Source organism: Molothrus ater, chromosome 8, assembly GCF_012460135.2.
Source record: "Molothrus ater isolate BHLD 08-10-18 breed brown headed cowbird chromosome 8, BPBGC_Mater_1.1, whole genome shotgun sequence".
NCBI lineage: Eukaryota > Metazoa > Chordata > Aves > Passeriformes > Icteridae > Molothrus > Molothrus ater.
The window spans coordinates 8,011,340-8,261,097 of NC_050485.2; the positions used below are offsets into that span (position 1 = coordinate 8,011,340).

The 249,758-nt window shown below is 47.5% G+C and overlaps 9 protein-coding genes across 15 annotated transcripts; 3 read left to right on the top strand and 6 right to left on the bottom strand.

The window, feature by feature from the left end:
• Positions 1–5,745: 5,745 nt before the first annotated feature.
• CUEDC2 (CUE domain containing 2) lies at positions 5,746–16,772 on the top strand. 2 transcript variants are annotated; one of them, XM_054515671.1, is made up of 10 exons: positions 5,746–5,854; positions 6,656–6,785; positions 9,784–9,875; positions 10,666–10,809; positions 11,133–11,194; positions 12,627–12,760; positions 13,598–13,768; positions 14,100–14,161; positions 15,820–15,880; positions 16,253–16,772. In XM_054515671.1, exons 3-10 carry the CDS (start codon positions 9,802–9,804, stop codon positions 16,397–16,399), a joined length of 855 nt encoding a protein of 284 aa, XP_054371646.1. In that variant the 5' UTR covers positions 5,746–5,854; positions 6,656–6,785; positions 9,784–9,801; the 3' UTR covers positions 16,400–16,772. The 2 variants fall into 2 exon arrangements, with proteins under 2 accessions (XP_054371646.1, XP_036241905.1); XM_036386012.2 differs by lacking the exon at positions 5,746–5,854 and adding an exon at positions 6,169–6,474.
• Positions 15,094–20,840, bottom strand: FBXL15 (F-box and leucine rich repeat protein 15). Its single transcript, XM_036386009.2, has 4 exons — positions 20,697–20,840; positions 19,612–19,862; positions 18,384–18,886; positions 15,094–18,009 (listed from the first exon to the last, which is right to left on the bottom strand). Exons 2-4 carry the CDS (start codon positions 19,792–19,794, stop codon positions 17,820–17,822), a joined length of 876 nt encoding a protein of 291 aa, XP_036241902.1. The 5' UTR covers positions 19,795–19,862; positions 20,697–20,840; the 3' UTR covers positions 15,094–17,819.
• A 2,192-nt stretch (positions 20,841–23,032) lies between these two features.
• Positions 23,033–65,334, top strand: PSD (pleckstrin and Sec7 domain containing). 2 transcript variants are annotated; one of them, XM_036385998.1, is made up of 17 exons: positions 23,033–23,052; positions 32,206–33,097; positions 33,177–33,279; positions 33,907–34,375; positions 39,040–39,483; positions 46,020–46,214; positions 46,728–46,808; positions 47,900–48,012; positions 48,827–48,885; positions 49,435–49,524; positions 58,990–59,033; positions 60,241–60,419; positions 61,176–61,246; positions 61,803–61,960; positions 62,284–62,428; positions 63,043–63,186; positions 63,441–65,334. In XM_036385998.1, the coding sequence occupies exons 2-17, from the start codon at positions 32,330–32,332 to the stop codon at positions 63,678–63,680; spliced, it is 3,303 nt and encodes a 1,100-aa protein (XP_036241891.1). In that variant the 5' UTR covers positions 23,033–23,052; positions 32,206–32,329; the 3' UTR covers positions 63,681–65,334. The 2 variants fall into 2 exon arrangements, with proteins under 2 accessions (XP_036241891.1, XP_036241890.1); XM_036385997.2 differs by lacking the exon at positions 23,033–23,052 and adding an exon at positions 29,057–29,266.
• A 172-nt stretch (positions 65,335–65,506) lies between these two features.
• On the bottom strand, positions 65,507–73,449 carry NFKB2 (nuclear factor kappa B subunit 2). Its single transcript, XM_036385999.2, has 23 exons — positions 73,218–73,449; positions 72,165–72,209; positions 71,751–71,829; positions 71,238–71,278; positions 71,040–71,138; positions 70,644–70,795; positions 69,937–70,043; positions 69,632–69,790; positions 69,440–69,544; positions 69,211–69,296; positions 68,947–69,085; positions 68,749–68,868; positions 68,468–68,653; positions 68,174–68,315; positions 67,922–68,036; positions 67,513–67,720; positions 67,254–67,423; positions 66,997–67,099; positions 66,654–66,883; positions 66,391–66,460; positions 66,102–66,274; positions 65,909–66,020; positions 65,507–65,812 (listed from the first exon to the last, which is right to left on the bottom strand). Exons 1-23 carry the CDS (start codon positions 73,260–73,262, stop codon positions 65,697–65,699), a joined length of 2,802 nt encoding a protein of 933 aa, XP_036241892.1. The 5' UTR covers positions 73,263–73,449; the 3' UTR covers positions 65,507–65,696.
• A 3,031-nt stretch (positions 73,450–76,480) lies between these two features.
• Positions 76,481–85,443, bottom strand: TMEM150A (transmembrane protein 150A). Its single transcript, XM_036386013.2, has 7 exons — positions 85,279–85,443; positions 83,476–83,523; positions 81,292–81,363; positions 81,099–81,166; positions 80,851–80,978; positions 79,812–79,989; positions 76,481–78,053 (listed from the first exon to the last, which is right to left on the bottom strand). Exons 1-7 carry the CDS (start codon positions 85,356–85,358, stop codon positions 77,809–77,811), a joined length of 819 nt encoding a protein of 272 aa, XP_036241906.1. The 5' UTR covers positions 85,359–85,443; the 3' UTR covers positions 76,481–77,808.
• A 3,515-nt stretch (positions 85,444–88,958) lies between these two features.
• GBF1 (golgi brefeldin A resistant guanine nucleotide exchange factor 1) lies at positions 88,959–187,427 on the bottom strand. Of its 5 annotated transcripts, none has more exons than XM_054515670.1 (42): positions 187,226–187,427; positions 181,695–181,800; positions 180,339–180,405; positions 131,827–131,958; positions 126,671–126,789; positions 125,943–126,051; positions 125,521–125,581; positions 123,721–123,775; positions 122,213–122,287; positions 120,828–120,863; positions 116,975–117,110; positions 115,491–115,720; positions 114,811–114,979; positions 114,423–114,634; positions 113,689–113,787; positions 113,100–113,294; positions 112,595–112,781; positions 111,971–112,111; positions 111,343–111,431; positions 108,211–108,413; positions 107,674–107,797; positions 107,252–107,377; positions 106,578–106,660; positions 104,101–104,337; positions 103,095–103,188; positions 100,340–100,516; positions 99,804–99,868; positions 99,579–99,702; positions 98,929–99,000; positions 97,983–98,077; positions 97,385–97,538; positions 96,942–97,164; positions 95,522–95,685; positions 94,963–95,209; positions 94,392–94,579; positions 93,300–93,450; positions 92,821–92,951; positions 92,369–92,470; positions 91,672–91,785; positions 91,259–91,436; positions 90,920–91,057; positions 88,959–90,602 (listed from the first exon to the last, which is right to left on the bottom strand). In XM_054515670.1, the coding sequence occupies exons 1-42, from the start codon at positions 187,231–187,233 to the stop codon at positions 90,316–90,318; spliced, it is 5,703 nt and encodes a 1,900-aa protein (XP_054371645.1). In that variant the 5' UTR covers positions 187,234–187,427; the 3' UTR covers positions 88,959–90,315. The 5 variants fall into 5 exon arrangements, with proteins under 5 accessions (XP_054371645.1, XP_054371644.1, XP_036241886.1 ...); XM_054515669.1 differs by having other exon boundaries at positions 94,380–94,579; XM_036385993.2 differs by lacking the exon at positions 122,213–122,287 and having other exon boundaries at positions 94,380–94,579.
• Positions 187,428–193,722: 6,295 nt separating this feature from the next.
• Positions 193,723–215,311, top strand: PITX3 (paired like homeodomain 3). The gene is made up of 4 exons (XM_036386007.2): positions 193,723–193,772; positions 208,131–208,271; positions 212,869–213,074; positions 214,090–215,311. Exons 2-4 carry the CDS (start codon positions 208,163–208,165, stop codon positions 214,651–214,653), a joined length of 879 nt encoding a protein of 292 aa, XP_036241900.1. The 5' UTR covers positions 193,723–193,772; positions 208,131–208,162; the 3' UTR covers positions 214,654–215,311.
• A 5,379-nt stretch (positions 215,312–220,690) lies between these two features.
• On the bottom strand, positions 220,691–224,047 carry ELOVL3 (ELOVL fatty acid elongase 3). The gene is made up of 4 exons (XM_036386125.1): positions 223,935–224,047; positions 223,075–223,206; positions 221,712–221,863; positions 220,691–221,112 (listed from the first exon to the last, which is right to left on the bottom strand). The coding sequence occupies exons 1-4, from the start codon at positions 224,045–224,047 to the stop codon at positions 220,691–220,693; spliced, it is 819 nt and encodes a 272-aa protein (XP_036242018.1).
• A 12,705-nt stretch (positions 224,048–236,752) lies between these two features.
• Positions 236,753–242,776, bottom strand: LOC118688350 (2-hydroxyacylsphingosine 1-beta-galactosyltransferase-like). The gene is made up of 5 exons (XM_036385857.1): positions 241,931–242,776; positions 239,026–239,165; positions 238,779–238,855; positions 238,169–238,388; positions 236,753–237,246 (listed from the first exon to the last, which is right to left on the bottom strand). The coding sequence occupies exons 1-5, from the start codon at positions 242,774–242,776 to the stop codon at positions 236,931–236,933; spliced, it is 1,599 nt and encodes a 532-aa protein (XP_036241750.1). The 3' UTR covers positions 236,753–236,930.
• Positions 242,777–249,758: the final 6,982 nt, after the last annotated feature.

Below are 249,758 nucleotides of genomic sequence, written 5' to 3' on the forward strand. Positions count from 1 at the left end.
TCTGCAGGCAGGTACATTATCCCAGCTGAATATGTTTCCTATTTTCAGTTTGCCTGAGATGAAGTAGCTGGATATGTTAAAGAAAAGCTACATAACTGTATAAGAAGTGTGTAGCCTTTTCATATGTTTCTCAGTAGCAGATCTCCAAGTGCTTTAAGAAAAAAAGTCACATGTTGCTTGCCTTACTCTGTCCATCTGTGAAGTGAGGATAATACCTAAAGACAGCGGAAGGTGGGGATCAAAGACCGTGTCCTGAGCTTTTTCCAGCACTGAAATAGTTAGATTTTTTCCCATTACATCTGAACAAAAGAAACACATCAGAATAAAAGAAATTAGAGATAGCAGTAAGACAGAGTGCTTAAATAGTTTTCTGATCCTCTCCGTATTTTAGTTCTGCTAACTGCAAAAGTCAGGCATTTATTATGTAAATTCAGAGACATGTTCAAATATAGCTAGTTACGTAGCATAATTTTCCAGTTCTTACAATTCCTCTAAATTAGGAAAAGCTTTCACACTTGAATTCTGGCTGAATTAGCTGCTACAAAAAATAGAAGACAAAAATTACTTTCACATATGAATGCAACAGAAGAACAGACCCTGTCAATACTTTTGTCGATAATATGCATGACAAAATAACAAGCCTCCAATAAATTAAATTTCAAACAGTTTGGCCTTAACCTGTTAAACTGTCCAATATCTACTTTGGCAGATGGCTGAGAAGTATTATGGGTGAGAAAGTTCTTCTTGGCAGCAGGGCCTGCATTCACTGGCAAAGTGCAAGAAATCACAGCAGTATTGATGCTGTAAATGTCAGTTTCTTCAGAATGACACAACATCCTTTGGTAGCAGACTGTTGATCAAGGCTAGAGATAAATACTGAGAAAGCCCTTTATCACACTTGCCAAGAAAAGAAGTGAGCATTGTGAGGGCTGTACACGATGACTAAGGCCCAGCCTACTATGGAGCCCTAACTGGCAGCACCTACAAGAAGCTGGGAAGAGCTGCCCATCATAGAGCACATGGTGTTCACGAGATCTGCACAGCACAGCATCTCCAAATACTTGGTGGCCTAAAAGCCCCTCCCAGCCGTGAGACCATCTGACTCTGTCAGCTGGAAAGTTATTTGCTGTAATACCACCCACCTTAGAGTTACATCACCATCCTATAAAAGAGCACCAATAGCCTTTTGCAGATGAAAAGCCTCTTCAGTGCTCCTCAGTATCATCTTCTTACTGCTCCTTTAGAGTTGACCAAACTGGAGCAGCTCCAGACACCCCAGCCTGTTACAGACTACCTTTGCTCAGTGTATTATAATCTGAGACTGAAAAAAACCCTTTGTTCACAGATTATTTTATTATTTCACATCCTAAAAAATGCCCCTAAGTAACACACTTTCAACTGGGTAGTCAGTGAACTCAAATTCCTGGTTCCGTTTTCTGGTTCTCATAAAAGACTCATACTGAGACTTTTGGAAATACATTTCATCGCTCTGTGCTCCAGCCTACTGTATATAAAACTGTGCAAAGCGCAATGAGTTCCGTGACAGAAAGATGACAAATTATTCATTTACTTATTATTCACTTACTTCACTGTTTATTTTTAGGCAAATTGCTCATTTCACTGTCACAAAAAAATATTCTTCATACCTGCAAGCTAACTAAGTCACAATACAGGAATTAAACAGATTCATTTGTCATACACAACCACAGAATTGTCTCTTATTTGACTACAAGACCTTTGTAACTATGACAAGATGTACACGAGAGGAGGCAAAGAGTGACAAAAAAACCAAGGAAATATTCACGTAGAACTCCATGTTACCAAGAAAGTGTAAAGACTAATAGGCTCTAATAAACCCAACTGTGACCTAGAGATGCCGATTACTCTACCTGTCAGACTCTGAAATGGCAACATGGGTTTTCCCAGGATCAACCGAAGGAAACAGCTCCTGGAGTGCCAAAGTAAGAGCATGGACCGAAGGAGCAGCGCGCTCGGGAGCGCGGAAGCAGCGCTCGGGAGGAACGCCTGGCGTTCCGCGGCGCGGCCGGCAGAGGGCGCCAGGCCCCCTGCCCCGGAGAGCCGCGCTGCCCGCGCTCCGGGACACCGCGGCTGGAAAACCGGGACATCCCGCGGCTGGAAAACCGGGACATCCCGCGGCTGGAAAACCGGGACATCCCGCGGCTGGAAAACCGGGACATCCCGCGGCTGGAAAACCGGGACATCCCGCGGCTGCAGCGGGAAATGCGGGAGCCGCGGGCGCCTTCAAAAGGGTGCTCGCAAGTTGTTTAAAGTTTTGTAGAGCTCTGAGTTTGAATACTCATTGCTACTTAAAAAAAAAAAAAAGGGACTACTCAAAATACCCTTTCTCTAAATTGCAAAAATGGATGTCTGTAGAGGACTGAAGATAAACCACAATTAAAATGCAGTTTGGGATAGTATAAATAAAAGCACTGGACAAAACTTAAAGCTGTGTACTGATATTCTAGGCTTAGCAGCAGGAAAGGATTTTAAGCAGTCTGAAGGACACATGAATGTATGACAAGATTAACTGAAAGCAAAGGGAAATAAAGCCTAAATATCAGGAAACACATCCCAGTAAAGCGTGCCTTGCTTCAGATTAAGCCCATCACCAGAGCCTTTCAAAGCTAGAGTATACAAAAACAGCATAATACCCATTGTAGGGAACCCTGTCTGCACTAAGCAGGGGGCAAAACCAGGTGGAAGGGGTACTGTTTTTTTCTCTAATTTCAAGTCAAATATAAAGAGAAGCACATGTAAAAGTAAAAGTTCTCACATACAAGAATCATTCACCCACACATTATAATGTTACAGAACAAACACATTTTGGGTGGTATCCCCGACCATAGTGGGGAGCTGATCTTTAAGGTCCCTTCTAACCCAAACTATTCTATGATTTCAAGTACATTATACCACAAGGAGTTAATAAAAGGCTGGGGAAGGAGCAATTTTCCTCTGGCTTGATTCAACACACTCGGATTATTCATCACATTTGTGAAGGAATATGAATCCTATCAAATAATTAGATGGCGTGTTAACCTTTCTGGTTTGCAACAGCCTGTGACTGACAAGTAGAAGGGTTCTCCAAGAACAATTTCCTCTGCTGTTGTTTCTTTCTGCCTGGACTCTCAATGAAGGGTGTATTTTGTGTACTTGTGTAGGGAATCCCTGTGGAGGTTTTGTTGAGCTTTAGGTCAAACCTCTGGGAATTTAACTTAAAATTGGGGAGCTATTAAATGCCATATTTTTTCTGGTATCTATTACCAGTACTAGAAGACCAGTCCTCTTCCATTACTGTAATTTAAACAATCCCACTCTCTTACATCAGTTTGGTTTAGAATGAGGTGGGAAGGTGAAATATCAAATTGCAAAAAAGTACACTAAAAGAAGCCACTACCTCCTAGTACTCAATGTACACAACTAAGAAGTTTAAATAGTTATAGGAGAATCTCAGTGGTATTGTAACTTAGATTTTCTAAGACCTCTGCTTTAAAGTCCAGTGGGGTTTTCTCCTCCCATCATAGTCCCAGCTGATGGTCACCTTCAAAGCCTTGGTTGTAGAAAAAAAACAACAAACAGCGGTCTAGTCTGTTGGTGTTCTGAAATCTGTGATACGAAAATCATAGGATTTGTAAAATTTTTTAATTGTCCGAACTGACAATATCTGAGAACTCTCAAAATTTCTTGTGAGCCTCAAGGTTTCCAAGCAAGCCAAGGAAACTACAAAGCAGACTGAGGCTAAACAAATCTAACACAAATCCTTATATTCTGCTGATGAAAAGGATGCCATGAACTACCTGGAAAACACTGGTAGAACCTCTTAACATAACATAGGTTAGGAAGGTCTGTTCTAATTCAATTAAGAGTTGGTGAGGGAAGTTAGATCAAACAGGGTAACTGCAATTGTTTGTCATAGCTTTAAAAATTGTTCATTTCTAAGGGCTTCTCCTGGTTTAGGGTGAATTTGGGAGGAAACTTTTGAATGGGATCCCTCTAGAAAACAGATTCAAGCAGCCCCTCTTGGTCACCAGTACAGGAAAGATTTCCTTGGAGAAAAGTGGAACTGTTTATTTAACAAGCCAAGTACTTACAAACATTAAAAAATAATAATATTAAACAATGGAATTTCTCCTTGTTCTGAAGAGAGGCAAATTCAGAGTTCTTTTTGTGGGGTGTAGCTCAGCTCGCTCAGTCTCTTATCGGTCCCTCCTGCGTTGGAAAAGGCAGTCCTGGGCCCTGGTGGGCCACAGTCTGAGCTCCTGGTGCTTTTCTGGGTTTTCAGTCCAAGCAAGGCTGATCAGTTCCAAGAAAAAGAAAAGCCACTGTCCAGGGAGCTTCTCTGCCTCAGCTAGCTTAAAAAAATTTAACTAGAAGCAAAGGAGAGCTCTCTCCTGCTGTCTGTGCGGCAGACAACACAGTCCATGAGAAAGAATGCAGGGGAGAAAGTGCAGTTTCTGCAAACAAACTGCACGCTTCTTCTCCTCCCCTTCACTTTCAGAACCAGTTTTAAAGGCACAAAACTTATTTCTGGGCTAAACAGACAAATGGGGATAAAATTCAGCATCATAAAGTCACCCCAGGACTGGACTTTACATATGCTACTTCATTTTCTTCAAAAATTCTCCTTCCACTTCACTGATGAAGCCTGTTCCAGAAGCAGCTTCACTCTCAGCATGTTCTTCACACAACGGGGTCACACAATTTGAAACCTAGAAATAGTAGGCTTGGTAGAAGATTTCAAACTGTTCACCAAACTAAGGCAAAAACACAGATGGAAGGAAAGATAATAGAGCGTAGTTGATTACTTCTGGTTAAAGTGTGGATAAATGCAGCTAAAAACAGTCAAAAGCAGAAGAAATTAAAAGCAGTGGATACTTTTACAATGAGGTATATTCATACAGTGTCAGTGGATGAATGTACGTACATTTCAAGAGAAATAAACAATGGAAACAGACTTTGCTCTTAGTAACACTGGAGTGAGTGAGATGTTCCCTACCCAGATGGCATTACTCTGGATTTTTTTTTTTTCTTAATAATTGCCAAAGGCAGAAACAGGCTCATTCGCTGGGTATTTAGAAACACATGACTGAGGAGCATGAGTCGGACAACAACTATGCCTTGCTGCTTTAGGGTTTTTCTGAAGAAGCACCTGGCATAACAGAGCTATTTCTCCAAAGGTGCTCCAGGGAGCACTGCCTTGTCAGACCAGGCAGAGCAGCGAGCAGCTCACCTGACTGGAGCAGGACGGGGACAGGAGCTGAGCGGGATGGGACAGGAGCGCGGCTCTTTCCCTGCTCGCTGGCTGCACTCGCCCGTCCCCCCATCCCGCTCTGCCCTAGGCACACAGCAATCCTGCAGACTGGCAGAATGGATGATTATTCAGCAGCTCGTCGAGCCTGGGTGTGCTGCGTGAGTCTTTAGCCAGGAGACTGCACGGGGCGGCAGCTTGGGAAGCATCCCGCGACAGAGCTCTGGCTGACCGAATGGCTGGGCAGCCTGGCCCAGACACCCGAAAGCGTGTTACTCTCAGCAGGAAACGCGTTTCTGGCACTTGGCAGCGAGGAGAGCTCCGGGGACCCTTTCCCGGGGTGGCTCCGCCAAGCGCCCCCATCCCTCCCGCCGCGCCGCGCCTGCCCGGGCCGCTGCCCACAGCAAAGATGGCGGCGCGGGGAGCGGCAGCGCGCAGCCGCCCTGCCCGGCCCGGCCCCGCCCCGCCCTGCCGGGCCGCGCGCGCCTCAGCGGCTGGCGGCTGGCGTGGCCACGTGACGCGTTCAAGCGCGCCGCGCGGGCCCCGCGCGCAGGGAGGACGGCGCGGCGGGGGCGCGCGGGCGATCAGGTGACCGCTAACCCCCGGCGGCGGCGGCGCGCGCCCGTTACCGCCCCGCCCGCGGGGACACGGGATGTGGGACACGGGATATGGGATAGGGGACGCGGGATACGGGACTGGGGACCCGGGACACAGCGCCGGGGAGCCCGGGAGTGGGGCTCTCCGGGGTCCGCAGCACGGGGGGCGGGAGACGGGCCAGGGGGCCGGGCAGGGTAAGGCGCAGCCTCCGGGGTGCGGGGACCGACGCACGGTGCGGGCGGCGCGGCGGGGGGACCCGGCCCGTGCCCCGCGTGTTCTGGACACTCTGCGGCCTCGCTGTCAGCCCCCGGCAGGGAGTGTGGCCCGCCGGTGGCGGGGAGCAGCCCGAGCGCGCTGAAAGCCGCCCGGCCCGTGTCGCCGCTGCCGCCTGGGGCTCCGGCCGGGGCCACCTGCACAGCAGAACACCGGTGCTCGCTCTCCGGTGTGTCTCCTCGAAGCCTCGAGAGACAACTCCTGCTCGGCCGTGGCGATGAGGCCAGCAGTGCCTTTGCAGTATGTTGGTGATGTGCAGGGACCACTGCTGGCCTTGCTGCATGAACCGTGGATGTTGGAAAACATTGCAGCGTCGCAGTGAATTTGAAGGGTGACAGGTATACCGTTCTCACAGCCACGTTATCCTTTCACAAAGTACATTTTATGCCAAAGAATAAAGCTGCACCCTCTGCGTTAGGGGAAATGATCACAAGTGATATAAAGCATAAAGACACCAGTATACAGAATGATTCTCTTGTGCTCCTGCTTCAGCTAATTCAGCTTTCCTTTCCCATAAAGGGGTTCCCTCATTCATGGCTTGAGCCTGGCAGTCATAGGATGGACTGTCAACTCCTCTGCAGGCACTGAAGTGACTTCACAAACAGTGGCCGTGAGCCGAAGACCTCGCACAGGTGACACGTCTGTTCCGGTAAGGGCCCTGTCTCAACAGAATATCCAAGTGCAGCTTTCCAGTGTAGATCTAGAGGGGAGGGCAGAGCCTGGCCACTGGCATTATTATCTTCTATCACTGTAGTTTACTGGGACTAAGCTATGAACAAAAGTCTTATGTTAATTTTAGAGCATTAAGCAGTTAATTGTGTTAACACTCACAGTGACTTCAGTCTGCTTTCCCATAGCAGCTACACTGTGAAAGCACTTTCAGGGACTTCTTTAGCAAGAAAAACAAAAAATAGAAGCACTGAAATTGTTTGTAAACTGTCATTTAGCCTGCTTTCTTTTAAGCCAGCAAAGTTTGAGTTAAATAGTTCAGTGGAGTATAGCCACAGCTCATTTTCTGTCCTGCACGTGTGTTTTGAGAAGTTCGCTCTGGGCCTGTATGTCACAAGCTGCACTGAGGGGGCCTTATATCCCAGAGCAATGCACTTCCCCAAGCACAGACACACCAAGCAGCATAAGACATGCTCTGTGCTTTTTCAGAAAAAAAATTCAGAGCTCAGTGAACCATCCCTGTCCCATTATTCACTCACTGACACTTGAGCTAAATGAACCTTCTCAGATCAGATTTACATAAACTTGCTCTAACCTGTTCTGAGAAACATCCAAGGATACAACACCCACCTCCTTCCACTTGAAGATACCTCTAGTCATCGGTAGGCAAATTTATGATCCCATAAAAGTTGATATACAGTTCCTTAGTTCAGAAACATTCTGCTAAATTGCTTGAGTCTGTCTTGTTAGTAAAAAGTCTAAGGCTCTCAGTCATTCCCATTCCATCACATTGACCATTTGAGAATGATTACTGAAGTTGGAGTTGAAAGAGCCTTCCAAAACAATCTAGCTGTATGCAAACAGTTCAGATTCTTGCCTTTTTTTTTTTTGAGGAAGACAGATTCATACCAACTTTTCTTCAATATACCATAAGTACCTATTTCATACACCACAAGAGCAATGGTACTTTTAGAGGGATATTATTTCTACATTTGTTTTACAAAAAGCCCCACCAAGCCACCAAAATAAATTTGACGTTAACATGTTGGGAAGGAGAATACAAGGGGATGGAGATTGTTGAGATTGCTAGGTTCTCAGGACTGAAATAGGGTAGGAAACTGGCCAAAGCATCTAATACAGAAAATGAATAATTTTCACATTCACCATTTGAGAACTGATTCCACTTTTCTCTGCCTGAGGTTATGTGATTCAAATAAGCACTGCTGGCATTTCAAACTAAGCCTGACTTAATGAGATGACATACAGTGCTCCACTGCTCACTCCTTGATAAAAAAACCCAGTGTTTAAAGACTGGGGTTTGTCAGAAAATGACAGGAATTTCCAGGAGCTGAAGCTCTCATGTTCTGACAGGGCAAAACTGTAAGGCTGTGAGCAGAGCAATAGGAGTATCATTTCATCATATGCTTTTAAAAATAGATTCTGTGCAACATGTTACACAGAACCCATATTGCAACAAGAAATGCAGAAGGAGTTTCACAAATTTATTTGAATCAGTGAGAACTAGTGAAGTGATCTTAAAACCCACATTGCAATTATGACTGGAAGTTTAGAAGTATGGTAACATCTTTTCAGGAAACCTGAGCTCTCAGGAGAGTGATTTCTCTTGCCTTTGGGTTGTAGATAATTTTGTGCATTGTAAATCACACACAAAACTGAGCACATAGGATAAGCTCTCCTAGTGAATCTCCCCCTTAACTATTGCAGGTCATCACTAGAAGAAGTGTAGCATTTGAAAGTTTAATGCAGAAGGAGTTTTGATGTCCCGAGTTAGGTAATTCTAAATTTGGCTGAGTGTCACGGGGTGGTTTTGTTTATATGCTGCTAACTCTGGAAGACTCCTCTAGTTTGGAAATGCCAAACCTTTCTGATTCCCATGGACACCAGAATTGTCTGTTTAGTAAGCTATATGACTGTCTATGAGTTCTGTGTCAAACAGGCCTGGCCAGGTCCTAGTGTAGTTGAAATGAGAGAGCTGCACTGATGGGAGCATGATGACCCTTGGAACTTCTCTGGCCAATGACCACATCAGTTTCTCTAAATGCAAGGCTGGTTTCCTTCCTGGGAAGAACTTGGTGCTTATACCAAGAATCTGTCCACCCAGCAGCTCTGTAGACCCCAAGGGGAAGGAATGGTTAAGAAACAGCTTTTTTCCACCCTGTTCAGTCCAGGCTCAGTACTGATAGCCAAAGCAGGGCTGTGGGCAGCCCCCTTCTGCCACTGCTTCTGCAGGAGCTCTGTGATTCTTAGAACTCCCCTGAGTTTTGGGTTATCAAGTGCCCCTTGTTGCAGCTGCATCAGCTCTAGAATGGCTCATTTACTGAGCACAACAACGGGCTCCTGTTTGGGCAGGATTCCATTGGCAGTCCATGCCTGACCTGGAGACCTTTGATATTTTGGCTGGCAGACTACTTGTCTGTGCCCTGCTTGGTATTTCCCTGTAAAATATACTCTAGGATGTCCTTTCTTTAGGAGACATTACCCTTCCTCCCACTCATTCCTGAGTCAAGTCCAAGCATCACTGCCTATGCTCTTGGCTGGAAGGTCCACCCCTTTCTGCAGGGAGTGTACAAGCCTACTCCCTGTTTCTTCCTCACTGGACAGCACAGTCTTCCAGCTCAGAAGGAGTCCCTGGTTCCTGCAGCTGGACACATCTGCATTTCCAGCTTTGCTTCCCAGAGGGGACTTGTTAAATGTACGGTACAGCTGCATACTGACAGCATCAAGACAGTCAGGAGAGGCCTAAGATATTGGGCTCCTTTTTCCAGTGGATCCTCATACTGCAGTTTTTTATGGCTATCTTTGCCTGCTGTTACCCAGAGAAGATAAGACATTGGAGAAGTTTGTGAATTGTTCTCATGGGAAGAGCACAGTTGCCTATACCATACCTGCATTTTGATCTTGATATTTTTATTTTATTAAAATTACACAGAGTTTTTCCTTCTTTTTTTTTTTTAAAGGAAAAGGCTTAGAGAGATATGGAGATTGAAAGAATCATTCAAGACACACTGACACGCTTCATCCAGTCCCACATCCCTGGAGCAGATCTCAGGTATGTTGAGATAGGCAGTTCCAGTATCGTTGCTCCTGCATTGTCACTCTGTGCATTATACTGAATTCTGTAGTTTTCCTGTATTTTGTGTTGCTCCCTCTTAAGCCAGATCCAGGATGTAGGTAATTTGCATAGGCTCTGATGGGAATGCTGGAATAACTATAGTTTAGCATTGCAATCTAGCAATGGCATTTCTTTGATGAGCAAGATGATTAATTTCCTGTCCAGTAATACCCATTAGGATATGGGATTTCCTTCATTCCACAGCACTCCTAAATGGCTTTCTGAGCAGGATCATCTCTGTCAGGCCTCTCCCTGTTTTGAGCTCTGCCTGCATGCTGAGATACAGCCACCTTGAGGCTGGAACACAGCAGCAAGCGTGTTCCTGACACCAGCGTGGACAGCAGCAAGCAGAGAACACTGTATCCCACAGAAAGTGTAACTCACCTGAAATACCAGTCAATAGAGAACAGCCAAGGTCTTGAACACCTGGAATATGTTGGTTAGCTCAGCTGAAGCAACCACAGGAGCACAGCCTCTGGAACACACTGGGACTTTCATTCAGTGCTGCCCAGGCAGTAGGAACACATGTACTATTTATCTGTTAATGCTTCCCTCTCAACCGCTGACCACCTGCTACTTGGCCTTAGGGGTGGTATCTCCTCATAACATACAGTCACATAGGTCCTGCTGCTCTATTAGAAAGACACAAGGTTAGGCAGAATGGGGATGGAGAGAAAGGAAAAAATGGGCCTGCTGACCTTGCTGTCTGTGTTCTCTTTGTCTCCAGTGGGATGGATGATGTTTTCTTCTCTTACATCACGGGTGTCCTGGAAGAGCTGGGCTCACCAGAATCCCCTGAAGAGACTTTTGACATGGACACCTTTGTGGAAATGATGGAGGCATATATCCCTGGTTTTGCAGAAATCCACAGGTATGTGATTGTTACTGGTTTGTATGTGTATGCCATGCATCAAGGGCCTAGCCCCAAGACCCCCAGTACTACAAATTCTTTTGTTATATCCAGTTGAAAATGTATTAGTACTAAACCTGAGCCATCATGATAAGTCACTCTTTGCCTGAATACACAGATGCTAATCCTAGTATAGTTTGCAAGTAGGTCCTTGGTAATCTGAAATACCAGTTGATTTTACTGGGCTTCCCATCAAGCTTTGTCTTTCTATAAAATGGTAGCCAAGTAGGAGAGGCTAGTGCTTTTATTCTTCATGCTTATTATACAGCTTCTGTCTCTTGCAGTGGGGATGTTTGTGAAATGATGTTCTCCCTCTCAGAAAGGCTTTGTGAAGCTCGCAACAAAGGTGAGTTACACAAACAATGTCAGCACAAGATCTGTATATGTTTTTAGCCTTAATATTTGGAGTTGAACAATGTCACAGAAAAAGTACAAACTTGTTTGCCACAGTTAGGAACTTATAAGGTGGCCCAAATTGATTGACAGGTTTGGGGTTTTTTTTTCCAACAGTCAGGTTTTTCACATCAACAAATGGGAGATGGGAGGTTGGAGTCATATGGAATACTGTCCAAGACATACTGAAGTGAAAAACACTTGATCAATTCTCCAAATACCTCTATTGAGATCAAAGCCAGAGTAATAAGAAAGAACTAACTAATTCAGGGCTGCTTGTTGAAATTCTGCTGTAAGTTAATTCTGAAAGAGGATTTCTGCCTGCCTCTGATAGCCATCTGCCTAAGTGGCACTACCACTGGGCAGCCTTTATCAGGTACATCATCAAATAGGGTATCCAGCTGAGTGCATGGATACAACATCTAACTTTGAGCATCCTCAAAGCTCACTTCCTGTTCATCCATGAACCCTGGCACAGATGCAAAATCAGTGATGTGCTCTGACCTGCACTCTGCAGGACTGCAGAAGACTACGCTGTGACAATGGCCCTTTCTAACCTCAGCATTCACAGGCCAGCTGGATTGCTGTATCAATTAACTCCATGGGTACTTTCCACTAAGGAACAGACAGGTTGCAGTGCCTGGATATCAAATCTTTCAGGACATAACCAGTCTGAGTTTTGCTGGTCTAGCAACATCACTGCTGCCTTGCCAGTAGGCTACACAATGTAGAATAGACAGTCCTGTCTTTTATCTTTCTTACTGCTTTCTTGAACTTGACAAAATCTTCTGCTCTGCTCCCCTGCATCCTACCCTTTGAGGATTCTGATGTAGCCAGAGTGTGGAAGGAAAGCACCATTCCAGTCTTAGGACAGAACAAAAGTGAAATGGTTCTTCCTACAGTGGGAAAAAGAGCCTGTAAAAAAAGATATCCATCAGAGTAACCTGATCACAGGATGTGCTGGCTTGCATGCAGCCTGAGGACTACCACAGTGTATTCCCAAGTTTAAAATCAAAACTACACCTTAGTTCAAAGAGCAAATACCAGGGAATTCTTAGAAATAGAAGTATCCACAACCGAAGCACTAGTGGACTGAGAATTGAAAAGTATAATTGAATTTGCAAGCAGCCCGTGCCCTTTACAGCCTGGAAATGCAGAACTCAGGCACTCCAGCATGTGCTAGAACTGGCTTCCTGCAGATCAGTGGGAGCAGAGCTGCAGCTATCCCTGCTAAGGGCAGGAGAAACAGTAGTGCTTCCAAGTATTGTCACTTAAGAAGAGATTTGCTTTGGCACACAATGCACTAGCAATCTAATGCCAACAGAAAGCACAGAGCTCTAGCCTTAGTGGGACTGTTCCTCAGGAGATATCACTGTGTCTTTAAGAAAAACTTGGCCAAAAGGCTGTGGAAAGCAGGAGTGAAGCGTCCTCTGAAGATCTCACCAAGGGCCAGGAGGCTGGAGCTGGAGCCTGCAACGGGGAAAGACTGTGCACTGTAACAGACGGAGCCGGGGCCCAGGTAGGAGTACCCCGCAGAGGAGCAGGAACACTGGGACAGGCACACAGCACTAGGCTACCAGCACCACCTGAGGGCATTTTCCAGCTCTGGACAGCATAGGCTGTGACACAGCATCACTTCTGTCCATGATCTTCTCCATTGTATGGCCTGAGCAAGACTGTCAGAAAATTATGTGCTGACAGACTGTGAGCCAATGCTCTGGCTCATCCTTTTCAGTGGCTGGAAAGCGTAAGCAAGAGCAATGGCTGAGAGAGCCTGTCCCAGTGCCTTCAGAAATCCCACAGCAGCTACAGGTACTGCAGTACCTTCTACATCAACCCCAGCTTCCTCCCCCACACCCTGCTTGCTGTTTCTCCAGTACTGATCTATTCCTGCTCTGCAGTACAAGCATTCTGTGTCCACAGCGTTCTAGAAAATGCTGCTATGGTGATGCCTTCTGATGTAGCATCAGGTCAGTGTTTAGCAGGCCCTTTCCTTTCTAATCAAAGTACATATAACTTCACAAGGTGGGCAGGAGTCAGGCATTCGCACCACAGGGTCCAGGAAGCTCACTCACTCTTAAGCATGGCCACACAGATGAGTCAGGTTACAGGAGCCGTGCTTTAAAGCAAGGTGAAATACAGAGGGAGGAGATCAAAGGAGAGAGAGAGGAGTTGGTCTTTCCAAAGATACAGTCCCCTGTTAGCTTCAGGAATCAGATTTAGTAATGGTGGTAAGGAGAGAGAGCTTTCAGCAAAAGGCAAGCTGAATTTCCTGACTATGAAAAAACAGAGGCCCTTTTCAGTAGCCCTCTCCTCACTGCATCCCCAACTTACCACTGTCTCTTTCTCCAACTAGGAAGGTGCTGACTTGAAGGATGGGGTGGAGCTGCTCCTGGAGATGTTCCCAGCCTGTACTGTGAACCAGGCAGAGAAGGCTCTCGCCATGACCTTGGGGAACTTGGAAGAGGCAGTGCAGTTAATTGTGGAGGAGAAGGTGGAAATAGGCCCAGCAGGTGCGAGTGTGAAGGTACTGTACTCTGACCAGGGTGGCAGTGGGCCAAGGAGCAGGGCAGAACTCAGGGACATACAGGTGCCACAGCTGTCTGCTACAAGCAGAAATTCTGACTGCAGAAACTTTATGCACAATAAGCCAGGAGGATCATGCAGAGCGACAGCTCCTTTCCCTCCCCTGGCTCTCCTAGTATAGGCTGTGCCCACCAAGGCAGGACCCCAGTGGAGCTGTGGCTGGCACCCCTTTCCCCCTGGAGTGCTCCACCAGCAGCTGGTTTCACTGAGCTAGCAGGTAAGCTGTATGCCCTGTTGTTGTGCTATTCACACACCAACTTGTCTCCTCCCAGGAACTGGCACGGCCTCGCAGAGCACCCAACCACGAGGAGCTAAAACAGGTCATCCTACAGAAGTAAGTACCCAGCAGCAAAGAACCCCTTGTTTTGCTCCAAATCAATGAAGAGGTAGCAGTTTGGGGAACAGTGTGGTCTATAAAGAACTAGGGGTGGGTATTGGCTGAACACATCTAAGCACAAATACAATCATCAGCTGGGAAGAAGGAAAAAAAAATGAAAAAACCAACTAACCAAACACATACACACAAAAAACCCAAAAACCCAAACAAACAACCCACAAAACCTAAACAACAGAACAGGTTTGGTTTCTTTTAGAGCTCTGGCACAGAAACACATGACCTGTACCAGCTGGGTCACAGCACTGGCTGCGTGCAAGGTTTCAGCCTCCTATAGATGCAGTGTAAGTCACAGTGCTGTTAGCTGAGGTCCTGGTTAAAGGTTCAAGGCACAAACATCATGCTGCAGCTCAGGTAACAAACACATGGTGACCTGTAGAACTACAGTAACTCATTCATACCTCCATTCTTGGAGACAGTCCAAACAAGGTTAAAGATACCTTCAAGAGACTGCCTATACAACAGCACTGGGAAGATTGAATCTCAACTGCTGAAGGTGTGAATTCAATGCATTTAAAGAAACCTCTCTGAAGTCCTATGGACTTCTTGGGAATGAAAGTTTACCTATATTCATTTCTAAAAGCATTCAAACAGAATTCTCAATGGGAGAACCCACACTGTGGTTTCATCTCTCTGCTTTAAGATCACATCTTTCATGAGTATCCTCATGCAGGCATAGAGCTTCCACACGTCTATCCAGCCACATCTTTTCCACTTTACATTCTCCCCAGGGACAAAATAAACAGTCGATAGGCTAGGAAAGATAAAGCAAGGCAGAACAGCATCCAGGCAGAAGTAGTAATCCTTGTCCTTGCCCATCTCCTGTGCAGGCTCAATTCAGAGGGACAGGCAAGGGAAAAAAAACCACCAGCTTCTTGTTATGTTTCTGAGAACTTCACTTTAATGACATTTTGGCAACATCCTGTACTTTAAACATCACTCAAGCACAGGTACAGAAAGCAGATGGCCATAGCTGAAGATACACAAGAGTAACTATACTAACTACTGAGGGAGAAGTCATGGTCACCTGTGCTAACCAGCACCAAAATCTCAGAGTAGCAACTCAGCAGTACAGCAAGCAAATGCTTGGACCCTGATGTTTCAATTACATAGGAAATGAGGTGATGCTTTTATCAAGTTGCTTCCAGCACAGACCTGTTTCACAGTCAAGTAGTAGGAGGAGTGTGAAAGGAACACCATCATTCAGGGCAAAAGCAGACAGATTGGTCCTGTAATCTCACCTATGTCTCATTTGGCTGCCATCACTAGCACTGAGAAGGAACAAAGCTGCCCTGATGGCAGAACACAGCAGACCTCAGTACCTCTCTCAGTTCTGCAGTGGCTGTCAGCATTCTCAACCACCTGAGTTTTCAATACCCTTCACATACAGCTAAGGATGCCACTCCAGGAGAATCCCGCTAGATTCTCACCAGAAGGGTGACATACTTCCTGCCCATTTCACCCAGAGGGGAACACGTTTTCCTAGCTGCAGTCTAGGCAAGTAGGACACAAACCAGCCAGGGGAGAAGGGACATAGGCTGTGAGTAGCCCCCAGTAATGTATGTTAGAGTGTTCACTGAATGCTTCTTGTGTTTCAGATACATGATGGTGGATAGTGCAGACGATCAGAAAACACATCGGCCAGCTCCACCCAAAGAGGTAAGCAGGCCCAGCTCACCAGCAGTTTAAATGTCCCAAAGGTTAAAATAAAACCAGGCTGCAAGTCCAAAAAAACAACAGGGCAGGCCAAAGGCAGGTCTGTTCATAGAACCTGTCAGTCAAAGAGGGAAGATTAGCTCAGCTAAGGTGCTGCAGGAAATGCCAGTTCTTACCTTTTCTGACTACCATGGCTCTTGCTCCCTCCCATCAGATAGCACCCTTCCCAGTTTTGGCCAAGATTCCCAACACAGACAATGGTAAAGCAGCCCACCCAGTCACCTCCCATAGTGCAGCTCTGCTTTTGCTTGCCCCCTCCATTTCTCTAGCAGTGTGGCTGTCCATCCACTTGGTGTTGATATCTTTCCTCTCCAGGCTCCCAAGAAGTTGATCCGCTATATTGATAACCAGGTGGTGAGCACAAAAGGAGAGAGGTACAAAGACATCAAGAAGCCTGAGAGTGAGGAGATGAAGAGAACCTACATCAGCCTAAAACCAGCCAGGAAGTATAAATTCCACTGACAGCCAGGTCCTCCTGCTCTTCAACCTTCCACCTCACTGCCAGGCATGGCAGGATGGATGTGTGGTGCTAGGAATGAGGTCGACTTCACCTGCTACTAACTTGAACTAACCTGGAAGCCAGGACACTGCTTTCAGTTTCCTCAACTAACCTGGCTGAGCAGACTTCTCTCCTTGTGTAGCTATCCCTCTGCCCCCCCGGGCACACTGCAGTGGCTCTCCAGGACCTGGGCATTCTCTGCTATTCCTTGCATGGGACATTTTTAGATCTGAGATGTGGCATGTGCTTTTGCAGCAACCTTTTTAACAAGTCTTTGTGCACTGTTGCTTTGAGTGCCAGTATTAATAAAGATGATGTGAGTTGGTGTGTAGTTCAGCCAGAGCGTGCACATGCTTTAAAACACTGCCTCCAAAGACAGGAGCAGGGTCATCCTCTCTTCCTCTAATTACTCTCTTCATCACGTTCTCAAGATGCAGCTGCTGTTTGATTAATTGCCTAGCGGATTAAAGGGCTTAGGCTCAACTCCAGCACTAGGCTCCCCCTGCCAACACAATCTGCAGCTCTCTCCATAAACTCCAGCTGATAGCAGAGTCAGTGCTCCTGCCATTTCTCACCACTGTTGAGAGCCAAAGCTCCAGCCACACAACTGGGAGCAAAATACAGTAGCAGGCCTGAGCACTACTAAAATATTAAGTCAGATGCTGGAAGAAACAAATGGCAATGACCAACTGCTTTCAGTGACAGCACAGCTAGGTTTGGCATTTTTCTGTCAATCAAACTGCCATTTGGAGCACAATTTCCACCTTGTTCCAGCCTAAACCAGCCACACTAGACCTGGGCAGACACACTGCCTGTACTGGGGCCATGCTAGTCCTTTGGTGCCAGGCTAGCCAGTGGCTGTGGGCTGGAGCTTAGGCTCACTGCCCTCCTCCCAGAGCCCAGAGGGGCCTGCCCTCTCCCAAGAGGAGGGTTGGTAGCTATTCTTTCTGCTCCAGCTGGTCTGCTTTGTTCCACAGCTCTGCTGGCATGCCCTGCACACCTACCCCAGGGGACAATCCCCCATCAAATACTCCCCTGCTTTCTGACAGCTGCTGCTTAAAGATTTAAAATACAACAAATAATAAGTCCTATCTATCAGTTGGCCTGACCAAGCACCTGTTCAGCACCATGGTGTTCCTGCAAATCACTCGCTCTTTCCACGCCACTGCAGAGGGAGTTACTTTCTCCAGAGGCACCAATGAAGTCCACTTATGAGCACTCAGTGGCTCCTACACAGCCCCAGAGGAAAGAGTGAGCTCCACTTAGGCCAGCCTCACCAATGGGACTGACCTCTCCCTCTGCATGTCCCTACAGCAGCCAGTTCCGGCATCCTTCTGGGATCCCAGCATTGTGTCAGTCCCCCCCTCCCCAGCAGCAGCAGTTCTAGATCTGAAGGTTGATGAAAGGGGCGAAGCCAACCACATCCTGCAGCAGAACGAGAGCCCTCTGCAGTGGAGGCTCCACATCCAGCTCCACCCCACGGCTCCGGAGGATGCTCAAGCTGGACTCAGCCACGTTGTGGCAATGCTTGACCTTCAGCGAGCGCAACTTGGGACAGTACTCAGCCAGGACCCTGCCAAGAAAGACAACATAGGCAAGTTGCAAGTCAGGACTCCTAAGTGCACCACTCACACTCCTCTTTACTCCCAGCAGCCTAGCGCTCATGACTGTGCCACACATGCACCATACTTTGGGGACAGCACCATGGTGGTATGAGATAAAGTCAAGGGACATCCGGATCCCAGACCTATCCTCCATGATATGCTGGGAAATTTGCTGTCAATAGCACACAGTGCTTCCCCTGAAGGGCCTGCTAGTGGCTTCTCTCCCAGACTAAGCTCTCACTGCTTTCAGCATGAAGAAACATGACTTTACTCTCTGGTTCTCTCCCTCTCCCCATCCCAGACACCTGCCATCCCCACTCTGGCCCCCCATGTTGCATAGTACCTGATGGAGTCATTCTTGACTCGTAGACACCCCGTGAGGTCCAAGTGCTCCAGCTCTGGGCAGCACTTGGCAGTCTCCTCAACTGCCACGTCGCCCACATTGGCATTGACAGCCAGTGACAGAGACTTGAGCCTGCCACACTTCTGCACCAGGTAGCAGATGGCCTCGTCCTTCAGCTGGCGACAGGCCGTCAGGTCCACAGCCTCCAGGGCCTTGCAGTGGTCAGCCAAGCTGCGCAGAGACAGGCTGTCCACCCACTCACAGTGAGCCAGGGAGAGCTGGCGCAGCTGGGGGCAGCTCAGCGAGATGGCCACCAGCGCATGGCGGCTGAGCTGGGCGCAGCCCTTCAGCTGGATCCGGTGCAGGTGGTGGTTCTGCCCAATGACTGGGAGCAGCTCCCGGTCCGTCAGCCACTCGGAGCAGTTCTGGAGTGCCAGCTGCTGCAGAACTTCATTGTCCTTCAACAGGTTAACAAAAGCGGCCCGAGGGATGGCAGGTCCGATCTGCGTGGGGAACCCAGGAAGAATGAGGCATCCCCCCAGGGTTTCAGATAAGCCTGGTCCCCACCAAATACTCTCTCCCCTCCTCTCTTCTTCTGTGACAATAGTGACCAAAGCCATCCCCTGTCCTCATCCCAAGGCAAATTCTACCATCAGACTGCTCACTTCATGCCAATGCTACTGCCACAAGCTAGACGATACCCTGGTTTCTCCATCCCACATTATCACTCCTGCATTTATATCCTCATGATGAGCTCCACACCTCCGCTTTCCAAATATCCCTTTGCTAGACCACTCTGTGTCCTCACAGAATAGCAGCTACTCCAGTCTGTCCCAGGCAGTGGCTCCCAGGAGTAGCACCAACTTTCCCTAAAGACCAAGCAGAGTTATCTCCCATCAGACCCAACCTACTGCACAACTTTCGTGAGGACATGCCACTCCAAAACTCCAAACTGCCAGCCAGTGCCCCATAATGGCCTGGGTGGAGTTTCCAAGCTTACTCCTCCCAGGGCCTCTTACTCAAGACACTGGCATTGCTGGGCCCTGAATCACTGCCTCTCCTTCCTAAGCCCATCTGTCCAGTCTGACACCTGAACTATTAACCCAAGCTTCTGAGCAGAAACTACCCTCCTTGCCTACCCTTTCTTTTCCCCACATAGATGCTCCCCTGTTAGTTCCAGAGCAGTAGGACATCTGTGTCCTCCCCCAGCCTCAGAGCCATCCAATACCTGGCTTGAGTCAAAGCAGCGCATGTTGGCCAGGTACAGCTGGATGAGAGACTGGAATGACTTGCTGACCCTCTGCAAGCTCAGGAGTTGCTGCAGTGGCAGATGACAGAGGATATGTGGAACCAAGATGTCTTCCCAGGGCAGGTCCAGGAGGCATCCCCTGGTCGGGGTCACGCTCATCATCAGACACCAGAGAGCCAGGCTACCGCAGGAGCCAGGCAAGATCAGCTCACACCTACTGCCGGGTGCCTCTAGAACAGCCAAAAAGAAAGACTCAGAATCGGCGACGATTCCCTCAATCAGCCCACAGGGAACAGCCCCTTGGCAAGCAACCAGCAGGGCACGTGCCTGCTGCCTGCATCACCACCTCCCCAGCCTGGGACGTTCACTGCTCAGGCATCCGAGTCTACCTGCCCATAGTGCCCTCCAGGAGAGCTTGGGTGGGGCTTTCCACCAGCTGCTGAAGGAGGCCCCGTCCCTCAGCGAAGCAGCAAGAAGCTGCTGCAGCGTTACCGCAGCAGTCGCACAGTAGCTGTGCCCAGCATTCGTGTCCGAACATCGCTCTACCTGTCAGCCAGTCCCCGCATCCAGTGCCGGGCCACTCGGGCACCCTGCCAGGGGGAGAGACCGCTTGCTCCTTCCCGCGGGAGAAACAAGGCTCCGGGCTCTCCGCAGGGAGCCTCCCTCCGAGGAGCGGACGTTCACCGTCGCCGCGAAGATGAGGCCTCGGGCCGCGAAGGGAAGGAGCAGAGGGGTCCCGGCAGCCCAAAGCCCACCGAGCTGCGGCTGGAGGCCGCGGTTACACTCGGCCCCAGCACAGTCCGTACTTGGGGGGGTCCTCACCCGAGGCCATTCCCGTCCCGCCGTCCCAAGGGGCCTCGCTCGGCCGCAGCCGCCCCCGGGCAGCCCCGCCACCGCAGCGGGGCGGCCGCCGGGACCAGGAGACCGTCCCGCTGCCCGCCGCCGCAGCGCCCAGCCCAGCCCAGCCCAGCCTTGCTTTGCTTTGCCTTGCTTTGCCTTGCTTTGCCTTGCTTTGCCTTGCCTTGTAATGCCTTGTAATGCCCTGCCCTGCCTTTCCCCGGTACCTGCGGCCCCGGCGGGGCTCTCCCGGCCGCTCCATCCGGCGCCGCACCCGCCCTGGACACCGGCGGCCGCCCGTGACGTCACGGCGGCGGGCGGAAGTGCGCGCGCCCCGCCACCCCACCTTCGGCCCCGCCCCTGGCCGCGCCCCGGCGGCGGAGCGCGCTACCGGGAGCGGAGTGAGGCAGCGGACCGCGGCGGGGAGTGCCGGGCGGTACAGTGGGCCACGGTAGCCACAGGTCCCACTGGTGTCGCAGCGACTCCCGCAGGCTGCTCCCAGCGGCGCGGCGCGCACACCGGCTCTGGTGGCCCAGCTCACGGGGCGCAGCCGCTCCCCCGCGCACAGCGCCTGTCCCAGTTCCTCAGTTATCCCAGATCGCTAGGCACACCAGATCCCCATGGACCCCGTTCCCCGGCGCACTCCGGTGGCTGCAGCCCCGCAGCTACCCCGGCTCCCCAGAGCACACCGCCTGTCCCAGTTCCTCGATTATCCCGTTTCCCCAGCACACGCGAGATCCCAGCGCACACCAGCCGCTTCAGTTCCCCACGGCCTCAATTCCCCGGCGCACACCGGTTGCTCAGCCCCGCAGCTGCCCAGGTTCCCGGGCGCACACCGGCTGCCGCCGTTCCCCACGGCCCCGGTTCCCCGGCGCACACCGGCTGCCCCCATTCCCCACGGCTCCGGTTCCCCGGCGCACACCGGCTGCCCCCATTCCCCACGGCTCCGGTTCCCGGCGCACACCGGCTGCCCCCATTCCCCACGGCTCCGGTTCCCGGCGCACACCGGCTGCCCCCATTCCCCACGGCTCCGGTTCCCGGCGCACACCGGCTGCCCCCATTCCCCACGGCTCCGGTTCCCGGCGCACACCGGCTGCCCCCATCCCCGCTCCCAGCGCACGCCCCAGCCCCGGCGAGCGGCCGCGCATGCGCAGCGCGGCGCCGCTGTCCGTTCAGCACTACGCGGAGCCGGGACCCGCTGCTGCCGGTGAGCGACGGCCCCGCCAGATCCCCCGGCCACCGGCCCGGCTCCGCGGGTCTTCCAGCGGGCTGTGCCGCCCTTTCCCGCCCGCAGCAGCGGACGGATCCCCGGGAAAGGCTAATCCCAGGAGCTCGCAGTTCTCATAACACTCCCGACCGGCAGCCACTGGGCCCCGCTCCTCCGCCGGTACCGGGCTGTCCCCGCCCCGGGGCTGCCCGCGGCCCGCCGCTCCCAGCCCGCATCCTCGCACACTGCCAACCGGCTCCTCGCGCTCCGGACCCTGCCGGTGCCCCACCTGCCTCCGCAGCCCCGGGCACAGGGTGGGGTCCCCCCCTTTGCCCGCAGCCCCCGCGGAGAAGCGGCCCGGGCTCCTGCCCGCGCAGTTGCCATAACGACCCCGTAGGAACGGACGCAGCTCCTTCCTCCCCGCTGTCGGTTTGGAGCGGGCACCGGCGGGCACCCGGTCTGCGTTGGTGCGGCACTCGCACACCACATCTCCGTTATCCCAGATAACACCTCCGAGCCGGCACAGATCCTTGGACTCCATCTCTGTCTCGGGACTGAGACCTGCTGACTTGTGCAGCATCGAGCTGCTGATTACTGCGGGCATAGAAACTATAAATAAATCCACCTGGCAAAAGAGTAGGGTCCACAGACAGTAAACAAATCCCAAATCCCTGGTCCCAAGTTTCCTGGAAAGCAATGATCTGTCTGTGCACCCTGCTCTGCTCATTTCCTCGAAACATAGAAGCTGGTTTGTGGAAAGGTCTTCTTTCCTCTGGGGGAAACTACCCACCCTGTCTGCCCCAGGACACATAGCACCTGCTCCTCGAGGATTCCAGTGGCTCTGTGAGTTAGCACAGTGCCACATTTCTCATTTAAAGGACAAATTATGCAGAGTTTTAAATTTTCTGTTGTAGTTAAGAATGCCCTTGGCCATGTCCTGGGACAGCTCTTTCTTTCCCTGTGGTGATAGCACTCTGTTCTTGGCTTCCCGCTGTGAAATGGAAAAGTGCCACCTGGCAGAGTCCAATGTATGGAATCACTGGGGTAGGGCAGGAGTGGTAGAAGTTGGACATGAGGCTGGTTAGGGCCACTAAGGTTTATAAGTTCCCCAAGGGCCTGAGAGCTCTTGGCCTGTGAGGGGTTTGGCTGGTTTGTCGGCTACAGCTATTGAGATGTATATGTGAGGTACTAGGAATTATGGATACTTTCCAGCTGTGAAATGTTCATATTGGTCTGGGTTTTTTTTGTCCACAGGCTGTTTGCAGATGCAGAAAGAGCATCAGAGACTGTTAGTGTATCGTAGAGGTGTGTGCTGAGACACAGCTTTACACCATCAGGATGTTCAGTGAACTCAGCAACCCAGGTCTACACCAATGGTAAGGATCCCAAACCAGTACTGGTTTTGTGCTCATGTCTATCGAGTTTTCCTGCATGCAGAACAGTGATGAAATGGCTGTACAGCACTGCAGTACAGGGCTTGGGGGGTGTTATCCACTGTAGCTGTGCAGGGAAGGGACAGCTCTAAGCAGACAAGCTTGAAGAACCAGAGATTTGCTCTGTTCTGCTCAATCAAGATTTGCAGCAAGCTTCTGGCTTTCTGTTGGAATATATTCTGCCAAAGTTGGGTCTGCATTTCTCTTGAGAGGCGTCTGTAAGTCTCCTTTTTAAGCTTCAGTTGGATACCCATTTTTAGTTGATTCGTAATACCTCAAACAGGTCTGCCAGAATAGCTTTCTGAGTTGGACCTGGTGAATGTTGGGCTATGACACCTGCAGTTCTTGCAGGACAGCTGGAGGAGTGTATTGCACAGGTACCTTCAGCACGCAGGGGACGCTGTTCAGCCTTCTGGCATTCCTGTTATCCCAGTGGCCACCGATGTCCTGTGGGGGAAAGCAGGGCTACTGTGTCAGGCCACGAGCTGATCCATAGTAATGAACGACCAAGCTGAGCACCAGGGGGAGGAAGCAGATTAGCTCACAACAACTGCTGCTGCTACAGCTTTCGGGTATATTGCATGGAAACATACGGTGCTGACAGCTTGCAGAGCCAGGGCATGGTATCTTTAACCTCATGAACATCCCCTGAAGTGAACAGAGACTTCAGCCAGCTCGACTGCTTCAAGGTGGTGCTGATGCACAGCTATACTTCTGAAGAGTCTTGAGAAGCAGTTTGGTCATCACTTCACCCTTTAGGAAGTGGAGATGAGATTTAGGAAATTGGGCCCTGAAGGAGGTGAAGTTTTGTGGTTAGAAGAGCTAGCCTCAAGCCAGGAACACAAGGGATTTTTTCCCAGAGATGCTCCTGATTTTTTAGCTGTAAGGGGCAAGTCTCCTCCACTTATGCCTTTTGGCTTTTTGCTTGTATTGAAAATTCAGCTATTTCCATGTCAGATGTGTATTCAGATATTGGCTGGGTTTCTGTAAGCCTGCTGGGGTTTCCAGAAGCTAGTGCTGTCCAAGGGTACAACTTATTTTTAGGAGATCAATATGATGCCAAGCCAACATTATCCCAATGTTCTAGGATCTGTCACCCCGTGTGATGGCTTGGCACCTTGCTGGCTAAACATCTTTAGCCTTGCAAAGACTTTGGGGCCATTTTCTTTACAGTTTTCTACTAGTCTTAAGTGGGAGAAGAAACTTGTCAAGATCTTGTCAAGGACACCAGTAACTCTGCAGTATTCACTCCTCTTAGATGTGAGAGCTAGGTGAATGCAGTACCACAAAAATTCAGTAAAGCCCCTCAACACGGTTTGTTTTTTTGGACTCTCACCAGGTTCTTTCAAAGGATCTGGCTCCATCTTTTCTCTGGCTGCAGGATAAGTCTGACAGCCCCCATCACTCTCAGGGTTGGAGTGGACCACAGCTGGACTTCTTGGTTACATGGGAGAAGGTATTGAGCTCATAGGGTTAGCTCTGCTGTCAGTCAGTGCTGAGATTGCACAGTGTAACCAGACGCCATTTCTAAGTTGGTAAAACAAGAACACATGGTGACTTCTGTTCAACTCTTCCCTGTACATGCCACCTTCCTACTTCTTATTCAGAAAATAATTTGACTATACAGTCAGGACTAAAAAAAAAAAAAATAAAAATAAGTAAGGCAAGACCAAGTTCTGCAAGTCAAGGTTGAAAGAGGATTATGCATAGGAAGCTCCCAGCTAAACAGAAATACAAGACTGTTTTGCAGCATCCCACTCATGAATCCCCTGCATTCAATTGCTCAGTGTGTCCTTTGAATTTGCCTCCACACATTTTCATGACAGCCATTTTGCTCAGTTTTCTGGCTATATTTGTAATTACTCCTCTATAGCTGACCTTCAAGGCCTTTTACACAATCCTGGATGTGACTGTGTTCTTCCTGTTCTGGGTCAGACTGTGTGCCTTGGGCTTACTGTCTCTTGTCTGCATAAAATACTCTGTATTCATTGCTCTCATTTCCCTTTACACCCTTCCACCTTTCCCCATGTGAATCTTGAGTCTGAAGGTATGGGGAAGGGATCACATCTCATTGCTGCATACATTAGCTGGAGAACAGTCTGAAGATCGGTGCTGCAGCACAAGCCTGTCCTGGGAGGCTACACCGGAGTTCGGGTGATTTGGGCTGTTTCAGACTAAATTTGTCTCTTTGGTGCAGTGACTCACCATGGTGAGGCAGGTCTGGTGAATGACCTGCTGGCACCCAGGAAGCTCTGTCTTCACTGGAGAGCTCACCCTGCCACTCAGAAATCCCTTGCTTTCCTTCAAGACCATCTTTGCCTGAGCATCTTTTTACCAAGAGATACTCCCACACAATTGTTCCCCTAACTGCTGTGTAGGGAGATTATTTATGGCTCAAGCTGTGCTGAGGCCCCACCTCCCACGTCCCAGGACAGGTTTTATCATGCTGTCATTTCTGCCTTCATCTTGACAGAGCAATGCTGGTGCAGGAGGAAGCCTGCTCCCTGTGCGGGTGCTGCCTGGGGCTGGGACGGAGTCTGAGACGATTTTTGTAACAGCAGGTGTGCCTGGGGCATTACAGAAATATGTCGTTACAGCTCATTCTGAGGCCCAGCATACAGTGTTTGCTACAGCCTCTCTACAACTCCACTCTTCCAAGCCCCTGTTCCTCCTGCAAGAGGGAGAAGCACAAGACAGGGAGCTGGGACACTGGGTAGGGCACTGGCAGATGGGCAGGCAGCAGCCATCCCTCATGTAGAGTCTGCATGGGCTCTTCTCTCTGGTAAGACATTTTGCAGTCTGTATCCTCTTCTAGAATGTCTTTTGTCCTGAAAAATCCCACCACGGTCCCACATGAGTGTCCCATGCAGGGGAGCTGCCAAGAGGCACAGGACAGTACAGGTTTGTTCTCCCCTGTTCCAGGTCTGGGTGGGAGGGGCTTCAGGAAGGATCTCCAGCACTGTCTTTTTGCCCTGACAAAGCCACAGAACAGCATTTGTACAGGACTATCCAAGGGAGGGTGTTTTCACCATTTATCTTTAACCACAAGTCTAGTGCAATACAGATAAGTGCATCAACCCATTAAAGACTTGGCTTGTGCTGCAATGGCTTTTGTAATATATGACTAGGATGTGGTTGGGTGTTGGCACTGGAGGTAGAAGGCATTAATTAGAGGCATGTAGTTATGGCTAGGCCCTGAGGGAACACATGCAACTTAATTGGTTGCCCTGGAGCCCTCAAAGCGGAGGGGAGTTCAGCTTCCCTTGCTTTCACTGGGACTCATCACCTGTGTGGCTGGAGCTGCTATTTCCACAATGCTTCCAGTCAGTTGGGTTGAGAAGAGCCCATGTGCTGATGGAGTGACTGTCTCCCTTTGCAGGCCTACTCTGTGCCCTGAGGCTACAGTACAGCCCCAGTGATTTTGACAGCTATGAGGCAGAATATGCCCTTACACCCTTTGCAATGCCTTTAGCTCAAAGCACACCAGAGAGGAAATGGCTCTGACAGCTGCCCTAGGCTCAGAGAAGCAGCCCTGGGGTGCAGTGCAGCACCTTTCTAGAGACTGATCCAGGTGCCTTAGGGCAAGCTGAGCATGAGCATCTCCTGGAGCCAGCTGCGGGAAAGGGCTCCTGTCTAACCCCTCTTCACCCAAATTTCATCCAGATCTGTACAGTTGTTTGGACATTATGACATGTCAGGTTGATCTCTTCCAAGGTGGGAGTTCATCGTTGTGCTGCCCTGATGATATCCAGACCTTTCTGCCTTTGGGAGGGAAAACTCTATTGCAGACTTATGAAGATGACGAAGGACAGTGCTGGCAATATTTAGAAAACCCCTGGAAGCTCCCTTTTGCAGGACCTGGGAGCTGAAAGGGATGACATGGAGTTGAGTGGACTCTAATACAGGAAGGACATGGTACCTGCAGGCAAGGACTGGAGGTTCTGAAGTACCCAAGTGATAGTAAAGAGGGTTCCCAGTGCACTGCACTCCTAGCTCTCTAGCTAAGCCCACTGGATTGGAGCTGGGAGTGTGGGGAACATCTTGTCCCCTTCTGTCATCTGCCAGAGGGGTTTTCTGCTCCTCCTGTCCTGCATCAGCTGGGGAGGGATTCACAGCAGGAGGGATCAGGAGAGCCAGGGCTAAATCCTGAAAAATCCTGATCCAGGTGAGGCTTATGTCAGTGCTGGCCAGACCCATGTATGTGGACACATCTTTCATGAGTTTTAGGGCTGTGGGAAGGTGAGTGGGATATGGAGCAGGACACTGCAGGGAGAGCAAGAGCTACAGCATCGGCAGGGAAAACACATCCTCTGGCCAGAAATGTGTTTTCTGTGAATGATCTGGATCTCCAGTCAGGGTGTCAGGAAAAGACCTCTCTTCTGCAGCTCTCAGCAGGGCTGTCTGCAGGTGCTGGGAAGGCACAGACATGCTTTGTCCTGGTATGGACACACTGGGGAATCTCTGAGCTCTTCCACTTGGTTAAATTTGTCACTCTGGCTGTGGCTTAGAGAAAAGCCTTCCCCCTCCCTGCCCTTCTGCCATCAAGAAGCTGCTGAAGGAATCAGGTCGTTGATCCATCAGCAGTGAGGCCCCTAATTAGCCCAGCTTCTTGGAGTCTGCCAGAAAAGCTGGCTGTGTCTAAGGCAGCTGAGTCCCACAGTCCTCAGTGGGGGCGAGAGGCCCCTCACAGGCAGGAGCCTGGAGAGGGAAGGAGAAAATGGCAGCACTTTGATGCATTAAATATGAGGAAAGCCTACCCTGCCTGATGCTTTTTCTCCATGCCTGGGAGGGCAGAAGGAGACACACTTTCTGGGTGGCTGTGGGGGCAGGTGAGCTTGGAATTGGACTTGCTGCCAGCCTGGAAAGCAGCAAGGAGAGGCAGCTCTTCCCAAATTGTCTTGTAGATACGATGCACACATGAAGCCCCAGCTCCCCTGGGCTTCTTGTCTCACACACATTTAATAATGATTGCTGGGCTGGGTAATAAAGTGCTGTTTAATAGCAAATCGATCTGGCAACCTCTGAGGGCACAAAGTGCTGGCTGCCAGTCCAAGTGGCTGCCACAAGCAGACCCAGTGCACTGGCAGCATAGGGTCCTGAAAGCCCTGCCACAGCCCCCCTCACCTTGGTACCCAGCTGTGCCATATGACCTCTGCTCACACATGCCACTGGTGCCAGTGGAGTCCCTGTGCCAAGGCAGGAGACAAAGGATAGGTGATTTTCGCCCCTTGTATCTAGAAGTGGTTTCCTGAGATTCGTGCTGCATTTACCATCCCTGGGGTGCCTAGTGACACTGTGATATCAAGTTTCTGGTGGCCTGAGACACCTTGGCACCCCTGGCTGTAGTGTGCTTCAGGTGATGACCTTTGGTGACATAAGTCCCTGCCACAGAACCTGTGCTCTGGGGCAAGGACTCGCTGATGTTGGTTGGTCGTCTGGACCATATAGCAGCTTTTGTCTTCTCATCCTTGTGGTTCTTAAGCCATGGTGGGGCACGGGGGAGCCTGTACCCTTTGGCATAGGGCACAAGGCACAGGCCGTGAATGCTCACGCATGCCACGTGCCAGTGGCAGGCTGTTCATATTGATGTGCACGCTGCTGAACGGAGAAATGGGCACCAGGACACGGGGACGTGAGTGGCGTGGCGTTGGAACAGGCACACCGGCATCCGGGGTCGCGCTGCCCGTGCATGAGACCCGGTTGGCACTGGCACGGGGGGTGTGCACACCGGAACCTGAGCGTGTGGAGGATGCTACACGGGTGGGGGACCCGCCGGCCTGCCCCCACACGGGGACAGGCACCCCGGTGTGAATCCGGCCGCTCCTCGTGTGCGGTGCCACCGAGTGGGGCGGGGCCTGGCGCCCGGGGGGGGTTTCCCATTGGCTGCCGTGGCTGTCAGCGGGGCGGAGTGACAGCCCCGGGCCGGGATTAGCGCGGCAGGGAGCGGCGGGTTGCGGCCGGTGGCACCGTGCGGCACCGTATCGTACCGAACTGCACTGTACTGTCTCGTACTGTACCGCGGCGCGCCCGACGGGCCGGGCCGAGCCGAGCCGAGCCGAGCCGAGCCGAGCCGCGCCGAGCCGTGCCGAGCCGAGCCGTGCCGGCAGCAGCGCGGAGGAGCGGCGCGGAGGATGCGGTGGCGGCGGCGGCACTGCCGGTGAGACGTGGGGAGCGGGGCGGGGCGCGGCGGGGACCGGAGGCCGAAACGGGGCGTCTGGGGAGCGGGGAAAGTTGCAGCAGTTGTTGCAGAGACCGGGGCGTCTCTGCGCCCTCCCGGCGGCGGTGACCGGCGGGCGGCGGCGCGAGGCTGCGGTGGCACCCGGGGGGGCCGAGACCCGCTCCGGCCCCCGTGTGCCGGTGCGGCGGGAAGGGCGCCAGGCCGATGCCCAGGCACGGGGAGATCGCGGCGGGCAGCTCCGCCAGCCCCCCTGGCCGGGGGTGCTCCCTCTTCATCCGGATGGATGTCACATCCACTCAGGGCTGATCCCGCCAAACGGGAGGTGCCGGGCGAGGGAAGCTGGGCAGGGGGGCCGGGGAGTGAAGAGCATGTTCAGCCTCAGCTCCAAGGTGGGGACACGTCTCCTGCCTGGACAACACAGCTGAAAGAGGTCACCTGTTTGCACCACAGCCTCAGGGCCTCCCGACATCCTGCTTCGGTCACCAGTTCATCCCCTCAAACTGCTCTGTGTCCCTCCGGAGGGCAGACTCATCTCCCAGGGGCCCCAGCCCCCTCAGGTAGCCCGGCAGCCACAGCCTGGTTTCCCCCATCCCCTGCCATGGGTTCCATGTCCAGCAGACAAATACGGCCCATCGTGTGAATTTAACCCCCAGCCCTAAGGCACCTCTTGCCTCTCTCCCATCGCTGTGCCGTTCTTCACCCAATCTCTTCTCATCCTCCCCCAGTTCCTACGCCTTGTCCCCGCACACCCGCGGCGTGGGTGTGTGCTTCCCCCGCAGTGTAAGCAGTGCCTGCTGTCTGCTGCCTTCGCTCCGCATCGCCCCATTCCGCCAGGCAAGCGCTTGCATGGGGAGCAGCCGGCCCCTGTTGCACTGGGTACGGCTCAAAACAATGGCCAGGAAGCATCCCTGGACATTCCTTTGGCCCTTAAGAAGGGACAGCCAGGAGGAATAGGTTTCTTGTGAGATGTTTTCTTGAACCAATTTAATCCCCCAATGATGTGCAGCCCCTGGCTATCACACTGCAGCTCCGGAGTTTTTCTCTTTGAATGTGTGCCCAGGGTTGCCCAGGCAGACACCCTGTGAGATTTTCTTTGCAGAACTTCTCCTGCCTTTAGGCAGCAGGACCAGCAACGCTTTCTCCAGCCCACCAGTGCTTTACAGCTCAACCCATTCATCACAGTGATTTAAGGAGCATCCTTTTGATTCACAATTGAAATCAGCAACCAGGAAGCTGTAGCTCATTCATTCTATCATTGGTTTTTCATCTCAGTTGCATTTGTGCTTTTTACCTTTCATTATTAAAGAAAAGCTCACTTCACTGCAGGGTGTAGCCATCCAGCTTTGGTGGGTCAAAGGCAGGCATGGCCTTTACTCTAAATTTGATAATTCTGTTTTGATAACCAGGAGGACATTCTGCTTATCCCTTTTATCCTAGAAATAACTCACATGTTTTGAGATAGGTTGGGTTTTGTAGATTTGTTATGTTACAGAGAAAACAAACTATTCCTAGAGATAAGATTTTTCCTTGGCATATGTCTTAGTCTGCATTGAGATAAAAAGTAGCATTTCATTTGCAATATATAAACCCCACATCTTTATTATTTAGCAGTTAACTTCAGCAACCTTGAATGTGAACAACAACCATAACAACAACAACCATAACATGAGAAAAATATTGTAAAAATAGTACACAATAAATTAATCAGGAGAATAAAATTTTCAGTGAGTGAATTAGAGATTGCTGTTGCTCAGCAGGACAGATTGTTTCATCAGTGTGATAGTGCAGATAAATGGGTGCCTACCCCACAGGTGTGGTTTGGGTTATTTCATTAATAGTTTTGTCTGTGCATCTCTGGAGCCTAAACACTTGAAAATTCAGCCCTACATTCTTTAGGAATTTAATCCTGTCTGGTTTGATCTCAGAAACAGGGAGAAGAAAATCATGCTTTCCTGTTTGCAGCTGGCATATGGTTTCTCACTTTCAAATGATGAAAGTGAGGGACTCAGTATCTTGGCATCTGTCAGAAGGCACAAGCAGCCAAGGCAGAATCTTCTCTGCACATTAGGAATTCGAAGAAACTCAGGGAAGAATAAGTACAAGTTTTATCTCCACTGGGAGAAAAAAAAAATGTCAGCAGTCCTGCCAGTGGGGTTGATGGGGGCTCTGGGTCCCGCCTTTCCCTGCAGCCACCCCCCTGCTGCTGTGGGGTGGCTGGTCTCATGTCTGGGTGTACGGTCTCTGGGCAGAGACAGGCAGGTGAGTGAGCTGTGTGCAGGGCAGGCTTGCTGTGTTCCCCCAGGCTGGGATTGTTTGTTACCACTGCTTTTTAAATTTACTGGTGTTGGCAGCTCTGTCTGCGCCATCAGTTGTGGCTGTGACATGTGTTAGTGTGACACAGTTTAAACCCAGGCTGACCTCCAAAGACAGAGGCTCCTTGCCCTTGCTGCTCATATTAAACTCCTTGAGCAAGTATAAATGGAGGATGTCTCAGCGATGCAGTAGATACTTTTTCCCCCCTTACTTTAGTAGGCTGTAGGCTGTGAGTAGTAAATATATTCAGCCTAAAGCAGAATGAATGAAATCCATTTTATAGTGCATTCTGTCACAGTGCCTGGGGTACGGGACTGTGGGGAAAGTGCCTGAGCATCCTGGCACCCTGGGGAGAATGCAAACACTCTGGGTGCCCAGCGACAAAGCAAAGGGCTGCCAGCATCCCTGCAGTGGTACTGGTGTGATACCCAGTGATGAACCTTGCCTGCTTCTTGCAGCAGGAAGGGATTTACTGGGGGCTGTCTCACCTGGTGCATATCTTTCTTCTGCCATGAGGACAGGGCACCTTTGGCCTGTCCTCCCCATGGCCCCAGACTCTTTTCTGTTCTTTCCCTTCCCTAACCAGCCCCTTGCCCTTGTTTCAGAGCTGCCTGACGATGCATCGCCTCTTGTCTCAGACATCTCAGGGGTGCTGGGAACCTGCCTTGCTGTGCCTGTGCCACCCTGCTGGGCTCCGGACTTGACACCTCTGTGCCCTCTTCTGGCAGGATGGCCCAAGCAGGGGCACCTGTCCGCTTCCACCCCGAGGACAGCTGCACTGCCTCCCCCCCGCCCTTTGCCCACAGGGTGAACCGTAGGCCCTGGCTGGCGGGGGGAAGCCCCGAGGCTGGGCGGTGCAGCCCCCCGCCCTGCCTCAGCCCCAGCCTCAATGCCGGCCGCCTCCACCTGCTGCGCAAGGGCCTGGCGCCCGATGCCCGCCGCTGCCCGCTCGGCCTCTACAACAGCACCGGCTCCTTGGCCCGCAGGCCGGCTGAGGCGGCGCCCTTTGGCAGCGGGAGCTGCCCGGGCACGGGCCGACTGACTGCCCCCTGCACCCCACGGTGGGGCCGGCCCAGCCCGGCTGCCACCCCTCTGGGCAGCCGCAGTCCGCCAGCCCCAGAGGGACACAGCTCCGTGGTCACTTTCCGCTTCATTGAGAAGGCCAGTGTGCGGACACTGGGCTGCCCGACAACCCCCCATCTCCGCTGGGAGAATGGCCCCTACAGCCTCAGCCGCAGCCTGGAGCTCGGTGGGGACGTGGGATCCCTCCAGCCCCAGCCCCTGCCTCAGGAGCGGCTCCTGCAGACGCTGAAGCTGGAGGCCTCTGCGTCTGACCCGCTTCTGGCCGGGGGCAGGACTCCAGGGGGGCCACGTCCCTGTGGGAAGGAGTTCTGTGCCCTTGACACCAGCTGCCTCTGCCGATCCCTGACCAATGGGCTGCCAGAGGAGTTCCCCACCTTCGCCAGGAGTCCCCTGAAGCCAGAGCCCCGACATCAGGTAGGTACTGGGGTCTCCCACACTGGGCATGGCTCTGCCCTAGGGATGCATTGTCCACTCATTGCTCTCCTCTCTGCAGGGCAGCGCCGGACTGTATCCCCGGCAGAGCTCTGCCCATGCCCAGCGCATTGCCAAGGCCAAGTGGGAATTCTTCTATGGCTCCTCAGATACCCCAAAGACAGGTAAGAAGTTGCAGGTGAATGCCATTGGGTGGGCTCACCTCTCCTTTTAAGTCTGTATTGTTGGCAGGACAGTGCCCAACAAAGAGCTGAGATTTCCCCCAAGATTGGCCAGCTATGTCCTCCTGGGGTCAGATGATGTGTGTACCAACCTCCTTGCAAAGTCCTCTGTGGCCATGCAAAAGAGGTGCCAAAGAGCCCCTGGCTCTGGCTGCCTCTGCAGAAGAGCTTTTGGGTTTAGATGGGGTCTCAGCGCTGGCTGGAGATGCACTAGCACTGACAGCCTGTCTCTGCCTCTCACACTCTTTCTCCTTCTGCCACCTCTTCACTGTTTCCCTGCGTCCCTCACCAATCTAGAGTCACTATTCCTGGAGGTGTTCAAGAAACAACTGGAATGGCACTTAGTGCTATGGTTTTGTTGACATGGTAGTGTTTGGTCAAAGGTTGGATTTGATGATCTTGGAGGTCTTTTCCAAGCTTAATAATTCCACGACATGTGACCACACTCTCCGTGGGGTGTATGTGTGTGTGTGTGTGTGTGTGTGTGTGTGTGTGATGCTGCAGGAGCAGCTCCTCAGAGCTCCCCATTGCAGCTCCCCACAGCTCTGAATGCTTGGGCCTTCCTTGCAGGCTCCTCTGCCCCTGACTCCGCACCCCTGGCTGAGCTCCCCCAGAAGTCTGTCTCCCCACTGCCAGCCAAGCCACCAGAGCTGGTACCTGAGCACAGCCTGAGCCATGTGGAGGTGGAGATAGAAGTGTCTCCTTTGAGCAGCCAGAAGCCTGGCTCCTGTGAAACTGGGATTATAAGGAGGACAGTGAAGTACTCTGAAACAGACCTGGACACTGTGCCACTGAGGTGCTATCGTGAAACCAACATCGATGATATCCTGGCTGAGAAGGAGGAGGTGGATTCAGCAATTGAGAGCCAGAAGGACAGTGAGAGCAACCCAAGTTTTGTGGGCACGCCAGGCAGGAGGAACAGCACACCGGAGGAGCCACCTGCTCCAGGTACCGGCTGCTCCAAGGACGGGCTGCAAGACAGGGACGTGGATGAGGACGATGAGGTCTTTGAGGTGATGAGGAAGGAAAACAGGGAAAGGTGAGGCTCTGTGTGCAAAGGCAAAAAGCTCCTGTCACCCTCTTTATTGTACCCTGCATGGCAAAACAAGCTCTGCTGAAGTGTCTGTGCCAAAATCCCAGTAGCAACATGCCGGCTGTGTGTGAGGGTGGGATGGGGTCCTGGATCACACCCCAGGGTGCTGCCCTCACTGCCCTGTGGAAGAGTAAGCCAGCACAGGGGATCCAGCTCTGGGTGCTGTGCCACGGGCCTCACTCACCCGGGATGAGCCCTGCAGCTCAGGTTGCTCACCTGAGCCAAGGCTTCCTAGCGTGAGTCCTGCCAGGTCAGTTACATCCTGCCATGGTGCTGCCAGGTGTTGGGTGACAGTGTCAGGACACCAGATGACAGGTCATGTCCTAGAACTACTCTGGGCTGCCAGGTGCTGCTGGGCTGTCCTTCTCCCCACAGATGTGCTTCAGTAGCGGGAGTAGTTCCATTTGCTCAGCCTCATTAAGTGTTTGCCATTTTCAGAAAAGTGCAGGGGATATGTTTGGATCAAAAAAGCATTTTGTTGCCTTCTGTGTCATTTTTTACATGTGTGGCAAAACACCCTGTGCTGGGAGGCTGATGGAGTGGGTGGCATGAAGATTATCATTCAGCTGCCTATCCATGGACAACAAGTGTGCTCCCAGCTGCTGTCTGCACCATGCCAGACATTGGCAATGAGCACATATGGGAGATGGCATTCTTTGACCACGAGAAGTGATGGGCATCATCGGGTCCAGAGCACTGTGTGACAGCCACCTGAAGGGGAAAGGCCCTGTGCAGGAATGTTCTGACATGTGCATTGTCAAATGAGTCAATTGAGTGAGGTGAGGAGGTTCAGCATCATCAGCAAATGCTCCATAGGAGTAGGGACAGGTCTCATCTGGGAAGCAGAAAACTAGCGTGATGCCTAGAATGCCACGTGGCAGCATGAGCTCACCTAGCTGTGCAGAAGGTAGGTGGGGAGCATTTAGGTGGAAGTAAAGGAAAAGGGAGGTTTTGATGTCAGCAGAAGTTAAAAATAATTAAATATATACATTAATAATACATTAATACAGAAATGCCCCTGCACTGGGAAGGAAAAGAATGAAAGTGCTGAGCTAACAAGGAGGGAAGGTGTGTATCTCAAGGGGAGCTGAACTCCTGTGAGTTTGTCCAGCCCTTGCATCTCTATTGGAGGGGACAAATACATGCCAGCGACTCTGTCCTCAAAAATTTGGGTTCTAGAGAAGAGCTGAAAATAAGCCATTTGTAATGTGGGTTTTTTTTTTCCAAATGGATGTTTGAGTGAGGTGTAAAGTTATTGCAAGTTCTTCAGTTTGCTGTAACAGTTTTTTTGCAGTGTTATTTTGTTTCCAAATATCTTTGAGGCCACTGTGAGTTTTATGAGCTGTAAGCCTAGATCAGTTTTTTTGTCCTCTGAGACACCCTACTGTAGCTCCCCAGCCAGTGCTGAAAGCTTGGATGTGTCCTTAAACAACCACTGTTTCTCCTAAAAGATTGTGCTGCCAGTATAGTTACCAATGTGTGTATGGGAGTGTCATGTTCATTTGGCACAGCTTCTTTGTAGACCAATTGTTTTTTCCCCTACAGTCCCCTGAATGTTCCTCTGCTAAGTGCAGACCCTGTAGACAGTGTCTTGAAAATCACAAGGCTCAAACTGGAAGCTTGTTCAGTCCCTGCAACACAGCCCTGGGTTTTTGCTTACACACTGTTTTGAGCTCTGCAGCTGCAGTCCTTATCCCTGTTTACCAGTCACCAGTATTGATGTTTTCTTCTTCAAGCTTTCTGCTTTGCCTGCTCACAGGAGGGGTGAAGTTGGGGGGATGAAGAAGCCACCCTGGCTTCCTGGACCTGGCACAATTCTGCTGCTGCAGGAGCTGCTGAACCCCACGCCTGTCCTGGTTGCTGGGAAGGACCAGCCTTACAAAACCACTGAAGTGCTTTTTGATGCTGATTTTCAGCTTTTAGACATGTACATCCCTTTGAAAATCTAGCTTGGTACTACCCTTTGTCTTGGTACTACCCTTTGTCTTGGTACTACTTTGTTGTGCTTCATGTTCTGGCCAAAGTTCAGAATCTTCTTTTGTGATTTAACCTCTCAAAGTAAGAGAGCATGCTAACAGCAAAAAAAAAAAAAAAAAAAAAAAAAAAAAAAAAAAATCTACTCCAAACAAGATATGAAAAGTGAAAAGTGATAGAAGAAATGTTGTCTTCTTCCAGCAAATCTGCTTCCTGAATATATTCAGAGTTATGTCTACTGACTCTAATGACTAGCCTAAGCCTTTACTGTCTTTGTTCCTATTAGTCCAAGAGAGCTGAGACCTGTCAGTGAGAGCAGGCTCAATTCCCTTCCTCCCTGAGCATCAGCAGACATGCTGGCTAAGCTATAGGAAGAGCCTGCTTTGGCCCTCAGCATGGGTGCCTTGGGCTGATAAGAGAGAAGAGGCTTTGCTAGGGAATGCTCTCCTCCTCTGAGGGCTGATGGGAGGCAGTGATGCCTTTTCTCCCTGCAAGCCTTGCCTAGAAAAGCCCTTAGATATGCTGCTTGGGAAGCCTTTCCAGAGCCTCTGTGCTTGCTGCTTGTTGGCAAGAAAATAGCCACAGGGCAAGCCTTGTTGGGGATTAGAAAAATGGTTATGGTCTCAATTTCATCAAATGCTTAAGCATGTGCTTAACCTGCATCAAGCCTCTGATGTGTTGTCTGAGAGCCCAGAGTGGTCACAGAGGCACAGCTCGGGGTGATGCTCCTGGATGGAGGACCAGGCTCAGGCTGCAGAGGGGATGCTGAGGGTGATGCTCCTGGATGGAGCACCAGGCTCAGGCTGCAGAGGGGATGCTCAGGGTGATGCTGGCAGGGCCTGTCAATGAGCAGGGGAGGTGCCTGCAGCTCTTGTGGGTGGGCAGGGGACAGCATGATGGCGTGAGGTGGCAGGGGAATGTGGACAGTCAGGGGAGACTGCAGTGCCTGTGGTCAGTGCCTGTGCCTAAGCATGGGACAGAGCAAGGACACTGAGCCCTAAGAGCAGGCTGCTGCCATGCTGGAGGAGTAGTGCAAAGGAGCCTGGGGGGACTGCAAGGAGCTGCTGTGGCTTGGTGGCAATATGCTTGATCACAAAAGTCAGCCCACCTACCTCTCCTGGAAACAAGATACTTTCCAATCTGCTGGTATTGTCCTCCCTGGCACAGTTTTCACCCTGCTCATGCTGTTTAACAGCATTAGCTTGGTTTAGTCGCATGGGGCTGGGCAGGAAGGATGGAGAATGCACATTTGCATCTGTAAAGCACATCTGCAGATATTAAAGAGGTCTCTTCTGCCTTGTCCTCACCAAAAACCACTTCAGAAGTGGCTGCTCCTGGGGCTCCTACAGGAATTATAAGTGTCACATGGTGCTGCACAGCCAGGGAAACACTGGTGGATGGGTAAGATCAGGCTGCACCCTGCCTTTCTTACCTGAGTCTGGCTTCACTGCACTCCCCTTGAAGCCAGCTGGCACTCTGGGGGAGTCAAGCTGCCAGCTCTTGGTCTACTGAAGTAATTGGGCTGAGATTTTTGAGTGGCATGTGAAGGCTAATGAATGGAAATAATTTGGTGTGTGTGTTACAGCAACGCATCTTCTGATCCCTCTGTAGGAAGCTGTTTTTTCATAACAAATGTTATGACAGGCTGGAGCAGTTCCTCTCCTTTAATCAGAGGAGAGAGTGGCATAAGAAGTGCTTTTCTGCTGCTTTAATAAAATGATAGCAGCTTATGAGTAAAGTAGGCTTTTAGGGCTGTGTTTGTGCCTGTACTGCTGAAGCACTAATGTTCCCTGGGTTGGAAACATCCATGTTGTCACGGGCTTAGGCAGGTGGGCAGGCTGTACTTCACCTCATTTACAGGGCAAAACACTCAGGGCTCCAGGGTTTAGAAACTTCTGTGTTAGGCTGGACCTAGATCAGCACTGGAGACAGGCTGGACCTTTCTGTGGGGCTGATCCCTGACAAGATGATGAGCTAGGACCAATCATGGCCTCCAGGGCATGGGTGAGCTCAGATCCCCAAGCCCAGAGATGGGTGTGAGGCTCCCTGTGTGCTGCTGGGGAAACCTGGAGCTCACTGGGACTCAACATCACCTTGTGGAAGCAGCCAGCAGACCTTGCAGGTGAGTGTTGGTCATGCTCTGAGCACAGTACTCGGTAACCACAGTGCAGTGTTCATGGAGGAAGGTGTCATGCTGTCCTGAGCAGCTTCAGGAGGAGCCTTCTTGGTAATAAAAGGTTCATGAAAGCTCATGAAAAATTCAGCCACTTCCAGATTTGGTTGGAAATGGAGCTGAACCACATCCTGCTTCTAGTACTTGAGCCCTTTATTGGATCTTAGCTCAAGTCAAGTGATTGGGAGCAGTAGCCATCTCATAAGCTTCTTATGAGGATGAGCCATGAAAGGAACAAAAGTCTGTGGTGCATTAAAGGAGAAGCATATGTCTGGAGGGAGGCCAGCCCAGTCCTGCTTCCCATGGTGTCTTGGGCAGGCAAGGAATTTGCTTGGTGGTCTACAGATGTCCAGAAGAGATTTCTACCCTTCTCAGTTTCCTTCTGAAGCAGTGTGTGGGCTTTTGTTTTGGGGTTTTGATCCCTTGCTCTTCAATGATCAGTTCTCACTTTCTTTCCCTCTAGGATCATGGACCGAGACACACAGGGTATGCTCAAGTCTCCGGTACCCTTCCTTCTAGGGCACAGCCTCTCCAAGGATGGCATGGACTCTTTCAGCAAACATTTTGAGACCATCATGGAGTCCCATCGAGCCAAGGGCACATCTTACACCAGCCTGGACTCCATTGACATCCTTTCTTCCCCAGCCCGTACCCATGGGACCTTTTTCACTTTTGACCTCCCAACCCTCACCCCAGAAATACAGGGAAAAATCCGAGACAGCGCCAAGGTGATCGAGGAGAGCTTTGCTCCTCTGGCTCACTTAGAGCCAGACTCTGGGACCAGTTCAGCCACAGATGCCCCCTGGACAGAGAGGGAGGAGGAACAGGGGAGACGAAGGAAGGGCACTCGGCACAGCCCTTGCCACTCAGAAGACAGCTTTGGCACTCCCTTGGCCTCCAACACGAGGTGAGTGACCAAAGTTGCTTGCTGTCCAGCTGGGCCATTAAGGCTTGATGTGGAATCTGATGCTGTGAGGTCTGGTTTGCAGCCAGAGCCTAACTCATGTTGCTGGGGAAGGGTCAGGACTGCATGTGCTAGAGTTTCTAGGCAGTGGCTGATCAGGCCAGTGATCACCATGGTATTGTAGTAGGTGTGTTGATGGGAGCACAACTCCTTTTTTCATCTTTACCATCTTTGTAGGTACTGGAGGACTGTGAGATTTTCTTCAGCCAATCAAGCAGGGAATGCCAGAACTTCAGTCCTGTGGGTTTAGGCCTGCATGTGCTGCTCTGTGGCTGTCCTCCTTGTGGCCCCACAAGCTTTGCTGCTAACTGTTGCAATAGTTGGGATTGGGATCTGGGTTGGAGAGAGCCTGTGATTGGGATCCTTGCAGCCTGTGACTTCCCACCTCCCTCAGTGGCAGGAATGGCCAATCAGTGATGCCCTGCATTGCTGGGGAGATGTGGTGTCCCCCACAGCCAGTGGCCTTGGGTCATACAGCCTTGTTGCTTATGCCAAGGCTCTGGTGTACCTCAGCACATAATAGTTGAGACCATGCTTTTATCTTGACCTTGTATGTGGGAAGTATGTCTAAGTGCAGACCTACAAAGGCCTCCCCTGGGATGCCTGCACCTACTCCAGAAGGCTTAGTTGAAAGGGATGGAGCAGAGACTGAACCCCCTCCCTGCCCTGCCCACAGTGGGACACCCAACAGTGACATCTCCAGCACAGGTTCTGTGAGTAGTTTATCACCTGATTTGGGCAGGAGGTGAAAGTGTGCAGGTCCCTTGCTCTCACCGGGCAGAGGTGCAGTTAAAGCAGGTTGTCCCTGTGGCTATGACAGATCTCTGCAGAGCATGTGTGGAGGCAGAGCTCCCCAGGGCTAGGGAGACCTTCGGACCCAGGGAAGCCAGCCAGGGATGGATGCAGTGCTGGCAGGATGGTGGGGCAGAAGCTTGGGCAGCCTGGGAGATTACAGGGACATTACTTCAGTAGCAACAGTCAGAGTTCTGCAGCTGCAGGTCCAAATTGCAGGACTTGGCCATCTGCTGGTGCAAGCAGGTGTCCAGAGGGTCACTTGGCTTGCCCAGTCCTGTACAGGTAGGCACTGTGGGCTGTGGGGCGTCAGCCCCGGCGGAATGTAAATGGGCAACCTGCATCTCTCCGGGGTTGCAAGACCCCTGAAATCCAGCTGCCCAGCTTCCCTGCAATCCCACTCTTCTGGAGCCAGCCTTGGCCTCGAGCACAGTCGTGCCAGTCCCTGAGGTTTGTCCGCGGAGGGAAGAGACGTGACTCACCCCCCGAGCGAGGCAGGCTCTGCTGGGAGCTCATCGGGGCTTGCCTGCGGTGGGACAGAGAAGGGTAGGCGGGCGAGGCAACATCAAAGGTGAGGCTGCAAACCGAGGTGAAAATGGCCAGACAGCGGGGCGAGGGCAGCACGCCGGGAGCCTCGCTAGAGGGAGAGCTCAGCCCTGGAGCCGCGGCGGTGTGGGAGGAGCGGGGAGCCCGCGGCGCTGGCAGCCGCCCCGGGCGGAGGATGCGCCGGGAGTCAGAGCCGCGTCCCTGCCGGAGCGCGGCTGCTGGCGTGTGCTGGAGCACGGGGCCCGCCGGCCAGCTCCGCTGCCTCTCTTTATAAGGCTCCTTTTGTTACTGCAGCGGTCGGGGAGCCGCTGCCCCTCCCGTCCCGGGGCCAGCGCAGGTCTCTCGGCTGACCTGAGCTCCAAGGTAGCACTGGGCAAACTGGTGAGGATCCCGTGAACGGCTGTGCCCAGTGGGGTGGATTCAGGGTGTGATGCAGGAGATTGAGGCTGCGAGCTGAGCAGAGCAAGGTGGACCTTGAGGAAAGGATGAAGATAGGGTAAGGGAGGTATGAGATGATAGCACAGTAGGGAAACAAGGCTGGAGTGCAGGATGAAGAGGTCTCCCCACAGGCATGGGCACAACAAGAAATAAAGGACAAGCCTGGGGGGAATTTTCCCCTATGCAAGCTATGTTAAGCCATGAAGAGCAGCAGAAGCCAGGACACAGAACAAATCAGCCCACCACGGCATAAAAGACAGTGGATCTCAGGGATGGCAGGTCTGCCTGCAGAGGCATGAGCAGCAGCACATACCTGTGGGATGCAGCCCTGTGTGTCAGGTATTAATTCCAGCTCTCAGATTTGACTCAGAGCCGCTAGGCTGGTCTTGGCCTGAGGGTCCAAGGCACCCAGGTTCTCCTGTGCTGACTCTATGGCATCTGTGTCTTTGAAGGAGAAGACCACCCTTCCTCCAGCAGGTGAGTAACTGGACATTTAAGGCTCTTGGCTCACACCAGAAATTGTTTGGTGGGATTTTAGTGTCAGTCCCTGTCCTCTACAGGAGCAGTTGTGTCCCTCACAAGAAGAGCTGGTGGGATGGGGTGATGGAAGACAAATAGACATCTCCAGAGAATGCTGGTGCTGCAGGGGAGGTTCTGGAAGTCTGCAAAGAAACAAGACTGAGGAGGGGCACAGCTGCCCAAAGTTCAGTCCTATCTGGTTCTGTCAGCAGTAACACTGGTGAATGCTGCTGTGGCTGGGTGATTGTTGGACTCCAGAGCTGCCAGAAAGCACAACCAGCCGTGCCTGTGGTTGGAGGCTGGTCTAGCTGACCTTCAAGTGTCCTCCCAGCCCTAACTTCAATTCTGTGAGGAATGAACTGGCCCAGATTTTTGCTGTCATAAATCAAAGTCGTTCCACTGAGACCGATGGAGGGAGCTGCATTTATTTAGCTCAGCCAAAGATCCGGTCTGGTACATTCTTAGCAGCAACATTAGGCAGGCTTGGTTTGCTTGGCAGAGGCAATCTAGCTATGCACATGGCTTCCCCTTCCAGAACTGAGGGGAGTGCTGCTTTGCCCCATGCACCTGTCCCTTGTGGATCTGCACCAGGCTCCTTACCATGGTTTATGATGAAACCAGCCTCATGTGGGGAGCAAGAGGTACTTGAATTGTGTTTAAAGGTCTGGAGTTTCCTGCAGCAGGTGTCTTGCCTGGAACTGTGTCAGGACAGTCCTGGACAGCCCAGGACCTCAGCTGAGCACGCCCCAGCTCCTGGGGAACAGGTTGTTGCTGTAGGAAGGGTCCCACCATGCAGACGTGTCTCTGCTGGCATCTGGGAGGTGGAGGTCAGCCCCTTGGGCCTTCTTGCAGCTCCACATCCTGGAGAGAAGATTTGCTCCTGGTTGCTGGAAAACCAAGTGAATATGGTGCCAAGTAAGCTTGGTGGATGGTGACAAGGTGGAGAGCATGTCAGGACTCCTGCAGTGACACACTGCATTGCAGCCAGGGAAAGTGCTGTGGTCTCTGCTTCTGGGCTCCAGGCAGCCAGCTAGAGGAGGAATATTGGGGTGACATGATGATCCAGCTACAGAAAATGAGTGTTTGGCCCTGAGAAGGAACATTTGGGCCCTGGAAAACCATCTGACCTGGGAGAAGCAATGTGCTTGGTATGGTGGCCCTGAGCAGGACCATGATTCTGCAGCAGCTTTCCAGGGCAGGGAGCACAAGTCCTTCTGCTGAGTTGGGGTGGGAAGTGGTCAGTGAAGAGCCTCTGTGTCAGGGTGAGCCCTGAGCCCTGTGCTGGATGACATGTATTCCTTGCAGAGACCCCCAGATGTGCCTCACTGCAGCACTCTGGGCTCTAGGAAATGCCTCTGACAGGGGGACCTGTGCTCCCAATGACATGAGTGGTGCAGCAGGGAGAGGGATGAGCTAGCACTGTGTCTGCACAGGAGTGACTTATTTCATGTACACCAAGGATACTTGCACAGTATCAAGTTTGATCTTTATTCCTTAAGTGTGTATTTAATGTAAAAAATATTATCTCAGTGTTTCTTCAAGCCAAACTAAAATGTCACTTTACTAAACATACCAAAAAACCCTTACCCTGAGACCTGCAATTAGCTCATTGGTGAGAAAATTAGCATAACCTCAATTATCTCAGACATGGACACATCTCTTGCTCTGCTCTCCATTTGCTTGAGAATTGGGCTCTTGTTTTTCTGTCTTTAAGCTGCATGTTCTCCAAGCCAGTTGTGGCTTTGAGTGGTGGCAGACAGGTACCACAAAGGGGGCATACTGAGCCTACAGAGGCTGACTGTCCATATTTAGCTGCATGAGAGTGGCTTGAGTGCTAGAATAAAACCCATTTCACCGCATGGTTGAATAGAGCCTCATCCTGAGAGCAAGGTTATGCTTTGCTGTAAAACCAAATCAGTGCTGGAACTTGGTGAGGGAGGGAGCAGCAAATTTCACTGGTAGAGCTACTTTGAGACTCAAGGTTTGAGATCCCTGCATGCCCATTGCAAGAAGCAAGGCAGGAATTGTAGTCACAGGTTGGGACCCTGCAGGGATATACAGGTATTGAAGGACAAGAGAAGTTTTATAAGTGGCCCCACATCTGGATGCTCAGCACTAGGTAGGAAAGCTAAGGACAATAGAGTAGGAAGAGAGGTCATGGGGGGAGATTTGGAGCTCTAGGTTTTTCCCTGGATGCTCCAGGAACTGGCCATGTGAGGGAGGGCAACCTCTCATCTATCCTAGGCAGGATAGATGAGACCCAGAAGGATATCAGGAGTGTTAGGGATGGTGCAAAGATTTAAAGTATTTTGAGAGGGTGACTGAGCAGCAACTTGCTCTGGAGATGCAGCTGGACCACGGAGAGTGTTAGAGGGTCGCTTTGCATTTTGTAGCTTTGCATTTTGTACCTGGAAGAGCACCCTTGGAACTTCTGGGCAGCAAAGGGGACAGTGCCTGTGCCCTTGTGATAACAGATAAAGATTTTAGCAAAAAAATGCACCCACCATGGCTGGTAGGTGCCAGCTGCTGGGATGGACTAATGTCCTCTGCCTCTGGGAATCAAAGAGCATGTGACCTCTGTCCTTGGTTGAGGCCACAGTGACTGCTGCCACACAAGGATCTGAAATGGGGCCCAGGTATGTGCCCAGCAGCACCCAGCCTGTTCTGCTGTCAGGCACCCCTCAGAGCAGCTTTGACCATGCCAAACAGTGAGAGCACAGTCAGGCACCAGGGCCCATGCCAGCAGCACCTTTGGATGCGGCTGTTTTGGGATGAGAAGGGCTTTTAGGCAGGTAGGAGATTTGCCCACAGGATGGGGTGTACTCATAATGCAGACAGGGATGCTGGAAGCTGCCTGCCCAGCTACCCAGAGCTGGTGGATTCAGACCTGGTGAGCTCAGGGTGATCTTGTGACCACTCTTGTGGCTGCTTCCACCAGGGTGCACTGGAGTGATGGATAGTCTCCCTGGGGAGGACTGGAGCCAAGTGGGCACAAATCTGCCTTGACCACCCATCCAGGTCTTACCACAGTCACCCCCTGGCACCACTGAGTTCAGCAGTGGTACGAGCAAAGCACATCTCTCCAAGGACTTGCACCAGGGAAGTGTCTGACCCACAGGTTTGAGTGCAGAGCAGCTTCTCCTGCTGCATGCTGGCTGGGGGTGGCAGGAAGGTGGAGAGGATGGCCCCTGAGAGCCCCCCGAGGCATGAGGCAGCCTGCCAGTGTTGTGCAGGGCTCCCCTGGGACAGGCAGTGCTGAGCAGGAGGAGGCTGGTCCTTCTTGAAAAAAGCAGAGCCTCAAGGAGATTGGCCTGGGTAATAGGCTCAGGAGAGCAGGCCTCTTAAAACGCAATTAGAGACTTTTAAAAATAAATCAGACTGGAACATTGTAAGGGCTGCCAGAAAATTTGGGCGAGGTCAGAGTTGCTTAACATTTGTTGTTGATTAGATTCAACCAGCTTTTGGTCGGGATAACTTCTGCGCAGCTGAGTCAGATTGCTTTGGGGGCCAAGCCAAGAGTGTCTCCTAACATGGCCATTTAAGGCGTGGTGGGCTGAGAGCTGATGGGCAGCCTGGGGAAGACTGCACTTCACTGTGAGCTGGGAGGCCAGGGGGGTTTTCTTTTGTTCTGTGCCTCATCTCTGACATCTGTGTAATGCTTTGAAATCAGTGGGTGGGCAAAGGTGAATGAAGGAATTGGAGTTGTCTTGTCTTGGATAGAAACTGCACTTGAGAGCAGCACGAGGAGTTTGTCCAGATTAAAAAATGAGTACAGAGCTGTAGGACAGCATGTGGTGTTGCGCATGTTTCTGCTCCAAGTCTCTGCTACAGCTGAGCTTGGCAGAGCCTAAGCCCACACATACAGTTTCACAAGTTCAAAGTGGGGGACTTTGGAGTAGTGTCCTTTCCTTCCACATTTAGTATGAATGTTGGTTTGAGTGCCTTGGTCCAGTTAGTCACTGGTGCTGTCCCATCACTCCCCCCCTCCTCCCAAACCTGCATTCCTACACCTTCCCTATCTCCCTTAGCTGACCTCAGAGTGTCTCTGACCAGTGCAGTCATCCTGGCTCTCAGCAGTGAGTAGCTAGTCCCCAAAGCAGGGTGAGGAGTATGCATTTCCTGAGAAGCTGAACAAGGGGGGGATCTGTAGGCAGGCTGACGTGGAGTGTCCCTTCCCATTGCAGCGAGCGCCCCCAGAGCCAGCTGGTTTCAGACTCGGAGTCAGAGATGGACAGCGTGGAGCAGCTGGCCCTGGGCAGCACAGACACCCTTTCCAATGGACACAAGGCTGACCTGGAGGCTGCCAAACGCCTGGCCAAGAGGCTCTACAACTTGGATGGCTTTAAAAAAGCAGATGTGGCTCGCCACCTGGGGAAGAAGTACGTGTGGGTATTTGGAAGGAATGTTCCATTGTGCAAGGAGCTCACTTGCACCCACAGTGCACCTGCAGCTGCTGGCCTTGTGGGGCACCAGGCTGGCAAGGAACTGCTGGCAGGACCACAAAACCCACTCCTCATGACTGGTACATTTGCACCAGGTGTTCCCTCTAAAGGTCTTAAAACCTAGGAGACATCCAGATTTTCGTGCCTTCCTACCATGACTGCATCTTGGATGCTTCAGTAAGGTGTTGGGGCATGGGGATGGCTAGCTGACCTCTCAGGGCCCTTCCCTCTGCAGCTTCTCCATTTTCTCTTACATGCCCAGTATTCCCAGAGAATTTGTGGGTGACTTCTCTGAGTTCCATGGGAGCATGGGGTGTCTCTGTCCCTAGCACACTTCTTGCAACCCTGGGGAGCTCCCAGCCTCCTGGAACCCACCCAACCCCTGTGTGCCTTTGGCAGTCCCCACAGCTTGGTCAATTCCATTCTCACCCTCCCCCTTTTCTATTTCAGCAACGAGTTCAGCAGGATGGTGGCGGGGGAATATCTGAAGTTCTTCGTGTTCACAGGGATGAGTCTGGATCAGGCTCTCAGGTCAGAGCTGAGTGTGTGTGTGTATATGTGTGCGTGTGGTGGCCACCAGAGTGGGGTGCCAAAAGACTGTGCCCTCTGCAGCTCTGCAAACACACAGAGATCTGCACAGGAGCAAGCAGACCCCTTGACTGCCACCTGGAGATCCTCTTACCTCTTAAATAGGAGAGGTTGATTTCCAAAATGGTCTCTCCGCCATGCAACCAAGAAAAAACTCCTGGTCTTAACTCAATGGTCAGTGCAGTTAAATGACAGTTCAGTTCACCTAGAATTGACTTTCCAGGTCTTGAACTCAAATCCTTCTGTTGTTACACCTACCTCTAATAAAGCCTCTGATTGGCCTTATCATAAAGCAGAGCAGTAGGGCTCAGGAGCTCAGTCCCTGAGGAGGGACCGGGTGCCCGAAGCTTGCTCGCTCATGCCAACGCCGCGGGGCTGCCATCTAGCAAGCATGGTGATTATCAGCTCTATGGTGATTGCAAGCTCTCAGGATTTCAGCTCTGCTTGCTAGGTAGTGGTGCCCCGGGCTTGAGGCTGCAGCAGACGGAGAGAGAGGAGAAGGAGAAGGCGCAGGCTGTTCCACGGAGATGGCTTTATTTGGGGAGGTCCGTGAAGGGTCTCTGCTCTTCTTCTTCCCCACTAATGGGGTACAGTATGCTTCTTTTATAGGGTTGGAAAGGATCCAAGCTTGACCAATGGTAAGGGGTTAACATGACATTGCCTTATAGGGTTACAGAGATAGGTTAAGGGTGGAGGACATGGAAACAGGAATTTTCTTTTGCTGTTTCAGCATTCCTATTGTTCATATTCTCCATGGTGCTTTTCCCAAACTTATGGGGTTAACTACATACCTCCTTTCCCAGTGTAGCTCCTGGTTGTAGGTCTCTGTGATGTGCCAGCAGGATATGGTGCTGTGGACTTGCAGGAGAGTCCCACAGTGGGTTTGGAGGGAGGGAAGGTTGTACAAAACAGGGCTTCATCCAGCATACGGGAAGGTCTCAAAACCAGAAAGCACAGCTCCATTCCTGCACAGGGTGAGTTGAAGAAACTGCAATGGGCTTCATGTGTGACCAACCCTGCTCCTGCTTTTTCAGGTCCTTTCTGAAAGAGCTTGCCTTGATGGGAGAGACACAAGAGCGAGAGCGAGTGCTGGCTCATTTTTCCCAGCGCTACTACGAGTGTAATCCCAATGCCATCTCTTCAGAAGGTAAGAAACTGCATGTCTGTGGGGAGTGTGTGTCTGTGTGTGCATGTGTGTGAGTTTCAGAGGAGCTTATGTGTTTGTCAGCTCAGTGAATGTGCTCAAACTGAAACTAGAGAGCAGAGAACCTATACTGATGCCTTAGAAGACAGTCCCAGTATGTCATCTCCCTCAAATGACAGATGCTTCAGATTTTTTTTTTTTAAGCCTGGTCTGGTTGGATGATGCATAATTAGGGCTCAACCCATTCTTAATTTTGACCTTGAGAGAATTAGCACAAGAGACACACTTAGCACACTCCTCACCAAATAGACCCCAGCTCTCAGACCCTCAGCTCAGGGAATATCTAAGTGAGGAACCTAGCCTAGCATTTCAGGAGCACAGACACCTGCTTTGTACTATTTCATGTCTTTGCACCGCTTCTGTGTGGGTTCACACAGAATGGGCCTGCTCTGGGCTGGCTCTGGCACTGGTGAGGTTTGGGCTGCCTGGCTGGCAGAGGCTGTGTGAGTCCTACCTTGCCATGCTAGGAGCTATGCAGGATTAGCTACAGCATCACGGCCTGGCTATAGGCGCAGCAGGCTTGGAAGGGAATTTGTATGCTCAGGTTTGGAACCAGCAGCCTCTTACCTATTTACCTGCAGGCTGTCAGCTCTGCAGTGACTGCTGTGTCCCCTTGTGTCCAGGGTGGGAGGAGGGGGCTCAGCACTGTCTTGGAGGCTCAGAGACCCCATAGCTTTCCTAAGATGCTGAGGCACTGGAGCACCAGCTGCAGGGCTGGGCTCGGGGCTCTAATTTCTGTCCTGTGCTTGTGCTGCAGACGGAGCCCACACCCTCACGTGTGCCCTGATGCTGCTAAACACAGATCTGCATGGACACGTAAGTCACCACGGCCACTGTTCCAGTCTGTCCCCTGTCTGTCCTCACCACCCTGAAACTGTAGGTGCTCAGGGAAGGGTGAGAACAGTGCCACACGAGCAGGAGGCATGGCACCTGGGCCCATAAGAGCTTGTCACCCCTAATGTGTTTGGTGAGGAGAGGTGAGAAAGGCTAAATTAGAGGAGGGGCTAATGAAGGTGAGAGCGGGGCTTTGAAAGGGACTGGCTGTGCTGAAAGATGTAGTGGTGGAACAAGGACAGAAAAGAAAACTGAACAGGAAAAGAAGGTGGGAACAAGACTCCAAAATCAGCTGCCTTTGGGAGCAGGGAGCACACAATTTTGAAAGAGGAGGCTATTTAAAACTCCTGGAGTCTCTGCAAAGCCAGCAGCTTTCCTGTACCTGGAAGCAGCCTTGCAGAGACTGGGCTGGTCCCTCACCCCTCTGCAGAGATTGGTGTGTTTGTTCCGGGGCTGTGGGACCTGCTTCAGCCAGCAGTGACCTCTGTCCCAAAGGAAATCCTGATGTTTCTCTCCCCCTGACTCCCCCAGAACATTGGGAAGAGAATGTCCTGCTCCGACTTCATTGGCAACTTGGAGGGACTCAATGGAGGCACTGATTTCCCCAAGGAGCTGCTCAAGGTAAATTTGGTTGTTCTCCATGGCTGGCCAAGCAACAGGAGCAGAAGTGAGAGCTTTGGGCTGGATCACATGGAGGGCTACCTGAGATGCTATGAATGCAAGATGCATTTACATGCAAGAACAGTGATGATCCCTGAGTCTGCAGTTGTGCTTCTGCCTTGCTGAGGGGAACATGGGCTGCTCCATTCCCCCAGCAGCACACTGGAGCTTTGCCTGGGGTTCTGATTCCCTCATTGCTCTTGCTGTGCCTGTTTGCAGTCAAGGGAGCACACATGGGGAAGCTTACTAGGGCTGGTTTGCCCAGCTGCAGCCAGAGGCTTCCTGCCATCAGTCCTGTGGTACGCAGCCCTTTCTGACTCCCTGAAACACTGGAGCCCAAAACTTTGGCCAGGCCCTGGGACTGGAGCCACCTCTGGGGCAGAGGTGACACGGGCAAGGCATCGCAATGGGGAGAGTGGGCTGGAGGTTAAAAGCTCGGAGCTGGGAACTCACCACACTGGTGGGACTGGGGGACTCCTGCCTTCTCCCTGCCTGACCCAGTTCCTAGAGGGTGGGTTAGGGAGAGCAGCGTTCAGCAAGCACCTCTGGCCTTGCACTGCTGCGCTTCTGTGGCATTGCCTGCACGCAGGAGGATTTTCTGAGCTGCTGTCTCCCTGTCTCAGACCCTGGGAATAGGCTTAGCTCCCATGGGATCTGCCGGGCAGAAACTGCCGCTGTTGGTGAAGCGCTGCAGTTGGCAAATACTCATGATGTGGAAGATGGGTTCCCACAGGGTGCTGGAGCCACAACGGGGGGGAGGTGGTTGATGAAAAAAGGCAACAGAGGATGAAAAGCTGAGCTCCCTTTTCAGCCTTTGTGGGTCTATTCCTGGTTGTGTCGCTCACCCCATCATTAAGGGGTTACCAGCAGTTCTCAATAGGGCTGTCCTCCCTCTCAACCCACACTTCGCCAGTAAAAGGAGTTACTCAGGAAAAATTCTCCTCTAATTTTAAACCCAGCTCCAGAAAAGGCTTTAAGCACACAAAATGGATGGAAACCTATGAAATGTGAACCCTGGCCCTTCAGTGCTGCTACACCTTGGAGTATCTAAGCTCCACAGACTTCTTGGTGTGCCCCCTTTGCATCCCTCACTGCCCCATGGTTGGGTGCCCACACTTGAGGCATTGCCCTATTAAACTCAGCCCCTCAGAACACCAGCAGTTCAAACACATGAGATGAAGTTACCACATCAGCTCCCAGACAGAGGGAGATAGGCCAGCGAGGTAGTGCCATGAAGCTACAGGCTTTCCCTCACAGGCAGGGGCCAAGACCTTGGCTAGGTGTAAGGAGGTGGAGGAAGGCTGCAGCGCTGCAGCACAGCCCTGCACAGCTCAGCCCAGCAGCTGGGAGGCTGCTCTGCTAAAAATGGCCTGTTCCCTCTGCAGCTGCGGTGCTTCCCACCGCCGCGTTCCAGCCGCCTCTGTACAGGAGCCATGCTGGGGAGGGGGAGTGGAAGACACTGTGAGGAACTCAGGCAGGGCAGGCTGCAGCTCTTCTGAAGCACCTGAAGCGCCGCTCCACTTTGGAAACCCCCTGCCCATGCAAGGGGGAATAGGTTTCTGGGGCAGGTGAGATGGAGAAAGTGGCTTGAGCTGGGAGAAGAACTGGCAAGGGGATCTTGGGCAGCCTCAGCCAGCTCATCCAGAGAAGACACTCTTTCCCTTCTGCCCACTGCTTTTGGCTGCTTGATGCTTTGTGGTCCCTGCACAGGGAAACAAATGGGGAAAGGCTCTCCTGCTGCTGTGTCAGCCTGCATTGGCCCTGTTACCCCGAGCAGGATGCTTCCTCCTTGGCAGACCTGGCGGGCTGTGCCTGGGGACTGAGGCTCCTGTGCAAGCGTGCTGCACAGCTGGCTGGCTAATTTTAGCATTCCAGGAGCACATGCGTTTCCTAAGGGTAAGGGGAGGGGAAGGCAGGCTTCACAGGAGCTTCCCAAAGCTGTAGGGCAGGTCTTGGGCAGCTCCAGCACCACAGAAGAAAGGTCCTGGGGCTCTTCTGAGCCTGCCTGGGTAGATTGCACAGGCTGCTACCCCATGGACTTCAGAGCTGGAGGGCTGGAGGTGGCTCTCACCCAAAGCACTCACTACCAGGGAACTGGGGCAGCAGGGCAGGACCTAGGTGCCTGCAGGGGCACAAGGCCACCATCCCCTGTGCCTCTGAGGACAGCATCAGGAATAGACCCACAGGGAGCCAGAGCACTCCCCTCATCTCTGGCTGCAGGGAGTCCCAAGATAAACGCAGCATGATGCCTGAGAGCATGTGGCAGCTTGAGTCAGACAAGAACTTTATCTGCTACTAGATAATACGTGTAAACAGTCCCATTTTTATGCAGAAGCAATGAAAACACTTGAAGAGCTTTCATAGCTGAGCATCACATCCCCCTCACTGCCAGTGCCTCACTATGCCCTGCACAGCACTGCTGCTGGAACTAAGGCAGTGCTGCCTTACCAGCAGTGCTGCTGGAAACCCTTTGTCTCTGAAAGCTCCCCTGGAGAACTATAGTCTGCAGGCAGGGCTGCCCAGCTCTCCAGCTGAGATGTCCCCCTGATCAGGCATGGAGCCATGCCAGGTATAAGAACCCCTGTAATGCTGTGCCCAAAGATGCCCACACCTGCAGGCTTGGGCCTGAACTCCTGTGGCCATATGACAGCAGCTGCCCATACAACAAGGAAGGAGGTGGAAGCAGGACATCCTGGAGCTGGTGATATTTTGTTTAGCTCTTGAGATGTTGCTTTTCTCTTGACGGTGCGATTCCAGCCCAGGCCCCCTGGGATTTCACTCACCATTGCTGATTGTCGTTACATTTCAGATGTGGATTTGACCTTTATGTGATTGATCACTTTGTGAAGCCTTAGCTCGCCCCCATCATCTTTACTCTTTTAGCTTAATCTTGTTCTACACTGGCTGGCAGAAACAACAGTAGGGCCAAATTGGGCCCCATTTTTCACCAGCACTGCTTAGCAATTGCAGAAGTGAGCCAAATCTGTGCTGCCTGCCAGCCTAGGAGCCCAGAGCACGTCACAGATGTTAATGAATTAAGCCTGACAATGCAGTCGGGTCCTCGGGGGAGGAAGGTAGGATGGGCCCCCACCTTCCAGCTTGGAGGCACAACAGCAGGGCTCAGACGCTCAGAGTGCTGGGTAAGTGATTAGCAATGTGGGAAGAAAGCCCTAGCTCCCACCTCTCAGCTATAATCACAGGAACGCTTGCTCAGTCTAATCCCCTGGGCTATTTTTTTTTTTTTTTTGCCTGTTTCCCTTGGGAACAATGGGCTGCCCTGCCTCTGTCTCCCATGGCTCCCCCGGGCTTCAGGGGCAGCCCAGTACATCTAATGTGCCAGACATACATGCCCCTTCCCTCACAAGTTGTGTCAAATGATCACTATGCCAAACAGTTAGGACAGAGCGGAAAATTTCCCCTCTCCACTGGCTGCATCTCCTGCTCAGTCAAGCCTTACTAAATTACGTATCGATCCTTGTGCTTTCTGCAAGGATGGCCAGCTCTCTGCTTCTTCACAGGAGCAACTGCCTGAAGCATCTTTGTCCTGCCCATAACCAGCTGGGTGACTGTAGATACTGCTGTTTCCTGCCGACCTGGGAGGGACAGGCAAGAGGCTTAAGTGTGGGGTGGGCACTGTAGATGGAAAGTCTGAGCACATCTCCACCGGGCCCATCTCCTAAAGGTTTTGTAGGTCCCTGGTGTGGGCTGAGCTGCAGCAGCAGCTCTGAAGCCTGCCCAGCCGGAACCGAGTGGAGGTGCCACCTGGCCCCTGGAACCCCGGAGTTACCACCGCGGTCCCACCAGGAAGGCACAGCCACCTGCTCCCGCTCTCCGCGGAAAGGAGGCAGGGACGGCGAGGCGGTGCACCGGCGGCAGCTCGGGCAACTCGTGCGGCATCACCATTAGGGATACAGTCCCCCGGGCGGGATGCCCACCGCCGGGCCGCCATTGGCTGCGGCGGGCGGGGCGGGGCGGCCCCGCCTCTGCCGGGAGCCGCCGCCGAGCCCGGCCCGGCCCGGCCCGGCCCCGCTTCAACAGGCGGCGGCGGCGGCGGCAGAGCGGCCGCGGCAGGCAGGGCAGGGCACGGCAGGGCAGGGCAGGGCCGCCGGGCTCCGCGCCGGGCACCCCGCCGCCCCCCCGCCGCCGCCGGCAGGATGATCGGCGTCAACAGCATCAACAGCAGCGCGGGGCGCATGCGGTCCCGCTCCATGTGCTCGGTGCGCTACGGGCGCAACTACCGCGGCGTGGAGACCTTCTGCTACGGCTGGCCCCAGCGCTCCCGCACCCTCAAGCCGGTGCTCTACACCGACCTGGTGGTCAGCCGCATCCAGAGCCGCCGTAAGAAGAAGCCGGTAAGCGGCGGGTCGGGGGAGCGGGAAGCGCCGCGGGGGGATGCTCAGCGCCCGGCGCCCCGGCGGCGATATGGGCGGGTGAACATGCCCGGACAGTCGCCGTCCCGCCCGCTGCAAGAGCCTCAGCCCTGGTACGGATGTAGCGAACAGCAGCCCCATCTCCGTCTCCTGCCTGCTTTCTGCGGAGCCGGGTCTCCACCATGCCCCCTCTGCCCGAGGGTCCCCGTCCCCAAGCCTGGATTTCTCCCCCCTGCCATCCCACCCCGATCACGGGAGTGGCGGGAGCGCGGCAAGACCTGGGTGACATTGCGCCGCTTACAGTGGTCTGGCAGCAGTGCCTGCTCGAAAACATCGCTGCGAGAGGAATCCAGGACAGAGCGGTACCGCTGGGACCTGCCCTACGGCTTAGCATAAGTGACAGGCTCTGCGGGCTCTCTGCCAAGGGCTGCTCTGCGCCGTGCCCTGGCCAGCCCAGCCAGGGCAGACTGGCACCCACCTGAGCGTCAGGGAGAGCCGCAAGGCAAGGCGGAGGGGTAACGCCGCAGCCCCGGCTCCCAGCCGAGCAGAGTTTGAGAGGAAGGAGTGGCTGGACAAAAAAGGGCTTTTTACTGCCAGGAGCTTGCTCGCTGGGAGCCGTCATCCGTTTGGAGGTGTTAGGCTGGTGCGCATCGGTCCTCGGTGGGAAGAAGCGAACAGGCTGTTTCTGGGCGGGTCGTGCCTCGGTCGGGTGCCTGCCTCGGGTGTAGTAGCGGGAGAAGAACGTTCACCAGCCCCCTCCTCGCAGGCAGGCTGGGGCAGAGCAGTCAGAGTTACCCCAGAGCTACTCGGGCTGCCCCGGTGGCCAAAAGCAGCCCGGCGGGGCCATCGGGGCCGTGCCAAGCCGCGGTGCTGTCATAGCGCAGTACGGTCTGGGGGCAGCATTAAGTTGTGACGCACTCGGATGGAAACATGCAGTTGGGAGACGCTCGGTCGCTGCTTCCCGCGCTGTGGGGCTGCTCTGGGAAGGAAGGGTCTGCTGTCCTGAGGGTGATAGTTGCCTGGGCAAGGAGTGGCTTAAATATTTTGAAAGAGGCTGATGCAGCTTACAATGTTACTGAGTCAAAAGTGTGGGGCCGGGATGGGTAGCTGTCATCTGCTGCCACCCATGACTGCAGCAGGGTGGAAGGTGATGCACAGGACATTTGTCCCCGTGACAGCCCCTTCTACGGGAAAAAAAGTCTGTCCCCAAGTCAGTCTGCTCTGTGTGCACACAGGAACCCCTCTGCAGCAGAGAGGGGGCAGGGAGGAACGTGATGGTGTATGCAGTAGGGCTGGTATGTGCCAGGTGATGAGTTGTTCTTGAGCATGGGTTGTGCATGCTGTGGAGGGGTGGGGTGGGGTGGGGGGGACCTGTCAAGATGAATTAGAGACCCAGCATAGGTACAGTTCTGTCGGACATACAGCTCTGATCTGACCCTACTGTTTGGATCAGTGCAGCTGGGACATCTGCATGCCTGGGGGACCTCACAGAGCTTTGTGGCTGGGTGTAGCAAAGATATTTTGCTAAGATAAAGTTGGAGACAGCCAGCAATTGAGCTTTCATATTTAAATGCTCTCAGTCAGAGAGAGAGGTAGAATGGCTGCAGGAAGGGTGCTTGGTGGCTGTGAAGTCTGTCTTGAATGTCGTGAACCCCTGGCTGGTCACAGGGCTGACAAAGAGGAAGGGGAGTCTTGATACACACCTTGCTGCATGAAGAGCTGAGCACTGTGTTTAGCAGAGGAACTAGCAGACTGGAAAGGGGATGTATCCATAAGAGTTATGATGCAAAAAGAAGCACCCCAGAAAGGGTTAAAACCCTCATCTGGATGCTGAAATTCCTGCCTCAACCTTCATTTGTTACTTGAGTGCTGGGCTAAGCCCTCAGTGCAGCCCCATGCCAAAGTTGTGTTCAGGCCAGCTTGTTGCTCAGCTCCACAGACCATTGCTGGATCTTGCCTCTGATCTGGTCTGATCTGAGCTGAGGAGCTGAAGGTGGGTGTCTTCTCCCTACCCTGCTTACATAGGCTGTCCCCAGCATGGCTGGGCTAGAACATCAGAGCCACCTGCCTCTTGCCAGTGCAGCCCCTCAACTGTCCTTGAGACATTCGGTAGAGCAGGACACACAGACAGCCTCTCAGCCTGCTTTTGGGAGGGAAAGCACCAAAGAAAGATGTTGATTCAGTTAGAAATCCCACTGGGACAGTACATTCCTGGTCTAGGGCAGAGCTGGCTGATTGGCCTGGCATGCTGCAACAGTGAGCTCATAACCCAGCGATGGCAAAAAACCCCAAACCATGCTTGGGGTCATCATCTAAAGTGGCATGTGGCCAGTGCCCAGCTTTCTCTTGGGAGTACTTGCAAGCTCAGAGATGCCAAAGAGTTGCTGTACTTTCAGCCCAAGGGAAATAAACCCATGGAGCAAAGAGAGTCTGGAGAGAGGGACCTGCTGAGTGATGAATCTGTGGTCTCTGCTGACGTGGTTGTGAGTTGGGCTTCAGGAACCTGTGTCACCTACACTTCCCCAGCAGAAACAATCTATGCACCAGAGTTTTGTGGGCTGATGGGCAGTGGCTCTGCTGCAGGACCAGAGCAGCAGGGTGGGCTTTGTGGCTGGAATGCATCTCCTCAGCTAGGACTTGGGCTGAGTCCACCAGCTTTGTACCTGAGATTGGTTTTGGTTGGGGCTGGTGTTTAGCCAAGCAAAATTTTGGCAGGTTTTAAGTGTAGATGTAAAGCTTCATGATGTCTTCTCAATTGCACAGTTTTCCTGTTTGCCTCTCACTGTCCCCTTGCACGGGAGTGTTGAGCAGCCCCTGCTTCCCATCTCTGAGGTGGTACTTGGCAGCTCCTGCTGGTAATGGGCTTGGGGGGATGCTCTCGGGGCTTGTAGCAGGGCAGCTGGAGCCTTTTGAAGCCATAAGGCAGTTCAGCCTTTGAAGTGTTCAGCCAGAGTCCCAGGGCCCAGGTTTTTGTAACACAGTATTCTGCCAGGCTGTTATCCAGCACTGTGCCATCCCAAATTACTCCTCGAGCATCTTCTATTGGCTCATTCATTCATCAGCAGCAATCCCTCTGCAAGCCCTGCACGGGGCTGAGGTCTTCTCCAGCCCTCCAAAATCCCTGCTCAGCTGGCTCATATCTCCCTTCCTTGGGGCAGGGAGCTGACACTTCTATGTATCACTAATGAGCCAGATGGAAGCCAAGCCACGTGTGCCATTCTGCCCCCTCTTTCTGAGGTGCTTTTCTGCTGTTTCCAGTGCCCACTACTCTGTGCCATTTTTTTTAATCTCCTTTTCGTGCCTGTTGGTTCTCAGTATTTTTCAGCTGCATCCCTGGCAGTAAGATCCCTTCTGTTTCCCATAGTGACTCCTTATTATCTACGTTGCTCTGAGATCCTGCTTATCCCCTTGCTCTGCTCCCAGATTATGTTCTGCAGGGCTTTGGATTGCTTTTTTCCTCACAGATTCTTCTCTGAGTCTCTTTGCTCCACTGGCTGCCTTGCTGCCAGCCCACTGGTTGGTACCTCCTGCTCACAAGTTAGCATCCTGCCCCTCTGGCACTGGGACTGCATGAATGGGTCTGGGATCAAATCTTCTCTCAGGCTCTGGGGCCATTACCTCTTTATGAGTCTCCTGTCTTCCCAGGAGAGAACTGAACCCTACTTTCTGCCTGCTAGATTGAGACGATGCTTTCCTCCTCTGAGAAACAAGCTGGTGCTATGCCAGCATTTCCCAACGGGAAAGTGTGTAAGGAGCTGGGTTCCTGCTCCATCCTGGCTGCTGCGCCTCCTGGGAGTGATGGATGTCCCTACCCCAGACACCACTGGGGCCTGTCTGTTGGCCAGCATTCCCGGGCCCCTGCATGCCTCCAGCTGCACTTTCTCAGCCACCAGCAAGATTTCTCAGCAGCAGTCTCCGGCCCAGTGATGGATGTTGACAGCTGCATGAACAGCCTGTGCGAAACTCGATTATTTTCCTTCAAGGATGATGCCTTCCAGCTTTTGCTTTGAAGGCCTCTGTGAGCTCTGTATTGAAACCCTCTCTGGAGCCTCCCTGACTGCAGAGCTGTGCTGAGCACTGCTGGCTTGCACCCAGCCCAAACTGGACAAACACTTGGGAGTGGGGCCCTGGAGTATCCTGCTGCAGGCAGGCTTAGCTTGTTCCTGTGCAGCAATACAGACAGCTGACCCTGCCTTGCTCAGATGGGTGTTGTTTGGGTCTCCGAAGAGGGAGAAGCGTTTGGAAGTGCTGGGGAGGGAGTAGAGGCAGGCCACAGCCACTCCAAGCTCCTGCCTTGACCAGCCAAGAGGACAAGGTCCTCTGAGGGCCTTGTGAAGGACAGCATGCTAAGGTCTCTGCCAGTGCAGGGCCAGCAGTGCTGAAGTCTCTCACAAAGTGTGTTCCTGTAGCAGCAGTGCATTGCCAGGGAGTGCTGGGTGCTTCCATGAGCTGGTCTCTGCCAGCCCAGGGTGGGTGGCTGACTGCAGTGTAGTTGTTGGCTGTGGTCTCTTGTGGCATGCAGCTTCTGGAGGCCCTGGAGCTTCTGGAGGCCCTGGAGCAGGCTGAGGTTCCACTGAGCGGGGTAAAGGCATGCACTAATGAAGTCTGTCCCAAAAGCTTGGCTCTACTTGGACTCAGGCCTCCTAAAGGATGTCATTTTTACCAGGCTGGAACACCTTGGAATAAATAGGAAGAAACAGCTCTCCCAAGCACTTGGGAATGTTAGGTATGTCTCACTATTATGCTGCTAACACTGTGGCACTGTCACGGGCAGGTAGAGACAAAGGGTAGGAGAGGCCAAAATGCCAGGGTTTTCCCCAGCATTTCTTTGGGGTGGGGGGGTTTGCAGATCCTGTGGTGCCCAGGATGAGGTGTCTTAATGTAACCTTAAATGAAGGTCAACTAGCCGGGACAGATCTGCACTGGAACAAACTGACATGGGGTTACCTTAACCTCCAGAAGTCCCTGAGCCAGTCTGGCGTGCCTCCTCTGTTCCCTGGAGCAGACCCCCAGCCTGGCACCCCTGTCCTGCTGACCCCCACTCTTCTCTCTGCAGGCGCTCTACGGCTCCATCAAGAATGAGAAGCTGCAGTGGGCCATGTAAGTACCTCTGCAGGGGATGCTGCTGCGTGGCACTGGGTGGGCAGGGAATCCACCTAACCCCAGAGACTGCACACACCATGATGCTGCAAGGCAGCTGCCCCTGTGAGGATGAGGGAAGGAGAGGGAGCTTAGGATGGGCTGGGGTGCAGCCAAGGTACCCCTGGCTGCCCTCAGCACTGCCATGGGGCCCCTTCTCCAGCATGCTGGGAGAAAGCCACCTGAGGTTGGCTTCTTGCAGCTTTGGCCTGGGTTTGTGCCTTGGTGCCAGAGTGGGAACAGACAGGCTCTGGAGGTGCTGTGGCTGTGCCGGGGCCCCACAGGGTGCCTGCACCCTCGCCCACAGCTGCCATCTCCAGCAGCAGGAGCGGCAGCGCCTGCGCTGCAGGGATTAATCAGCCCGGTGCTACCCATCGCTGAGCGATGCACTCGACCGCTGCCATGGCGACGCCGGCAGATGCTGAGGGGTTTAATTAGCAGCGAGCGGCTGAGGGAGTGGGGAGGCAGCAGCTCTGGGCTCCCACATCTTCCTGCGGACGGGGGAGTGGCACCGGTGCAGCCATAGTGAGGGCCTGTGACCCGGGGGAGCGGGCTGCCTACACCCTGCCCACACCTGATCCTGCCCTTGGATGGCACTGCCCAAGGCCTTCCTGCCGGTCTCCCTGCACCCCTTTGCCTCTGGCTCTGGGCTCTCTAGTCTGGCTGCCACCCTTAAAACGTGGGGAACAGAGCCTGGGTCTCTCCTTGCGGGGGCAATCCATTCTATACCCTCCTTCCTACCAGCTGGACACCTGTGAGCCTGTATGCCATGGGCTGGGGTGCTGTGGTAGTGCCAAGCCTTGGGGTATTGCTCCTGCATCACTCCTGGCTCATCAGCCTGGCTGGCCTCTGTTGCACTCTTGCCCAAAAAAAGGCTTCTCACTCGCTGGGGCAGGCAGGGGTCCCACCCTGAATCAGCAGCAAAAACCCAATGCCTTGTCTTTCAAGGGACCAGGCAGCACCTCAGCTATCTAGAGAGACAGGGGCACACGGGCATGGCTAGGTTTGGGATGCTCACCAGTGCTGATGGAAGACTGCTCATCCTGGCCTGCTGCTGCTGGCTTCCCTTTCAGAAGCCAGGCCTAAAAGTGGCACTGACCAGGGGGAACTTGGTATTTGTTGTCCCCAGAAAGGTAACAAACTTTCCCCACCCAAATCTGATTGGCAGAGATGAAGAGGAGCTGAGAAAGTCCCTCTCAGAGCTGGCAGATCCCAACCCAAAGTCCATCAAGCGCATCAGCAGCTGCAGTAACCCCTTTCTGGACTTTTCCCAGGACGCCAGCATTGCCACTTACAAGCACGGGCTGTTAGTCCGCAAGATCCACGCTGATCCTGACTGCAAGAAAAGTAGGTGCCTGGAGAGCCCATGGGGGCCCTTGGGGCAAGAGGGTACCAGTGAACTCCAGAACTGAATGGAAGCAGGGTGGGAGTCACTATGTCATGTCCATGTGTAGCTTTATGCCAGCCTCCAGCATCAGTGCCCTGTCTGTCTGGCTGTGCCAGGCATAATTCAGCCCTCAGGATGGGGAGCTGGAAAGCCTCTCCCTGCTCACAGCACAGGGAAAGGGGCAGGCAGGGTGGGGGGGTGGGGTCTCTGGGGGTTGCAACCCTGCCACAGGATTGTGTGGATGAAGGGAAGTGTCCTGTGGTGTGATAGACAAGGCACACAGCAGGCTGCAGCTGGTTGGGCATTGCCAGGCATGTTCACTGTATTCCCCATAAAATCCCTCCTAAGCCCTGGCCATCTAATGCTGCCTAGAAGTGATTAGATGCAGCTGCCCTTCAAAGCCAGCATTACCTGGCAGGCAGCACTGCCTTGTCCCCTTGCCCGAGCACGGAGGCAGTGGTGGAGCTGAGCGCAAGCAGCGAGACGGGAGCACAGCGCTGGCCCCGGGAGGCAGCGGGGCCCCCCTGCCAGCAGCACCATCTGCCAGCCACGTGCTGCACGGGCTCAGGTGCGCAGGGACAGCCCTGGCGTGCTGCCCGTCCCGGGGGTGGGTGACGTGCGTCGTGGCAGGGCTGGCTGGAGGAGGGTGGGGGGTGGCTTTTCCCCCCTGCTCAATTCTGACACTGATGTCTGAGCTGCTCTCTCCTCCCTGGCAGCACCCCGAGGGAAGCGCGGCTGGAAGCCCTTCCACGCCATCCTGAAGGGAATGATTCTCTACCTGCAGAAGGTAGGCAGCATGCCACCCACACCAGGGACAGGGATTGTCCCCCGTCCAGAGAGACAGCAGTGAGAGAGGACCTGCAGCACACAGCATTGCAAAGCCTTGCCTAAGCAGACTCGGCACCCTCTATGCCTGAGCTGTTGCTTGGGGACCTGGTGGCACCCCCGTTTCCAGGGTGCTTGGGTACAGCTTGGGCAGTGAAAGGTGCTGCTAACTGAGAGCGCTGCATGCAGGGGGCTTGGCTGGGAGGAGAAGGGCACCAGGGTCTTTCCCCTGAGTGGAGGGTTGGGCTGCACATCCAGTTCCCTGCAAGCACACACGTGGGGAACAGGGGGCAGTGGGGAACAGCTCCCCGTGCTGTTGCCAAGCCAATGTGCCTGGGTTTTGTAGCTTCTCTCCAGGGGTGTAGCATGAGCTGGAAACAGAATCTGCAGCTGCCTGGTGAAGGGTGATCTCCAAGCCCTGCCACAGCCAGAACTAGTCTGCAGTTCCTGAAACCTCAGAGCTGACTCATGGTGGGGCGCATCCCTGAGCTGGCTCTGAAACACCCCATGATTTGCAGGAGGAGTATAAGCCAGGGAAGGCACTGGCAGAAGAGGAACTGAAGAATGCTATTAGCATCCACCATTCGCTTGCCACACGGGCATCTGACTACAGCAAGCGACCCAATGTCTTCTACCTCAGGACAGCTGACTGGAGGGTCTTCCTTTTCCAAGCACAGTGAGTCCTTCAGGATCCCTGGCTGGGCCCCACGCTGGGGCACAGGAGCTCCCTTGACTTGAGTTTAGGGTGGGATAGGGCTTAGGGCCACCTTGTTCTCTCCTGTCCTGGCCCTTTCTGGAAGGAGAGGGACCTGGTGTCAGTGCTGAGCTTTGCCCAGCTCCTCTTTTTCCTACGCTGCTGAGCTCAGGTTGGCTGTGGGTAGAGTCCCAGGTGCCATGGCTGACCAGGGCCAGGCCTGGGGGACTCAGACCTTGTCTGTGGAGCAGATCCCTCTGTCTTTGACGGAGATAGCCCATGTATATTTTGGCCTTTTTTCTCAGGAACCCCGAACAGATGCACTCTTGGATCACGCGCATCAATGTGGTGGCAGCCATGTTCTCTGCTCCCCCCTTCCCTGCAGCCATTGGCTCCCAGAAGAAGTTCAGCCGCCCGCTGCTTCCCAGCTCCTGCACCAGGCTGTCTCAGGTGGGCCACAGTCTGTCTGTCTCTGGGGGCAGTGTTGAGCCTGGGACAGAGCCCCGGATCTGCCAGTGGCACATTCCCCTGTGGGGGGATCTGTGTGGCGCCGTGCACCCAGCTGCCTCCCCAGTGAGGTGAAGGGCCAAGGGGGAGACAGAGAAGAGGGGTACCGAGACTGGGGGCAGACAGTGAGGTCTTGTTCCTTGCAGTGGGGCTGGAGTCAGGTGATGGCCAGACCATGGAGGAGAAAGTGGTCCCACATCACAGCTTGCAAGGTCCTGCCAGGGACCTTGAAAGGCAACTGACTGGGGGGATTAGCTGGCACTCGTTCATACCAGGGCAGTTATTCATAGAGCAGAAAGGATTTAAAAAAAACACCAGCCTAGTTTCAGAGGGATTAAATTCTGCTTTAAGACTGCAGTCAGCCCCCCTATGAGGTGAGAGCAGATTGCCCCTAAGAGCCTGTGATTTTGCCTGTCATTAAAAAAAAAAATCCAGCCCAGCAGCAGCAGCTGAGATCCTGGCTGCTTCTAGAAGGGGAAAAGCCTGTTCTGTCCCTGGCCATCTCACACTACCAGGGTGACAGAGCAGGGCACTGACATGGTGCCACCCTTCCCCAGGAGGAGCAGGTGAAGAACCATGAGACCAAGTTCAAGACAATGTCAGCAGAGCTGCTGGAGCATCGTTCCTCACTGCCTGAGAAGAAGGTGAAAGGCAAGGAATATGAGGAGCTAAAGCAGAAGGAAGAGTACCTGGAATTTGAGGTAAGCTGGAAGATGTCCCTCTCTGCCCTCAGGCCCTCTGCCCCTACCTGTTTGGCCATCCTCAGTGATGGGACCAACCCATCCCATCAGCTGAATTACACTGCCATTGCCATGGTCTAGGACCATGAGTATTCCTCTGCCCTGGGATGCTGGCTGGGTTGGAGGGACCATGAGCATCCCTCCCTGCAGGGATGCTGGCCATAGGACAGTACCCAGCTTGCCAACCTCTGTCTCTGCTGCACTGTGCTCCTCAGAAATCCCGCTATGGCACCTATGCCATGCTGCTGCGGGCCAAGCTGAAGGCTGGCTCCGAGGACCTGGCAGCATTTGAGTCCACCCTCTTTGACACAGTGGGTGGGGAGGACGATGGCCTGAAAAAGTCCCGCTCCAGCCCCTCACTCAACGCAGAGCCCTCCAGCACGACCACCAAGGTGAAGCGCAACGTCTCAGAGCGCAGTGGCCGCCAGCCCCCTGGCCACCCCCACAAGTCCTAAGTGTGGGGTGTCAGCTGCCTGCACTGCAGCTCTGTTCCTGTTCCCCCGGCATGGGGGTGGAGGCCGTGTGCCTGCCGAGACCCTGCATGTGTCCGTCTGTCCGCTGCACGAGCTGGAGGGGGCGACAGCCCTTCTGCAGCCGCCAGCACCAGCCATGCAGGGCCATGGCCCCTCCACCGGAGACAGTGGCAGAGCAGGATGGTCCCCAGTCCTTGCCTGCAGGAGCTGCCTGGCCCCTTCAGACTTGTTCCTGCCCCTCCTTGTCCTGCACTTGGCTGCAGGACCTACTCTTGCTGCCCTGGGGAGAGGGAGCAACTGAAACCTACCCGCTGGGCTCAATTCTTCAATGGCTTAAAAAAAAAAAAGACAAACGCAGCAAAACAAAGCCAGCGGCTGCTTCTCCAGCTCCATTGTGCCATGGGGGTAGATGGGAGGGGGCAAGCCCTAGATTGTCCCCTCTCCTATGGCTGGTGGCCAGGGAAGCCAGGGCAACAGTACCTGGTCACCTGGTCACCTCAGTCACCTCTGCACCCTCCCCGCTTTCTTACAACTTTTGAACAGTTTTTGTGATACAGTTTTGCACTTTTTAGTACCAGATCAAGCTGACCACAAGGAAGGTTTTTTTTGGGGGGGCTACTTTTGATGCTTTTTGGGAACTGTTTAAAAAAAATAAAACCACAAACCCAGCCATATCTTGTAGGCAGCGCACTCTGAGGGAAAGAGGTTTTTAAAAGGACTCAGGGGGCGATCCAGCTCCCCACGCCCTCGCCCTACAGCAAGCTGAGCGTGGGCTACTGTGTGTACTGCTGCTGCCTGCTCCCCAGCTCCACTTCAGCACCAGCAACCCTTTGGGGAGACAGCCCTGTGGCTGCCAGTTCCAAGGAGGCAGCCTTGAGATGGCAGCACCCATTGTTGCATGTGTGGCTGCATGGGAGGCTGATGCACCGGTGCTTCATGACCCCCATTTTCCACCACCCACTGCTGGCAGCTTGGACCGGCCCTGTTTGCAGAGGCTGGGTGTGAGCATCGTACCCAGGGCACAGTGGGCAGCAGTGTTTAGGTACTTGCTGTGGAGTGGTGACCCCTGGAGCCAGGGTTGATATGGGGGGTACACCTGCCCTATGGGTCCAGTACAGGCTGGAGCCAGCTTCTCTTCCCATCTCTTTTCCAATGCATGACTGGGGCCTCAGAGGCTACCAGCAAAGCCTGGTCTGTAGTGCTGCAGTTCTCATGCTGCAGCAGCACTGGTGCAGCCCTGTCCTCAGCAACAGGCCCCTTCCTTGCCAAGGTGAGGGGCAGGCTGGGGCAGCCCTCACCACTCCAGAGTGGGATGAAGGATGCTTGTCTAGAGCAAGGTGCAAGTGATGGAGCACAGCTGCAGGATTGTCCAAAAAGGGGTCCAGGCACACTGAAGGGCTGTGACCAGGGGCTGGCACACACGCAGTTCTCAGCCACCTGGGACCTGGCTGGTTTCAGCACTGACTTTGCGAATGTGTCAAAACTTTTTATTCTGCTCTTTTGAGTCTATTGCAAAAAAAAAAAAAAATTAAAAAAAAAAATCCACCCTTGCCCCAGGTGGCTTGGGGGGTGGTGGGGAAAAAAAACCTTTGTACAGCTTCTTCTCTCAGTTACTGAAGTAAAACTCGCTCTTCAATTCTTGGTTGCGCTGTTTTTCTTCCCCATGGCTGGGGACAGCCCCAGCACCAAGGGATGCTGAGGAGGGGCTGGCAGCTGTCTCCTCACTGCCAGACTTCAGACCCAGGTAGGGTTCAGGGGGGTTAGCACCCAGCTCACTGCTGGGGCTGGAGAGAGGGAGGGCAAAGAACTCCAATGGAACTTGTGTCCTTTTATTGAGAAGAAAAAAACATTAAATAAGAGCAGAGAGGGGCAGGAGCCAGCTGCATCCCATCCCCCTGAGTCCAGGCAGCCGGACCCCTAGTCGAGAAGGCATTTGTGTGGGTAAGGCAGAGGGCAGTGCAGCTCCCTGTGTGGTCATAGGGGCTACTGGATGGTTCCTCAGTGCACCTGTGGCTGCTGGCTGGGGGGCAGCTCACCCCCCGGCTTCAGGGCTAGTGTGGGCGCCTGCTCCTCCTCCACCGACTCACTGCCGTAGGCACTGTCTTCCTTCAGCTCTGCAAAGCAATCCCCAGGTGCTCTTAGTGATGGGGCAACAGGAGGGGCAGCAGAGACTTCCCCTGTCCACCAGCCCCACCCCTCACTCTCTGTACCTGTGCTTTGCAGCTTCTCCAGTGCCTCGGTTTTGTGGAGCATCCTCACAGCATTGTGGAGCCCCATGGAGTCCAGGGCCTCCAGCAGTCCCCCCAGGCTGCCACCTGCCAGCTGCAGAGCAGAGAGAGAGCACTGAGTAGGGCTGATGGCCAGACAGGCAGGGGGACAGAGGCACCCCACCCAGGCACTGACCTCGTAGCTGCGCAGGAGGCTGGCACTGGGCGAGGGTGTGTCCTTGTAGGTCTCCACGAGGCTGCACAGCCCCAGGCGCTTGGCCAGCTCAATCCAGTCTGACCCACTGCAGTCCCGGTTCAGCAGCTGCTCCAGCCCCTGCAGTGCCTCACTGTCCAGTGACAGGACCTTCCCTGTGTGAAAGAGGTGCCCCCATTACAGGCTGCCCATCCTTGCTGCTGGGAGGGTGTTACCTTGCCTAGGTGTGGTGCTTCTGAGTCAGGGGGTGGGGCACAGAGGGGCTGCTCACCTGGCTGGGGGGCAGTGGGCAGTTCTGCCTTGGGCCCCGGCTGGGAGGCCTGCAGCAGGATCTCCCGCACCTGCAGACAGACATGGATGTCAGTCTTCCAAAGCACTGCCCAGATCCCCCATTGCCCCCTCACACCTTGGATCTCTGCAGGACATGGAGGAGTACAGGCATCCTCACAGGAGCATCTCCTGGAACTCTGCTCCATCCATGCCGTGGCCTGCACAGAAACTTTCCCAGAGAGTTTGTCCCGCTGTGCCACACACCTTCTGGCTCCGAGTCAGGTCCAGGGATGTGTGGCAGCGGCGCTGCCTGTGCCCTGCCTGCCAGTGCCCCTGTGTGGAGAGCTTGGAGCTGGTGCTGTGCTCTGAAGCCAGGGCTGGCTCCCCCAGATCCATGGCCAGCTCCTGCTCCTCAGGGTCAGTGTCTGCGTCGCTACTGGCCTCTGACGAGGATAGGCTCATGGGCTCATCATTCTCACACAGAACATCTGCCCCTGTCGGGAAAGGTTGGCATGAGCCAGGCCCACAGGTCTGACCTTGTGCCTGGCACCACCCAGTACAGGCAGCCAGAGCTATGGAGAGGGAAAGAGGAAGGGCAGTGCCTTACCAGCTTTAAGGAGCAGTTTGGTGAGGGTGGGAGAGCCCAGGCCAGCAGCCAAGTGCAGGGGGGTGTTCCCGGCAAAATCCCGGCTGTTGATGTCTGCTCCCAGCTAAGAAAGGTGTGAGACCATGAGGATGGGCTGCCTGGGCACTGCTCCTCCTACACCCCAAGGCCACAGGGGAGCCCCCACTTCTGCCAGGAGCCTGTAGGAGGCTGCACCCCAACCCTGTCCCACAGCCACCACTACACCAGCCACTCCATACCTTCTTCACCAGGTGGGTGGCCATGTTCAGGTTCTCCATCTCCACAGCCAGGTGCAGTGGGGTCCTCCCACTTTGCCTCTCCACTGCATTCACATCTGCTCCTGTCCTGACCAGCAGGTCCAGGCAAGCCAAACTCTTTTCCTTCACAGCCAAATGCACAGGCAGGAGGCCTGCAAGATGGGGATAGGCTCAGCAGCCTTCTGGCCAAGCCCATGATGGCACACCGGGGTTCTGCCCATCACCCCTGAGCCACACTCACCACGGAAACTGGGCAGGTGGAGCAGATAAGGGGTAGCTGAGCCCACGTGAGCCAGCAGTGTCCTCAGCACCTCTTCATTGCCAGTCTGGAGAGCCAGGTGCAGCAGGGAATTGCCATAGCGGTCCAGCAAGGTTGGGTCGGCGCGGGCTTGCAGCAGGAGCTGGACCACTTGGGGCTGCTTGGTGATGACTGCCAGATGCAGTGGCGTCTGCAGGACAGCAGCACATCCTCAGCAGCGCTCACAAGAGGAGCCAAGTCCTGCACCACCATTCTCTCCAGTAGCTGCAACTTGTTCAGATCTGCAGCCTCCCCTTAGCAGGAGCAGCTACAGGAGCCCCCAGGGTTGGAAAATAGGAGTGAGGAACTACTCCCAGGTAGAGGAGAACTGGCTGCTTTGAAAAACATGTACCTGTTGCAGGTTATTGGAGATGTTGATGATCTGCTGGCTGGGGATGCTAACAATGATGTCGATCAGCTGCTTGATCACAGATGTCTGTTCATGGATGATAGCGAGGTGCAAGGGCCTGTAGAGAGAGTGGGATGGCCCCTAGCTCAGCTCCATGCTTCTCCAGGTACTCCCTGCTGCCCTCAGAGCCCCCATAACAGCTCTGACAGACAACAAGACCACCATGCTCTCCCTTCAAACCCCTTGTGTGCTCACGTGTCTCCGTTCTCATCCTGTGACGCGGCCAGGTGCCTCTGGACTGCCAGCAGCATGCGGGGGTCGGCGGTGACCGAGTAGTCGAGCAGGGCATGGGCATTGCGACGGGCTAATGCCAGCATCCACAGCTGGCACAGCTGGGCTGGGGGGCAAAGCAGGATGTCACTCACCTCCAGGGCAGCAGCCCCATCCACCTGGTATGGAGAGCAGTAAACAACCCCAAAAGGTCCCCCATCCATGCCTCCCCTCCTGTGCAATGTGCCCCAGCCCTCCCTCAAGCTCAGCTCCTCCTACCGTGCTTCTGCAGCTCCTTGCAGTACGTGCTCTCTTCTGCAGGTGCCTGCCTGTCACTGTCAGGCCCCTCTGCCTCAGGGCCCTTCATCTGCACACCCCCCTGGTAGCTCCCCACTGAGTGGGTGCCGGGCGAGTAGATGCTGTTGTAGGTCAGCCCAGAGGAGTATGGGAAGCTGAGGTTCCCACCTGTGGGGCAAGGCAGAGGATGGGTGAGCAGAAGGGGCCCCCAGGCCAGACCTCAGCCATCTGAGAGAGGAGGAGGAAGAGGCATTGCCACTCACCTCCTCCAGAGCCAAAGCCCCCGGCCCCCCCACCGGCCCCCCCCATGTGCGAGCCACCGCCAAAGTGCTGAGGAAACTGAGGCAGGACTTTCTTGCGCTTCCTCTCCACTTCTTCCTTATCTGTGGGGAGAGAGGGGCAGTAGGGTGAGAGGCAGCCCCAGCAGCAGGGGACATGCAGCCTGCCTGGGTGGTGCTCACCTTCCACCACTGGGTAGTAGGTGAACTGCTTGGAGTCACTCACGTCGCCTCCCCGCTTCCGCTTCAGCTGCAGGAAGACGGTGACAGGACGGTCGATCTTGGGCTTGTGGTAGGGGGGTGTGCGGAAGACGATGGCATACTGTGGGCAGGACATGATGGACATGAGGTTCTGCTCATCCCTGAAACTGGGGACAGGGCTGCCTCACCCCACAAGGCAGTCATCTGCCTTGAAGCAGAGCAGGACACTCCCCACCTCCCCTGTACCTGCTTGTGCACATCTGTAGGAGAAAAGTCCCCGAAGGCCTGCCAGCCGTTCTCATCATCCTCGTAGAAACGCACCTCAATGTCATCTGGGGAGAGAAGTGGCACTGGCACCACCTGTCTCCTTGCCCCAAACAGGCTCCAAGGACAAAGACTCCTGACCACCCAGGAGCCCCGGATCTCTCCTGCTACAGCCCCTCCAGGTGGTTTCAAATTAAGAGAATGGCCTTACCTTTCTGAACTTTATCACACAGCAAGTAGACTTCGTCTCCTCCCCGCACGGAGCCTGCTGTCTTATCCATCCGTGAGATCTTCAGGTTGGAAGCTCCGGGGGACTCTGCACATCAAGAGGCATTGGGAGTCTTGTGCAGAAGTCCTTACCCCCTCCTGCCCCATCCCCTTCCTGGACTGGCCCCACACTCACTGCTGTCATGGATGGGATCTGAGATGACAGGCTGGAGAGCCAACGTGAAGTTGCCACTGCTGTCACGGAGGTAGGCGGTGAAGCGCAACCGCACAATGCTCAGGTCCATCACCTTCTTCAGCTCCTTGGCCTCCAGCTCGATCTCACGCAGCTCCACTTCTGCCAGGGCAGGGGGACAAACTGTCAGGCTATATGGGGGGACAGTGCTCCAGGTCCCCTTCCTACCCCCCAAGCCCCACGCTAAGCCCAGCCCCAGTTGTCAGCCCATGGTGCCAAGGCCCACTGAGTCCCCAGGCTGCCCTCACCTGTCAGCAGACGGCTCCTGTTACGCATCTTCTGCTGCTTCAGCTTTTCCTTCATGATCTCCATCATATTCTTCTTGGTGACATGGAGCACACCCAGGTTGCTGAACCTGGAGAAGAGGGAACCTGCTGGGATCTGGGAGCATCAGGAGCAGCAAGCCCAAAGGGGCACATACTCCTGCAGCTGGGAAGGTCCTGAGCACAGAGCGGTGCCACTCAGACAGCAGGGAATCAGCATGTGTACAGCCAAAGAGGAGCAACTGCAGAGGAGAGAAAAGGAGTCCCAGAGAGTCTGGGCTCCCACAGGTGACAAGTCCAGAGGGCTGTCAAAGACAAGGACCAGGAGGACTGACGGCCAGAGGGATGCAAATGGTATGAGCTGAGCCAGAGATGGATATGTAAGAGCAACTGCAGCAGTGGCAGAATAACCCTGTGACTCAGGCTGACTTCAAAAGTCATCTGCAAAGCTGGGGAGCTGCAACCTCAAGGACAGAAGCTCAAAATAAGCAGCATATGTCAAAACCGAGAGACAGGCAAAATGCTCAGGGGACAGAGTTGTAACAATGAACTACACATTGCCTGACCTCATCCAGCAAACCCAGCTCCAGAGTGCACTAACCCCTGTCTTCTCCCCATCTCAAAAGCTGCAGGCAGCACCCACAGCCACCTCACATAGCCAAGAGGCCGCCTTGGCTCCTCCTTGCACATACTGAGCAGTCATGTCCTTGGGTCCCACGATCGTGACACAGTTGCCGGCCTCGTTGCACTGCTTGCCCACCAGACTGTGGGCATGTACACGGGGAGGGTCACTGTGCGTCACCAGGTCTACCTCGATCCGGGCCATCCCTGTGTAGTTACAGATCTGCAGGGAAGAAGGAGATGGGGGTCAGGTACAATAAGCCAGGAGCCTGAAGGATTCTCTACAAATCCCTGTTATCCCTCCCCATGGCCACAGCCCTTCCTCTGTAGCTCTCCCATCTCTCCAGCACCAGGACACACACAAGAGCTTATTATAAATTTCCTGTCCTCCCTTCAAGACTCCCTCGTGATGCTCAAGCACTACTGGCTGAGGACACTGCTCCGTCCCCTCCCATGGCAGCGCTCACCTTGACAGTGGGATAGGTCTTGCGCCCCTTCTCGCTGGATGCTCCCGGCAGCCCCCCATGGGAAGGGCCCTCGCAGCCGTACCGAAATCGGAAACCCCGCTGTGGAGGCAGAGAGTGGGTTAGCCAAGGGTGGCCAAAGCCTGATGCCATGAGAGCATGAGACAGTTACACCTGTCTTTAGCTGGGTGACATCCTTACCTGCTTTGGCTGCTCAATAATGACAAGGTAGGGACCTTCCACTGGAGGAGAGAAAGGAAAGGTACCAATGAGAAATAAGGGATAGCCAAAGTGCATGTTCTCACTAAGGATGCTGGAGATACAGGGACAGCACTGAAGGTGATGTGACCCCTGTCTGTCCCATGGGGGTCCTCAGAGCCCCCAAACCCTGTGCTGTCAGAGCCCAGCTGAGAACAGCAGTCAGAGTAGCAGGAAGAGGAGGGAAGGGCCAGAGGATGCTCTGCCACTTGGGAAACAGAGACCCCCAGGAGGTCACAGCCCAACCTGGCAGTCCCTGGTAGACTGAGCAGTAGGGACAGATGGAAGAAGCCCCATCCTGGTGTCACGAGTCAGGGATTTCCAGCCAGCCCACAGTGGGGCCAGTAAGGACAAAGCCTGTGGTGCTTCTGGCAACTTAAAGGTGTGAGTCAACCTGCTGGGAAACTCCACTGCAGCTGGGGACCCCTGGAAGGGTGCAACCAGAGGGGCCCTTACCTGTCTCCATCAGCGGCTCCTTCTGCTCCATCATGTGGGAGCCAAAACTGAAGTCATCATAGTCAATCCCATCCAGGCACTAGGTGACGGGAGGGAAGGGGAGTGTGATGAGTGTGTTGGGCTGGAATCCCCCAGCTACCCTGGGCGGGAGATGGCAGTTTGGGACGGCACCCCGTTCGGGCAGGCACAGATACCTGTCCCTCCCCGGGAAGAGCGGAGGGCAGGTGCAGACCCCTCAGTGCCCACCCCTGGAGGCTGACACAGACCCTCCCGCCTCCCACCCCGGAAGCAGGCACGGACCCCCACCTCCCACCCCACCCGTGGGGTCGGGCACTGCCCCGTGCCCAGCTCCGGGGCCGGGACCAGGCAGGACACCCGCCCGGACCGCTCCGATCCGATCCGTGCCGCACTCACGGGCTGGAACTGCTCGTCCATGTCGGCGCGGGGCCGGCCGCCGGCCTGCGGGGAGAGGGGGGGTTTGAGCGGGGAGCGGGGCTGCAGGAAGGCACCGCCGCTCCGGAAAGTCCCTAGAAACCCCGCCGAGCCGGGAAATGACGGGACCGCGCGTCACCGCCCCGCCCCGCCCGCCGCGGCCGGGACACGGCCCGGGCCGGCCCGGGGCACGGCGCGGGGGCCGCGGGACGCGAGGGTCGGCCGCCACGGCCCGGAGCGCGGCTCTGCTCGGCCCGGCCGCTCCTGCGCCCGCCGGCGACCGCTCGGGGCAGCAGGACGGGCTGTCCCCTCCTCGCCTGGGAATTTCGGACTCGGAGCCCCGGGCGGGCTGGAAATCCCGGAGCACTCCCGCCCGCCTCCCCCGGGCGTTCTCGCTCGGGCGCTGCCTGGCAGCTCCGGGGCGCCAGATGTGCCGTGTTTTCCCCTCGGGACTACGGAGGGATTTGCCCCACGCCGTCCCCGGCCGCCTGTCCCGCTACGGGTGCCAGTCCCGCCGCGCTGCCATGAGCCCTTCCCCAGCCAGACCTGCAGTGCAGCATGGCCGCGGAAACCCCTGGGTTCCCCAAGATCCCCACCCCACGTCATCCATCCTGCACAGGGATGTGTCTCCCACACCAGGATGTCGTCTCCAAGCCCCTATGGACTCAAACAGGAATCGCCCCGAAGTGCTGTCCCCGAGCCCACTGGCTCCCCCCTGGACAAGGGAGTCTCTCCAGTACTCTGCAGAGTCAGCAGCCCCTTGCCAGGCACCCAAAGCGGTGCTTTCCCTCTCCCCCGTTTCAACTTACACAGCAGCCCCTGCATCCTTACCCCGGAGGTGGCCAGAGAGAGGCATTCGCTATCCGTGTTCCCATTGCCTCCTTCCCACTGGCTTCAGAGTGGAAGGGGCAGCCCCAGAGCTCCCTGTGGGAGCATCTCCTACCACCCCAGCGCGCGGCACTGGATGCTTCCCACCGACCCCAGCAAGGCACTGCCAGCAGCAGAGGCCCACAACGCACACACCCTCCTACTCACCGAGGAGGAAGAGGTTGGTCTCAGCAACCCGTTCAGCCCCAGCATGGCCACAGGGACTGCCAGTACCACACACAGGAGTTCCGCTGGGGCCAAGGTCTGCCTGACCACACAAAACCACCGGCGACTTCTAGCAAAGGGGCAGGATCAGGGGAGAGCCTACGGGCACGCTCCGCATTTCTTCTCACTAACCAATGAAAAGAAAAAAAAAATCCCATATCTGACTCCACAATACCCTCATACTATGAATTTCTGAATCAGTCGTTGCTGCAGGTCTCACTCAGGGGATTTTGAGTGTGTGGGAGAAGAGGGGAAGGAAGGGGACTGTTCAATCCGTGCGTGACTCATATTCTTCAGAAGCTGAACAGAGCCTTTTCAAGGAGATTTTTCAGCCACTCAAGTCTTCCAAAGGGACTGTCCTGTGACCTCAAGCCTGAGGTTTTTCCCGGTTGGCCTGCCACCTAAGCACAGAGATGCATCCCAGGCAACTGTGCAGCCTGAGACGTGGGGTCTGTGGGACCTGCAAGTGCAAGGGAGGGTGCAAGGAGAAGGTAGAGATCCAGTACTGAAAAATGAGGTGGGGACCTTCCTCCTGTCATTCTGCAGGGGCTTCTAAAGGCCTAGGAACATGGACACAACCCCCTGGTGGTCTGTGGGAAGCAGCACAGACTGCCTGCTGTTCGGATCCCATTGATCACCCCACCTGGACAGCTTCAGCCTGCCACCACCAGTCACCCACCCCATCTGCTGGGCACCGATCTTCCAGAGAGGTGAACAAAGAGACAAACAATCTTCCTCAGTGGGCTGGGAACAGCCACCTACCCTACCCACTGAGCCTGGTGGGAGAGCCCAGGCCTGAAGCTGCTGGATAAGAGCAGACTGTGCCCTGGAATAGCACAACTCCCCTTCTCCAGTGGCATCAGCTCCATCTCCTCTTGAGGGGTTTTCACAGCTCACTCACTGCTGCCCAGGACACTTCCACTTGTTGCAGCAAACAGCATGACTAAAGAACATCACGAACTTCTACCTGTGTCTCCCCATCCCACACAGCTCTGGCTCTCTCTGGAGGTTGCCAGCCATATCCCTGCATCCTTGTGCAGTGTTTGCTGGAGGAAGCCCACCTTGCTTGCTGAGCAGAGATGGTGTCACCCCCTGCTTCCTTGTTCCTGGAAAAGCAACCTCAGGCAACCTCAGAGCTGCTCTCCAGGTGAAGTCCTGCCTCCTGTGCCAAGCAGCATGCCTTCCTGGCCTCCAGGACTGGGGTTTCCCCTAGGAGTGTAGCATACGCAGCTTTTATCCCCCACACATGCCAGAAAGGAATGCATCTCTCCTTTCTCCATCAGTAGCATTCCCTGCTCTGTCTTCCCAACACATCTGCCCCTGGATCATGGGCTTGAACTGCAGACCCCATTTACTTGGCTAATTCCTCCCCATCTTCACACACTCCTAGGGTTCAGGCAGGATTCTCTGGGCATTGCTGGGAATGGGGGAAAAGAGCAGCAATCCAGCTGCAAGGCACTGCCCAGAGCAGCATCAGCTCCCTGCCCTGGAGTGCAGCACTGCCACAGCACCCTTGCCAGATGGCACAGCCTCCCTGTGCCAGCCAGAGTGCTTCAATTAAGGGCTAGCCTTTGGCAAACAGTGCGAGTTAAAGCCAATCTTCCATGCCTGCAGCTCCTTGAACATGACCTAGTAATGCAGGTGCTATTTTCTTTCATCCCATGACAGTCGGCTGACTTGCAGAGCTGATGCCCTGCAGGCAGGAGGGAAACACACGTCAGCCTATCTGAGGCAGGAGTGTTTAGTAGCCATGGGAAAGGGTGCTCCAGAAATGCAGGAGGCAGCGCAAGCACAGCCCTGCTCTGAACTGTGCTGGTGTACAGCTGACATGTTCCAGCCACTCAGCTGACTGCTCCCCTAACATACTCTTCCCTTTGCATTTTGATTTTCCTTGGGTCTGCTAACACCTGCAAACAACAGCCCTAAATACTTGGCCTTGCTTTCTGCAGAAATCCTGTGCTCTTCTCCATCCCTGGAGTCCCAGCAGCTACTGGCAAGAGGCTGCTGAGTGTCTCTCATATTGCATTCACAGTGACTTTGCTCTGAGACCCTTCCTGGAAACCAAGTCCTTGACCAGCAAGCATGGCAAAGAGAAATCCCCTCTTCCTGAAAGCTTTCTAAGCCTTCTTCTCCTGACAGCCTGCCTCTGACCACTGAAGCCATTTGTGTATCTCTTCATAAAATGCCTTTACTCCCATTGTGGCTATCAAGTTGGTTTTGGCAAACCCCAGCTACCCACTGATCTTCTGGTTTTCTCCTCTGAGGGCCTGTAAATCAGCTCCTCTGCTGCTATGAACGATTAACCCAGCTGTATGCCCTTAGAGAAGCCCTGCCCGTGTCAGCCCGGCGTTCGCTGTCTGTCACTCTCTCCAGTTTCCACTCTGCCCACAGTTTCACCACCGTGTTGGTGCTCACAGCTCCATTGGGGCTATGGCTTGCCGAGCCTGCGGGCACGAACCTGATTCCCCTCGGAGCGGGCAGCAGGCCAGCCCTGCTCCAGCGCAGGAGGGCTCAGGACATAAGAGGGAGAGCTGCAGGATGGGGAAGAACCCAATGGCAACATAGAAAATAGGGAACTTCCCACCGGCAGGGAAAAGGGTGTAACCGCCAGCGCCGGGACTGGCTGTCTCCTCTCCCCTCCAAGAGAACAAATGTCTCTCCAACCTGGATCTTCCCAACACCCCCACCCCAGCTGGCCGCATGGCCGGCCAGAGGCAACCCGGGACCGGCTGGAGCGAGAGAGAGCCCAGGACCCTTCCGCTGGGACGGGCAGCCCAAGCACAGGAATGTTAAGCCTCGGGACCGCTCAGTTCCCTTTCCCTGGGAGCCGTTCTCCCGCTGGCGCGGGTAGCCCTGCCCGCCGCAGCCCCAGGACCCGCACCCGCTTACCTTCATCCCCGCCGCAGGCCGGCCGCCGCGCCCCGGCCGCGGTACCGGGAAAGTCCCGACCCGGCTCCGCCTCCCGGGGCTTCCCGGACCCGGCTCCGCCCGGCGGAGACAGCGGGAGGGCGGGCCCGGGGACCCCCGAAGGGACGGGCAACTCCAGGCTGCTGCATCCCGGCGACATCGCCTATCCGTGGCACTCGGGTCAGGGAACCGAGCCCCGGGCTCTTGGCTGTCCCCCGAGGGGAGGGACAGGACCCTTCACCCCATTCCCAAGGCCAGCTTGCTACTTCAGCGGGGAAGGACCGTCTGCCTCACCCATGGATGATTTTCACTTTTATTATTGTAAATTCACTGTTGTCTTTATATATACTTTTTAAAAAATATATTAGATACAAAAGTCAGAAAGGCTCCTCTTTGAACTACATATACTGGTGGATTTACAGGCCGGTTTGGAAAAAGTGGGCAAATAGGAAAGCCCAACTTGATCAATGCGCGCAGCAGCAGCAGTAAATGCCCCTCTCCAGGGATAAGGGGACTATATATATATATATGTATGTATGTGTATATATATATATATTTGTAGATCTATGCATACACACACATGCACGCACACACAGCACTCACACCCCTCGACACCTCAGCCCCCTGCCCAGGACATGCCAAGGAAGCTGCGGCTGAGCGGGATGAGCTCCCGCCAGGCAGGCATTTGGGAGTCCCAGAAGAATGGGGCACACACTTCCTCTGGTCCTACAGAAGTGCTTCACCTTTACATGGCTGCACTCCCTGGGACAGCTTGGGCTGGCAGCAGCACAGAGCAGAAGTCCCCTGGCCAGCAGGCACAGTGCCTGCAGGACATCCCCTGTATGATGGTAAATTTGAAGACTCATTTCCCAAACTAGCTGGAAGCAGGGAAATGCTGTGACCAGGGAGGTGAAACCTGCCTCAGCAATTCTCAAAGCTGAAAAAATGCAGGAAAAGCCATTGACTGATGGCATAGAAGGCCCTGAGCAGTGAGAGCCCTGGCACGGGGCAGGGGGGTCAGCACAGTCCAGCTGGGGCTGCTGGTGCCATCCTGCAACAGAGTGAGACACCACCCCCACCTGGGAAGGCAGGAGGGAGAGACCCCCTGCTGCCATCCTCACTGGGGTTGCAAACAGACTGGCAGTGCAGTCACTTCCCAAGGGAAAAGGCACTCTGTGGTTTTGGCTCCTCTGACAGTCACAGTAGCCAGATGGAAGGCTTGCTTACCCCTATGGAGGTGGGAAGAACACAGATCTCGTCCCCTTCCAGCTCACCACGTCCCTTACAGGAGGAAGCTTCAGTATGATTGCCTTCAGCAGCCTGACTCAGACCAGGCTACCCCAGAGGCTCAGGGGCAGATTCTGGCTCTGCTGATACCAGGATGGCATCCCCACATCCCAGCAGTGACCCCAAACCCTGTGGGCAGGGAGGGGACAGCAGCTGCCAGAGGAGCACTGGACACAGCTCCTGCTGTGAGGGTGGAGGCCCACACGCACACACACACAAAAACACATAAACACACACACACACAAACACACAGCAGCGGGGTTTTCAGAAATATTCAAGGTGGGGAGTCACTGGCAGAGCCCAATTTGGGGTCTCCACTCTGGGCTGCCTCCTGTGGGGGTCAGGCCATAGCCAGGCCCTCCACGTGGCTGTGGATGTGGGCCGTACTGGACAGGCTGCTCTCGCCTTTGTAACTTTTGGGGGCCCGGCTGGCTTTCAGCAGGACCAGGAAGGTGTCTGTGGAGATGGCCCCAAACTCAAAGGTGAATGTGCCATAGAAAACCAGGACATCAATGATGAATATCCACTCACACAAGGCAGCCACGTGCTGTAGCACAAAGCTCTCCTGGATGAAGAACACGCCACCTGAGGGTATCCCAGTCAAGGATAGTACAGTGAACCCCATCTACCCCATGGAGAGCCATGTCCCACTGTTACTGCATACTGGGGTGGACGTGAGTACCCATCCTCTGCAGGATGGCTACACCACCACCACTCCTAACACTGAGAAACCCCCATATGCTTCTCCCAGCACCAGAAGGGCCCTGGCACAGGTGAAGCGGTGGCACACATGCCCAAACCAGCCTTGATAAATCACTGATGCCAGGCTGGGATTATCTGAAGAGGCCAGGGCAGGATGAGCTCAGGCTACAGGTCTCAGTGCAAGCCAGGTGCCCAGATGCTCAACTTCCCCACACTCCTTGTCTCTTCCTCAAGCCAGGCTGGTGTTCTCCATCCTCTCATAGGATGCAGTCAAAGATGATTAAAACTCAACCTTTGAAACATGGTTTGGACTGTTGCATCCCAGTCCTGCAGCACCTCCTGTCCTTCTGTGCTGCAGGCTGGCCCACCCCAGAGACGGGGCCTGCTCCCACTCCTCTAGATCCTACCACCACCAGAATTTTCTTATCCTTCTCTCGTCCCCACCAAAAATCTCCAGGGAAACCTACTGCAAGAGCTACTGCGGGTGAGGGGAGGAGGTACATTTCCCAGCCCTCAAGGCAAAGCCTCCAGCAGTACCATCTCTTCTGCAAGTGAGACCAAGATCTGGGAGAGCTGCAGAAGCAGGGACCTGACCTGTACAGTGCAGAGCCCTCTGCTCACTCCTCCCATCCCAGAAAAGATCCTAGCCCTCTCCCCACACTGTCCACACCACAGCTCACTGCTTGCCCACTGCCAGTCCCAGAGCTTAGAGAGCAGAATGGCCACAGCAGATGGGCCCCACTCCTGTCTTCCTTGTCCTTACATGCCCTTCCTGTCCCTCCCAGCTGGCATGGCCCTGCAGCAGTCCTGCCTCTCCCAGCTCCCAGCCTGCCTGCCTGCTGTGATGATAGAGCAGGACCCTCTGATATGTGACAGGCTCCTCTTGTGCGGCTCATCTCAGCCAGACCCCAGCCAGCTTCTTTGGGATCCATAGACACTGCATGCTTTTTCCCCTTCCTGCCCAATAACCACTACCTTGTTTCCCAATTTATCCCCAACCTCAGTCCCAAATAAGCTCCTCACTCCCCAGCCATACACTTGGGACCATTCTTTGAGCTCCAGCCCACCTGATGCCATGACCTCCCTCCCTGGTAAAGTGTTTGCAGACCCCTGTTACTTGCTCACCAAACCCTTCCTTGTCCCACGGGCAGGTTGGCTGGCAAGTGCCCAGAAGTTCTGGCTGGCAGAGGTGCTGCCATGCGCCCACCTGGCACCTTCACACAGTGCTTTTGTACTCAGCTTTGGTCAGAGAGGTAACCCAGATGGACTTTGCATTGCCAAGGGCTCAAAATACCTTTGTCCCATTAAAAAAGCCCAACAATTAACCGGACCTGAGTGGTGTGTGACTGGAGCCTGCAGCGGTGGCTGGGCTGCAGCAGCCAGGGCACGGCTGGTTTGGGGCATGCCAGCACCTCAAGAGACAACCACCAGCATCCCTTCCCCCCCTCAGCCCTGGTACTGCTGCTCCTCTAGCCTGCACCTGCAGGGAGCTGCACACCCTCAGTGCCCTGCCCAGCTCCTCTCCTGGCACTGTGCCTCATTGCCAGACCAAAGGATAGAGAATTTGGGGCATATACCCCACTGTGAGGACCACCTTTCACCAGCCAATTCCCAATGTTCTTCCCACACCTTTCAGGATACTGAAGACGAGGGTGAAGAAGGCCACGGTGGTGAGGATGCTACGCAAGTGGCCGGTCCAGTACTGCCCTCGGGTTTTAGCCATGCGGTAGGTGAGGATGGACTGCAGGAGCAGGAACAGCATGCTGGTGGGAAAGGCCACCCCCGCCCCAATGTAGTGTAGCACCTTGGCGTGATCCACCTGTGGGGAAGAAAACTCAGTGCCAACTCCCTGGGACACTGCCTATCACAGCATGACTCTGCTCCAGGAGTTGTATTCCTGCCCAGGAAGGGGTGCAGACAGTGCTGGGAGCAGGTCCAGGCAGCTCACCCTGTGCCTGACTCCTGGCTGAAGAGCAGACTTGGATCCACCATCTACTGCTGGGATCTCAAAGAGCTCTGTTTCTTTTATCTATGGGCCAGCAGCCCTGCTGTGCCCAGGGGCAGGGGCTGCCCCCTGCCCTGAGCAACATCAGGGACTGCCTGCACCCCTCCCGAGGGTCACAGCCCAGCGCCGCTCACCACGGCTGGGCCACAAGGGGGATCGGGGCCTGCAGAGCTCCTCCCGGGGCTGGTGTGGGCAGCAGCCTCCTGCCAAGGGGAGGGACTGGCTGCCGGGAGGCCGGGGCCTGGCAGAGCAGGCAGGGGCTGAGCACCGCCGTGCGCTGCCAAGCTGGGCCCGCTCCGCTCCCCGTGAGCACAGGCTCTGCTCCGACAGCTTCCTGGCATCACCCCCTGGGCAGGATCAGGAGCAGCCTGAACAGCATGTCCCTGCCCCTACACACATCCATGGAGAGGACAGACAGTGCAGAAGGGGCTCAGGTAAGGGTTTAATGAAACCCAGCAGCTTAATCTGCACTTGAACTATGAATACACAAAGAGGACACCCAGTACCCTGGGAAGCATGGCACTGACTCAGGGGAAGGGAAGGATTGCATGCATGGGATGCTGAAGCAAACCAACGACCCCAGACCCTACCCTGCTGAGCACAGCCATTGCCCCGCCCCAGCCAAGGCCCTCTCCTGCCCTGCTAGCCCAGGGGCTCCGAGAGGAGATTCCTTACCTGAAAGTTGCCCACCATGGTGAGGCCAGCAGCGCAGACCCAGCCAGTGGCCAGCCCCAGGGTGTTGAGGAGGGACGGCCCCAGGCGCTCCAGGAGGTGGGCATAGCGCAGCAGGCCCACCAGGATGACTGCAGGAGGAAAGCCCTGTCACACACCACTGTCTGCAGCCCCCTCATCTACTGCTGCCCCATGCCGGGGGGTGCAGGGCAGCCTCTCCGAGCCCTGCTTCCCCAGCAGCAGGCACTTACCCATGAAGGAGCCCAGGCTGCAGATGAGGCTGAAGAAGCAGCTCTCGGGAGGCAGGGTGCCACACTTGCTGTGGGGATAAACAAGACCCACAGAGCACTCAGACAGGGGGCACTGGGGTGTGTGCTTGGCTCACTTCTGCGTTGCCCTGGAGGGGTCTCAGAGCAGCTCTGCCCCCACGCTGAGGCTGCTCACCTGACGAGGGGGATGTGATCCAGCGTGCAGCAGGAGCTAGGGCCGTCCATGTCACAGGACTGGTTGTAACTCCTGCCAGCAGCAAAGGAACAGGGTTAGGAGAGCCCAGACGCTGCCCAGGATGCTCCTGTCTCCTGCCCTGCAAGGGCAGCCGAGTTGCTCCGCAGTGAGTTCAGCCTAAACCCAGGGATGTGCCAACAACCTCCAGGGAGTGACCCACTGCCCAACAGGCAGAATCGTGCCTGTGTTTCCACAGCCTGTTCCCTACCTGCTGGCTCTGCTGCTCACCCAGAGCCGCCTTCTGTGAGGGAGAGGCCGTGGCAGGGCAGAGGCTGTGCGGGCCAGGGGTGTGGGCTCAGGGGGTTCTGGCAGCCCCACACCCAGACAGGAGCAGGAGCACCCACCTGCCAGACCCCACATATTCCCAGCATGGAAGCACCAGTGAAGCCGGGCACGCAGCCATTGACAGCTCCAGGTTTGCGGGGGATGGGTTGGAATGCTGAGCTGTGTGGGGAATGGCCTCCACAGCCACAGGCACCCCCGGGGCAGTGCCACCGCACCTGGGAGGGTGGCAGGGAGGGAGCTGGGAGGCACTGCCTGAGGGACAGCATGACCAGAGCCAGCCCCAGGCTGCCCTGAAGCCAGGCACACCACAGTGCGCTGGGAGCACCTCCTGCACCTACAGAGCCCATGAGTCCAGCACCCCGAGCTCTTATCAGCCCTTCGTGTACCACAGCTGCTGCCTGCAACCCTAACCAAATTCCCACCATGGGGTTCATGTGCCCTCAGCCTCACAGCTCTCCCAGGAGCTGGCACACACTGGAGTGGGGTTTTGTGTGTCTCTTTGCTGCAGCATCACCCAGGCATTGAGCACCTCCACCTGGCATGGCCTAGTGGAACCCTGCTCACACCACAGGCAGTGAGTGCAAAGTTCTCGGCCCCAAAGGGCCTCTTCAGGCACCCCGAGTCCCACGTGGCAGGGGGACTGAGGGGGGACAGCACTGTGGGGGGAGCTGTGGGGGGACAGTGCTGCCCTGTCCCTCACCCACGCTGCCATCTACCACCTCCAGCAATGCAGCAAGCACATGGTTAAAAAAGCCTTTTTGGAAAGGGCTGGGCTGAGCTCTGATGTTTTTTCAGTCTCCTCAGTTTACTGGTGGCTTTGTTTTCCAACCACTAAACCCAGGCGAGGCGTGGAGCCCCACGGCCTCCTCAAAGGCTGCTCTTGGGGCTGTGTTTGGTTTGGGAGGTTTTTTTTATTATTATTTTGTTTAAAGCAAGCAGCCCCAGGCCGGGAAGCATTATTCGTCATTAAGGGCTGGCTGTGCTGCAGAGACAACCCGACACACACATTCTTCCCAGGGCAGAATCAGCCATCAGGCAGGAAATGGCAGCAGGTTTTTTTTTTCACTTCTTCAAACACTCCAGCAACAATTAAACTAACATGGATCTTTCTGGGCAGATTTTTAAGGTGACGCTACAAGCCAAAAACCCTGCAGAAGGAGTTGCCAAGAGACCAAACAGTGTTTCTTTTCCCAGCCCTTGTCTCTTCCACGCCTCATCCCCCATCTGGGGGTGTTGCAGGCAGTTCTGTCCATGGGGTGTCTGGGTGCTGCAGGACCATCCCATCCCCCTGGCACTGCCAGATTTAGCCTCAAGCAAGCAAGTCACAACCTTTTCCATGGAGACACACAGCCCTCTGTAATTCCCTGACCACTTATTTTCATACTTTCTCCATGCTGTGTTTTTTGAAAGGCCTCCTTCTCCCCTGCCTGGTTTGCAGTGAGGCTGGACTGTTCAGCAGAGTAGCTGTTACCACACGAGCCTGAGCAGGGGAGGGAGGGCAGCCCAGCCCTGACTGCAGCTCTACCCCAAGCTGTTCTGCTCCCAAAAGCCACTGGGCTGGGCAGGAGGTATGTGCCCTGTGGCATTTGCACCCCATCACCACCATGTCTGCTGGGGAAGAAGGCAGCTCTGTGCCCCTTTAATGCTCCCACCATCCCCAACCCCCCTTCAGCACAGTCATGGTGCAGGGAGTGCCTGGTGCATGGTGCCTCAGATACCCAGTGGTCTAGCACAGCTTGGCATACTTTAAGTGGGACAGGTATGGAGGGACTTGGTATTATGAGGTCTTTAATCAAGCCAGGATGTGCCAAAAAGCCCCTGCTTCCCTGCAGGCCTTACCAGTTGTGGACAGGGCAGATGTGGTTGTTGGACAGTGCCATGGCATATCTGGAGGAGAGACAACAACAGGGTTACCACAGCCACCCGCCTCCCTGCACCCCCTTTCCCTGCCAGCACCCAGAGCAGCCCCAGGGACAAGCTGCCAGAGCAGAGGACACAGGCCCTCAGTGCCTGCCAGGGCCAGCACTCATCCTGCGGCACCTCCCAGCTTTACAAAGCAAGAAAAAGAAAAACAAGTGCATAAGCACATGCTCCACAGAACTCCCACTGCTGGGACCAGGTTCCCCTGCCTTGTACCCGCAATCCCTGCTGAGAGCCACCTCCTGCTCCAGTTCAGTGCAGCTGCTTCTGTGGGGCCTCTTCTCCATTGTTCTGCTGTGCTCCACGGGCTCTGGGGGACTGCTCTGTCACACAGCCTCCCTGGCATGCCCCTGCCATCAGGACTCTTCACCGGCCTACAGCTGTGCCAGGTGATACCCAATGGTGCTGGCTCTGCCGTGCTTCCCCCAGCCCCTGGCTGGCAGCAATGAGCTAAAGGAAGTCTGGAAAAGTAGCCAGTGCACTGGGAGAGCATCGTGGGGAGAGCAGCTCCATCAAGCATGTCACTGTGAAGTCACCCTTGTGCCTTAGTCAGTGTAACAGGGGGTTCATGACATGCATCCTGCTCCACTCCAAGGGCTCTCAGCCCCATGGCCCCCACCCCAGCCATCCAGGAGTCCTCCTGCCCAGCAACCACAGCAGCGGGCAGCACCCTGTTGTTCAAATCACTGGCGGTTGTGAACAGCTCAGGTTAAAAATAGGACCCAACACCAGTATGAAAACTCCTCTCCTGCCCGAGCTGGCCGTGTAACAGCTGGGCTGCAAAAGGATGACCCCAGAACAGAGGCAAAGAGCAGGACACGTGGGGGAAACCAAGGAACAGCATTCCCAGCCACCAAGGAGCAGACCCCTCACCGAGCCATCTCCCAGCACAGGTCTCCAAAAGAGCCACTCCCAGGGTAGCTCAGGCTGTGAGGATCATGAGCAGCAACTCCCACCTGTGCTGCTTTGGTCTGGAGGGCCATCTGCCCCCCAGGGTCACTCACGGGAGACAGCCCATGCTTTGCAAGGTGTCCGAGGGAAAAACTTGCAGCATAAGTTCCTAGCACCAGGAACAATCGGCTTTGTTGTGAAGACCTGCATGCATGTGGGGTGCATTTGCTCCATCCCATACCCCAGGAAGTCCCACTACCTGTATTGAATCTCTTGATGCCTTTGAGAAAAGTCCTTCATCCACTGCTTACCTGTGTTAAGGCCTGAGAAATGGACTGCTGGAGTGGACTAGTACTGTTCACCCAAGTGACGCAGCCTCTACTCCTAGCACAAGGCCCGTCCATCCGTCCGTCCGTCCATCCATCCATCCATCCATCCATCCATCACATGGGATGGGTGCCCACACACGGACCGCAGCCCTGGCGCTGCAGTACCTGGGCTGGTGGCGTGGCTCCCAATGCCGTCCCCGGGCCACTTGAGCGCTCAGGCCGGGACGGGGGCGCGCGATTCCGCAGGGCGTCAGGGATTTAAGGATGGGGAGGCACATGCCAGCGCTGCTGCAGGGACGCGGGGACCACGCAGGGCGGCTGTGGGAGCCCTTGAGTGTCCAGAAGTCTCCCCGCAATCTCCAGCCCGCTGCATCCCACCTCGCAGCATCCCACCCTAAAGCATCCTCCAGCCCCCGGCCCTCAGTCATCCCGCAGCATCCGGCCCGGGCCCCGGCCCCAACGCCCGTGTGTGGGGGGCTGGCGGCGACCCCGCGGCACTCACACGATCCACATGCCGGTGATGGTGAAGGCAGGCAGCGTGACGGGCAGGATCCCCCAGGCCGGCATCCTGGGGCCTGGCATGCCCCGCCGGGCTATGGGCGAGCGGGGCCGCCGGGCCGCCGCCGGGCCGCGCTCCCCATGGGTGACGGGGCCGGGGCCGGGGCCGGGCTGGCGGGCGGAGCGGGTCCGGCCGTGCGGAGCGGCGCCGGGACAGCCCAGGCCGGCCCCGCCCCGGGGCAGCGCGGGTCCCGCTCGGCGGCAGGGCCGAGCCCGCCCCGTCCGGCGGCAGCGGGGAGCGGGACGGGCCGGCGCGGCCCCGGCGCCACGTGGCGCCCGCGCTGCCGGCCCGGGGAGCAGGTCGGTGCTGGGGAGGGCAGCCGGGAGCAGCACGGCACGGAGCCGGGCTCCGCGGGGCGGGCGGCCCCACAGCGCGCTCGGCTGAGCCGCAGCAAGGGACAGGCTCCCCTAGAGAGCAGGGGAGGGCAGGCACAGCTCAGCGGCGAACGCTCCTCCCGGGAGCTGGGGACCCGAACAGCTTTGGCCAAGGCTGACTCGGGCATCGACAGCCGGCTGCAGGGCTGGGGGCCTCACCCCCTCAGCTCCAGGTGATGCTGTCCCTCCCCGAACGCTTTAGTTCACTCTTCTTCCATAGGGCTCAGCATTCCGTCCTGAGGACAAGGCTCTGTTTGTATGCCAGGAGTGACTGTCCTTGTGCCCTCACTAAATGGCTGCAGCCGCACTGCCAGCCAGTGCCTGCACACACTCCCGACCCGGTTACCCTGACCTCTCCAGACACTTTCTACAACTAGGGATTAAGTTTAGCAGCCAACCCTGCTGCCCGGAGAAATTTCCATTTTTCTCACACAGAAAACGTGAGGAAAGGAAGCACAACTTCCCCTGGCAGAGGAGCAGGGCTGTGGTAAGGCCACGGGCGTTCCATTTCCCTACTGGGAACTCAGCAAGAACTTGCCCTCTTGGCCCCTGGCTGCTTGTGGGGATGTGCTTTCAAGTCCCAACACATCCTCCATCGCCAAGCGGTGTGCACACCCCTTGAGAACGGAGCATTTGGTGCTCATACTTCTGCAGCGAGGAGCTGACCGAGGACAGCTCTGACCCTGGCCGGTGTGGGAGAGGAGCGCTGGCTGCCCACCACCTCTCCCGGGCCAGGGTGCTGGTTACACAACCGCGGGAGCAGTACTGCACACTGGGACTTGTAGTCTTGGGGGATCTCATCGTCCCCTGCATTGACTCGTGCCCCAAGCAGCTTCCTCACGGGCCCAGGGTCTCTCCTCGCTGTTCAGCCCATCAGTTCGGGATAAGAGCTGCACTCCAGAGCTTTGCTCCCGAGCCGGCTGTGTTCCCAAAGCTGCCCCGTGCATTCCTGTCCGCCCGCCGGGAGCAGGCCTGGCCCTCCCTCTCCCGGCAGCCTCCACACCTCACGGACAGTGGGAACCGTGCCCGCTGTGCGGGGCTGCCGCCTCCGGCAGCCTTGGCAGCGCTCGGATCGCTCCGGGGCCACAGGCGAGAAGTACAAGCCCCGCCGGGCTGCCTTCTGCACAGCTGGGCCGAAAATGCCAGGCACAGTGGCTTCAGAACACATCACCCTCTGTAACAGGCATAAATTTTTCCAGAAGAGTTCAACAGCTGGCATTTATAGGGCTGAGAGTAACTTCTAAAAAAGCCAGTTCACAGTTGATATGTCCTGGAAATCTTTCTTACAGACCTTTTGAGTATGCTCAGACCCAGTTTTTAAATTGAAATTAAAAGCAGCAGTGCTTCTGTTTCACAAGTTTCAGTGCCAAATGTATGTTTTATAGTCAGGGCTTATCATTCCATAGGACTTCTCACACAAGTAAACTTCATACCAATGAGGAAAACACCAGCTCCACAGTAAAGTGTTCTACAGACACATGCTAAATCCCAGTACATATTTCTATTCTGTTTTAGCAGTAGAAGTCATTGATGCAAATGGGAACAGAAGAGGCAGGTAAAACCAACACACAGTGATGTCTGTTCAGCCTCCTCTGGAAAATACTTAGTCAGACCCTGAGTAAAAATGAGAAAGAAGTCAAAGACTAGAAAAAAGTATATGCTAGGACAAATCCAAAGGGTACTGTTGTAAACACCACTCCTCACCAGCAGCCATTAGTAGTATGACTGACTTTTATGCAATTTAACTTACAAATAGAGTTCAAGAGATGTACTGATTAACATATCAGGCAGCACATGCTCCCTGACAGTTGATTCTGATTTCCTTTCACTTCAGTACTTTCCCTGATTTTTTTTTTCTCTGTAACATTAAACTTCACTCTTGCAAAATCCAAACAACATCCAAAAAGTTCTTTTTCTGGTTTTCCAGTCCATTCTTATTTACAGCCTAGTGAAAACTGTTTAAAGTGCAATTCTGTCTTTCCAGTCCACATTCCTTCCATTCTAGTCCCACTTCCTGCAGTTCTCTCAGGTGGCATTTGCTTTGCACCATAATTGTCTGAGTTGAGACGTAATGCTCTCAGTAGAAGCTGGGTTTGCAAACTCAGCATGTGGTAAAACACAGCATGTGCCCAAAACAACTATCGGAAGGCAACTGGCAAAATGGAGCTTTGCTATCAGCTGACACCACCCCAAAAAGTCAGAGGACCACCTGGGCCTGGGGATCAAAAGCGGCAGTCCTGACATCAAGGCACTTGACAAAGAGTTAATAATCTAAAGCTTTCAACAAGCAGAAAAACAGAGCTGCAAATAGAAGTGAAGGCTCAGAAAGACACGGCAGAGATACAGAAGCACTCCATGAGCAGCACAAGGACTCAAATGCATTAATGAAAACATCTGAGGGCTGGAAAGACATAATCTAGAGGCAGTGGAGGGTGAGGAAGAGAGCTGCAGCAGCAAAAATATTCCAGGAATGGTACAAATGGGGTTAGGGAACCAGGATTTATTACCAGGACTTTTCTAGTATGCACATTACTCTTCCATTATGCAATATTCAGACCTTTTTTCATGCAATTTAAACAAACTCCTAAGTTTTTACCCACTTACCAAGTCTGTAAGAGTCTCTTGGAATAGAGAAGGCACTGGTGCTTCACACAGCTCTGAGGACACTGTGGCACTGCGTGGATCTTGCCATGAAACAAAGTAGAAAATACCAGGAAGGAAGTGTAGTTGTTCAAATCCATGGCAAGCACTAGCCCTGGAAGAGGCCAGCATCTCTCAAACCCTCTCCAACTATGAGTCTTGTCCATGGAAACAAGGATTTCTTCTTCATCAGAGAATCACCAGTGTCAGCTGAGCTGTCACCAAGGTCTATGTTCTGGCACCATGACCAGATGAGTAGAGCACCTGCTCTTCAGTCCTCATCTCTGCTCCCAGTCCTGGTGGTACATGAGCATACACCAATGTAATACCAGAAATGTTACAGCCCATGTGAAACTATTGCCACCTGAAAGAGCCAATCTCACTATTACAGCTCTGCTTTGTCCATGATGGGAACCATTCCTGATTAGACCCTTGATGGCTAACCTCCATTGCAGCCCCCCACCCCAAGCTGACAAGTCCCCCTGTGCTCCCTGCAGACAGAGCACTGGTGTATGAAGCCAGGGCCCAACACCTTCACAAGCAAACTCCCCTTTTCCCAAGGCTCCGAGCCAAAGTTGGATGACAGAAAAGGAGTGCAACACCAGAACAGTCATTTACAGGATGTATTTATTACACTGTAAAAAGTCCATTGGATTTTAGCCATTTACTCGGTATGTACACTGGTTGTATTCCCACACCAACTGCAGGTTCCTCTCCTTACAGGATACACTGAGTTGGAGTCCCATCCATGCCCCTCCCAGTCACCAGGGGAATTTCCAAGATTGAAATTACTGAGAATTTAGCCAACTAGTTGAGGGAGGAGGAGGAGGATGAGCAATGCAGCACTTGCCAGGCAGCCAGCTCTGCTCTGGACATGAGCGGGGAAAGAGCGGGATATGTCCTTGCGGCAAGATGGAAGCACAAGAATCACTGCCAGGGCCTCAGCTGCAGGGGCCTTCTGGGGGTAGAAGGACATGGGATCCCAACAAGAAGATGCAGAAGGATGCGTTCTCTTCAGAGCTTTCAAGAGAAACCACTGCAGACCTGCTGAGCATCTGTCAGCAGGTGCCACAGATCTCCACATCTGTAGGTGAAGGGGATGTTCTTCTTTCTCCTAAGGAAGGGGCTGGTCACCCAGAGACCAATGTGCAGCGAGTGGCACAAAACACATGATTGCCCCACAAGTGCTGTGTGAGACACAGCCATTGTGCTCTGCTCTCAGCATTTCCTTCTCATCTACACAGCTAGGCAGAGCCTTCTGGATTTGTCTTCAACCAGAAAGCCTGATTACATTTACAGGAGCAGGGATGAAAGCCCCTATCAGACTCGCCTGCTACTTAATCTCTATTTGGCTTGGGGATTGCTGTCATCCGTGTTGCAGGAAGGAAAGCATGTACCAGCAGGCAAGAAGTCCTACGCAGCAATCTGAGAGCTGCACTGTAAGCAATCCACATTTCTAATAAAATACTCTACCTGCTGAACCCAGGCGTGCTTAGATCCCAAACAAAGCAGTACAACCAGAAGAGTCAGCAGGAAAGCTAGGGAATGGCTGGGGAATTGCCCAGGGACTGGACTGAATAATCTTGAGAGGCAGTCCTGTACTGCAGCCCCTCTCTGGTGTGACATCAACAAGTTTTCCCTCTTTACCAAATGAACTGGTGGCAGCTTGGTCTCCCAGGCTGCTGGGCACAGGCATTGCCTGGCCCCTGAGATTGCACAGGCAGGAAGGAGACTGGTCAGTGGAATTGGGCACTTCTCCATGGAGACAGGGATTTTTGGGCAGATTTTTAGGTGATGCCACAAGAAGGGAGCAGGATGGGACATGCTCCAGAGGACTGTGGAAACAGCCCTTCTGCTCAGGTTAGCATCATCTTTTAAAACAGACATGCCCACTACCAGACAACATTTGGCCAGCATCCTCCACCCACAGAGCCTCCTCAGCAGACAGTTCTCCAACATCCTCCAACTAATTGACTTCAGAGCTTGTCATAGGGTCAGTGGGCCGTGGAGTAGCTAAGAGGGGAACAGGAGAGGTGGCTTCAATTAGGGCTGGGTTGAGAATGATTGGAAGAGTCATAGGTGGCACCCCAACCTGCAGAGGAGAGGCAAGAGGCTGCAGGATGAGCGGTGGCTGTGCTGTCGTAGGAGGTATGTCTGTAACGGGGCTTGACTTCGTTGAAGCTGATGCTGGGAAGGAAGGAGAGGCAGAGGTGCTGATGGTGGGTGAGGCAGGTGCAGTGGCTCTCTCAGACTCTGGAAGAAGGAACAGACAAAATAGATCCTTACACAGCTCCTGACAAAGCCACCTATTAGCTCAAAACTAAGCAGGGCTAAAAATCAACTCAGGGGCCTTTTCAGACTTGCCCCTTCATAAAAGGCCCTGAAGAGCAGGGGTCAGTCATAGGCATTCTGCCCACCCCAACAGCCTCAGCAACAACTTATCCAGACAGAAGGACAACATGTCACAACACTATAGGCCTGGTCACCAGACATCATGCTAAAGCAAGGAAAAGCAGATCTATGTCACCATGCTGGGAAAGTTATTCCAGAAAAAAGAAAACAGGACTCACCACTGACACCCAGTTCACATGGCTTCTCCAAAGGAGCCACATGGGTGGATGGTCTCACATCCCCTACAGGAGAAGGGGGCACTGCAGACACTATTGTTTTCTGATGCTGCTGCTCCACTGGTATGTTGGGGACAGGGTCTAGGAAGACAAAACATGCAGTGAGACCACACACCAGTTTACTCACTCCTTTTTCACCATCCCTCAATTTGCCCTTGTGCCAAGTTCCCACAGCCTCCTACAACTCATTTCATCAGCATCCAGGCACTCTGGCAGCTGGGTACTGGACAAGGTGCAAGTAGTGCTCCAAAACCTGTGTTAAGGTTTCCCAGCCTCTGGTACCTTGGATGACTGTCTGTTTGAAGAGCTCATCCCGCAGCCGAGGTAAGAAACAGTCAATGCGCTCCCAGGTGATCTCCCAGAGATCTGAGTATCCTGTCCGTGAGTCGGCACTGTGGAATATTCCAGCCGTATCCATTACGAGCAGCATATTCTTCAGAGACTCTGGAATGGCCTCCAGCTATAATCAGAGACAGGACAAAGAATGGACAGGTAGCAATGAACCAAAGCTCAAAACAGCCAATGGGCTGCCTTGGAAACTGTGGCCAGGGCAAGAAACCATGGAACAAAATGGTTTGGAAAGGAATAAAAAGTTTAAAAAACCCCAAAACCCACACCAAATTGAAACACTTTCCAAGTTTAGAAGGTTAAAATGTGATAAATGGTTGTCCAAAGGACTGCATCCAGAACCTTACCAGTAAGTCACTGGAGCCAGCATGCATGTATTTGTCCATAAAATCCAGGATTGTGAGCCACAGGGCAGCAAAGGTGGTCAGTGAGAGCAGTGGGGAGAGATGCTGTAGGAATACCTGGGAAAAAACACAACTACTGTCAACAAGCAGTATAGGGGCTGCCGCTCACTGACAAGCCAGTCTCACAAATCTGGATTCCCCCTCCTCGTGGCAGGCTGGGAACATGCACAGGACTGCCCTGAGGATGCCATAGGCCTCCACTCTTCTGAGCTGTGTATGTGAAGGAGTGGATCTTGTCTCCTTTGTGGAAGGCCACTGCAGTCTGCATCACCCTGTCTTCTAGCCCTTCCAGACCTCTGCCTCAGGTCACAACTATGATGCATAGTTGTGATGTGCATCATTTCACCTCAAGAACAGACTGTCTTCAACTAATGTTGAGTGAAATCCTTCTCTCTATCATAAAGTCACAAACCTCTTCCTGACAACTTTTCCAAGGACTAGAATCATGGAGACAGTTCTGGAAAGAAGGCATGTCCCAGCAGCTGAAGCTGGTGGAGAAGCCCAGCACTGAATAGTAAAACTAGCAACCCTGACAGCTGACTGGATCAGAGATGCTGAGAAGTGAACACAGCAAACAGTTTTGTTTTCTTGAGGAACACGGTTTCCCCTAAGCTTCCCGAGGCAGCAGAGGTGTGCTCACCTTAGAGAGTAGTGTTGAGGCTCTCATCCTAGTTTCTTCCATCCCACCAACATCAGCTGGGCTGATGTTCTCAAGTAGCTTGGTTAGCAGAGGAAACAGCACCTGTTGGATCCAACACATGTATATTTCAGAGCTGAAAAATGACCGATGAAATTTTAACAGACAGCTTTACAGAAAGGCACTGGCTCTAGACTGGTGGCTTCTAGGCAGAGGACATGACGGTGGCAATGAGATGTGTGTGAACGGATTCACTTCAATACTCCAAAAGGCCCTGTCAGAAGCCTAAGCAGAGAGGAACTTTTCACAGGACCAGAACAGGAAACATCTTGTCTGTTGCAGTGAACAAGCTTCTCAAGAAGACAGTGCTGAAGTAGGACAATTCTCCTGCACAGAGCTTTACTCCTCATGACAACGCTGCCCTGCTCACATGCCCATGCCAGGCAGGTGGTTACCTTGTTGAAGCAGGACTCCCATTCCAGAGCATCCAGGGCCTGCAGGTCATGTACCAGGAGGGCCCGCTGCAAGTAAGTGAGTGCTTGCATTCGGATCTGGCGTCGGGCATCACAGCACAGCCAGGCAATACCTGCAAGAGAGGGATTCAGGGCAAAGCCCACAGGGAGAGTGTCACATCCCTACTTCCTCAGTCTAGAGTAAAACGTCTAGTGAAGATCAAAAACTCTCTGTGGAATAAAAAGGATCATACTTGTTCCAGGCCACAGACTGACAATCTACTACCAGATGCAGAAACATGCTGGCAGCTAAATCATCCTAAAGATGTTTCTCCAAATCTGATCCAAGTTCTTTTTCAATTAAAACAGACCCTAAAAACAACCTATGCCTGCTTTCTGCAGTTAGTTCTTGGCTCCTCAACTTTCCTGCCATTACTTTGGAAGAGTGTCTGCTCACTCTCATCACCAGGGGATGGCTTTACCCTGTAGCAAAGGACACCAGCAGTTGGACCACAGTGTTCGGGAATCCGCTGTGATTTTCCTGGCTGCTGTCTCCAGGTGTCGCTGCTCCTCTGCCCAGGAGCTATAGATGCCAGCAGCTCGTGTGTGCAACGTGTGCATGAGGTCCAGGAGCTGCAAGTACACAGCACAGTAAGAAACACACAGGACTTTAAATTTTGAAGCAACTCTGATCTCTGCTGTTCTCCAAACAAGGCTAAAAGGCTCAAGCTACTAGAGCATGCTTTATGTATATACACAACCACACACAGTTATAGAGATGGTGTCAGGCCCTGCTGTCTGTGTCCTCTCTACATGGTCAAGTGCCAGGTATCTTCAACAAGATTTATGTCAGTTCAGCAGCCACATCAATCCCATCTTTGAGGAACACCATTCAGTCCTGTCTAAAGGAAGAATGGGCTCTTTCCTGGCACAGAGCATTGACTTTCCCAGGCAGAGGGATAAACCCATTGATTCACCTGTGCAGTCTACAAGAACTCTGCAACTTTTTTCCTTAAAAAAAGGTATGTGAAGCACATGCAAAGTTCCCTTGCCTGTATGGGCATATGACAGCACTTTAGTCAGTTTACTACTGAACTGAGACCCAACATCTGGCAGTCAGCAGGCCTATGCCTTCACACCTTTGAAGTACCAGCTGGGGAGAAATGACTCCCTTAGCCCAGTCCTCTGTGCTTGAAATTCCAGAGCCTCAGCCCCTTTCCTCAAGCTCAGATGCCCTGTCAGACTCCTTGCTAATCCTACAGGAACCTCATGTCTCCAAATGACCTTAATCCATCTTACCTACTACAGTGACTCACAGCTTCAGACCTCCTCCTTGCTTTTCAGAGGACCTCTCTCTCCACTGCTAGTCTGCTTTTGCCAGTACAAATTGCAGCCTTCCTCTTTCACTGAAGAACCACATATTGCCCCCATAGACACTCTCTGCCATCCAGTGCCCAGTTATCCAGGATGCAGCCTTCCCTTTCCCCACAAAGAATTCCAGTGATTACCTAGCCAGGCCCTAAGAATGGGAAAGGAGAGGAGGAAATCCTTGCTATACTTACGTCCTGACTAACCTGTAAAGACACAGTGTGGTAGCTGGCAGGGATGCTCTCGTCCTCGTCCTCATCACTGTGTGTGTGCGCCTGGTGCTGGCTCAAGACCCGGGATCGCCGTGTGGAGCTGTCTTTGGGCTTTTTTTTTAACCGACTGGATTTACTGTCATACCTGTGGCTCTTCCCCCTCTTTTCCTGGGACTTGTAGCCTAGAGCATAAAAGGCAACGACATTCCGTATACAACAGTCCACTACAAAATGTTCTGCTTTTCAACACACAGGGCAGCCACCTTTTGATATCCCCAGCAAAGGGTCCTGTCCTCTGAGATGACCACTACCTGCTTGAAGTGCCCCATAGGAACAACTTCCTGCAAGAGCTGATACTGCTGTCTCCACATCAACTCCAGACCTCCCCTCCATCCCAGGGAGGGGGATAAGAATAAGGTCCCTGCTGCTAGGAGACAGCACACTTTTCTCCTGGTAGACCATTTTCTTTGGGTTGGGGACGCATTTCATGACAGTATACTTCACACTGCTTGCCAACTGGCCACCCCAAGCTGAATCCTGGTTGACAAGTGAAGGGCCATCTTACCCCCATTCAGGCTGGCCTCCACGAAGATACGTATTGTTTTGACACAGAGTTCAAAGTTCTCAGGTGTAACATGGGCAGCATCTCGCACGATGAAGGACAGGGACTCCACACATTTCATGAGAGACTTTGTGTCATGTGGGCCCAAATCCAGCCCCACCGTCAAGCTGTACTGGTTGACGAGAGGTGATGGACCCAGCCTGCTGAGCCCAGCAGTGGATCTGGAGTTGTCGATGTCATCTTTCCCCACCTACAGGTCACAGCAAGCAGGTAAGCAGGAGAGGGTAGCATAACGAGAAGCATCTCATGCTCACACTGAAAGGGCCTTTCTTCAGAAAGGCCCCCAGGTAATGTTTCTGTATGGTCCATTCCCCTTTCTTCCTCATTTGCCTCAAAGCTTTCTCTTTTCCATCTGTGTCTCTCCCTATCCTGCCTTTACATTATAAGCTCATCTTAACTCTCTTTTCTACAGTCTTATTCTTTCTCTCACTACCACACCCTCTGCTCACAACCACGGTAGAAGTAGTCCTCTTTGGTCACCAGAAGCCCACTGGCTACTCACCACTAGCCAGCCACTGTTCATGACGTCCACATCCGTGACCGAGCGATGCATCTTGCCTGGCTTCCCGTGGTCTGTGTACACCTCGGAGTCAGAGGTGTAGCCACGGTCCAGGCTCGTGTCACTTGGGTGATAGGAGGAGGACACCTCGCTGTCTGATTGAGCACCTTTAAGACAAAAGACATGGGGTTTAGATCAAAGCCAAATCAAGAACTTGCAAGAGTAGGTGTGGATAAGGGAGTAGCAATCCAGATCAGCATCGACCAGGAACCACAAGTGGTTATTAGTATGTTCTACACCCGTCTGATCTACCTGCCCTGACATTTAGGATAACCTTAAATTTCACACGTCTCAAGAGAGAAGTCCTTGCAAGGGACAAATTTAAGTTACTGATATGTTATTTAGAAGTAAAAACTTGTTCTCTCCATTGCTCAACACCATCTAGAAACTCATCAGCAGATAGACAGACTTTCTGTGAACAGAGGGCACCAAACATTTTCAGGAGGTAGAGAACTAATGTTTTGACTTGTGTCAAGTCAAGCAGTTTGCTCTATCAAAGACAGAAGCGGTAAAAAAAAGAAAAAAAAAAGGAAAAAATAAAGGAGAGAGAAGAGGAGACAGCTCTGCATTAATCCAGGGAGCAAAGTCCATAAGTATTTTTAAAAATCATACTTCTCCCATCTGTCTAGCACAAAGCATCAGGACCTATTAAAGAAGTTCTAGAAAAGCAAAGAGAAAAAAAAAAAAATAAAAAAAACTTCTAGAAAATTCCTTTATTGCTCTTTGCTTTAGAAGTCTGAAGACATCACCTTCAAATATCCTGACAGCTGGCTAAAGCAAAACAGAACAATTTGCTGAAAAGACCTCCTTTCTAACACAGTCAAGAGAACTGAGAAATACTGCATTGGTCTTGTGGGAATGGTTCTGGCGACTATTAATGCAAATGGATCTGGAAATACAATTTTAAAGAGCAACTCGTTTTATGAGAACCTTAAAAAATGGACAGAAAAGAGTCGGTCCCACAAAAGAAGCAAATATGACAGGAACAGCAGCTGGGTTTACATTACATGCCCAGATAAGAGATTACGGTACCCAAGGCACCAAACCACAACCAGCAGAAAATGCTCCTTAGGTAGAGCAAAGACCTCCTACAGCTGCCAGAACTGATATCAGTTTTCCTCCCACCACCCCCCAGGGACTAGCACCTGGATTGCTGCTCACTGAGTAGGAGGAGATGGCAGAATAGGGACAGGAACAGACCATGAGGAGTGAACAGCAGGTGCTGGTCTTTAATCTTGCTAATGTAGTTTAATATCAGCTTTGTTTTCTTGCAGTCCCCTTTGCTAATTGAAAAGCTTGAGGAAGCAGCTGCTTATCTGGCAGGCAGGCATCAGATTTCCTAGCAAAAGCTGGCCTGTCTTACCTGTGTCATTATCTGCCCTTGCTGTAACCTGCAGGGCTGCAGGTGGCTTCACCCCCGACCCGATGCACTCCAGGAGGGTGAAGAGCGTGTACCAGTCATCCCCAGAGTGAATGTTGGCAGCATTGGTCTTCAGGAGTTCATGGAGGCCATAGGCAACCTCATGGCTAACTCTGGACAGCACATTTGGCTTCATCATTAGTAAGATACGTAATGAGAGGAGAACCTGGCCACAGAAGGAGACAAGAATAACAGACCCTATTACTTACACTCCATTCTCTAACAATGTACTCCTTCATCTATTAGAGCTAGTTACAATTGCTGTTTGTTGTTACCTGCACCACGAACAGGTTAAATATGGGTCCATCCAACAGCAACTGGTTTCCTGTGTCACAGGGTACAAAACCCCACAAAACCCCAGTAACTGCCTTTCAAAAATCCCTTACCTGTGCACTGATCTCATCTCGACGGAGCAGTCGAATGGCCAGCCTCAGCAGCCCCACCACTGCCCTCTCCACCAAGAAGCAGAACTCCATTGCATGGATACAGAGGTGATAAAGGTGGTCTCGGACAGTTTGCCAGACACAGGTCACACGGTCCCTAGCCACAACAAGGAGGAGGGAAAGGGTAGAATGAAAGGACATGAGACAAGCAGGATCCAGCAACCCCTCCCACAACTCCAGACAATCCACCATTTCTTAACTTCAACAAAAATTCCAGGTGAGAGGTACAAGAACAGACACATTGAAACAACAAAATGATCAAACTTCTTACTCATTACTTGCAAAGCAATCAGGTGGGAGAATTCTCCCTCTGGAGTTTAGTTTATATTCTCCAAATTTCAGGATATCAAGCACTAATTCATGAGCTAATAGCCTTTCTATTTGCACATGCTACAGTGGAATTGTTAAGCCCTGAAATTACAGCCACATGCTGCTTCAGCTGGTGAATCACATACATAAGGAATTCATTCCCTGGACCCAGGCAGCAGCTGCAGTAAAGCAGGGACATTACAGTGAATGTGCATTTATTTCAAGGTCATACCTATTCTCTAGAACAATCCGCAGAAGCATCTCCAAGCAGAAGGCTGCATCTTCTTCATCATATGTCTCCTCATCAGGAGTCACAGAGATTAGAGCCTGGAATAGCCATGGTATTTTTATGAATCACAAGCTCCCAAAAATGGGGAACCAAGAGAATGCTTTGAGTCTGGCCAAAACTGTACTCCACTGCCTAGTGAGGTCACGCATAGTCAAAGGCAATGGATAAAGGTCAAGTTATTTTTTTTCTGATGCAAAATGCAATATGAACTTAAAAGATGTTAAACTCTGACAAAGTGTCTCAGATGAAGAGGAACTGATATCCAGCAGTTTCTTGCTAATAAATATGTGAAGTACAGAAAAAGCAGTACCTGAGAATGACTACAAATACTGGAGTTATGTTCTCAAGCCATCGGCTTGTATATGAAGGGAGAATTCCTGACAATCAGAGTAGGAGCACAGTGTTCCCCCAGAACTGAGATGACACTCCCCCAGGGAGACTGAGCTTCTCTAGCCCAAAGGCTAATGTGCCCAGCCTTATTATATCTCCCACAGCAGGCAGGTACCATACTACTTAGGGACACACTGTCAAATATTTCTGTAGAGCTCTTGCCTCTAGAGTGGCCTTTTCGAATTCTCTCATTAGGTACACAGCACATTTGAAAATCTTTAAGCTTTGGCACAGAACTACAAATACTTGCCAAGAGTTCTCAAGGCTCTTAGAATGCATTCCACAATTTAATGTTTTCTTCTACTGCCAGAGCAATTTGTGTCTGCCAGGACAGAAGCAACTTTTAACAGGTGAACTAAAAGCTAGGTTCACATCCCAAATAGTTCCAAGACCTCCTCTGAGGACAGAGGAGTTAAGTGAGTACACAGCACATATCCACTATTATGCATAGCACATTTGTTCCACTGCCACCCAGTCCCTTGCCCAATATCTCTCTCACCTTCATGAGCTCCTGGAGGGATTCAAGTTGGAGAAATTTGCTTTCTGTGATCAACTTCTCAGGATCACATTGCTGCAAAATACAGAAAAGACAACTGTGCATCTGGGGGTTGTGGAAGGCATACAAACAGATCTTCCAGAAACACATCATGTTCACAGGAAAGACACAGATTGTTGTTATTATCTGGAGGAAAACTCCTTCCAACTAGTTTGCTCTTTAACATCAGTTACTTTTAACAGACCTCATCTGTGCTAGACAGATTTTATCAGATGACTCCTCTGGCCACACAGTGGTCAAACCCCAGGTTCAGATTTTGTCGGCACCATATACCTTTACACTGTCTTGGAAAAGATTAGTTGTTTGAGAATTCATTAACTTCTCTTTAAATATAGGACTGTGATGCCCAGGGTTAGATCCCAGCCTGAGGAATCATTCCTGTTTTGATGTGTTAGTACCTTTGTGCACAGCAGCACAAAAGACCATTTAGCTGTCAATCCAGATATGCTCTTTTGTAGATTCTTTCAGTTTTTAAGTCTCCTGTTACCTGCAATACTGCCAAGCAGCATGCATATTTATACTTCTGTTGCCTGTTACCCACATAGTACTGTCACCAAGAAAAAACCCAGATTCTTCTACAGCCTATAGGTTACCTTTATGCATTCCAAAGCTGCTCGCTTTGCCTCCTGTGTTTCCGTAGATGGCCCTCTCATACCAGATTGCTCTGTCCCACTGAGGGTGAGCCAGCTAACAAAACTCAGTACTGTTGATTCACCACTGCAATTCAGAAGACACCAGCATCAGTAAGTAAACAAGAAATCATATTATTTTCCAACCTTGGTACAAAAAAGACTGCCTGGGACATCTATGCCACTCACCGGTTGGATGGTGTCTCCTCACGCTGAAGATAGATTTTGCCATTAGGATCCACAAAGTCTTCAACCTGGAACATAGACCAGGACATGCATATGACCTCCCCAACCCCATTATATTTCTCTTAGTGATGAAACACAATATCAAACAGCCCATACAAGTGCAGTCAAACCCAGCTCTTCACCACACTATCCTGTCAGTAAAGTGCCACTCGCATCTGGTAACACCAATGCAGGGCTCTAGCACTTCATGCCTATATGCATGTCCCTCTTCTGCACAACATTCAAAATCTGTTCAAGTAAAATAAATGCTGGCATTCCTCAAATCTAACAAGAAATAAAATGAGAAAAAAAGAAACAAGCTACAAAAGAAGCTGCACACAACTTGAACACTAAACCCTTCACAGGCTTCCAAGTTCTGTACATTACCAAAAGCTAGGCCTTTGCAAGAGAGCTCTCTTACTTTTGGAACTGGCTCTATGAAAAGCCAGCTTCCCACTCTCCTAGCTCTTCAGTTATGCAGCCAGCCAGCTAATTATTACCTCCACCATGGCCTTGGGCAGCAGCTCTGCTCGGAAAAGCTGTAGCATGGCCTCCATGATGTTCTTCCAGCCCTCTCGCAGAATGTCACCATGGCGATGGGCCAAGTGAAACACTGTCTTTGCTGCAATATGGGCCTTGGGATTACTTCCAAAAACAGTGGGCAGGTTCTCAATAGACTGCAGGAAAGAAGAGGCGGTGGCAATCAGTCAGAAAGAGATGTTTTCTTTTCAACAGAAATTAGGGCAGATGCTTCAGAACTGGTTATGGGAAAGATAACAATTCTCTGTATGATGCTTGGATAACTCCTCAGCTCACATTCGCTTTGCACATAAACAAGGACAAGGTAGCTTACCAGATACAATATAAATCACCGAACAACCTAGTTATAAACTCCCCAAGAATGACAACTCAGAACATTTTGAAAGTGCTTGCTGAAAACCCACTAATTCATCCTGCTACAGGAACTCAGCTCGAGATCAAAGTCTTCTACAAAAAGTACCACATCTCCTCTGGAAGCAGCAATTACTCTGCTGTGCTGTTAGAGAAGAAAACTGTGGCCAAAACCATTACTGACTTGCAAAATTACTCCTACCACTACCTAACAGCAAGATTCAAAGTAATTCAATCCTAACGGGGAGTCTCTGCCAATGATTGCTGTATCTCAAATCCCCATAACTTGTTCAATGCACACACAGCTTTTCAAAATACAGAAAGCCTGCTAAGTCATTGAAACCAACCATACACTGCCAGAGCAAAGAATAAACCAGCTACCATGTCAGCTAATACCAAACAGTGTAACATGCTCCATGATTCTGCAGTTACTTAAAATCATTGCAATCTTCCTTTTGAGAAAAGATGGGCTTTACCATTCTCTTGTTTACGTGGACAAAATCCATACTTATCTCCTCACCAAGAATGGAAGAGAAGACAAGGGACTGAAGGAGTCAGTGTATCCTATCTCAGATTTGAAGTTCAGAAAAACTCTCTTGCTTCAGCCAAACTGATGGAAAAACTGGTATCAAAATGTGTCTTTGATTTAGAAGCAAACTCCATTAGATGTGCCAATCTGAAATCTGGCAGAAATGTAACAACCAATTTGGGTTTTTCCCATCGTTGCTATGGGGAAACTACATGAATACATGTATCTCTGCGGTGTCAGGGTGCAAACAGCAATATGCCTGATTTTGCTCTCTGACAAGAAACCACATCACTGAAAACCACACACACAGGTTTTGCTACTATTTACATACTGAGTCAGTATGAGTCTTAATTATGGATCAGGAAGTGGGGCACTCATTCTTCCTAATCACTTAAAGACCTTCCATGTTCCTTTCCATTTCCTTTCTTTCAATCAAAGTGGCCATGCATAGCAACCGCAGTGCATGGAGAGGATGCCTGCTTTGACTCTTCAGTCCTCTGAAGATGGCTCTTCCTTCTCTCCTTCCTCCAGACTCTTAAATATTTGTTCAGTTATCCTACTGTCTCCAAGCCTTACAGGAATTTAGGACAGCAGAAAGTAGTCTATGTAATTAGAATCTGGCCAAAGATAAGAACTCAGCCTTCTTCAAATCCAGAAGTTCCTGATTCTATGTCATCATCAAAAGACATGCTTACTTGATTAACTCAGACCTCAGACTGCTCAAGATTCCAGTCTCTCAACTAGATGGGATACAGCTGGCAATAGCTGGTGCATCTGAGGGCTTGGCCTAGTCTAGTTGCTTCTGCTGTGTAAATCTGTATCAAACTGTTTCATGGCAGACATTCTTCTGCTTGGGTTACCTATTGGTAGTCTCAAGGTCTGGTGTGCCTGAGGATGATCAAATACTGCATCTTTACTATTGTGAGCTGTGCAGGAAGAGGGAATCTAAAGCAAACCCTCTGCTTGGGATTTCTTTGTCTTTTAAAAAATTCACCTGTCTTGGCCTTTTTACTCCAATGTTTTCAGTCTTGAATTATCTCGTTTCCTTTTCCTATATGTGTGGCAATTCTGTTCTGCTCACTGTGGGTCTTGCACTGATTCTTGAGAGCAATACTGTGAGATCCTTTGGGAGTTCTGACCCTTTACAGGAATTGCTGTCAACTACTCCTTAGCAGACAGCATGGTCTGCCCCACACTGTCTATTAAACACTGGGGAAAAACAGGTGGATATTGTAACACACAAATAAATGAGAGCAATAAAGCTTACACTAACCACAGCACCTTGAATTTATTCTCATGGTACACCCCAAAGGAAGAGTCTTCAGGGCTTGCCAAATGTGGGGTTAACAGCTGATCTGATTACCACAGTCCACACCCCAACTAACAATTCAAAGCATTTGTTTTCTAACCCCTTTATGCTTATGCTGTGCATCTACATAGCTCCTACACTTTGGAAGTACATCTCACAAAACAGTCCCCCCCGGCACTGCATAAACCCTGTCATTGAAAAGTCAATATCTGACATGTATGAACTTGCTTGGGATCACAGGTAGACCTAAGTCTCTTCAGGTCAAATAGGTGAATAAAACATCAAGGCATTCTGCTCTGCACAAACTGATACTTGTGAGTAAAAGAAAATTTGCATATTTGAACCTGGCCTATGGAAGTCCCACTTCACTACACATTTCCCATTACTTCCTCCAGAAAACTCTGGGCAGGGGCTGATAGATACCTACAGATACAATAACTAAAATAAGCAAATATTGCTGCTTAACAGAGGAAGAGAGCTCCAGTGCAGTAGTAGTCATGCTTTTTTCTCCTCTTTGCCAACTTACCTCACTGCTGAGAGCTGTAAACTTGCAGAGAGAAATTATGAGATTGTCAAACACATCACTAAGGCCATAATGAGCAGAAATCATTGCACATTTCCTGGGGAAAAAAGAAAACAGAAAATAATGTACTAAGTCAGCACAGACAAGTCTGTCTACAGGACAGCAAATCTGAGACCCTCTCTGTTGACATTTTAGACCTTCCTCTCCACCCATTCATAATGAATGCTTATGTATAGAAGTCCACTATTATTGCTTAAATAAGCTCAATCCTTATCCATAGATACTGATACTTGTCTATGCTGATGCAAGAATCAATTTAAAGTGAGTCTAAACAGACAGCCCACTTGCACCTGAGCATTATATCCAACCTCCTGTCCTAACATAAGAGAGTTGCTGAGATTGGTGGTAGTGTTGAAGTCCAGTTTCCAAGATATCATGGCTACAGCAGTGTATTGACAAAGCATTACAACTATGCTTAAAGCATCCTTTGGTCTGATCTAAGCATGACCAACGATCATTCCAATATAGTTGCTCACAGATCACAAGTTTTTGAGTACTGGTCATCTTGGAAGGAAAAAAGAATTCCCACATCCCATTCAGCCACAGCTATGGGATCATACAGTAGAAAGGTTTTGTTCCTACATGGAGATTTTGTCAGCATCACTGTGCCAGTTGAGTGACTTCTCCCCCTCACTTCTAAACAGCCTAGCTGTGTCAGTAGGTCCTTTAAATGTAACCAGGTTGGAGTTTAAAAAGATGTACCCCTGGGCACTTTAATTTATTATAACACAGCAGTCAAGCTAAACAGTGACTGGCAAGCCAGAGAGGCCAAAATGTGATGAACTGACACAAATGACAGAACACTAGACGATCACAGGTCATAAAAAAGTGCTTTTCAATTGCTAGGAAAAGCAACATTTGATTTTCACTGTGATGTCTCTCCAGCAGATAAACAGGAGCCAATGGTCCCACTTTTACTCTTTTGGGTCTTTATGAAGGTAAGAGTCACCTGAAACCAGAGATAGCCTTCTGGATTATTGTTTCCTCTAAGCTCTTGTCAAAAACATAAGAAAGTGCTGCAATGGTGGGGCCCCATGTCATGGTGAACAGGTCATGGTCATAGCTTCCAGGAGGCACGTGGAGAAATATTCCCTCGTCAGTGGCACCACGATGCAGCAGGACATTCCAGATATAGTTTTCCTTCACCAGACCCGTTTGCTCTTCTGGCATCACTATCTCATCATTCCTACAAGGGAGGAAAGCAGAAAGATTGAATTTTTCATTCTGAGCCAAACCTAACATTTACACAGTGTCTTTCATTACGTAGTCCCAGGGCTAAGCAATACCTATTCTGGAATGATTTTGCCAGCTCCTGAAATACTCTGTTTTCCTAGGCCTCCCTGCTTTGCCTGCCCTTCCTAGATAGCCTGAATATAAAGTCTAGTGGTTCTCAGAATCACACAGCAGCAACTGTGCAAGGTCAGTATTGAAGAAGCAGGTACCTACTGCTACAAGTGCAAAACACACCACATACTGCCATTAAATGATGGGAAATTCTGGACAGCACAGTGGCAAAGCTTCAACCTCCATCCAACTCTCACTCTGTTAGAGTGCTCTCTTTGTATCATTATTCCCAGTTAAAATGAAATAGTTACATTGCTGCAGTCACCAGTAGGCAAGAGTATCTTTGCATAAGAATAATGGAAATATTCATATTTTGCCAAAATAAAATATTAGAAAGGAAAGTAGTATAAAATTAAAGATTAAACAAGAAACCAAAAGTAAGATGGGGGATTTATAACCAGGATACCACAGCTCCTTACTCTAACTAGGATGAAGCTATACAGTAATAAAACAAATATGATTAATGCCAAATACTGCTTGCAATCCTAGACTAAAAAACCTAAAGCAGAAATACATATTCTCTAGACTTGGTTATCAATGCACAAGAGAAAATCCACTGCAAATGACCAACTAAGTGAACAAGAGTCTCAAAGCCACTAAGAATAGCAGATTACAGCCAATCTGAAGAGTTCTTTCTGCAACAACCAAAAAATAACATACTTCAATTGCCAAAGAGGCAATTTTCATGTGCTAACAACAACTATAAAACTGCTCCTGATTTATGCATGAGAAATAAGCTCTTCTCAGCTTCAGGTGCTGGCATATTTTGACAAGAGCTGTTATTACTGAGGTAATATAGGGAAGTAAGTTTGCAGTAAACAGTGCATTATTTCTAAAATTTCATATATGATTGAAATTACCAGAAACAAGTGAATGAGTTTACTTGGAAAGTTTCAGGAAATGAAAATGTGGTCAAAAGTGAAATGGTAAGACCCTAAAGAGATCGCACACTACTTCATACAGATGGCAGTGTTATTTTTTTCCCCTAATAATACAAATAAATATTCCTCAGTCTCAACTATGACACTGAGGCCATCTGAGATGGAGCAATACTAAAATGATACATCAATTATTCCAATCATAGAACATACTGGAAAAGCTGAAATATATGGTGAAGGGGGTATAAAGGGAAACAGACTGGGATAGAGGCACTGGGTAACAAACGTGTATATGCTCAGTGTACTATTCAAAACATTAAGAACATCCTCAGGAGAGAGAGGCCAATCAAAATTAGAGCTCTGTTTGAAAGGTAGAGCTATGTCTTGAAGAATTTCCAGATATTCAGTAGAGGCATCACCCCACCTTCCTGGAGAAGGCTCAAAAGGGAGGGTCAGCCCAGGCACACTGCCCTGCTTCCAGCACCAGCTACTGCCTGCTCCTGCAGATGGAAATCAGCTGAGACTCAATCACATCCTGTCTCCTCAAAGATGTAATCCTCTCAGCTTCAAATTAGCTGGGCCTGGATTTATCAGTTTACTGATTTTTGAGCTATTATTAAAGCTTCCCAGCCAAAGCCAGCTTGTGTACTAAAGGGCCTCAGCCACCAGGAACTCTCTTCAAATACTGCTCTGTGTGCCAAGAGCTTCAGGGGTAGCAGAAGAGGCTGGTGCAGAGAGCAGCCTCATATGAAGACCTCAAAAGCAGAATATGTTAAACAGAGACATGGACACATTGTGTCAGGGCACAAGTGCTGCCCTGGGGATGGGATTATCTCTTGAACTGCATAAAAAAGTTCTAAAAACCTCTAAAGGTCTGATCTAGAGAACAGAGCTTTCTTATATAAAGCATTTCACATGTGCTGGTCTTGCTCAGCCATTATTTCCCATATTCATAGAAGTAACATATTTTTAAATTTATTTTAAGATCTGGATTAAACTACCATGGCAAAAATCCAAGATACAAATCCATGTGTAATTGCTGTGACAAGCTTGTTTACCACAACCCCACAAAGAGCTGGAATTTGGTCTGAGCCAAACAGGCACATGACTGGTGAGTCTCTCTCCATACTCTCCAGGTATCTCACTGCCCCAACAACTCTGCTTTGCTCTCTGAATACATGGAGATGGGCAGGTTGAGTCTTACTTGATGGCATGATACATGTCTTCCAGGATGTCCTGTTCAAAGTCTTTGCCTCCATTCACACCTTTCAGGTTCTTCCGAAACTCCTGAAAAAAGTTACACCAGTATTAATTCCTGGTATCTTCAACTTTAACTGTTTGGCTAGGATCAGTACTCCACTTGTTTTTCACTGGGCCAGGAGATTTTCCTGCATTCTTCAACATGCAGACTCAAAATTCAAAGGTCAATTGCTATTCTTAGTGGGAGTAGTGTGCAGCATCTCCTGTCTATGCTCACAAGGAAAGAGCAGAGACACAACACGTGCTTAGCTGAGGCTGGGCATCAGAATGGCAGGCCTGTACCACTGCACTGGCGCTCACATGACTTGAGCTCCGTAGAAGCCCACAGCAGTAGAACAATATTCTCTATGTTGCTATGTCTGAGGATACAGATTGCTCACAGAAACACAAGCCTCTTGAAGAATTTGCTAAGTTTTCTGGGAAGCTCCTATTTCTTCAGGCTCTCTCTTGCCTACAGCTGCTCTCTTATATTTTACTCAGCTGTAGCGCTGCACTCCAGCTTACTGTGTACATGAGTGAAGGAGGCCAAAGAAAAGAGACAATGCCACTGAGATAAAAAGAGGTACTACACTGTTTTCAAAACCAGAGAAGACAGATGCCTGCACTGGCAACACCCACCTCCAGAGTCATTGGGACATTCTGCTTGCGGACATTGTGGTTGTGCTGATCAGTGTTCAGCATAATAACTGCATAGGCCAGGGCAAAGCAGGCATCACTGTTAGCAAACGGAGACCCGTTTGATTTCTGAAAGGTAAATATATGCACAAATGAATCCTACAGGAACAGTGATAGCAGTGACTAAAACAGCCATTTTCCTAACCACAGTACTGAATCATCTCTGGGACAAACAAAAATCCCAGGTTCTGGCTCCAGCTTCTAAAAAGCAGCCCAGGAATCTATTTGCCCCTGCCAGCTCCTATGAAACAACAGCTGCTGCTTGCAGAGCAGTTATATAGGCCATTTGATCTGACATGTCCACCATGGCAAGCAGATGGACAAGAAAGCTCAAAACTGTGTTCCTTCTGCCACCAAGTACACACCCTCCAATGTTCTGTGAAGGCTTCTAACAGTCTCTGAATTACAGGTGCCTCTCCTGGTAATCTAAAGGCCTCTAGATAAAGTCGTAAAGCTTCATCCAGCCTTAAACCTTGGAAGCTGAAAGTCCTGCAAAAACAATGAAATGCAATGAGAAGCTGAAAAAGGATAGGAAAGGTAAGATAAACTTAATAACTACAATCTTGTTTGCTTAGACAGTAGAGAGGAGGGTGAGGAGAGAAGAAAAGAAATATACCATGAACAGCCAAAAACAATAAAGGAGAGTCAACAATCTTACAAGTGATTATGCAATTGTCTCTCCAGTCTTCACAGAAACTGGCCCAGCTGAAAGGCACTTGAATATCATACATATTTAAGGTGTTAACATATGCAAGAGACACACAGAATTAAGGGATGGCAGTACAGAGAGAAGCAAGTGATAGAAGTCCAATGCCTCCAGGAACTACTATTCTACTGCTTTTTTTATTATTAAACTGTTAACTTTCACTTTCCTGACTGAAGAGATTCAGAAGCACACTCACCCCACAAAGCTTTCCAGCAAGTCTATGTTCTTACGGTCACTCACAAATTCCCCAATCATCTTCTTGTCCAGGCGAGGATTTTCCCGTAACCACCTGGCCACTTCATTGTTGTCAATGGGGGTGGCAAGAAGGTTTTTCTCCTGCAGAAACTGTATCCCTTTCTTTGGTTTTTGGTTAAACTGCTCTGTGCCGGTTATCAGGAGCTGCAGGAGACATTCTGATAATTACAGCTTGAAGTGCATTTCTTATTTTAGATCGTTCTTGGCATTTGAACCAAAAACAAAACAGAAGAAAAATCAGCCTTAGCATGATCAAGTTTACTGTACTGTGTAATCCAGGAAAAAGGCTAATGAAGGACAGAAAACCTGCATTCATCACAAGGTTTTACCATCAAATAGTACTGGACAGAGTAAGCATGAGCTGCCATCTCCGAAAAGCTTTAACGTCTAACCAAGCAATAAGCTCTGCTGCTTCAAATGCCTCACCTGCTCTCATTTGTAAACACAGCAGATAAACCCCAGACACGTGGCAAGATCAGCCCTACCCAGTTACAACAGCAGCACTGCTCTATTGTCCTCTCCTGTCCCTTTGGCTCCAGGTTCTCATAACTACCTCACCACTAGGAGTCAGGGCAGCAAGAACCCTCAGCACTTATTCAACATGTGGCAGAGATGGTCCCAGGAACATCTGGTATTCCAACCTGACAAGGTTATTTGTGGATGGGAAGAGCAGATACATATTTGGTTCTGAGAGGAAGTCACCTAATCTGCCCTCCTAGGAAACTAGACTGTACCATAGTCACAATGTAATAAAACAACTAAGAAAGGGTTAACTGAATGTTCTTGGTGCTGTTCAGAAAAACCAAAAGCACAAACAATGGTATGAACTTTACTAAGGAACCAGAATAAATGTCAGTTCCCTGTTAGCTCCTATCATGATCAGACTGCTAGCAATGACCTAGTGAACTAAATTCGTGACCATCATGATTACTACCTCCCCTGGGTTTCTCAGTACCTCAGAAGCCACCAACCCTCTGGTCTCTGCTTCCCCTGCCTGTGTGAGCATCCTCAAAAATGCAATGAAAGACAGACTCTGAAATAGCATGGAATGCACAAAGACCCAGTGAGGCCATAATGAAAGAATAACCATGCACTGCCCTGGTCTAACAGGCCTGAAGGGACTGTATAACACTGGCAGCATTTCTATTCAGCTGTAAATCCTGAAACCCAAGACCAGGGTTATTCTATGGACTGGTTGAGTCCAGAGACTTCTTAAAACCACTTGAAAGGAGAACGGACTGCTGGCAATTTGCAGTGCATTTACAATCATGTCACTCTTGTGCTTCTGAGCTTCTGGTCATCACCTTTGGAAACATCAAAGAAAGCTTTCTGTTTATGCACAATTTAATTTCTGCTTTTATTTAGCTTTTTTCTTCCAACTGTGGTAATGTTTAGTACTTCAGAGGTTAAAGGAGGTAGAACATGCTGGTGCAAGGTCAGCATCAATATAACTAAAGCTGAGTGTTTGGTGTGCCCTGTGTATGTGCTTAGGATGAAACCACTAGGAGATTTACAGTCAGAGAACAATTTTCCCTAGGCAAACTTGGAGATTTATGAACATCTTCCTGCCCCCTACTCTTGATTTCTTCTAAACTTGTTTTCCAGCAGAGCAAAGCCAGAGTATTACCAAAGGTTTTCAGTTAGAACAGAGGAAGCACTATGCAAGCTCCCTTCTCAACAATGGACTTTCACAGAGTCCATCAAGCAAAGTTGCTATGAAGCAAGATTTAAGGCAAAATTCAGTGCTTCCTTTGAATACTGTGCTGATAATCACTTCCCTCCACTGTCCCTGTGGCTGGGGAAACCAGTTACCATTACCCCACTGCAGCATTGTGCTGCAAGTAAAGAAAAATATTTCCAAGTACTGCAGTAAACTTGCTAGAGAGAAACCAATGCTTTAAATTACACTCAGATCCAGATACTGCCAGAGTGGATCACAAAGCACAGATTAGTATGACAGCAGAAGAAAGGGATGTATTGTATTTTCTTCTATTTCTGATTAAGTTAAACAAATATGACCACCGATCCTTATAAAAATCTAAAATAAAACCACCTATGCTGGAGAGAGAAGCCAGAAGCCTTTTAGTCAGATACAAATAAAAAAACCTCTCTCTTTTACCACCAGGGAATACTTCAAAGACATTAATTTCTTTTCTACTATATCATCTCCTTACCCACAACTAGTATGGCCACTCAGGTTTCATCCAGAACATGCATTATTTTCATACTGAAATTTAGTAAACTCTCACACCTGAAATGAACCTACTTCATGCATATGTTGTGCAAGAGAACAAAATATTCAAGAACATATATGAATGAAAAAAAAACCTCAAGAAATGCACCACAAAAAAACCTGAACAGTCCCATGTAACCCCTGGGGACTTAAGATATATTCATCCAGTGTCTCTGGAGGTGAAAGAGCAGGCCAGTATCAGGTATTTGACACAGGACAGCAGATAAATACAAAGCCATTAGCATGGAGTACCTTTATCAACACTAGGCCTAGACTGGACCCACTAAGGGAATGGAAAAGTTGTATAAAGTTTAGACTATAACTTGGATTAATGAGTTTCAAGGAAACAGACTATGAAAACAAAGAATGGCTTTACCACAATCAAAACAATCTTTTTGGTCATCCTTCTGACAAAGCAAACATAGGAATTACCAAATCAGAACAGCAGACCAGTTAATTTTTACTACAGGCCTCTTGGCACGCTCCCAATTTACATCTTTGATAAGAGTAGTGAAGCTGCCCTTTTTGATCAAAGTACCTGATTATCTCCATATAATAAAAGCTATATCCAGAGGCTTTCCCACCCAGAAATCAGACGGACCTAGCTTACAAACTGTGCCACAAAATTTCCCAACAACTCCTGCAACCTTCAGCACAACTAAACCAGAACAGGTAATAATCATTGCTGTCTCTACAGTGTGCTGGATTTTCAGTGGCTGACTCTTTAATTCTGATCAGCAGAACTCAACATTTCTGAGGTATGACCAGTCATGCAAAGTTCACATGGGATGGGAAATCAGAACACTCAAAGATCCACCTGTAGTCTGTTTCAAACCATACCTTCTTTTTGTTCTTAATCTGCATAAGTTCCTGAGGACTTGGAAGGATACAAGAAAATCGAGTAGGTTTCCTGGGGATACTCTTCTCAGCTAGAATGACAAAGCATCAATACAGTCAAATCTATCCCCAGAGTAGCACCCAGGCATGAGAGTGTCCCATAATAACTTTCAGTCAGGGAGCCTTTGCTGCAATATGCTGTCCTGCAAATGGCAGTCACACTTCAATTTAATTACTACATTCTTCCCACCCACATTTTCTTCAGCATAATTGCATAGTAGCTTCTTGCCCCAGACAATTTCACACAGCCACGAGATTTAATTTTCTAGCTATTTTGGCTAACTACATTCCTGAATCCCTGGAGAGCCCCTATCTTCCTTCAAAACTCTGAGCACTGCTATGAATTCACACCCTTTTGACCCAAAGTGACCCATCAGGTCTAACGCCTCCCAGAAGACATGCAACACCTAGCTGGCATAAACAGCACACATATAGTAAACATACATTCACCATATACCTCCTTCCAAGTCTGAGCACAATAGCTACAATGGTCCACACTAGAGCAGGACCTGTCAGCAAATGTCAGGACCATTCTAGGATACAGACCCCCAGGGTACTACCAAGGCTTTACCTGCTTCACTTCCTCCTTCCAGCTCCATGCAGCTCTCCTTCATCTGGTCAGCCATAAGGCACCCACTGGTGGGAGGACATGCCCCAGCTGCCTCTGAGACTGCACTGGAAGATTTTCCCTCACTGAATACCCTCTCAATATCTGTAGAAGTTAAAACAAACAAATAAGCAAGCAAACAAACAAAACCCACAAATAAATCCCGAACCAAACATCCACACAGAAACAAACCCATAAGCCAAGGAAAAAAGCTATCAACAGAGAAATAATGAGCTGATCACTCTGAATTGAACATGTGCTTATTCAAAGGAAGGAACCTTCTAGTAACCATGACTTTGCAGTATCCTCAGTATTTTGTGTACATGAATTCCAATCCATGCCCTCATTCTGGTGTGATTGCCAGTCTTGACATGGCCTTTATATAAAGTTTTGTGAAAGACAAATTTTAATATCTGCAAATTTTACAAATAGCAAGGTTATTAACATCGGTGTGTAGTTATAAAATGTGTGACAGGAAGACTGAAAACATGCATTTAAGGAGTTTACTATGTCAGCAACCAAAATGAGATCTCCAAGTTTAGCACAAGACTAAGCTTAATATTAAAATATCAAAGAAAGGGTTCTTACTGTTACTTGTTTCTTTGGTGCTGTTGACGGTTTCTGGGCTGGGTTTGACAACTTCCTTCTCTTGTTGATGTATGTTACTCAGCACTTTGGCCTGGCAATGTGCCTCAGTGCTATCTATCACTGTCAGCAATGCTTCCAGAGACAGCAGATGGACAGTATACAGCTGTCCAGAAACTGGAAAGGCATTCTGGGAAATAACATGTAAGTATTAGTCAACTTTCACGTCTCTCTCACCATAACAGGGCAAGTAAGTTTTCCCCCACAACTTGGGGAAGGTAAAAAACTAGAACAGAACACTCTAAGCTGTCTAGCTTGTATTTAATAGCTTATTTGCTCCGATATTATTAAAGCATCATGACTACTCTTTTTCTCTTTTGATCCCCAATGTTCAGTGCCCTTCCTCATCTCTCCAGCGCACTCCCCCTGGACCCTTTGAGCGCTCCCACTGTTCAGTTGTGCCCTGAGTCACCGGCTGCCCCTCCCTGCCCCTGCCCGGGTTCAGCACCTTGGAGAGCAGCTTGGTGAGCTCCTCGAACAGGTTGGCACAGTAGTAGTCGCAGTCATAGTTAATGTACAGCTCAGTCACAAAGCTGGGAATCCTCCAGAGCTGAACGATGGCGTCCAAAGCCATCTCCTTCATTTCATAGGGCATCTTTGGGTTTTCCACAGCGATTATTTCCATCAGCTTCTTGATATACATCTGGCAGAAACACAGGGCAGCTCAGTTTAAGGAAAGAAAAAAAAGCAGGACAGTGAATAGCTTTGAGGACTGCAGAGGGAGATTTAAGCTTCACCTTCCCCCATAACATTCCATCTTTAATGATGGCTCATTCTGAAGGAGGCTGTAAAAAGGTTTCAAGTTCTACTGGATCTACAGTTCTAAAAAACCAGTCTGAAGGCAGGCAGCACAGTACACCAGTCTCCAAGAGATTTGATTTTCCAACAGAAAAAGGCCTACACAACCTACCCATAACACTGAGTCATTTATATAAACATAATTTGACACTTAGACTCTATTTTACTGTTCAGATGTATGCATTTAACTGAAGGCCAGCAAACTATTATGAGGCACCCAGTGATATCAAAAAACTCACCTCCAGCTGGAATTTCAGATGCTCTCTCATGCTCTCAAAGAGAAGAAAGCACACCCTGAGGGAGGCTGCATACAGATTGAGCCGTTCAACACTCAGTAGCTGAACAAGAATTACAAAGGCAAGTCATTATGTGCTATAGGTAGCAGTACTAGGGCAGTGCAGGCATCACTTTCAACCAGCAAAGCTTCACACATTGCCCCCATATCTATGACATTTTAAAAAACAATCCCTTGTTCAACCTCCTGGTCCCCCTTTTTCTAGTGAGGATGAATATACTTAATTCTCATCTGTGTGTGGTAACATTTTACCTACTACAACTTGGCTCTTTTGTCAAGTCCAGAGACTCTTAGTGGTGAAGGAACTTGGGAGAAGACCTGCCTCTGAGATTAATAGCTTGGTATCCCCCAAAAGTTCTGCCTACTACTAAGCTGATAACTTGCATCCATAATTACCACAAAACTAGTTATGTCAAAACACAGTGTTATCCCACAGTAACAGTTCATTCAAATCACACTCATCCTTCTTGGCCCTGGTCTGCAGAAAAAGAAATAGCACGACAACCTCTCTGGCTTTGCAACCATTTGGTGCAATTCAGAACTCTCATTGCAGTGCAGGAGAGAGCTTGTTTGCAGACCTGCCAAAGCTCATCACACTAAATTTCAATACACTCTCTGATGGACATTCCTATCTGATTCCCCAGTGCCATGTTCCATGCGAGCACAAGCCAGACTCACTTGAAACAGGTGCCGGCACAGCTCCTCCTTCACAAGCCCCAGCAGGGACTGGCAGTTTGCGATGGGTGCAGACTCCAGGGCCACGGTCAGCAGCTGCAGCCCCATGTGGATCATCACCTCGGAGTTGTGGCGGTCATGGGGGTTGGTGAGTGAGATGAGGAAGCGGAACAGTTCTCTGATACATGGCAACCCATATGGGACTAGAGCTGCTCCTGAAGAAAAAGGAGAGATTAGCAATCTAAATTTGCTTTTTGCGGTGCCTAGCAAGTGTTAAAAATTTAATTGTTACAGACCCACTAAGGAACAGGAGCTTATCAGCCTCTTAGCAGGAAGTGAAATAGAACAGTGGAAATGAAGCAGGGCTTCAGCAGCATTGCCCGCCTCTCACCTTCTTTTTGGGAAGACTGAGTAAAACGCACTCCCCGGGGATTTACATAGTCCATGTCGTGAACTGAGGCAGAGTCAGAATGTTCTGCTACAGATGTGCACTCCTCTAGGACCTCAGGGATAGACTCGACAGAAGCTGACTGGACCTTCTCCTCCCTCAGACTTTCGTTCTTCATTGAAATGTCATTTGAGAATGAAAGAAGCAAAAGAAGAGTTAAGCACTAGACAAGTGAAAAAAAGGTCTCATTTATTTGCAGGTAATCTGTAACTATTAAAACAACACAGGCCACTAATGGAAGAGTTCCATAAAAACAAAATTTAAGAGAAAAGAGAGCCTCTACCTAAGCTGCAATCCTCTTTATCCTTCCACTTACATCAAGTTCTTATCTGCTTTATATAACTCTGGGTTGTGAGACTAAGGACTTTACCTCAAAAATACTCCCATAACCTATCAGTTCTTACTCCCTCTGAGGTAAAAAATTTTGCTCATTTTTTTAAAATGCTACACAACTTCAGCACACTACTTTTGTTTAAGCCTTCCTAGCATTTTTACCATTCAAAATCTCTGCAGCTCTGAAAGGTCCTCTGTGGCTCTATGATCCTTTCAATAGCATTACTGTTGTGGGGAGAAGTGATCATGCTGATAGTTGGAACTTTTCTTTGCAAATTATATTCATGTACCTGGAGTTCAGGCTGATTTTGATTTTCAGTGACTTTGGCCTCATTTGAAGGTGTTCCCGCATTAAGTCCCAAAGAAGCAACTTGGTCCAAATCTGTCAGGTCTTCCTTGGATGTTGTCTGTGAGGACAACTCTAATCCACTGTCTGTAACAGGGCTGACCGCTGATGAAACGTTTTCTGAGCTCCCAGAAGAACTGGGAGAAGGCCCATCTATGAAAGCAACTCCGCTTGCTGATGAGAAACAGAAGCAAAATGATTCGTATTGCTCTGTCCCTCAACACAAATTCATACATTAAACATAGCAACAACAAATTCTCTCATTGCTACTTCATAAATTCAACAAATACAATACTACAAATAATCTCAGCAGCACACTAATGTGAGAACATAGATAAACTAAGACATCTCTTGCTAGGTATTAATGAATTAGATAGATGAACATTGGAGATACTAGCAGTTCTCCAAATTTAACACAATAGTTCGGGTCTAACTGACTCAGCAAATTAGCTAACATATACTTAGATAAAGGGTGCAGAGCATTTACATAAGAAGGAATCTGAAAAGTCTAAAAGGTATACTTTACTCTTTAATACAATGATGCAACCACTTTAAATACTTGCATCAAGAATCAATCATTCCTTCAGAGCAAGAATTTTGACTTGATTCTAAAGCAGGACCGATATCTTTAATTCTTTCTAAACAAATGAAGTTGCATTACAATTCAAATGGATCTGAAATACGAGCAGTGAAGAATTTCTACCAAATTCTGTCTCTAAATATGAGACAGTGCTCCAAGAATCTAAGTATTCCTTATGGAATCACAGAATCAATTAGGTTAGAAAAGACCTCTGAGATCATCGAGTCCAACCTATGACCCACCACCACCACCATGTCAGCTAAACCATGGCACATGTTTAGTGCCACATCCAGTCTTTCCAAAAACTCCTCAAGGTGACTGCATCACCTCCCTGGGCAATCCATTTCAATGTTTAATCACCCCTTCTATGAAGAAATTCTTCCTTATGTCCAAGCTAAGCCTCCCCTGGAGCAGCTTAGGACGATGCCCCCTTGTGCTGTCACTAGTTGCCCTTGGCTCTCCTCTTGTCAGTGTTCCTGTTCTCAGTCTCTTCTATCTGCTGCATCCTTCAACTCCTCTGCACCACATGGCTGTCCTTAATCTCAGCCACTTCTCCAGGTGTCCATTTTGTTTTGTCCAAACTACCCCTATGAGGCATGCTGAAGGCACAGAAATGCTGTTAAACTACATGCAGGGCCATGCCTTTCTCATCAATATGCATTCCATTTCCTGAAAACTCTTTCTCCTGGACCTGAAAAGCTATGATATGTTTTATTGCTACAGTAACTGAGAACTATTATGAAAAGAATTAATGCAAAATAATATATTAGGAGAAATTAAATAAAGATAGATTCAAAAAAGCTCTAGCATGGATGCTGTCTGGTCTCTTGAAAAAGATTTCAACTTACCTGTAGTATTAGTAGCATTGCCTGCTGATGGCTCTGTCCCAGGAGAGACCTTAGTTACGTGTCGAGGAGGTCTAGGTGATCTCTTCTGCTTTTTCCATTTTGATGATTCACTCATTCCTCCAGCTCTCATTTTCAACTGAAAACCAATAATCATTAATATCAGTGCCGCAAAACCACATAGCATAATGGATTACACAAGCCAACTCACAAAGGCTACCTCAAAAACTTCAAAGTCTGGCAGTAGCACTTAAATATATCACACAAATTAATCAGCCCCTCAAAATCATGCAAACTACCCCTTGACTCCCCACACATTAGCCAACACTCCACACCTAAATCAAGGGACAATTAACTCAGTGACTCTGCTATAATATATACTTAACAGTTCAATTATCACAACACCCCCTATTCCCTATCAATACCTCCCAACTTTAAATTAGGAAAAAGAATTCTCTTAGACCTACACATTTCACGCATCTCTGCTTTTACCAAAGCTCCTAGACTTCCAAAGGGTATCAATTAAAGTATCTAAGTAAGCATTAGTCAAGTTTGACATGAAGCTAAAATGTCACCATCTATATATCAAGCTGGAAATGCAGCATAAGCATGCTGCAGCTCTGTCACTGACCTCTTGCCTCAATTCACTTTTCATCTTCGTAGCAATGCCATGCTCACATTCCTCTGTGCTCACTATTAACAAGTATTTCTAACACTTCACTTGCTACTGGTGCATGTTACACTGCAAATACTACCTTAGCAATTTAGAAAAAAACCTTTCTCCTTTCATCTGCCTTCTGTCATTACTTCTCTTCTAAACCGAACCTTAACTCTTGATATCTTTGTTGACCAAGATTCTTCTTCTAGTTTGTACACAGAACTTTGATTGGGAAAAGAAGAACAAAACCAGGAGCAGGGCAGACTGTGCAGCACTTGCTGCACAGCACTGCTATTTCAGGCATGCAGAAATGCTCTAGAACTCCAGAAAAACAGTATGATATTTACTCACATGGCAAATGGCCCTGGCCAGCATGAAAACCAGTTCCTTATGACATAAGTTTCCTCCAAGTGCAGGATTGCATGTACTCTTGCATTTAGTAGCTGCAGGCAGCTTTTCTGATGCTGCCACCTCCTCAGTCTGAGTGCAAATTAAGCACTGAACAGGTATCTTGCATGTTGTGGAAACCATTCAGCAAGTTTCAGTACCAGGCCCTATTCAGTATTCCTCTTTGTAAATTTATGACAGTTATTTTATTCTGGGCTAAAATATTCCTTTTTTCTTATATCTCTAGCATCAGATTTAGCTTATGTAGAAGACAGCTATATTCTTTAGTCTCTTCCTTTTTCTGCAACTTAACTCCGTCCAGCTACTACTACTCTTAAGAGCCAATAGATCTTGTAGGTTCCACTACTGTTCTTCCTTCTCTTTCCATTTTCCAGGTAGAATTCTAACTTCCTGTATATGGCCTCAGCCTGTATTTCTTCCCATTTAAACAAAGCTTGTCAAAATGTTATATCCCACTGCAGTAAACCATTTGTGTAACTTTTCTTCACCCCACAAGTTTTATTTGTTTGATGACTAATCCCTAGGTTTTAGCTATGTTACAGTTTCCTTGAGTGTGCTGATTAATAGGTTCAGAATTACTTTGCTCTTTGTTATTTCTTTCAAAGATTGCAGCAAGAATCTTCTAAATCACAGCTTCTGGCAAATACTTATATGACAAGCACACAGCTAAAACTAAATTTTGCAGATGTCAAAATGTTTTACAATGCTTATGGATCACAAACCTTTCATATCAAAATTATCAGCTTTCTCACCTTTCCTATTTATTCCTGCTTCATAGGGCTATATAAAATATGTCTTATTTTTTATTCTTGCCAATTTCTAAAATCTGAGCCTTAAATACCACCAAGCTGCAATTATTAAAGGCTTAAGCTACAAATTAGACCATATAGTTTTATCTACCAGCTATTATAGAAACAGCTGTATTTTTTTTCTCATTTTTCAGTAACTTATACAGTAACATCTGAAGACTAGTGGTTCATTGTACCAAACTACTTTCATTAGGAAGGAAATCTGGAAGCATTATGTGTTAAACCAAAAAAAGTCTGTTTCACACAATTTCAAAACAGACATTGCTTCTAGCTACTAAAGCCAGTTATCATTATTTGCCAGGTTAAAAGTTACTTGCAGCAGGATGCAAAATTGAATCAGCAAAACGGAGCTGAGATTACTGATACAGGCTAAGCATGTGCCACTCCTGAGAAACACCTAACATTTGAAACATTCTATCAGACAATGCAACTTCACAACTTAATTACTGTTTCTAATCTCCCCTTTCATAAAACACCAAATACCACCTCAATTCAACACTAGCCCTTTCAAAAAGCATTTTTCCTCAGACACAAAATCTACCCTCTGTGATTGTCCTGTGTTCCGTTTTAACTTCCAAGGTTGCATCTCGAGGGCCGTAAGATACAGGCCCATCTGTAATCATTCAATGAACCTGTGCCATCTTTTAGAGACTGAGTCACAACAGCTTCACATGGATGGGAAACAGTGTAGTCAGGCAAGCAAGAAGACTTACTTATCGTTAAAGATTCCAAAACATTTAATCAGACTATAAATCATTTAGACCAGAAGCTAAGTTTATTTGACCTTTTTAGGTGGTTTTTTTTGTTATGGTGTTTTTTGGTATTTTGGTTGGTGTGGTTTTTTGTGGGTTTCATTTTTTGTGGTTTTTGTTTTTTGGGTGGTTTTTTTTGGTTTTTTTTTTTTGTTTGTTTGTTTGTTTTTTTTTTTTTTGCAGGGAATAGAGGGATGGGTGGAGTGAGATGAGATTACCCAGCAGATCTTTTTCATCTCATACCATCCAATCTTCACATTCTACAAAAACAGGCATCCTTTTATTAGAATTACCTAGAAGGACTACATAGGACTATTTCCAATATAATTTTGCCCTCCCTCCTTTATATTTTGCTATCTCCTTTTCCTTCAATGCAGAAAATTATTGCACAGCTTTAAAAATTTGCAGAAGCGAACAGAAAAGCTTAATAAAAACATTTCACCAGTGTCAGGAGGCTAAATGCTGTTTTAACAAACAAACACTGACTTTGGGAATTCTAAAACAATACATGTATCAAAGGACAGCAAAGTAACATCATTCCTTCTGGATTTTCTTTGAATTAAAAGGTAACAATCTCACATCTCTTTGCTTTTAATGTTAAATGTAAAAACACTTGCACAGTTTGCCTTTAACTAAAGGAACTATTTCTAAATTTTGTTTTTACCTTCAATTCCAAGACATTTCCCAGTTTCTCTAGAAAGCTTCATGGTATGTTAACACACTGATATTTTAAACCTAACATTGCCTTTGATTAAATGCAGCAGTTGAATCGCATTTAATAGACCATCAACATATCCTGAATTTTACAAATTATCTAAAAACTCTCATTCCCTCTTCCATGCTCAGTGATATTAGAGTAACATTAGTTTTCTAATTATCAACATCCTTGAGACTACATTAAGCTTGTTTTTTTTTTGACAGTAAAAACCATTTGGTGTTGGTATTTAAAAAATATTCTTTAGAAATGAGAGAGGGAGCTCAGAGGTACTGTTTGTTCATCTTGGAATTCTGTACAGATTCAATTACATTTTTCTGTGTTACCTTTGAATAAAGAAATGTCCTTAAAATTACAGAAGAAAAAAAATACAAGACTCCAAATGGTTCCTTTGATAGATGAGGTTTTAGAAATAAAACCCTAGCTAAGTTTTAGGAAGGTGAAGAAAAATGTAAGACTACAAGATTCTTTTTAAAGGGTCCATGAGATCTCATTTTTCTACAAGCCACCTTACCTGTACTCGTTTGTTTTTCCATAAGATACTGTAAGCCTCAAGAGAAAAGGGCAGGGGCCAATGATTAGTAATTAAAGTGATTACACTAAAACATGAGCTCATTCTAATGCAGCATGGAACTGGTCAGCACACCAAGTAGCGTTCAAGACACAGAAGCATGCAGAGAGAACGCAGTCCACGGTCCGAGTCCTGGAGACACCAAGGCAATCCAGTCATCTCATTTTCGTACCTGCCTGTACTGCAACAACTAATGAAGGTTATTTGGTGAATGCATTTATGCATCTTAGGCAACTATGAACAAAAGCCACCCCAAAAATCTGTGAAGATTGAGATTTATGTTCCTCCTCACTCCCACAGCAGAACCCAATGTTTAGCTAGAATGCTTTCTACTGCAAAGGGAAACATTTCTTAGTCTTTTTTTTTCTGTGTAACTCTGCATAAATCTGCAAGTCTTGAGCCTTTCAAACTATCCCGTTCATATAACTATTTTTGTCTTAGACACAGGACAAGACTGGCATTTCTAAATGTTCTGTTCAGCTCTGTCTGGACTAAGTAACATTAATAGAAGACAAAAATTAAAGCTACATTAAGTTTATGAACCAACATGGAAAACTGAGAACTGTTCTAAGTTAGTTTTTCAGGACTACTATGCTTGATCCAAACCAAATCATCTGCATGCCTACAGTATTTCTTAGAAGTATTTTCTAGGGGAATTAGCAGGGACTAACACATTTTGTAAATCAGTTTGGCCCCACTGATCCCCCATTAGCATATACTGTGCTAGGACACATATTTTCAGTAGAAACATGAACAAAAGATGTTGAAAATACACAGCAATCTCCTTCAAAAAAACTTCAGAAAGCATTGAACTCTGTGGCCCTGTACCAAGTAACAAAGCTCAGAGATTCACCTGGACTAAAAAAATGTTAAGGCATGCTGGGTCAAAAGACTCCTCAGGTATATGGAGGAGCTATGTCTATAATTAAGATCAACAGGCAAGACACACAACACTTCAGAGACAAATCTACACTTTTTAAGTTTCCTTTTTTCAAGTTTTCACAGTGAAGTCTTACCCAGGCCCTCCCACTCCCTTCCTCCAGAGGATGCTGTGATGGTGTCTGAGGTGGCACTCACCAAGACAGTGAATGCTGCAGTAAAACAAGGGTCTCTGCCTCCCAAGCCTGCCCCATCTGCAGCCACAACACTGCAAAGCAACCACGGCATGCACTGTCTCCAAAAGCCATGCTGTGTCAAATGAGTGGAGGGAGATTTGCTGCACACAACATAACTATTCTCTGGGGTGGTGTTTACAAGAGAAGGAAGAGGGGAGTAATGTAAGAGGAGAGAAGGGAGAGAGCAACCTTCAGGTTCTTAAAGATCAATACCCTCTCTAACTGGTTCAGGGCTTTGGGCTGTTCCCCACTACTTAGCTCCAGTTTGTTGAGGAGACCTGAAGAAATCTGTGAAAGATAGGCAAATGCATGGTTTAAACAAAGCAAAATAAACCCAAAGAGAAGAATAACCTGGCAGAGAGCAAGGCTGCAGGGCACACTCCTGGCATGCACAGCAAAGAGACAGTACAGGGTAACTGCACAGAGCAGACACAAGACAGAGCATCTCTTAACCGAGATGAGAGCAGCCATCACTTGGGAAGGGCAGCCTTCCTCAATTCAGTCACCCTCCCTTCACACCTGTACACAGACCAACAAAGCCTGGCTCCTGCAGGACATGAGCTTGATCTCTTTTAGCTTTCTGTGCACCAGCCTACCATCATCACAAACCCTGTGACTTCTCCACAGCAAGGGAAACAAGCACTCATTGGTTTACCATACAAGAAGTAAAGCCCTAAGCCTTATTAGGTTTCAGACTCCTACAACCAAGCATTCAGTCTCTCAAAACAGTTCTATAATGGCTCTGAAATGTATGCTTACCCTATGCTGTCCCTTTTCTCAACCTACCAAAATAACAGAGTGGAAGCTATAAACTGTATATTCAGTGTTAAGTTGAAAGGTGGTTATTTCTTCTCTAGCACTTTTGCCAATCCTGTGGCTCTCAACAGCAGAATCAGACAAACTTTATTGACATTCTTCATATGGAATATAAAGAATATAGAAGTATATATGGGGTTCTTCAATAGGCCCTCTCCTCAATAAGAAATTACTACATTAATAATCATATAAGGTCACATAATGTTTTTTGAAATACAGATTCCAGCTACTAAAAACCTCACTGTATTTATCAAGATGGTAGTGTTAAACAAATCCAGAACTTCTACCCTCAGAAAACTGTACATTTAGGAAAAGGGAGATAAAGAAAAATCTACTTTGATTTAGCTGCTAATAGAGATGGCACTGATCATGTGAACTAAGGTGCTCACCACAGAATGCTGTCCCTTCTATAAGTCACCAAAGTTTTTTCTACAAAAGCCAATTTCATGCTTTCATGCTGTTTCACCAGCCTCAAAAAGTTTCCCTCCCATACAGGAGGAACTGGACAAAAATACATCCCAAGAGCTCAGTATTGGACCTGTAGTGAATGAAGAATGATTAAAAGAAGCTGGAGAGAGAGCAGAAGACAGCAGATAACCAGACAATGACACCATCAGGTCCCAGAACTTGCTGGGGTTTTCTAGCCCACAGCATTGATGGCCTGTTCCCAGAATCCAGACTGTCTCACTTAGGCAGCAGTATCATTAAAAAGACTTGTCACTGGACTATCTGGACTTAATCCCATAGAATTAATGAACCTATGTCCATTTATGCAGTTAAACATGCTCTTTCAGTGAACTGGGACTTGTGGAAACGAAGAAATACAAGTGTGAAAGCAAGCAAAATAGAAATGAGCGCAAGCCAAAGACAGGAGCAGAACAGTCAACACAGGTGCTGGGTCTTACCTTCTTCATGTTCGTTCCCATGTAGCTTTTAGGCTCTTCTTTAAACTGAGGCAACCTGAAATACAAAGAGCAAGCCAAAATACATAAGCTTATATGGATTAACAAGAAGGGGAAAGAAACAGGCTGGTCTTTCCAGTTATGCTGCAGATACTAACTCCCACAGGTTTACCACAGGTATACGAGCCTCTTTGTGAAGAAACCCATATTAGGTTTTCTTCACAAAGAGAGAGACTCTACTAATTTCTTTTCCTGCCAAAATCTGCCAAGGGAAAGAACTCACACAAGTATAGATGTGAGAGGTGCTTTGCACACTATTACTGCTAATGGCTGTTTTTCTATATTGATTTTCCTGCCATGTAAAGACCATTTATTTTCCTTCAGTGTATGTTTTCAGCAGTGGACTATTTACATTTGTTCAAAACAGGTTTCTGTGATGCTGCTAGAAACCGCTGCTGAATCAGTGTCATCCACACCAGGACTCTTGCAGTGTACATGTTATTTATTACTAGTCATGGCAATTCTTCTCTTTGAATTTGTAGAAACCCCAGCAGTTATCCTCTGTTCAGCATCATATAAACACAACTGTGGAGGGCAGCAGATGTACATTAAGCTGAATCTTTGGAGATAAGCAGTTCTCATCTCAGAATGAGGTAGGCTGCTCTCACCTGTGCTACCAAACGACAGCACGTACAGCTCTACAATTCCACACACCCTGCTCTCTCTTCTTTACTGTTTCTTTACTACAGTTCTGTCTTTACTTGATGAGGATGTAAAAGTCTTAAGAGCACAGCTTTGGCTGTTTCACTTTTCGGGAAAGCAAGATGGCCAAATCACCCTTGCAGTTGCTGCCTCTGCTTTGCAACTCTATCCCAATGTCCACAGGCACAGATGGTGATGGTGTCTCTGAGCCTTATCAAGAAGGACAGAGGAGACGATTACAGAGTAAGTAATGAAAAAGCACCGAGTAAAATTCACATATGCATTTGGAGAAAAAGTAATGTGGTTTCTGCTCTTTGAAGAGACTGATTCTGCCTTTGCAGAACATTCAACATTCAACATTCATCTAGTGCACGATGCAGGACCCACAGAGGAGAAGAAAACTGAGATCTCATTGGAACTGTGTGACAATGGGAAAAAAAATATGATGCAACTGTGTTTCATAAGCTGTCAGTTTCACCAAAATATTTTTCTACTAAAAGTATATATGTACCTGTAAAAATTTCCTTTTTACAATACCCAGAGAAAGTCTACGATTACTTCACTATTTGGAGAAACAGTTTTGAAGTTAATTAACTTACTTGAGTTTTAAAGAAGTCATCTTAATTACCTGAAGGGTGCTGAAAAGGGAAGAACATTTGTCCAAGACACGTGATTTCAAGTGTTTTAAATGTTCTTTGATGTGTGAGGTCAAAGCTCTCAGCTAAAAATCAGTGTGTGAGTATTCAACACCATTTTTGTTCTCTCTGCTAAAGAGAGCTATATTTTTTTAGAGCACCTTTTTTCCAGTGAAGTTTGCATTCTCTGTCCTGAAACTGGTTCTCTATCCTAAAGCTCTTCATTACTTGGCTGTCCATCTCTCCTCAAAGGACACCTTAAACCAGGCAACCATCCCTACCTCTGTCTCCCTGCAGTCTGACAGGGTCGGCCCTAGAGAAAAGTGCCAAATCCTTCATCCCCTTCCACCTCTAAATAATGACCATTTTGGATGATTTTTCTGAGGGCCCTTAAGTGGAAGTGTGGAATCTTTCTGTCCTTAGAGGGCCATCTCGGCAATGCTGAGGCAAACACAAGCAGGTTTACCTTGTGAAGAGCAGCTGCACCATGTCGACCAGAGTGTGCTCTGCAGATTTTCTCAATAACTCTGCGAAGACAAAAACAAATAACACAGGTGTCATTACTCAGTGTGATATTATCAAGAGGCTTCTTCAAGCAGACTCCCCTCCGAGTCTTGTTTACAGAGATTACGGCAAATTTATTAAAACCAGCTCCAACCCGGCGTTACTGCAAACGGTCGCGGCATCACACGGTGGCGCTACACAGCTGGGGAACACAGCAGCCCAAACTCGTACAGCGAACACCCAACAAATCTTCCATGAAGTTGTAGAAAGACACAATAATATAAAGCTCAGCAGCTTTCCATGGATGCATGCTCTACAACAGAACTAGTTAATGCTGAGGAAACCTGATCAGTTTCTTGATGGCAGAAGGATGAGCAAACCTACCACTGAGCCTCATTTCGAAGCATATGCGGAAGCAGGACTGCATGATCTCACACACTGACTCATTGGTGAGGTGGGCTCCCACTGGGGTGAGCAGCAACGTCCTCAACACCTGCGAAGAACAGCACCCACATGTACCACTCTGCAATGATACTTGCATGCATTCCCAAGAGGAGGCTGGTTTCCTCAAGAAAGACTGTCATGCGCAGAAAACCTAAGGAGGCTTCTCCTGGAGTAATTTCAAACTGAACACTGTGCTCAAGAAGCCAATTATGAGACAAGAATGATCTGTCCCACTTCTAAAAGGGGTCTGATACACTGCATGCTACCCAATATTTAAATTCAGGAGCTAGTTATCTGCTCAGAAGTACACAGACCAAAGAGGTATACAGTCCATAGTTTTGACTCTACAAAAAACTTCTCTCAAAAATAAGTCTGAGAGCTCCATATTCTTAATTAACTCCCCCAACACAGACCATGCAGAAGGTAGGATTACCAACACTACCACATTATCAAGCCCATAATTTTAAAATAATTTATTTTAGGCTTTTAACTATTTTCATTTGGAAAGCTTTTACTACAGGTATAAGAGCCATTTGTTTAAAAATAAAGTCTGTCACTAAGCTCCTGCAGAGTCAAAACATTGCTTCCTCCTCTTCATCTCTATGTAACAGGATATGTTCCACAACAGGCAGCAACCATTATGGTAATTACCATTTCTCTCATCTTACCTGTAGGATTTTCATCAAGACAACCTCATCGCTTGCATGATCTGTGCCCACAAATCGAGCATGGGTGACAGCATCTGCCATGTTCTCCATCCCCTCTGCTGTGCCCTCATGGCTGGGATCTGAGTAACAGAGTAAGAGATGTGTCACAGAACAGCCATCTACAGTCTACCACCTCTGTGGGGAGACATCTACATAGAGATATTGTGTATTCAGCTTTCTCAATTTATGTGACTTGCACTGAGCTGACCTGACAAGAACATAACTCACCTCCCATTAATAGAAAGGCTTTATAACTAGGAGCTTTCAGAAAGATGTATCAAGAATCTACTTACATTTGCAAAAAAAAAATATAATTTAACAAAGAAAATAATTACGATTCTGTTGTTACCGGTTCTCTATGTTTTAGAAGTTAACTTCTAAGACTGTGTCCTGTTCCCTACAATACAGCACAATCAGCTATTAAATGCATTCAGGTTCTCCTTGGGAATAAAGAAAAAATAGCTCTTAAATATAGGGGACCTAAAATTTACTCTCATGAGAAGAAAATGCCAAACAGGTTCCACTAAATTGAGAAGGGAAAATTGTCTCTTGTTCTACATCCCTCTCAAGGAACGAGAGCTGGGAAGGAACAGACCAGCAGCTTTCCCCAGAGAAAACAGCAGACAGACACAATCACAGTTTAGATATCAGAATTGCAGGCCTCCCACTCCAATCATTCATCAAGGCTCCTTCTCTCCATTTCAGTCTTTTGCAGCTACAAACAATGGTGCAGTTGAGAGAATGTTTAGGATGAGATTGTTGCCAGTAACTGTATCTCATGCTACATTACAGTGGCTTCAGAAAAGCTGCCTCTGGCTTTGATTTCATTCTCACTTAGACAATATGGCACTGGGCAAGAATCTTGATACCCTTCTACCTAAACAGTCATTAGGAAAGAAAGGAGACAACCTAAACATTGCTTAATACCTCATTAATTGGCAATGGGGCCTCCTGAAGTCCAGCAACAATGATGCTGACAGAGAAACCAAGCAAGACCTTTTAAGCTTTGCAGAGAAGCTTTGCAGATTCCCTCTTTGACTCCAGTAACGTTCACATCTAGGAAGGACTATAAGCCCTTGGTGTCAAAGAAAGCTGCCCTTATTGTGGTCCAGAGACAGCAGCCCTCTACCATACTCCTATCCTGAGTGGCTGCAGGGTAAGAAATTTCTCATAGTTGCATAAAAGTGAAATGGCACCAGTGTACTTTAGAATCACATAAATCAGCATAGGAGCAGCACTTTGCCATTGCCATCTCTTACACACACCTTTAAAGAACAGAGCTGGTTTACTTTTGACATTGTTCACACACACAGAGAAATCTTGCACAGTTTAGAGCGAGTTCCTCTCCTAGTTTGCCAAACAAACTTCACTGAGCTTTTAAGAAGGCTGTTCTAAAACCAATTGGTCACTTTTCACTCAGTTTAGCAGCAGCACACAACAGGATACAAAACTACAAAACTGGAAGCATTAGGTAAGAGGTCTGGCTGTCAAAAGCAGTCCTCTGCACACCTTCAATAATGGCTTATAATCCAGCGAGAAGCTACTACTCTTCTACCAGAGGCAATAAAATCAGTCATAGGTTGGTGAGTCATGCACTCTTATTCATGGAGGTAATAGCATAGATCACCAAAGGTGATGTAGGCTCATTCTGAATTGTCTTAATTAAATTAGGCAAAGACCAGTGGTGTTACAACGCCAGCACCTACATGAGCATTACTGTTAACCAACCTCAACAACCACAGTGGAAAGCAGCCCAGTGGCAATCAAGACAAAAAAGCAACTTGCTGCAGAAAAGTCTCCCACAGGCAGCACACAGAGATTTCACTTTATTGTCACCTTTTCCAGGAGATGTGAGTTACTCTGGTCTTAGAGATCTATTTAATCATAGTTATGGATAAACAGTCTGTGTGAAAAGAAAATGCAAGCAAGTTGTGCACATGCTTCTGTAACAGATCTGTGAGTACTGCTTCGCTGTTCTAGCCCCTACCTTCAACGCCTCTCTCCCAGCACACATCACGCCTGACTACTTCAGTTCTGGCTCCCTGGAACAGCACTATAAATTCAGGTCAATTTATAAAGCCTCTTGAGTTCAATTAAAAGCACAGATACTTCTACTTTGCAGAAACAATATACAGACAAAAATCTTTGTTCCCTTGTGAGAAAACAGTACAGAAAGATGTATCGATGCCTGCTCAGAATCACTAACAAGAAGTTTGAGCGAGCAACAATAACAGTTTGAAAATTGCCATCTACAATGCAAAGATCTAGACACCCCATCTAGATACACACAATTCATACCAGGTGCAGTCTTACAACAGGTGGGCAAAGGAACAAAGAGAAATCAGAAAATCCAGGCTCTGAACCAGAGGGAATTCAGGAAAGCCAGAAGCCTGCTCAGCATCACCTTTAATAGAACTAAAATAAATCACCAAGGAGACAGAAAAGGTGGAGGGGAGAACAAGCCTTAAACTACTTAAACAGCAAGTCCTCTCGCTGGAAGCTGAGCAACAGCTACTTCCTTACAGATATATAGTTTCCAGGAACATCAGGGAAAACTAACTTTAGAAATGGAGTCAAAAGCTGCTGTGGACAATAAAAAGAGCACATACTTTTTCTGAGAGAAATAGAGAAAAACCTAATTCTGAAATTTAGCCACTAGTCTTCCTATAGCTAAGGTTTAAGCTCATCCAGCAGGCTGACAGCTCACTAGCTACTGCAAAACTGCTGAGCAAGGAAATAACTAATCTGAGGGATACAAATCAATAGGAGTTTAGTATTACCACACAGTTTTCTAGTACTTTAAAAGTTATTGTGTAATTTATCAACTAAAACTCTTGTAGAAGAAGTACTTAGAGCAGAAGATAATCACTGTAATGCTAACTATTCCTGCTAAAATACACACATGGTGAATTTCGAGTAATTTTATCTAACTGAGCTGTGATTGCACACTATATCATTAGTATGAATTTGTAATTCAAACTACCAGAGATCAGAAGTCTTAAACTCTACTCAGGAATTATTCTTTTCTAACTGGTTTTAAAACATACCCCTGAGAAATACTGGCCTAAAAAGGAGACAGATAACCACCTGACATGTGAAAGAATAAAAAACCAATAAGACTGCACAAGGATTAGCAATGAAATACTTTGAAAATGGGAAAAGAAAGCCATTTAAACAAAGATATTTATCAGAGGATTTTGGCCCTTTCACTGCACCCTGGTTTTCAACCCAGTGTGAACAGCAAAAACCAGCCACTCAGAGAACAGACATTGCTACTGTCACTTTTTAAAGAAGTGCTGGCTTCACCTGTCATTATGCAGCCCCAAAACACACTATAATATCTGCCACACTGCAATTTGCCTACCATGGTTATGCCAGCTTTCTTCTCTCTTGCTCTGTATAGTTTGAGACAGATTTGTACATTAAGAACAGTTTTAAGCATTTCCTATGTTTAGGCAAGCAGTCTTTAGACTACTTTTAGTCTCATATTACAAAAAGAAATTATAATACCAAAAAGCTTTTATTTAACAATACAACCTAGCCAGATGTTCAGCCAGCACCACTAATCCCAGCCTAACTGGTATCTGGAGCAGCACAAAGGACAAGGCTGCTCTGAATGTCACCTGAAGCAACAACGAAGGTCTTGGATTACAGGTTCTGCCCCAGAAAAAAAGCCAGGCAGAGAGTCTTCCACTGCCTACTACCAAGACACACAATCACCAACAGGTACAAGGATGCACTCTTGTTGGAGTGACCCAATTAATATTCTAAACAACAGGTAGCTAGAGAAAGGCTATAAATTCTAAACTCCATTTTTTCCTGTTTCTGCCTCAAATCAAGCATTTGTAGCCAGCTGCCTGTGCAGACATTGCCTGGACATGTGATATAGGTCATAAAAGCCCAGAAGAAGAGTCCATCCCTAACTGTAATGCTGAAAGTCATATATTTTGCATTATTGCTTAATTCTTCAGGGGGACAGGTTTTACAGGCTTATTTTTAAAAATTTCTTTATTGTCCTAGAAACTTCTGTCATTATTGCATCATTCTAGTTATATTATTGTACTTAATTATATCAAACACTACTCACTAACTGAAGTCTTCAGGCACTAGATTTTCATCCAACACCTCAATCTTTTTTCCTGCAAGTCTCTATTTTTGCTCATTTTAGTATTGTGTCTTTCCTGCAAAAGTGATTTGCATGGACATAAAGCCCCTTTCTTTCCCTAACTACCTTCAGCTTATCTCTAAAGAACTAAATATTTAAAACAACCAAAAATTCAAAGCGTTCCCTTACAATGTAAAGGAGAAAAAGAACTGAGAGATCTGAACTCAGGGGGAAGGAAGACTAATAAAATTATTTTCCTTAAGTGAGACTATATATAAACAAACACGGATAACAGGTTTTGCAATTCACAGAGGTATGATCACAAAGTACTAACAGAACTTACAGAGAAAAATCGAGTACCACTAACAACAGGGTGACACATTGATGGCAGACAGAAAGTCAGCTAATGAGTTACAAGCCAGCTGAGCCACGGGAACTGACCACATGCACATTATTAGTTCTTCACAGATACAAAGAAAAATGTGCAAATTTGAAAGTTTGATCAGCAGCAATACAATCTCTGCCATGACAACTGTGGAAAGTGAAGAGTACTGGCACACCACTGGACAAGGTCTGGGACCGGGCAAAAAATCATCCTCACTCTAGAGCAGAAATATTAGTCCACAAAACTAAATAAATCCTACTGTGTTTCTACATGTTACAACATTGTAATCTAAACTGGTATTCTTCCCTCCCTAGCCCTTTTGCTTGGAGGGCATTAAAAAGCAGCTGGTGACCAGCACAGTCCTGCAGCAGGCCCTAAGCACACACAGCAGCCAGGGCAGAGCAGAGGCTTTGGCTCTGTCTCCAGACACAGCTGTAGGACCATGAAAGATCAGCCAGTAAGATATTAAGAAACTGCAGATGCTGATTTCCCCAGTGTTAATGACAATTTTCTTATTTCCCTAATCTCCATATTAAGACTGCAAGCATGTATCCTGGCCAAAGACACAGCTCACAGAGATGCATTTGGCTGGCATTTTGGTAAATCCCCCCAAGTCACATAACATACCTATTAGTGCATATGAGAGGAACTTATTCACAGAGGTGAGTGCCAACCCAGTTATGGGGCCTGTAGTGTCTTCAGAACGGATTACTTCCAGAAAAGGCCGAAGAAAGACATTCGGTTCAATTTCAGATAGCTCTGTAAAATAAAAATAATTTTAAAAAGACAAGTAGACTTGATTTATTAGGATTCATTTTCTCTTTAAGAATATACATTTTTCATCTCCGAGGGAAAAAAGCCTGCTCTAGGTTAGTTTCAGAAGGCTGGTGGGAAGGTCACACGCACAAAACACACACATAGGTATATGTGTATATTTTAAATGCAATGCTTTGTAAAGTTCACTTTCTTGCAATCTTCAAAACAGCTTTCTGGAGCCTTCTAAAATCTGATTGTAGGAACACTCTGTAAACGCCACAGAGGCCACTGCTGCCTAAATTTATGCTTTAACTCATTGGCAGATGTAGCTTCATTTTCCTATTACTCTTGGAACTGTGTGAAGCCTTGAACTCTATAGACTCTGTCCCACCTTCTGCCACCCCTGTAACATCCTACTACAGATAAAACTCCACACTAATCACATGCAAAGTACAAATGTACAACCAGGTTCATTGGACCTCTTGCAGCTCCTTGCCTGAATACAAACTGCATTTCTACAATACTAAATGTTTGCTTGGCAAAGACAGGAAAACCTCACAAGATACCCTAACTTAAAAACTCTTCTGTCTTGCTCTCAAAATAACTGTATAAGCCTCTCAACCAAACAATTAAAAAGGGCACTCCTCTACTTGCTTTTTGGCCAGCAAGGACCCACTCTAAAGTTGCAGTACAAGAAGGCACTGAGCTATTGAGCTGGAGAAAAAACAACTAACAAGCTTCCTGAACTTTCCAAGATGATCGAGAGACGCTTTGGGAATGGAAAAGAAATACAGAAGAGAATAACCAGAACTAGGAAAATTGACCAAGAAAAACAAACAAAAAACCAAAACAAAACAAAAACCAAGCCCAACCAAATAAAGCAGAAGGAATCAAGATAAGAGGAGCCCTGAGGGGGATTTAGGAGAAAAAGCATTAAAAACAGGTGAAGGCAACCACAGGACAGCTAGTACATAGGCACAGAGGAATGCATTAGAAGTAACTGGAATAATTTGAGACTGGAAATATTTAAGTACAACACTTGGCTCAACTTGCTGAAACATACTTTTTATTCCTAATAAAAGTTAACAAGTCTAATGGCTAATAGTGTCACAGGATCACTGGCATTTATACCCTTAATAAAATAATCAAATATTGAACTTATCTGAAATATGAGCTTCTTTGAGGCAGGGAGAAAAAAAGACTGCAATTCCTGAATCCTTCAACAAGCTGCTGCTTTTCTCTCTACCAATTTTCTAGCAAGAGACATTTCTCAGTGTTTTAACTAGAAAACACAGGACAAAATTTCACAAGGGACTCCTTAAAGCAGCCTTCCTTTGAAATCTACTCAAAGCCAGAAAAAAATTATATTAAAACATTACTTAGAATTAAATGAAGAGCCTGGTCTACTTTGGGAACCAGCTGGAAAGCACTTCCCATTCTTTTCACACAGGTCCTTTCAACAAAATTTCAGAGAAGCAAGTGAAGAACAGCATCAGCACAACACTCAGTAATGCTCAGCTAGCTTAAAGCAGCGCATGGAAATGGAGAAGATGGGAAAGAGTATCTTAAGTAATGTATCAAAAAGCCAACTCTTCAGGCTGGCAATTTTAATGAGGACACAATTCCTCTGAGACCACAGTGCTTTCCTTCATTCTTCCCATGGATTATTTGCACTTAGACACACATGTCTATAATGATATTTAATCAACTAATTCATGTTTAAGCACCTAACTCCCATTTCAGCACTCCCATCCAGCCATTCTGGCACTTCAGCAAACAAACTGCATCAGACCTCTGGTGTCCCTTTTCTCCTGAAGTGCAGGAGCAGGTCCCTCTCGGACGAGTTTTCTTATTGTTAGCACACTGTTGGCACATTCCTGATCTAAAACGCTCACATAAGCTGCTTTCTCTGGCAATTCAACTCTTCACTCCTGAATGACTCTTATCAGGATCGGCTATGTGTTCCGAATCAGAGTAAATGAACAAGAAAAAATTGTTTATGACAAGTTATTTCAACATCATTTGTCCCGAGGACAGGCAACTGCAACCCAAGCCACATGACCTGGGCTCCTCTTATGCAGCAGCTGTTGGCCTTTGACGCCCAGCCTTCAGAAAGGCTGTCTGAGCTGTATCCCACGCACCTCTCCAGCGAGGCGAGCCCAGACAACAGCAATGCTTTGAGCATGCAGCACTATGCTCCCTGCTTGCAAACTGAGCTGCACAATGAACAGACATTCTCTTTTCTTAAGGTGAGAGAAAGACCAAGGTAACGCTGTAACAGAAGAGAAATCCAGCTTTCCGACTCTTGCCTTGGGGCTCAATCAGTTCATGCCACAGAAAATTGAAGTCTCAGCAAGTGCTTCCTGGGTCATCCTCAAAACCACTTTCTGCAAACACTGCCATTCTGGCCTACGTGACATGCTCTTTATTCTCAGTTCGCTCAACAAACACCAAAAACATTTTGTCCTTTCACTCAAAGGATGAGAAGCCCCTGCAATCTGGATCAGCAAGTCAGACTGAATATGTCCCAAGAAAAAAGGACAAAATGGTACTTGCCTTTTAAAACCATCCTAAAGTACGGTGTGGTCACACTTTCTGGATTTTCATAAACATTTTAACTGCTGAAATAAGTATTGGCTTAATTTCAGCTAGGTCAAAATGCAGGATTGCTGGGAAATGAGAAGTTATTTTGAGTTAGTCCTGTGATTATCAGCTGTTTAATTTAGAAGTTAACAAATCTAGCAAACAGAATTATAGTAACTTGTTCCTCTAAAAATCTTCAGAGCTTGAATTTGCTTTACATAGAGTCCCTAGGTAACAGGCACAGAACAGTATATGCATACTGGTTGTAGGTGCCCCAGCAAAACTGCAACTACAGCAGCTCTACAGGTGATAAACAGAGGAGGAACATGTTTTTCACCACTCCAAAAACAAATTCTCCAGACTGACTGGAACACATGCCACTCTGCACCTGAGCTAAAAGACACACCCTGACTTCCAGCTAGCAAATTTACTCCAACTCTGACATTTAACCCCAGACAATAACAGCCAATTAATGCTGGATGACAAGTACAAAAAAGCTACGTTATAAATGAACCACACTCATTTGTTCCTGAGTGTATGTTCTGCTCCACACAGCCCTGGTACAGGCAGTGTTTCAAGTGAAAAGAATCCTCTACCATCTCTCCCCTACAATGGGGTCTTAGTTGCTCTCATTTTGTTTTTCTTGCAATATCTAGACCAGCCCTTGCAACACAGGGCAGTTGGTAGCACATTTGTAGATATTTTCTGATCTGAAAGGAGAACAGATTGCCACCTATACAGTCTGTATAGTGCAGCTAGTGTTATGAGAGAAAGCTCTAGTTTTCCTTCCTGAAAATAATGCCAATGTCCACTAAACTTCATAAACAAGTGGTCATCAAAAGCCACCGAATATTCTCTCCAGGTTCCCCACAGTATCATTGTCTTATCCTAATCTAAGCTCTTAATAGATAAAGAAAACAGGATTCTGCCAGCTAAGGAGAAGCTGAGGAGCCAGAAGCTTACATCCTAGTTTCTAAAACACATAAATACCGTGGGGATTGTGCAACACAGTATACATACCGTAGGGATGTGTGGAAGCAAGCTTTGTGCATCTCCAAAACCAATACTTCATTATAATAAATGGTAACAAAAGCTTTGCAAACAATAAACATAAACACAGTCTGAAAATCAAGGATATTCCAGCCAATGAAGGAGAAGTATGAATTAACTACAATCCTTTTCTACGGATGTCTGTAAAATATACTCTTCAAAGCTAATGCCCTGTGAATTAAAGTGGTCATTCAGGGGCCCCAACCCACCAAACCAAGAGAGAAACAGTGCCATTCACAGCCACACATGAATGCAAAGCTGGAATTACAAATGCAGTTTGACAAGGGGAACCCAGAGATGTCAAGCCTGTTCTGTTTGCCTAATTTCATTACAATGGCACAAATGCTTTCATTTGTCACACTCCAGCTTCGTGTGTTTATCTCCCTTTCATTAAACATGACTTTAACAAACGATTGTTCCACAGTGCCAAGATCTCAAGCACCCCTCAGAACTGAGATTTTTATTTTGGGGAAGCATGACATAATGCATACTGAGCATTTGACTCTTCACATCCTTTAGTTAGGGCAACATAAACTCAACTAAAACACTGTCTTCTATGGAATTACTTATTATATTTCCCTACCAGTGAAGCAGAAGCACTGAAAATACCACCAGTGTGTGCCATTAGTTATAAGGAGTTTCATCTGATGCTGTGCTTCAAATTCAGCTGCTCTGACTGACCATTAAAATTTCCTGGGCATTTTTTCATAAGCAGGAACTTGCTAAAGTATCTTCAGCCAAAACTTCACTGTAAACTCCAGCTGTGTCTCCACTGTTCCCAAAGTACTTTTCACCCAGCAGTAGTACTCTGTTCTAGAGTGGTATTACAAGCACAAGCTACTCACTTCAATCACAAGGAAAGCAAATGCCATCAGCAGAAGTATGGAACTACACAGGAGGCAAAGTTCCACGGTTTCTATTTGGATGGACTTAAAAGTACAGACATGAGTACTTGCTCCACCTTGAATTTCTAACACCAGTCATGAAGACTGCTGAGTGTCTAGATATGACGTCATTTCAAAAGCTGAAGCTGTTTAATTCTGTTTTTATTTCTTAGCACTGAGGAGATAGCAGAGACAAATACCTTGACAAACTTTTTTCTGAGCTATGGTTGACACATACTGGTCAGAGGTTGCAATCAAAAGACTGCTTCAAAATAAGAACAGCTCTTAAAGTGAGCTGAGGGGTAATTTAGCACAGTAAGGTTGAAGGTCATCAGGAGCAGACCTTGCTTCAAATCCTAGACTATTTCCTCCCATCCCATGACCTGAACAACTCTAAGAAGACATGACTAATTCTGATGAAAGGCAAAAAATCAAGTAACTATATAGTAAAAGCCTCCCATCTCCAAACTGCTCTCTCATGAGTGTATCTTTTGCCAGTGTGAAGAGTAATAAGGGTAATTTCAATGCTAATCCATCCTTGTTTTCATGAAACCCTTTCTCCTACTTCATAGTAGAGGATAAGCATTAGAGCACCACTTGATTTTGCCAGCCCATTTCACAGTAAGATTATTTACATATGTTAGAAATAAGCAAATTCAGAACTGCTTGAATACTTTTTTATCTCCCTTACAGGAAGGCTGATTGAGGGAAAGGAGATAGGGTAATACAGCTGATCTAAGCCTCTGTTAGGTTTTGGAATATACCACTAGTTTTGTGGCTTTTACAAACAGACAAAAGCTCTAAACTGTTAATGATAATTGTAATGGCACTTAATTCTACTCCAGAAAACTGAACTCCCCAATGACACTACAAAAACTGACTTGAGATTTTACCCATTCTTGAAGCATTTTTCTCCCATGGGTGGAAGTTACTTAGCCTGAAGCTCAGTAAGCTAAACTGCTTAAAAGTTTCACAGGTAACTGAAACTTAACATCCACTTAAAAACTCCAACAAAACAAAACCATCCCATTAAAAAAAGGCAAATAAAATGAAGGCAAGCTTCACTTTTTGTCTGTTCAGAACCAGATGAAACTGTTTCAAAAGATTCTTGCAGAAAATCACCATACCTATGACAACAGCCAGTTTTTGTGACACACCTGCACCAGGTCTGAAGTTCAGAACCCACAGGCACTCCTCCAAGCCAATGACACTACACTCAACTCAAATGAAATTACTAAACTAAAATAAACCAAATCAAAAAGCAGCCATCCCATGACAAATTCATCTGCCCTTGACCAAATGCTGATAGTTATTGATCTTGCTGCAGTTGTGAATTAGAGCCAGGTTTCCCAAGGTTCCCTCCTAATACGGGGAAGAGAGCGTGGCCAGTCTAACAAGACAGACCAGGCTAAATGAAACCTGTGGGGAATTGCCCACTGCCAAGTCCAAAGGATGGACTTAGCTGCTCATCTTACTGACAGTACAAGTTTGATGTATGTCAAGTTTAAGCACTCTTTCTCCTCTCTAAAAGAAATTGGTACATGTTGAATAAAGAGCAATTAGATTGTGACACTCTACAGAACTCAATTCAGTCACTGGACTTGCTTCACTATGATATTTTACACATCTTGCACAGTACCAGGCCCAAGCTAAGTAGGCAATTTAAAAGCCCAGGAGAAATTAAAACTCCTTCCCTGGTATTTTAAAGCACAGTAATTCTCCACAGCTTTGTGTGTCTACCACACTATGAATAGAGCTCTCATTGCAAATTCACCGTGTTGTGAAAAGGAAAACTTCACTATTTCTAGGAGGCTGGAGAAAAAGATTACAGTTTTATCATCAATTAGCTGTCTGGATGTTACTCCATTCTGTTTACCCTTTCCTCAAGGGAGGCCAATGAGTGCCAAGGGGAAAAATTAAAAGGAAATTGAAGAACAACAAATCCCAAACAAGCCAAGACATTTCTTGTGTTGCCAGAGAATCAAAAATGCATCAGTGAGACAGACAAAATCCAAGAATAAAATGAGGAAAAGCCTGATGACCCAAGAGGAAAGAATCTTTTAATGACAAAAATCTCTCTCAAAGGTTCAATGTACCTTGCTGTTATGATTTACACAAATTCTTCTATTCAACCTGAACTAATCTAGGAGACATTGTGCTTTGCCATATTAACCAAAAACTCCCAGGTGCTCCTGGCAAAATACAATCGCCCAGAGCTCAGGAGCCCACACACCAGGTGACCACAGAACAAAATGGGAGACTTGAGGAAAGCAGAATGCAAAACATCACAGGGATATTAGTTTTCAACCTAGAGGAGTGGAACAGAAGCAAAAGGAAGAAGAGTCCAGCCTGCTGGCAGTCAACACAACCATTACCTTAAGACATACAAACAGTAAAAATAAAAACATTAAGCAACCTTCCCCCGCCACCCCCCCCACCCCAGCAATAATTGAAGCAATCAGTAATCCTTGCACACACGCATGTGCCAAAATTTTGATGCTACATGCATTAAACAGCACCTTGATTCCTATAATAATGACAACAAGTGAGCATCATGTTCTTCCAAATGGACTAGGGAAAGAAATTAATTTCTGCATACTGCAATGTGCTAGAGCAAACCACTGATACAAGGTCCTGATGATACATGAAAAGAAACAAAATCCTGAGTTTTAACACTTTTGACTTTTTTGGTTAGTTTTTGCATCTGAAGAGATCTGTGAATGGTATTCAACTTCAGTGATCACAAAGTAGGATGTATCTTAAGACAGGCATCATGGAAACAATGTTATATCAATCCCCAACTCCATTAAATACATTTTTTTTCATGCTCTGGAATAATTTATCTGCTGTAAAACAATAAAATGTCTGTGAAGAATCAAAATGGCCTAAAATCCACGTAAAGAAATAGAATACAGGTTACAGTCTCTAAGAAAGTGTCAAACTGATCTATTTTAGTCTATTGCTAACATTTTTGAACTAGTACATGCCCATGACAGAAGAAACCACTTCTGAGTGGCTCAGAAGTTCAGCTGAGTGATCCTGATAAAGGCCATCGGTGACTCCATGTTGCCCAGCAGGACTGATGTAAAAGCGACAGCGCAAACTTTAACTCCTTCAGACAAACAGGGCTGCTGGCTCAAGCCAGCCCCCAGCTCCTCACTCCCTCTCTTCTTCCCCGAGGGCACAACACAGCCTGGCTCTCCAACTGGAATACACAACACACACTGAACAGGTCACCACACACAACCCTGCTTTAACCACTCACCCCTTGCATTTCTGCTGCCATGACCTCTGGGATGGAACCATTATACTCCAACAGCACTTATTCCCAAAACTCAGTAAAAAGCCAAAGACAGAAGAATTTCCTTTTGATTTTCAATCCTAGACCTACAGAATTTGCTCTGACAGGATGTAAGCACATACATAAATAAACTGACCATCAAGGGGCAGCAAGGCCCTTGATCACAGACAGGCAAATCAGTCTCCTCAGCCTCTCCCACTCATCTCCCCTTCATGCCCTTGGGCAAGTCACTTCATCTCTGCTTCAACTCCTCATATGAAAAGGGAACATATTTGGCCTTAAGTGCTGTGCCATAGGATTACCTGGAAATATTATCAAAAAACCCAGCAATACCAGTCCAATAAAACCTTCTCACCCTATCCTTCCAAAATCAAAAGTTAACTAAGACTCTTAGTTAAAACAGTTATTTTTCAAGTTAATATTTAAGTTAGGGAAATATGATATGCACTGTATAACACAAGTTGAAGTCAAAATTATATTTACAGTTTATCACACAGAAGAACAGCAGCTGAGCTTATAAAATATCAAGGAGATTCACAATGCAAACTGGAGAAAAAACTCTGCAGCACTTAGCCACTCACTTTTGGGTGTCAGTGTTAAAGAACTTGATTTTAAAAAAAGCTACCCAATTTTCAGAAGAGCTAAGGAATGAGGGGAAGAAAATATATATCTTTTTCAAAAGAGTAGCAGTTAAACTGCTAGTAAATTCTCACGGCCTTGTCAGAATGAAATCACTTGACACACAACAGCATTTTCAGCTTTGAGAGCACTGCTCAAAAGCAAAAAGTGACTCTAGGTAACAGTAGGAGTTTAAGGGCCCTTCCAAAAACTTGGGATGAAATCCCAAAGCCCTGGGAGAGCAAGGCGAGCACCTGTTTTCCTGAACAGTCGATTTTTTTATGCTGCATACTTTATACAGAAGCTGCATTATTCTGGAGAAGCTGCATTCCAGCCAAAAGTGCACAGTTAATGTTTTTTGCAGCCCCCAGCTTCCAGTGATGGATGACCATTTTATAATGAAATACTTTATGCTCAATCAACTTACAAATAACGGATGTTTTATCACACTGAATTAAAAAGAATGTTTTTAACAAAAAAAAAAAAAAGGAAAAAAAAGAAACAAAAAAGAAAGCAAGCAGCAGGAGTGGATCAGTGATAAGCAGAGGGAAAAGTTATTCCTCTTAAGAGTGGGTAAAAATATCCAGATAATGGTTCACTTTAACTTTTTAATGGCTCTCCAATAACATGTGGAAATTATGCACAAGGTAGTATTTGCCCTGAAAACACCTACACATAAGCTCTGTTCCAGACCATTGAGACATCAGACTTTTTGGCTTCTACAAAAATTATTTGATTGCATAACATCTCAATTAGGTTTCCAAAAACCTAAGGCTAATAAATAAGCACTGTTTGAAGATAAACCTTTTAAAATACTCTAATCTCTCATGCTCACTCAGCATCACCAAACTCATTTCTAGTGGGAACACAGGGCTTTCCCCTCCTGCACTCCCACCTGTCAATGCTCAGCAATAACCAGAGAAGTAAATGCCCTGTACTCAAAAGGCTACTGCAATTTCTAAATCAAGTTTTAGAATCAACATTCAAACTCAACTGATAATCATGAGTCAGTGTCATACTGTTACACCACAAATGTTACTGTTTTTACACACTACAAGTCAAGAAACCCCAGACCTGCAGGGCCATATGTGAATCAACACAAGTTCTTTAAAATGCCAGCAGCAGAAACATTCCTTGTCCCTTTTCTCCCAAATAGCATATGAAAAAGTCTCTAAGCTAGTCCAAACATGCCAAATCACATGAGAATGGAAAGACAACCTTATACTTTTAAGAAAAAAGAATCTCTTCTAATAGGAATAAATTAATGCAAGAGTGCAGAATAATAATGGGGGACACCAATTAGGTATTGGAAAGATTTTTTCTAAAGAAGGGTGCTCAAACACCAGAACAGTTTGCTCAGAGAAGGTGTAGAAGCTCTATCCCTGGAAACAGTGAGAATTCAGCAGGCTTTAACCCCACACACAATCTCACAAGCTGGTCCTGCATTCAGCAGGGTATCAGAGCAGATGAATTCCAGAGGTCTCTTCCTATTTAAACTATTTAAATTCTGACTTGTGCTTACCAGGAACAAAAAGTCCCCTCTGTAATTGTACATGTAGGCTCCCTAATATCCACTGAGTGAAGAGAGTTTCCCTCCCCAGATCTTCTATTGGTTAGCAGCAGCAATCAATAAATACCAAGCAGAAGCTCACTCCAGAACTATGTCTAGAAAACATTCTTGATTTTCTAAATCAGTTTTTCAAGCAGAAGCTGCAAACTCAGGCCTGTAACTGAACTGGAAAAAGCAAACCAAAACAAAACACAAACAGAAAACCACCAAAACCACCAAACCAAACCCTCCATAGTTTACCAAATTTGGAAACTTTAAGAAAACTAGCAGAAATAGAGCATGTTCTTCCTGTGGTCTCTTAAAAAAAAACATTACATCTGCTGCAGATATTCATGTTAACAAAAAACCAGCACCTTGGCCCAGAGTCATAACTTCAGATCTAAAACAAGTATCATTGCAACCACCTGAAGCTCCACTAAACTCAGATTTAATTTATGGCATTTTCACATAACTATTTGAAGAAATGCAAATATTAATCAGTCAGAGATTTTAATCACAAAATCAATTCTCCTCCCTTTCCCATTCCTCAGCTGAAGGCTGGCGCTCAATGAACCAGACCAAAGGGAGAATAGTTCCAGCACCTGCTTCAGCTTTTAAGTTTCCAATTTAAACTGCTGTGATCTGGCAGCAGGCAGTCTGGAGATGTCATTTTGCTGCTCTGTGAACGACTGAATCTCAGCACAAAAAGAATCCAAATAGAGAAATGAGTGAAGAGAGCAGCAGCAGGCAAAGGAAGCCACAACATAACTTAATCTGGCCAGGGAGAAAGAGCAGCTGAACACAACGCGCTGCAAATACCGCGTCCTCTATGAGCCGGCACCGTGTTCCCGTCTGCCTCCTGACGGGCACTGCGGGCACTGCTGAGCACGCAGCATCTCCACACTTGTGACAACAGACCTTCAAACAATGGGGGAAAATATGACTCAGCACTGATGTTGATTTGGGATCACGTTATTACTAGACATTACAGACTATGGTTGTTTACCACAGTAACACTTTAAAACTTACTGTAAATTTAAATTTACCGTGGTTGTTTACCATAGTGACATTTTTAAATTTCTAGATTTAAAATCTAGAAATATATATATTCCTGCTGAAAGAAAGTTTCCCTTCTTTTACAGAAGGACACACATAGATAACTCGAAATATAATTCCAAATATGCTTTTCTAGTGCACAGAAAGAATGTCAAACACATTTCTTCCTCACTATAACAGGCTTCAGGAAGTGGTAACAATATACCTGCAACCAGATTCCTTCCACAAAGAGGAAATGCTCTCACTCTTAGCATATCTGCTTGAAAAAAAAAAAAAAAAAAAAAGAAAAAAGACAAAAATAAAGAAAAAGAAAAAAAAAAAAGGCACTCCCTTTAGTCCTGGTCAACACAGCATCTGTACCACTTCCTTTAAAAATCCAATTTAAGCCTATGAGTTAGAATAGCAAAACTCCTAAAATGAATGCAGTTTACTGGGGTCAGAACCTTTACAACAGCATGGCAGCACTCACACTAGGTAAGCAGCACCTTAAGACTGATGGCAACAATGTAATTTCAGTTTAGTTTTGTCATAGCATAGGACAAAAACTGAGGGGTGCAATAATACAGTTGTTTCAATTGTTTTAAAGAAACTAAAAAAACCCAAAATCGAATCTCCTATACACATTCCATGAACACCCAGTTTTAATTTTATTCCCTTCCCCAACAGAAGCACTGAGAACTAATTCTTTTTCCAGCTTTCAAGGCTTCCTTGATCACAGAAACTGCTCCCTATAATCTCCCAAAAGCTGGAGAAGCAGAAAGAAGAGTGGAGAAAGGGTTAACCCACAGCTGGGAGAAAGTTTCCCCGGAAAATTAGAACACATGCTGTGGCTGTGACTAAATTTCACACTGGTTCTGTTGAGTACAAACATCCACAACTGTGTGCATTTGAGAGAGTAGGAGAAAATGAAATGCTCCTTATATATCAGCTTCACCTGCTAGGTTCCTTCAAATGGATAATGACATACTCAAGGGACCAGTAGAATCCCTCAGACTCACTTCACATTTCAAGCAGAGAAGAGGCACTGGGGGAAATGGAAGGAAATAGTCCTTCCCTTTCCTGCTCCCACATATTTTGGAACATACTGGAGAGCCAAACCTATAATCTGACAGAGATAATTCTGCTGTTTAAGACTAAATGTTTCAGCATGGAAATCACCTGAGTTGACACTTAAGACATCTGTGCCATCCAAGTGCATAAAAAGAGGAACTGTTCAGAGCAAACAGGGAAGAGTATGTGCACTTTAAAGATCATCTGATTATGTTTTAAACAAACAGGCAGCACTTGTCTGATCAGACAAATACAAAGTGGAGATTAAGAATTACTAAAACAACCAGCTTAGAACCACAGAGAGGTTTGGATTGGAAGAGCTCCCTGCAGGTCACCTACTACAACCAGCATTCAACGACTGCTCTGGAGCTCTAACGGGTTGTTCAGTCAAACTGTAAAAATCTCCATGGATGGAGATTCCAATCTCTCTTCCCATGTCCCAGTATTTAACTCTGTCTTAACATTTTCCTCCCAAGTAAAACTGGAATAATCCATATTCATGGCAATGGATCTCTGGCCCATGTAAGTGGCTCTGCCTTTTTTGTTATCCTCCTTTAGGTAGAAGAAGACCACTATTAGGTCCCACTCACCAAAGACTGTTTTATTACAGAATGGCAGTAAATGAAAAAAAGAAATTAAAAAAAATGAAATGAAAATGGAAAAAAAAAGTATCTTCACTGAGTTGAGAGATCTCAAGAGGGGTTATCAATACAAAAAGGCACAGAGCTAGCACATAAACCTATTATCGCTAGATAATTAATAAATAGCAATAGATTAAATATAGAAAAACACTTCTTTCTCCTCAAAACATTTTTTCACCAAACTACACAAGGAGAAGCAGAAAGCTAGCAGACAAAATATCTAGAGAGGGAAGGAGACATGATTACTCCAAGATACTCAACACTCTGCCGGGTAGGGACAGAAAACTTCTGCTCTGCCCTTTTCTATCAGGCATTCATATTTAAAAAGGTGGAAAGTAGGGAAGACTTGGATGAACTATACTTGTCTTTATCTGGTTTACTGCCTTTATTTCCTAAATGCCTGCAAAGATCTGTTCAAAGATATAAAGACTGTTTTGTAGCCATACCTCCTTGACAGGAACTAGCAAATGCAGCAAATTTACTGTAGATTACAGTAAATCACTCACTATCCATTTCACTGCATAAACTAACTTAAAAGCTTAGAAGACTCTCAAAGCGAGGTATTCATCACTTGCTCTCACCATGACTTTGTAAAAAATGTCCCATCTGACTATTTAAACAAAACAAAAATTTGTATTTTTAGATTTCTTTTTAATTCTAAATACTTTTATTCAAAACACTACACATCATTCAGTAACTGAATTTAGAGGCATTTATTTGCTTTAGAAAGTCATTGGTGAGGAGCATTTACAAAATATCAGACCCTTTACACTTTACTTGTTACTATACAAATTAATGTATGACTGCATTCTGACAGGATTCAGCTGAGTTACACCTGCTGTAACTGTACTAACAGTCACTAAGCCATGCTGTTACTCCTTGAATAGTCAATGCTCTTTTTCACACACAAAAAACCCCAATTCTTCTTCCTTGCTGTATTCTAAATAACTCTTGCAGCCACTGAACAAACATCAGTATATACAAATGTGAACTATTTCAATAGTAAGTAGTGAGGATAAAGTAAAGTACTTTTCACAGACAAACAAAAATAACAACTGCAGCCCATTTAAATTGGAAATTTCTGAGTTAAGCAACTAACTCAAAAATAATCTGACTAGTGTATGAACAGCCAGCAGGCAAACTAACAGAAAAACCTCCCTGCCTCCCCATTAGGCTTTTTAGAAGCAAGAACTATATCTTGTTCTGCTCTACATTAAAATTTTAATTTCTAGTAAGTCCTAGCAGTTTCTTAGCTTTCTAGTATGTTTTCAGAGTAACAATCAACTCAGCAACCCAGAAGACATGGGACTTATAGGAGGATTCACACATCCTCTGACAGCCCGGAATTTCACCATCTTTAAAACAAATCTGCTCTGTCCTTTTACAGCCACTGTTGAACTGTAGCAGTGCTAGGGAGGGGTCTTGAGATGTGGGTACCTCATAGTCACAGGGGAAAAAAAATCAATATTACTATCACTGAGTAAAATCCAAAATCTAGATAAAATAACATTTTTTGATAAATCATTAACAGGACAACAACTATTTTGACAATTTTATCATTTTGTATCAGACAATGTTATTTCAGAACCAATGACAACCTATAACTAAAACCCCCAAATGTAAAAGATCAAAACATACATTTCAGCAAGATTCATATTTAGCATACTTTAAATTTCCTTAGCTACAACCAGATTTATTCCATCAGAAATTGTATATGGTCTCTGAAGAGTTAGTGCATGACCTTGCATCCCTTATGAGAAGTCACAGCTGTATTCCCACATTGACTGATAAAGACAACTGAACAGGCAAGCAGAGTCCCGTCCCCTCTTTGAAATAGGCCAGACATTTAAACTCATCTCACTAAAAAATTATTTGCTACTATCATAATTAAACATTTCTGGCTTTCTATTACATGGTTCAAAACAAAACGAATCACACTTAAAACATCAGACAAGCTCATACTCGGATCCCAAGTAACAAAAGGTAAGAAAAAAACTATGAGGTGCCCTATGTCCTCTTTTAAAGGCTAACAACCTAGCAACACAGATCTCAGTCTGGTCTGAATCAGGTTACATCTCAATGAAAATTCAAATTCAAAAGCAGAAATCTTCCAAATAGAGCAGAAATTACAAGTACAGATTAAAAAAAAAAAAAAAAAGGTAAGAGTATGTAAGAGTTGTGGAAACAGCACAGCTGGTTTAAAAAGGTTCAGTTAATAAAGCTCAGGAGGAGGAAGAAGCAAAAAAAATCTTAGAAAAACTACAGTTAACATGAGCAATGTATCAGACTTGTACTTGGAACAACAGGCTGGCTCACACTTGGTCAATAGTATCTATCCTCTTGCACAGAACAACTCATCTCTTCAACACTAGTGTGATCCTAAACAGGATCTTCCAAATCTCTGCCTAGGTAAGCATTTCAGCTTGAAATGCAACATTCTGTTCTTACTAATATTGAGGAAGTTGGTAGGACAAACTGCAAGTCCTCCCTCCACAGAGATAATTCCTCTTCAGTTCAAGTAGCCTTCAAACATAAAACTTCATTTCTTTTTCTGAAAATTTAGGTGAAAAATAAAATATACTAATAAATAATTTCTGAATTTGTGACAGGTACAGCTCAGCAAGCTCTGCCCCTCACAATTGTCTCTACCTCCCCTGCCTGTAGCTCTGGTTTAAAAAAATCTGCCCTTCAGCACCACATTCTGGAAAGGATAATCTGGCCACAACCAAGTTTACTCCCCAACCTGTTCAGAGCTACCGGTTCAGTCATACTGAATCTGTGTTTTAATCCTTTCTCCATGACTGAGCTAGTGAAAGCATCTCAAAAGAAGCAATCTCAAGAAAAGCTCCCTATTTTGTGGCTTTAACTAAAAAGATTTGAAGTGCAAAGAGCAAATGATAGGCATAAAGAGCTTAAAATCTTTGCATACAGATTTTAATCTTTCCTTGCCAGCTCTTACATGGCTAATTCAGCTCACACAAAGGTTTCTTAGACGATAAGCAAAGAAACTTGTGCTGCTCACAGTGCAGTGTTTTGTAGCCTGTCAGCTTTAATAGTCACTGTTTGGACTGAACTTAAATAATTTCCTAAACTCTCACAATCTTCTACCTCCAGCATCTAGAAATGGATCAACTTTACCTTTGATCTCTCTTCCCTACCATGTCAGACCGGGTATGTCACCAGGGCTGAGGTCAGGAAGTCATCCCTTCAGAGCTATATACACAGACACGACTTACCCAGACCACTGTTTTCTGCTCAGTTGCTTTAAACAATCCTTTCTTAATCAAAACCAGTAAATAGCCCATCAAAAACAATTCCACAGAGACCTCTATCATGCCCATAAGGAAAAAAGACCAGCTATTTTTCCAAACTGTTGCAAGAGAAGCCTCTGTTATTTTGAAATAGCAGGTTAATGCTCATTAGCTTAGTACTAATTAACTGTCTTCCTATTCTATACCTTGAATGTTTGCAGAGGGAGTGTTAACTGGAGCCCTGCATTGAGAGGACCAGGCAGACAATGAAGACAATCTGCTGTCTCCTCAGAGGACAGCAAGGAAACTGAGCGGTTTCTGCTGCTGAGTGCAGCATATAAATGTATTCGTGTTTCCCCCATTCTATCAATTCTATTTTTTAAGCCTCATTCCAGCTGCGGTTACCTCTTGGCACATGCTGTGTCCAGCCAGAAAAATCATTACTACTAATCCAAAAAAGGTAAACTCCACTGAACCGTGTGATAAGTATCCCTTGCACTCCTGTTTCTTCCTAGGCTGTCCTGCAATTGTGTCCCAATCTGCCAGCATTAACACAGATACACAGAGGTATTTATTTGATGCCTATTCCACCACGCTGTATTCACACTAAATCCTCCATGTGTATTTAATAAATCACACTAGTTAGGTGGGCAGGATTAGTTCCAAGTCACCTAATGACTATATCATGAGCTGCAGTATTAAAGGGATTAATATTAATCTTAGCCATTTCAATTCACTGCGAGAGGCCAGTGCCCGCTCCAACAGAAGCCGCAGCAGGCAGCACAAGAAATTCTAAACAAGAGCATGAAGATTAATGAGGGCTTCCTCATTCTGCCTGTGAGTCCTCTCTACCAGGATACAGGGCAGCGAATCCCCAGCAAAGACAGGCTCATAAATAAACACACAACACCACAAATACTTCGAGCAGCTGAGCCCAGCACAGAGTTGTTTTCACTTGCTATCTGCTTCTCCTGTAACCCACACCTCCAAGCACACTCAGGAATTTGAAAGGCTTGCACAGCAGCCAATTTGTTTTCTTTCACTTAAAAGCACACACCTCATTACTCATAATAAATTACTCGTTTTAAAAGAGCTTGTGGAACTAACGACTAAAATGAGCTGTGTTAAGAGAGGTTGTGAGCAGCAGGGGAATTTGAAAGGATAACTCACTGCACCGAGGTTAAAAAGGATGTCAGACTCCAACAGATTTGACTGCTTTATTCTTGGCAAGAATAATCATTACAAGCAGAAAGAGTCGTTAAAAATGGAGAGAAAGCCCTTCTCTAAAGCATTCATGTTAAACTAAAGCATAAAAATGGACTGATACAAACTGATTTTCTGACAAAGTGCTGCACTCCATAGCACCAGCAAAAACCCCATGTAAGGGTCCTGGCCTTGACTTCACTGATATTAAAGAATATAAACCCCAATCCTTGGCATAAAATCCCAGAAGTTCAGTTTTAGTCTACTGCAGATTTAGATGCAGTTAAGTGTTGAAAAAGGATCAGCCTTTTACAGCTCACAGTTAATTCAGAGCACCACAGAACAAGTAAGAGTCAGTGAAACAGCTGCAGTCTGGAGACTAGTTGGTAAAAACATCAGATGAAAAAGGGGAGTTGAGTCAGCAGTATTTTCTGCCTTCACTGAAAAACTCTAGATCCTCAAAAAAAAAAGACAGATCAGTTTAAACTGGAGCACAGGCCTGTCACAAGCTATTAACAGCTCAGCAGGTCCTCCAGGCACAACAGCAGCCTCAAACTCAGTGCAGATACAGTGCAGAACTGAATACAGTACAACCACTCAGAAGCACGTGGCTCTCAAGCCATGGAACTGAAAAGGATCACTATATTAAACATGACAAAGAAAAAGCCTTGAATTTGTGTTACACTAAGGCATAAGTGATGCGAGGAACTGATGCCAGTTTATATCCAAATTTAAAAACTAAACACAAGCAAACAGACAGTGTGGAGTTGCATCACATGCAGCTGAGCAGACGAGAAGGGCTCCATTAAGTGCACTGTCCAACCCTTCCAGAGGCAGAATGGACCAGAGATGGAGTTAACATTCTCTGTATTTGTAAACAATCTGCTGCTTTTTCATGTGAGAAATATATGGCAGCAAGGAAGTGCTCAGTTCACACTCTTAGACCTGTTTTTCTTGTTTGGTGTGGGGAGTTGTTTGTTTTTAAGGAAAGGACAAAGGAAATTCAAGACTTAACAAGATGCAATGTTCACAGGTTTTATACTCCATTAGCCCTCAGCAGTCAAAGAGATGAAGTCCCAAAGCATGTTTTAAAAGGTAAAGGAATGCTACAGGCCATGCAGCTAAAACCATTTCAGATGGTCAAGGAAGGGTTTTGTGTGGTGGGCCAGCTGTTTTGGAATGGATGAAACATTTTACATTCCAAATGCACATTCAGTTATAGGCAGACCGCTGAATGTATTTTTTTTTTACAAGTAACCAGACAGACAATACAGCCACATAAATGTTTAGATGTTTTCAGCTCTAAACATTTAGCTGACTTAAAAACTGACATATATTAAGTTTGATACTTAAAATTCCACATTTGATACTTAACATTCCACATGAGCTCTAAATCTCACAATTCAAAAGTATTATTAAAAACCGCAAAAGAAAAAAGCCTGAAGATTTTAAGCTATTTACAAACACCATCATGGTTTGTCCAACAACAAAGTAATATCTGCCAAACTTTTAACATTCCAAGAGGCTAGAGCCCTTGACATGTTTTCATCTATGGACACCCTTTATACTGAATGTGCAACCTCGAGTACCAGCCAAAAGAAACAAAGTAAGTAGCAAAGCTTATAGTCTTGTGACCAAGTGGGAGTCATTAGCCATCTTTTAAAATTCACTCCAGTCCAATCTGAAATAGGTACTCAAAACCTGTAGTAGCTAGCTCACTTACAAATTTTATTTCTGATTCTCTTAACCAAGGTAGTCTTCATCAAATTTACTTTTAGCAGCCAGGTTTCAGCAGATGTCAGCCATCCAGCCGGCAGCTTGCTGTTTGATCTGCGAAAGTTCAAACTGGTAACTTAGCTGACACAATGTTGTGAGAAAAAAAATCTACTCTTTTTCTACCTCACAAGTTTCATTTCCAGAAGTGTTTGGTCTATCATAAACAAAAAACAACTGAATATTATTAAGCATGAAACACCTTTTCAGTTAATTTGTTTTCTGAGTTTCTGGGGTTTGGGGTAGGGGTACCTTTTAAACGCAGAAAGGCAGACATGGAAAATACAGCTTTCTATACCCAAGCTCCACTTACTGCTGTTGAGAACATGATTTGTAACTTCTGCAATATTTTACAAAACAAATAAAATAAACTCTGCTTACAGCTTCAGAGAGGGGATAGATAGAAGGGTATTTTTAGTGCTTTGGCAGGGACAAAGACAGTCCCAGTACCAGACATTCTTGTAGTGCTAACAGGCTGCAAAACCCTCACAACGAAAGATGCTATTCAGACCTGTGGACACTGTATAAATATAAGCGTTGGTGAGAACTATTTCTGTGCACGATAGCAAATTTTTCCTCCCCATGAAGTCCTCTATAGATGAAGCCATTCTGCCTGCTGCTGTGTCCACAGTCCATTCTGCACACAAGGTCAGGCCCATCCAGTGGAGCTGCATCAGTCTCCTGGAATGCTGAAGTCCACATATTTGCCATTCAACATGAAAACTGCTTTTCAAGTTCAATCAGCTATAAATGTTGCTTTGTTTTAATTTTCCACTGAACTTCCTGGAACCCATTATCAGACTGTCAGGGATGTATATTTAGCAATGGCAACACGGCCTCTTTGCCGCTGCCCCACTGCTCATGTCACCTCCAATAAACAGAAAAACAATCCACCAGCAAATGACATTTTTTGCAGACTATTTATCGCCAGCATGAGGTAGTGGGTGAAAGTGGAAGTGCATGGGGAAGCCTTTAGCCATTTAATAATAAAAAAAAGTTTAAAAAAATAATCAAGGGATCCCTAAGTAGAGACAAAATGGAACATTAATTTATCATTTACACATTAAGTCTCATCTACTGCCCCAAGCTAGTACTTACATGGCTTAGTCTAAGTGAAAAATGTTTGCAAAGAAAACCTTACTCAGTGGAAATATTTGCCTCCAACACCTCCAATAGTTTAAGTTTCAGAGCACTTTTAAATAGTCATGTACTAAATGATTGCATTTGTATACATGACTATTTTTATGCAGTATGGCTCAAGTACTACAGCTTGAAAAAAATAAAATCATAGAATAATTCAGGTTGGAAGAGACCTGAAAGATCGTCTAGTTCCAACCCCTTTGCCATGGGTAGGAACCCTGTCAACTAGACCAGGTTGCTCAAAGCCCCATCCAACCTGACCTTGAACACTTCCAGGGACTGGGCATCTGCAAGTTCTCTGGGCAACTTATACCAGTGCCTTACCATCCTAAGAGTGAAGAATTTCTTCCTTTTATCTAATCTAAACCTTTCCTCTTCTGGTTAGATGCCATTCCCCCTTGTCCTACAGCTACACGCCTTTGTCAAAAGTCCCTCTGCAGCTCTCTTGCAGCCCCTTTAGGTAGTGGAAGGAGCTGTCTCCCCAGAGTCTTCTCTTGTCCAGGCTGAACAACTCCAGCTCTCCCAGCCTGTCTTCAGAGGAGAGCTGTGCTCAGGTGCTCCAGCCCTCTGACCATCTTCATGGCCTCCCCTTTAAATTGCTCCAACAGGTCCATGTGCTTCTTATGCTGGGGATTGCAGAGCTGCATGCAGGACTCCAGGTGGGGTCTCACAGAGTAGTGGGGCAGAATCCCCTCACTCAACCTGATGGCCACACTGCCTTTGGTATATAGCCCAGGACAGGCCTTCTGGGCTGCAGGTGCACATTCTCCAGGTCATGTCGAGGTTCCCATCAACCAATACCCCAAGACCTTCTCCTCAGGGCTGCTCTCTATCCACTCTCCTCCCAGCCTGTATTTGTGTTTGGATTGCCCCAGTCCAGGTGCAGGACCTTGAACTTGGCTTTGTTGAACTTCATGAGCCTCACACCAGCCCACACATGAAGGCCTGTCAAGGTCCCTTTGGATGGCATCCCTTCCCTTCAGTGTGTTGACCATATCACAGAGTTTGGTGTCGTCAATAAACACCCACGCTGCCAAAAAAATGTTAAACAGCACTGGTCCCAGTACCAATCCCTGAGGGCTTTGTCAGTGACCACTGAGTCACTTGTCATCAGTCTCCACCTGGACAGCGAGCTGTTGATCACAACTCTTTGAGTGCAGCCATCCAGCCAATTCCTTATCCACTGAGTGGTCCATCCAGCAAATCCATGTTTCCCAGATAAGAGACAAGGATGTCGTGTGGGACAGTGTCAAACACTTTGCACAAATACAGGCAGATGACATCAGTTGCTCTTTCCTTATCCTTAACACTGTAAACCCCTCGTAGAAGGACGCTAAATTTGTCAAGCATGATTTGCTCTTAGTACAGCCATACTGTAACCAATCACATCCTTTTTTTCCGTGAACCTTAGTTTAGGTTCCAGGAGGATCTGCTCCATGATCTTGCTGGGCACAGAGGTAGGACTGACTGGCTTGTAGCCTTCTGGGTCTTCTTTTTTAACTTTTTAAAAATAGAGGTTCAAGACCATCTAAGGAAGATGGTTTGCCTCACTGTTGGGACACGGCCTTAGAGATAAGGGTTCTCACTCCTGTTTTGCAAAATAAATTTAACATCATCAACTTCTCTCAAAAAAAATGAAGACATCAGCAACTAAGAAAGAAACATAGATAAAAACCTCAAGCAGCTAATGGGCTAGAGTACACTTTTAGCATCCTTTATGATAGATGGTAATTTACATGAGTAAGTAAGAAAAATAACAGCAATTCAAAGAACTTAATATGGAAAAGAAGTATTCTTCAAGAACTCAAAATCACCCAGATAAAGTATTGAAAACTCTTGATACAACTAACATCTGCATACAACTAACTCTACAGTGTGAACCATTATCTGAGCCTTCCATTCTTCTACTTATGGCAATTTTTGCATGAGACTTGAAAGCAAATACTGCTTTAAGCCTGTAGAGATGCATAATGACAAGCTCTGAGATTTTACCTGTCTGTAGATCTAACCATCAGGTTCTGCACTGAAAACATATATAGGGCATACACATGCTAGTCATTTCTAACTTCTGCTCTATCTGAACAACTAAAGATTTAGATAACCAAAAACTGAAAGGCACCAAATAAAAAATTTCACTATTTTTCAAAAATTTGGAGTACTTTGAATACCATGTTAGTCAGAAATGTATCAAAAATCTCTCTAAAATTTGGTACATCAACACCAGAATTACAATTGTTGCATGCTGAAACATGCCAATTTTTAAAGTGATTTATTAGAAGACTATTCACCGGTACTATGAGCATAGATAAATCAAATACACAGAGCAAGGAAGTGCCACCTGTCCACTGTAAGCACAGGGAGCCTCTTCTCCTTTCTCTCCTATTCAGTTGGTCCATCAGACTTCTCAAGCATCCTCACTCAAACTAATGGGCATCCTTCAAAATGCACACATGAAATTAAAACTATATGAAATATAGTATGAAAAAGGGCAAGAAAGAGTTGTAACAAAAAAAAAGAGAGAAATGTAAAAGGAAAACAGCTCTCCAGCCACCCCAAATCCATCAGTTGCCAGTTGTAAGACAGCGACCATCAAAACCTGTCTTTTTTCAGCCACAAAACCTTTGTAACATAAAAGGCCAGCCAAAGTCTGCAGAGCAGGTACACTAAATTCCTTCTCCTAAGGACAACTTTAAACAGGAATTGTGGCTGCACAATTACTAAACAATTGACAAAGCAGCCATATACAACAGCTTAAAGCAAAATTTGCATAACATTTTAAGACAACATACTAAGCTTCCTGCCACAAACAGCAATAGGTAGAAATCAACTAACAAAACACGTTTTTTTAAAGCTAACGGTTATCTTATATTTACTCCCTGTTCTTCAGAGATTAGAGTATATCCCCATTATTTTCCATCAGATCTAATCACAGACAAATCAACAGAATTAAAAATTTTATTGTTTGAGGTCATTAAAAAAAACAACTTATTAGACAAGAAAAAAAAATCCTAAACTTGTGAATTGCATAAAGGTGGACTAAGAGGCAAAAGTCTACTTATAACTGGACAAAGAAAGTTGCAGTCCTCTAGGGATTGTGACAAATATCTCCCTGAAAGCAAGTTCTTGTGACACCTAGATGTTAACTCTGCTATACTTGCTTTACATACTTCATCTAAGAAGAATAAGTAGTGACTGACTTCTGTTAAGAAAGGAGGGTGAGTATTAGGAATAAAACTCCCCAAGACTCAAACTGAGGTCTCTGAGCCTGGCAATTTCATTAACAGATAAAGAATGGCTCAGTGCTTAAAAGAATTTTTTATGAGCAGGTATCAGACACTGGAGAGGTATACACAGCACCAATGGCCATCTATCTTCTCTTCAGAGAACTGAGCATGGCAGACTGTTTTCCACCTCTGAAAAACTACCAAAGAATGACTGCAATAATTGTGTGGCTGCAAATACTTTAAAGACAGAAAAATTAGATAAAACAGTCATTAAACACTGAAGTATTAATAAAAGAAACTCCATAGCCTTAGACAAGAAGACCTAACAACCTAATTTTAAGCAAATACTCGGCTGCTCTCAGAACAAGGGTAATATAATGTAAGCTTCTCAGAACTTAAATTTATGACTTTACACAGCACCTGATATGCCCAGGCCTGATTTTTAACTGGGTTCTTTGAATGTTGTAACAAATTAAGTACTGAGAACATCCATCAAAAACATATACAACATGGTAAAGGATGACCCTTATAAATATTCAGACTCAGTGCAGCCAGATTAGTAAATGGAAATTTTACATGAACTCTGAGTGGAATTTCTTTCCACCTTTCAGATAATTTATAGCTTAATGTCAGCTAAACATAGTAACTAATCCCATTTGTCCACTGAAAGTAAATTCTTGGCTGCTCTTCCAATGTCATTGCAGACATTGCTGTCAATCCCCAAACTGTGGCCTGACCAATCAAAGTGTCAGCACTTACCTGCTGCTCAACACTTCAGACACATGGGCTGTCATATCAGTCAGTGACTGATCAGGCGCAGAAATCAGATAGAGCTTTCCCTTGACAAGCAGATATGATCAGAGCCCGAGTTCCACATCAGCCTCCCAAGCCTAACCAACACAAGTCTGGGTCAGTAGGAGGCAGCTTTACTGTTCATGACAGAGCTGCCATCATCTCTGCAAATCCTTGGGGAGAACAAGCCAGGGAGAACAGCAATAAGTGCAGAAAACAAGCCCCTCCTCCACTTCTGTGTGTCAGTGATTAGGCTTAAAAAAGCCAAACAACCAGTCCAAGGAGCAGAAGTCCTCTCTAGACTCACAGAAGCAGCAAAAAAACCCCAAGAAACAATGACCACCTTGAGCCTGAATTCCCACTACCAAGTCTAAACCCAGCAGTGAAGAAAGGAGGCATTCTTGAAATAAGACTGGTCTCTCTCCAAACACGCTTTGATTAATTGTGCAATATATCATTTGAAAAGTGATAGCAGAAACAAAATGGTATAATTAATCTTACAAAGGCTACTGAGAAGCTGAGAAAGAATTTTAGTTTATACCAGTGCTTCTGGATGTTCAGAAGTTAGGCCTGAAATTTAAATCCTGCACGTGCATCTTTTTTTCAGCCACTTCTTTCCCTGACCATGGCTGCATATGAATCGATGAATGAAAAGTATTTTAGAATTTATATTTAGAATTTTAGACGATTCCAGCTTTCTGTCTTTGTGAGGTAGGACTCCATACAAGTCATCTGGCACATTCATCTATCAGGAAGAAGACACAGTCATCTCACTAAGACGCCATTCCCTCAGTGAATGCACAGCCCCAAGGCAGCAGAGAGCAAATGTTGGTGAGCTGTGACACTGTGCTTATTTGTAGCTCACACCAATCACTTCAACACAAGCAACCCAGCCCCAGTAAAACAGGTCCAGCCGTTCCACTATTAAGTTTATCAGTAATGTCAAAGTGCCACAAAACTTTTCTTCCCATCACAAGTGCAAAAAGCCTATGCCAGGATGACCTTAGATTGTTTTTAGCTCATGAGTCAAGTTTGCCCAGTGCTGTCATCTTCTAATACAGAGTATGAGCCAGACAGCAGGAAATTACTGCAGAAGCCACAGCTGTTGCAGAGTCCAGTCTTCATCTTCCAGCCATGAGAACTGCTCTATTTCCTTCTTTGATCAACATGCCCAATGACTAAAAACAAATGATGCCCCAAACCTGCTACAAGTAAAGAAATTTCCACCATTCGCATCTCTACTTTGCTCAAAGGCTAAGAAGGTCTGTGAAAGAACTTTTACTTCTCCACCATCTGCTTAGGAGCTCAAGTACTTAGAGACTTGCTTCTCTAGCACTGTGCATTCACAGTGCTACACCAACAAACCATGTTCAAAAGGCTCAGAAAGACTCGGAACAGTCCAACAGAATATCATACAAAATAATAACTGTCCCTTATAACAGAAATACTTCAGAATAGACATGACTGACTGCAAAGCCACACTGCCACAAAGACTTGACATCTTTAAGAATAATAATATTATTAAAGGCTCACTAGACAATATTCCAAAACAAAAAAAGTTACTAAATTCCTCTGCCCAGAACTCTCTTCCAGTTTCTTCCTAAAGACAAAGAAAATTACAGTCTCAGAGAAAGAGGGGAGTGCAGAAGCACAGGTGTCTCTATTTCATTTTCATTTCCTATTTTTAGTTCTCTATTTGGCTAAGTTAAAACACAAAATGAAAATGAAAAGTAAAAACTGTCAGTAAGGAAATCTCTCATTTCAATGTACTTCAACAAGCCACATAGAAAAAGCCAGTTTTGCAGTTTGACACTACATTAGCTCTAAAAGAAACACAGATATAAGTCTTCAAGGTGTGTACAACAGAGTTCCTAAGAAACCCTGGAAAATTAATTCTGTGCTTCAATACCCCTGCCTGTAAAGTAGCAGCAATGTTTCCTCTCTCTGCTCTGTGTCACTTTAAACTAAAACATTTATGCATGCTCAGTGCTTCAAAACCACTGGCATAACCATACGTGGAGCTTCTGAAAGCCATCAAAGTATGGATAACATTATTAACATGATTATGCTAAAGCAGTAGCTCACACTTTGAGTAAAGTACAACTACTTACAGATTCCTATTTTCATTGAAATCACTATTGAATACAGTTCTGCATTTATTACAAAGCTGAAACTGTTGCTTTTCAAATTCCCAATGTATTATAACCAAAACTTTGAGAATGAATCAACTCCACTATATTGGAGCTGACTGTAACTCCATAACTTGAATAGCCTAAGGGAGAACTTTTGCCCAACAGATGAACTCCTTTTCTGTATGGTTCCTTTCTTCAAATGCATAAATGGAGGAATAACTGTTTTGATAAGGAAAACAACTGCCTCACAGTTTAAGTAACTACTTTAAAAAGCTAGGGAAAAAAAATCCCCTGCCCACTCCACGTGCACTATTTTTATCCAAGTATAGTTCACAGTAACAGGAAATAGGGACTGTCAAAATTCTTCCTAATTATTCTGCTCCCATTAGCCTATAAAAATCTACAGCTGAACCACCGTATGAGTGATAATTACTCCTGCAAATCAAAGCAATACTACTTCATGATTCAGAAGCAGAATTGCTTGGATGCATGCTGAAGAAGTAGAATATCTGTTTCCCAGCTCCAGTTAAATCCCTCTAGCATCCAAGAGGAGGAGGCATTCAGTCCTCTCTGCAAACACAAAGGACATCAGAGGAAAGAATTAATGTACAATTTGATGACCCACCAGTACCTACTCAATCACCTCTTTTCTAAGCCAGAGGAAGGGATACAACCTAATGAATAAGAATGAGACATTCATTAGGGTTTTGTTTACACATTACTATTCAATACTAACTTTCAAAATGAACTATGATAAACAGAAGAAAGATAATCTATACATGGTATTATGCAGAAAAGCTGCTGTGCTTTAAAATCACCTTCTCCCTTAAAACAAATTAACATTTAAAGTACAGATAAATTTTTAGTGGGGAGTAAAGTGATTGCTTACAGAAGGAGCTCAGGGTGGGGGGAATTACTTGCACACAATAGAACAATAGTGCAAAGATAACAGAAAACTGGGTATTTTCATGCATAAATAAACATATTATTGTAGTACCCTCTGCATGACTTGCATTTGAACATCTAATTTAACAATAATCTTTAGAAACTCTAGGAAGAGTGGAAAAAACAACACCTGTAGAATTCTAATTTGAGGGCAAAAGTACATACTCATCTTTACTTTTACACATTGTCCTTCATCTCACACTTTTCCTTTCATTACTTAGTCTGCCTACCAATACATGTCCAGTGCTACAAAACACCTTACTGACACTCAGGACTAGAATGAAAACTGATTTCTATTGCCTATGGGCTATACACAGGCAAACCACTGATTCTGTCTAGAAAGAAAAAAAAAAAAATTAAATTAGGAAGGTACCCTTAATCAGTACCAGGACTGCTGGCCTCAGTCTCTCTTCTCTCTCCTCCACTTCATAATGCCTATTATCTAACTGAAAAGGAAAACTTTGATCCTAATGGTTTCCGACACCTGACGAGAATAAAGCAACACAAAGGGACCTGGTGATGTGTTATTTAACGCATGACTGTTTTAATAGAGCTGTCTAATTTTTAGAGGCACAGGGCCCATATCCAATGCCCCTCACAGCAACCCATCAGCTATTTGCCACATTCCATTCACCACATCACATGATGGAGCTATTGGCAGTTCCTGAAGGTTAGTTTAAACAACTTTTGTATACTATGATAATTTCCTGGGTTAGAAAAGGTTAATGAGAGGCAGAGCTAAGAGCAGAACAATTTTCTGTATTTCAACATGGTGAAATTTTTACTGTTCAGAAAAATCTGAGCTATGTACAAATTACAACCAATTACACAGTATTACTGTATTTTTCAACCTTGTATCTCTCAATATGTTACACATTGGTGTCCTTAGCCTTATATTCTCAAATGTGAAATTTAAGACACACACTGACAAGGTGATTTTTCCAGCTTCCATTTCTTTAAATATGAATTTACCTAAATATCCTGTTGGTGGGTATTTCCAAGTCCTTCAAAACAGCATGAAATTTCTGCATAGAAGTTGGCTGCTCAGGTAGAGGAACTGTTACATCCTGTAACAGGTTACCTCCAGGTATCCATCCACAGCTCACTCTGTAGAAGTTTCAGGTCACTAAAGACAACTTCTTTTTTAAAGCCTTTATGTCTATGTTAGTTAGATTTCCTATTACCAAGTATGAAAAAGTAATCTTCCATTAAAATCCAACTCAGCTCAAGAGAAAACCCCTACATCTCCATTTTTAATCAACTCCAGTGTAAAGAAGCTTACTGATAAATTCTTAGAAATCCATTCTATACTTGTGACCCCAGACATTCACAGAGAACATAGTGAATCACTTGTCACTGAGGAAAGCAATTAAATCCTAACCTTTGTTTTTTAAATTTAGCCTTAAGGAAGACATGGCAGTTAGTACTGTCCTGACGAATCTGGCATGCTACAATTATTTGAGGTTGAAGAGGAAGGAAGCACTACTAGATCAGACAGTTTTTTTACTTGCAATGGGAAGGTAGTAAATTAAGTACTCTTCTGACACAAACTGGTCCCATATTTCAGTCTTTAGACTGGATTTTTCTGTGAAGAAAAAGTCCCTCACATCACTTCTCCCTCCTCAAAGTATTTCTTATACAAGCTTCAAAAATTTAAATGCTAAATTGCAAACAGGAAACTGTCCCTGTTCTGTAAAAGAACAGGCAGCCAGTAGAGTACTTCTGCTTACCACCAAGTCTAACTCCATCATATCATTAAAAAAACCAAAATCTATCACCAAGTAATCTCCCTGATAAATTCCATGCCTGCTATTTAGAATACGGACTACTCAGATATCACCAACCACTCTAAACACAAGGAATGAAACTAAAAACTGTGAGAAAAGACCCTCAGCATGAACAAAGAATGGTGAAGCCAGATTTGGTTATTGTAGAAATTATTAGGCTCCATGAATGCTAGAATTTGTTTGCTATAACTAAGAGCAGATGAAATACAAGTGCCATCCAGAACAGGGGACACACAGTACAGCAAAGAATCACATCTCCTGTCTGATGGAGGGAAGTAGGCAGCCAAGGTTAGAATGTGTTACAGAAGAACCAAGTTCCTGTTTCACCACTGCTCCGCCCACCACAATCAGAATTACTACCACTCTGATTTATACAATCACCAAAGGTAGTACCTATCATTTCAAAGCCCCACACAGCAGTCCAACTGCCAAGCAATTGCCATTCAGCCTCCTGCAAACCCTACAGGTCGGAGTTAATCCAGCTCTCCAGCGGCTGCAGTTCAGAAGCTGGTTTTGTATCCTACACAATGCTTCTGTCAACACTCCAGAGACCCCAAACCTGATTAATTACATTTGCCTGGGACCCAATATGCTGGTGGATACCCAGCATATTGTTGAAAGCTGTTGAAGCAGAGCAACAGTTGCAACCTTCTTCACACCAGGCATAAGCCAAACTTGTCATTCCCTGTTTAAAGTGCCATTAACTGGCCAGATTTACAGCTCCTAACCAGCAGCTCAGAAGCACAGCATTGTAATGACTTCTACTAATCACTACTATTTGCCTCAAGTCTCCTGGAAACTTGGGAATCATTTGCTCCTTCCAGTCTGGGTTACACAGATAAAAACATTTCATCCCAAAAGACTACCTCTTTGCTTCCAGACACAAGTACTTCAAAGCCCACAGACATATCCGAATTGTACACTTGTCTCTGATCCAGGAAATGTGAGCTACAGCAAAATTATGCTATCATTTCAATAGTTTGATTTATGTACAGAAATCAAATGCTCATTTATTAAAAAGCCTAAACTAAAAAAATCCAAACAGAACAAAACAAACAAACCCACCAACAGCCCCCCCAAAACAAACCAAAAAACCACCACAATAAATCCCAAACCTTTAAAATTTAAACCTTCGGTGTTATCTGATTGGCTGAAAGAAAATTTACTACTGTCCTTTCTACAGCTGGTTATTTATGAGTCCATGAATCCTGAAACAACATCCTTTAAAAAACAGTTTACACCACCTTTTTCTTTACAGACATCTATTACTAACAATTGAAGGGATTCATTAATGTGATTCAACATTCAAAAAAGAAGAGAAATGACAAGATGTTCTTTAAATGCCTTCAATAGATGAAAGACATTGCCAAACAGGTAGGAGACGCTATCAGGAGAAAGGTAGCAACTCACATCAGGCAGCCTCTGAATTTTACTTAAACACCAAGGAAACCTTCCCATCCCTTTCAGAAAGCAATGGGTGGGGAGTGTCATCCCAAACATTTTTCAAGAAAGGCAACAGGAAAAAATTGTTCAAAAGAGGTCTATTTTGTATCTCATTGAAATAAATTGCATGCTCCTTTCTAATACATTAACAGATTAATCTTTTATGCTTCCAGACAGTTCATTATCCATGTAGAAATCATCTTCTCTCCCATGGCTTGTTTCAAGTCACATCTGGCCTATATTATCAGCATAATCAAGACTCTGCAGGCCAGGTTATCTATACAAAAGGCAATTACTTCTTGTTTTGTTTTAATTTTATTCATGCCCTTTTAGTTAGCTTTTACCTTAATGCCTGCCAAATGGACTTCCCCACCATTTTTCTGAGGCTCCAGAAAGTTGGGTGTACTGCATTTACATTGATCATTGAAAAGAAAAAAGGAAAAGTCTCTGAGATACCAAAGTATCTTAATGCAATCACCAAGGACGACAAGCTTTATGCACTTTACTTCCCTCCCCTCTCATTCTGACTGATTAACTGTGACCTTATGTTTAAAATTGTTACCCGGGTCAAACCCTTCTGAAGGCCTGGCTCGCCTATAAAGCACCAAGGTTAATCTTCAACAGATTCCGTTACAGACCCTTCAGCTATTCTAGCAATGTTGTTTGAACATGCTTCCTCCACAGCCCAGGTCTTTTTCCAAGGTGGTGTTAGCTGTCTTGTTATTTTGAGAAAGCAGACTATGTCCTTTTCTTCAGCCCCCATACACAACCCTTCTCATCCTGGACAGTGTGGAACGCCATGCAGGCCTTGCCCACTCTAAGAACAAGGGATATAAACACAGCCCTACAGTCACTAAGCACAGGGACAAGCAGGCTTGCTTGGCCTAGTGTCCATCTTCAGTCAACCTTGCCTCCTGCATCTTTCCACTTAGCAGCCAAAAGCCATCTGCACAGGAGAGGTGATAACACATTATATAAGTAGTTGCCAAAATGCTTCTTCCTTAGCCAGCCTTTAAGCATTCTCACTTGGCTAGCAGACAGCATAATAAAATACTTTTGACCATCATCCTTCTACTTCAGAACACCAAGCTCAAGGATGAAATAGTATTCTAGCGTTGAGGTCAGTCAGCATCAAGACCTTTTTTCTAAACAGTAGCAACAGGCACAGCCTCAGAGGTCAATCCCTAGGGCTCCAAAAAAACTGTTTGCCACTCTCATCATGACACTGAGAACTTTGCAAGAAGCAACCAGGTAAGTCTGCATCTACTAGACAATTTAAATTTAACCCAGTGCAGAAACTCTAGACTAGCTGCAGAAGATATCCAGAGAAAAAATTTTACTGTAGCTTAAAAAATAAAGACATTAATATTAAAGCAAGTTGACTGTGGTCTGTGCTAAAATATTTTATGTTTTTCTTTATTCCTCCCCAGAACCAGATCCTAGCCTAACTAATTCTGCTGTCTCAGGCATGTTAAATCCAGTAAACATGCCAAGTCATGAAAACATCTCTGTAAACTCTCCTCCCTGTCCTAGACTTTTGCATCTATACACAAAAAGCACAAAGGAAAATCATCCTTGAAGTAATCTAGACTGTGTCACTAGCTGTGATGGAGAGGAACTGTGAGATACAGATTGTGGAGACAGTGCGTATCTGCACTGTGTGCGGGTGGATATTGTATCGGCAAATTTCAGCATGAGCGAAGCCAACAAAACCGCTTTGTGCATAACGCTACACAAAATGTGCTATGGGAGCTGAACAACTGCTGGGCATCCAGCAACAGATACATACATGTACAGAAATCCAGTGACAGTGGTTAGGGTCACAGCTCTTAGTCCCCACTAGCACAGATGTGCTGACAGATGTAAAATGCAGAGGTAAAACTGAGGAGAAGATAGATTCACTCTGGAGAATCCTGCTGTGATGAAACAAGCACTAAAATTCTGCCCAGTCTAGACTTTGCAGCTGTCTGTTCCATCTTCCTCCAAAATCATCAACTGCTACTACACACTTAAACAAAGCAAACATACGGCCACATGCCAGCCACCTCAGTCTGAAATTCAACACATGATAAAAAAGTACAACTCCTGACTATTGTCCCAGTGTTGAGAGATTTTTTTTAATGGGTAATTTAAACACAAGAACTCCACCCTGTCAGCTTAAAAATTTGCTTATTGGAATGATTTCCAATATTGTATGAAACACCACACTATGATCTAACATATCTGTCAACTGCTTTAGTCTACAGAACCTGGGTAAGAAAAGGAACTTCCCACTCCTAAACCTCTTCTTTTCACCCATACTGAAGAAAGGTAAGGGTGGGGACTTCAGAGCTACTGATGAAACTCCATGACTAGCTCTCCAAGAAGCAAACTACTGTCAGTCATCCTTATACAAAGGGAATACAATACCTAGTCCTCATTCACATCCCAAAGATCAACAGCCCATCACATAGTTTTCAAAGCTGAGTTGCATGTAAAATCAATAAATAGCTTCAAGAGGATTTCACACTGGGGACTCAGTTACTTCATTGACTGGATCAGAACAAAGGCTCAAAAATTTTGCTGTTTCACCAGAAAGGACTAGTGCTAGATGAGCATGACCAGAGACACAGCTCCTCAGCCCTGAGCCCCATGCCTGAGAGCACCCAGGACAAGATGCAGGACACTGCCCGGCAGCTCAGGGGACACCTGTGAAGCCTGCCCACTACATGACACAAAGAGATGAAATTTCCACCATGAATTCCCTGTGCAGTGCCAAGGGTTAATATTCAGATGGCAGATTCAGTTTTGAGAGATGCATCTCTGAATTGAATTTAGGTTCAGAAGGCTTGTACTGAGCTTTATGTGCTTCTGAATTCTGGGGTAACTCTTGCTCACCAAACACTGGTATTTGTATGAATAAAAATGAAGGGATTTAACAAATCTTGTTCCTGCACACAGTTGTCAAAAAAATCTGACCTTTAGAACAGGAAAAAGAGGGGGGATTTAAAGGTTTAAAGAGGAGGCAGTGGCTGCCTGATGTATAACAAACCTTTGAAAAATTATGAACCAGTGAAAATCCCCTACAGGTCCCAACAAAATGTGTCAAATTTGCATTCCTGCAAGTCTTCCATACACACCACTCTTTGCCTGTGTGTACACAGGCAAATAAATCCCTAGGAATAATACAACTGGGACCTGAATCTGATCTCGGATATATTATTGCTCCAGAGCTCCATTCCAACCTTCACAAATGGCTTTTTTTGTTCCAGATAACTAAATCAAAGCAGTCCTGATAAGCTTTCAAAGCAGGGAATGTGAGGAATGGTTTAATGAATGTTACAACTCAACCTATTACAGACTACAGAGCATTACAGAAGACAGGGAGAAAAAAAGCACATATGACACTCATGTCTGGAAGTCTCATAAATTCAAATCCAGAAGCACCTGCCTTTGTAAGTCCCTTTATATTAAGCCCAACAAAAACTCAATGCTGACTGTCCAAAGGAACATAAAGAATGGGAAGTGAGAAGAACTGTGTCAGACAAATGCAGAGGACTTCTTATTGTAAAGTTACATTAGTTATAAGTTTGAAACAGAAAACTCTTACACAGGAACAGACAGCAAAAAAAAATGCCTGAACAGAAAGTAAAAGCACAAGAGAAAAAGGGAACAGGAGTCATGAAGACAAAGCTAAAAAAATTTTGGAAAATTTTGTTTTTGCAAAGCAGCTTCTGTGGCATTTACACGGGCCCTAATGCTGTTTGCTCGCTACAAGAACCTCTGGCAATTTCTTCACATATCAAACTTCAACTATGCATGCATAGGGTACACATGAAAGGTCTGTATGCTGGTCCCAAGTTCTGCCTTGTTTTCACTGTTTTTTCTATTTCTAAGCATTAAATGATTCTTTTGAACCAAAAATAAGGTTGCAGCATAAGTATTTTACAACAGTCTGTTGTAGCTAATAAGGTTCTGTGCAGCTAAAGGTCGTGGGCTCAGACTGGAAGACTAAGTTAAGCTAACACTTCAGGTGATTTTCATGAAGTGAAATTTCAGCTCAGAACACACCAGACACTAAGGTTATCACATGAAAGAAATTATCAACTCCCTTCCCACAAACTTGCTGCCTAAAAGGTGTTCTTGAGGACATCAAGAACAAAGTAACTACACTCCTATTTAGCTTCTATTTTCCTTCATTTTCCTTTTTACTCCTTTCTCCATGTAATGATGTGCATTCTTGTCCCAGAAGTAGTAGATGCAAGAGTAAAACAGTTTAAAGGTTTCAAATGAAAAAACTATCTTCTTCATACTGTTAAATAGCTGAGATTATGAGAACAGGTTAGCAATTCAGCATTTACTATCACAAAAAAGTCTTAAATACCATATGCTTTAGTATTACCTAGACAGTTGCAAATTAACTGTAGAATGTAGAAGAGTTACCCTTACAGGGATTAAATGCTTCCTGTTTACATGACAACACCTAACAACACAGAAAGATCACAGTTAAAAGTAATTTTACAGCCACCCTGCAGACATGCAGGACACATCCAGAGCAGAGCCATTCTCATGGAACAATGGTCCCAGAAGAAACCCCTGCAGAAAAAGCTCCAACAGAAGAGTTTTAATTATTCTACTCACTTTCCTCAAAATAGCAGGTCCAAAACTTTCTCTCATGTACCTCCCAATACTACTCCATAGTTCTTGCACATAACACTTTACAATTCCAAAGCCCTTTACAAATAATTACCTCGTGCTTTGGTTCTTCTAGATTTCTTTCAAATTTAAGTAACTGCAGTTCTTTTTAATACCACGGTCTGATTCTTTTAAAACATTCAATGCACTGTAGACTATTTCAGCTTCTTGCCTTCAGTTCAGGAAAGAATTCTGCTATTTTAAAACAAGATGCAAATGTCAGGGGAAGGAACAACACATGATATATTCTGAACATAAGTTATGTTTGATTAAATTTCTGCTGCTAGATACCTGATTAAAAGGTCTTTTGTTGTCATACATATTGACAGCTGAGGCAGTAAAACAAACAACAGTGTACTGGTACCCAATGATCACAGAACACAGGTGTCTTTTGATATGAAATTTCACCTGAAATATTAAGTTTAGCCCTTTCAGTTTTATTCCAGGGTGAGACTGGCAAAGGAAAAATAAAATGGAAAAAAGAACTAGATTTAAAGGGCATTGAAGAACAGCACTGAAGAGAAACAGAGAAACAGTTCTACAGAGTAGACTTCAAATTTCAATTGCTGGAAGCTGGAACACCTGGAATAAGAGGCATGCAGGCAGATAATAGTGTAGCAATAAATTAAACACTGATTATTTGTTTTTTCATAATGAACTGTTTCTGCTGCTGAAGTTTACAGTGCAAAAAGCCTAGGAAAGCCAGGGATGCTATGTAACACAGCTAGTAAATTGTAACAAGTCTTGAGTGGCACTGTGAATGAGAAATGGCAAGGTTTTATCCCTGCCTGTATCATGACATGCAGTATTTGGATCAGGTGCAATCAGAAGAAATAACAAATTAATCCTGGAGGCTTACAAATATTTTTGAAGAACACTGTACACTGACAAAATAGTTAACTTAAGCAGGTTTTACTCAAAAAATATAGAATCCCATCTGTTATCCTACTGCTTGTAATTACAGAAAGCTTTTGGACAACGTCTAGTCTGAATCAGTTGCAGCCTTCAGCAAAATAACCATTTCTTCCTAAAAGCCAAAGAAAATTCAACACCGGTTAAGGTCTTCAGACTTCTGAGCATAGGAATTGAAACTTATTATATAGAAATTTGTGAGCCAGTTTTCGGAACAGACTTACTGTTCAGTGAAAATGTTAGTATTCATGTAATACTTTTTACAACTACAGTTATTTACCCCCAATGCCCTTGGACACAAATTCCCTGCCTCCACATTTGAGCGGTATGCTGTGCACCTGTTGGCTGCACACCCCACCCCAGACACAGCCACATCACAGGGCACCAGACTGAGCTCACTACGGTGGGAAGCAGCATGTAACCTCTCAGAAAAGGCAACAGAATCAGCAACTAACTACAGACAACTACTGCACACAAAATTGTCAGGGTTCCTATCTTCAATATGTTCTTGAGCAAGCTGATGAAAAAAACAGCCCACTAAGCTAGGAAAATGCTGCAAATGGTACCAACTCTAATCTGCAGTCATCTCCAACTTCCCTTGATAAACTGCAAAAAAATCTGTAATTTACTGTTACATTTGATACTGCCTGCATCTGTTACAATTCTAATTGTCATTGCTCATGTTTATGCCTTTCTGTGCAAAATACAGTCTATACTGATATGCCTGCAGACTTCTGTAGGCCACTCTCTAACACAGTTGGTTCTATTTTCTCCCCAAACAGTATGATTTGTGTTGAGACTCTAACTAACATCACAATACTTCAGGAAGTTTCATGGCTTTGCCAATCAGCTTTTGCTGGAGAAACGCCTTGTGATTGGCTTTTTCTATCCCTGCTCATTACCTATGTGTCAACTGCCAATAAAGACAGGTATTTTAGAATACTGACTCTCAGCCCATTTTCAAGGAAGAGATTGGTGGGGGTTTTTTTGGTTGCTTCCTTGCTTACCATGTGGCCTAGAAACAATTTTGCATCCAAGCAGAAGTCAGGTTTCTTCAATATAATCATGTCCTGAAAGCCTGGGTGTTACTTTTCACATTTTGTGTCCTTGCCTCTTTTCAAAGGGAATTTAAACTAGAAGAAAGTGGGTGGTGCTACTATTTAAACACCATAGAAAATATTGGTATCAGTTCTCTACACATGTTCCTACCAATTTTACCATTTCTGATAGCACTTCCACCATAAGAACGTACGACAGCAGAACACAGCAAGTATGTCAGAGCCTGCTGTTACCTTAGTTACACTGAAAGAAATAGGTATGTCTCAGAAATAAAGGAAATTGTTACTAGACAACAGACAGACAGCACTTCCTTTCCCAGAACAATCTGTCTCCTGTCCTGACAACCCATTCCTGCTATATTTACCCGACCAAATTTCACCAGTGATATATTTCCAGATGCACTTGAGCCATATGTGCCTGTCAGTCAGACCAAGCACAGAGGAATCTGAGCTCCTAGAAATCACTAGATGTTAATCCATGCTTCCTCTCTTGCTTGCCTGTAGAGTTAAAGGAGACAAAATGTGTAAAGCATTATTCCCAGTTTATTTTGGAAGCAGGGACAAGAGCTACTTCATTTGATACTGCTATTTACTTCAACTGCTGTCTTTATAGCTTGCAGAGACACCTGAACAGTTAAAAAAAAATTTATACGTGAAACATGAAGTTAAATATAACTGGCTGTTTCAACCAATCAATACTGGGTGTACAGCAAGAAACTGTAAGATTCTCTTAAAAATTCTTGATGCTTAACAAGGAGCTTACTGTCCTAATCTGCCATGGGAGAGCCAATTCCTCATCCTGTGCTGTCTTTGCTGGAGAAAAGCAACGCACATCAGTTCTAGATTGTGGATAGTTCAATTTAAGAATGCTGACCAGGTAAAATTAGTTGAGTTTTGGAGCAATAAGAACAAGATCTAATGAATGATCTGAGCTAAGTCACTTCACTATATTCACTATATTAGCACTTATATTCTTCCTATATTCTACCATACACTTCTGATCCCATGCTATCTTCTTCCAACCCAGATAGTTTCTCTTCTTTGCATAATTTTATAAAACACTAACACCCAAATTCTGATCCTTATCTTTACTCTTGCTGGATTTCTCCCTGAGATCCTCTGAGCAAAAAGGACCAAATATACTCTCTTCCCATCTCCACATTGCTTTAATATGATCTTCACAGCTCCTACATCAATACTACTTTCATTCCAAAGTGCATTTTTTGAGGTTACAGCCATGGGAGAAAAACAAACCAACCCATCCCATCTCATCCCAAAAAGCTAACCAACAAAAAAACCACCTCAAAAAAACTTTAAAAAAACCCATCCCAAACCCACAAACCAAACTCCACAACAAAATCAAGGGAGAAAGAAATCCAAACCCACAAACCAAACTCCACAACAAAATCAAGGGAGAAAGAAATCCACTAAAAAATCCACTTTAAAAATTGCCACAAAACAACGAAGTCACCTCTCAGAATCTCATTAGCAAGAAGAAATTGGTGGCCACTCAGTGGAACCAAGGTATTTCTCAGTTCTAGGTACCATGACTCCTCCAGAGAGGGCAATGGGAGGCTAAAACACTGATGCAAGAGAAATAAGTGAACAAAGGAGCTGAAAGGGTTTAAAATGGTAAATATCCTTCCTTTGGCTCCCTCCACCCCTGATCTGGAAAGCACAGACAGGCAGTTTCAACTTTTCACCCTGTATTTAATAGGCTTAACAAACTTTTTTAAATAAAAAGCACAAGTTGAAATTAATTGTGGCTATCAAAACTCACTGCCAGGCCAATTTTATTACTCAAAGTGGAATTAAAAACCCCTGTAGCCTTCTTTTAATAGCAGATTTACATACAAGACCTCTTCAACTACTGCATGCAGGCAGTTTCTTCAGAACAAAAGCACTTTTGATCCAATCTTCTCAAACAAACAAACAAAAACACCTAAGTTTGTACCCAAAAGTATACTGTTTAAGGACAAGAACATCCTTTGGAACAGTCTAGATCATTTTGATTACAGCATTAAGTCTTTAAAGTTTTAAAATGCTTTTGCTAGAGATTGTTCCTACTTCCTTAAATTGCATACAGTTTGCATGTTTTCAGGTACCCTTTCCTCTTCAAATCTGCAGCACTGGAACACTTTTCAAACATCTGACTAACACATCATACAAGAGGAGTGGAGACAAGCACAAGGAAGAAAAGGAGCACCTTATAGGTGGAATTGAAAGATGTTAAAAAAGATACTGGCCAGGGCTGAGTACAATCAAGCAAAATGTGGGCAAGATATGAACTGTACTACATGTAAGAGTTTATTAGCAGCCTCATACAGCTGCTCAAATTCAGGCATCTAATACAAGGATGTGAACAGCTGGTACCATCAGCTGCTGTTGCTGCAGAGTGAAAGGGAGTGTGTGACCTTCCGCTGCAGCACATGGGCCTCGTGCATGTGAACAAGGACCGGTACAGGCTGTGAAACTCTAGAGCATTAAGAAACTACAAGAAGGAAAAACTACAATTTAAAGGCAGCTGAACAAGAATGAACTGCCCTTTTAGATTTTTAATGTATTGTTAATAGAAGTGAAGGGAGAAACTGTGTGCAAAATTCAACCTGATGTTGTCTGTGACACATGCTTAAATAGTCAATGGTCAGTTACCAAACAACCATTTCGACAAGCATTTCAGGATGCCTATGGTGGTCTTCCTCCTCCTCATTGATGAATGATACATTTCTTCAGTAGTTTATTTTCTCTGAAATTTCTTTATTTTTTCCAACTCTTGTACTACTATTCAGCTGCACTAAAGAGTCTTATTGCTTTTTACAATGTCTGAATATTTTTATTTCTCCCTCTCCTATGTTTCTAACCTGCATTTTCTTTCACAACACGCTGAATACAACAGTGGCTTGAACTGACAAGTTTTAACTTCACAACTGTACCATGCAAAAAGCACAGACATATTAACTTCAGAAAGTCCAACAGACGAGGATTCTACATCTATCTATGTCCTTCAACTAAAGAAGAAATATCTACCAATTAGGAGTTCAAAGCAAGAGTAGGTTGCTTTAACACTTGCAGTAACATTTCCAAGTCACACAGATACAGTACATCACACAATACCAGTGTAGATCTATCCATTTTCTACAATCACCACTTGATGTGGTGATTGTAGAAAATGAATAAATATAAATGTTCCTTCTCAAGACACGTTTTCTTAATCTCCTATAATTTTGTGATAACATGTACTGATTCACCGTCCCTAAAACATTTACATATATTTAATTGCTCATTCTTTTAATAAAACAACAGATTTTCATTCACTCACAAAGTTCTTCCCCAGAAAGTATCTGTTGATACCAACAAAAGCTCACCCATGACACTTCTGTCCCTCATCTCAGAATCCATCACAGCACAAAACCTCAGACCCTATCTTCAAGCCACTGTATTGCAGACTTTATCCGTATAATTTTGTCTTTTTTTGTAGCTTTAAAAAGTGATGAAAAGCAAGTTAAATCCTGCCATCTAAAAGACAATCAGAATTTCCCTAGGACTGTATGCATCAGTTTTATGTCTTTCCTGGACATATCTGCTGTCTTGTATCATTTTCTAAAGACAAATTACAAAAGCAAGATGGCAGATCACAGAATATTCTGAGTTGAAAGGGACCTACAAGAAGCATCAAGTCCAGCTCTTGAGTGAATGGCCCTGTGGACCCACAACCTTGGTGTCAGCACCGTGCTCTGACCAACTGAGCTAATATCATCTTGACTGTCCATCCAACATTTTTTAAGAACTTACCATGACAAGGTCCATAACATATTGGAAGATTAATATTTTTTCTGATTGCAAAGAAAACTTCCAAACCAAGCACAAACAAAAAAACCCTTCAGCAATAGTCTATTCTGCAACACTCAGCTAAAAAGCTAGATAGTTATCTTAAATAGAAAAAGCTCCTGCAAGTTTACTTCAAATGGGCAAGCCACCAAGTACACATCCCTCACTATCAACATTCCTTAACCAATCAATCTGCTATTTTAATAACAGTGTTCTCCATTAGTCTGCTACTTTTACACTTACCTTTTAATCCCTGCCATTCTATTTCTTTTCATCCTGACCTTTTAATTCCACACTAATCATTGAGAGAAGTAGGACTTTTTCACAGATTCCCTGCACTACTCCTGAAGAAAAGGACACTTTGCCCAATTGTATCTGCTTTCAAACCTCTCCCTCCTCACCAAACTCACATCTTGGTATAAACCATATTAGGGACCAGCCAACAACAGCTTTTTGAAGGACAAATTGAGGTAATGATTAAGAAAAACCCTCAAGTGTTTAACAACTTTGTATACTTAATGATTCCTCTCTGTTGCTACCCTCTTAAGCTACAGACTCTTTGAGATGAGGAATACTTCAGTATGCTTCTTGGGTATGCATAATCAACACTTCTTGGCAGTCCTATTACATATTATGCAACTATATAAATATGCACCTGCACTTTCTGACACAACTTCTTGGAAGTTAATCACTTTTGGGACAATATTTTTAACAGGTTAGATGGCAATTATTGAGTGAGGAAAGAAGACAGGTAAAAGAAGGAAGGAAGAAGAGCTATATACTTAGTAAACTACTAGTAGAATTAAGCAATTTCATGTATACTTCTACTTCCAGAGGGTTTTTACTATAATGCAAATGGGCACAATTCCTTTTCACTACTCTTGCCCACCAAACAAAAACATCACCATCAAAAAAAACTCAATATAAAACCTCAATGGCTGACTTAAGAGGAACCTTAGCTTTTATGCAGCATCTGGTACTGCCTGTCCACCAAATCAAACTGCAATTTATTGCCCCCTAATGTACATCCATTAAGCCATTTCCTTCATGGCTCCACTTCACACAGAAGCAGTAACTGAAGGAAATAATGGAGTGCCCAACAAGTGGGGAAGTAATTGCTCAACAAGCGTGGAACAAGAGAGAGTCAGTTGCACACCATGCACATGTGGCAGCTCTTCAGAGCCCAGCCCTGCAGTGGTAACAGAAGGCTGGTGTTACAGAACAAACCCACTGTGGGAACTCTTCCAAGCAACAGCCAGGAGTGCTTGTCCATCTAAATCCTTGGGTTCTTTAAGGATTAGGGGTCAGGAAACAATTCCTCCTAACAGCACCACCTCCTGCCTGTACCTGCCAGTCATTAGCCATGCATAGAAGGAAGACTTCAGCTCCAAGTTCTAGTGTTAATCTGTACTCAGAGAACTGTATTGAAAGGATGCTTAAGTGGTATCACAGAAGTTGTGACTGAACTGCAAAAGGGACTTCAGGAGACATGCAGAAATACCCAGTGTAAAGACCACCTTACTGGCTTGGTTAGGTTTTTTTGCTCTAAATACTCTGAGATTCACTCCACTTCTTTCAATTTCATTCATTAAATTTCTTACTACTCAGAAACACAAAACAGAAGATTATCACAACAGCTAAAACGTTATCAAATTAAAGATTCTAGACACAGTTTCTCCCTTTCTGTGTGTCAGTATTAGTTACAAAAATATCTCAATTACAAGTTTCTCCTCAGGAGTTTTAATTTCATTTAGTAACTTGTGTTGAAGGGCTCAAGGCACAATTCAACAGAATCAATTAGAGCTCAGAGTGATACCATCCATACCTGACTCCTCACTCATTCTGCATAAATGCTGTCCTGCACACAACAGAAAAGCCATGAAAAAGGTCATGGTGCTTGTCTTGGTGGATCTTAAATCCTTCTTCATCAAGGACATTCTTCCTCCTTCTTTCATACAGAAAGTAAACAAAATCTTAAGTGAAATTCTTGTGTTCATTTTGGGCTGGAGAAGCTCCCATCCCAGTTGTAGTGCAGCTACCAGTCTTAGAGCACATCACTGCTTAGAGCACATCACTCTGGTAAAATCACTTAGAAAATAAAGCACAAGGTTAGCAAGCACCTGGGAAAAGTCTGATTTATTATTTCTTCAAGAAAACACAAAGAAAATCTATGCCAAAATACAGATATCTATGCTAAAAATATCCCTGAGGAAGATTGAATGACTTCAGCCATAAGACAGTGATTTGATTAATTTGAGGCTAAAATGAGATTAAAAAGATTAATCTCACTCAGAGTATTTGGAACTACCTGCAGCTTCAAAACAAAAATACTGCACTGAAATACATTCTCTGTGCAGTTGGGAGGATGTCTGAATTCATTTAGACTAGAAACTTGCCTTTAAAATGACAATTTTTACTGTATTGTCTGAACACAGTTAGCAAAAATCAAGTCTGGATTCAACCTGCAAGCAAAGCATCAAATTTAAGTTGGCACCTTAATATTCTTATTTCCTATAATAAGAAAATATGAAGAGAAATAAATTACCACTTTTGTACACAGTGTCAGGTCATCCAATAATTAGAGCAAGGCCAAGTTAAAGCTATAGAAGAAGCCTTATTCCATGAGCTTCCTAACCTTCCTTATACCCTCTCCATTCTTCTTTAAAAATTCATAGAGAATGCCACAAAGCTAAATGTTAGCCTGAATTGCTTGGTATTCAAAAATACCAAATTAACACATATGAATACCTGTTATTAAGAAAAAAATCCTTTTATTTTTTTGAGTTATCACAAGAACAGACACAATCTATAAGATCAGTGAATGTTCTAGATCTTTGATAGGAAGCTGACATGCAACAGGAAAAAAAAAGTTTGGTTTTTTGGTTTTTTTTAATGGCTGATCTAGATAACATTTCTATCCTTCAATGCAAGCAATGGGAGAAATATCACAGTATGCAGTTCATCATAGTTGTTATTTGCCAGTAAATTCAGGCACTTCCAGTAGAAACTCAAGATCTAAATAATAAATAAAATATGGTATTGCTGTTACCTGCAAAGCAATAAGCATCACAGCACTTTACATATCACACATTCAATACAGTCTAATTCCTACACTTCTTGATAAAAAAACCACAAACACTACTTTTTTCTAATTTCTTAACTTGAATGAACATCTCATATTCTAACCATTAGCACTTCAATAGCATTGAGAAGAGGCCACATATTTATATTTACTACCAATTTACCACTTTTTAAAACTAGATCTTTCAGAAAGAGTTCAGACATTAATCCAAAATCAGGATAAAATTCCTGTATTGTTTTATACAACTGTTAGGTTTTCCATAAAGACTGAGTTTCCAGAGCTCAGACATGAGAAAATGAGTGTGCAATCAAGTCTACATACCAGAAAACTGATGGCTACAGTAACAACTATATTAAGTCAGACACTGGGCAAAGGTTCTCCTACAGTTACAGTCATTTGACCTTTAGCCAGCTCTTAATGCCCCAGCCAACCCTCTAAAGATGGAGATTTGCAGCAGCTTCTTGTCTGAAATAAGCCATGAAAAGATTCTTCTGAACCCACTGTACAAGCATTCATTTAAAATGTCATGAATGTGCATGAAATCAGAGTGCTTCTAACAGCTTACTTTGCAGCTTCTGTTTAAATGCACTAACTCTGAACCACCAGAGGATAAAAGGACTCAAACCTTGCAGTCTGGCACTCATGGATCTAGAATATACACAAGCACCTCTTCACAGGTGTGTTTACCTAGTTTAAACCTTATTTAAATAGACTCTTGATGCACACACTTTCCACAAACAGCTGCTTCTCCCATGCAGTCATGGCTTGCACAAGGCAGTTGCAGTCAGTCATTCCTGTCCCAAAGCCATCCCACACACCAGCAGGCAGCACCTCAGGCACGGAACTCCTGGGTACTGACTCAGCTCCCTGGTCAGAGCAAAGCACAAACTCAGTAATGAGGAGAATGACTACAGAAGTATCTGCTCTTACCTCTACATCATACCAGAATGGTCTGAAGACTTCAACAGCCAGAGAAGCATTTAAAGAAACCCAATCCTCATGAAATCATGGAAAAGCAGGCTTATAATTAATTCATATTTCCAATTATTTGCAGTTATAAAACCTAAGTTGGAACCATTCATGAAAGAAACAGTCTCAGTTATCACTGGATGTTAAAAAGAAGCTTCCTTTTGGTGACCTAAATCCATAACAAAACTGACAAAATGAACAAATGTTTCAACATCCAGACATATTTTTCAGGGTACTCAGCCCACTTTAAAGAGCAGTCAAGTGGAAGCTGTGGTGACAGTGGCCCTTGATCCAATCTTGTATCAATACAGGTTTCCATCAGTTTTAAAATAACCTTTGAAAATGTAGCTATATTTCAATTTTGCATGCATGGACAAAGCTTGATAGTCATTGCTTCCATATAGTCATAACTCAGGACACTGACTTCTGCTTTTTCTAAGCACTAGAAATATGACACACACCATCAAATTTAAGCTTATTGTGGTCATCTTAGTATTGCAAGCATTCAATTATTAAATTTATCTTGGATTAACTTATGCATCACCCAAGACAACAGAACCTCTATTTCCTTTCTGTTTTTCAGGCAACTACTATCAATAGTCAAACACATGAAAATGTAGTCCATGAAAATATAAAAATGGCATCCAGTAAACCAACTGCCAGTGGATCAGAGGTGAATGCACTGCTCATTTTCAAATTATTAAACTCTTCTTATAAATCTACAAAAAATTCCCACATAAATTAAGTTCATCAGAATTTTAAAGAGAAACTTGAAAATATTCAGGTTCAAGGCCTTTAGCTAGGTATGCTGAACTGTAGAAGTGAAGTTTCTCTTACCATAATCATGGGACTGTTTGTGCAACACAGCTTCTCTACATGCTTCCTCCAAGAGCACAGGTAGAGGTTACAACAGGATGGGATACCACACTTAGCTGCAGGCAGCTTTCCAGCATGTAATTTAGTTACTCTTGAGAAGCAATACTTTGAAACAGGAATCTTTAGCTGCTGGGGGCATACAGCGCATCTTTATACCCTTGACCAGGGTATTTCAGCATCACAGTCATGACAGAGTTAATACCCACTAGCTCAGAGGAGAACAAAAGGTACTCCACTGCAACATGCCTAACATTTACATTGCCTCTCTTTGCTCATTAAACAGGTTTTGGTTAAATAATGAACAAACTGTATTACAGACTCCGATGAGAATTCCAAAATTATAAATCAACTGGTAAAGCCCAGAGGAGAATGAAGGGAGTGGGAGGGAAGGAAGGATAATATTGACTAATATAAAGGGCGCAGCTTGACAGTGGATATTCCTGCCACACCTGATCAAACATGCTCCATGGGGGAGGGGAAGGGAGGGAGAGAGCAAGAGGGGAGATGGGACAAGGCAGCCTGAAATTTGCATCCGGAACAGATTAAAATGGGTTCTTGGGGGATTGAGAAAATACATAATATATATTACTATAAATGCAAAATTGTACTAAAAGCTAACTCAAATGTCAAAGATTACAGCTTGAATAAATTTAAATATAAAAGCAATGTGTTTCCATGAGCTAATGAAAGAGACATGAAAGGAAGGTCTAGGGGAAAAAAAAAATCACCAAAAACCCCCTGTGCTGGGGACTGGACTTTTGATTGCCTGGCAGATGATGCAGGATACTCGCATCATTCAAAGTATTGCTTGGGAACAAGTCCATGTCTAAAATGGAAAAAAGATGGAGCACAGCAATGATGTCCTATCTCAAGACACTAGTCAGTAAATACCAGTCACTGCAGCTGAAATCACCTGTAAAAAGAATCCCATGTAGTCCAACCAACATGCTGTCATCCCCATATACAAGCAATTATTATCTCAGCAGGAACAACACTTACCTGATGACTAATACAAAGGGAGTCTCTGAATCTCTCAGTACATTAAACTTTGCTTTCTCTAACATAAGCAGATAGTGAACTTGGATTTTTTCCCCAACAAGTCAACAGTACATTGTACCTAGCTGCTCTAGATAAATGGCCAGTCCCTGACATTTACTTACACTGCATTTATTTGAGCATCCTGACAGTCCCTGCTCTTGTTGATGAGAAGAGGTATTTGCAATAATGGCAAAGAACTTCAGAAAGCTTATTAAAAAAAAAACTTCATCTCATAGAAGGAAGAAATGTAAAATTTCTTCCCAATACACTTTTGGTGACTGCACATATATCTTACAGAAAGTGAGTGAGCTTACAAAAAACCCCCATAAATCCAGACTGCCATGTAGTCCAGGTACAAGCATAACATCCAGAACAAAGACACTATCCAGAAATGCAAGCTGTTCAGGAGTTCCCTAAGATGTCACGATCTAACAGAAAAATCCTGCTCACAACCACAGAAAGTTAACCTGGCAGAGAAAAGCAAAGCATTACACTTACAGGCAGACATGTAAGAGGAAGGAATAAAGGCTTAGAACTGGCACGTGTCCTCAACACCTCTTGTCACCATCACCTGGAAGCAGCACTACAGTGCTTCCAGAGAACACGCTTTTTATGGCATTCCAGACTCAGTACTGATGCAAGAACCAGCATGCTTCACAGCTACAAATGCAAAAGGTTCATCTCAAACTAAGGTTGAGTGCAGTTCTGAGCAGTCACTGTAATAAAGGGACCAGAAATGAAGTTTACTTTCAAATACTACAATCAGTAAGAAAAATCCTGGGAAGAACATGCAGAATGCCATATGGCGTTTAAGATTAGCTTCACCTCCAGACTCTCAACATATACTTGGGTTACACTTAAACAATCACTCCTGAAACTACAAAACCAGAAAATGTTGGGGGAAGGGGAGAACGATGGGTTGTGAGAAAAACAATGCTCAGAATACACACCACAGCCTTGTGTACTACTTCTCTAATCAATACAGATTTCCAGTGCAGGTGATCACAATTTTTTTCAGTGCAGGTGATCACAAAGTCTTTCACTTGAAATCCAAGAGACAGAAACAGAGGTCTGTGGTTTACTTATTACGTGATGAAAGCTAACAAACCAAAGAATGTGAGGAAAAAACAAAAAGAAACCACTTTCTAAGCAGATTTTTCCATCACTCACAGATCAGAAGGCATAAATAAACCACAAAAAAGCTATGCATGATAATACATCACATTTCATATACTACTACAAGCTTCAGTATATCAAAGAAACGTGCATCTTTATAAAAATGTGTGTGCATACACACACACACACAAAAAAATTATATATATCCCTACAGACAGTGGCAGCAGTGGTATTTCTGTGCTAGTTTACATTGATATTATTTGCCCAAAAGTATGTGCATGTTTCCTCTTTTCTTGTTCTTCAATAAATGACTTCTGGATAGTAAATAAGACAAATAAATACACCTGTACATTTACTTACCTATACCCTAGCAGGTGCACATACCTGGTAATTTCTGCAGAAGCTTACCTGTTATATTATTCAGCACTTCTTTTAGGTGGCTAAAGCTATGCAGCAGGGGATCCCTTTCTTCATCCTATAGGTTACACATAGGAAGCAAGTAATTAAGGAGGCAAACATATTCCTGAAGACAAATCTTAATAATGGGTCTGTTTAAGACCTCACCATCACATTCACAGAAGTGCTGTGGTTTGAGTTTATCACTGTCAGCATGTTTACACCATCAAATCCAAAAGCAGCATTTTTATTTTCCTGCCAGTGCTCCCCAATATCACACAGCTGAAATGTCAAAGCATAGGTCCAACACTGAGCATTCTGCTTTGGTTTTATTGTCCTTACAAGTATTTCTAATCAGCCTTCCGCTATTCAATAAATTTCACTGCAAATCTAACTCATATCATATTGAAATGGCTCATCTGGATTTGCTATAATGTTAATCTATGCAGATTGTAATGGGAGCAGAAATACAATGACATTTTATGCCATTAAAATAAGTTGAAGAAAGAATCACAGTGCAATATTTATATGAATTAGCTGCATCCTTTAGCCTTAGTCTATCTTTATGACATTAAACTAAGGAGGAGCAGCAGTTTCTCCAAGCTGAGTGCAGCCGCACCCACACCTTGAGGAGAGGCCGTGAGCTCTGATGAAGAAATGCTTGTTAGAAAGAAAAAGGGCCCTGCCCTTTGACAAACTGAAACCACTTGTGCTGGATGACAGCCATCTCCACTCATGTGACATTCCGAAGTGCACCACATCCACACATTAACATTGTGGCAGCTAAAAACCCACCAAAGCATGGTTACACTTGGAAACACTTTGTTTAGGATTTTTACCAAAGCAGGTTTGAAACTATGGATAGGTTTTAGCCAGGAATATAAACAGCAGCAACAAAACAGAGCTGAAAACAGATACAATGCCATATGAAAAATTTTAAAATACTCTATATATAATTACTTCCCCAATTTTTATTTCATGTCTTTTGTGATGAAGACTGTCTTCCCCAAGAAGGTACAAAAGATACATAAAAACACTGTGTTAAATAAAATAACACCATATATGGAAATTCCCTGACACCCCCGGTGATAGAAGTCTAAATGAGACTATTCCCACATGGAATACAATGTGGGGTTTTTATATTTACAGGATAAGAAGGTAGAAGACAAGTAGCTTTGTAGCTTTTGCAATCACTGTCACAAGATGCCCAAAACAATGTAAACAATGCAGAAAGTTATTCCAACTTTACTTACAAAAGTACTTTAACAAATGCTACAAAAAACTGAGGTACTTTTCCAACGCCAGCTGGTTTCTGTGATAGGTGTTTCTACCTGCTGCTACAGATGGCAACAATTCAAGGTAACTTACCAGATGTGTGTGAGTGCTCCATCGGGCATTACGCTTTATGGCTCCCACCACTGCATTGATTTCACCTTGTACAATGTAAATATTCTTATCCACCATCCTGACAATTCTGAAAATAAAGGTAATTCAAATTAATCTCTAGCCTCTTAGAGTAATTGTCTTCCTCAGATTAAACAAAGTTGACTCCAACCAAGAGAAGGCCTGCAGTGATGCAAGAAACTCTTTCAAATTTGTTTTGTGCATCCACAAAATACAAGTTAGTACATGTAACAAATACAAGTACTTCACCAAAAGAAAACACTTTTCCATAGCATGTTTTCAAAATCATGAGAGCAGAGAGTTAGTTCTAACAGCATCTTTGTAATGCAAGAGATCACTCTGCCAAGGCGCATTCCTAATTTTTTTTCCAGTCTATGTGAGTTGACAGAAAGATAAAGTGTTGGGGTACCAGGACAGACATCCATGGCAATGCCATAACACATGCATCTCCAGCACTTATGCAAATTCCTGCAGCCCTACATGGAACACAAAGCTAACCTTGTACTCTCTTAAATAAGCATCAGTGGGATGAATAAGCTGGCCAGAGCAAACCTATTTGGGACTTAAAACGTTGACGAAATAAAGTAATTTGTAACAGATGTTGATTTCACACTTGCTTCACAAAACAAAGCTTTCAAGAAAGCAGAAAAGTAAAAAAGATGTGAGTAAAACCCCACAAAGAAATGAGCAAAACTGGAGACAAAACTGGATGAACCCAGGGAGAAAAATGAGAAAGCTAAAGGCAGGCACCTACTCTCCTGTAGTCTGAGGTCAAATAGGGAAAATACTTAAACTGATGCATCCAGAAAGAGGCAGAAGGGGGGGAAAGAAATTAAAAGCAAGAAGATTTCTGACAGTCTGAGAAAAAGAAGAGTGAACTTCTATGGGACTGCTCTCTTTATAGTAGCTGTAGCTCAGTACAGTCAAGCATCAAGACGCAAGAATGAAGGGGAATGAACAGACACAAATGTTTATAAATAAAAACAGGACTTATAAAGAGGCCAAAGAGTCAGATGATACCATGTCTGTAAATGAGAAGGATTTAGTGATATGGTAGCCAAATAATGAGACTTTTTCAGGAAAAAGAATGAAAGGAAAATGAGGACTCCAGCTTGAAATCACAACAGGTCATCCACAGGGAAGCAAAAGATTGGAAAGAGGTGAAAGACTGATCATAACACTTCAAACCTGACAGGCTCATTTAAAGGACTCAGCTGGGAAGGGGAGGCAGGGCTAATAAAGCACAGAGAATATGAGAAGGACTTTTGCCCATGTAACAAAAGCAAAGCTGGAAAGAAATGGTTTTGGTGGATTACACGGGACCTCAGAAAGATCACCACAGAAATTTCAGAATATTCATCCTGGATCTGTCAGGCTTCATGTTAATTAGCATGTCTGAATTATCAACAATGCTTCAAATACACAAACATCCGCTGAATGAAAGAGACTAATCTGCTTCAGGACTCCATAAATAATGGAAAGAAAGCAAAGTTTTATAAAAAGGTATCTCATCAAGGGACAGCATCAGATTTGTTGCTTCATTTTTTCAGGTGTTTGCAATAGAATGCTCTTATAGCAAAACTGTTTATTTCATTAAACGAATTATACATAATGGCACTCCCAGGTGTAAGACAATAATTTAAGGGCAAAGACAAAAGTATTTTGTAAGAACAGTCATGACGGACAAATAGCGTTTCCAAGTAATTTGCTTGTGCCCTGAAGAACAAAGGCTTATATCCTTACTCCACAATATATAACAGAACCACCAATACACTTCCTACTCATGTGGCAAATGCTTGAGAGATGTTCCCATCCTCAACAGTAAATTATTCCATACATTATTCAGATGATTGCATTGAAATACCATTGATCACAATGTTTCTATTTCACTTTATTGTCGTTGTTTTAGTACAAGGCATGAATGGGAGATTTCTCCTTCATGTAGAATTCCTTGCTTCTTTATTTTTTCTTTCAGTAATTCCATTATTTTCTGTATTTCTACATCAGCAGTTTCAGGGCTCAAATTCTAGTCCAGGGAAGTACTTCTGAGGAAATACTCTATCCACTCTTATTTGTCAAACCTAAGTTTTTCTGTTCACTGTTTCAAAACAGTATTGAACATGTAAAGCATGTAGCAACATTCCAGGCATTTAGCAAACTGACATGGAAACATTATTGCAGAAATCATGTAAATATCAGACAGACATACTACAAATCTTGCACATTTATAGATACTCAATAGTTCTGACAGTATTTAAAGTGAAGACAAAGCTTAAATGCTGTTCTACATACTACTGAATCTGCTTGTAAGACTTCTATTTCTTCTCCTCTGTTTTTAACATAAAATAATTAAATAAAAAGTTGGTTAAAACTCTGTCTCTCCTGAATGTAGAAGACTTAAAATTCCCAGCTAACTGTAAGTGGCAAAATATGAAGAAAATAGACAAAAACCTCCAACACACACCTTTTCCTTTTCACCTGTTCCTAGCAAAAACTCTATGTTACTTAGCAGGACACTCCTGACATATGAAAACCCTGCAAAACTCAGGGCAGTATTTCATTGCTAACTGAGAAGACTCAATGAAAATGCACTCCTTTCCTCACTGCAGATTCTATTAAATATAACTTTATTCAAAACTACAAAAATTCACTTTATGCACACCAACAAACTCATTTCACCAGTGAAACTGAAACAACCTATCATGCTGCAGATGCAAATTCCCACTCAGGCTCTGAACATCAAACATCGAGCTCACTTCCCCACCAACACTGGGTGGAGATGGAGGGAAATACTGCTTTATATTTAAGCTTGTAGCTAATCAAGCAGTAGCATTCCAAAGTAAACCAAAAAGCCAATGGAGCTTTGCAACTTCATGTTGGAGAAGAAAACAGAAAAGAACTACAAAGTGAGGAGGAAAGACAGACAACTATTTTCAGAGAGATGCACCTTGTAAGATAAGCCCACCAAAAGACTCACCCATCCATGTAAAAACTGAAATTTGGAATTTTATTTCAAGTGATGGATACAGCTTCACTAAACTCCAAACTTCCCAAAGGCTACCCCTTTTAAATTATTAGATAATTTCTGTATGTATTCCTTCAACTGTAGCATCACCACAAGGAACAACTGATCACACTTTAGAGCTCAGTATAGATGTCCTGAATCAAAAGAAGTTTTAAGATTGAAATGAATGCTGTGAAGCAGCAGAGAAAAAAACTTACACAATTTACCAGACCAGCACTGAATGATCAGCTGGGTTTACAGAAGCATGGTGGGAGTCAAGCAAAACCACCAGACATTTGTTCAACTTAGAGAAGAAAAAATGTTAACATGAATTCAGGCTTAATGTTATAAAGCTATGGTCTGAAGAATGGGGTATTGTAAAAGAGTTGAACAGGTTAACAGAACGAATACTGAAGATCGTCAACGAATTTGAAACAACCTCCCTAGCAAAGGTATGTTTCAATACCTCCTGATCTCAAACCAAGAATAAATGCCTTTCTTGGTTTTTTTCTTTGGCTTTCTTGCACAAAAATATAGCGGATTCAATACAGAAACAAATGGGTTCAGTTCTGTGGTGTTAAGTTAGGGAAAAGGAAAAAAAACAAAGAAAGGTACCTACTAAATTTCAAATGCTTTTTAGCTCCTTAGTCCTTCAGCTAGTTAACTGAAAGGTTATATAAACTCCTGTTTCTTAGTCAAGACAGATTCATACATCTGCTTAAGACTGCAGATTAGTCCTCAGATATGCTCCTGCACAGAAATTCAACAGACAGCACAGTGAAAATGAGAGCTTCAAACCAAGACAACAAGGTGCCCAGTCCACCACAAGAAGAAGAGGGCTGCTACCTTTCACAGCTTCACTGACAACAGCACTGAGAACACTAAGTGGGAAAAGGTCGATGCCTAATCATGTCATGAAAGAACAAAAGCTCATCAAAACCTTCAACAGTGCTCTATGGATAATAATTATCACTATTCTGAGACTTCTGAAATAGCATCACATGTAGAATCGTCATATAAAAACATTGACAAGATTTACACCTGCTAATGTTATTTCACACATGCACTGAACATTCCATTTCTCAACCTCGGAATGTCTTACCCCTACACATCCCAATAGATAGGAAGCCAAATTATTCCTAATATTACCACTCCCTCTTCTGCAGCAAAATGCCTGCAATTCTTCTGCAAACAAGCAAGAGTTAGCATCACAAGCAACAAGGTCTGGCAGACTTTCATCAAGTCATTTCTTCTATCATTAACTTTAGCCTTCAGCCATGCACCTGATTTAAACCCAGTGGCACTACTCCAATAAACAGCAGTAGTGAAAAACAATATAACCACAACATAGAAAGGTAGTATTTCAAAGTAAGCTTCTGTTGACCCAAATTTTTACTGTTTATGACAATGCAGGAATAATCCAGATAGCTTCTGACCTAGATTTGCCCACCAGAGTCCTGATACAATACACTGCTACTAAAACAGAACACGCAACCTTGAATCACAAACAACTCCTGGCAATCTCACAGCCAGCTAGGCTTCCCAGAAGCCCAAGTGGCAATCAGAAAGCTCCTTTTCTTCCTCCTAAACTTCACATGGAAGGTACGTGAACATCTACACAGAAATTTAACTTGCTTGGGTTTTTCGAGTAGTAACTGTTCTGCAAAAAGCATCAGAAGCAGCAAAAGTTCAAAGAAGTCAGGATGTTTCTCCAAAGGCTAGCTCCTAATGCCTGGACAAAAGTGAGATAAAGCAAAAATTTGTAAGTATGGAAAGGAACTGTGCAGTCCTGGGCATTTAAGAATGCCCTTTAAAAGATAAGCAGCAGCAGCATGGTAGCAGTGGCACATCAGAAAGGAAGACAGGGACAAGCTTCCCTATAAGCCTCCACATTCAGCTGCAACAGTGAGATTGGGCCTGGGAATCAAGTAGAGAAAGGCGAGTCGCATTTACCTGTCAAAACTGCATAGTAAAAATGAAACCTAAGGTTATTATGGTGAGGGAGATTTTCTTTTTTCCAATTATTTCATACTGTTGAAACTATGAAACATGTCACCAGATGAACTCATAAGACAGACGCTAAGCGGGCTCTGAGCTTTCCCCCGCCACAGCCATGAGCTGGCCATACGCCAGGAAGAGCCTGCCGACACCAATCGCAGGCAGCAAGCCCCCGTGGGCACGGGGAGCGGATGGTGTGCAGGTGCAGCGCCCATCCCGCAGCTCGCTCCGGCCCGCCCGCTGTTCCCCGCAGCCCGCGGCGGCCGTTGCCAGGCGGGCCCGCGCGCCCCCGCCCCGTGGGCACCGCCACGCGTGTCAGCCCCGGCCGGCCGGAGGGGCGGCCGCCGCCCCGACCCGCGCCCGGCCCCCGGGGCTGCCGCGGTCCCGTCCCCGCCCCCCGCCGGTCCCGCAAGGTTCCCCCGCCGCCGCTTCCCTCCCGCCCGCCCCCACGTCGCGACAGTATCGCGACAGGCGGTCGCTGCCCGGCACTGACCCCCGCATCCAAAATGGCGGCGCCTGCTCCCCGCGGCGGCGGCCGCTTCACATAACCGGGCGGGCGGCACCGCGGGCGGGAGGGCTCGGCCCGCCCCCTGTCCGCCCCTCCCTGCCGGCGGCGGCGGAGGCGAGGCCGCGGAGCGCGGGGTCCGCGGGGCACGGGCAGGGACACCGGCCCCGCTCCCTCGCACTGACGTGGAAACCGGCGCACCGTGACCCGCTGCCTGGTTACTGCGCAGACGGACAGCCCGGACAGCCAACCCGCGCATGATGCGCCGCGCAGCTCCCCGCGACGCCCAATGGGAACACGGCTTGCGACCGGAGGAGGCGGGCCCTATGGTGACAGCGGTGGGCAGCCAATGAGAGGCGAGAGGGTAGAACCAGCATACCCTCTGGCCAATCGCGACGCGGTGCGGCGCCGCAGGCGCGCCTGAGCGGGCGCAGGTCGGGAGGCTGGGCGGAAGCCGGCGGGAGCGCTGCCCTCGCAAAGCATTGTGGGCCGGGCCGCCCGCGGCTTGTGGGAGCCGGGGCCGCCCCGAGCGGAGGGTGTGAGGGAGTGGGTGACGGCGCCGGGGCTGCACAGCCCGCGGAGGGCAGCAGCGGCCTTCCGCCGTGCTTCGCCAGTATTCTCAGCTTGTTCCACAGCCTCTTGCAGCTGGTACCCAGGCACGGCAGCGCCCGGAGGAGCGCACGCCGCCTGTCCTTTCTCCGCAGTCCTGCTCCCCAGAACTCCCCTCAGACCTGGGCACAGCTGATCGCTTGCTCAGCTTGGGCTACAAGCCACGGGCTGCAGCCTTAGTTCATCCAGCACAGTGATCTTGGCAGACAGAAACCACCAGGGAGTTTAACTGCTCTGTGAGGCTGCTTTATTGGCCTGCTCTTTGCAGCAAGAACAATCACAGCCTTGTGGCTATCCGGCACTTGGCAAAAAGGGTTCTTGGTGCTGCTCCCTCCCTCTCAGGTGCCTTCTATGTCTATGCTCCAGTAGCAATGCTGTGTGCCTTAAAGGCAGTAATTTGCAGGGGTGACTACTTGTTTAAGCCTCTGCCCTTTGAACTCGGGACAGAGCACAGAAGGTTCTTGCAGCTGTGTTACAGTTTTACAGCTCTAGGATCTTCAGTCAGGTCAGCCTGGGCATCGGTTGAGGCAGATGTTAGAACTGTCAAAGCAACAGCTACCCCAAAATCCTACACTCTTTAGGGAAATCACAAATCACTGGGGCCAAGAGAAAGGTGAAAGGGTCAAAAAGTATTCATTCACTTTTAATCACAATTTCATCTACCACAGTGTGACTGAGGAAAGTTCTCAGACAAAGGCTCAAGGGAACATCCAACAGCACTGGTGACCAGCCAAATAATAAATCTGAGGCTGACTTCAATGCTGCCCTAAAAAATGGCCAGGTATCATCACATACCAGTGGCTGTCAGACTATTGCCTGATCGAGATTCAACGTGCCTTACATTGAAACTGCTGTTACCTCCCAGCTCTGACACTGCCAGGGGACCTTCTTCAGCCTGGCTTTACCTGGCAGCATGTAGGAAGTATTTGGATTTGGAAGTTTAAGCTGTAATTGCATTAAGCAGCCACATTACCTAGAGGTGAAGCAAGAAAGAGCATGCCCCAATGGTCTAGCCATAGGCACAGAAGCTAGGAGCTATTCCTCCAGCCTCTGCTGCAGCCATGCAGTTTATCTCGAGTTTCTCAGCTGGGAAACAGTCAAATACTCACCGAGCCCAGATTTCAAATGCAACGAGTGAAGGTTTGCAGAACAAGCAAATTAGTTGCTAATGCTTTCTCCTTCCCTTTTGCCCCACTCCAGCAGATGCTAACTAACAGCCTGGTGGTATTTGCCAGACATTTTGAAATCCACAGGAGTTCATCTGCCACTCCATCCATCTGCTCCCTGCTCTGGAAGGGGGATTTCAGGTGCTGGCTTAGCCACTGTACCCCTTGCAGCTCAGTCCAGCTTTGTCATGCCTGCCAAGAAAGGGTCTGGACCCCATTCTATGCCTTCTTGCCCCTTCCAATGTCCACTGTGTAGCTCAGGCTCCCACCCAGTCACATCTGGTGAATTGGACCCTGCTAAGGTGTTATTTATGGAAGCCTGTCACGGAGCCTGAAACCAAGCCAGGCAGGAGCCTTCTGCTTCACCCAAATGCATCTTAGTGCATTAATAAAGAGCAAACATTGCAATGTGCTTTGCATTTTTACTTACAATCCAGCACTGCATTGTCTGGAGAGAAAAACAATGTGGTATGGCCCCACAGTGCCTGGGGAGGAGAGCTCCCTCTCACACACTACAGCACTGCGTTAGTCAGCCCTCAGACAGCCCAGCACCACCCTGGCTGCACGACAAATCCTGCTGATGGGACAGTGTGGCACCAACATCTCCAGCCTGGCAGCAGTGAGGAAACCTGGCTTCCCTGGACTGCATGATCCAGCAGTGTTTGAAGTGAGTGGTGCACAGCTATGGGCACGTGTGGGCAAATGGGAGCACTCTGCACCAAAAGATCCAGGTGTAGGACCAGGACATAGGATAATCCCTTGTCCCTGTATTTCCAAGATAATGCACTAGTTCCTACACACAATATCATGGTACAATGAAACCAAAGATCAGACAAGTAGTCTGTGCACATCCCCCTGCTATCTGGAAAGCTTAGCTTTATCTTCACTGCAAAAATGCAACTTTTCAGCAGCTTCTGTCTTGAGTATTCCTCCTTAGCCCACAAGGAACATATGGAAGGGATGCAAACTCACCAAACTCACTGACAATCATCCCCTCAGGCCTTTCCCAGCTACCTGGTCAGCTCACCTGCTTTCATGAGACACCTGAGCAGCCAGCCCATTGCAAAGAGCACAGTCTCCATATCACACCAACTTCTTGCCTTTGGTGAGACTGTCAGAAATCCATGCTGCCAACCACCTGCATCTCTGCAATCTGCACCAGCCTTGTATAGTCCTTAACTCTTGCTCAGGCATCATCAGTTCATGGTTATCTTCAGAGCCCAGATATCAGACCCATGGGCACTTGTAACACAGAAATTTTCCAGCAGGTTAGGTAGTCTGAGATCTTCCCCTCCTCTTGGAGGCTTTTGCTGTTTCTCAGAGGCTTAGTAAGGTCTCTAGAAAAGAAAGCAGAAAGATGGAGTTTCTCAGAAGGTACAAGCAGTTGTCATGGCTAGAAACTATGTGCAGCCACTCTTCCTAGAGCTAAGCATCCCCAAACCACTACTGATCATGTGCAGAACACAGTGTTTCTAAGCAGCTTCTCCTTTCCAGAGCAAGCTCGGGTAGAGATTAGCCCAAAGCCAGCTGAAGGATCTCCAAAGGAAAACTGATGTGTGGCATCTGACACAATCTGGAATCCAAGTCAGGACCTACAACTGAAACAGCAGAGCTGCTGTTGCAGAAACAATTAAAAGGATTAAAACACTTCTCTGGACACTACACAAACTATTAAAAACTGTACAAACTATACCAAGTACAGTATTGAACCTGCAGAGCAGATTCCTAAATCGAAAATACCTTCCCAGCTGTTCCACTTAGCCTGTGTCTCCAGAACACTCCTGCACTTCCCAGTGACATCAAGCTCCCCCAGTGAACTTCCCAGTGTGATGTTTTCGTTGTCTCTTCTTGGCGAAGGCAACCCATGCCTTTTTGGCAGGAGCAAGCTGGGCTCAGTTAGTCATATCTTTGTCACTTCTTGGCTAGACTACAGCTATGTGATACACCTGGGCATGAAGCCCACAGTGATTGTCAAATGCCAACTAGAAGAGCATGCTGCAGTGGCAGCCCTGGCTGCCACGAGTGCATCAAACCTACCTCTGCTCTCTAGGCCAACTTCTGGCATGAAAGCCAAGCCAAATTCAAGCTTGAGTCCTGATCTTTGAGGCATTTGCCATCCATGGCATGGACCCAGCATGGCTAAAAGATCAGTTAAGACATAGAGATGGAAACCATAATCATCAACAACTGCACCACTCTCCAAGAGCAGTAAGCCCATCCAGCATGAGAACCATGTTTGTCTGCGGCAGAGACAGATCTTGTCTGAGAACAAACTCTTCCCAGGTGGTGAAAAAGGAAGGGTGTCTAAGATGCTGAGTAATTCCCTTCTTTATCATATCCCATCTCTCTGCCAAGACATGAATCAGGGTCACTCTTGGTTTAGTTTGCTTTTACATTTTTTTTCTTTTCTATTTTATTTTATTTAAAATAGTAACATCAGTCTCCTGAACCCATGTGAAGCTCTTGTTCTCTTCCCCAGAAATCAAGTCTCCTGCTGGCAGGACAAGATGCACTACAGCTAAGAGGTCTTGGCACTAACCAACAAGATCTACATTTCAACGACAAGCACTAGAGCCTCCCTCCCAAAGACACCCTTCAGGGGTCAGTCCAGCAGTTGAATTGAGGATGCCTTGATGACAAACTCCTTCTGCAGGTCCCTGGATGGTCTAGTACAACAGTCTTGGCCCTGTGCTCCGCAGGGAACCAACTTGGGACGTGGTGCTCAAGAGAAATAGCTATTATTACTTGTAAGTCTAAGCACAAACTGTGTTTGCTGCAGGCTACTGTAGGTGAAAGGTTTGGAGAGAGAGGGAGGCAGCTGAAAATAAGGTCCCTTCGTTGCTGCAGACCTTATGCTCAGTTTTCCACTTGCCTGTGGCATGTTGTGATAGAGACAGAGTGCCCTGTGGAAAGTGCTAGTGCTGTTACACTGTGTCTGCTTCTCCTAATGGAGACAAACCTATGCCGAGGTGGATTAAAATCTGAGCTAGAAACAGATGCGGTCCAGCTTTCTGTCATTTTTGGCAGGCAAAAGAGTAGTAAGGCAAACACAAGCCCCAGATTACTACCACTAAAAAACCACAGTAATTTCTCACGAGTATGTCAATGTTGTGATTCCTTTTAAACTCTCTGTATTTGTACTGAATTAACGTGTCAGTGAATGTTTTTGAGCAATAATCCATAATGCCTGGGTCTGCTTAACCTCTTTTTACATCCTGTGTTGCTCCGTGTGCATTTGTCTTTCCATGCGTATCTTTACGTCTTGTTATGCATTTATTAGGCTCCTTAAATTTGGCTGGTAAATCATTCAGGGTTAAAATTCACTACTCTTCTCACAATATTATTTCCTAATCTTTAAAATATGTCAGTGGAAGAGCTTGACGGTGACCTTTGACATCATAAATTGGAGAGAAGGTTGACATGAGAATGACCTCAAGAAAATCAGACCGTAGAATCACACATCGCACTCCAGAAGAGCCTGACAGGGACAAACTTCTCCCCTGGGCTCCCGGAGCAGGACAGAGAGGCTAAGCCCGGCTTCTACAAACTTCTCCCTGTAAGCATTGGGAGAGAGGGGACCTGTTTAGTTGGAGTAAAATGTGTGTGCCAACACGTTCAAGGCTTGCTGTAGCAAGTACAAGGATTTGGGGACATTTCAGGGAGTGATCGCACCCTGCAGTACACTTCTGCAGTGGGATTTTGCCGTGAACTTCAGTAGAAGCCAGGCTGGAATCTAAACTACGAGCAGCATTTAGGCTCCAAAAGACGCATCAGTGGCTGGAGCGTGGTGTTTGTCACACACCCGGTAACCTCCGTGTCCCGGTAGGAGCGGCACAGTATTGACAGAGAAGCGCTTCCCCGTACCGCCTAGAGCCGCAACAGTGCGTGCGGTAACTAGCCTGGGATTAAGCATGCCCTGCAACTGCTGCTCCATCGTGCAGCGGAACGGTTCCAACTGCTTCCAGCTGACTACGGACTTGGTTCCCCCAAAAAACCTCTGTCTGGCTGAGAGCTCGAACTGCAAAACCCGAACTGGCTCGCCGTGGCAGTACTGAGAGGAGCGGATGCTCAGCACGGGCTCCAGGGTGCGGGATGGCCAAGCACTGAACAAGGCAGGCAGTTTGCGCGGTGACAAGGGCAGTGTATCGGTGTGCACACACCGGGGCTGGCTTTGCGCGGTGACAATAGCAGTGTGTCAGTGTGCACGCTGAGCAGTGTGTCAGGAGCACCGTGCCCACGCACCGGGGCTGCCGGAGCGCGGAGCTCCGCGCCCGGGACGTGCCTCCGCGCCCTGCGCGGCGCGCGGGACGGGGCGGGGCCAGCGCGGGACGGCGCGGCCTGCCGCCCTCCTCGGCCAATCGGAGAGCAGGGGTGCCGCCGTATGTAAATGAGCCGCGATACGATTGGGCGGCGCGGGCGGGGGGCGGCGCTGGGGCGGACGGCGCTGGACGGGGCGGGCGGCGGCGGGCGCGCAGCTGGAATGGGGCGGGCGGGAGCGGGGCGCCGGGTGCAGCTGGCGGGGGGCGCCGGCCGCCCGCCATAAAGTGAATGGCCAGGGTGAATGGGAGGCAGTCGGCCGGCGCCCTCCGCCTCCGCCCTCCCCGTGAGCCGCGGGCCGGCAGCGACGCGCAGAGTGGCTGGGGAGCCGGGGGGATTTACTTTCTGACAGCGGCAGAGCAGTCCGGGGCGCGGGGCGGCGGTCAGCTTCGCTCCTCTCGCAGGATTAAGTCCGCTCAGCCGAACCCGCATCTGGAGCCACTGTAAGTGCCTTTCCGTCCCCGGCCTTCCGGGCGACCTTCTCCACTTCTTTCTCTCTGAGCCCCTTCATCCTAGCCCGGCCGGCCGTAACCTTTCCGATGCTGGCACAGGGTAAGAGCATCCCCGACGGGGTGGCTAGGCGTGCTGTGCTCGGCAGCACGGGGTCAGCCCCGGTTCAGCGCGAGATCGGCTTTCCGTCGCCTCCCGTGGGTCAAGGGGCGGCAACCAGGTGAGAGCGGGCTGATAGAGCCCTGCCCTGCCATCCAGAAGGGGTCCCGGAGCTGTGCGCGGCCGAACTGTCCCCTATCGCTGCCGGGAGCGCTGCCCGCCTGGCAGCGGGGCGCGGTGCTTCCCCTGCTCTGCCCTTGTAGGGCCCGGCAACCCCCTAATCGCCGCCGTCGGGGTGCCGCAGCACCGACCGTCCCCTCGGGGACGACGCGGGCCCCTCTCCGACAAGCGCTGCTGTAGTCTCTCGCCGTTGCTAAACTTAGTCATTTTCCACTGGGACGAGCGGGGCAGGGGGCTGTTTAAATTAGCCGGGATTCGCTGTAAATAACGGCGTTGCGGGCTGCGACTCAGCTGTCTGCAGGGTCCGGGGCAGAAAGGCGCAGGGAGCAGAGGCGGGGAGATGTGGCCGGGGAAAAGGAAGGCAGCCCGACGGCTTTTGGACAGTTGGATAAATGATATTTATGTAAGGGCTGGCTCCTGTTTACAGCAGAGTCGACCTCCCTGCAGCGCCGGGGAGAAGCGAGCCGGCCCCGGCGGACGGAGCGAATCCGCCCCGGGACGCCGCTGGCTGCGGCGCGCCGGCGGACGGGATTCCAGGGACCCGACCGGGAATAATAGACCTGGTCGGGCTGCGGGGAGGGAGTGCCGACCCCGCGGCAACTGTGCCGGGAGCATCGAGCCTCCCTGCCGGAGTGCGGCTGGCCGGCGCTGGGACGCTGCGGGCAGAACCGGCTGTCGGGCCTCCGGGCGCTTGCACGGGCTCTCCCGCTTCCCCGGCGCCGGGGGCACGGTGCAGAGCGGCGTCCCTCCGTCCCGTTGAGTGCCCGGGAAGGCCGGCCAACTGTAGCGGGCCCCTGGCGGAGCCCGGTACTGCCCGCTGCCCCGTCTATTCCGCGCTCAACGAGTGCGGCTCCGGGGGAAGAGCCAGCCCGCCAGTGCGGCACCCCCTTGTCCTTTCCCCCGACCTCCTCCTCGGAGCGGGAGTAAAGAACGGGTGCGTCCCGGCTGGCCGCGGCTCCGGCGGGGGAGGGCGACCGAGGCGGGGGCCGATGCTGGCGCTTCGCCGCAGCTGCTGGAGCGGGCTCAGGGAGGGGGGCGGCGGGCCCGGTGCCGCCGAGCAGGGCACACCTGTCGGCCGTTCACCCGGCGCCCCCGCGGCTGGACAGCTGAGGGGACGAGCGGGGAGGGGACTGGATTCCACCCCCGGCAGAGCCAGGACCCTGCAGAGGCGCTGACGGGGGTTGCCGCAGCCCCCACCCCTCTCCCCTCCCCGTCCCGCTGGGGTTAGGCAGCTCGGGGCAGCAGTCTCTTGGCCGGAGCTCCCGGGGCTCCGCACCCCTTCCCCGCCCGGCCCGCCGGGTTACCGGGTGTAGAGCTCGGCTCCGCACGGGAGCCGCAGAGGAACGCTGCTTCAGGACGCCGGTGCCCCGCAGAGCCTGGAGGTGAGCCCTCGGCCGCCGCACCCCTCTGATGCTTCGAGCTGGCAGTGCAGAAATCAAAACTTATCCCTCATGTCCTTCCCGTTCTTTCACCTGGGAGGGAAGCAGACTTCCAGCTCATGGGAGCATGACCCGTCCACTTTCTAAGTGGAGCCCAGTGCCGAAAGCAAAGAGAGAAATTTGGCGTCCCCCAGACAAACTTGTGGGTCTTCCACACATGGCTCGTGGCCTGGATGCTAGGGATGAAATGGCTCTCTCCCATCTGCAATTTCGGGAGATGCTAGAAGCAACTGCTAAGGAAGGTGTCTTTCAGAGACAGAGACTCAGAACAGACTCACCTCTGTTCCTGTCCCATCTTCCAAAGGACGACCTTTTCAGTGAGGGGATCAGTGTCTCCCTGGCTCCCTGCACCACATCCAAGCCCCTCAGCCTGCCGATGAGCTGAAGTGGATAGGTGTTTGTGCAGGCTTTTGTGAGGGACAAAAGGCTGCCTTCTGGCTCTGGAGGGAATGTCCAATCATGGTAGCTGCTTTCAGTTTTCACAAATGTCTGCTGAAGAGCAGAGTTTGATTTTAATTTTTTTTTAATTATTATTTTTCATTAGCAAATTGTCACACCATGCGCAGTACTCCTCATAAGGAACCTCACAGAGAGATGTCTTTCCATGCCAGCCTGGAGAGGGGTCTGGGCAAGGGCGGTGGTTTTCCTGCTGTTATTGTAGTTCCTGGATTTGCCTGACCTGCAGCCCAGATTCTGCCCATGTAAGCTCACCTATATTCCTGTCCAAGGCACTGGTTTAAAAACCAATATTAATCTTTGTCAGAGAAACTGTTGCAAGCCTCAATTAATATCTATTATGTTTCTATAAGGGCTTAATTCAGACAATTATTAGATCGGCAAATTGTGACTGGATTGCAAAAGTATTGGTTAATGTTCCCTATGGAGAGCTGGCAAAAAAACCCCTTGTATCTTCTCTCTGTCAGATGCTACCCAAAACCTTGAGATTGAGAGGTGAGGCTGACTTTGGAGACTGCCAAAAAGAAAAAGCCAGAAACCTGATCTAGGAGACCGCTCCAAAAGGAAGATGAGATGAGCAGGGGACATGAGGTCTGTCTCGTGACCTGGCACATGTGCCCTGGCCTTGGGGACAGGGGAGGTACCTGGGTCTGGGAACAAAGTCCCAGATGGGGAGAACTGCTGGTTTCAAGCTGTGTGCTTTGCATCAGGAAGGCAATGGGATGAGACTGTGGTGCCATGGAGGGAGGAGGGTCAGAAATAGGAGGCTGTGGTGTCTCTGAGCAGGCTCAGCTATTTATCTGGCTGTTTAAAAATGGGAGATTGCTATTTACTTAGGGCCTGATGGCAGAGGGGGCAAAGCTCCCCCTCTTGCTGTGGGCCACTGGGGCTGGTGGGTTTTAGGCTGTGCCAAGGCTGGGCATTTGCTATTGGCTGGGGAACAGTCTCTACCAGCTGGTATTAAAGTTCGTGCTGAGGCTGTTGGAAAAGCCTTCTATTGTCAACACCCGGCTGAAATAGGCTGGGGTTTCGGACGGCTGGAGAAGGAATATTTCTGAGGCCGGTCCGCCACACTTCCCTTCCTCTTCTTTGTGTGCTGCTCCCCCTCACCAGCACCCCTGCCCTCCTCCCGCCTCACCTCTGAATATTAATGCCTCTGGCAGATTGGATAATAATGTGACTGGGAATTGAATGAAGCTGGTTATTAGCTCTGGGCTTCCTTGGGGCATTTAAGGGAGTCCACAGGCTGATCCTGGAAGCTTGGCAGCACAAGGGACCGGGCCAGACTCAGTAAAGAGGGGGGGGTAACTTCTGTGGGAAAGGATTTGCTTGAATCCTCATCTCCCTCTGACCCCAGAAGAGGACAGGTGTGGCAGCCTAGCCAGAGCAATTCCTGTGGGATGGTTAGCAATAGATCTGTTGAGTTTCAGCAAAAAAAATTAAATATTAGAAATTTTTTTTTCAGGGAAGACCTAGGAGATCTAGCTGGGCAGAAGATAAGAAACATTTCTGTTACTAGGCTTTAAAAAGAGGTGTGGAGTGAGCAAGGGATGTCCCTCTCTTCTCTTCCCGTCAGTGTCAGAGTATTACCAAGCAGATTCAGGAAGAGAGCCAATCCTCTACCCATAAACAGGAAATTTACCACTGATTTGCAGGGTGTAAGTTCATCTTTGGAACACTCATTTCTGAAGAGCTGAACCTTATGATCTCTCTCCTCAGGAGACTCCTAGCTTTTCTATATGTAGGTCTCTGGATGCTTTAGCATGAAGGGAAATATCCCTGTTGAGCAGAGGAGAGCTCTGGCAGAATTTCCTGATCTGAGTCAGAAATACAGCCTCTGTCCCTTGACCCTCAATCTGATGCTCTTTGCTATCTCCTAAACCACAGCTCCACCAGAAAATAAACATTTACAGCCTTTTGAATAGTGCAAAAGAGAAGGGAAACCTGAGCTGGATTTGCAGAAACTGATATTAATTTTGTTCCTCTGATTTTTCAGCTATTCAAAATCTTCTGAGATGCATTAATGGGGCTGCAGTTACCAGGCATCTTAGCACATCCCCAGCTTGGAGGAGCTGGGTCCTGTGTGCACTAAATTAACCCCTAAAAATCACCATCGGAGATCACAGATCACTGTGATCGAGACACCTGTTTGTAAACCCCTATCAAACAAGTTCACAATTCCAAATCTGAGAGCCTAAGAAATACTTCTGTTGGGAGGATATAGCACATATGTCACTCTGAATCACACAGCGCTGATCCTATAGGTGATTCTTTTCAAATACCTACATTAAATTGCTACTTGGGAAGCTTCAATGGTGTGGTACAGGCTGGAATGCTCAGCACCTGCCGAGCTCTCTGCAAAAACTGAAAAAGTACAAAGATGGAATGAAACAAATGACTAGAAGTTCGCAGTTACTTCCACCTCTCTCTTTCCATTCCATCCCCTCAACCTTATTTAAAACAGAAGCAGCCTTCCCACCCCCCCCATTGCCTTTTCTCTCCTTTGCAATGCTGCCATTTATATGAATCTAATTTTCTTTTTTAAAAGCTGATTATAAATGACCATTGTGAAACATGAGGATTTAACGGTAAATCAAGTTGACCTGTCTGTGTGTGGACGTTTTTATTTACTCCTTTTTTTGAAAAGCAAATAAACATAGAATCCCTCCCACATAAAGCAGCTCCCCACTTAGATTTGAACACAGTTTAAAAGAAATCTCTTTTGTTTTAGCCATTTTTATTTCCTGTTTGTTTCTGAGCTTAGACTTGACAATGAAAACCACATGAAATTCCCTATTTGTTCCATCAGTTTTATTTTTGGTGCCACAATATCCCAACTTCCAGTTCTGTGAGTTAGGTTTGGGGTTTTTTTTTGTTTGCATTTATTTCAAGGCTGTTGTTTTAAAAAATAAATGCATGGAGGTTTTCTTCCAAAATAAAATAAATAGGACTTTTTAGAGGACTGGATGTACTAGGATAATTTAAAAAAAAAAAAAAGATTGTTAAGGTAAATTAATTGAGCTATAAAGGTCAGCCTCTGTATGAATCCATACCTAAGCAGAAAAAAATACCAAAGTGATGAAAAATATGGACTTTCTTATCCCATTTAAAAGGGTTTCACAGCTTACTTTGCGTTGGGTGGGTTTTAACAGCCTGAACTCAGATATGCCCGAGTCGCAGACCAGGGTGGGAGGCTGGAAAGCTATTCCCTGGCCCTGGAGCTGCAGCAGAGGCTGCTCTCAGGGTGACAGGGTCTGGGCAGGCATGGGCATTTTTGGCTGTACAGTCCCGTCCCCGGAGCAGGCTCATCCGCGGACGGGACGTGGTGTGACCGGCAGCAGCGTTGTGAGATGGCTCACATCCTTCTGCCCCATCCCTTTTCTCTCCGAGTCGCTTTGATGGGATCGCCCGAGGGCCAGACTGGCTGAGTAATTAGGGCTCTGCAGCTTCCTCTCCTACCCACCCAAACTGCCTACCTCCCAGGGCTCCGCATGGGATGCGGCCTCGAGCAGATGGAAAAACTGAGGATTTGGCGGGGGAAAGGGGGGGTGAGGGTTGGGGGGGGTGGAAGGAGGAGTAGGGGTGGAGGGAAAAAAAAAAAAAAGCAGACTTCATGTACAGTCCTTAGGCAGCACACTCCCACATTTCAGGATTCCCAAAGTGAAACCTCTTGGTTTTGCTTTAGCAGCAACTATTGGGCCCTGGATTTAGGGACGTGAGACATTTTGCCACGGCCTCGAGTGGGGCCTCTGGGCGAGAGGCTCGAGGAGAAGGGCTGCTAGCCCTCCCTGTTTACGCGCCCGCCCTTCCTCCTCCTCGGCCCCGAGACGCGCGGCGTTCGCGGCCGGTGCACGGCAGGGTAAGCCGGGTGGTCCGCGGGCCCGATCCCGCCGGCACAGGCCTCGTGCGAGGCACTGCGGGATCGGCCCCGGCAGTGTTTGCTAATTGTCTCCCTCGGCCCCTTCAAACAGTGTCTGGGTAAACAGGCTGACCTTCAGGGCATGTTGCAAGGTCCATAAAGATGGAGCGTGGAGAGGGAGCAAGCTCCAGCATCCCTCCCGGAGCCACCCTTCTCCTGCCCCAGCCCTACCAGCTGCAGTATCGCAAGGAAGAGGGGAGGGGTACTCTGAGCTGAGATCATCCACTTGTTCTACTCACGGCAGTCTTCATTCTACAAGGATCTTCTTGCCAGAGAGCTTTAAACAAAATTTAAATACAAATTACTTGGGGGTAAAAAAAAGAAAAATCATCAGGAAACTTTACAGCCAAGCACAGCAGATGTTGACTCCCTCCAGCACTGCCGGTTTGCCCTGAGACAACACATCCCTCAGAGCAAGCCAGCAGTTTCTGGGCTCTTGTTTCCTTAACCAATATAGCTGCTCATTGGCCATGGTGGTTGGTGGGGCCATCACAGAATTTCTGGCAGTTACCCCTTTTCCCTTTGCCACTCTGCAACCTGCTGAGCTCTGACAGGTCGTTTTAAAACAACGATCTAGTACCACCCCTCCCCCCAAAAAAGCTTATTTCTAGCTGCTGGTTTTGCTGAGTTCTGTCATAGAACAAATGTTTATGATCAAGTTGAAGTTCTCCAGAAAGGATTTCCAGAAGTGGTGATGGATGGCAGACACTGGCAGCCCTACAGTGCATGGAGGTCAGACAGCCATTGTGGTGTGACACGCTGGTGGCAGGGCATCCATCCCAACCTTCAACCCCCTGCATTACCCACTTGATGACGAACTTTCTTGAGCGTGTTTACTAATTGTGAGAATCATTTACATCTTCGATAACATCTGATTTAGCCACTGCCCTTCATCTGCATACAAATCTCCTAACAGCAGCTGGAGCCACAGAGCTATCTGGGCCTCCCTAAAATGAGCCAACTTTACAGCCACAGAGATACAGAAATGACCCAGCCCCGCTTCTGCAAGCACAGCCCCCGTAGGAATCAGGCCAGTTTCCCTTGACTGCCAGAATAATTAGTAAATTTATACAATTGCCCAACTAAATACAGCAACACATACCAATCTGCTGATGCCAGGCCCTGGTGGCCTTTGCTGCTGCATGAGCAGCGTGTGTTCAGCTGAGCTGCAGACAGGCTGCCTGCCCCTCTTGTTCCTGCCCAGGATCCTGGCTTGCAACTGTCTCCTCTTGCTCCTGGCTCCACAAGAGCAGATCCTGATCCCTTGTTCACTGTGCCTGTGCAGCTATTTCTCTCCTGCAGATGCAGGCGGATCCCTCAGTAGTGGCACGAGTTGCTTTGCAGCCAGCTTGACAGGGCTGCAGGAGTGGGCAAGGACAGGTGGGGATGAACAGAGTGAGTATGTTCCAGCCAGGCCAGTGCTGGCACTCCACTTTAGCAGATCCTTTATATCAGTTGCAAGATTTTCCCAGGCAGAATTTCTTACTGAAATCAGCCTTTTTTTCTCCCTTCCCCAAAACAAAGGGATTAATTTCCCTAAAGGACTTTTCTTCTCCTATAACTGCAGACCTTGCTCTCACTCCTAGCACTCCTGCATGGTGGATCCACACCATGCCAGCAACTTCTTGCAAGTGAAAATTGTTTGGGCAAAACTGAGTTTTTGCTGATTTATTTTGTTCCAGATGCGTAACAAACAAAGTAAGCCATGACAAAGCGTAGCCTTATTAATATAAGTGCACAGTCTGTCAGAATGAAAATCCCAGTCCTGGTCGATAGATCCAAGGTGCCAAACACCCCACTGAGGCATAGCGTCCAAGGGACACTGGAAACAGGGCTGGACACAGTGAGACCTGAAGCACAATGCTCACAAGAATGCAAGAACTATGAATGTTTAGTTTAGAGGGAAAAAAAACCAACATTGCAGAAAGTCTGGCAGGGCTTTTCTTTTGTGCTAAGATTAGCAATTTGTTTCCAAATTTTGTGTGCCATTTCAGAAACCATCCAGGTATGCTAAGGGTAGCACTGAGGTCTAAAGATTTTAGACCTTTACTTTACCTTTCTTTACTATAGTAAAGAACTTGCTTTGAGCCAAGCCCAGGCACATTACCCTGCCTCTGCAGAAGCCAATGCTTCAGCTTGGCAGGGCCTGTAGCAGTCTGGGGGATTGCAGATACACCTGTTGTGGGGAACGATGCACTGTGTGTGGGGCATGGTGACATCAGGGCGCTTCCACAGCACAGGGGCACAGTGCAGCCCATCAAATAAGCGAACAGGACACATTCCATTGTGGGCTTTTTTTGCTGTGGACATGGGTATGGAGCTGTCAATCCTTGGGACATTTCCATTGTGATAATCCTCTGGAATACAGGCAGTTTATTAACCCTCTACCACCCAGAGCAGAGGTTTCAGCCTCATCCTCCTCTGCAGCTGGAGGTTCATGTCAATATGAGGGAAGCAAGTGGTCTGATCCCATCTTGCAGGCTGCTCCGGTCCCCAGGAAATGCATTAGGCAGTGTCCAGCATGGTTGGGCATTTCCCTAGCACCTCTTGTCTGAGGATCTGAAAGCACTTAAAAGAATTTTGCTTCATTACCTCCACCAGCTCAGATATGCTCATTTATGTGATTTCTGAGATGAAGGATACAACCCCAGAACAGTCAAATAGTTTTACCTTACATCATAAGACAAGTCAGTGGCAACACCTTACCTTCTCACTCTCTTCCCACCTCACATTATTGGGAACTTCTCCTTAGAGCCATGCACAAACAGAGAAATAACCTGGACCCCCTCGTCAGAGAGCTGCCAGCTCTCAGGTCCTTGCTGCCAGCTGTGGCCAGGAAGCCTGGCAGCAAGAGCCTGGGCTACTGCAGTTCCATGGCACCATGCACACCTCTCAGTGCTCTGTGGCCCAATCCATGTGTGGGGCAGTGCCAGACAACTTGCTCTGACAACAAAGCCACTAAGTGCCTCAGGGAGCTTTGGCAATTCCTACTGATGAGAGAAATAAAACCCCTACACCATGTTCTTCAAAGCAGCACACACCACTGCCAAGCCACCCCTCAGGAGCTCAGGGGTTAGTGCCCAGCTCTAGGGACTAAAACGAGAAATAAAGTTTATTATAACCTGTGACTCAGCCCTTGCTGGAGGTCAATGATCCACTTGTGAGTGTGCACCCGAAACCACTGCTCAGGCAGCCTGAGGCTGTGTACAGCCTGATGTTTTTGGAGGCAGGCAGCTTGCTCTCCTGTCCCATAATGGCCCTGCACTCCGGGTCACCACTTGGCTGCTGCTGTTTATCTTCCAGTGATTAATGGTTGCTCTTGGTTCCTGCTGCAATTCCATTAAGATTAGAGATTTAAAGCTACACTGAGATGTTTAGCAGTGGGTGACCTTGGTCTCCCCATAGTTATATTTCTATAGTCTCAAGGAAACAAATATTAACTCATTTTGCACCCCATCCTTCTTGCTTTCTAGCAGTGGGGAAAGCCCCTCACAGGCAGCACTTGTGTTGGTCAGCAAAGAGAATCTGACTCTTGGTTGCTGCACAATTCATGTGCTGTGCTCATGTGGTACTTTTAATTGCAGCCCACAGGCACTCTGATAGCACCATTGCCTGAACAAACACATGTATGCAGAGAACAAAATGCTCTTCCTCAAGAGAACAGGCACACTCTCAATCACTTCCTCTTTGACAAGGAGTAGAGGGACAGGCAGGGCGTGTTCTACCTTGGCTCAGCCCCTCACAAGGACCAAAGTACAGAGGCAGATCATCTTCCTGAAAATGCACATTTAAATAGAAGCCCAAATGTTTGTCTCTCCTAAAAGTAAGCCAGCACAGAGGGAACATGAGCATGGGAGGAGTGAAGCAATCAGCAGTAGTTTGACTTCTGCGATTGATGGAGCAGGAAGAGACAGCTCTGACCCTAAGAATCTAGTGTAACATCATATCTTCACCTCAGGGGATGCAAGAATGAAAGGGGACTTCCCCCCAAATGATTGCAGAGCACCTTTCAGCCTGAGGGGTAACCCTGAACTCTTTGTGGAGATCAGCAATTCCAAGCAGAAGATTCAGCTACTCTGGCCCTGGCTGGAGGCAGGAAACTCACAGATCCACAGGGCTGTGCTGATCTGCTTGAGAGAGGCCAGCTTAGGGCTTCCTTCATATCCTTGGGTCATCAGTGGTCATTGTGCTGCTATCTTGCAACCTGAAGCATCAGGTCCTTGCTAAAGCACCCCTGCATGCCCATGGGAAGTCAAATAACATCAAAACAATGCAAGAGACAGCTTTTCACCTCCAGATCAACTTGCCAAAAGCAGGTCCAACAGGAAGCCTGCAGGCAATGCAGAGAGTTGAGCAGCACACACTAGTCAGTCTCTGGCAGCTCTCAATGGGCAAGACCCATATCACAAAAGTCACTCCTATAATTAACCTTACTTTGCTTGAAGTCAGACTCTATGTTTCCTTCCCAGCCCTTCAAAGAAAAAAACACCCAAGCAAAATCCTCTTTGCTCCCAGGTGATGGAGCAGTGTGTTACAGAGAACCAGGAGACGGCTCACAGGGACCCTTGTTCCCGTTTTCAGGTAAACAAGGTTGCCCTCCTCACAAAGGAGTGTCCTCCTCCTACTGCCTAAATGTCCCTGGCTTGAGCAGTTGGGAGCTGACACAGAAACAGAAAGGGGGTACATTTGAAAAGAGAAAAGGCCTAGAGCCAGGATTGCTCTTCCCCTGCCCTCCACCATGCCCATGGAGAAGGGATGGCAATTCCCTGTCTGGCTGGAGGGTCTTGTACAGGTGGCCCCAGCATGTTCACATGGGCAGTGACTGGAAGAAGAGATGTGTTTGTTACAGGTTTGGGAGCCTTTATCTCAGGGGCAATAACACATCAATGGAAGGAGTTACTGGTGCTGGAGCAGACTGGGAGCCATGACTAGTTTTACAAAACTGAAGCCTCTGAGAAGCCTGGCTGCATGTTGCTAGTACAGAGCTGTCACTAAAGAAACTGTTCTTTTATGTCAAAAGAAAGTGTGATGAAGAGTCAGATGAAGATGGTAAATTTGATTTTATTTAAAAATACTTTTGAATTGCCAATTTCATTCCTTGAGACTGGGCAAACAACTTAGTAGAAATGCCATGAAGGTTTATCGTTGACTTTTTAAATATCTCTGCCTACAGCAAGATCTACCCAATGTGGATGAAAGCATCTTTTTTTAAATCCAAAAGGGCTGTATAATCTAGAAGAATACCTTACAGTCTTTTGTGTCAGTTGGCATGGGGTTGCCTTTGGGTAAATACATTGGTACAGACCTCACGTGCTGTTACCATTGCAGACTTTTCCTGCTTTTATAATCATGCTGAGTAGATCCCTCTCTCCTCTTGCTTTTGCTTCTCCATGACCTGCTCAGAGCAAATTGAGAAGGCATTCCTTGATGTCACCACGTATGGCACATGCAGTAGTTTATGCAATTACATGTATACATACATCATCTTCTCTCTGAAATCCTCCTGCTTTCAAATTCAGTTCACAAAGCAAACTTGTGCTCAGCCACAAGTCCCAGTACTGGCCACCCTTCATAACCAGTTTTAATCTAAGTGCCCACTGTATCTCGGAGGCAGGCTAAGCATGCTATGTTGTGTCCAGCAGCTTGGATGAACTTTGCAACCACTGCATTGGTGCAGCCCAGGATGGGGCATAAATTTTCAATACTAGGACTAGGTTCTCCTGAACCTTGTGCCTTGTGTTGTCACTTAAACCTGTGGGACCTTGTCTCTGTAAGATACTCCTCCCTGGTCTTCTTGTCTTCATTCTAGTTTGTACAGATGAAAGCCATGCAAGATGTGGAAAAAAGAGCAAACAGGAGCCTGCACAGGAGGACACTGTCCTTGAGTTACAGCAAGGCAAGGATCTGAATTCCTCCTTAAATCGTCCAGTACAGTGTCAAGCTCTAGAAGAGAGGAAATTGTGCTTGACAGATGCAATCATATGCAAATGGCTATAGAAGAGGGGAAATTATCATCTACAAACATTGGGCAGAAATTCCATCTGCTGCAGACTCAAGAAGGGCTCTTAATAAATTCTGAGACAGCAAAGTGACACACATCTTAATCAAGACTTAATCCGTGGAATTAATTCACTGCGCGTTTCTGCATAATTCTGAGAGTAATGCTAAAAGCCATGGCAATATCAGCAGCAGATGGACTCCCCTACTCCATGCAAAGGTATTAAAGAAAACACAGCCCCTGTCACATCACTTCATGTATGTACACACTGCAGAATGCAACAGGGCTGTGCCTGGCTGCTGGCAGGAGCTTAACACAGCCAGCAGACATCAAAGGTCAGGCTTGCCATGAAGTGGAAATGGAAACCAGCCTCATGGCAAAGCCAGAGTCCTGCCACTTCTCTCCCACAGGAGACGAGAAGCCCAGAGCAAGGCAAAGGTCTGGGAAACCAGAACCAGGTCCTGGTTTGTTATGTGCTCCTTCCAGAGAGCACTGACTGAGGTTGGTGTTGAGACTGACCCACCAGTACCTGGGAGAGGCGGCGGACCTCTCAGGCAGTGAATGGAGGTCAAGCCAAGTGAAGAGCAAGGAAAACTGCCGGGGTTTTGTGAGCGAGATCTGCTGCAGAAGCCAGCCAGATAACCATTAGAAATGGCTCCTTTCTCTCTCATAGCAGCCTGGAAAGTACGCTGCAGATATGGGATTCAGCCCTGGGCCCTGGCAGCAGCCTTGTGCAAATTGACTAAAGGAGGCTTTAGACAGCTCTGAAAATACATTCTTAGTCACTGTCATCCACGTCCAAATGAGGTGCAACAGCTATGTGATTAATCTCTTGTTTACATGTCTAAAAACTAACACAGTCCAGACTGTCTTCAGCACGTTCCCTCCCTGACACACATGGATTTGAGGGGCTGGGCAATCCTTCACCACCCAGGAACTCTTTAAAACTGATCTCCACCTAAAGTTTGAAAGTTCCAAACCCCTGGTCCAAACTTCCCTAAACCCAGGGGTCCCAGATCCTGGCACAATGTATCAGTTGTTGTGTCCTAGAGAAAAAGGATCCCTAGCTGGAAGGTGAGGTATCAGCTGGGAGTGGCTAAAGTTTCAGAAGCTGCTGTGGCCCCCTCAAATCGATACAGCCTTCATAAACTGTGCACTGGTGGCAGTGAAACATCCTGTGTTTTGCTGGGTCATGATCCAAAATTCAGTTAGGGGCTAACAGAGGGCCAACTCACCTCTCCAAGGAGAGGTAGCCAGGCTTGGAACACTTACTGCCTCATGCCTGCCTCTTCATGAGCATCCAGTGTGGTCCAGAATAAGTGGTGCTCTCAGCTGAGCTCCTTTAGGAAATACAGGTGGAGGGTGCAGGGTCCATAAGGAAGTGAATGATGAAAAGAATTGATCTTGGCACAGAGAGGTGTGGAAAGAGGTGGCAGAAGAGTCACAGTGGTTCCTGCAGTTGTAGGGAGCAGCACTGACAACTTCCCAGTTGGGATGCTTTCAGCCAGGGAAGAAGGCCCACCAGCACAGGCCAGTCTCTTGAGGAGACATGGGAAGCCTCCAGTCAGGATGATCTCAGGCTGGAAGCAAGCTCCTGCTACAGCCAGGACCACTCATTCCCAGGCCCCTAAGCGTGTGAAATGTGATTCCCATGTTAATTCAGGTTTCAGAGATCCTTATGTATCCCAAAGGAGTCCGCTTGCACTGCCTGGATCTCTGCTTGTAGAAATGGCTCTGCAGGCTGATGTGCCTTCCTATCAGTGCCAGGCACAAGAATGGTTTTCTTTTGGGATGTGTGCATGTAGTGCTCTCTGAACAGCTTTACTTAGGCTTGGCCAGCTTGTGGAGAAACAAGGGAGAAAGAGGAGGGAAGCTGGGCAGGGAGGATGGGAGCGGTGGGATGACTGGGGAAGGTGCTAACAGCCCTTGGCTGGCCCAGAACCACTTCCTAAGATCTCCATTACACAGCATGCTCCCGGCGTTGCTATTTCAGTCTGAATGTCACCTATAAATTGGAGGCTCTTTCTCTGAAGGCTGCAAATAGAAGTGTCACTAGATAATCTTTGATTGATAGGGAGGCTCAGCTGAAAGCCCAGTATGTCCATTTTCCAGCCAAGAAACTCAAAGGTGTCCAAGGATCACACAGTGATCCTTTCCTTTTCCTAGACCTTTCCTCAAGGCAAGTCCCTGCTGGAGGTGGTGAGGAGAGGTCACACACACAATTGATCTCTCTGATCACCCTGTGACTACTATTTTTCAGATTCCTCCTTCTCCACCACCCATCCCTGCCCCATGGATTTCAACCTGCTGGCAGACACGGAGGCTCGCAGCCCAGCCTTGTCTCTCTCAGACTCTGGAACTCCTCAACATGAGCACAGCTGCAAAGGGCAGGACCACAGTGGTGAGTGCAAGGCCCAAGATACAAGAAAAACCCTGACTCATCCTTGCTCATGGATCTGGGTGGCCAGTGGCTTGCAGTGCTCCTAGAGGCACAGCTTCCCTTTGTACTGGGAGCCAGAAAAATGCCATAGCAGCATGGCGGTGCCAACAAGCAGAGGAAAGGCATAAGGGTCCATATTGCAATGACAGCTGTTGGGAGGCTGAGAACATCATCCCAGTGGTGGGGTCATGTGGCCCTAGCTGTAGGAAGCTGCTGCTCACAAGGGCACAGCCCATGGCAGGCCAGAGCCAGGCAAGTCAGGTCACAGCCCAATCAAGATTTTATTGTATTTGGCTAAACAGGATCCAAGGTGCAGAAGTCTACACCTAATTTTAAACTGTTCTTTTTTTTTTTAACCTCTGTTTAAATTATTTGGGTTTAAACATTCCATGGAAAAGGTAAGCCTTAGGCTCAACTTTCCAGGTTCATGCATTAAGATGAAAAGGAAGCACTGTCTTGCTCCTGCTTTAACTGAAAAAGTCTCCTCACCTGTGCCTCGCTGCTCTCCCACAGAGGTGCCTCTGACCATTCCCAAAGGCTGAACCAACCCCAAGCCTGCTGAATTCTTTATCAGGCTCTGAATAAGGAACATCACCATCCACACCTGTTCAGAAATCAGCTACCAAATGCTATGGTTTCCTCTGGATTTTACATCTGTCCGATTACCACTCCATCCCTTGTTATTCGGGATCTGTCAGGATGCAAAGCTGTTTCTGCCAGTGCCAGCAGGAGGGAGTGAGGACCGGGGACAGCCCGCTGCTCGCCGTGTAAAGCCTCCAGGCTCACCCGCATGCAAAAGCTAATAAGGATAATGATGCAGATTAAAATTCCCCAGAGAAAGTATCATGAAGGGAGTTACACTGGGATAACTAGAGTCAGAGAATCTGCCCGACAAATTCCCCACTGCACACGTACCTTAGTTGGGCACATCCCCAAGCTCAGTGGCTCCTCGTCAGCTGCTTTGGATGCATGGCAGTGTCTCCATTCAAGTGGCCTTCCCTATTGAGCCCACCCTGGCATGCTGTAGAAGTGCCAATTTAGGCACTGACTTTTCTTTCCATTAGGCATGAGCAGCTAATTCCAGCTATGGCCACAGTCGTTTCACCGAGTGGGCGAACATGTACAGGATATATTCCATGACCTATTTTGGGGTGACAATAAGTGTTGGATGCCTGGCTACATCACTCCCCACTGTCTTAAGCAGTCTAGAAATAAAATGGTTCTGGGAGGTGACTTGCCAGCATTACCTGTGTGCAGCTTGTGCCTTTGCAGCAGAGGCTGATGGCAGCCATGCATCAGCAGTGTCAGGCAGAATAGAGCTGGCTACCAAGGTCTGCCTGGAACAGGGGCAGAGCTGCACTTCTGACACTTCGTGACTCCCCTCAAGGGAGCTGCCTCCCTATTTTTCCTGGGCCCTACTTCATTCATCCACACAAGAGATCTTGAGGAAGTGAACACAAACCTTGCTTGTCTAGGCTCAGCATTCAGGGATCTCAAATGTCCTCCAGTTGTATGGCATGGTTAGTGACACCCCCTTCTGTTAGGTTTCATCAGGCAGCACAGGTCAGGGGGGAGCAAGGATGAAGAGTGAGGGAGGTAGAGAACTGCCCCACATCTCCCCATATTGTGCTCCTCAGCATGGATTCAAGGCACCCACATCCTTTCTCTGGGCTCATTTCTTTCCCTGTATTGCCACAGTTTCAGTCCTCACTGCAATCTGTCAAAACTCTGCACCTTTTACAGAGGACACTTATTCCCTGCTTATAGAAGAAGCAGAAGAGATAACAGACAGAAAGAAACACAGCTAGCAGGTATGGAAACAAAGAGAACACCAAGTTGAACTGCAGAGATTTTTCAAGGCTCACAGTTGGGATTCCTACTTCTCCTCAGACTTAAGATTTATGGAAAGTAGGTATACCAGAGGGTGTTGAGAAGACAAATACCAAACAAGATACACTGTGATCTCTTTCACCCAGATGTAGCCCATACACCAGTGGTACCTTCATTCCATTTTCTTTCCCTCTTGGTATAATTTCTTCCTAAGTGAAGAAGGGCAGTCCTGGGCAGGAGCTCCCGATAAGGTCACAGCCTCCTACTTCACAGCAACCCCTTCAGAAATGAATATTTGTCAGGGACTTTGGTGAGAACACATCCCCTGTATGCATCAGGCTCCAATTAACCCAGGCTCAGCAGATGAACAAACAAACCAAATGTTGCTTGTTCATCTGTATTGAGCCATTCCTAATAACTAGCTCAGATGGGTGGCATCACTCCCTGTTCAATCTCCTTTGGAGATAAATAGTGCAGGAATCTGCACTAAACCAGCATCCAATACTGGTTTAGAGCACTGAGCTAGAGAAATCAGATTAATCTTCTTGGCAAGAGCCACTAAAAAAAATCCACATTAAGAGCATGCTTCCAAGAGTTCTGCTGAATATGGGATCCACAAACAAAGATGCTCATGAAAATTAGAAGAGTACCACAAGGCCACAACCAGGCTCTTTCATTCCACTTTTCAATTCCTATGGCTTTGTTTCAAGAGTGAGTTGGGAAAGTTCTTGTACAGGTACACCCTGGATGGAAACACAAACTGACCCTGATGCTGAGAACAGGACATAGCACCTTCCTGCTCAGAAGAACCAACTTATAACCTGCTGCTGTAAGCAATGGCCATCTCACTGTCCTTGCATTCACATTCCTGCTGATGGATAGCATCAGATGTGCTACAGAAGCAGAGGTGGCTGGTGGGGAGCAAGCCACTGACCACACCCAGGGTTTCCTCCCTGGAGAGCGAGCACTTCTCCTGGAAATGTTCTCTGCAATTCCATCATTGCTCCCTTTGAAGAAAGGCAAGTACCAGGAGAGCTTTCCAGAAAATATTTCTGAATTAACAGACTGTCATAGGAAGAGGGTAGTGGCACCAGGTTCCTGAGACAGGAGCATCTTCCAGGTCTGGGGCCCGCTGAAGCACCTACTCTTGGCACAGAACTGTCCTGCAGCAGTCTCTGTGGGGCCTCAGGTTCTTTTAGGCCTCTCACATGCCCTATAAAAACTAAATGGAAAAGACAGAGCCTATTATTCCAGAGCACATCCATTTGGAATGGATGGAATCCCTTTTTTCACTGACTCAACTGTATTCCAGGCTGCTGTCTCCTTGTCTCCCTACTCATTAAGGGGCTGTACCAGACACCTTCACACTGAGATTTTTCTGGACTTTGAAGCCTTTTGAACTAGCTTCTACTCAGAGAACTGCAACCAAACAAAAATTTCAATTTTAGCAGAGTGATGCCAGGATTTTTTTAAAGGTTCTTCTTCTAAGTGGAACAGTTTGGGAGCTATTTGCAAAAATTTCTATTTAGCTTAGTGGACTATTTCCCATTGTAAAAGAACACTTTTTCTCCTTGCTGAAGACCTGATTTTCATTTGGAAATGCTTCACCCAGCTTCTAGATCAGAAGAAGGAGTTGAACATCAGAAATTATTTATTTTCATTTGAATAATTTTCCTCTATGGTGACTTGTCTTGATTCCCAGCAGAATTAAACACAAGCAATAGCTTTCTTCCATCATAAAAGAAAGTGCCACATTTGAGCAGTTGGGCATTCTATGGAGGACAACTAAAGGGGAGATATTTATATTTGCATTCTGCCCCTATTTGCATTTTGCCTGCTTGTATTTGCACAGCCCCCAAAAAGAGCTGTGGCACAAGGAAGCAGCTGGCTGCCCACCTCCACCCACAGCAGCCAAAAGCTCAGCATGTAGACATGGACTTGATGCCCAGAAGGAGGCTGAGCTGTACATTTCAGTGAGATATCAGTGTGAACACTGGAGAGTTTTGAGACTTTAATGGGCAGTGAAACAAAAGACACTGCCTCCAGGAGAGGGATATGTGGATCAGGAGGAGGGCAGGGGCAGAAAGAGAGGGAGATGCTGGAGTACTTCATGGTAAGGTCTAAGAGAGGCCTTTCCGTATTCTTAAAAATCAAAACATATGCAGCTAAGTAAGAATGTAAAGGAGCAAGAAGGGGAATGAAAATTTGTGCTCCTCAGGTTTAATTAATTGAAGAGCCTCAGCTTGCTATCAATTTGCAATTTGCCTTTTCCCATCCCTTGTCCATGAGGGATATGACTGGATCTTTTGCTGTGTCCTAAGTGTCAATTCCTGTTCCGTTTTTCTAAAGGACACCTTAGGCATAGAGTTTTAAGCAGAGCAAGAACCTTCTGATCTGGATAAACTCTGCCACTATCTCCCATGTGAACTGTAAATGAAACCCAAATATTGGAAGTTTGGAAAATCTAAATCTGGTCACTTGGAAGCTAACATCTGTTATGGCAGTTAAACAAAGGCAAGCTGTGCTACATGAGAGGGGCATTGGTTTTGGTGCTGGGTGGATGCCTGCTTGCAAGGACAAGGGAGGGAGATGGGACCACTCCTGGTGGCTGCAGTGGAAGGGGACCTCACTGAGCATGCACTGGTTGCCCCAAGAATAGGCTCCCCAAGTGCATCCAAGCCCTCAAGTCAACTCAGGGGATCTCCCCGTCTTTCTGTTTCTCACACAGACACTGAGAAGTCCCAGCAGAACCAGACGGATGACTCCAACCCTGAAGATGGCTCGCTCAAAAAGAAGCAGCGGAGGCAGAGGACGCACTTCACCAGCCAGCAGCTGCAAGAGCTGGAAGCCACTTTCCAGAGAAACCGTTATCCAGACATGAGCACCAGGGAGGAGATTGCAGTCTGGACCAACTTGACAGAGGCACGAGTCCGGGTAGGACTGCAGCCTTTCCACCTTCCTGGGCCTGAGCTTGTGGGGAAGAAGCCTGCTGTGATACATGACCAAGGTGTCCCCAAACCAAGCAAGGAATTAGGAGCACTGGAAAATTTCCCTGTCTTGGAAACACCTCACTAGGGTCTGCCCTTGAGATTTGACACATCTTGCCACACACAAACCCTATGCTGGTGATGCCTTCTCCATCCAGGGCCACCTTGCAATTATACAGGTAGATTCAAAGCCCAGGCTCTGCCCTACAGAGCCCTACCAGCTGGCTACCTCGACCCAGCAGACCCTTTCCTTGCAGTACCATCACTTCCCAGCCTTACCCTTGCTGGAGGGCACTCTTTTGGGTTCCCAAATCAATGTGCAGTCACAGGCATGATGTGGCAGGGCTCCAGCTGGAGTGAGAGCTTCTCTCTGCTACTAGAAATGAGTTAGCAGCATCATGAATAGCCTTCCAGCAGCTTCCATGCTCTAGGAAGTTATATTGTTTGAGCCCCTCTAACACTAACAGATTTTCCTTTTAGAAGACAGGCCTATAACATCCCACTCCAAGCCAGTCCTGAGGCAAAGTCAAAAGAAGATAAGTTATTTCCTTTGTTCAGCAGTTTTCAAGCCACATCCCTCAAATACTTTGCTCCCAAGTCAAACAATCCCAATCCCTCCTCCTACCCGTGGTCTCTTGGAAATACAGCAAGTGTTTTCCTCTTTTTTCTGTATAAAGGGCTTCTGTTTGTTGATTGAGGTGGGTCATTCTGTGTGCTGTGAAATGGCAGTTGTTTGGGTTTCTGTTGGTTGACTGAGGACCACCTGGTGATTCCTGCTGGGAGATGACCCTGAAGCCCAGACATCTTGCTGCAGCTCTTTCCTGATGCTCAGCCTCCCATCTCCTTGGGAGCATCGCCAGCTCTTCAACAGCTCTTGTCTTGCAGGGCAAAGAAACCAGGGCAAGGCCCCTTTCAAGGCCAGCCAGAGCAATTCCCATGCCCTCCCCCTCTCTCTCTTGCAGGTCTGGTTCAAAAACCGCAGAGCTAAGTGGAGGAAACGAGAGAGGAACCAACAGGCCGAATTGTGCAAGAACAGCTTTGGAGCCCAGTTCAATGGACTGATGCAGCCTTACGATGACATGTATTCCAGCTATTCCTACAACAACTGGGCCACCAAGGGGCTTGCCAGCAGTCCGCTCTCGGCCAAGAGCTTTCCATTCTTCAACTCCATGAACGTCAGTCCCCTCTCCTCCCAGCCCATGTTCTCCCCACCCAGCTCCATCACCTCAATGACCATGCCTTCATCCATGGTCCCTACTGCTGTGACCGGGGTACCGGCCCCAAGCCTCAACAACCTGGGAAACATCAATAATCTGAACAGCCCGAGCCTCAACTCCGCTGTCTCCTCCAGTGCCTGTCCTTACGCCTCCACAGCCAGCCCCTACATGTACAGGGACACGTGCAACTCCAGCCTGGCCAGCCTGCGGCTGAAGGCCAAGCAGCACGCCAACTTCACCTACCCAGCGGTGCAGACTGCAGCCTCCAACCTGAGCCCTTGCCAGTACGCCGTGGACAGGCCCGTATGAAGGGCTGCCCTCTGCCAACCAGGGACTTGACCTTAGCCTGACAAAAGGAGACCTTTAGCCCTACAACAGCGTACGTCCTGCAGAGAGTGAGAGTGAACATGACAGCATAAGAGGGAGACAGGGAGAGAAAGAGAGAAAAGAATGAGCAGGCAGACGAACCTTTATGAAGATTTGTCTATTGTATGGTGAATTTTGACTGTCTTTCCCCTTCAAAACCCCTTCCCTTCTTGCCCACCAAACCTTCTCCTCCATGGTAAAATAAACCAAAAGAGTCTACTGGAAGCCCCATGGAGAAATAGGAGCCCCAACATGCAGGGTGCCTGACCCATGGGAAGCACAACCAAGTATTTTTCAATCTGCCCCTCCAAGCCCCACAGGGGTAAGCCCCCCAAATTCCTGGGATAGCACAGGCAGCCTCACACCGCCCCTGCAGGAAATAGCCAGAGACAGGACAGCTTGAGGGGGGTTGCCAGTTGGTGCTTGGCTAAACCATATTCTCTGCACACATGCAAGATTTCAATGAAAGATATCTTGCCCATTTATTTATCATACAGCCAGTAAGGAAGCCTTGTCTCAGTCAATTATCATCTCTTTATAATGCATATATACACATGGCCCTTCAGACTTGAAACCTTCAGGAGCTGGGGGTTGTAAGAATATAAAATATGTGTGTATATATATATCTATCTTATATATATATATATATATATACAAATAGAAACATTAAAATATGCTTTCTTGTTTTGGATGTGAAATAATCTACAAAGTAGACCTTAAAACCAAAAACTCTGTAAAGGAAGCACATCCACTGAGGCAGTGTCCTGGCTGTCATGGTTTACTGCTTCAGTCATTTTGGTCAGACACACTGCTGCCAGCATACATCCCAAACATTCCCATCTGCAACAATCAGCTCCTCCTTGCACATCTCCTTCCCTTCCCCAAATCCCATTTCCAAAAAAGATAATAAAAGTTGGCACAAACCCTTTAAGCTTCTGCTTGTGTGGTTATTAAAAGCACAAACCTGCATCTGAAGATTCTGAAATCAAGTGCCAGCAGCCCAGGTAAAGGTAAACATCCTTAGAAGCACCAGCATGAGGCAGTCCTGAGTTAGAACAGGGGCTGAAGTTTGGAGAGAAGTTCATGTTCCTCACTTAAATATCAAACACCTGGCTTCTCAGAACAACAAAAGGCCACACACAGTAGGAAGAGGAAAACAAGCCCGCTCTGTGTTCCCTGTCTGCATGTACCAGTGCAGCAGGAAGGCTGAGCCTCTTCTGGCTCAGGCTTCCCCACTGTGCTGGATGGGGCCTTTGGGGTCCCACAGCCCAGGGCAAGGGAATTCCCCCCCAGGCACTCTGGCTCTGAACAATGGTCCCCAAGGCAGCTGCCAGGTGCAGCAACTTGCCCTGCTCAGCTTCTGTTGGGAAAGCTGTAAAACAGAGGTGGCCTTCCTAAGCTCTACAGGCACCTGGAAAAGCTGCTGCTTCAGCCAATGCAGAGGGAGGCAGCAGATCCCTCCGAGGGCCCAAGGAAGCTCCACATACAGCAGGAGAGCAGGACATCTCTACCCAGTGCAATCACCTTTCCCTTCGTCAAGCACAAGCTCCAAGGGAAAACACAACTCCAATACTTTACTTTCCTCTTTAGATAGAAAAAAATCAGCCCTAAAATATCTTCACAACAAACTGTCCTACCAGGAAGAATAGGACAGGCAAATCTGACGTAACCCATGTTCTGCAATGTCGTCAGCATGCAGAGAGAAAGCAAGTTCTTTGCTAAGAATGAATCCTCACTAGGGCATTGTAAGAGGTCTGTCACAAACCAAGCTCATAAATGGCTCAGTTTTTGCCAAAGCCTCTTCCACAGTTCAGTTGCTTCTGAAGGTATTTGTGAGCAGATGCTGAAAGCAGTCACAAATGTCAGCTCACCCTCACTGTAACAGAGTATTCTTTGCTCTGAGCTAATCCAAAATCTGGGGGCCAAGATATCCTGCACTGAAACGGCTACCAGTGGAAAGGGTTCAAAGATCAAGTGTAAACATATAAAACATAAACACAGTACATCCCAGACCATATGTTTCATTTTAACCTGGATCCTACCTTGCTGCTGGGCACAAGTGCTGTTGAAGTAGATTCAGTGGTTAATCTCCATTCTGTGCTGGAGCTGCCATCCAGCAGCCTTTCCACCAAATACACACCTCATCTTGGTGCTACTGTTCTTAACTCCCTTCTCTGACACGACTCTTCCATCTATGGGAAGAAAGAAGGGCCTGGGCTTCTCTGGTTCAGCTAAGCAAGTTCAGCCTCTCCCCCATGGGGCCAGAACTCAGACATCATGCTCTCTGGTCCAGCACAAACACAGCAGGTGCTCTACAGACCTTACCCAGCACTTCTCTCTCACAATCCCCCAGTAACTCCCCAGCTGTATCTTGTTGATACTGCAACCCCAAGCACACGATCTTTAGCAGGATCCCACTTATTCTGGAGACCTGTTAGGCAAATAACTCTGTCGTTGGATACTTCCAAATCTGCAAATTTAGCAAGTGCACATTCTCCTCCATCACCCAGATCATTAAAGGAAGCGCTGAGCAAAAAAAGACCCACAACAGATGTCCCTGAATTTCACCCAACAGACCCCTTCCTTTTCAACAGTGAACTGTGGATAACTCTCTGGGTATAATTACCCAGTGGGTTTTGTACCTAGCCAAATCCCATCTAGATCATCCTTAAAAGCCACTTGACTGGCAGTTAAAGCTCTCTGTCACTATGCCCTTACCCTGTCAGAGAGGAAAACTGAATTATTTTTACCAGATTCTGTTCTTGATGTGCCCACATAGCTCCTGTCCACATCTCTACTGTTTACACATAGTGAGATTATTTGATCCAGCTTTTTGTTCGTTTGTTTGGGTTTTTGTTTTTTGTTTTGGTTTGTTTGTTTGAGGTTTTTTCGTTTGCTTTGGTTTTGTGGTTTTGTTGTTGTTGTGGGGGTTTGTTTGTTTTGTTTGGTTTTTTGTGGGGTTTTTGGGGTTTTTGTGGTTTTGTGGCATGGTTTTCTGTTTGTTTGGTGCGGTTTTTTGTTTGTTTTTTTAATGTTTTTTGAGGGGGGATTTAACTGCGAGCAGTTCCTGGTTTTTGGCCCCAGTCCCCATTTTGAAGAGGAGGAATTTCCGCGGGAATTCTCATAGACATCAATGACTAATTCTGGGATAGCTTTGTGCGAGGTTCACCACACCGAGAGGGTCTGAAAAAATCCCGTTTGCCTAAATACTGTCTTCCCTGCACTTCTCTTACTCAAGGCCAGACTTTAGCGTCCATCACCAGCACGGCCTGTGCTCCCGCTCCCCCGCAGCTGTGTCTGAAGGCTCACACAGCGCGCACCGACGCCGGGTGTGCTCAGCAGCTGCCGCCGTTCTTCCTCTCAGCCCAGGAGCAGCGCGACACCGTCCGCGGTTTGTGTCCCGCTCGCACAGCGGAGGATGTTCCCGCTCCTCTCGCTTGGTGCGTGCTGCCAATAGAGCCCCGGAGCGTGCGGCGGGCGCGCACCTCCGGCCGCTGCTGTGCGTGTGAGGGCTCGACTCAGATCGCTCCACAGCCGTGAGGGGCGGCTCTAATCTCGGTCCCAGCCCCGTCCAGGGCCCGCTGCCGTACGTGTCAAAGCTGGACTCAGATCGCTCCACAGCCGTGAGGGGCGGCTCTAATCTCGGTCCCAGCCCCGTCCAGGGCCCGCTGCCGTACGTGTCAAAGCTGGACTCAGATCGCTCCACAGCCGTGAGGGGCGGCTCTAATCTCGGTCCCAGCCCCGTCCAGGGCCCGCTGCCGTCGCGGTGCGGGCCCGGCCCGACCCGGCCGGCAGCGCCCTCAGCGCGGACGGCGGTGCCGCCTAGCGGCAGGTTGCAGGGCGGGCCGCGCTCCCGCCCTCGGGACCGAGAGAGGCCCCGGGGAAACCTCCTCAGCGCCGTGACACCGACACAGCCTCCGGGGAACCGCCCCAGCGCCGTGACACCGACACAGCCTCCGGGGTAAAACCGCCCTCTCGCTCTCGCCCACTGCCCAGCCCGGCTTCGGCTCCAGGGCAACCTCATCACTCTCTTCAACTGCCTGAAGGGAGGCTACAGTGAAAACTGGGGACTGGTCTCTTCTGCTCTGCCTACAGAGAGGACAAGAGAAAATGGCCTAGAGCTGGGACAGGGGAGAGTCAGATTAGATGTTAGAAGGGTTTTCACTGTTAAGGTGGTCAGGCATTGGAATAGGTTGCCCAGGAATGTGGTGGAGTCACCAACCCGGAGGTGTTTAAGAGGCATCAGGATCTGGTGCTGGGTGATGTGATTTAGTGGTTTAGGGGTTACAGTGGTAGTGCTGGGTGGATGGTTGGACTTGATGTTCTTAAAGGTCTCTTCCAACCTTGATGATTCTGTCATTCTTTGTGTTGGCACAGATGCCAGACACAGCTGAGGGAGCATGCCTTGGGCAGCTGTAGAAGTTAGGAGAGCTGGCAGTTGCTTCACCAGGACCACAGCTGTCACATAAAGTGCCTCAAACAGCACTCTGCAGGAGAGAGACCACCCCATTACTCCCATATGTTCACCATCCCCTCTCTAAAGAGACTTAAATGCGGAAGCCAGTTTATTCCTATTCCCCAACCCTTCAGCTGACTGCTCCTGCCTTTCCCACAGCTGGGGAAGGTGCTGTTACACCACTACCCAACATGCTGCCAAGTCCAGAGCAGAAGCCCTTGTTAGGGAAGGCTGGACAGGGCTGTTGCCACCTCCCAGCATTGAAAGTGCAGCCCACTGCCATGTAGCACCTTTCCAGTCCACTGCCTTGAGAGGCCAAAACTCTTTCACCAGGTAGGAGCTAACGCCCACGCAGAGGCTCAGACCCTTGGACTCAGGCTCTGAGGCACATCTTGGCTTTATGAAGCACAGTGACATGCTCATTTCAGATGGTAAAACAACAGCCTGATTTTTTTTCTCTCTCTCTCATTTCTAGCTCCCTGCTGGTGAGCAAAGGCGCTCAGGCAGCATGACCAGCTGATGACTCCAAAAAGGGTAAGCACAGAGGATACATCACTAACCCTCAGGAACACACAGTATCCAGATAGAGAAGGCAGCATTCCTCTCACAGTTCTGTACAAAGGTCAGGTATGAAAAAGGCATCAAAGAAATCAATCAATCCATACATGAAGTATTTATTAGTTGTTTTAACACATCACCCAGTGGCAGATGCACCCAGAGATGAATTGACTCTGGGACCCTTCTGTTCCCAGCCCATGAGACTGGCCATGGGCTGGGACCATTGGCAATGCTTGACTACTGCAGGACAGAGCTGGACCCTGCTCATCTTTTAGGGTTTGAGGCAGTAGCTAGTCAAGTCAAACTGATGGGTTAATATTGTACGAGAGGCACACCACAGGTAACAGCCATTAAAGTTCATAGGATTCGGTTCCTTGCATCACAGAGGAGAAGAGAGAGCCCAGGTAGATCCTTTCCCTTAAAAAAACAGCAGGAGTTTTCCATTTCACCAGCAATCTATTAGAGCTTCCCTGCAGAGTAGCAGCAGGTTTGGGCTCTGTTCTTCCCCAAAACTGGAGACCATGGAGAAGGCAGTGCTGCTTTGAGAGGAGTTTCCCTACCTTTTTTCCAAGGAGTATCTTGGTGCATGCAGGATTCTATCAGTCCCTCAGGAAGGAAGTGAGGCACAAGGCAAACCCAAGTGATGCAAAGAAGGAAAAGCAGAACCTCAGCCCTGAGGTTTCCAGACCCCAGCCTCTTCCCCTTTTCTCCTGTTACCAGCCTGCCACGACCTGCACCTCACTCTGGCATGCCACCCACTGCAAGGCAGATACACCAAAGGCCAATGTGCAAGTTACTCTGAAGGCTGTTACCCACGGTGATCTCTTCCTAAACCCCATCACACCCATCCCATCAGGCACTTAGGCTCCAGACAGAAGCAAAAAGTTTCCCCTTTTTCTCTCCCTCTCCCCCCACTTCCATCCCGAACTCTTCTTCCATCCCGAGCTCTTCTTCCATCCCTTGGTTTTAATTTCGCTTTGATTTCTTGGTGTTACTCAGGTAAGTTTTCACGAAGAAGTTGGAGAAGAGGGCCAATAAACTGGTATACAAGCCCGATGAAAGGAGAAGCTGTGGCCAGGTACATTGACAGAGCTTATCATCCTTCCAGAAGAAGATAAAGATGTTCATTATTACATATCCAATAATCTGCACAATCTGTGAAGTGGTGATTAGCATGGTGATGGAGTGGGGTACCCGGATGCCCATGGCTGCCACAGTGTAGTACGAGTACATCACAACATGGATACTGAGGTTTAGGGCTGTGTTCCATCCTGCCCCAGCTACCATCATCTTATAGCCATACCAGGATAAAATCATTGTGGCAATGTGGTGGTACCAGTGCAGGAAGATGAGCTTCTTTTTCCGGAGAACGATGAACAGAGTGTCACCTGGGGTTGGGGAACAGGTATATCATTAGTCAGGTGAAAGCACAGCAGTTGCACAAGTTTTCACATGAAACAGTCCAAGCAAGCTTCAATGCTGAAGCCATTATGTGGTTTGATCCCACCAAAGCCTAGGTTCCCATTGATATAATCTGTATTGAAGAGGACCATTTAGGCACTCTAGCTTCTGGCATGTTTGGAATATAAGAGCCCCTTGCCCCAGGCTTGCTTTCCCAGATCCACCTGCACTGCATTTCCAACTGGCTCTTCTTTACTTCTTTTTATGAAAGCTGTGTGGAAAGCCCAGCCCTCCCTGCCTGTCTGCTGCCCCCTTGCCACGGTTGTTCCAGTGCAAAATTGCCTAGTCCAGGCACTGGCCTGGGGATCAAACTCGAACAGTAACATCAGGCTGCAGCCCCCTGGAGAGCAAGCATATCATTCGAGTCGAGTAATAGGGAGCAAGAAAACGAGTGACACATGCAAGGCTAAGCAACAAGCAACCCTTTTCTCCATGTAACATTTGGACAGAGACCTGTAAAAGAAAATCTGCTTGTAAAAGCAAAACAATTATAAACACACAGGATAAGGAGAAGTTTCAAACTCACCCATTTCAACAAATTTGCTCAGACCAAATAGATATATCCAAAGCTTGGAAACAGGGTGGACATAAAAAGATTGACTACACACTGATTGCTTAAATCCCTTGGTAAGGAGGAGGAAGGCCAACTGCTTCCAGATCCGACAGGCTGCAATGAGACTGCAAGAAAACCAGAGAGAGCTGAACACTGTGCCCAGGGCCTCAACATAGCCTCTGACAGCTCTGCACCCATGGATATTTAGTTGACTCCATCTTGATGCTCAGGGCAATCTCAGAGACATTTAAACAAACCTTTACCTTCTTAGACTTCCTAACAAGTTTTAGCCAGGATTTAAAACCTATTCCTGCAAGACAAAGCAGCATGAAAGAGTGCTCCCCTCAGGGAAGCACCCCCTGCTTCCACTGCTTGAAGAGGCACTTGAGCAAAAGCTGCCCCACTGATGAGAAATGGAGGACAATTTTCCTGATGTCCTGCCTTTTGACATGGGCCCAGAGGACAGGGAGCTTTTATAACCTCCTGTGGCAGGGAACTCCTACAGCTTTTGAGAAGAAATACCACTTTTTCCTTGTTATCAACCTGTTTCATTAGCACAAGTTTGTCTCTGAATAGAGCATGAACAGCTATCCCCTGATCTCCCCTCTCCCACAACTTGTGCTTTTACAGACCACTGCTATCCTGTGCCCTGACAGAGGACAACCAATGTCCCTTTGACCTTGTCAAAGCCAATTGGAGTTACAGAGGCAGTAGTTGAGTTTTTCTCTGTCCCACCAAACAGACAGAAAAAGTTGTGGAGATGAGGGGAATTTTCTTAAATTGACATATGCTAGTTTGAATACAGGGCACAGGCCAAAACATTTTCATGGCTCCTGCAGGAAACCTATTCAATAAGACAGGACAGTTTGAAAGTACATTTTAGTTTAATCTTTTGTGCTTCTGTGAGTGCAGCAGAATTTTCTCCACCTCCTACACAACAAGATTAAAGAGGTAGCGGGGGGGGGGGGGGCAGGTACGGGAAGAGAAAGAAATCTAAATTTTAAAGAGAAATAACCCTCAAATCAAACTTTCAATTGGCAGGCACTGTTTGAATGAGGGAAGATGTCTGCTCTTGCAGGCTTCACGTTCAAATCTACCCACTAATGATTTTCAAGCACTCTCCCCAGACATCCTTTTGCAACTCATTCTTGCTGGAGTATTTCTGGTGAGAAATAAATGACTTGTATAAGCAGGTCACTCCCCTAGTTAGAAAGTGCCTTCAAGAGGAAAAAATTTATGTATTTCCCTAGTGATGTAGTGAATAACCAGAACTTTCCATCAATGCAGTTCTGAGGAAGGGTCTACAGCTGTCTCCAGATTTAACAAAGGCTCTTACCTGAACAAAGCCAGGCTGAAGGACCACAGGATCAGTGGTCCACGCAGTTTGAAGGGCCTCCGTTCCTTCATGAAATGTTGGATTCCAAAGATCAGGATCAAATAAATAACAGAAATAGTTAAAGACTTTTGCCTGCAAGTAGAGAAGAGGGAACAGTCAGGAAAAGACCCAAACTGACCTATTTTTAGCCAGACTTCTGTTGCCCTGGCAAAGTACTCACACACTCACAAGAAACAAAAGATCTCCCATTCTCATGTTAAAGTTGGGTTTGGTCACAAGAAAGCCTGCCCTGACAGTGAGCAAGCAAGAACCCTAGGGACTGCACAAAATAAAGTGAACTGCTACATCTTGGAGATTTCCACAAGACCTTGGTGGGATGAGGCAGGTTCTGGTAGCCTGTGAGCAGGATCCAAAGCAAACACATCAATGCATCTTATCCCTTTACACGTACAGGCAGAGGATGTCTGCACAGGATGTCTAAAAAGGCCAGTTTCATGTAAGCTGGAGCCTCAAGTGCCTTGTGTTATATCCCACACATTCCAAGGCTTTAGTGCAGCATGGCAGGGCTGAGTACCCTATTTGCCAGCACAAGGGCTGCAGTGGCCATCCGTGGGTGCTTTTTGCCTCTTGCCACATCACCATCTCCCTACAAGCTGCAGCCCCACCTGCACCACTGTTTGCTCTGCCACATCTACTGCTACACCCCATCCTCCACAGCCTCAGGTAAGCAACCAGAGACCCCCAATCTTCTCCTCCTCGGAACTGAAGATCCTCACACTTGTTCTGCTAAAAGCAGCAGGAGCCGATTGGGCTACCCAGGATCTGGAATGCACCAGGTCAGCAACCTCCTCTCCTCTCACCAATTCTCCTCCATCCATTTCCTGGCTGCCCGCTGATTAAAGTTCTTCTCGAAGTCATACTCCCCCAGCGGTTGCAGCTCCGACGGGTCAATGTTCGCTTCCATATTCAGCATCCCCGGGAGCGACCCGAAACGACACACTCCCGCACGCCTCACGGTGGATATAGCCCCGGGAATGCGCTCCGCCCCAACGTCACACCGCGGCGGGAGGCGGGACCGGGAGCCTCCCATTCCTTGCGCCTGGTAAGCAGGAGGAGGCTGAGCGGGAGGTCCTGCCATTCTCCATCCAGCCCAGCTCATCCCTCAGCAGATGGGCAAGGTGATTCCAACATTGTCACCAGCAGCAGGCAGAAATTCCATTACCCTGACTGCAGTTAGCTGTTGTGCCTTCTTCACCATAGACTGAAGTATCTGGCTGCTGCTGGAAACTAGATGGGTTCTGGATAACCTCCTACTGAAGTTCCTGCAGCTGAAAATGGCTCCAGCACAGTCAAAATCCCCTGAATGCAGCATATCTCATTGCACCCTCTGGTCACTCATCTTGGTGTCTCTCCCAGGTGTCATGTCTTTACACAGGTGCAACATCTGCACCCTGCAAAGCTCACAGACTTGGAAGGGGTTTGCTTCATGCAGGCATCACTGTGCCTGTGCACAAATCATCTGCCTAACTGCTGCCTCTTCAAACAGGGGAACATTTGCCTGGGTGAGACATTTCATAGGATTGTAGAATGCTTTGGTTTGAAAGGGACTTTAAAGATATCTAATTCCAGCCCCTTTGTCAAAGGGAGGGACATCTTTCACTACACCAAGCTGCCCAAAGCCTTATCCGGCCAGGCCTTGAACTCTCCTAGGGATTGGGCATCCACAATTTTCTCTGTATTTGACAATGGGGTAGTGTGAGAAAATCAGGAAAGTATTTGACATGTAGGAATTAAAATCCCTTGGCGATTTTTGCACCACCCCTGACTTACACTCTCCATTTTGCAGAGCACTTGCATGTATCTGTGGAAAGTTCAGCTTGCATGTGTCGGCAGCAGTGGTTTTGCCATACCCCACAGAGTACCATACCCCACAGAGTACCATACCCCACAGAGTGTTTTCCCTAAAACACTTTGTACATAGCATGAGCTCCCACTGTGCCTTGCACAGCTCTCACCTTAGTGTTTCCAGCACCAAGGATGTCCTTCCCCTTCCAGAGGACTGCAGGTCAGGGATTGTGCTGTCTCCAATCCTGGGTCACTTGTCTTTCCTCTTTCATCACCTCTTTGGGCAGTAGCATCACCAGGCAGAATATTTGGGTACATGCTGGAGGAAACTTTCTTCTGTTGCAAGGGCTTCTGCACACCACAAGAACAGGTGCAACACCAATAAAGCCAAGGGTAAGAGCAGAGAAGAGGCAGCACAGTAACACAAACTTTTTGCACTTCTAATCCATACAAGTCAATGTTCAGTCTCATTATTCAAAAGCAAAGCCACACTGGGAACCTTATAAATTTATCCCTCTCCATGCTCTTGACAATGGTTTCAGTACTGCTGACTTCTTTGCCTGCATATTGTCTGTGGATTCACTGTTCTTAGATGGAGTACAGTTGTTAGCTGTTTGAGGCACTACAAGTAAAAAACACCTGCTTTTTTGACCTATGCTTTAGCAACTGTTAAACAAGGCCTCCTTTACACAAGACACCATATGAGAAGAGAAAAAAACCTTTAAATACCTGTTAAGAGATGCAAGGATAAGTTGGATTAGCTGAGTAGAAAACATCCTGATATTGGCATAACTTCTTATTCCTAATCTAGTTTAAGTTCAGTAAAGTTTTCATTTTGAAACTGTTTCATGCTACATGAACAATGCCTCTCCTAGGGCAGATCTGTCCATCCATCGCTTAGGTGGTGGCATGTACAGTTATAGGAGGAGCTCATGACACTGCAGCTCTTTGGTACCATCTGAGCAAGCAGCTGGTAGCCCTCCCCAAGTGTCTCCTTGGCAGATAGGAACAAGAACAACACATGTAAAGAACAGAAGCAGATAGCAGGGATGAGGCTCTTACCATCCTCTGGCACACATTTCTTGCTTAATAAGGCAGGCTTTGTCACAGACTGAAAGCTCACCTGCACAATCCAGACGCAGTTGTGACATCCTTGTTATCCTCTTTTCTCCCTGCTGTCAATACATCTGCCTGCCCTCCTGAATCTGGGTGGATTAGCACACAGAGAGCTGCCAGGCCCAGTGCCTGGTCACTGGCACTGCTCAGAAACCCTGCTGGACTCAGAAGGCTTTAGCAGCTGACATGCAATATAGACATCAGAGCAACGTGTAAATAAACAGATGAGCTTATTTTCACACATCACAGTGAATTGCACAGAGCTCAGCCACTGCAGGTGATGAAGTGGAGCCCCAGCAACACTTCACACACAGCAGGAACATCAGGGCTGCAGTCCTGATTCAATGGAAGGGGAGCACTTCATTCTTCTGTCCTCTGAGTGGGAAGGAGACAGAGACCCTATGGAACAGAAGCCTCCATGCCTTTATTCTGAGCCCAAAATGGCTAGGTAGGACCTCAAAGAGAAAGAACAATTTTGTGAGGACCATGAAGTAACATTGTGGATCCTTATGGAGAGCTGTGTCCCATTAGACTGCTTCTACAGCATTCCAGAAATAATTCTTCTTTGAGGTAGACCCAAATAGATTAAATTCTCACTTAAAGATTAAATTGCTATTTTCAAAAGAGTTTTTTGTTTTCTGGTAAAGATTCACTTTTTCACCAAAATACATGTAGAGAGAGAACTAGTTCCTGATGTGGTAACTGAGCATCACCTACATCTTATTTGCCCTGTGGTCAAGAGTATAAGAAAATGGATTTTTGCAAAAATATCTCATTTTGTATCCCAAGTGTTAAAATTAATTTTCTGTAACAGAACAGTAAACAACAAATAGACTCCTTTAGTGGTAAATAGCACATTTGCCTCCTGTCAAGACTTGAAAGAATGAAGATGTTTGTGAAAGACTGCAGGCACCATTCAGAATGAGTAACAAATGCCAAATCCTGGTACGATCCAAAGTGCAGGAAGTGGTTTCTAGAAAGAAAGAGTGCATAATCTCTTTTCTAAGAATACTACAAATTAATGAAACCAAAACTTTAGGAAAGATAAAGGACAGCAAGAATTTACAGCTCCCTAGCCTCACAGAACAACCACTTCCATAGCAAGTGACACAAAAAGATGACACAAAAAGATGACACAGAGAGGTCTGTAGGACTTAAACACAGTGGCAGGAGCCAAGAGAGCAGCTACAATAACTAGAATGGGGCAAAACATTATAACTGCATGGGCCAGAGGCAATGTGGCCACCAGTCTTCCAGTGCCTGTTGGCTAGCTGACTGTCACTGTACTGCCACCAACTACCTGCCTGATCCACACAGGTGGGGACAGGGAAACAAGTAGGCAGAGTTGTTGATGAAAAAAAAAATTTAGTTCCAGGTATAATATGCCAGTTCAGATTGCCCTTAAATATGAGGCCCCTGACATTCTGCAGGACAAGAGTATACACAGAGTCAGCCTCACCCAGGCTGGGCCTTGCTGGTCTGAGTTTACACTGCCTCACCAGTGCAGAGGACAGAGAGGGGGTTTTTGCCCAAGAGACAAGGCTATTGCACATAACCACCTCCAAATCAGTTTGTTGTACTGTCTGTGATTGTTACTTGTGATTTACGCATCAGAGTAGTGAAAGCCATGGAGGAATCTCCTTGCACAAGCCCTGCAAGCTTTCATCAAAGCTTAGGATAATGACCTGATTCCATACAACCCTCTTGACTGCAGAGAATATGACTTCATATATGGGCCCTCCCAGGGCAGCTTTTTCACCAGACTGACCACACTACGAAAACAGAGAACAATCTTTGTGTTCTTAATCAAAGTATCTTTTAACTCCTTTGATACCAACAGAAGTGGCATGGCAGGTAAGGCATGATTTTACATGTATCACAGTTTGTTTTAATTAGGTTTAATAGGAAGAAAAAATGGTAAAGATAAGGAAACAAACATTCTCTCCTGATTGATTCCCTAACTTTGGAAAGCAGCCTAGTTTTAACACATATTGCAGCAAAGAGCTTGACATAAAGTGCTGGGGGAGTTACCCTGAGCTGTTAGGCTTATACTCAGCTAACACAAAACTTAAGCCCACACAAGTGGTGAAACAGTGGAACAAATTGTCCAGAGAGATGGTAGATGTCCTGTCTCTCAAAACATTCAAGGATGAATGGGGCTCTCAGTAAGCTGATTTAGTTAAAGGTGTACCTACTCATTTCAGGGGGTTTAGGACTGGATGATGTTTGGGTCCCTTCCAAACCAAACCATTCTAAGATAACCCCTAGTACAAAAGCTGATGCAAAATGAGATTATTTACATTTTCTCACACTTCATGTGTGGGCAGCTCTGAAAAGCTTTTGTTTAGAAAGGGCAACAGCAAGTAATGCAGCACAATAAATAGCACTGCTATTTGAAAGCCAAAGCCTCAAGCACACAAACATACACATTTTTGCATAGATTGAGACTTCATAACAACCAATCTGCAGAAGATTATTAATAGCTGGCTTGGGTAAAACCCAGGCAGTTAGCATCACTTGTTCCAAGAAGAAGGAAGAGTTGCAGTGCAAGTGTTAGAGGCAAAGAGCTTCTGTCAGGAGGTAGGCAGGAGATTCTGATTCAGGGAGGACTAAGACCTCTGCAGATTTACCAATTTGCCTTCACTGCCTTGCTTTGTTAAGTTTAGCTATAATCCTTTCTCTCAGCCACCATGGCACAGGTGCATTCCTTTGGAGATGTAAGGGAATACAGGGATAAACACCAGCAATCAGAGCTGCAGGAGAAGCTGCGGGAGACCCCATCCCAGTGCTGGGTAATGGTGAGCATGCCTGGAGCTGAGGCTCGATGCCTCAGCTCTGCCAGCACAGGGCACCCTTTGCCACCAGCCACCACAGCCTGTGACACCAAGGTCTCCACCAAGGGGGCTCTCAGATCTTTGGCCATTAGAGGGGAACAAATACTGCAAAAATGCAGGGAGGCATCACCTCCTGAACAGAGACCCGAAAGCAAGAGCAGGCAGGAGGTTTGCTGTGCTTCTCCCTGACTCTCTGGAGGTGTTAGCTGTCCTCTCCTGGAGAAACATGCCCTCAGGCCCAGGGTAAAGAGAGGATCCTCTGCTGTTTGCAAGCAGTCCCTGTATCTTCCTTCCAGTTCTCCAGCCTCAGATGAGCTTCATTGCCTTGCAAGAGTCTCCCAAGCAGGCTGGACAAATAATTTGGGGTTTAACAACTGCACAGTATCAGAGGAATCAATCCTTCCTTGCAGCTTCCTGCATGATGTTTGACTAGAGGCCATTAAGAGACACAGTTCAGCAATAGCACCTTTTCTTTCTACCCTAGCAAGATACAAGGGCTGCTGATGATGGCTGTATCTGTATCAAACCTTCACTGTACAGTGTTTGGGCATGGTCCTTCTCAAGGATGTGTGCGATGATCAAGAAATTTCAGCATTTGAGAACAATTTTGCAGAGAGCAAGACAAAGTAGTGTCCCTTCATGCATGCATACATGCTTTTAAAGCTGCCTTCTGGGGAACACACTAGATGTGTCTGCCTTCCCTCTGCCATGCAAGACAGTGTTTTCCAAGCATGAAAAAAAACCCAAAGCAGACGCACTGAAAGAGAATATGAGACCTCTCAGAAGGGACCACTTGGAGTCCTTACTAGTGGCCAAGTTATTTCTTGCTCTCTGACCTAGTTGCTCTAACCACTTTGAAAGATCTTCAAATAAAAAATAACAAAGGGCCTAAGGGTTAAACATTCTAAGAGGTAAACAAAATGGTGGTGACATCAGGAGCTATTAAGCCAAAGATGTCATAATCTGCAATGACCCTTCATGAGAATGCTATCAACTCTAAGCTAAGGGTTACAAATCCCATGTAAAACATCCCTGGTGCAAATCACCTGTAAGCAGCTCTTTTGTCAAAACCCTATCATTTACAAACCCTTTTGCTCACTAAAGCCTGTAAGTAGGCCCACTGGTATTTGGAAACATTGATTAAAACAGGTACTTTGAGTGGGCAGCTGGGCTTTTGTCTGGAGTTATGTCTTCAAGCTTTGTTTGGAAAACAATAGTTGGATACATATACAGAATCCAGAAAACCTGAGATTAGCAGAGAATATGCTAATCTCATTCATCAGTGTCTGTTTTCACAATTGAAAATTTAGAGCCAGAGACTAGTTTAACTAAGAAGTTCTTGAACCGACGCATGAACAAAAATCCCATTGGATGAGTTCTGATTAAGATCAAAGGTGTCCTTTGAACAACCCAATCAGTTATGCCTTTATCACAGAAGTCTCAAAGCTCAGGCAGAATTTAAGAACACCTACAAGCATTCATGCACATACCTGCTTGTGTTTTCTGAAGTGTTCATTAGAGAGAGACTTTGTACAAACATTCAGTATTTCTCAACCAGAACTGGTCCTGTGCCTTAAATCAGAGTAAAATAAACCACAGCACAATAACAACATTATTGAATTGACGAAATTGCCGATGTGAGCTGTTGCCTAAACTGATCACAGTGCGTAAAACTCTCCACCCTGCATTCTCAAAAATACAAAGCACCTTCTGCTTTGCTAAAATAAGCAAAATTGCCCAAGGGTCATTCACAGCCAGACTTTGCCAATGGCTTTATGTTGGCCCCTCTCCACTTAATCATTCCTGTGCTCCAGTCACCAGTTGAATCATCTGTTGTCATAGTTAGCAGAAGTTACACCAACACCAGACATGCACAAAACATCATGTCTTTCCTCTGGTTGAAGTCTATCAAGACTGCAGAGTCCAGGTAAATTTGCCAGTACCAGATGACATTGAGACCACAAAACCAAAGCTCAGCACTTTGCTTTGTAGAATGCCCTGGCTACAGAAGTGGGACTAAAATGCTATTCCTGCAGAAAGTGCTTGTTTCTGCCTTTTAACAACACTAAACTAATCAGCATTCTTTCTACTTGGTTCTGCCTCGAGATTAATTTGATCCCCAGTAAAGCTTGGATTGCCACCACCAGTTATGTGCCTCTTTTTGCAGAACTCCTTTTGAAACATCTTTGGAAAGTCCTGATAATGAGAACCCATTCTCCTTTACCCAGCTCTGAACTGATACAGTTAGAGGACTCATTGGTTAGCAAGGTATGACCTGCAAGGAGAAGAGTCTTCAAGCCTCTTTCGGCATTTGAGTTTTTTCCAACCAATTTGTTACAAAACTTACTGTAATGCAACTTCCCTGATCAGACCCAGCTTCTCCTTACAGTACAGGTGCTCACTTCTTTTGCTGCTGGGCAGTCCTGACAGAAGGTGGATGGGATGTAATCCAAACACCCAACTGCCAAAGGTGTCTCCATACTGCCTGAAAGGCCTGCAGCTGTTTCTTCAGCTCCTCCCCACTTCGTAACCGAACTACAGGCAGGGCTTTTAACATCAACTTTTACCAGTTTTGTGTTTTATCCTTGCTAAGGCCCTCAGCTTCTTACCTGTTTAGTTTTAATGAAAATTAGCCATTCAACCTTCCTTCTCGGAAGTTACTTTAGCTTTAACTTTTCTCAGTACTTAGCTTTAAAAAGACTATTCTTAGTGGCAGTCCATGTAGATAATTGGTGATTCAGAGCATAGCCTTTAATACTTCCCTGCCTAGACCCCAAAATCCAGCATTACCACTGCCTAATCTGACAGATGACCTTACCCAAAGCTTTTCAGGAAGGGCACTGAAGTTCAACTCCATCCAAAACATCTGTTGAACTCTGTTGGCATTATAATATGGGGTTTACAATTTGCAGAATATGTAATGTTGTGGGTTTTTTTCTTTTTTTCCCCAGTGAGATAAAGAGGCTAATCTGTGTTGTTTTCAAGAATGCTTTGGATACTATTTTTCTGTTTATTGATGTACTTTTCTAAAAGCAAACATTAGCTATGTGGGGCTGCCATTGCCCTCGTGAACCATACCATTATGTTTTCAATAACTCCTCCAACCTTCCTTGTTATCCTGTATTTCTCAAAACCAACTTCCCTTGAACTACAGGTTCTGCATATCGACTATAGCCACACTTACCTCTTCACAATCAACCAGGATCCCTCTGGTTTTCCAGGAATGCTAATAACAGAAGAAAACTCAACTCTTTATTTTTACTAAAATAGCTGAGTTTTACATCAGGACATGGTTTGATCTTGGAAGAACTTCCCTTATAGAAACTCTTATAACTGAATTCAAAGGAGACAGGATTAGATTACTCAATAGGATCACTACTATAGCACTAGCACAGATATTTTACCAAATAATAATTGAAAAGTTTTTCTTAAAAACATTGCTACACAACCATTCCTACTATGGACACCACAGAGAGAAGATGTAAGAACCTGAAAAATAACTGGTCCCAGCTGTATCCCACCCAGAGTCTTTTATTGCAGCAGGTAGAGTGGTCCTGATGGAGGTAAATGAGCCCAGCTGAAGAGGGAGAAGCACCTTAGCAGCAGTCCCTGAAAAAGAGGGAAGAGGCTGAGAGAGAAGGGAGGAGCTTTCTGTATCCTGAGATATCCTTCAGCTGTTTGAGTAATTGGCTGCCCTCAGCTGTCCTGGATGGCATAGTGCCTAGCTCCTGGCTGGTGTGTAATCTCTCCTTGGTGTTTACAAGGATTTGGGAAGTCCTTCCAAAAGCACAGCTTGGGAGGGACCATGGGCATTTCTGGTTTTTGAGATCCCAGGCCTCACCTGAGTGCCTGGGAGAAGCTGCTTTCCATTGCACTGCCTTCAGGATTTGCTGTGCAGTTCTATTTGCCATGACAGAGTCCTAAGGAGGCCCTGGTGGGGACAGAGGGACTAGCTTGCTCCAACAGTGCTCTCAATGGCAAATGGCCACGGCTGGGCTCTGGGGACTCACAGAGCTTGGCTCCTTGCCTTCCTCTGTGGGAAATATTTGTAACCTGCAAGCATCAGAGAAAAGCATTGCCCATGCTCTCAAGAGCATCAGAGAGGTGCATGGGGGCCATGAGGGAGATACCTGCAGGCAGAGATGAGAGGCTGGGGCTGAGCCATGCACAGGCCAAGGGAAGGGGTTCCTGCCACAGAAGTGCTCTTTGATTAGTGTCATTAAAGGGTGGGTAAGTAAAAATCATTGTCTTCTCTAGTCTTTCCACTGCCAGATGGAGCGATTTCACACTCACCTGCAGAGGGAGACAGCTCCTCTTTATTAGCCCAATTTTGTTGACACAGTTTGGTGCCTCCACCTTACTAGGCTGGAAAAACCAGATAAGGAATTGATGTGGCTGTGGCAGCCCACAGTCAGATTCTCCCATGGAGATGCTGCCAGGGTGTGCAGGGACCCTTCCAAAGCCAGCACCAGGCTGGAGCAGCAGTAGTTTATGAGCTGATTGCAAAGTCCTTCAGGGGAGCAGCCCTCGAGGCAGTGCCAGGCCCTGCTGTGTGCTCCAGCAGCACTGCAGCTGCTGGCACCGGACTGAGGAGAAGAGTCATAACAGGAACCATGCCAGCTTCACCCCCTCCCTATTGCCCACAAGGAGCTGCTCCCAGCAGGGGAGCTGCCCCCAGCCCAGGGTTTGGGCAGAGCTGCACAGCCATCACCTGGAACACACATTCATTTGCAAACCCAGGGTGTTTCCAAGCCAGGACGGCTCCCAATCACAGGGCCTCACGCAGAGAAGTTTGGTGAGGAGCTGTGGGGCCGGGTGAACCTGAAAAGCTGGCTCAAGCGTGCCCCGAACACCTCCCGCCGCACTCGGGGCCCTTGCAGGGAGATTGCACTCAGCAGCGAGACTGGAGGTGCTGCTGCACCCTGCGGCTGCTGCGGGATCCTGCTCATGATGCCCCTGCCTGCCCCGGCAGCAAGGCGCAGAGGCAGGAGGCAGCTTTGCCCTGTGCACAGCTCAGCTGGGGTAGCAGCTCTTGGGTGAGGCTTCTTCAGTCTTTTGGAAGGTATTGACTCATGTCCTACTTTTCCTCGAGGGGAAAGAGAGAGGGGGAAAAAAAAAAAGGCAAAAAAAGAGCTTGCTCCTTGCTTGCCTCATAAACCACAGTTTCAATTTTTTAATTTCCCAAGTTACACCACAGCCCTGCATGCCTGTCTCAGTACCTGTGACAGGGAGGGCATTTAGTAACTGCAGGCACTGTGCCCAGGGATCAGGCACCAAGCTGAAGGCAGAGCTGCATGAAGGATAAAGCTCACCTACATCCCTTCCCCCACCATGGCTTTTAATTTGTGTGACAGGCTACTCATTATTCCTAATTTAACTTAATAACTAGCTTGAGCCCTTGTCATACTTTTCTTCTGTATTCAATACTGAAAGAATAACAAGGAGAAAAGAGAAAGGAGAAGAGTAAAGAGAGAAAACTATGTGTTTATTAGGAAAAGATTTACAGAGGACATAAATAAAGCTGGAAAAGCTAGAGTAGCCTTCATCTTTAATGAGTCGATTTAAATACTTCTATAAAATCACTTTAAAACTTACAGAACGGCTCCTGACAGTTTCTAAGCCAGTACACAGGTTTTCCTAGGGAAGACTCTTTACTTCAGGGGTGCTTTTTGAATGTCCACTTCTTACTCACAAGGTCCTTGGGCAGGTTAATGCTTTACTCCATTAGAAAGAGTTGCCACCAAATTGTGGAATCGTTTTTGAACAGACTTGACTCCCTTGACTATATACCTTGACTCCCTGGATAGAAATGCCTTCTAACTCTGCAATACCTTTGGGAATGAAAGCAGCCATAAGAAGTTCAAGAAGTTAAGAGCATATCTGATAGGGGACAACATGCTAATGATGCATGTGGTGCTTGCTTGAGCTGTTTTCTGAAATTGTGAATAGCAAGGAGGAAGCATAGGAAAATAGATTCACATTTTTGTAAATCCACACAGACTCTTGGGTCTCAAATACTTCTGTCTGCTCTTCTGCTTGCAAACAAAGCCACGTGCAGGTCTCTGTCCTCATCAGGCCATGATGCCTCCAGTTTGCAAACACGGTGTGTTTGTCTTCTCCCTCTTTCTTCTTCAAGTTCAAAACAATCCAACATTGTCACGAAGCCACAAGCTTGCCAGCTGTCTTGCTATGTTCAGCCTGATCTAAACATCCAAACTCTCACGTAGGCAGCAGTAATGATCTCCTTCTTCCACCTCAGAGATGAAAAAATGCCCCACCTCCACCCCCTTGTCCAAACTCATCTGCTAGGAGATGACAACAAGGTCACCACAGTGCAACTGGAAACAGGCAGGAATGCTGAAAATTTGTGACAATATCTCTTTTTTTTATCTAAAGAGAAACCCCAAATCCCATCAACCTCTTAATTTCAATTTGCAAACAGAAAGGTGTCAGGCAGACAGTGTTCCTATTACTTATCTACAATGCCCACTTTCCCCCTAATATCTGTCAGCACCTTGCTCTGATCTCCCTCTTCCTGCCATTAGGGACTAAGGCTCCACATCCTCAGCTCAGAGGGAATGAAGCCACAAAGGACTGCTACAGAGCAACATTGATAGGTCATCCAAAGTCACCTTCATCTTAGCCCCTCTGCAAGCCGAGGGTAGGGAGGAAGACAGCACTGCCTGGCCTCAGAAGACCTCCCAAGTCAGAGCCAGGCACTATTCCAACCTAGAGCAGCCCAGGAGCCCAGCCAAACTATTGTTTCACAGGTTGCAGTAAAAACACATCTCTTGTCTGGGAAAAACCCCACGTGGAACAGCAAGCAAGAGCAGAGGCTAGAACCACCAGTAAGGTCAGCTGTGGCAGTGACGTTACTCTGCAACTACTGGGAGCACTGCAGTGGCCCCAGTGGGAGCATGGAGCAGAGTCCTGGATCCTCAGTGTGGGCCACTGGCAGTGAGCACATCGGACAATGCTGTGGGCAGGTTGTGCAACTGCACCCCAGTTAGGTTTGCCTTAGAGTCCAGGGTGCGTAAAAACACATTAGGTGTCACTCCATACCATGGCCCAAGTAGGGCAACAATATTGTCTGCTCACACTGAAATGAGGAGAGCCTGCTGCTTCTCTAAATGTGGTGTAGGGCCCATTGCTATGACCAGCTCTCTGAGCATTGGCTGCTGGTCCTGGCACTTGCATCTGTTCCAGATTTCTTTCATCACAGGTTTGGAGGTGCTATGGGAATGGGTGTGTGCCACATGAAGACAGAGGAGAGAAGGCACTGCATGAAAGCCTGCAGAAAGGCTAAAAAATTGCTGATGGAGGTATGTGGAGACCACAGCAGCAGTAATGAGAAGGAAAAAGCACTTCCATCTTGCTTGAACAACTTCCTGTTATAAGAATCACAGATTCACATTGAACCAAGACCAGAGAACTGCCACAGAGGAGAAAGAATATAAGTTTATTTTAAAAAACAATAATTTAGCTCAAACACAAATGGGATTGCAGAGTGTTGACTGAAGTAGGAAGAACAATATTTATCCACAGAACTTATACCAATTTTTCTCTCTTGTAGATGATAGTTTCAGGGCCCTTCCTTGTCCACAGCTCTGCTTCAGTTCTCATCTGCACATAAAGGTATCCTGACTACTGGGGCTCTTAGTAACAAGGCAGAGGAGAAATGGTGTCTGCTGCATATGAAATGCTGTTCCTACCTCCAGAGCCTCCATGATCCAAAAAGCCAGAAGAGCAACTCCAGCATCTAAACCAATGTGCAATACAAAGGGAACAACCTGCACTCCTCCCTGGAAGTCTACCTACCCATGCCCCATTCCCAGCCTCCTGGCCAAGTGCTCCCACCCACGCCTGAATTCACCCCCCCGCCCACAGGTGCTGTACACAGAGGTGTAGACACAGGCCTTTGCAATACTCCTCCCTCCCCACTCTCTTCTCATCCAGACCTGCAGATCTTTCACCTCTCTCCATGCCTGCATGCCATACATTTCTTGGCACAGCAGCAGTTCATTTCACAGTGATGGGATATGCCCTGGAACACACCGGCCACTACTGCAGTTTTTTCTCATCTGTGAGGTGGCCTTTCATGCAATTGCCATTCTGATACACAGGGCTGGCCCCTTTCCTTCTGCACCACAGCACAGATTTGTAGAGAGCAAATCCAATAGCAGCCAGACATAGCAAGAGAAGAGCCAATATGTCCAGGCAGAAGTACTCATACCAGGAGAGGTCGTAGACAGCCGGGCGAAGGAAGGGTGCCCCATCGTGCCGAAGGATGTACTCCAGCCAATACACTGTCCTGTTGAGAGCGTGCATTGGTCTGTCCAGGTGCAGGGCTGAGATGTGCTGGGCTGCTTTTCTGTAGCTGCAAGGGAAGATGACAAGACATTTACCTTTCAATAGAAACTTCATACTGAGAAGTGGCCTGAGACATCTAGTGATGCTTTCAAGTCCCAAATAATACCTTGGGAGAGGGGCAAGTTTCTCCCATTCTTCTTCTGAAACCCACTCTGATGGCACTCGCCAGCTATGAAGGCACAAACCAGAGTGGATTTTTCTTTGTGTTTTGTTAATAACACTGAACAGTTTGGCTTGCAAGTACCTGTTCAGTGAGTTCATGTGTATGACACTTTCTGAGGGGAGTTTACACCCTAAGACCTCACCCAGCATCAAGCAAAAGTTATACACTTGATGAGTGGCCAAACCCTTCTAGGTACCAAACTGCAACACCTCTTAATAGGTAAGAAATGCAAAATATTTTCAAAATCAAGCTCTCAGAGAGCATTTCAAAATCAGCAGTTGCACATGTCCCATTAGAAAACAGGAGCCCTGTGTCACTTTTCTGTTCCTGCTTCAGTTCTAGGAAAATGCAGAGTATATGATTGACAGAAGGAACAGATGGAGCATTACCTGCAGTTCCCTCTCTGTTTCTACAGAAAGTTTTTTGGACAAGTTCAGGGAGGTCCCAATGGTAGGCTGTGATCTCACTCTCCCTGATGACAGGGTGGCATTAAGAGGTCTCTTCCCCAGGAGCTCAGAAAACTTTCTAAGAACATTACAGTCAGACAGGACTAGATCACACTCCTTAGAAGCAAATGCTGGAGTATCTCCTCCTGTGCTGCATCTAAGGATTTTGAGGCACTGATACATCTGGTCAGCTGAGCAATGCTTGACACTGTGCTTGTTACAGAAGCCATCATAGGCGGTGTAGGGGTCAACACAAAGACACACTGGTCCCTACACACTGTCTGCACCAAGGAAGAGCTTGATGCTTCCAGATGCCTCACCTGGGGTCAGAGATGACGGTGATGACAGCCTGGTAAAGCTCCTCTTCTTTTAGTCTGCTCCAGTCCATGAGGATACCCATGCCCTTTGCCTGCACTCTGGTCATGATGTCAAACTGGTCCCCATAGAAAGGAAATCCCACCACTGGCACACCGTGATAAATTGCCTCAAATATACCATTCATCCCACAGTGGCTGACAAAAGCTTTCACATTGGGATGGCCTGCAGGTAAAGGAAGAGTAGCAAGTCAATGCCTTCCATGTTGCAACATGGCTACCAGGGGTTCCTTAACACACAATGTTGATGTATGTTTAGGGAAAAACAGGCATGCTAAGCAGAGAGGATGTTAAGCAGAGAGAATTCCTTTGGGAATACATCTGGCGTTTTGCAGCCCAGTATTGCTGAGCAGAGCCTGGAGGAGAAGGGAGATAGGAGCCAAGCAGCTTCAAGCAGGTGTTAGATGAGGAACATGTTTTGTACAGATCAGACACACAAGAAGCAACAGACTTAGATCCACACAGGTGCTGCTATCCTTATGTGCCTTTGCTGTGGTTTGGGCTAAACTCCAGGGGTGTTGCTAGTGGCACACACATACATAGAACCCAGCCTTACCTAGCAGGTCATTCTGGGGCAGCCACCCCATCATCAGCGTATTCTCACCCAGATTTCTTGGCTTCTGACCAAAATATCTGTGGGAGGAGACAGAGGAAGGGAAAAAAGGAGAAAAGAAACACAGAGAACAAGAGTAAATTCAATCAGATCAAGAAACAGAAAGCAGACTCTGTGATTTGAAATGAATCACCCCATAACATTGTTTTTCATCCAACTCAAGTGAAAATGAATCCCATTCCCTTTTCACCTCCACACCACCCTTTGCGGGAGGCGAGCAAATGCACCAGCCATCTTCTCCACCAAATCGCTTGGAAGAGCTCGGATCCCGATGCCAAAGGAGACAACAACGACACCTGCCTCTGCTGCTTCCACCCAGAGACGCAGACCCTGTGGGCAAAACACACACAGCTGCCTTGAAGTATTCTTCCAAAAAGGCCCTTCCCACTTTTGCCTCTGACAGAGGCAGTAGAAACTGTCCACAGAGAAGATGAAGCCAAATCCAGCCAGAGCACAAAGCTACACGGTTTTCACCAGGCAACAAACTCTAAAACCACTGTGGTTTTTGCACCCAGACAGGCAGAAATTACTTGAGCACCACCTGGTCTTGGGAGTTTGCAGGGAGGTGACCAAAACCTGCATTTCATGGCATTATCTCCTGCACTGGAGGTAACACAATTGGTCTTTGACAAGAAAGGTTCTGGAAACAGAGGCACCACATAGGAATAGCTAGGAGAGAAAGGGAAATTGTAGCAAAAAAAGAGAGGCTATTTTCCCATTACCACTAAGACAGGAGGCCTGTCAGGATCTCTAGATGTAAGCTGATACAAGAGACAAAACATCACACAGTCAGGAACAACTTCTTCCTGGAAAGTTCCTACAACTCTCCAATGTCAAAGGCTTCTGGAGGTGGCAGAAAGTCTTGCCATATTGACATGAGACTTCTAACCATCCTTGATAGCTGCTTGCAGACAGCAGATTTAGTTTTTGATCACTGGACAGAAAGGTAGCTACAGATCCAGTAAAACTCATGGTCATTTGTCCTTCATTTAGAGGCTACCTATAATGCTACATGAACAGGTCTGTATCTAGAACAGAGTCTGTACTTTTTTTAACCAAAGCCAGAAGGTAGTGGGGAGAAGAAATCAGCAACCACAGCTACTGTGAAGCAAACATGGACTATTCCCTCTTATGCCAGGCTGGGCTGAGTCTATTTCTCATTATGTCCTGCTTCAAGTTTCCCATGTATCTCAGTCAGGAGCATTTTAGGGAATTTTAATAAAACCCTATCTTTGAATATATATACTTCCTAAAATAAATATGCAGGAGAAAATGACTTCAAAAAAATGTCATTTGAAGAGAAAACTAAAGTGATTAATACAGAATATTAGTTGTATTTTAAAAGTTAGGGGATCAGAGTGCAAAAGAGTTACAACAGCGCATCTTAGTGTTATTCTCTGGGGATACTTCTTTATTGTACGCTTCAGAGACTCATGCCTATCTTTTCAGAAATGCTTAGAGTGCGCTAAAACAATCCAAGAATCAAGAAGTTTACAATAGAGATATTTTAGCTTCTCCATTCTTTTGACTTTTACATCCTTTGAGCAGTGCAACCACTGAAACTGCTACAGAAGAGAAAGTGCTGGTTTTTCTTTTCTAAATACAAGTATAATGACTCCTAAACCAGATGACTATGTTATCCATTATAATTGGGCCATAACATTTATCTTTCAGAAACAGCATTGAAGCTGCCAGGGAAGCATGGTTGACCACCAAATGTTCTCACTTTCTCTCAAATACAAATCTATATTTAACCAAGTCCTAAATAGAAGCAGTCAAAACCATAGTGTTTCAAATAGGAGGAAATAAGCATTTAATTACATTTCAAATGGGACGTTCTTTAAGGCACACCTAGACCTACAGAGGCTCTCTCTTCTCCTGGCATCCCATGATGTGGACACAGACATGCCTACCTGCTAGCATGACAGCCACCACCTACTGCAGGGCTCCAGACTTATCTCCATCATTCTTTCCTTAGGTGCCCTGGGATCTGTTCTGGAAGCTGTGAAGCACATGAGTAATGCCCTAACAAACAACTCCCTTCTTTATAAGGCAGGTGTGTACGTGGCCAGGTTGGACCAAGCCAGAGTTTTGCAAGAGCTGTGAGGCAGCCACCCTCTGACACAGCTTTCGGAGCACCCTACGTGCGTTTCATTACCTGCAGGCTGTGCCACATGGGCAAGGCTGATGTGCAGTCAGGCACATCTGAGAGATTCTTTTTAAGGCACCTGATCTCACTTCTTTTTTAACTGAAAAATATTGGTATCCACAGCATCAGTGAAGTTGCCATCAGAGATCTTGACAAGCCTCTAATAATTTGAAAGTTGAAATCTTATCTCTATTTCACACCCTTAGTCAGGACACCAGGACATCTTGACTGCCCAAGTTTTATTATTCAGGTTTATTTCCCCTCAATGTTTGTAAAAGTGGTAAGACAAGTCCTACTCTCTTCCAGTACCGTCTTCAGCCAGAGGCTTTAGGAGCTTGTTCCTCTGAATTTATTCCTGGGATGAGTAAGGCATAGGCTGGAGAAAGCCTTGAGAGTGTTTTCAGGACTGAATCTTGAGAAAAAGGGGTTAATACCCTGCAGTTTTTTACATTTTGGGATTCTGCACTCAATTTAATGAAGGAACAAGAAGAGCTCTCCTCTGTGGTTTCTTAAGACTACAAGCTCAAGGGCAGAAATGCTCTGTGAGAAATAGGATGAAGGAGGGAATTCTGGATTAACACATCAGTGATGAAACAAAGAAGATTAATTGTTCTTCCCATTCCCACTTTAGCACAGGAGCAAACAAACTATTCATTCTCAAGTCCCAGGGGCAGCACTTCCATCTTACAAACTCCACACACCATTTCACATGGTCAGTGAGGCCAAATCCCACTTCGGAGTGGCCCACTTAATTCTACATCCTCCCTGCAGTCTGACAACCTTCAGTGTTCCCTGTCTCGCCGATGCACCCACAAGCACCAAAACACAGCAGCTTTCCAGACACTTGGGGCTTCAGAACTTTTACAAGGTTCTTGTAGAGAAGATCTGTACTAAGTAGCCTCCCCAGCTGATGTGCAATCATAGATCAAAGCTTTCTTGCACTTACCACTGGAAGGGGCTTTGCAGGCTCAGCGAGGATCCCCCCTGTGAAAATGACATGGGGGAGCGTTGGACGGGGAAAGTCCAACACCACATCATTACAGAGGAAGAACAGACTGGTTCCATGAACAAGGTCCAACATGGATGTCTTGGGCTCCACACTATGCTTCTCCATGAGACGTTCAAACTTGGGCAGGATGACCAGTTTTGTAGCCACACGAGTGATTATGTAGACTAGGAGATTCCAAGTCCTACCAAAAAAGCCCATCCTGTCTGTCATCAGGGAGTTGAATTCAGGGACATAGGCAATGGGGGAGGTGGCACCAATCTCTGCTGGGAACCAGAAGCCAGTGGAAATCACAGCATATTTGATGTGTAGGATGTGGGCCAGGATAAATCCACACATCTCATTGGGGTCCACCAACAGCAGATCAAAGTGCTCCAGCTGGAGTTTCTGCAGAAGGGTAGAATTTCCCAGTACTAGGTCACAGTTTTCCAGGTACTTCTCCAAAAATGAAAACACCTCCAGGGAGGTCATCTTCCCTTGAAAGATGCGCTTTATCTTCTCCTGCACCCAGGCATCTGCGCTCTCTGTGCTGAAGGTTCCCCAGTACCTCTGCACGCGGAAGCCGGGCAGGGAGGTCTCCACATCCCGACCTTCATGGAGTAGCAGCACAGGGTCATGGCCCCGGTCAGTCAGTGCCTCTGCCACCCGCATGAAGACTCTCAAGTGGCTGTCAAAGACTATGGTGGGCATGATCAGCACCTTGGCACAGTGAGATGGCTCCAGAGTGAATGCAGTCACAAGGAAAAGAAGAGCAGCAGGGCACGGTAGCACCTTCATCATCTTCATCACTGCAAGGAGACAAACATGCCATTAATGCAGTATCTCTGTCATGCACTCAGTAATAACAGTTGGAATTGTAGCTGCAAGCCAGGACTTGTGAGCTGGGAAAGGAGAGCAGTCTGGTGTCCTTCACTGGGGAACATCCATCCCCATCCACTCTGCCTTGCCCTAAAAAAACCCCAACCAAACCAGAAACAATCCCACAAAAATACCCCAACAACCAAAGTCAGATATCAGGGGAGTTTTCCAGAAAATCTCTTCTCTGTGCTCCTAAGGCTCAAAAACTAGCAGACTGACTCACAGAGAGTTACTGAGGGTGAGTGGCTGGAGGAGCTATGCTGGGTCACAGCACCAGCAGGGACACTTGGTGCTCAGTCCCTGTTTACCGCTATAGAACCAGCTCAGCAGGATTTTATTTTTATTTCTGTCCAGCCAGAACAGCTGGTTCTCTCTGAGGCCTTGATGTCTGTGCAAGCTCGCAGGGAGGCCTGCAGAGCTTGGTGGAAATGCCATGAGGTATGCTCTGGCTTTGACCCTCACATGGCTGGCAAGGCACTTTGCTCAGCACAAACAAGGCAGGAGCAAGTCCAGGTCACAGCAGGACCCACTGAGAGAAGCCACAATCCCAGAGAGCACAGCCACGGTCTGGATAGAGAGCTGCTCCAGTATGGAACAGTCATGGGAGGCTCTGGGGAAAGGGCTGGGAAAGGAAAATGGGTGCCAGGATACTCATCCACTAGAAGAAGGCAAACCCAGAAAGCAATCCCAGAGATGACATGCAACACCTGTGGCACACTGACGCCCCTTAGTCACACTCCTAAAGCCGTCATCCCCTCTGCAGTTTGGTGAAACACCCAAGATTTCTGTTGTGTAAGGGATGTTGCTACATCACTGGAAGCGAACGCGCCTCACCCACACCTAGCATTATTTTGGGAGAAGAACTATGTGATAATTATTTGGGAATAGTCAGAAGCAGAGTAGTTTTCTGAGAACCCAGTTCAGACATGCCAGGAAGCAGCAGTGGGAAGAGGAAGAAGTTACAATGGGAACAACTAGAAGTGGATTTTGGATGACCCCCACACACTAAGCCCCAGTGGGGCTGCAGGGATGTGGTAGAGTGGAATTTGGTACAAGATTTTCTGACAGCCCCTCTGGTAGTGCTTGATCAATTAAGAGGTGGGAAAGAAAGTAATGGACAAGACTCTGCTAAATACAGTGTTCAGACTGCCCTCAGCAGGCCTCTCTTTGGCTAAACTAAGCACATGAGAGCGAAGACATGGGAGAATAAAACTGCCCTATTCTTCCTCCAGTGCTTTCTTGTCCCATGTGGGGACAGCACATGGGAAAGAAACAGAGCAGCTGCTGGTTGGGACCCTCCCCTGTTTCAAAGGAGTTCTTGCTAGTGCTTGGACTCCCATCCTTCCTACCCAGGGTCAGCTGTGTGGCTGTGCCTGCACGAGTGATAAGAAACACAAGAAAAGCTAACAGATACCAAGAGGGTAGCTGGACCCACAGAACAAGAGCTCCAGGAGAATATAGACAAAAGTGATGGGCTGGAAGGAAGAAAGCATAAGCTCTGCAAGGAAAGTAAGGATCTGCTCAGCATCCTGCCTCCCTAGCACAGGAAACAGGCTGGCCTGTGACAAAGCATTGGTCACAAGAGAGCTACAGCCCACAAAGCTGGTCTGGTACTCAGATTACTTGAGAGGCCCCAAGGGAACTTATCCTGCCCAACACCAGGGAAGGTAAAGCATTTAGTTATGACGTTCACAGCAGATCCAGGAGCACATGCTGCTTCCAGGAAGCAGGGGAAGGATGGCAGCCATGTACTCCTGATCTCTGCTGGGATGGCAGGGAGTTAAGGACAGAAGCAGACATGGGCTTGTCCTGGGGAACCTAGTGGGTCATACATGCACATAAGTATGCCAAGAAGAGTAGAAGAGATTTCATTATGTAGGGTAGGGTGTTTTCTCATTGGGCAACAAGAAAAAAAGATGAAGAAATAGTCCAGGTAAAAGGTATAGTTATTTAAAGAAAAAAAAATGTCACCCATCTTCAACAAGGACTGTGTTCTGCCATGGACCTACATGCCAGACATTGCTGAGACCCTCAGCTCAGCCAAGACCCTCTGGGGACTATCAAAATCCAAATGACAAGTAAGGTGTCAATCTCAGCCCTCAGGTCAGGGGCACATGCTGACTCAGTGAGACTTGCAAACTGCTCTTGGTGGTTTCATCTCTTCCAAAATCAGGAGCAATCCCTAAAGGTGCTGGCTCAGGAACCTCTTCTCCCTGCCCAAGCAAGAAGGGAGGCTGTAAATCTTGCTAAGATGTGAGAAGATGCCAGGCTGCAGGAAGAGACCTTTTTTCCTACTTCAGCTCAATACCACCAGAGTTAATCTCTGCTCTGTCCATGCCCAGAAAGGTACCCTGGTCATAGCTTCAGCCCTAGAGCTGTGCTGGATACACCAGACACACCCCTGATTTTAGTGCTATTGGGATAAAACAAAGGCTAACTACCAGCAAAAAGGGCATAAGGGCTTGTTCAGCAGCTAGTCATTGTTGAAGTCTCAGGTTGATGGCAAAGGGGAAGGAAGTCCCAGACCTAGACAAGGGCTAAATGGCCCAGTTTAGGGAAGGCTCAAAATCCACCTGCTCACCTGGCTGGTTTACCTCTTACTAACACTGAACAAAAAAGCTGCTCCATGGGCTCTGCAGCAGGATCCTCCAGCCTGGGCAGCACAGGCTCAGCCCAGCTCTCTGGCTATGGGAGCTCAGCTACTGCAGACAGGTGGTCTTCAGAAATCTTCAAACACCTGGGCACAGGAATGTGATTCTCTGGGAAGGTGAATTCATGGCTTGTGCCTTGTCAGAGGTGCAAAATCCAGTAAATGACAAAAGGTAAATGACAGATCGCACACGAGGCCTGAGAGCAGAGTAGACAGAACCATCTCCTTGTTTGTGGTCTGGAAGTCCTAGGCTACATCACATAAATACTGCAAAAATAACCCTGCCACTGCAAGGGGAAGGCTTGTAAAGAGAGAATAGACCCTTCCCTGTTTTCATGACAAATGCTTGGCTGAGCCATGCCAGCTGGCTGATCTACACAGAGCAATGGACCTAACATCACAGTTAACACTGGCAGCCAGAGTAAGGGTTCAAGGGAACTGTTGGAAAAGCCCACACCACAAATGTTTTAAGTTTCACCACTGCAGCATTCAGGGCAGAGCAGGAACCTCAGTGGGAGCAGGACCTGGGAAAGTGAGACTGTCACAGCAAGCAGCAGCATCCCCCCTACCCTGCACAACTGTCCACCTCCAGCTGCTGGGAGATTGCTTTCAAAGCCACAGCAATGCATTAGTGCTGAAAAGTGAGGCAGCAGAAAGGGAGTAGAGAGGGCACAGTCCTCTGAAATGCCCCTGAGAAACCTCTTACTGGGCAGAAATTTGTCTCATGATTTTGCCCTGTTTAACATGTTTGACAGGGTATGGCTTTGGTATTGATGGAAAATTACACCAACCAACTTAAGTGAAATAACCAAACAGCCACAGCTCCAATTTAATTCAGGTGCCTTTTATTAGGCTGAAGTACTAAAACTTCTCACAGCAAGCAGTCAAGGCAAAGAACCCCACAAAGAAAGGGCTATGAGCAGGCTCAAATGTAAGGACTGCCATTTGTATCTCTCCCTCACTTTTTTATATTACCTAGTTCCTGCCCAGGACCTGGAGGCCTGTATACATGGGACTGAATTATTTCCCCTCCTGCATCCTAGTCTCTATGCAGCTCTTGCCCACAGTAAGAAATGTTTTCACTGCAAACTCCTCAGGAGTTAACAAAGCAGCAGAATTAATTGAAAAGCAAAAGATATCTTCACCTGGATGCTCTAAACTCTTCCTGGAAAAAGATACTGAGATTTGCCTGTTCTGTTGGGTATGATCCAAAATAAGCAGGATCATCTGCTACCATCACACTGATGACAGCCAGCCTAGCTGCACCTAGTTTATGGAAGCCAAGACTGTGAAAGCAGGCAGGTATGCAGCTCCAAGAGCAACTTTGTCACTGCAGGAGGATGTTGCACTATAAGCAGGGCCTGCCCAGGGGAATCCCTTGTAAAAACATAGAGGATACAATACTGTACAAAGCAAACAAAGCACAGGTGGAAATAGGGAAGTTTAACCATCAATCATATCCAGCCCAGTGCTTGGTGGGCTTCTGTGCTCTGGTTTTGGTTTATCACAGACTCTGACTTAACCAGAGTCACCTGGGTAAATTACAGTAACACTGAAACATTTATATTAGCACTATAGCATACTAATGTCAGAGTACACCAATACCAGCATTAGTATTTTAGTATAGAAAACAAAGATAAAGAAAAAAAATCCCCTTCAGATATAAGCATCCCCCGGCAGTCTATATCCCTGAGGGTCTTTTAAAATGTTGTTTGCACACAGACTGAATAGGGTACAGATGGTCTGCTCAAAACAACATACCTTTCTAGCATTTTTCCTTTTACATATGCATAGCACCCCACTACAAGCACAGAGAATGAAGGAAGCCAAAATCCCCAAAGGACCAAAGGGAACAATCACAGCAGTGATCAGGTCAGCATCAGAATGATTTATACCTTTCACCACATTGGCACTACTGCTGCCACAAAACACCAGAAGTGATCTGGCTGATCTCTTTTGGACAATGATTGATGTAGTCCCCTAACAGTTCCTAACTTTTGGTACTTTGGACCATCTTCAACATCCTTCCTGTCTCATTAGAGTTATATGGAGGAAGTTCTACAAGCAAGGTAGGAATCTGTGGGCTAGGAGGAGGGCTTGCCAGATGATAGATCACTGCCAGGGAGCCATGATACCAAAGGAAATACTGGTCCATAACAACTTAGAAAAGAAATAAAGATCTGGATCTCAGCTTGTCACAGTATTTGAAACTACACACATCTTCAAGTATTTGAAATTACACACACCTTGAGCTGGGGGATGGTGTCAGACACCACACATCTGCTTCCCCAGCTGGCCCCTCATCATACATTAAATCTATCTAGGAAGTAAGTGATATTTCCCCCATTCAATATCCACAGGCTTCCTGTTTGCCTTCTGAAAGGAACAGAGATGGTTTGTGACACAGGGTGCTCTGCAATAACAAGTTCTTCTGGACAGCCTTTTTCTCTCGCTTTCAACATGGTTGCAAGACAGAGCAGCTGATGTGAGACTGTGCCCCTTGTGAGTGGTCTGAGGTCTGCCATGTGGAAGCGAGTCAGAACATTATTTGTAATCCCTGGATGAAAAAGAAAGAACAGCTTGGGGCCATTTCCAAATAGTCATGTGCGCCATAGACCTCAAAGTGAGAGCACATGACAGGGCAGAGCGTTATTTGGTCTTAAGAAGAATGTATGACACTCAAGTTATAAGTTCTTCAGACTGCAGAGAAAACTGGGAAGATAAAGGTGCACCAAACCTTAGGGAAGCAGTTAAGAGAAATGGGGAGGAAAAGAATCGTCCCATTAACTGCCTTGTCATTTCAGCTTCTTTCTGCAGAGATGCAGCACATTTAAAGAAAAGTTATTAAACACCCCAGAAGGTTGTGAAATCTTGTGTAGAAAGCTATGGGGACTGATAAAGTCCTGACAGACAAGTCTGATCACATTTGACAGAGTTACAGGAGTAGAGAAGCTAGGGGTGAGTCTTCTCTTCAATGAAATAATTTACGCCCTCACGTAAAAGAAACCCTCAACCAAACCAAAGAGCTTCTGGCTCTGAGCCCGCCAGAGGAATGAGACCTGGCTGAGCTGCCGTAAACAGAGGTTGAAGAGGGTTGCATAGGAAGAGGAGGCAGAACAGGAGATGGAAGATACTCCTGAGATGTAATCTTCTAAAGGAAGATGAAGCAAGTTACACAAAAGCGCTCTGAACGCGTGCCCGTGCCAAGGCTCTAGTCCTGCGCATTGAAGCAGATGCTGAACTCGCGCCTCGCTGGAGCAAGCCGGGCTGCACACTCGCTTCCTGGTCCGGGCAGAGCCGGGACCAGGCTGACAGCCGAGACTTCAAACCGAGTCCCTGTCCCCGTCTCCCCGGCCGGGCAGAGCTCAGGTGCCATCAGCCCAGCCCAGCTCTACAGCGCTCACCCGGAGCGCAGCTGGCAGCCCCGCCCGCGGCCACCCCGAGCCCCCGCCCGCGCATCGCACCGACCCCGCAGGCACGCCGCGGGGCCAAGGACCCTCCTTGCACGGCAGCCGGGCAGGACACGACAGCGGGGCAAGACACGGCAGCCCGGCAGGACACGGCAGCCCGGCAGGACACGGCAGCGGGACAGCGCCGCCGCTGCGGAGCCGAGCGGCCCCGCCGGGGGACACGCCGGCCGCAGCTCCTCCGAGCCGGCCGCCCCCGCCCTTCCGCCGCGGTGCCGGCACCCACCTGCAGCGAGTCCCGGCGGAGCGCGGCCCGAGCGAGAGGCGCGGCGGTGCGGGAAGTGGGAGGGAGGAGAGGGAGGAAGGGAGGGATGCAGCCGCCACCCGCCCGCCTTCCCCTTTCAAGCCGGCGGGCGCAGGTGGGGCCGGGAGGCGAAGCCCCGGCCCACGGGCCGCGCCCCGGGCCGAGCCGAGCCGAGCCCGGGGCTGTGGCACGAAGGCGGGGCGAGGGAGGGACGCGGTGGGCACAGAGAGCCGCACCCGCTGCCCCGGCAGCTCGACGGGCAGCGGGACAGCGCTGCAGTTTGTGCCTCCAGCCAGGCCAGTGCATCTGATCGCCCTCAGAGCATCGCTCCAGTGACCGCTGCCCGGACACGCCCAGGGCCAGAACCCCCTTGAGAGGAGGGCAATCAGAACACGATAGTCAGGACAGCAAAAGGGAAAGGGCGGTGCACAGGGGAATCGGGATGTGAGGGACACTGTTCAGCACATACCAGACGGAGATGTCCTGTTGGTCCAGTTCCAGCACTAATAACAGCCGTAGCTGCACCACTGTTGCACAGGGAAACCAGGC

What these genes read in the sequence shown, in the direction of transcription:
- ELOVL3 (XM_036386125.1), bottom strand. Translation starts at nt 224,047, where the DNA reads ATGCTGAATATGGAAGCGAACATTGACCCGTCGGAGCTGCAACCGCTG. An exon ending in AAATGGATGGAGGAGAATTG is followed by an intron (nt 223,207 to 223,934) that starts GTGAGAGGAGAG and finishes CTCTACTTGCAG; the next exon opens with GCAAAAGTCTTTAACTATTT. An exon ending in GAGCAAATTTGTTGAAATGG is followed by an intron (nt 221,113 to 221,711) that starts GTGAGTTTGAAA and finishes CCCCAACCCCAG; the next exon opens with GTGACACTCTGTTCATCGTT.
- CUEDC2 (XM_054515671.1), top strand. Translation starts at nt 9,802, where the DNA reads ATGGAGATTGAAAGAATCATTCAAGACACACTGACACGCTTCATCCAG. An exon ending in ATCCCTGGAGCAGATCTCAG is followed by an intron (nt 9,876 to 10,665) that starts GTATGTTGAGAT and finishes CTTTGTCTCCAG; the next exon opens with TGGGATGGATGATGTTTTCT. An exon ending in CAGACGGAGCCGGGGCCCAG is followed by an intron (nt 12,761 to 13,597) that starts GTAGGAGTACCC and finishes TTCTCCAACTAG; the next exon opens with GAAGGTGCTGACTTGAAGGA.
- PITX3 (XM_036386007.2), top strand. Translation starts at nt 208,163, where the DNA reads ATGGATTTCAACCTGCTGGCAGACACGGAGGCTCGCAGCCCAGCCTTG. An exon ending in CAAAGGGCAGGACCACAGTG is followed by an intron (nt 208,272 to 212,868) that starts GTGAGTGCAAGG and finishes TTTCTCACACAG; the next exon opens with ACACTGAGAAGTCCCAGCAG. An exon ending in TGACAGAGGCACGAGTCCGG is followed by an intron (nt 213,075 to 214,089) that starts GTAGGACTGCAG and finishes TCTCTCTTGCAG; the next exon opens with GTCTGGTTCAAAAACCGCAG.
- GBF1 (XM_054515669.1), bottom strand. An exon ending in TCTTGATGAAAATCCTACAG is followed by an intron (nt 126,052 to 126,670) that starts GTAAGATGAGAG and finishes TGTTCTTCGCAG; the next exon opens with GTGTTGAGGACGTTGCTGCT. An exon ending in TGCCCAAGGCCATGGTGGAG is followed by an intron (nt 99,869 to 100,339) that starts GTAATAATTAGC and finishes TCTATGTTCCAG; the next exon opens with GTTGAAGACTTTGTGGATCC.
- PSD (XM_036385998.1), top strand. Translation starts at nt 32,330, where the DNA reads ATGGCCCAAGCAGGGGCACCTGTCCGCTTCCACCCCGAGGACAGCTGC. An exon ending in AGGAAGGAAAACAGGGAAAG is followed by an intron (nt 34,376 to 39,039) that starts GTGAGGCTCTGT and finishes CTTTCCCTCTAG; the next exon opens with GATCATGGACCGAGACACAC. An exon ending in AGTCTGGATCAGGCTCTCAG is followed by an intron (nt 46,809 to 47,899) that starts GTCAGAGCTGAG and finishes CTGCTTTTTCAG; the next exon opens with GTCCTTTCTGAAAGAGCTTG.
- LOC118688350 (XM_036385857.1), bottom strand. Translation starts at nt 242,776, where the DNA reads ATGAAGATGATGAAGGTGCTACCGTGCCCTGCTGCTCTTCTTTTCCTT. An exon ending in CCGCAAAGGGTGGTGTGGAG is followed by an intron (nt 238,856 to 239,025) that starts GTGAAAAGGGAA and finishes CTCCTCCCACAG; the next exon opens with ATATTTTGGTCAGAAGCCAA. An exon ending in ACCGTCATCTCTGACCCCAG is followed by an intron (nt 237,247 to 238,168) that starts GTGAGGCATCTG and finishes CTTCCCTTGCAG; the next exon opens with CTACAGAAAAGCAGCCCAGC.
- TMEM150A (XM_036386013.2), bottom strand. Translation starts at nt 85,358, where the DNA reads ATGCCAGGCCCCAGGATGCCGGCCTGGGGGATCCTGCCCGTCACGCTG. An exon ending in ATCTGCCCTGTCCACAACTG is followed by an intron (nt 81,364 to 83,475) that starts GTAAGGCCTGCA and finishes TGCTGCTGGCAG; the next exon opens with GAGTTACAACCAGTCCTGTG. An exon ending in CAGCCTGGGCTCCTTCATGG is followed by an intron (nt 80,979 to 81,098) that starts GTAAGTGCCTGC and finishes TTCCTCCTGCAG; the next exon opens with TCATCCTGGTGGGCCTGCTG.
- FBXL15 (XM_036386009.2), bottom strand. Translation starts at nt 19,794, where the DNA reads ATGATGAGCGTGACCCCGACCAGGGGATGCCTCCTGGACCTGCCCTGG. An exon ending in GCTGCTTTGACTCAAGCCAG is followed by an intron (nt 18,887 to 19,611) that starts GTATTGGATGGC and finishes TTCCCCACGCAG; the next exon opens with ATCGGACCTGCCATCCCTCG. An exon ending in GTCAAGAATGACTCCATCAG is followed by an intron (nt 18,010 to 18,383) that starts GTACTATGCAAC and finishes CTTTCTTGGCAG; the next exon opens with GGTCCTGGCTGAGTACTGTC.
- NFKB2 (XM_036385999.2), bottom strand. Translation starts at nt 73,262, where the DNA reads ATGCTGGGGCTGAACGGGTTGCTGAGACCAACCTCTTCCTCCTCG. An exon ending in CCACCCACCTGGTGAAGAAG is followed by an intron (nt 67,100 to 67,253) that starts GTATGGAGTGGC and finishes CACCTTTCTTAG; the next exon opens with CTGGGAGCAGACATCAACAG. An exon ending in ACCTGACTCGGAGCCAGAAG is followed by an intron (nt 66,461 to 66,653) that starts GTGTGTGGCACA and finishes GTCTGTCTGCAG; the next exon opens with GTGCGGGAGATCCTGCTGCA.